A 229,285-nucleotide genomic window follows, 5' to 3' on the forward strand; every position below is an offset into this window, starting at 1 on the left:
TACCTACATGTATAATGAGTTCTGTTAACTGTCTTGACAGTTTTGTGGTATATGTTGGGGATATATTATAGGATCAAATCATGCCAAACATTAGTTACCAAACACTGATTACACATTTTTGCCAATAAATGTATCATAGACCAAATTAAACTGTAACTTCAAGCAAATCATACCTTCCGCTTAAGTCACATTCTCACTTGAAAATCCTACTCCATTTGAAATCAAATGCATAACGAAGTGACAATACGTCTTAAGTGAAAGTTAGGATTTGCCCCTTGGTTGGTTGCAAGAACACTTAAAAAAGTCTTACTGTAACACAAACAGGTTTGGGAACCACTACCTGATATGAGGGTGAAAGTCACACTGTAGATGCCATTTTCCCTCTTTCCTTCCCTCTCGGCTCGTTCCTTTTCCCTCTCTCCCTCAGAGAAGGCAATGTCCACCTGGAACTTAACAGGCTTCTGGAAGACGGAGGGGCCACCAGAGGACTTATATTCTGCTCTGAAGCTGGTCTGGGAGACGACGCTGTGACTCAGGGACGGGATCTGGACAGATGTAATGTAACAACACAGCATTGGAAACAGAGGTGGAACCAGCTTTACAAGCTTTCCATCTATGTTTATGTGTTCATGTTTTATGAATGTGGTTGTGTAGCTTTGTATCATGGCTGTAAAGGCCTTTCACTGAAACCGAGTAGGGGAAGGTACAGAGGAGAGGAGAGAGTTGTCAGAGAGAGACAGAGAGGAAGAATGAGTGAGAATAGACAGAGATACTCACAGACAAGAAGGCATGGACTATATCAGCTTTGATGGAACTAAGCGGTTTGTCTCTAATGACAACAAATATCTGTTCCTCCTTTTCCAGGCTGATGAAGTTCCCAAACCACGACTTCTTGGCCAGCCTGCCAGTCAGAAGCAACAGTCATATAGTATTTTTTTTTAAAGAATCTACATTTCAAACGTTAAATAGAGGTGCTTTTATAAGCATTTATAATGGCTTATTCAAGGAAGTTGATTTAAAGTGTTACCTAAACATGCAGCATAGAAATGTGCTACAGGCTAGCAGATAGCATTTTACATGACAGGCAGGACAGTCATTCTGATGGATATAGATAGACCAACTGTGTATGTCTAGGATTATCTACTTACTCTGGGCTTGATTCTGGAGTTAGACTGGACATGTCCTCCGGTGTTGGAACTACAGGAGAGCAAAAGGAGAGAGATGGAGAGAGAAAGGAGAGATGGGGGAGTTATATATAGAGGAAAGATAGAAAAATAAGGAGAAAGAGAGAGGGTGGGGAGGGAGAAAGTAGAGTGGAGTGGAGAGGGGGAAGTAAAAATTTGATGACACCACTTGATGAGGTTCAGTTTCATTGATTTAATTACCAATCTGTCTAATTAATTTGAGCACCGTATAGTACACTACGGTCTTTCTGCAATGGTAGCAGAGACTGTGGCTACTTTGAGAACAGAATATGCACATACTGGTAACAATGTTTACAAACTGTTTTACACAATTCATATGTATTTACTGTCATGGCCTATCCTATATACAGTGCTTTCAGAAAGTATTCACACCCCTTGACTTTTTCCACATTTTGTTGTATTACAGCTTGAATTTAAAATTAATTAAATATCTTTTTTTTTACTGGCCTACACACGACACCCCGTAGTGTGAAAGTGAAATTATGTTTAGACATTTTTACAAATTAATACAAAATTAAAAGCTGAAATGTCTTGACTCAAGTAATCAACCCCTTCATTTTGGCAAAGCCTAAATAGTCACACACTGATGTTTCACTTGTCTTTGTGATTGTTTCCACCCCCCTCCAGGTGTCGCCCATCTTGCCCATTATCCACTGTGTATTTATAACTGTGTTCTGGTTGTCTGTTGCCAGTTCGTCTTGTTTGTCAAGTTAACCAGTGCGATTGTTCTTAGCTCCTGTTTTTCCCAGTCTCTCTTTTTCTCGCCACCCTGGTTTTGACCCTTGCCTGTCCTGACTCTGAGCCCGCCTGCCTGACCACTCTGCCTGCCGACCTGTACCTTTGCCCCACCTCTGCCTACCCTGAGCCTGTCTGCCGTCCAGTACCGTTGCCCCACCTCTGGTTTACTGACCCCTGCCAGCCTTGACCTGTCTACTGCCTGCCCCTGTTGGATTATTAAACCATTGTTAATTCGACAATGTCTGCATCTGGGTCTCACTTTTTAACCTGATATAAATAAATTCAGGAGTAAAAATGTGCTTAACTCACATAATAAGTTGCATGGACTCACTGTGTGCAACAATAGTGTTTATAACATGACTTTTGAATGACAACCTCATCTCTGTACCCGACACAGATAATTGTAAGGTCCTTCAGTCGAGCAGTGAATTTCAAACACAGATTCAACCAAAGACCAGGGATGTTTTCCAAAGCCTCGCAAATGGGACCTACTGGTAGATGGGTTAAAAAAGCAGACATTGAATATCCCTTTGAGCATGGTGAAGTTATTAAGGACACTGTGGATGGTGTATCAATACACCGATTGACTACAAAGATACAGGCATCCTTCCTTACTCAATTGCCGCATATGAAGGAAATCGCTTAGGGGATTTCACCATGAGGCCAATGGTGACTTTAAAACAGTTCGAGTTTAATGCCTGTGATAGAAGAAAACTGGGGATGGATGAACAACGTTGTAGTTACTACACAATACTAACCTAATTGAAGCCTGTACAGAATTTTTTTATTTATTATTCCAAAACATTTGCAACAAGGAAGTAAAGTAATACTACAAAAAAGTATTGTTTGGGGAAAATCCAATATAACACATTACTGAGCACCACTCCATATTTTCAAGCATAGTGGTGGCTGCATCATGTAATGGGCATACTTAAGGACTGGAGAGTTTTTCAGCATAAAAAAAAAGAAACGGAATGGCGCTAAGCACAGGTGAAAACCTAGATCAGTCTGCTTTCCACCAGACACTGGGAGATGAATTCACCTTTCAGAAGGACAATAACATAAAACTCAAGGTCAAATCTATACTGGAGTTGCTTACCAAAAAGACCGTGAATGTTCTTGAGTTACAGTTTTGACTTAAATCTGCTTGAAAATCTATGGCAAGACTTGAAAATGGTTGTCCAGCAATGATGAACAATTAATTGGACAGAGCTCGAAGAATTTAGAAAATAATGATAGGCAAATGTTGTACAATCCAGGTCTGCAAATCTATTTAGAGACTTACCCAGAAGGACTCAGAATCACATTTGGCAGTGATTACAACACTCATGGGTGTGAATAATTCTTTTAAATTGAATAAAATGTCTAAAACACTTTTTCACTTTGTCAATATGTGTTATTATTGGTAGATGGGTGCGCAAATAAATATATTTAATCAATTTTGAATTCAGGCTGTAACAACAAAATGTGGAATGAGTCCAGGGATATGAATACTTTCTGAAGACACTAACTACTGATGTACACATTGAAAATATGAATCACAATGCATATAATTGTTTATATCATATACTTTCGATATCCAAACATCAAGGTTTGGCCCAAATCTGTTTTGACTCCAAATGAAATGAAATACATTGAATTGCCAAATTCCTGAATTGAAATAGAATTGACCTCTCTCACCCTGCAGTTTGCCAATAACCCGTCCCACTCTCATACTACAGCTTGCACACACTCCCCTCCTCTCTCTCTTACCCTGCAGTTTGCGTCGGTGGAAGCGTGGCGATCCCAGCAGGTTGTTCTTAAAGGAGTTGAGGCGTGTCCTCCAGTGGGCGGAGCTACTGGCGGCCATCCCCCCGCTGCCTCCAGGGCTGGAGGGCGGGGTTAGGGAGAGGGATCCTCCCCCGCCCACACCCCCACCGCCTCCCTCCGCCCGCGAGGAGGAGGAGGATGAGGAGGAGGAGGGAGGGGTGGGCGGGGGGTGCTGGGGGTGGTGGACGGGGTGCCCAGGGGGTGGGGAGTGGAGACCCCTGAGGGGTGACCTGTGGCACAGGGGCAGAGTTAGGATAGATGTTCTTAGTGACTGACTTAAAGACGGAGGGGGCGGGGAAAAAAAAGAAGCGAGGGATGGGGGAGAGGATGGGTGAGGGGGACGGAGAGGGGAGAGCTTGGAGAGGTAGTGACTTCATGGACTGGAGGTGAGGGCGATCGGAGAGCCCTTTGGAGGGCAGAGTCTGGGTTTTGGGGTCAGGCACGGTCGTCCGTTGTGACGGCCGGGGAGTGGTGGCACTTCCTGGTTTGGGGTCTTTGGAGTGGGTGGTGGAGGCGGAGGTGACTTCTGATTGGCTGAAAGTGAAAACTGGGCTCTGATGCGTGGGAATAGAAAGGACAGAGGGATGGAGAGGAAGGAAGGAGGGAAGGAAAGATGAAGAGAGCAATGGTCATGAGTTATGATTTATGAATATACTATAGACTTCTGATTGTACTTACATTTCTAATTGTAGGGATTTATCAAATGAATATTCTGATATTCAATCTTATTATGTAAATGTAATTTAGCGTCCATTTTGAATAAAGGTCCAGAGACCCTTTCAATTTGAGGGCTAATATGTGATCTTATCAGTGTGTGCCTCTTCTCTTTGTGTGCCTCTATTTGGAATGTGTATGTGTGTCTCTAGTGTTCCTCTAGGCCCTTACTATTGGTGTGTGTGAGTATCTATGTTATGGGTAATGGCTCAGAATGGGACAGTATGAGGGTGATGGACAGTCTCAGAAGAACAGTTACAATTACACTTCAGTACAGAGAAACACAATCAAATCACAGTAGTGTAGATGTGCAGTAGCACATTTCACCATGAACAAAAGGTAGTCTGTACAAAAATATACTGATATTACAGGTAAGGTATTTTATAAATTCTTCAGTAGAACCACCTCAATAACAATCAGGTAGTGTAAATGTGTGTCCATTTGTAAAAGAGTTGGCCAAGCGTGACTTACCCTGGGACTGCTGAGAGGACTTGATGAGAGCCCTGTTGAAGCTCCACTGACTGAACGAGACCTGGAGGACAAAAATCCTAGTATCAGACAAGACTGGTACAGTAACACATAGCATAGTCTCCCTTATGGAAAAAACACATGAATTTCACGTGATCTTATGTGAAGTTAATGTGATAACATGTGGCAACATGTGATAAAATGAAACTACACGTCACAACATTTCAATGTTTTCCACATGTGAAAGTGCAAATTCGATTTTCACGTGAAAGTTTTTCACATGTGAAAATGCAATTCCACATATGAGAGTTTGATTTTCACAAGTGAAAACTGTTTACACATGAAAGTGCAAATTTGTGAATCTGCAATTCACATGTGAGGTGAAAACATTTTACTCTTCTCACATGTGAAAGGGTGGTGTTAGCATGTGAACTCTATATTGAATACATGTGAAGAACTGATCTAATGTGCCTAATTTTATCCATGTAAAAATGTCAGCTCAATTTCAGCTTCACATTTTTTTTTAAAGGGAAGTAAATAAATGGTATGGGGGTTTTAAGGTAAGTGGTACGTTGTGAAGCTAAATTGTGTAATAAAAAAAGGTGTACAAATCTTTCATCAATGACAATATGCTTACATTTGACATATTCACTTAGTACTGACTTTTCAATATGACCCAAGATTGGTTTTGAACTCACAACCTCTGGATTACGCTGACCTTGCTGCTGCACCACAGAGTCTGTAGCAGTCTAAGAAGTCACATACACATTCATTACCTATAATACATTTTTTGCACATAGAGTGTCATCTGCACTGCTATTTTAGTTATCTCACTATTCTTTCATCATTGATATAATTTACTTTTTTCAGCAATTTGAGGGTTTTCTGTATAGTTGTCTAATGTTGGTGGGGTATATTATTCTGTATTAATGTTACTCCTGAATATAAATATAATCATTTTTCTTGACTGTATTATACAAAACTGAGATTTACTATTAAATCCAAAATGTAGGAATACATGTGAAATCAGTCATTGACACAGACAATGTGGTGTAACAGGAAGATTGTAATACTGTGACCCACGGGATCGTGAGTACAAATCCCAGTTGAGGACCTGTTGTAAAATAATTACTGTATAAATAACCATACACAATGTAATCAAGTGTGGAAACCACTGCAGCAATTTTGTGACATCCTATTAACTTTTCATTTGCAGGTCATCATGTGAAACTTTGTGAAATATCACCACATGTGTAGTGTTCCAAAACCACATGGTTTCACATGTGAAATAGAATTTTGCATGTGCAAAACATGTGGAACTTTCACATGTGAAATGATGTGGAACTTTCACATGTGAAATTATGTGATTTTCCACATGTGAAATTATGTTTTTTCCATGACAACATTGGTACAGTAACAACCTTTACTGAAACCTTTAAGTATGGTCCACTAACAGGCTACACTAGTACAACACAAAGTATGTGTGTATTATATATATATATATATATATATATGTATATATATATATATAATACACACACATACATACATACACACACACACACAGTGCTGTGAAAAAGTATTTGCCCCCTTCCTGATTTCTTATTTTTTTGCACATTTGTCACACTTAAAGGTTTCAGATCAAACCAATTTAAATATTACACAAAGATAACTGCATTTTGTGTTTACTTGGGTTAAGTGATGATTTTATTTATTAAGGGAAAAAAGCTATCCGAACCCTATGTGAAAAAGTAATTGCCCCCTAAACCTAATAACTGGTTGTGCCACCCTCAGCAGCAACAACTGCAATCAAGCGTTTGCGATAACTGGCATTGAGCCTTTCACATCGCTGTGGAGGAATTTTGGCCCACTCTTCTTTGCAGAATTGTTTTCATTTCAGCCACATTGGAGGGTTTTCGAGCATGAACCGCCTTTAAGGTCACGCTACAGCATCTCAATTGGATTTTAACGGACTTTGACTAGGCCACTCCGAAACCTTCATTTTTTTTTTTTAAGCCATTCAGAGGTGGACTTGCTGGTGTGTTTTGGATCATTGTCCTGCTGCAGAACCCAAGTGCACATCAGCTTGAGGTCACGAACTGATGGCCGGACATTCTCCTTCACAATTTTTTGGTAGAGAGCAGAATTCATGGTTCCATCAATCACAGAAAATCATCCAGGTCCTGAAGCAGCAAAGCAGCCCCAGACATTCACACTACCACCATCATATCTGACTGTTGGTATGATGTTCTTTTTCTGAAATGCTGTGTTACTTTTACGCCAGATGTAACGGGACGCACACCTCCCAAAAAGTTCAACTTTCGTCTCGTCAGTCCATAGAATATTTTCCCAAAAGTCTTGGGGATCATCAAGATGTTTTTTGCCAAAAGTGAGATGAGCCTTTGTTCTTTTTGGTCAGCAGTGGTTTTCGCCTTGGAACTGCCATGGATGCCATTTTTGGCCAGTCTCTTTCTTATGGTTGAGTCATGAACACGGACCTTAACTGAGGCAAGTGAGGCCTGCACTGCAAGCTTTAGAAATGGCTTTGTAACCCTTTCCAGACTGATAGATGTCAATTACTTTGTTTCTCATCTGTTCCTGAATTTCTTTGGATCGCAGCATGATGTCTTGCTTTTTGAAATCTTTTGGCCTACTTCACTTTGTCAGACAGGTTCTATTTAAGTGATTTCATGATTCAACAGGTCTGGCAGTAATCAGGCCTGGGTGTGGCTAGTGAAATTTAATAAGCGGGGGCAATTACTTTGTCATAGAGGGCTATGAAGGTTCGGATAATTTAATTAAGGGAAAAAAGCTATCACTGAACTGCATTTTGTGTTTACTTGGGTTATCTTTGTGTAATATTAAAATGTGTTTGATGATCTGAAACATTTAAGTGTGGCAAATGTGCAAAGAAATAAGAAATCAGGAAGGTGGCAAATATTTTTTCACAACACTGTATATATGGTGCATATGTGTGTCTTTATGTGTGACCTGAGTGTGTGTGTATGTGAGGTTCTTCAAATAGCCACCCTTTGCCTTTGACAGCTTTGCACACTCTTGGCTTGCTCTCAACCAGCTTCAATTCTTTTCCAACAGTTTTGAAGGAGTTCCCACCTATGCTGAGCACTTGTTGGCTGCTTTTCCGTCACTGTGTTGGGTCATTGTCCTGTTGAAAAACAAATGATACTCCCACTAAGCACAAACCAGATGGGATGGCGTATCGCTGCAGAATCCTGAGGTAGCCATGCTGGTTAAGTGTGCTTTGAATTCAAAATAAATCACAGACAGTGTTACCGGCAAAGCACCCCCACACCATAACACCTCCTCCATGCTTACGGTGGGAAATACAGATGCAGAGATCATCCGTTCACCCACACCTCGTCTCACAAAGATCCGTTGCTAATGTCCATTGCTCTTGTTTCTTGGCCCATCAAGTCTCTTCTTAATGGTGTCCTTTAGTAGTGATTTCTTTGCAGCAATTCGACCATGAAGGCTTGATTCACAGTCTCCTCTGAACAGTTGATGTTGAGATGTGTCTGTTACTTGAACTCTGTAAAGCATTTATTTGGGCTGCAATTTCTGAGGCAGGTAACTCATGAATTTATCCTCTGCAGCAGAGGTAACTCTGGGTCTTACATTCCTGTGGCTGTCCTCATGGGAGCCAGTTTCATCATAGAGCTTGATGTTTTTTGCGACTTCACTTGAAGAAAAGTTAAAAGTTCTTGAAAATTTCTGTATTGACTGACCTTCATGTCTTAAAGTAATGGACTGTCGTTTCTCTTTGCTTTTTTGAGCTGTTCTTTCCATAATATGGACTTGGTATTTTACCAAATAGGGCTATCTTCTGTATACCACCCCTACCTTATCACAACACAACTGATTGGCTCAAATGTATTAAGGAAAGAAATTCCACAAATGAACTTTTATTAAAGGCACACCTTTTAATTGAAATGCATTCCTCATGAAGCTGGTTGAGAGAATGCCAAGAATGTGCAAAGCTGTCATCAAGGCAAAGGGTGGCTATTTGAAGAATAGTTTTGATGTCTTCACTATTATTCTACAATATTTGTATAGAACATAGTCAAAATAAAGAAAAACCATTGAATGAGTAGGTGTTCTAAAACTTTTGACCGGTAGTGTATCTATGTCTAACCTCTGGCTGTGTGCGGAGGTGTCTAGCGCCCTGCGCGTGGGTGTGGGGGAGCCCTGCTCCGTCACACTCAGCACCTCCAGACTCTTCCTCTCCGGCCGGCACCGGCCATGACGGGTCAGCATGGGAGAGTCCACCCGTTTCCTAGGGGGATCTGCTGGGAGACCTTAGAAAGGTTAGAATCCAGGTCTCAGAGGTACACAAAGGTTAAAGCACCTCCAACTTATGTTAATTAAAGCACTGGTGCTTTGTCTGGAGGTTTTGAGATGCTGACATGTTGGACATGTTTCCAAAAAAACTGCAGACCAACAAGAATTTGTTGTAAAATTTTGTCACAGGACAATTATTTTGAAAAGTCAGATGTTGCTTATTGTCGCTAGCTTCACAGATACCTATCAGTAAGTCCAAGTTGGCTAGAAAAAGAATGTTCCAAATTATTTTTTTAAATGTTATGTTAGAATTGAAAATGAATAGAATATTTCTGGGAGTGCTCAGAGCACACGGTGGACACGGTGGAGAAATCAGTGTCCAATAAGTGTAGGTTAGGAATGTTGTTCCTTTCTAAATATATGTGGTCTAAAGGTTTACCAATGTTGTCTAAAGGTTTTCTTTCTAACCTATATCATTCCTGGGCGGCAGGTCTTCGTCCTCACAGCTGGGGTAACGCTCTTTCCTGTCCAAGAGGAGGTAGTAGATCATCTTCTCCTGGTTGTCTCTTGGAAAACGAGAGAGAGAGAGCGAGAGATCTGGGGTTAATATCTGACCAGAATATAATTGTTTTATTAACAATAACGAAACAGTTGTAGTAGTATAGTTACAGCCTGAATAGTACACTCAGAACTAGAGCATAATGTGAATGTGAGAGTTGGAGGGACAACAGTAGAAGGAGAAAGAGCCATTGTTAATATCTTTGGTCATGTTTATGCTTTGCCAGAGTGATGTAGCATTTGACGTGCCAAAAAAAGCAGATTAGATTGGTCAGTCAGTCAGTCGGAGAGAGAGAGAGAGAGAGAGAGAGAGAGAGAGAGAGAGAGAGAGAGAGAGAGAGAGAGAGAGAGAGAGAGAGAGAGAGATTAAAAATAGGAAGAGGAAGGACCCTGTCCAAATACTCCACAAAGTCCTATTTCCAAAGGTCAGATTACCTTTACTTCTCCAGAGAGACAGAGAGAAAAATACTAGGATAGAGAGAGGCAGGAAAAAAATTGTAGGGAGCAAGAGAAAGAGAGAAAGAGAGAAAGAAAATAATTATCCTATTCCTACTTCTAATAGAGGTGCCAGAGACACTAAGAGAGAAATCAAGAGTTCGTTTCCACAGCAACCAGTGAATGGTGACACTACAGGGGCCACATCAAGGGACACTCAGCGCAGGTCCCGGGTCAGCTTTCCCCCATCTCTAAAAGCACCCCAGACAGTACTCACTCCTCACACTGCAGGTCCTGGGTCAGTTTTCCCCGGTCTCTGAAGCAGCCTAGAGAGTGCATGCTGTCCAGTACATCGGGGTCCAGCTCTGTCAGCGACACAATCCTCTTCACACACACACGTCTGGGAGGAGGCTGCTCCGGACACGGCTCGTTACGACCACCACTGAAAAGGGGAAATATGGAAAGGAGGAAAGAGATAGTGTGATAACAGACACAGAGATCGAGATAGAAAGACAAATGGAGGGGAGAGAGTACAGATAAGTAAAGAGTTCCGTCAACAAGGTCACATACACAAGCAACTCAACTGACTTTCTTTTATTCTTCTATTCAGAGAGAAGACTGATACATTTTTTAAATTTAACCTTTATTTAACTAGGCAAGTCAGTTAAGAACAAATTCTTATTACAATGACAGCCTAGGAACAGTGGCTTAACCGCCTTGTTCAAGGGCAGAACGCTCTAACCAACGCTCTAACCACCAGGCTCACTGACTAGTGTCAGAGAATACCAGATGTGGGTGAGAAAGTAGAGAAAATAGAGTCGAATGGGATGAGTGTACTTACAGATACCATGAGTGTTTTTGTATTGCTTCTAGCTGTAAGAGAACACAGACACAGTCAGTTAGTTACCTAAACAGAACACAGGGTACTCCTAGGGCTATCTAGTCAGTACCATGAGTCTTTCCCCCCCACCCTTTTTCCCCCTTTCCCATACCGTGAGTCTCAGGGTTGACCTCGATCATGCCTTTGAGCAGGGTCTGGCTCTCCTTCGCCCCATCATCATCCTCCCTCTCTCCATAATCCCCTTCCCTCTCCTCTCTCCCTTCCACCATCCCCCCCTCTATCCCCCTCTCCTCCCCCGTACCGTGAGTCTCTTGTCAGGGTTGACCTCAATCATTCCTTTGAGCAGGGCCTGGCAGTCTGGGGGGATGAAGTGGGGCATGTGGAACACCCCACTCTTCACCTTCTCAAGGAGCTGGCGCAGGTTGTCATGGTCAAAGGGTAGAGCTCCCTATACACACAGGAGAGGAGAGAGGGGAGTTACAGAGCGAGAGACAGAGGGGAAGAAAGATGGAGAGAGGAAGAGGTTCTTACCACCAGCAGTGCAAAGAGAATAACGCCACAGCTCCATACATCTGCCCTGCGACCATCATACTTCTCCCCCTGCAATACAAGACGGCACTACACTCACTTAGAATAAAATATATTCACTGTTCAATCATACAGTATATACACACACATATTGTAGGTGCATGCACCTTGACAATAACCACAGACATACACAGAGAAAGGAAACTTACCCTGATAACTTCTGGACATGCATAGTGAGGAGATCTGAAATCATTCAGAAGAAAGAAAATAACATTCTTAACATTCATAAACATACGGTACATCACTAAGGACTCAGGAACACACAGTACTCACCCACAGCTGGTCTCTAGCAGGCTGTCCCCCACCTGTAGGGAGGCCATGCCAAAGTCAGCGATGCGGATGTTGTTCTTCTCATCCAGGAGCAGGTTCTCAGGCTTCAGGTCTCTATGACTACACACACACACACACACACACACACACACACACACACACACACACACACACACACACACACACACACACACACACACACACACACACAGGTTAGAGAAACAGGTCTGTTCTCTTCTTTCACCTATTTTCCTACCTCTCAATCTCTCTAGTTTTAAATGGATTTATTTAAAATTGAGGCTGTGTATACAGTTGAAGTCGGAAATTTACATACACCTTAGCCAAATGTCGATATAGGACTCGTTTTACTGTGGATACAGATACTTTTTTTCAGATACTGATACAGATATCATCACAAGGTCCTTTGCGGTTGTTTTGGGATTGATTTGCACTTTTCCCACCAAAGTACGTTCATCTCTAGGAGACCGAACGCGTTTCCTTCCTGAGCAGTATGACGGCTGCTTGGTCCCAGGGTGTATATACTTGCGTACTATTGTTTGTACAGATGAACGTGGTACCTTCAGGCGTTTGGAAATTGCTCCCAAGGATGAACCAGACTTGTGGAGGTCTACTATTTTTTTTGTTGACGTCTTGGTTGATTTCTTTTGATTTTCCCATGATGTCAAGCAAATAAGCACTGAGTTTGAAGGTAGGCATTGAAATACATCCACAGGTACCCCCCCCCCGATTGACTCAAATGATGTCAATTAGCCTATCAGAAGCTTATTTTTCGGGACTTTTCCAAGCTATTTAAAGACACAGTCAACTTAGTGTCTGTACATTTCTGACCCACTGGAATTGTGATACAGTGGATTGTAAGTGAAATAATCTGTCTGTATAAACAATTGTTGGAAAAATGACTTGTGTCATGTGTGGCCGATGTGAAATGGCTAGCTAGTTAGCGGTGGTGTGCACTAATAGTGTTTCAGTCGGTGACGTCACTCGCTCTGAAACCTAGAAGTAGTTGTTCCCTTCTAGAGAAGGATTTTTAAGTATTGAGACAACTGAGACATGGATTGTGTAGGTGTGCCATTCTGAGGGTGAATGGGCAAGACTTAAGCGCTTTTGAATGGGGTATGGTAGTAGGTGCCAAGCGCCCTGGTTTGAGTGTTTCAAGACCTGGAAAGCCTTTCTGGGGTTTTCACGCTTAACAGTTCCCCCTGTGAATCATGAATGGTTACCCAAAGGGCATCCAGCCAACTCGACGCAACTGTGGGAAGCATTGGAGTCAACATGGGCCAGCATCCCTGTCGAACGCTTTCGACACCTTGCAGAGTCCATGCCCCTACGAATTGAGGCTGTTCTGAGGGAGGTGCAACTCAATATTAGGAAGGTGTTCCTAATGTTTGAAATACTCAGTGTTAATCGCTATATACAGTATATTGCTGTATATACTGCATTGCTGTAGTGTCTGACTATCGAGTGGCTGTGTATATATTGCTGTATACAGTATATTGCTGTAGTGGCTGACCATATAGAGTGGCTGTGGCAGAAGTCCAGCGCTGAGATGATCTGTCTGAAGAACTTCCTGGCCTCTTTAGGTGTCAGTCTGCCCTTCTTCACCAGGTAGTCAAATAACTCTCCTCCTGAAACATGCTCCAACACCAGATACCTGGGAGAGGGGGATAGGGAGGGAGGGAGAGAGGGATAGAAAAAAGGTGGGGTGATTGAAGGAAGTGGGAGAGAGAATGACAGGGAGGGAGGGAGGGAGGGAGGGAGGGAGGGAGGGAGGGAGGGAGGGATCAAATGCTGTATGTTCAAGCATATAATAATAACAAACTATATACCCACTATACATGCTCATACTCATACTCATGCTCATTGGGGCGGCAGGGTAGCCTAGTGGTTAGAGCGTTGGACTAGTAACTGAATGGTTGCAAGTTCAGTTAACCCACTGTTCCTAGGCCGTCATTGAAAATAAGAATTTGTTCTTAACTGACTTGCCTAGTTAAATAAAGGTAAAATAAATAAAAATACATACACTCATGCAATCTGATGTGTACATGCTTGAACATAGTCCTGTATAGGCCTGTTCATATGCTCACACTTTCAGTACAGCAACAATTATCACTCACACATTGATGCGCGCGCACACACACATACAGTTGAAGTCGAAAGTTTACATACACCTTAGCCAAATAAATTTAAATTCAGTTTTTCACAATACCTGACATTTAATTAATCCTAGTAAAAATTCCCTGTCCGTTAGGATCACCACTTTATTTAAAGAATGTGAAATGTTAGAATAATAGCAGAGAGAATTATTTATTTCAGCATGTATTTCTTTCATCACATTCCCAGTGGGTCAGAAGTTTACATACTCAATTAGTATTTGGTAGCATTGCCTTTAATTCGTTTAACCTTTCTGGCGCAGGCGTTCCACTAGCGACCCACTTCGACAACATCCTGTGAAATTGCAGAGCGCCAAATTCAAAATACAGAAGGTCTTAATAAACATTCATAAAAATATAAGTGTTATACATCGGCTTAAAGATTAACTTGTTAATCCAGGCACTTTGTCAGATTTCAAAAAGGCTTTACGGCGAAAGCATACCATGCAATTATCTGAGGACAGCGCCCCGCTTACAAAAGCAAACATTTTCCAACCAAGTAGAGGAGTCACGAAAGTCAGAAATAGCAATAAAATGAATCACTTACCTTTGAAGATAATAGTACCGGGAAAGTTCGTTGAAACATGTCAAACAATGTTAATAATTCATCCTCAGGTTGTCAATTGTCTAAATAATCGATAATATTTCAACCGGACAATAGCGTATTCAATCGAAAGGAAAAAAACGAAGGGCGCGTACTCGGTCACGAGCGCAAACCAGCACTGCTTGATTCTACAGTCCAATGACAGAAAGGTCTCATTCTTCTTCATTTTCAGAAAACAAGCCTGAAACAATGTCTAAAGACTGTTGATATCTAGGGGAAGCCATAGGAACTGCAATCTGGGTCCTAAACCCATTAAATACTCTAAACGCATTCAATTGAAAATACCCACATCAAAAAAATCCAAATTCCTGGATAGATTTTCCTCCGGTTTTCACCTGCCATATCAGTTATGTTATACTCAGATATAATTGTTTTTAATTTTAGGAAACTTTGGCGTGTTTTCTATCTAAATATACCAATTATATGCATATCCTAGCTTCTAGGACTGAGTAACAGGCAGTTTACTTCGGGCACGCTTCTCATCCAGACGTCGAAATACTGCCCCCAAGCCCTAAGAAGGGTCAAACGTTTCGGGTAGCCTTCCACAAGCTTCCCACAATAAGTTGAGTGAATTTTGGCTCATTCCTCCTGCCCGAGCTGGTGTAACTGAGTCAGGTTTGTAAGCCTCCTTGCTCGCACATGCCTTTTCAGTTCTCCCCACAGATTTTCTATAGGATTGAGGTCAGGGCTTTGCGATGGCCACTCCAATACCTTGACTTTGTTGTCCTTAAGCCATTTTTCCACAACTTTGGAAGTATGCTTGGGGTCATTGTCCATTTGGAAGACCTATTTGCGACCAAGCATTAACTTCCTGACTGATAGCTTGAGATGTTGCTTCAATATATCCACATAATTTTCCTTTCACATGATGCCATCTAGTTTGTGAAGTGTACCAGTCCCTCCTGTAGCAAAGCATCCCCACAACACGATGCTGCCACCCCCTGTGCTTCACGGTTGGGATGGTGTTCTTTGGCTTGCAAGCGTCCCCATTTTTCCTCCAAACATAACGATGGTCATTATGGCCAAACAGTTCTATTTTTCAACAGTCAACTTAGTGTATGTAAACTTCTGACCACTGGAATTGTGATACAGTGAATTATAAGTGAAATAATCTGTCTGTAAACAATTGTTGGTAAAATTACTTATGTCATGTGTGGCCGATGTGAAATGGCTAGCTAGTTAGCGGTGGTGCGCGCTAATAGTGTTTCAGTCGGTGATGTCACTCGCTCTGAGACCTAGAAGTAGTTCTTCCCCTTGCTCTGCTGTGGCGCGATGGGTAACGATGTGTGCAGAGGGTCCCTGGTTCGAGCCCAGGTTGGGGCGAGGAGAGGGACGGAAGCTAAACTGTTACACTTGCACATGACCGACTTGCCAAAACTATAGTTTGTTAACAAGAAATTTGTGTGGTTGAAAAATGAGTTTTAATGACTCCAACCTAAGTGTATGTAAACTTCCGACATCAACTGTACATGCACACACAGTATATTATTGAGTTTTAGTACAGTATAAGAGACAGGCAGAAAGAGAGGGAGAAAGAGTGAGAAAAGAGGATAATATACTTACAGGTATTTGTTATTCTCATAAACATCATGCAGCTTCAGCACATGAGGGTGCTCTATTAGTTTTAGAATAGCTATCTCCCTCTCCACCTAGAGATAGAGAAAGAGATCGAGAGAGAGAGAGAGAGGAGGAGGTATGAACAGAGAGGAGGTAGAGAGAGAGAGAGAGGAGATAAAGATAGCAGGAGCAAGAGGGGAAGAGAGAGAGCAAGAGATAGAGAGAGAGAGAGAGAGCGAGCGAGAGTGTGTCTGTGAATGAATGTGACAGAGAGTTTGTATATACATAGTTTGTATACACATAGCCTATACACACCTCAAATAACCCAGAAGTAGAATACAAAGAAGAACCAAAGAGGAAGAAAAAGCTGATGATATATTGTATATCAATACCTTAATTAGTAACGACAGCACGCTGGCTGTCTATATAATGTGCTTCTACAAATTCATATTAGCAGGCTCATGGCTCTCTCTGTAGGCTACTGGACCTTCAGAAGGACAGACTCAGAGAGCGTCTGAGTCCCAATTGGCACCTTACTCCCTATAAAGTGCACTACTTTTGACCAGTGCCCATGCTCTGGTCAGAAGTAACATATGATGTAGGGAATAGGGTGCCATTTGGGACGCAGGCAGCTTCTCTGGGTTCATACCTTCATAAGGACAGACTCGGACAGCTTCTCTCGGTTCACAATCTTTATGGCCACCTTCTGTCCCGTAATACAGTGGACTCCCAGCTTCACCAAACCTGGGAGAGAGAGGGTGGAGGAGGAGATGGGGGGAGAGTGAGATAAATAGAGAGACAAAGACCGAGATAGAGAGAGCAAAATAGAGCAGAAAGAAAGAAAAGCTTTGAGTTTGTCTTGTTTGCTTTAGTTACCTTTATTTTCAACACAGCTCAATTCTCATTCATAACAAGTGAACCAGAACCAGACCATACAGGAGACACATGTGGAGCATGACCTCACACATACCATATTGACTTGACTATGCAGAACCTAATGGCCTAATTCAGCGACTGCAGTCTACATCAATCTGTTTACAGTTCAACCAGTTCAATCCACTAAGGCTACACCAGCCTGTTTCCAGCACTGACATCTGATACGACAAGTCTACCACTTACTCATCAAAGCCTCTATAATAAACCAAGGAATTCCAGTCTTCTCTATCGATTTAAATTCAAGTAAACTGGTCACATTACACAGGTCTAAAAAAGTTTCCCGAGGGCCAGACTCCCAGACCAGGATTAAGTCTACTCCTAGATTAAAAAGCATGCTCAGTGGAGAAACTATTGTTTAGTCCAGGAATAGAGAATAGACTTAATCTGGGACTGGTACATCGGCACTTAATAGATCAGTTCAATCTGCTAGTCCAGTCTCCGCCGTCTAGAAGCCTACTTTACTATGGTGGAGGGTCATTTAACTCCAATATAAAGGTCCGGTTTCCCAGACACAAATTCAACCTTATCTTGCACTAAAAAGGCCTTTCAATAGAGAATGAAGCCCTGGACTAGGCTTAATCTGGACCGGGAAACCACCCTTTATGTTGGAGTTAGTTAGACTTCAGAACACCAGGAGATGAAAGATAACAAGATATGCCTGACTGTGTCCACAACTGTACTGCATTGTCAATGAGATCCACACCTCAGAACACATGGATTCATTCATAAAGGCCATACACACATACACAAACAGGTAGACACATACATACAACTACTCTTCACAATAATATTACATGCAACATTATACACATGTAAAACCTGTGACAGCATGCTTCACATTACTGATCACAGATATTTGTCAATATCAATAATATTGGACATATTGGCCCATTGATGTCAGTTGCTACCACAACTGGGACATACAAACGAATACACACAAATATCAATACTGAGGACATAATGTTCAGGTGCACAAAGAGTGGACTCTTTAGATGACCAATTGTATTTCTCGGCCTAATATACATAAATAGCTATAGATATGACTATTTTCATCTACCATGCACTAATATTAGCAGCTTTTTCGCGTGATGGTGCGTTTAAAGGGAGCGGTGCAAGTATGCTTACCTGTCTGCCCCTTCCCAAGGGTTTTCTCTAACCGGTAAGGCCCGACGTATTGGGCCGACTGGCCTACGGACAGCTCCTTGCTTGTCATGATGTCCGTGCGTTGAAGGCGATATTATATGATGATAAGGAGATCAAATCACTGTTGTTTTCAATAGGAATGTATAGCTATCGGTCCTCGGGGTAGAACGGCTCCACGGTAATAGCATTACAGACGCCTAGCGATATTATCACAGGGAGGAATGGAGAGAGCGGTTGTAGTCGTGATGACAATTTCGTGGCCTATCGTCTAGGCTGGGCTACTCCCATGCACTTGCCTTTTTCTATGCGGTTACCGTGATATAAATTCGGTAAACTCCAGCTTATTATCAACGACCGTGAATTAACTAAACAGGAATGAAATAATGGGATGTTAGAAAGTGGAAGAGAGAAATTCGTAGGGAGATTGACAGGTGCATATTTGAGAAGTCCAAAATGATGCCAGTTATTATGAATTACAAGTATTATTAACAGTATACGAAATAAATGTGTCCTATTGTTAATATTAGTACAGGCAGATAGATGTAAGGAGCTGCAATAGCCTATCAAAAATGATTGAATCAGATAGGCTCCATGTAACGGCTAGATTGCACACAATTCTGCACCCCATAGCCTACACCCGTTACTGTCATCAGTGATCCTTATAATAACATACTAATGGCATTTGTAAAGAATCTTATTATCGTAACATATTTTAGTCTCCCTCCACCTCTTGTTATCCCATTTTGGTATGTAAACTATCTCTGCTCCGCCCTTTAGGCTATATGAATAGTAATATTCCGTTTTAGCCTCAGAGGGGTGGTTTTCCCAATATCCGGTGCACTCTTCGGATTATCCCAAGGCCTGGTATCAGGAAATAGAGGGGAACAGAGAGTCAAAACAGCCACCCTGCTATCCACACCCGTTCGGACTAGTCTACACTTCTTTCTATCTGTATTCTCCAGTCAACGTCTGTCAACAATTTCACCTTGCGTTTCTGTTCAGACCAAAATATTTTTTTCTTTCGATAAATAATCGTTTTCTCTATTATGTACAATGCTCGATTGGATGGTTGTAATAAATCGTGGTTCTACAAAAAATGACAATATTTAGCTGGCGTAGTACTCTCCTCCCTTCTATCCCTTGCTCTCTCCCTCCCTCGCCGTCTATGGACACATCACAGCATCCCCGTTCGCGCTCCTGCCGCCGCTGGTTTCAATATTCATCCTTCACCTGTGTCCTTGTACAGAAAGATGTAGCTTCAGAAGCGATTAAAAAAATATCTGCTTGTCTGTCGAAGTTCTTTGCATCCACAATCCGTTACGGGATAGCCTCCCTTCTGGCCGCAAAACCGTTTTATTTTTTCTCTCTCCCCTCTTCCTTCTCCTCATCCGATACAGCAGCATCAGCATCCGGGTTCCGCCCCCCGCTCTCCTCCATCCTTTCCTTGTCTACCTCTCCTTAAAATATTCTCTCCGTCGCCTATCCTATCCGCTCACCTACTTCTCTTTTCAAACACACCAACTTTTGGGCTGAAAATACGCATGAAAATACTCTTTCCATCATCTAATGGTGTAAAGAAAAGAAGATACACTTGTTGTTGAATGTTCTTGTAGAATAGAATATTATAGTATATAATAACAAACCGATTAAGTTACTTCCTTTTAATAGTATTTGTACGTCCCTCTGTGATCCATTTCCACGTCTTTCTTATTTCATCCCAGGCAACACAAAATGTAATTACACGACTTTACTAGTGTTTAACTAAAAGTATGTTTCTCTTGATCTAGCCTATTGATTGGTAAAATCAGACAGATATTATTAATCTCACGTCATTTCTATGACGTGTGTAGTTTCTCTCATAAATTGCAACAACAGTCGTAGCGAATGGATACCAGTACCCATTAATAATAGGCTAATAGGCCTAGCATGTTGGCACACCATCATGCAGTTCCGCACTTGCACATTGGGCGGCAGTACTTGTTCATGGTCCTGACTTGGCAGAAAGTAACATACAACATGAATTTAATTGCATGATTTAATTCGATTATTTTTGATTGATTTATTTGGCCAATTATTATTATTTGGTATGATGGATTTATTATTATAGTGTCTTGCGTCATCCAGATGCCCGGCCCATATATGGGCTTATTATACGACACTAAGCTTATTCAGTGTATCGTTTACAGTGTGTGAATATAATGGTGATATATATTACATGGACTGACTGCGTCTTTCTTTATCCCAACACAGTTAAGCCAAAACCTGGCCAAGGCTTTCAGCTCTGTCAATCACCACATTCTTATTGGCAGACTCGACAGCCTTGGTTTCTCAAAATTTTGCCTCACCTGGTTTACCAACTACTTCTCTGATAGAGTTCAGTGTGTCAAATTGGATGGCCTGTTGTCCGGACCTCTGGCAGTCTCTATGGGGGTGCCACAGGTACCAGCCTTGGGCCGACTCTCTTCTCTGTATACATCAATGATGTTGCTCTTGCTGCTGGTGATTCTCTGGTACACCTCTATGCAGACGACACCATTCTGTATACTTCTGGCCACTCTTTGGACACTGTGTTAACTAACCTCCAGACGAGCTTCAATGCCATACAACTCTCCTTCCGTGGCCTTCAACTGCTCTTCAGCGCAAGTAAAACTAAATGCATGCTATTCAACTGATCACTGCCCGCACCTGCTCACCCATCCAGCATCACTACTCTGGACAGCTCTGACTTAAAATACGTGGACAACTACAAATACCTAGGTGTCTGGTTAGACTGTAAACTCTCCTTCCAGACTCACATTAAGCATCTCCAATCCTAAATTAAATCTAGAATTGGCATCCTATATCGCAACAAAGCATCCTTCACTCATGCTGCCAAACATACCCTCGTAAAACTGACCATCCTACCGATCCTCGACTTCGGGTGATGTCATCTATAAAATAGCCTCCAACACTCTACTCAACAAACTGGATGCAGTCTATCACAGTGCCATCCATTTTGTCACCAAAGCCCCATACACTACCCACCATTGCGACCTGTACGCTCTCGTTGGTTGGCCCTCGTTTCATACTCGTTGCCAAACCCACTGGCTACAGGTTATCTACAAGTCTCTGCTAGGTAAAGCCCCGCCTTATCTCAGCTCACTGGTTACCATAGCAGCACCCACTCGTAGCACGCGCTCCAGCAGGTATATTTCACTGGTCACCCCCAAAGCCAATTCCTCCTTTGGTCGTCTTTCCTTCCAGTTCTCTGCTGCCAATGACTGGAACAAACTGCAAAAATCTCTGAAGCTGTCAGAGCAGCTCACAGATCACTGCACCTGTACATAAGCCCATCTGTAAACAGCCCATCTATCTACCTACCTCATCCCCATACAGTATTTATTTATTTATCTTGCTCCTTTGCACCCCAGTATCTCTACTTGCACATTCATCTTCTGCACATCTACCATTCCAGTGTTTAATTGCTTTATTGTAATTACTTCGCCACCATGGCCTATTTATTGCCTTACCTTATCCCTTATCTTACCTCATTTGCACTCACTGTATATAGACTTTTTGTTTTCTTTTGTTCTACTGTATTATTGACTATGTTTTGTTTATTCCACGTGTAGCTCTGTGTTGTTGTATGTGTTGAATTGCTATGCTTTATCTTGGCCAGGTCGCAGTTGCAAATGAAAACTTGTTCTCAACTTGCCTACCTGGTTAAATAAAGGTGAAATGAATAAAAAATAAAATAAAAAAAAAGTTATTCAGAGGGGTGTTCTACTACGCTCCCATTGACTAGCTAGCATTGTCTCACTCACTGGAGATCCGCACAGAGACAGTGACCTTCCAGGGTAAGGATGGAAAGTGTAATTTAACAATTAGCTGCCTACCGTAATGCAGGCCTGTTATTATCATGTTTGGTAACATTTGCCCATGTATTTATTTTCTGAGTTTCCCTCAATTGAAGGTCAGCTAAGTTAACCTAGGCTACTTAACATTACTAGCTCGGTATTTGAAGTTGTTATATTATCATTTGTAGTCAATTATCAGGTAAAAGCATATGCTTATTATTAATAATTTCTCAAATATTTTGGAGACTTGGAGAGCGCTCAAAGCGATGTAGAACGCCCCTCTGAATAACAGGGCGTGGTTTTGGCTTAACTGCGTTGGGAAAAAGAAAGACGCGGACTGACTTCTTAAAATGCCTTCCTAGACTAGGGCCTGTATACATTTGAGTGTCTGGGCAGTAGGTGCAATTTTTTTTTACTGCAGTTCTCGTCATAACCACCAGACTATATAAACAGGCAGATGACATGAAGGTGTAATTCATGGTTACCAACCGGTTGATTGCGAGCCCTGTGCACCACGTAGACAAAGTGGATCCATTTGGAACCATTTCATTTGTCTGAACACACAAACTCCAGCAGACCAGGAGATCTGTGGAGATCTGCGACCGAGTGCGCCTACTATGCTGGCCAATCGGATAGCTCAAATCACCGTGGCAACAGCTTCGAAGACCCAGCAAAGTTTGATATTAGCCAATTTGAGATTTCATAACTTTTGAAACCATGACCAGAGAGAGACTGTCAAAGAATACAGCAATTAGCTGCTGTTTTTATGAGCAACTTTTGATTCAGCACTGTCAGCACTGTTTTTATTCAACACTATTACAAAATATAAAACGGTTTCTCCCTTCGTCCACTCATGCTGCAGTTGCAATGAATGAGTAGCCAAGTGTATCGATAGCCTTGCGTTTTTATTATTATTAGCAGCTCATCGCGTCTATTTTAATATCGAGGAATGTTGAACTTTCTCTGGTCATAGGAACAACATGAATTTGTGCTTGAGGCAGATGAGTTAAATCTCAAGTTTCGTCATCAGGTGAAGATGGTGTACCCTCTTCTATCGTCACTCTCACCGGAGGAAAGGTAGGAGAGAGCAGAGACCCTACCTCCACTGAAACTAACTGTTCAAAACGGGGAACTCATAAATCTCATACATCCGACTTAAGTGTGTTCAAGACACCTGGGAACTCGGGAAAAAAAACAGATCAGACTGGGAAGAAATAATTTTGAATGGTCATCCAACTCGGAATTTCAAGTCGGAAACTCAGGCATCTTTTCTAGAGCTCCGACTTTCCGACCTGAATATCACTGATGTCATGATTTGACCTCGTTTTTCTAGAGTTCCCACTTGTCTTGAAAGCACCATGACCATGATGCAAGGTACATCAGTCCATTAAAATAAAATAAACAATTATTTCAATTTATGCTCAGCTGTGCCTCGCAAGTGCTAGCTTCACCAAATGATATATTTTATTATCAAAGCTTGTGTTTGAAATATAATATAGTCTGAGAAGAACAATATCGCTGGCATATATAGCCAGTATGCTATGTTAATGTATTAGGTCTACTGCACAAACCTCATTCCTACAGAACTGTTTTTATTAGGTTAATGTTTTAAAAAATGTAAGACATGTTTAAAAAAAAATCTGAGTGCTAGAGCTCGGTTTGCTTTTTGACTGCGAAAGTAATCTTGACTCAGAAAAGGTTGGCGACCACTGGGGCAAATGATTAAAGTCTTCTTATCCCCTGTGTTTCCACAGACAGTCGAGTCAATCCTGTTAGTGTCTTTACTACTAATCCTTCTCAACAACAGTTAGAGTTCAGACTCTTCACCAGTCAGGTCAAACTGGTACTAAGTACTATGGTGTAGGGTACTACTATGTTGTACTACTATGTACCCTAATACCCTATGTGCCCTAATGGGGGTTAAAATTGTATGTACCCCCGCCCCTCCACATTCAGTATACTACACCCTCCCCTTCTCACCACTCCCTTTACATATGCCTCCCAGTAACGTGTACTAGTCTGGTGTACTACTATTTACCCTAATACCATCCTCTATCCTTTTTAAAGTCCCGGGCGAAAGTTTACCAGCGGGCAGTTTAAAACGGTATGTACCCCCATCCAACCCTCCACAAAGACTACCCCACCCCTTCTCAACACCCCCGTCCCACCCCTCGTCCTTATCCCCCTGACACATAACTCTGGGATGAACCAAAATATCTCCCCCCTCAGCAAAATTCCAGTCTGGCATAGGAGTCCCAATGAAGATTCAGGGGTCCAACCAGGGGTACAGTGAAGTTAGAGTAAATATGTCTGGATTGAGCACTGTCCTGTGGGGTATTCGAAGCAAGCTAGATCTACTTAGGTTTTCTAAAGCTAACCAGCTTCAGTTAGCTTCACATTCCAGTTCAGGCTTCATCTGTACTACGACGGTGTATATTGCGCGCCGAACGCCAAACTCTTCGTTGATACAATGCTAAAACATCAATCCATAGGCGAGTCAGTGCCACATTTTAATGTGTGCCTTAATTCAAATGAAAGAAAAGTTATCTAGCAAATTCAGCTAGCTATGGTGAGAAATATGCTTTTATTAGTGCCATCTTCATTTTATTACTTGTCCTTAATGCTGACTTTGGTGTGCTTATCAATGCACTATCACCTTTTTTTCCCCATTCCTACCGTTAAAATAATTGTATTAAGTCATACAAAAGTCAGCGTTATAGTGCGTGAAGTTTAAAATGCATTCTGTCATTACTAAATTTGCAAAGTGATATATTGTAACATTACTCTTTTTTAACACAAAACATTTGATTAATAAAATATTGAATCAGTCTTCCTGAAATCAAGGGGATGATGATGCAATCTTTGCAAGAGGGAGGGAATCTAATTTCAATGGACCTCAATTCGTGGTTCAGACATTTCATTCAGGGTAAGTGGAGTTAGCCTGCCCTGGAGCTGGTTAGTTCTGGAGGATTTGTTGCCATAGAAATTTACCTGGCTAAAAGGTGAGCCACTTTTGTATGACCGGTTATCCCAATTGACCAATGTTGCCTCGCTAACTCCTCAAACCTGCTTTGTAGGATACCCCTCTGGTGAGTGGTTTGTGTGTCAGGAGGAGGTTGGGGAGGGGGGATAAAGGTATGTTCTTTCACATTGAACATTCCTGGGAACACAGTGAGAGCAGGCCACAGTTGTTACGCATACACACCCTCTATCTCCCACATGCATGTACAGTACCACCACCTATATTGCCATATCTCCTCTCGCCATTTGCTCTCTCATACACAGTTCACACACGCATACTGACCATAATGCATAGCTAGTGTATCTCCTATCTCACACACTCAGTTCACAGAGCATTTAACTCACATTTACAAATATCAAATCAACTACAAGAGGTAGGCTAACGCTTCCAACACAACGACAGGGTCCTTGCGCACAATTAATACTCAGCATCATCTGGATATGTATGCAACAAAAGTTCAACATTCACCTTCTGCTACCATTCGTGTCAAGCCGTCTACCCATACAGTTTGAAGAATATGTTCGATAAATCCAACGTATTGCAATGCAATGGTGTAAGGCAAACACAACATTTCATTAGAAATTAATGTAATTCTGGTGTACCAAAATGCAATGACGCTGTCGATGTGTTTGAAGCGTAAGACTTCATGGGCTGGTGTCCACTTATGTGCCACTCCTAGTTCTGTTATGTTTACGCTACTGCTACTCTGTTTATCATATATGCATAGTCACTTTAACCATACCTACATGTACATACTACCTCAATCAGCCCGACTAACCGGTGCCTGTTTATAACCTCGAAACTGTATATAGCCTCTCTAGTGTTATTTTTCACTGACTTTTTTTTACTGTTGTTATCTATTGTTCACCTAATACCTTTTTTTTACTTAAAAATTGCACTGTTGGTTTGAGCCTGTAAGTAAGCTGTAAGGTCTACAACCTGTTGTATTCAGCATATGTGACAAATAAACTTTGATTTGCTATGTCCCACTGCCCAGCCCCCTTCACACATATAACCTCCTTACATGCACACATTGTCCTTGCATGCAGTCCCATCTCTCTCTCTCAAGTCAGCTATCTGATTCCGGAGCCCCAGGAGGTAGATTTAAACTTTCATGTACTCACGCATCCTGATTGGCCTTGGAGTCTACTCACACCATAGAAAGTGGGTGTGTCATACCTCCCTGAACCCCACTTAGTTCTACACCCTTTTCCAGAAGTGTACTTGCACTTTTCCCATCATGTTTTTAAAAGCATATGATTGGTGTAAGCATTAAGCTGGAGTCAGTTTACACCATTGTTCAATCCATATGAGAAAGAGCAAGTGTACAGTTTGGTAGAAGGGTGGAAAATGGGGATGTAGGCTGTGTCCAGTGCCTCGTTCAGAGGGCGTTCATGGAATCAGTCAGAATTAAGAGTGTATCAGTTGCATTTGACAGAGTAAGGGTTAACTGCATTAGTCAAATTAATCTCCTGGTCCTTTAAACCCATTACAAAGAGACAGAATAGTCCCAGGTTCAAACGCTTTTGGAATAATGAGTTGAATCTTAAAGTAAACGACATCTTGAAATGACGTTCATAAAGCACTTCAGAGTAAGAGTTGTGATGTAGCATCATGTCCCCCCAATCTCATTCATTAGGCTAAACTGATCCTAGATCAGCACTCCTGAGAAGCTTTATAAATAGGGACCCTGGTCTGCAACAGGTCATTAAAGTATCAAACAGATGTAAAAACCCAATTCAGTACATGAAACTGCGGGCTAGCTGACAATGTCAAGAAAATTATGAGCACGCTTCAATGGGGCAGAAGTCTGTGGATTGTTCCACATGGATAGCCAATAACTATGACAAGAAGCTTCCATGTGGAGAATCGCCGGTGGTTCGTTTCAGCTATAGTTCTTTTTTTTTTTAATTTTACCCCTTTTTCTCCCTAATTTCATGGTATCCAATTGTTATAGTAGCTACTATCTTGTCTCATCGCTACAACCCCCGTACGGGCTTGGGAGAGACGAAGGTTGAAAGTCATCCTCCGATACACAACCCAGCCAGCCGTACTGCTTCTTAACACAGTGCGCATCCAACCCGGAAGCCAGCCGCACCAATGTGCACCTGGCAACCTTGATTAGCACGCACTGCACCCAGCCCGCCACAGGAGTCACTGGTGCGCGATGAGACAAGGACATCCCTACCGACCAAGCCCTCCCTAACCCGGACGACACTAGGCCAATTGTGTGTCGCCCCACGGACCTCCCGGTCGCGGCCGGTTACGACAGAGCCTGGGCGCGAACCCAGGGACTCTGATGGCACAGCTGGCGCTGCAGTACAGCGCCCTTAACCACTGCGCCACCCGGGAGGCCTTCAGCTAGTTCTTGATACCATGGTCTTGTTTTGAGGAGTTTGAACTGATGTCACATCTGTGCTAATATGCCAAAAATTAGCTTGCTATCTAACCAACAACTGTAACAATGTATTTGAGACAAGTGCACATTTATTTATGTTTTCAATAAACATTGGAGACGAAACAAATTTTACATGTTGTCAACAATCTATGCCAACCCAGTCTGTTTTGCCCCATAGTTTCACACGTGTCGGTTTTGTTGCTAAACAACCAACCTGTCTATTGAGGTTACAAAACTGTTTTTAAAGAGCCAAAAATGACATTTCACATCACATTCAAAAAGAGAAGCAAAGCAAGAGGCAAAATGTTATACCAATTTCTTTTAGACTTTATTATTCCATTTAAATGTATACATCTCAAGTGGACAATTTACATAAAACCCATAGGCTCTCCGGAATTGTCTACCATTGGATGTACTCAGCCATGGTGGGAGCAGCGCAGGGGTATACATCGGAAGACACCATTTAAGCTTCAAGGGGGATTGGGGAGGGAAGTAAGAGGTGGATGGTTTCTGCCAGGCGCCGAACACAGCCAGTATCATTCAGCCCAGTGCTTGTTGTGCAGAAGGGAATGCTGGGAAACGTGGAGGATCCTGTGCAGTGGACCTGGAGAGAGTGAACAAGAGAAAGTGTGCAGAATTAGTTTCAGTCATATTGGCTTAACATCTGCCTCCCTGGCTAGAGTGGATAGACTGGCTGGCACACCATTGGGTTGTTTACACCATAAGCCAGATCCTGCAGGCTATTCAATTCACATTCCATGAGTGAGCCCCAATAGTCAGCTAAGCATTTCCTTTGGCATTACAGAGAGTCCATTACTGGACAAAGAAAGGTTGGCTTTAGTAGTTAGGAGCCATATCAGGACACATCGCCCCTGCGTGTGAACTTACATTTCCTGTGAGTCTAGCTCCTGCTCTCCTCACGACGCCTCCGCTACACTCTTCAGACAGGCTGCAAATGCCTCCATCAGATCCTTACAGTCACCCCCCTCCTTCACACTGTAGAGAGAACACAACCAAATGGTTAGGACCTCTGAGGGAGGGACCTTGGATCCTCTCCTCCAACAATTTGACAGCTATGGAGCCAATAGCGATCTTTGAAGCATTTAGATAGGTTGGCCATCGAGCTCAGCACCAAATGATCCTGGTCAACTCAACTAAAGATGTTTTGGTGTCAAGCTGTCAGCCTGGAAGTGTCCAAGCCTACCCTATCCTAGTATGAGCTTTTCTAAACAATGTTGGCATGCTTCAGATTGAACCAAGTCAGACTGGTCCTACAGACAGACACTGCCCTCACTAAAAGGAGTGAACTGGTTACATAGGTAGAGATTGTTGGCATACTGGTCACTAGAGAGGACAGGGAAGGGTGTTGAGGGAGATTATTTCAGGAACTCTGCACCAAACAGCAGGCAGACACTGACACAACGCATTAGAGTGATACGGCGAAAGGGAGCGAGGGAAGAGAGGAAGGTGGGGAGAGAGGGATGGGGATAAACCCATCTGTGATGGAAGGTGGGCATCAGGGAGAGCGAGTGATTGCGTGACAATGCAAAACAGATGATGAAAAGGCTGGGTAGGAGGGTGTTGGTCAGAGACGGCAGGAGGGGATGGATTGACTGACATGACTGCCTGCAACCCCACACTACCTCACCATTCTCCCATTGGTTCCATGCCCTGTCCTCCCCCCGTCCCCCTGTCGCTGGGCTGATCTCTATGATGTAACTCACAGCTGGTCTCTGCAGATTAAAAAGGTTTATGCAGCCGATTGCTACGGGTTTGAAGAAGGGTTGTTTGTGTAGTGTGTGTCGAGTGAGTCACTGAACGCATAAGAGTGTACGGGTGTGTGGTAAAAAGAGGCATGGGAAGGGTGATAGTGCAGTGACGTGGAGGCAGCAGAGATTACCCAACAGCAGCACAGAGGACCTGGCCCTGAGGCTGTGTGGCCAGATAATCCATCCACCATAAACATCCCCTGCTTTTACCACTGAGAGAAAGTTCTTAGAGACATATGACTGGACCAAACCTACAATGAGAAGCAGGGGAGATAAACCCAAAACAGGTAGCCATTTTAATAATCAAATGACATTGAACTGTAATGGAGGGAGGGAAGGGAAAGAGGGATGGATAGAAACACATTCATTCTGCCACTATAAGAGTGACACTGGGTCTGGGTTCCCTACAACTGTAGCCTGGGGCCTCGTCAACCAACCAAACCAATTAAGCTTCGTTATGTAATGCTGCCTGAACAGAACCTAACTCACTGTCTCTCCATCTTCAGCTCCCCACAAACAAATTGGGGAATCCTTTGTGAATGAACCAAGGGGGAACTTTGGGGGTTTGAATATACTGTACATAAAAAATATTAGTTTCAAGTTAACATCTTGGGATTGAGTGATCAACATGCAAGAGTGATCTGCTGCAGAGTGTTACCTCTGGATGTCGGAGGTTGCAGGGGCAGTGAACTGGTGACATCACCATTATAGCTGTCACACAACATGAGGGGGGTGGGGGGCATCAGTCACGTTATGGCACCGCCACCATGTTGGCATGGCAATGGGCACCGACCACTTTAGGGTGCATCACAGAGCAAGTTAAAGAGGGTTGGGTGGCAAGGGCTGGGTTTGTATGGGAGGAGGATGACCGATTGGGTGGTTGGACTGATGGAAACACTGCCTTTACAATCAGGAAATTAAGATGTGAATTATTTAGGGCTGTCGGCTGGCCACTAGTTGTGCACAGGTCAGTGGTTTGTTTAACCGCAATTGATAATAACCCACCCGTAACCGCCCGACTATATGTGATAAAGTGAACATTTGTTTTTGCTCCATTTAGATACGTTTCTGCTTATAATTTCCAACATTTTGGTAGGCTATTTGTTAGTCAACTTGTCTGTATTTAGATACATGCAGCTTCTCTTCTGTCATTATACGTTGCCCTAGAAGACTAAATAAATCCTTGCTCACCAGAATGTCATAAATCAATAGAATGAATGCTTCAATCTTGTTGACATTGGTAAAGTTCTGTCATCTCTGCATCTTTTGGAAAGCCATTTAGGGACTGGGAAGAACATGCCATAACCACAGTTTGATCGGTTTTAAGGAAATATACTGAACCAAAATATAAACGCAACATGCAACAATTTCAAAGATTATACATAACTACAGTTCATTTGAGGAAATCAGTCAATTGAAATTCATTAGGCCCTCATCTATGGATTTCACATGACTGGGAATACAGATATGCATCTGTTGGTTACAGATACCTAATTTTAAAAAATGGGCCTCACAACGGGCCTCAGGATCTCATTGCGGTAAATTTGTGCATTCAAATTGCCAATTGATAAAATGCAAATTGTGTTAGTTGTCTGCAGCTTATGCCTGCCCATACCATAACCCCACCGCCACCATGGGGCACTCTGTTCACAATGTTGACATCAGCAAACCCCTCGCCCACACAACGTCATACACATGGTCTGCAATTGTGGGGCCGGTTAGATGTACTTCCAAATTCACAAAAACATAATTTTTGACGGGGATTATGGTAGACATTGGTGGACATTTCTGCAGTCAGCATACCAATTGCACGCTCCCTCAAAACTTGAGACATCTGTCGCATTGTGTTGTGTTACAAAACTGCACATTTTAGAGTGGCCTTTTATTGTTCCCAGCGCATGGTGCACCTGCACCTGATCATGCTGTTTAAATCAGCTTCTTGGGACCAACACCAACAATTTACATGTTGCGTTTGTATTTTTGTTCAGTGTAGAAAGCTGTGACAACAACCCAACATGATAGTCTGTGATAAGATTTCAGTTCGGCTTGGATGCATATTTTATGTGTTTGAAATACTGAATCAGCTTTTATGAAACTAATAAATACAGCATCTCTACAGATGGTATCTAACACATTCTCTCAAGATGCTAAAATAAATAAATCATATTTCTCCACTCCTGTACCCGAGTCAAAATTTTTACTACATTTTACTGCAAGAAATGCTTAATTCTGTAGGAGTTAATATTAAGGCTATGTGAGAGGTTATAGTCCAGATTTCAGTTTCCATTTAACCCATCTGAACAGTAGGCTTCAGTTCCCTTGACATGCCATAGGCCTATTTGAAGTCCCCATCTTATGACTGTCAAATTTGTATAGCGCCTCACAATCAAACAGCATCCTCTTTTACCACTTCACCAAATCTTTCCCTTCTTAGTGCCTTAAAAAGGAACTCCTGCTCAATTCTGAGTATCAATCAAGTTTGCAAAACTCAAACTAAAAAAAGTATTGGTTTGGAGTATTAAATATAATATGGTCAACAGTATAATCTGAATTGAGCTTCAATAGTGAGTGCAAACTGTGTATAGAAAGTGTATAACTAGGCTGTCCTAATGGAAAATAAGGGATGCTTAGAAAAGCGCACCAAAGAGGGGGGAACCATCCAGACCAGTATACTAAAGAAAAGAGAGTAGGGACACAGAGCCAATATCATCTAGCTTGTGAACAGCTTTGAAGTTGGTTACCGGGCCTGTCTGAGTAGGAAACTAAGAGCGACCTAAAGTCACCACACTGGAGAGTTCAATGGCATTGGGACGCCTGCGAGTGAACAACTATAGAGGGAACTAAGGGCAGGCCTACAATGATAGGGATATCATTCTAGGACCAATACAAACATTGTCTGAGTCTCAAATGGCACCCTTATTCCCTATATTGTGTGCTCACTGGGCTCTGGTCAAAATAAGTGCACTAAATAGGGAATAGGGTGTAGTTGGTTTCCAGTTGGAGCCCTGTTATAGCTAAGGGCTCTTGAATTGCAGTAACACTGCATTCCATCTAAGTAAACCACATTTTCAGTCAAGCAGATCAAGCACACACATGTCTACATACAAGCCAGGGGCCAGGGTCTGTGTGGAAGGCTAGGGTGTTGGCTTACAAGTTACACACAGTTAGACTGCCAAAGTTACTACAGAACCAAGTTTCAAAGTACACAGCAGGACCCACACAGGTAGTAGACATCTGTAACATGGTTAATATTAATATTTAAAGCAGCCGTTAGGTATCCAAGTCATACATTGACATATATAATCTATACGTCTCAATATCCTGACTAGGAGATACGCAACGCACTGCAGGCACATACAAAGCACACACAAAGTACTTTCCAGAGGAGTTGTTTGGCCCATTACCAAACTGACCCCTAGACCCTAAGGCATGTGTACTTGTGGATATCCGAGGATAAGACAGGTGTAATTAACAACATGAAATTTGTTTGCGTTTGAAGGCGTGAAGGTGGTGACTCCTTCAACTAACCCATGTATTTCTAGGTGACATGTTAGGGCAGGCCAAGCCAGCCAAGATGTCTGCAGTCAGCTGTGCATTGTGTGAGGCCGTTTAAAAATGTATACTTTTTCAGGTTCCACGGTAAGTCGAAAACATTATCATGAACTAAAGCCATGGGACAGGACATGGTATCCTGGACGTTTACACACCAACCCATGCATGACTATTTAGGATTCAAGAGTGGAGCTATAAATACATCGTCCTGGTATACATTACTCAGTCAGCCCTCTGGTACAACAACGCTGCCTTCAGCAGGTCCACTGCCGTCACGTGGACCATGTTACAGGATACAGTATCATTTGGGCCCATCAATGACAAACCCCAAGGACCATGAGGTTAACAGTAGAACCCTGGCCTGAGGGTTAGCGGTACAACCCTTGACTGTAGGGTTAACAAAGTGTCCTGAAAGGTTTCACCACAACAGCACAGGGCCCTTGACTAAACTTCAAAGTAGATGTTATTTACTGTACATAGTACAAAATAATTGTGCTTGACCCAAGTGTTGAGAAAGCCTTCGTCTAGTTTCTAATGCAACAAATGACAAATTATACAAGTATAAATACTGAGGTAAAGGGCACCTGATGCAAAGTTAACTATAAGAGGCCTACCATGAGTATCAACACTACAGTCCATTCATAAAAAGGTGGCATACAACAATTCGATGACATTCAATTCACCATGGCTCAAGACCGCTATAGGCACCCTGAAAATGTTACTAAAACAAAACTTTACAACCAGCAGCCAACCTAGCCCAACCCTAGCCTGCCCTGCAACCTGCAACCTACCACCCCCTAAACCCTGCATCCTTATCTCATCCCTCACACCCATTGGTCTGGACTTATCGGGCCTATACAGGCTGGGACACTCCAGGCCCTAGCCTAGCCTAGCCTAGCTCCAAACCCTGCAACAACAAATCAAAATACAACACCAAGGGTCAAAATGCATCTAGGTTTTGGTGAAATGTCAATGAAGATTGACAGAGTTGAAAACCGCTGAGGGCTAGAGTAGACGAACCGGGCTTTGACATTGCATCGAACCGGGCTTTGACATTGCACTGTCATTGAGCCCTCACATATGCCATCATGTTTCCTGTTTCTACGCATTTCTAGAGATAAAACCCACAACAATCTCACTCTGCACTAATCTTGCAGAGGGAGGACAGAGGAGGGGGGAAAGGTACACACAGATTTGGACAATGAAGCAGTGAGTTAGCGACTTAGCGCTGGCTAACGCTCACTCAGCAAGGCCAGAAAAGCTGAGCGGGGACAGGGGTGGGGGGGGCAGCGAGTAGGAGAGGACATGATGTAGGCAAATTCCCTGCCTTCAATCAGGCGTGTGCGAGAGACTGCCGTGCTTTGACCCCAAGACCCCCCCATTACACTACAATAGTAACCCCCCAAACTGCCAAGGCAGTTTAAATTTGGATTCTTCTATCATCATTCACTGCACTTCTCAACTGCTCCACCATTTTATCATGGCGCAACACAAGGATTTCAAACAACATCAACTCATCATGCACCGCTATAGCCTTCCTCCAAGCGACGGGGAGGGTAGTTGCTTCAATTAAAACACAACTCAACACTGAAATCCACTTGGAGACACTGGGAACTTCTAAGTGAAAAGCACTAGAAGCACTGCGGATTTGCCATGTCCATCCAATGATTTGGAAGCCATGGATGGGCATCCTGGAGACGTTGGTCCCGGTGGCAATGGCGGACAAAAACAGAGAAAACCACATCCGTCCGTACAGACACTCACCATTTGTCCAGGTCTGCCTTGATGCTTGCACATGTGGCAGGGACAGGGGCCTCAGTAGGAACGGCGGTCTCGGAGTCCGACATGTCTGTAGAGTTGCTGTGTGTGTCAGTGTCTCCTCTGTACGCCTATGGGTTGCGTGTGCCAGAGAGAGAGGAAGAGAGTGAGAAGAGAGCAGAGGAGCGTGTTAGTGGGAGGGGCAAGTCAACACACATGAGGGGAGGGAGGAGAGAAAATGTGACAGGACAGAACACATGTGAAAATAAGGGTCAGCTCAGCGACCCAGACAAAGTTCAATGGGAAAATAAATCAAGTGGAAAGATGTTGAAGTAGAGTGGAGAAGACTAAAAATGACACTTCAAATACCATGAAAAGCCAGATGGATACCCTTAGTGTTCATGTAGGTCTTACAACTCATTCACCACTGAATGTCGCAACCCATACCAATAACCATCTATACAAGCAACTATGCAAAACTAACATTCTTTTTACATGCACTTCGCTACAGATGCGCTACAGATGCGCACGTTTCGGGGCCCGTGCGCACACATGAAGATGGAGCACTGAGCGCTGCAGAAGGAGAAAAAGAAGTCAATCCATCAAAGCAAAAGGATCCCCGCATGACCTATGGACGAGTGCCACCTACTGGCCTGTTCAAGAAATGTTTTTTTTTAAATGCGTTAAAAAAATTGCCTTAAATAATGACTGATAACACCTGCATCAGTTGGAAAGCAAAGCACGAGTCCTACAACTAGCCTATAGTTAAACTTAAAGCAATTGTTACAAAACAGGTATATTTTAACTACTATACAGTAGGCCATACAGGTGTTAAACACCAGAAGCGTGTTTAGACTATGGAACATAATGGGAGTGTTTGATTGGTAAGGCGAAAGCAACCTACCGTAGACGAAAGTCGAGTGAAGTCAGGGGAGGTGCATTCGAAAGTCAGACACCAATGTGGTTTTCGAACAGCAAGGCTCAGATCAACATGTCAGTTTTGACGTTGTTTATAAAAGTTTTTCTTAAAAATGTCAAAATAAACATGGCTCCAACACGCATATCACACACTCACAAACTAAACTCACATGCCTGTTCATTGTACAATCAATGACAGAGAGAGAGAGCGTAAAATATCACATTAATTTGTATATAGGCTATCAACTGTATAGCCTACATGAAGTTGGTTCCTGTTTCAGTCATATCTTTGGTCACATTTGCTTTGGTCAAACAAACATCCTAGTGATTGGTTGAAAATAGAGCATCCCACAATGCAGTCGATGGCTGCAGGATGAAGATGGTGAAGAGCAACTGCAAAAACATGCAGTCAAATCTTCATGACCTTTGATCACATGATTTCTGTATTTTATTCAGTCCACATGTAGGCGCAAGTCGGAAATATAGAATAAACCAGGTATGATTTATTCTATAAATGTCTAGAATACCTTTACAAGCTTTGTTTTGAGGAAAAATTCCAGTTTGGACTTGATAGAAATATATAACATCTATAAAATGCAATTTAAAGCAATATAAATCAATAACGTTTTCACTGATTATGACAGAATCATCAAACTAGCTATGATTTATTCTATAAATGTCTAGTATACTTTTACAACTGCTTTGCGTGGAAATTACAGTTTTGATTTGATAGAAATACATAAAATCTCAAATATTGCATTTAAAATCTAATTCACTGATTGTCTCATAAAAAAAGTGAAAATATGCGTTTATTTGCAATAACTTTGCATTTCAAGTGCAATTTGTTCTATATGAAGTTAGGCAATGTTTACATAAAGTTGTACAATTTTTATGATATTCAATTGTATGCCAAATCAATGTTTTCATTTTTAGTGCAACAGTTCCACATTTTAAAGTAGTTACAAGGCACAACAGTAATTTATTTATACGTTTCTAATTTAACAGCTAAGAGGCACCTTCCAATCATTTTCTATTTTGGCTTTGTTGAAGTCCTTCTTTGTCATCCCCAGACATGCTGAATGGTACCATCTCTGGCACACAGAGCATTCTATCTTCATGATTAAAAACAGGGTTATGTTTATTTACATGTAAATTACAGTTCTGGAATACCCAAATTATGTTGCATCCTTTTGCAATTAAGAACATTTTCAAATTGAATTGGGATTGTTGTTCAATTGCTAAATTGAAGCACACATAACTGTGGTGTTAATCATCATTGAGTATTCAGGCAACATAAATCATGTTGTAATAAAGGCATACGTTTGCAAAACACGTATGCATTGATAAAAAAGGTATCACACATCAATGTTGTAATATCAAACATTTCAATAATGGCAGTCTTTGAAATCCAAATCAGTTTAATCGCCACTTGTGCCAGATACAACGTGTGTACCTATTACAGTGAATTGCTGTCATAGTATGTATCTAGTATCTCTCATAGTAGAATAATAAAATAGAGAAATTATTTTAGAACATTAGATCAATAACTAGGATTTCCGAAGGGCCGGAATTATTCCGGAAATTTAAGTTAAGTTAAAGTTAAGCCTGGGAAATTTTGTTAAGTTAAAGTTAAATTTGGGAAATGTTGCTTAAATAAATGTTTGAAAAGTTAGCTTATAACAGTGAACCTTTTTTTGTGGGATACACATAAGGCAATTCTAGGTCTTGGGGCATATTCTGGTTAAACTATCCCCAATTCAATGGAATTGCAATCCTCTGCATGCACAGTACATTCTTCCATCACAATTACAGTTGATTCTCAATTCTCAAGATCTTGCACACTAATGAGATGCTATTGGGCCCACACTACTACACTGTTTGAGCCAAGGACTAGATGCTTTCTGGTAAGTTTTGATTACAATACTGGGTGGGGTGAATATATTTTATATGACATACATAATTTTTTTGTTAACTAGTAAATAGTAGCCTAGAGCAAAGTGTGTTTAAATCATTTCTAACTTTTTAATCTAACAGCTTAACTATTTATCTGTACATGGAATTGTATTTGGTATTTTTACAACAAAAAAATCTAATCTTTACAGGAAAATTCCACAGGCACTATCTGATGTGTGGAGACATTTCACTGCAGCCTATGTAGAAAGAAAAGCTGTGTACATTTGCAAATACTGTGCCAAATCATATGTGAAGAATCATCTGGTCAAGTGCATAGAGTTCCCTCAGCGCTCACAACAAGCAACCTCTGACAAAAGTCCACCTACTTCTATTCGAGGTGAAAATGATGAATCAGACACCTTATCGATGGCAACAGCTCATGGTCCTCCTGGAATCAGTTTTTTTACTCAACGGAGGAACGTAGTCAGAGAAATGCTGATGAATGTCTTGCTCGAGCTGTGTATGCAACTAGTTCACCTCTGATGCTCACAGGCAATGTGTATTGGAAGAGATTTCTGAATGTTTTTCACCCAGCATAGACCCCTCCAACCAGACATGCTTTATCTACTCATTTGTTGGATGCAGAGTTCAACAGAGTTCAAGTGAAGGCCAAGCAGACTGTATTGCAATCATCTCAGATGGGTGGTCGAATGTTTGTGGGCAAGGAATAATTAAGTACATCATCTCCACCCCTCGACCAGTATTCTACAAGAGCACAGACATCAGGGACAGACACACCGGTCTCTACATTGCAGATGAGCTGAAGGCAGTCATCAATGACTTTGGACCATAGAAGGTATTTGCACTGGTGACGGACAATGCTGTGAACATGAAGGCTGCTTGGTCAAAAGTGGAGGAGTCCTACCCTCACATCACACCCATTGGCTTCCCTCCTACCCTCACATCACACCCATCAACTTCCGGCGCCGACTGAGATGGCCGCCTCGCTTCGCGTTCCTAGGAAACTATGCAGTTTTTTGTTTTTTTTACGTGTTATTTCTTACATTAGTACCCCAGGTCATCTTAGGTTTCATTACATACAGTCGAGAAGAACTACTGAATATAAGATCAGCGCCAACTCACCATCAGTACGACCAAGAATATGTTTTCCGTGACGCGGATCCGGTGTTCTGCCTTACAAACAGGACAACGGAATGGATCGCATGCAGCGACCCAAGGAAACGACTCCGAAAAAGAGGGAAACGAGGCGGTGTTCTGGTCAGACTCCGAAAAAGGGCACATCGCGCACCACTCCCCAGCATTCTTCTTGCCAATGTCCAGTCTCTTGACAACAAGGTTGACGAAATCCGAGCAAGGGTAGCATTCCAGAGGGACATCAGAGACTGCAACGTTCTCTGCTTCACAGAAACATGGCTTACTGGGAAGACGCTATCCGAGGCGGTGCAGCCAACGGGTTTCTCCACGCATCGCGCCGACAGAAACAAACATCTTTCTGGTAAGAAGAGTGGCGGGCGTATGCCTCATGACTAACGAGACATGGTGTGATGAAGGAAACATACAGGAACTCAAATCCTTCTGTTCACCTGATTTAGAATTCCTCACAATCAAATGTAGACCGCATTATCTTCCAAGAGAATTCTCCTCGATTATAATCACAGCCGTATATATCCCCCCCAAGCAGACACATCGATGGCTCTGAACGAACTTTATTTAACTCTTTGCAAACTGGAAACCATTTATCCGGAGGCTGCATTCATTGTAGCTGGGGATTTTAACAAAGCTAATCTGAAAACAAGACTCCTAAATTTTACCAGCATATCGATTGCGCAACCAGGGTGGTAAAACCTTGGATCATTGTTACTCTAACTTCCGCGACGCATATAAGGCCCTGCCCCGCCCCCTTTCAGAAAAGCTGACCACGACTCCATTTTGCTGATCCCTGCCTACAGGCAGAAACTAAAACAAGAGGCTCCCACGCTGAGGTCTGTCCAACGCTGGTCAGACCAAGCTGACTCCACACTCCAAGACTGCTTCCATCACGTGGACTGGGACATGTTTCGTATTGCGTCAGATGGAAATATTGACGAATACGCTGATTCGGTGTGCGAGTTCATTAGAACGTGCGTCGAAGATGTCGTTCCCATAGCAACGATAAAAACATTCCCAAACCAGAAACCGTGGATTGATGGCAGCATTCGCGTGAAACTGAAAGCGCGAACCACTGCTTTTAATCAGGGCAAGGTGTCTGGTAATATGTCCGAATATAAACAATGCAGCTATTCCCTCCGCAAGGCTATTAAACAAGCTAAGCGTCAGTACAGAGACAAAGTGGAATCTCAATTCAATGGCTCAGACACAAGAGGCATGTGGCAGGGTCTACAGTCAATCACGGACTACAAGAAGAAACCCAGCCCAGTCACGGACCAGGATGTCTTGCTCCCAGGCAGACTAAATAACTTTTTGCCCGCTTTGAGGACAATACATTGCCACTGACACGGCCTGCAACGAAAACATGCGGTCTCTCCTTCACTGCAGCCGAGGTGAGTAAGACATTTAAACGTGTTAACCCTCGCAAGGCTGCAGGCCCAGACGGGATCCCCAGCCGCGCCCTCAGAGCATGCACAGACCAGCTGGCCGGTGTGTTTACGGACATATTCAATCAATCCCTATACCAGTCTGCTGTTCCCACATGCTTCAAGAGGGCCACCATTGTTCCTGTTCCCAAGAAAGCTAAGGTAACTGAGCTAAACGACTACCGCCCCGTAGCACTCACTTCCGTCATCATGAAGTGCTTTGAGAGACTAGTCAAGGACCATATCACCTCCACCCTACCTGACACCCTAGACCCACTCCAATTTGCTTACCGCCCAAATAGGTCCACAGACGATGCAATCTCAACCACACTGCACACTGCCCTAACCCACCTGGACAAGAGGAATACCTATGTGAGAATGCTGTTCATCGACTACAGCTCGGCATTCAACACCATAGTACCCTCCAAGCTCGTCATCAAGCTCGAGACCCTGGGTCTCGACCCCGCCCTGTGCAACTGGGTTCTGGACTTCCTGACGGGCCGCCCCCAGGTGGTGAGGGTAGGCAACAACATCTCCTCCCCGCTGATCCTCAACACGGGGCCCCACAAGGGTGCGTTCTGAGCCCTCTCCTGTACTCCCTGTTCACCCACGACTGCGTGGCCATGCACGCCTCCAACTCAATCATCAAGTTTGCGGACGACACAACAGTGGTAGGCTTGATTACCAACAACGACGAGACGGCCTACAGGGAGGAGGTGAGGGCCCTCGGAGTGTGGTGTCAGGAAAATAACCTCACACTCAACGTCAACAAAACTAAGGAGATGATTGTGGACTTCAGGAAACAGCAGAGGGAACACCCCCTATCCACATCGATGGATCAGTAGTGGAGAGGGTAGCAAGTTTTAAGTTCCTCGGCATACACATCACAGACAAACTGAATTGGTCCACTCACACTGACAGCGTCGTGAAGAAGGCGCAGCAGCGCCTCTTCAACCTCAGGAGGCTGAAGAAATTCGGCTTGTCACCAAAAGCACTCACAAACTTCTACAGATGCACAATCGAGAGCATCCTGGCGGGCTGTATCACCGCCTGGTACGGCAACTGCTCCGCCCTCAACCGTAAGGCTCTCCAGAGGGTAGTGAGGTCTGCACAACGCATCACCGGGGGCAAACTACCTGCCCTCCAGGACACCTACACCACCCGATGTTACAGGAAGGCCATAAAGATCATCAAGGACATCAACCACCCGAACCACTGCCTGTTCACCCCGCTATCATCCAGAAGGCGAGGTCAGTACAGGTGCATCAAAGCTGGGACCGAGAGACTGAAAAACAGCTTCTATCTCAAGGCCATCAGACTGTTAAACAGCCACCACTAACATTGAGTGGCTGCTGCCAACACACTGTCATTGACACTGACCCAACTCCAGCCACTTTAATAATGGGAAATGATGTAAATATATCACTAGCCACTTTAAACAATGCTACCTTATATAATGTTACTTACCCTACATTATTCATCTCATATGCATATGTATATACTGTACTCTAGATCATCGACTGCATTCTTATGTCACTAGCCACTTTAACTATGCCACTTTGTTTACTTTGTCTACATACTCATCTCATATGTATATACTGTACTCGATACCATCTACTGTATGCTGCTCTGTACCATCACTCATTCATATATCCTTATGTACATATTCCTTATCCCCTTACACTGTGTATAAGACAGTAGTTTTGGAATTGTTAGTTAGATTACTTGTTGGTTATCACTGCATTGTCGGAACTAGAAGCACAAGCATTTCGCTACACTCGCATTAACATCTGCTAACCATGTGTATGTGACAAATAAAATTTGATTTGATTTGGCTGTGCTGCTCATGCATTGAATCTGCTTCTCAAGGACATCATGACACTGAAAACAATGGATACACTGAACAAAAGAGCCAAGGAAATGGTTAGGTATGTGAAGGGTCATCAAGGGTCATCATCTCTGCACCAGACAGAATGCTCTTGCCAACATACTTGGTGTCCAACATGTATGCTGCGGCATGTATGGGCTTCAGACAGAAGTCTTCAAGCTTTTTGATGTATTTCAGAACTGCAGTTTCCTCTGATTGGAGCAACAGTGAAGTGGGCAGGGCAGCAATCAACCTCACCAAGCAAAGTGAGAAGAATAAGAGCACCACATTGAAGCTGCCCAGCAACACCCGTTGTGGTGGTGTCATTTTACATTTACATTTAAGTCATTTAGCAGACGCTCTTATCCAGAGCGACTTACAAATTGGTGCATTCACCTTATGACATCCAGTGTCATCAGGTTTGACAGTTTCTTGGAGGGGAAGGAGTCTCTCCAAGAAATGGCCATATCAGTCTGCCAATAAGGCAGACTTATTTTCCACCATAATTTGCAAATAAATTCATTAAAAATCCTACAATGTGATTTTCTGGATTTTTTTCTCATTTTGTCTGTCATAGTTGAAGTGTACCTATGATGAAAAGTACAGGCCTCTCTCATCTTTTTAAGTGGGAGAATTTGCAAAATTGGGGGCTGACTAAATAATTGTTTGCCCCAATGTATGTTGAAAACGTTTTTGGGAGATGCGATGGATCATTGGGGATCATTCAGTATTCCCTTTCTTTTGTTGTTCAGTGAAATCATCCCATGTGAACACTCAACTAGTTTAATTAAAGTTCATTTTGTAACAAAAAAATGGTTTTCTTTCTATTGGAAGGATTTAATCATTTGCAATTTGTCTACCTATGATAAGGTAAAAGGTTTATGTTTCTCTCTCCATATGATATGGTAAATATATCCAATGCTAAAAAACATCCACATTTAATTGGTATTAATTCCCATATATTCCTGTTAATTCCTACGGAAAGTTTCCACCTCTGAATATTCCGCAAAATGTTCAACCCTAGCAATAACACGAGGATAACCTTGATAAAAAAAGTTTCATATTTCTAAATGTCTTGAAGTATGAAACTACATGTGTTTTCATAGCGTACTGTTATGTGACACAAAGACAAACCCAGTTGGTCAGATGATCTTCAGTTTTCTCTGGATGATGCAAAGCACACATTGGATTTTTACGAATTTTCTTTGAAAGACAGGGTCCTGAAAAAGGGACATTTCTTTTTTTGATGAGTTTACATCAAAGTACATTAAACCTCCCAAAATGTATTTTCCAGTATCAGTATTTCCATTCTCCAGGCTTTTTTCCTGAGGTTCAACTGTTCAACACTTACAGCCAAATGTTTAATACAATATAATATAGAACACAAACTGGAAAGTCTATAGATGCAGTGGTCACTTTCTTAGGTACAACCCCCTTTGCATCTGGAACACCATGAAGTCCAGTTGTAGTTTATTACAGTCAGTACCAGCTGAGTGTTGGAATATTTAAAATAACAGTTTTGGAACTTTTCTGAGTTACAAAAGACCATCACAGACTGTGCTGTCATTTGCACATTCTAAAGTTCAAACAAACAGTAACAGAATACCGGAATACTTCTCTGCATGCTTTAGTGTCTTGCAAGCCAAGACCACTGGACTTGGTGTATGTAGGAGCAATTTATTTTTGTGAATGGGGTGGTGAACCTAATAAAGTGGCAACTGAGTGTAGATATCACAAACAACTCCTTTTGAGCAGTGTCTCTCTGTTATACGTTTGATCAATGGGTATAATGACTTAAATGTAAATGTATAATGGTAAATCTGATCCCCCAAGGTCCTCATAGGCTCACTTGGATACATAGAGTTGGAGGTAAAGAAAAAAATGAAACTAGGACATTAAAACACTGGCAGAATGCTTTCATCCACATCCATTCACATAAAATATGTATTTTAAAGTATAAATACCCTTTAAAGACCACTGTCTTTCTGGACGTTTTAAAAGGTTTGCAAATTGTTCTTTCTGCAAGGAATGTGAACTGAAAGGGATTGTTTTTTACTGGTATAATGGGTATAATGTGTGGTAGTTGCACACCTCCCTGCTGAATTATGTATAGCTGATTTGGGCCAGGTGATATTTTTTTTCATTATCTTTTGTGAAAAACCACTTTTTCACATAGGCTTTGTGCTAGGAGTTTAAGAGAGAAAGAGAGAAAATAGCATAGGGACAGCCTGGTTGAAGTCATAGTTTTTAATGGTTAGTGCCAGTAGATTGCAGAGGGGTTCACATACAGTTCAGAGGCAAATCATAATGTATACATTTAGCCCAAAAACCAGACAATATACTTTTTATATTAGTGCTTTTTTGTTATCTACCCTCTGGTATCTTTCAATACCCATGCTAATATATATATATATACAGTATATACGTACACTATCGTTCATAAGCTTGGGATCACATAGAAATGTGTTTTTAAAGAAAAGATTGTTTTTTAAAGAAAAGCACATTTTTGTCCATTAAAATAACATCAAATTGATCCGAAATACAGTGTAGACATTGTTAAAGTTGTAAATGACAATAGTAGCTGGACACGGCCCTGGTGCACAACTGAGCAAGAGGTCAAGTCCATTAGAGTGTCTAGTTTGAGAAACAGATGCCTCACAAGTCCACAACTGGCACAACTTAAATAGTACCCGCAAACACCAGTCTCAACGTCAACAGTGAAGAGGCGACTCCGGGATGCTGGCCTTCTAGGCAGAGTTCCTCTGTCCAGTGTCTGTGTTCTTTGGCCCATCTTAATATTTTCTTTTTATTGGCCAGTCTCAGATTCAGCTTTTTCTTTGCAACACTGCCTAGAAGGCCAACATCCCGGAGTCGCCTCTTCACTGTTGACGTTGAGACTGGTGTTTTGCTTTAAATGTCATTTTATAGATTTTATGTATTTCTATCAAATCAAAACTGGAATTTGTCCTCAAAACAAGCTTGTAAAAGTATGCTATACATTTATAGAATAAATCATATCTAGTTTGATGATTCTGTGAGAAACGGTGAATTAGTTATTGATTGTTACATTTTTAAATAGCTTTTGGTGAATGTCTGTTGAATGTCAATGTGTGCATATAAAACCAACTTACCTCAGTGGACATACAACGGTCATACAAGTCATTACCTTCAAAGGCTACCGGCAGAAGTCAGTGCCATTGTTATTAAACTAATGTTCAGTAACCTTGTTTTTTTTTATAGTACAGTAAAGTAACCAAGACATTATCTCCCCAACCATAAACGATTACGAACACTTATTTAATACTACTCGAGCCTGGTCAAGGTTGCGCAATAAATCCAGATGAGTAGCCTATATCAAAGTAGACTACACATGTGGGGGGGCGACGGAAATTCCATTCGTGTTCAAACTCGGTAGTAAACTTTGTTTAATAAAACTGTGGCTCGAAGGCAAATAATTCAAACGCACTACTTAAATGTTACACTAAGGAGGAAATACAGCTAGCAAGACCATTTTTACACGGCATGTGTGTGCACATTCTGCTAAGCCAAAACCACAATCGTTTTAACAATACACAGGCTAATTGCATTGGCTCCATGTAGGCTACTACTCAATTCTAAACGCACATTTAATACATTTACTGTCAAGCATTGGCATTTTGCCAGCTGTCATTGCGACTGGTCACATCAAACAAAAGACTAATCACAGGAATGTGGCCTATGAATAAATGAATAGGCCCACGTGCAGCACAGGTAACTTCTTTTGCAACAGTCCATTTAACAGCATTTTTTAAAACCGAATATAGTCAGAAATGCGAAACATTCGCGACTCAAAAAATAGGAATGCCAAATAAATCTTTAGGGCCTACTTGTGCATATTTCAGTAAAGCAGCTCAAAACCCAAACATTTCCCAACCTTATTACAAGGGGTCTATGACTCGAGTCTGGTAAACATAGTCTTTTGGACATGGCCTACTGCCATAGGCCTACTACTATAACATGTTCCGTACTTTAAAAAAAAGCATGGACATTTAAGTCCAAACTCCCAATAAGTGATGTTGCATACATGGAAAAAAAGTGGGACACTGAAGAGAAAACCTAACAACCTTTGTGAGATAGCCTGTGTTCTTATACCATCTTTGCCAATGTCCCCTTCACCCAACCCCCTTCCCTCTGTCTCCCCTAGAGAAGCATCAAATGTCCATTAATAGCTCCTATAGATTCATATTCATGAGGAAACACCACGAGAGGCTTAACTCTAGTTCTAATTAAATTACCATTAAATGCCACCCAATTACATTGTCCTGCAGTGGGACTGTATTTCACCGGAATGAACTGGAACTTCAGTTCAATGCATAACTGGAACACAAATGTACAAAAAGCATTAGGCTTACACTACACATAGTAGCAGTACACGTGCCTGACCCTCTTGACATGAGCCTTACATGTACATAGCCTATGTTTGAATCAATATACAAAAACTTGGTAGAGTTAGCACATGGCTGTTAAAGTGTATGCCCAGGGCATCTGTTCTTTTGCATCTGGCTATAGCTATTCTATCTCATGTTTCCCTATAATGAACTTCATCTGTACATCAAAAGCCTTCTGCATGCCTCAATGAGCAACATAGCAAGAGCATGATATAGGCCAGAGACAAAGAGATCATTGTGGCACACAATAAAAGTATCAATTGTGCTAAAACTGATCCCAGAACAGCTTTTTCCAAATATAAAGTATTAAATCCAAGTGAGTGTGTAGAGGAATCACTAATGCTGAGGCCTCCAAAAACATTCAAAGGTTTCCTAAAGTTCTAGTGAATGTGATGGACAGAGGGGGTGTGTTGCGTTTGAGTCTCTCTCTCTCTGTGTGTGTGTGTGTGTGTGTGTGTGTGTGTGTGTGTGTGTGTGTGTGTGTGTGTGTGTGTGTGTGTGTGTGTGTTACTACCTATGGAGTGCCATAGAGGCACTGGGGGAGGTAGTGGAATTTCCTTTACACAAACTTAGTAGAACCAACCTCTTTCACTGGAGAGAGAGAGAGGTTACACCAACCCCTTTTAGAAAGAGTGGGAAAGAGCAGAGGAGGGAGATGTTTACATTGCTTTGGCATTGCTTTGGCACTGCTTTGGCAATGTAAACATACGTTTCCCTTGCCAATAAAGCCCATAAATTTAAATTGAATTGATAGAGGCTCTGCCAACCATTTTAGGTAAGAGAGAGTTGGGGGAAATGAGTGAATAGCAAATCTTTGAGAAAGAAAAGGAGAGAGAATATGTGCAGAAGATCTAGGTGCTGCTGTAGGCGCTCCTTGGTTGGGGACAGAAGCACCAGATCATCAGCAAACAACAGACATTTGACTTCAGATTCTAGTAGTGCCCTCGCCAATTTGTTGATATATATGTTGAAGAGGGTGGGGCTTAAACTGTATCCATGTCTCACCCAACGGCCCTGTGGAAATAAATATATGTTTTTTGCCAATTTTAACCACACACTTGTTGTTTGTGTACATGGATTTTACAATGTTGTATGTTTTTCCATCAATTTGTATAGCAGACCCTAATGCCAAATTGAGTCAAATGCTTTTTTGAAATCAACAAAGCATGGAGAAGACTTTGCCTTTGTTTTGGTCTGTTTCTTTGTCAATTAGGTTGTGCAGGATGAATATGAATCTGTTGTACGGTAATTTTGTAAAAAGCCAATTTGACATTTGCTCAGTACATTGTTTCACTCAAAACCTAAACAGGGAAATGTTAATGATAATGCAGAGGATTTTCCCAAGGTTGCTGTTGACGCATATCCCAGGGTAGTTATTGGGGTTAAATTTGTCTCCACCTTTGTGGATTGGGTTGATCAGTCCTTGGTTCCAAATATTGGGAAAGATGCCAGAGCTAAGGATGATGTTAAAGAGTTTAATTGGAATTTTTGGTCGGTATAATTGTATCATTTCATTTAGGATACCATCAACACCACAAGCCTTTTTCGGTTGGAGGGTTTGTATTTTGTCCTGTAGTTCATTCAATGTACTTGGAGAATCCAGTGGCTTCTGGTAGTCTTTAATAGTTGATTCTAAGATTTGTACTTTATCATGTATATGTTTTTGCTGTCTGTTCTTTGTTATAGGGCCAAAAATAAGTGGTTTATCCATACATCATTTTGGATAGATAACTCTTCGTGTTGTTGTTTGTTTAGTGTTTTCCAATTTTCCCAAAAGTGTTAGAGTCTATAGATTCTTTTATTACATTGAGCTGATTTCTGACTTCCTGTTCCTTCTTTGTCCATAGTGTATTTCAGTATTGTTTTAGTGATTCACCATGGTGAAGGCGTAGGCTCAGGTTTTCTGAGTCTCTATGTCTTTGGTTGGATAGGTTTCTCAGTTTCTTTCTTAGGTTTTTACATTCTTCATCAAACCATTTGTCATTGTTGTTAATTTTCTTAGGTTTTCGGCTTGAATTTTTTTGACTTGATAGGGAAGCTGAGAGGTCAAATATACTATTTTGGTTTTCTACTCCCAAGTTATTACAGTGAAACGTTTTGTCCAGGAAGTTGTCTAAAAGAGACTGAATATTTTGTTGCCTCATTGTTCTTTCTCTCTCTACCCCCCACTCTCTCTCTCTCTCTCTCTTTGTTGTCTCTTCAATCCCTCTTCTCCTTTTGTTTTGTCATATTTGTGGTTTCATCACTGATTTGCAAAAGATCAGGCAGGCCAACTATTCCTCAGGCTCCTACAGTGATCACATCTACTGTACCTGAGTCTAACATCCATTAGCCACACGCCTGGCCAGAACCCACATTCCCATTCCTCTACTGCAAATCACATCAAGCCAGCACAGCACAAATACAGCCACTACAATTCTTGTTTTAGTAACAGTAAGCAGTGGAACATTTGGAGAGAAAAAGACAAGAGAGATTGAAAGAGAGAGAAAGGGAGAGATTTGGAGGTTTTGTATTTTGTGTTGCAGCAGTTGGTAAGGAAAGGTTTGTTAAGAATGATAGAAAGAGAAAGATAGAGAAAGAAACATTTGGTAGTAGTTCTGTGTTTAAGTAGGGGTTGGTAAAGAAAGGGTTGGTAAGGAGAGAGAGCCAGTGGGAGTTGCTAGACTCCAGTGGCACCTCTAAAGGGAAGGAACTTACATTTAAAGTCAGAGGTATAGGTAATATGAGGGGGAGAGGAGGAGTGTTTCATGTGTGTGTCCAACATGTAAATGATACACTGAATACTCTACACTCCGCGCACACAAAGAGACAAAGAGAAATAGAATTTGTGCCAGTAGGTCGGATTCGAACCCACACAACACAGTATATGTGTGCGCTGAAGGCAGCAGCCCGAATCGCTAGACCAACCCAGGCCACATGTAGATCATATGTATGAAGATAATGTATTGATGTCAATGAGTGATTGGGATGAAGATTCTAGACACACGCATGGACCTCCAGTTATGATTCTGCACTGGGCGTAGAGCACTGATACACATAGATGGTGGTAGGTGGTGTATGGTTTCAGTTACAGTCCCAGCACATGATCCTTGGAAGTTGTGGGAAGTTTTTGGTTTCCCATTGGTTCTTGGAGCCACCTCAGTCCATGCCATGTGGAAAGATGACTTGTGTGGAATACCAACTGGGTGGCAGTGTAGCCTACCCGAGGCTCATTGAAAGTGGTTTATTTTTTTATTTTTTTATTATTATTTTTTTGTTTGTATTTTACCCTCTTTTTCTCCCCAATTTCGTGATATCCAATTGCGATTCAATTACGATCTTGTCTCATTGCTGCAGCTCCCCAACGGTCTCGGGAGAGGCAAAGGTCAAGTCATGTGTCCTTCGAAACATGACCCACCAAACCACACTCCTTAACACCCACCCGCTTAACCCGGAAGCCAGCTGCACCAATGTGTCGGAGGAACACCGTTCAAAGTCAGCCTGCAGGCGCCCGGCCCACCACAAGAAGTCGCTAGAGCGCAATGAGCCAAGTAAAGCCGCCCCGGCCAAACCCTCCCCTAACCCGGACGCCGCTTGGACAATTGTGCGCCGCCCTATAGGACTCCCGGTCACGACCGGTTGTGATACAGCTTGGGATCAAACCCGGGTCTGTAGTGACACCTCAAGCACTGCGATGCAGTGTTTAGAACGCTACGCCACTCAGGAACCCCATTGAAAGTGGATTAAGTGAGAGAGAATGGTACAGTGTAATAATGGTATGATAAGAAAGATGGTCATTTAGCAAATGCTGTGAACATTGGTCACAGTGGCCAAACTAAAGGGAAGAAGGAGCTAACAACACTATCAAATAAACATCTAACAACAGGAAAAAGACAAGACATGGTGTTCGCTCAAATCTGGGAATAACACATGACAGAGAGGCTGTACAGAATTTTTGACAGAAACGATTAGTAACTAAACTTCCATAGTGTACTGTAGATCCCACCTTGTAGGACGAATAAATGATTTAATAAAAAAATCCTATTAATGGAATCTAATTGCCCTTCAACCACCCCCCAGCCCCTCTCTCTTTTTTTCCGACAGCTTTTGTCCACCTCACTATCTCACCTTAAAAAATACCATGGGTATTGATGAGTACATACCTAAGGGACAGACACCCCAAATGTTTCTCATTAGTGATCAGGAGAAAACTAGTTCTAAACAATACGCACAGTCACCAGACTTATGCATTCACAAATTAAAAAGACAAGGGCACTATATAAGGGGGACGAAAAGGAACGACAGCCAAAAAGCAGGAGAGGAAGGACAAGAAGATAAGGAGAGAAGAGAAAATAAAGAAAGATGGCTCGCCGATCCCAGGGTACCAAACTCCACTTAGCAGGTGAGATGAAACGTGTGTGTTTAGTCTGTGTGTGAGAGTTATTGATGGAGGCAAGTTGACTAAAGCCAAACCTCTCTCTCTCTCCTCTAGTTCTGTGTCTAGTTGTGTCCTGTCATGCCATTGGCCTTAGTGACCTAATGGAGAGAGCTTCCCAGCGATCAGACAAGCTTCACTCACTCAGCACTTCCCTCAACAAGGACCTGGTCAGTAACAACCATCCCAGCTAGCACATTTGGTTGCTTGGAAGTTGTGGGAATGTCTGTTTTTGGTTTCACATTGGTTGTGGGAACGAAGCCATGCGTTTCCTGATTGGTAAAACTGAGCGTTTTTTAAACGTTCTGAGAACAGAAGTGAAAATGTTGCCTGTTCTGGGAATGTTTATCTTTAGTTTGCAGGGAGGTTCTGAGAATATTTTACTCTGGTTTATTGAAAGTTTTCCTGGGAGGTTTTATTAAAGCTCTAAGAATGGAAATGATATGTTATTTGGAGGTTTTTAAATAACTTCCTTAACTTTCACTGAATATTTCAATAACACTTTCAGATTATTTTGGGTAAACCTTTTTGAACTCTTAAGCACAGATGGGACACATGGAAATCCATTTCCTTTGGCATTCATCATGCAACATTTTTTATTTAAGGCATCAGTGCGGTTCAAACCTATAATCTTCAGTCCTCTATCCATGGAATTAGTCCACTGCGCCACCAGGATGGAGCTAATATGCCATGTTTTTTTTTACACGTACAAAAGATGTTAATTTTTGTCTTTTCAAACCGAATCCATTTCTAAAGGAAACAAGCACTCATTAGTGCATGCGGCCAACCCACCTGAACATGATTTTAAATAGAACCCTGAGGAAACCTGTAGGAAACATTATGCTGAAGAACTGAAATAAACGTTCTCTGAACTATTTGAGAATATTCTCAATGCCAAACCAGTTGAAGAATGATAGAACATTACAAAAAGTTTTATTAAATGTAACCACGTTGGAACTTTTAGGAGACTTTCTGTTCCATAAATGTGCTGAGAATGTTCCAAAGCCAAACAACTATCCTGTACCATTCCCAGAAAGTTGTAGGATGGTTTATAACCATAGGACAACCATGCATGTGTACGTTGGTCTGTGTGTGTATGTGTATCTGTGTGTATACCTGGTCTGTTTGTGTTCAAGATGTATGTATTGTTCGTTAAATGAATATGTTCAGAGTATTATGTGTCAGAGTATGTTCAATTTGAGTTAACCTTATTATAACCGCTTTTGTGCTGTTCCACCTCTCTCTCTCTCAGGACTCTCACTTCCCACCAATTGGACGAGTGATGATGCCACGTCCATCTATGTGTCACACCTCCTCACTCCAGATACCCAAGGACAAGGAGCAAGCGCTTAGAGTATCGGTCAGTAAAGCTCTGTGCTCTCCTCACTCATCTCTCTATTAGTTATAATCTCTCCCCCTTCTCTCTTTTCCCAGTCTACCTGCGTGAGCACTTCATTGATCAAATCTACAGCCCTGTCCTGCAACAACCTCTAGCCCTTAGGCACAGATCTGAGAGGATTGGAGAGCTGTGAGCAATTCGCATCCAGCAGTCTTAGATTAGTGGAGTCTTGGAGATGAAGGAAAGAAGACAAGGAGAGGAAGCCTCCTAACTCAGATGTACCATTCCTCTCCTCTCTCTCTGGGTTTGTCTCCTCCCTGTGGTATATATACACGTTAGTATTTACCCAGTTCTAAAAAAGCAGTGCATTTAACAACCTGCACAAGAGTTCCTTGACTAAACCCCCAATCCCTACTCCTACTCCCCTTTCGTCAAGCCTGATTAAGACCTTTGGGTTGGAGCGTTGCACTCAGTAAAACAGCAGGAGCATTCGATTGACCTTTCCTTCATGACTTTACCCATTGTGTTCCTCAGGAGAATGAGCTGATCTCCCTGGCTCGCTCCCTCCTGCTGGCCTGGAATGATCCCCTGCTGCTGCTCTCCTCTGAGGCGCCCACTCTGCCACACCCCTCCAATGGTGACATCAGCAGTAAGATCAGGGAACTGCAGGACTACTCCAAGAGCCTAGGAGACGGACTGGACATACTGGTCAACAAGGTGGGTCACTGATGCTGTTAATCTGTGTGTGTGTGTTTTCATGTGAAGCATTCCAGACTGTACATGTACTAGTGGTTTTAGTTCAACAATTGAACACTGTGTTCAAGGTGACAACCTTTTTGCACTATCTTCTGCTTTAAAAAAAAAATGTCTCTCTCTCTCTCTATAGATGGGCCCCTCCTCCCAGTACATTTCTTCAATCCCCTTCAAGGGTGGAGACCTCGGCAATGACAAGACCTCCCGCCTCATCAACTTCCACTTCCTTATGTCCTGCTTCCGCAGGGACTCCCACAAAATCGACAGTTTCCTCAAGGTCCTTCGATGCCGGGCTACCAAAATGCGACCAGAAACATGTTAGGAGAAAATGTCAGACATTTTGGTTCGGGATTGTTCTATTTTCAAACTGATACAGAGCCAAAATGGGGTAACCGTTTGAAGGAGAATTCAGGGGATTGGTTGTTATTAAGTTAGATTTTGCGACATCATGACTAATGCTCTCTGTCATCAACATTACCTGTAGACTATTCATAGACTATAAATTAAATTCAACACCTGTCATCTGAACCACATTTTACCAGTGTAATATACAACTCAAGAGGTTGTATTATTGTTTATGTTCTGTAATGTATTTCATCAACAATATTCAACCTAATATTGGCACTTATAATCATTGAATAATCATCTTCAATGATTTATTTGGATAACACAAAGCATTCCTCCAAGTCATTCTTAGTAGATACAGAGGGCTATGTTGATAGTTGACCAATGACCATCATAATAACGTTTGAACATTAGAATACGATTTCTCAAGTCACTTATACTATACACAATGTACTGTTTCACTAAATACCAAATAAAATCTTTATTGCATTATAAAACATGAATACTTGCAGTCCAACCAGTAGATCACATCAAAATGTGAAACCGGGTTCAAACTTTCTGCAGGCACTGTGTGTACACAATTACATTGTTATTACTGTACGGTAACATACTGTAGGTACTGTATATATATATATATATATATATATATATATATATATATATATATATATATATATACATATATACGTATACATATATATATATATATACGTATACATATATACATATATATATATATATACGTATACATATATACATATATACATATATACATATATATACATACATATAAATAAAGATATACATATATATATATACATATATACATATATATATATATATATATACATATATACATATATATATATATATATATATGTATGTGTATATATATATATGTGTATATATATATATATATATATATATATACTGCTCAACACAATGTAACTCCAAGTCAATCACACTTCTGTGAAATCAAACTGTCCACTTAGGAAGCAACACTGATTGGCAATACATTTCACATGCTGTTGTGCAAATGGAATAGACAACAGGTGGAAATTATAGGCAATTAGTAAGACACCCCCAATAAAGGAGTGGTGACCACAGACCACTTCTCAGTTCCTATGCTTCCTGGCTGATGTTTTGGTCACTTTTGAATGCTGGCGGTGCTTTCACTCTAGTGGTAGCATGAGACGGAGTCTTACAACCCACACAAGTGGCTCAGGTAGGGCAGCTCATCCAGGATGGCACATCAATGCGAGCTGTGGCAAGAAGGTTTGCTGTGTCTGTCAGCGTAGTGTCCAGAGCATGGAGGCGCTACCAGGAAACAGGCCAGTACATCAGGAGATTTGGAGGAGGCCAACAACCCAGCAGCAGGACCGCTACCTCCGCCTTTGTGCAAGGAGGAGCAGGAGGAGCACTGCCAGAGCCCTGCAAAAGTACCTCCAGCAGGCCACAAATGTGCAATTGTCTGCTCAAACGGTCAGAAACAGACTCCATGAGGGTGGTATGAGGGCCCGACGTCCACAGGTGGGGGTTGTGCTTACAGCCCAACACCGTGCAGGACGTTTGGCATTTGCCAAGAGAACACCAAGATTGGCATATTCGCCACTGGCGCCCTGTGCTCTTCACAGATGAAAGCAGGTTCACACTGAGCACGTGACAGACGTGATAGAGTCTGGAGACGCCGTGGAGAAAGTTCTGCTGCCTGCAACATCCTCCAGCATGACCAGTTTGGTGGTGGGTCAGTCATGGTGTGGGGTGGCATTTCTTTGGGGGGGCCGCTCAGCCCTCCATGTACCCGCCAGAGGTAGCCTGACTGCCATTAGGTACCGAGATGAGATCCTCAGACCCCTTGCACCATATGCTGGTGCGGTTGACCCTGGGTTCCTCCTAATGCAAGACAATGCTAGACCTCATGTGGCTGGAGTGTGTCAGAAGTTCCTGCAAGAGGAATGCATTGATGCTATGGACTGGCCCACCCGTTCCCCAGAACTGAATTCAATTGAGCACATCTGGGACATCATGTCTCGCTCCACGTCACGTTGCACCACAGACTGTCCAGGAGTTGGTGGATGCTTTAATACAGGTCTGGGAGGAGATCCCTCAGGAGACCATCCACCACCTCATCAGGAGCATGCCCAGGCATTGTAGGGAGGTCATACAGGCACGTGGAGGCCACACACACTACTGAGCCTCATTTTGACTTGTTTTAAGGACATTACATCAAAGTTGGATCAGCCTGTAGTGTGGTTTTCCACTTTAATTTTGAGTGTGACTCCAAATCCAGACCTCCATGGGTTGATCATTTGATTTCCATTGATAATTTTTGTGTGATTTTGTTTTCAGCAAATTCAACTATGTAAGAAAAAAGTATTTAATAAGAATATTTCATTCATTCAGATCTAGGATGTGTTATTTTAGTGTTCACTTTATTTTTTTGAGCAGTATATATATATGACATAGACTGACCATATATATATATATATATATATATATATATATATATATATATATATATATAGAGAGAGAGAGAGAGAGAGAGAGAGAGAGGGCCATGCGCAAGCAGACTTTCAAAACACACAGACCCTCAGGGGCTCTCTCCGTGAGAGCAATGCAACAGCTGGGTGAAAACCTGACTCCTCTCCTGGTCGCTCTGTAAACCGACACCTGCTAGACATATTTAACAGCTCTGCTCTAGTCAAGAAGGGGATGAAGCAAAATCAGAGCGCAACCAAGCAGCCTACCGTGTCACTGCGAGTTGACATGTCAGACTATGAAGTGTCAGTGCAGCAGCTCAATGATCTGTGTGCCAACGTTGACGGTTACTACAGCATGCCAACACACCATGTCGACGAGGTGTTCCCCAGGATATATGTTGGAAATGCGTGAGTTTCATTTGCTTGAGTTAATGTGTCAATGAAATGTTCATTCTAAACTTTATAGACAGGTATAAGGCTATTCGATCAACTTTGGTCTTAGCACACTTATCTGAAGCTAAATATGAGGTAGCAGTATTATGATATTAAAATGGAGTATAGTCTAAGTGCATCCATTGGCCTCAGTCATATACACTGATTGTACAAAACATTAGGAACACCTGCTCTTTCCATGACATAGACTGACCAGGTTAATCCAGATGAAGGCTATGATCCCTTATTGATGTCACTTGTTAAATCCAAAAATAATGATTTTTAAGCCTCGAGACAATTGAGACATTGATTGTGTATATGTTCCATTCAGAGGGTGAATGGGCAAGACAAAAGATTGAGTTACCTTTGAACGGGTAATGGTAGTAGGTGCCAGGCGCAGCGGTTTGTGTGTCAAGAACTGCAACGCTGCTGGGTTTTTCCCGCTTGACAGTTTCCCGTGTGTATCAAGAATGGTCCACCACCCAAATGACATACTGTATAGCCAACTTGACACCACAGTGGGAAGCATTGGAGTAAACATGGGTCAGCATCCCTGTGGAACACTTTTGACACCTTACCCCAACCAATTGAGAATGTTCTGAGGGCAAAAGGTGGAGCAACTCAATATTAGAAAGGTGTTCCTAATGTTTTGTACACTCAGTGTAGTTACATCTGATAGCCAATAGGACTGAAGCAGCCTATCACTTGTTTTCATTTTATTTGTTTGCTTTTATCATCCTGATTTTTAAATTAAACATTTATTGACAAAAGCCATACTGAAACAAAACTGATTACAGTGGGGCAAAAAAGTATTTAGTCAGCCACCAATTGTGTAAGTTCTCCCACTTAAAAATATGAGAGAGGCCTGTAATCACATTGTAGGATTTTTAATGAATTTATTTGCAAATTATGGTGGAAAATAAGTATTTGCTCAATAACAAAAGTTTATCTCAATACTTTGTTATATAGCCTTTGTTGGCAATGACAGAGGTCAAACGTTTTCTGTAAGTCTTCACAAGGTTTTCACACACTGTTGCTGGTATTTTGACCCATTCCTCCATGCAGATCTCCTCTAGAGCAGTGATGTTTTGGGGCTGTTTGCTGGGCAACACGGACTTTCAACTCCCTCCAAAGATTTTCTATGGGGTTGAGATCTGGAGACTGGCTAGGCCACTCCAGGACCTTGAAATGCTTCTTACGAAGCCACTCCTTCGTTGCCCGGGCGGTGTGTTTGGGATCATTGTCATGCTGAAAGACCCAGCCACGTTTCATCTTCAATGCCCTTGCTTACATATTTTTCTTCGCATATCTTTTAAAACATTTTGCTAAACCTCAACTTCTAAATGCTCTCCTGCAACCCGCCTCACCCAATGTATTTATATTTACTTCGGATTCGGAACCCCTCAACTGAAGCTAGCCAGCTAACTACCAGCTATCAGTCAACAAACCATTGCTAGCGGTCTTCAGCTAACCGGTCATCAGCTAACCTTTAGCTCGGAAAGCTCTCGCCAGTTCGAACAACGCGACTCTAACCAGAACATAACGGACCTATTATTTTTTTAGCCCCGGATTCCCAACCGATTCCCACCGCAAACGGAACATTTTCAGCTGGATCTTCACAACTAGCGAACTAGCTAACCGCAACCCCGGATGATTACTCCTGGCTAGTGTTTCCACCCACTTAGCTTGAAGCTAGCCCGGCCAGAGCTCCTGTGCTACCACCGAAGCATACACCTGGGTTACAATATCCGGACCCACGACCGGTCTATCGATGTCACCGCATGAAGAGGCATGAACAGACTCACCCCATCGCGACATCCCCCAAAGGCTAACTTTCTAGCCCTTGCTATCTCCTTGCTTGCTAATTCGGCCTGCTAACTGCTAGCTTGTTTAACCCCGGCCCGCTAACTGCTACCTTGTCTAGCCCCGGCCCCATAACTGTTAGCTTGTTAGCACAGGCCTGCTAACCGTCTGAATCGCCGCGTCCCAACCACTCACTGGACCCATATTTACTTTCAATCTCTTTTCGATTTTTAATTAGTTTATACCTTCCGGTAACCTGCCTCACCCAATGTGATACGGAATCGCTATTATTTTAAATTTTTAGAACACACTCAAGAACCTCCAGAAGCTAACCAGCTAACTAGCTACAAGCTATTTAGTCATTGTTAGCCACTGCTAGCGGCTTTTACCTTTTACATTCTGCACAGCCAGCCAGTTTTTTTAACCTGGATAATACTCGCCAGTCTAGCTTCCCTGCCCCATCCACCGCTGCCCCCTGGACACTGATCACTTGGCTACATAGCTGATGCATGCTGGACTGTCCATTAATCACGGTAATCCATTCTGCTTGTTTATGTTTATCTGTCGGCCCCAGCCGCACTCAGGCTCTGTGTGTAGTTAATCCGACCCTCCCTGCCTAGTCAACGCCATTTTACCTGCTGTTGTTGTGCTAGCTAATTAGCTGTTGTCTCACCTACTGTTTTAGCTACTGTTTTAGCTAGCTCTCCCAATTCAACACCTGTGATTACTGTATGCCTCGCTGTATGTCTCTCTCAAATGTCAATATGCCTTGTATACTGTTGTTCAGGTTAGTTATCATTGTTTTAGTTTGCAATGGAGCCCCTAGTTCCACTCTTCATACCCCTGATACCTCTTTTGTCCCACCTCCCACACATGCGGTGACCTCACCCATTACAACCAGCATCACCCAGTGCCTGGGCTTACCTCCGCTGTACCCGCACCCCACCATACCCCTGTCTGCGCATTATGCCCTGAATATATTCTACCATGCCCAGAAATCTGCTCCTTTTATTATCTGTCCCCAACGCTCTAGGCGACCAGTTTTGATAGCCTCATTCTACTCCTCCTCTGTTCCGCGGGTGATGTGGAGGTAAACCCAGGCCCTGCATGTCCCCAGGCACCCTCATTTGTTGACTTCTGTGATCGAAAAAGCCTTGGTTTCATGCATGTCAACATCAGAAGCCTCCTCCCTAAGTTTGTTTTACTCACTGCTTTAGCACACTCTGCTAACCCTGATGTCCTTGCCGTGTCTGAATCCTGGCTCAGGAAGGCCACCAAAAATTCTGAGATTTCCATACCAAACTACAACATTTTCCGTCAAGATAGAACTGCCAAAGGGGGAGGAGTTGCAGTCTACTGCAGAGATAGCCTGCAAAGTAATGTCATACTTTCCAGGTCCATACCCAAACAGTTCGAACTACTAATTTTGAAAATTACTCTCTCCAGAAATAAGTCTCTCACTGTTGCCGCCTGCTTACCGACCCCCCTCAGCTCCCAGCTTTGCCCTGGACACCATTTGTGAATTGATCGCCCCCCATCTAGCTTCAGAGTTTGTTCTGTTAGGTGACCTAAACTGGGATATGCTTAACACCCCGGCAGTCCTACAATCTAAGCTAGATGCCCTCAATCTCACACAAATCATCAAGGAACCCACCAGGTCCAACCCTAAATCTGTAAACAAGGGCACCCTCATAGACGTCATCCTGACCAACTGGCCCTCCAAATACACCTCCGCTGTCTTCAACCAGGATCTCAGCGATCACTGCCTCATTGCCTGTATCCGCTACGGAGCTGCAATCAAACGACCACCCCTCATCACTGTCAAACGCTCCCTAAAACACTTCTGTGAGCAGGCCTTTCTAATCGACATGGCCCGGGTATCCTGGAAGGACATTGACCTCATCCCGTCAGTTGAGGATGCCTGGTCATTCTTTAAAAGTAACTTCCTCACCATTTTAGATAAGCATGCTCTGTTCAAAAAATTTAGAACTAAGAACAGATATAGCCCTTGGTTCACTCCAGACCTGACTGCCCTCGACCAGTACAAAAACATCCTGTGGCGGACTGCAATAGCATCGAATACTCCCTGCGATATGAAACTGTTCAGGGAAGTCAGGAACCAATACACGCAGTCAGTCAGGAAAGCAAAGGCCAGCTTCTTCAGGCAGAAATTTGCACCCTGTAAGCTCCAACTCCAAAAAGTTCTGGGACACTGTGAAGTCCATGGAGAACAAGAGCACCTCCTCCCAGTTGCCCACTGCACTGAGGCTAGGTAACACGGTCACCACCGATAAACCATAAACCATGATTATCAAAAACTTCAACAAGCTTTTCTCAACGGCTGGCCATGCCTTCCGCCTGGCTACTCCAACCTCGGCCAACAGCTCCGCCCCCCCCCGCAGCTACTCGCCCAAGCCTCTCCAGGTTCTCCTTTACCCAAATCCAGATAGCAGATGTTCTGAAGAGCTGCAAAACCTGGACCCGTACAAATCAGCTGGGCTTGACAATCTGGACCCTCTATTTCTGAAACTATCCGCCGCCATTGTCGCAACCCCTATTACCAGCCTGTTCAACCTCTCTTTCATATCGTCTGAGATCCCCAAGGATTGGAAAGCTGCCGCAGTCATCCCCCTCTTCAAAGGGGGAGACACCCTGGACCCAAACTGTTACAGACCTATATCCATCCTGCCCTGCCTATCTAAGGTCTTCGAAAGCCAAGTCAACAAACAGGTCACTGACCATCTCGAATCCCACCGTACCTTCTCCGCTGTGCAATCTGTTTTCCGAGCCGGTCACGGGTGCACCTCAGCCACGCTCAAGGTACTAAACGATATCATAACCGCCATCGATAAAAGACAGTACTGTGCAGCCGTCTTCATCGACCTTGCCAAGGCTTTCGACTCTGTCAATCACCATATTCTTATCGGCAGACTCAGTAGCCTCGGTTTTTCGGATGACTGCCTTGCCTGGTTCACCAACTACGTTGCAGACAGAGTTCAGTGTGTCAAATCGGAGGGCATGCTGTCCGGTCCTCTGGCAGTCTCTATGGGAGTGCCACAGGGTTCAAACCTCGGGCCGACTCTTTTCTCTGTATATATCAATGATGTTCTTGCTCTTGCTGCGGGCGATTCCCTGATCCACCTCTACGCAGACGACACCATTCTATATACTTCCGGCCCATCCTTGGACACTGTGCTATCTAACCTCCAAACGAGCTTCGATGCCATACCGTGGCCTCCAACTGCTCTTAAACGCTAGTAAAACCAAATGCATGCATTTCAACCATTCGCTGCCTGCACCCGCATGCGTGACCAGCATCACCACCCTGGATGGTTCTGACCTTGAATATGTGGACATCTATAAGTACCTATGTGTCTGGCTAGACTGTAAACTCTCCTTCCAGACTCATATCAAACATCTCCAATCGAAAATCAAATCTAGAGTCGGCTTTCTATTCCGCAACAAAGCCTCCTTCACTCACGCCGCCAAACTTACCCTAGTAAAACTAACTATCCTACCGATCCTCGACTTCGGCGATGTCATCTACAAAATTGCTTCCAACACTCTACTCAGCAAACTCGATGCAGTTTATCACAGTGCCATCTGTTTTGTCACCAAAGCACCTTATACCACCCACCACTGCGACCTGTATGCTCTAGTCGGCTGGCCCTCGCTACATATTCGTCGCCAGACCCACTGGCTCCAGGTCATCTACAAGTCCATGCTAGGTAAAGCTCCGCCTTATCTCAGTTCACTGGTCACGATGGCAACACCCATCCATAGCACGCGCTCCAGCAGGTGTATCTCACTGATCATCCCTAAAGCCAACACCTCATTTGGCCGCCTTTCGTTCCAGTTCTCTGCTGCCTGTGACTGGAACGAATTGCAGAAATCGCTGAAGTTGGAGACTTTTATCTCCCTCACCAACTTCAAACACCTGCTATCTGAGCAGCTAACCGATCGCTGCAGCTGTACATAGTCTATCGGTAAATAGCCCACCCATTTTTACCTACCTCATCCCCATACTGTTTTTATTTATTTACTTTTCTGCTCTTTTGCACACCAATATCTCTACCTGTACATGACCATCTGATAATTTATCACTCCAGTGTTAATCTGCAAAATTGTAATTATTCGCCTACCTCCTCATGCCTTTTGCACACAATGTATATAGACTCCCCTTTTTTTCTACTGTGTTACTGACTTGTTAATAATTGTTTACTCCATGTGTAACTCTGTGTTGTCTGTTCACACTGCTATGCTTTATCTTGGCCAGGTCGCAGTTGCAAATGAGAACTTGTTCTCAACTAGCCTACCTGGTTAAATAAAGGTGAAATAAAATAAAAAAACATGGGTTTCATTCTTCTTCATTCATTCTTTCCTTTACACGGATCAGTCGTCCTGGTCCCTTTGCAGAAAAACAGCCCCAAAGCATGATGTTTCTACCCCCATGCTTCACAGTAGGTATGGTGTTCTTTGGATGCAACTCAGCATTCTTTGTCCTCCTTTGTTACTTTGGTCCCAGCTCTCTGCAGGTCATTCACTAGGTCCCCCCGTGTGGTTCTGGGATTTTTGCTCACCGTTCTTGTGATCATTTTGACCCCACTGGGTGAGATTTTGCGTGGAGCCCCAGATCGAGGGAGATTATCAGTGGTCTTCTATGTCTTCCATTTCCTAATAATTGCTCCCACAGTTGATCTTCAAACCAAGCTGCTTAACTATTGCAGATTCAGTCTTCCCAGCCTGGTGCAGATCTATAATTTTGTTTCTGGTGTCCTTTGACAGCTCTTTAGTCTTGGCCATAGTGGGGTTTGGAGTGTGACTGTTTGAGGTTGTGGACAGGACTGATAACAAGTTCAAACAGGTGCCATTAATACAGATAACGAGTGGAGGACAGAGGAACCTCTTAAAGAAGAAGTTACAGGTCTGTGAGAGCCAGAAATATTGCTTGTTTGTAGGTGACCAAATACTTGTTTTCCACCACAATTGTCAAATAAATTCATTAAAAATCCTACAATGTCATTTTCTGGATTTTTTTTTTCTAATTTTGTCTGTCATAGTTGAAATGTACCTATGATGAAAATTACAGGCCTCTTATCTTTTTTAAGTGGGAGAACTTGCATAATTGGTGGCTGACTAAATACTTTTTTGCCCCACTGTATATAACAGTATAGCTTCCGTCCCTCACCTCACCCCTACCTGGGCTCGAACCAGGGACTCTCTGTACACACCAACAACAGCCACACTCGAAGCATCGATACCCATCGCTCCACAAAAGCTGCGGCCCTTGCAGAGCAAGGGGAACAACTACTTCAAGGTCTCAAAGCGAGTGATGTCCCTAACTGAAACGTTAGTAGCGTTTTCACTGGCAACAACGTCGCCTATTGCACAAACCCACCGTCGCTGGACCAGACAGGACTGGATAAAAGTGCTCTTCACTGACGAGTCGCGGTTTTGTCTCACCAGGGGTGATGATCGGATTCGCGTTTATCGTTGAAGGAATGAGCGTTACACCGAGGCCTGTACTCTGGAGCAGGATCGATTTGGAGGTGGAGGGTCCGTCATGGTCTGGGGCATTGTGTCACAGCATCATCGGACTGAGCTTGTTGTCATTGCAGGCCGTCTCAACGCTGTGCGTTACAGGGAAGACATCCTCCTCCCTCATGTGGTACCCTTCCTGCAGGCTCATCCTGACATGACCCTCCAGCATGACAATACCACCAGCCATACAGCTCATTCTGTGCGTGATTTCAGGAATGTCAGTGTTTGCCAGTGTTTGCCATGGCCAGCGAAGAGCCCGGAATTCAATTCTATTGAGCACGTCTTGGACCTGTTGGATCGAAGGGTGAGGGCTAGGGCCATTCCCCCCTGAAATGTCCGGGAACTTGCAGGTGTCTTGGTGTAAGAGCGGGTAAAATCTCACAGCAGGAACTGGCAAATCTGGTGCAGTCCATGAGGAGGAGATGCACTGCAGTACTTAATGCAGCTGGTGGCCACACCAGTACTGATTGTTACTTTTGATTTTGACCTCCCTTTGTTCAGGGACACATTATTCAATTTCTGTTAGTCACAGGTCTGTGGAACTTGTTCAGTTTATGTCTCAGTTGTTGAATCTTATTTCATACAAATATTTAAACTTGTTAAGTTTGCTGAAAATAAATGCAGTTGACAGTGAGAGGACGTTTCTTTTTTTGCTGAGTTTAGAAATGGCAAATTCAACAATGAGTGGTTTGGAAGGAATCAGTGGCTAACTGCAAACTAGCCTGCTGAGCAATCACTAGCCTGCTATTCAGTGGAGTGGGTGTGTGGTCCAAGTCTGGGTTTAAGGGTCTCTTTTCCAAGCTTAAAAATATAAACATTCAACATTGGCCATGCTGTCAATCCAGACTTTTGCCGCGTTCAAAACAGCTGGAAACTCGGAACTTGGAAATCAGACTTCAGTGAGTTCAAGACAACTGGGAACTCTGGGGAAAAAAAGAAAACTCAGACTGGGAAAATACGTTTTGAACAGTCATCCAACTGGGAATTCCATGTCGGGAACTCTGGCCTCATTTTAGAGCTCTGACCTGAAGATCAATGACATTATGATCTGACCTTGTCCCCCCCCCCTCAGAGTTCCCAGTTGTCTTGAAAGCACCATAAATCCAGAGAATGACAGATTTTGAAAACAAAGTTTGATGACAAAATGTTCCCATGACAGACCATTGCGCCACCTTCCTCTTCAAGTGAGCCCAGCACAACAACGTGATCCAAAATGGTCGTGTGCTGCTGCATAAATGATGTAATATGCCAGGGAGATATGTATACTGTATATGTATACTGTAGCTAAGAAAGTAATGCTGTGTATGTTGTGTAGTAAGCTGTTAGCTGTTGGTGGTGCACATGAAGCCTATAGCCTGTTCTAGAGAAATGTAATCATCAAATATAAATATATAAATAATATAAATATAAATAATAGCTTTCATTGTCTGCTTATATGCCCCCTTTATTTGTCATACGGTTCTGACTTGGTGTACAGGGAGAATACTGTAAGAACGGCCTATGTTCTGAATTCTGTCGCTGTATATTTCAAAAGTGCTGAACAAATAGTTATTAACAACATCCGTTCTAGCTCGCTCATTAATGTCTTAATCAAAATTACAGACCGCCTCTTATCTGCTCGCCGTCCCCTTATGCCATAATTTGTACATCTCAATTGTCAGTAGACACCACATTTCTCTAAGTATGTTAGCCATATTAGCAATGTTTTTTTAAAGGCAGTAAATGTGGCTGAATTAACTGTTTTGCTGCCAGACAAGGCTCCGCTGATAGCCAGGTGTGGCGGTGGTACGGATTCACTCCATGTTGCTGAAAATAAATATTTTCTCTTGGGCTTTATGAAGGCCTTTGAGGGTACCGTTTGCCACCTTTTCTGGCATGCACCAAAATTCTTATTTTTGAAAGTTTGCCCCACCAAGATTTACATGCTAAAATGGACACTGGTAATGGCACAGCTAATAACACACCCCTGTACAACTTTATACCACTACACATGTACAATGCCTTAAGAAAGTATTCCTTCCCCTGACATTTACATATTTTATGTTATTTTGTGTGATTTTTTAAAATAGATTCAATTTAGATTTTTGGTCACTATAATTCACACAATAACCCATAATATCAAAGAAGAATTATGTTTTTTGAAAAAAAGGATACAATTTAATAAAAAACTGAAAAGCTGAAATAAGTAATAACATAAATTGTATAGACTCACTCTGTGTGCAATAATATTGTGTTTAGCATCATCTTTGAAGTAGTACTTCATCTCTGTAACCCACACACAATTATCTGTAATGTATTTCAGTCGGGGCAGTGAATCTCAAACACATATTCAACCAAAAATACCAGGGAGATTTTCCAATGCCTTGCAAAGAAGGTTGATGGAGGATGGGTAAATTAAAAAAGAACATTGAATAATATTCCCTTGAGCATGGTGAAGTTATTAATTACACTTTGGATGGTGTATTAATACACCCAGTCACTAGAAAAATACAGGTGTCCTTCCTAACTTAGTTGCCGGGGAGGAAGGAAACTGCTCAGGGATTTCACCTTGAGGCCAATGATAAAACAGTTACAGAGTTCAATATCTGTGATAGAAAACTGAAGATGCATCAACAACATTTTAGTCACCACACAATACTAACCTAATTGACAGAGTGAAAATAAGGAAGCCTGTACAGAATAAAAGTATTCTAAAACATGCATCCTGTTTGCAACAAGGCACTAAAGTAATACTGCAAAAAATGTGACAAAGCAATTGAATACAAAATTGTTATGTTTGGGGCAAATCTAATACAACACATTACTGAGTACCACTCTCCATATTTTGAAGCATAGTGGTGGCTGCATCATGTCATGGGTATGCTTGTAATCATTAAGGAATTTTTCAGGATAACAAGAAACGGAACGGAGCTAAGTACAGGCAAAATCCTAGAGGAAAAGCTGGTTCAGTCTGCTTTCCACCAGACACTGGGATATTAATTCACCTTTCAGCTGGACAACAACATAAAACACAAGGCCAAATCTTCACTGGACTTGCTTACCAAGAAGACAGTGGATGTTCCTGAGTGGGCGAGTTGAATTTTGACTTAAATCTAGACCTGAAAGTGGTTGTCGAGCAATGATCAACAACCAATTTGTCAGAGTTTGAAGAATTACAAAAATAATATAATGGGCAAATGTTGCACAATCCAGGTGTGGAAAGTTCTTAGAGACTCATCCAGAAAGACTTACAGCTGTAATGGTTGCCAAGGGTGATCTACAAAGTGTTGACTCAGGGGAGTGCATACTTATGTAAATGAGATATTTCTGTATTTCATTTCAAATAAATTAGCAAACATTTAGAATCATGTTTCACTTTGTCATTATGGGGTATTCTGTATAGATGGGTGAAAAAAAATATTTAAGCCATTTTGAATTCAGGATGTAACAACAAAATGTGAAATAAGTCAAGGGGTATGAATACATTCTGAAGGCATTGTATATGCCTGTATATAGTACCACACTAGCTTTGTAATGGTTATGACACCTACAGCACTTTGTTTTTTAGTATTGTGGCCATGAACACGATGCGTCTGAAGAAGCTAGGCATCACCCACATTCTGAATGCAGCGGAAGGCAACTCCTTCATGCACGTTAACACCAATGCGGAGTTCTACGCTGGCACAGGCATCACTTACCACGGCATGGGCGCCAGTGACACAGACCACTTTGACCTCAGCATCTACTTCGAGGAGGGGGCGAACTTCATCGAGAAGGCCTTGGCACACAATGATGGGAAGGGTAAGATAAAACCTTTCTGAGACAAGGGAAAATGCACACCTGAGTTAGAGAGGTGCAGGCCGATGGAGCAAAACACTTAGAGCAATAGTTAGCCACCTCTTTTTCTTTTAAGGCAAAACAAATATGGGAAGAGTAAGGTAACAGTTAATTGTTTTGGTGTGAGCCTCTGCATGAGATCAGTGGAATATAATACATCACAGTACATGACCTCATCGCGCTAAGATTATGAAAATGGTCCTCTGTGGTCTAATGGAATGACTCAGTTTCAACACAGTCACACCAGGGATGGATGCAGAGTTGACTTCAGAAGAATCAATTCTATTTTAATAGATTTTTGGTATCGTGCATGTAGAAACTGGAAATTTGAGTTGAATTCAAATGCAGAATTGTCTCAATTTAGAAATATTAAATGAAATACATTGACGCAACATTTTATCCCAGTATTTTATGTCATATTTTATCCTTATTTGTTGCAATATTGTGTCCCGTTCTCTCTGACCTAAAACTCTTCTCCATGTCCCTCAGGTAAAGTGTACGTTCACTGCAGAGAGGGCTACAGCCGCTCCCCAACACTGGTCATCGCCTACCTGATGCTGCGCCACAGGATGGACATTCGGTCCGCCCTGTCCATGGTACGACAGAAGAGAGAGATCGGCCCTAACGATGGCTTCCTGCGCCAGCTGTGTCGCCTCAACGAAACTCTGACGGCCGAAGGAAAGTTCTGGAACCAATGACGGTTTTCTTCCCCCTGTACTCGTACCTTACAAGTATGTACAGATAAACAGCCACGTGAAAGAGTGTAGGTATTCAGGACACCTGGAAAGTATGTACCTGTAAATGTACACAGATACGCACATTCACTGACTGCCATCCTTGACTTGTAGGCTGGCTCAAGCATGGCTTGTCCTTTGATTTAAATTCAGAAAGACACTGTATTCAAGTGAAAGGGAATACTTAGTCAGTTGTAAAACTGAATGCATTCAACTGAAATGTGTATTCTGCATTTAACCCAACCCCTCTCAATCAGGGAGGAACCCTCACACTCAGGAACAATCCCTACAACTCCCCCTCTGGCTCTCCATCCAATTCCTTCCTTCCTTCACACTGCCAGTCTTTTCTAGCCTCTGTGCTGTGGAGCTTGCATCTACTCGTCAAGGTGATTTCCAGAGAACCATTGAATGGTTATGTTATCAGGTTTACTTTTCCTCCTGCTCCATTTGAGTGTCTAAATAAGAAATAGTTCTCATTTTGCTGTAGCATGTTTTTTTTTGCACATTTATGAGAAACTATCATGGTTTACATATGGCCCACAGTCTAACTGAGATCATGGTATATTCTTACACACACACACGACATGAGGACTAAACTAAGGCCCCTGACCAATCGTTTGTATGACATGCAGTCCTCCCAATCCCATCTGTCTATAATATTATTTCACATCTTCCCACTGCTGGTAACACAGATCATGTGACACACCAAAATAACGTATATTCTAAAGTATATTCGATTACTTTTTAGTTAGTAGAGATTTATGTAGTATTGATATGGTTAACCTACAGTACCAGTCAAAAGTTTGGACTCACCTGCTCATTCAAGGCTTTTTCTTTATATGTTCTATTTTCTACATTGTAGAATACTAGTGAAGAGATCAAAACTATGAAATAACAAATATAAAATCATAGTAACCAAAAAAAGTGTTAAACAAATAAAAAATATAGTTTATCTTTGAGATTTTTCAAAGTAACCACCCTTTGCCTAATAAAGGTAAAAAAAAATTGCCTTGATGACAGATTTGCACACTCTTGGCATTCTCTCAACCAGCTTCACCTGGAATGCTTTTCCAACAGTCTTGAAGGAGTTCCCACATATGCTGAGCACTTGCTGGCTGCATTTTCTTCACTCTGCGGTCCAACTCATCTCAAACCATATCAATTGGGTTGAGGTCAGGTGATTGTGGAGGCCAGGTCATTTGATGCAGCACTAGATCACTCTCCTTCTTGGTCAAATAGCTCTTACACAGCCTGGAGGTATGTTGGGTCATTGCCTGGAGGTATGTTGGGTCAAACAAATTATAGTCCCACCTAAACACAAACCAGATGGTATGGCATACCGCTGCAGAATGCTGGTTAAGTGTGCCTTAAATTGTAAATAAATCACTGACAGTGTCACACCTCCTCCTCCATGCTTCACGGTGGGAACCACACATGCAGAGATCATCTGTTCACCTACTCTGCGTCCCACAAAGACATGGAAGTTGGAACCAAAAATCTCAAATTTGGACTTGTCTAATGTCCATTGCTAGTGTTTCTTGGCCCAAGCAAGTCTCTTCTTATTATTGGTGTCCTTTAGTAGTGGTTTCTTTGCAGCCTGATTCACACAGTCTCCTCTGAACAGTTGATGTTGAGATGTGTCTGTTACTTGAACTCTGTGAAGCATTTATCTGGTCTGCAATTTCTGAGGCTGGTAAACTCTACTGAACTTATCCTCTGAAGCAGAGGTAACTCTGGGTCTTCCAAACTGTTATTTAGCTGTTTTTTTAAAGAAGAAACCACTAGTACAGATAGTATTTCTTATTTAGTTTTGTCGTTATTTCTTCTAATTGTATTTCTTCAGTGAATACCAGGTATACTGACACTATTGAAAAAGTTGTGTAGAGATTCTGCTATTGACCAGCAGGGGGATTGAGTCCATTATAACCTTTATGTGAGCAGCAATATATCAGGCTGGACAACATTTGGTGTTCTCTGTCTGTATCAACTGGTCTGGGGCTGGCTCTGCTGATATTCCTGTAATGCCTGCATACCGTTAGGAATGGGGTAGGATGGCCTGTATTCACAAAACGTCTCAGAGTAGGACTGCTGATCTAGGATCAGTTTAGCCTTTTAGATAAGAATAATACAAATTATTACTTGAAAGTGGGAACTGATCCTAGATCAGCTCGCTTACTCTGAGACACTGAATACGAGCAAAACAGCTCCACTGTCTCTCTACAGGTAGGCCATCTATCTGATGCTGTCTGGTCCAAACGAGTATGACATTGTTGCCGCCCATAGCATTGAAGGCAAGGGAAGTCAGCGAGCATTTAGCAACCTTTGATAAAAAGAGTATGAAAACATTTGCCAATAAGTGTTGAGCTAAACTGAGCAAGTTCAAAGGTGAATGGTCATGGCGCACCAACAAAAAAGTGTCAAGGGAAATCAGCTTGGAATTTTGCATCACTGCAATCAAATCCCATTGAGAGCATACGTAATTGACAGAAAAACGTGAATTGTTGCATCTCGTTGTGTTGTCCTTCAGTGGCTAGCTAGCAGAAATGGTCCCTTTCCTAAAATAGCCATGGATGGAGATAGGGATTTGGACTTGTGGTTTTACTTAATTCTCCATACTGGCCAATGATTATAATGGCAATTCTGATCCAACCATTAATTCATACATCGTTGAGCCCCTAGCCTGAGAGGATGAAAGTTCAATATGTAGCTAGATGTAGAAGGTCAATGTTAACGACTAACGTTGCACATGAATGGAAGTTAGGATAGCGAGCAAGCATTTTAGCCAGGTAGCCTAGGACAACAAAAAATACTATTATGTACTGTATGCCAGAAAGAGTGATAGATAGTTTTGAGGCCGTTTCGCCAACATGAAAGAGAGGAGGATGCCATTGGTGGTTCTCTACAAGTAGGGTGAGTCAACATGTTTTTCTACTTGCGCACACACACGCACAGCTAACCTTGTGGGGACACACAATTCAGTCCCATTCAAAATCCTATTTTCCCTAACCCAAAAACCTAACCTCAACCCTAACCCTAGCTTATTACCCTAAAATTAACCCTAGCTCCTAACATCAATTCTAATCTTAACCCTAAAACCCATTAGAAATAGCATTTGACCTTGTGGGGGACTAACAAAATGTCCCCAGTTGGTCAAATGTTTGTTTGTTTACTATTCTTGTGGGGATGGCTGGTCCCCACAAGAATAGTTAAACATAGCCATGTTGATTGGAATAAATTGTTTTTGGTATCTTTTAGTTGTCACTGTATTAGACTAAGCAGAGGTGATTTGATGATGCTGAAATGTTGAAGTTGAAATGGTGCTGGAATAGTGGAGGCAGATCCTGTTTTCTTTGTGACTTGCGGTAACTCTCTGTAGTTCTAAATCAATTTGTTTAGTGGTCTGAAAATGTCAGAAACATTGACTTGCTTGACCATGCTATAGGTCATGTAACTAACTGTCTGTTACTGTACCTGCAACATGCTTTGTGGACTTCACTGGACAGAGGTTGCTATCTGGCTTTGTGATAAAACAAAGATGTGTTTGAATTAATTCTGCCACTGTGTCTTCTTATTGTCTCTGCCTTTAGGCCTACAGTATATATCACGGTTGCAAGGCATATTAATTAACAGGTTATAGAGCAAACAACACAATAATTACAACACATAGGTTGTGATATTGCCCAGCTTCCCCAGTGACTTTACCTACTGGTTATGTAACACTGTTTTGCATGAGTGTGTGTGTAGAGGGGGTTGGGCGGTAATTATTGAATATACTATATGACGCGTGGACGGCAGGCTACTTACATTCACAGAGTGAAGAAACTCATGCTTGAATTAACCTGTGCCCAGGCACGTGCTCAAACATTGTATTGATGACATGGACACTTCACATTACTCACAAGCTCTGGTTTCATTTAAACTACAGTCTCATATACAGTATCTGCAAGGTTTCTAAATGTGAGTTTGAGCACTAAGTAGTGTCCTTTTTTAATGTAATGCAATTTGATGAGCGTGTGTATGTGAGAGTGGAAGTATGTGTGTGCTATTTTTGTGCCTTTCTGTGGTGCTGCAAGCACTCTCCTGAGCAGAAAAATCTGTAACTGATGTCTGAGTGAGTCGTCTGTTAGCCTGTGTGTGTGTTACTCTGTGAACTCAGAAACTTTTGCACCTGTCTGACCCGGAGGGAGCAGCTCTGTTTTGAAGCTCTGACAGTCTATCTGTTGCACAGAGAACAAGGGTGGGAAAGACAGGCTGTGATTGGTGGAGAGGAAGACTGCCTTTATGACATCATCTCCTCCCCAACAATCTAAAGCAACCTCACATGGACTTCACGGTACTGTACTTATTCAGGTTCAAGTTCAAAACAGACCCTGTAACAAGACAGAGAAAGACAGAGAAAGAGAGTATGTATTTATTAGATACATATATTGCGACTAGACTAGCAACAACTACCATACAAATATTTTCTTTTAAAACAATGAACACAAATCTCAAAACCACATTTTACAATTGCCCTGGTTGATTGTTTGAACCAGTCAGCCCAACACAGAACAACACATATCGGACATAACATCATCAGTCAATATAATATATGCAATGTGAACAGAACACTGGCTTGAGCAGCGGGTGACAGGAATCACAGTGCATTTCCGGAATTGTCTCGTGTGTGTTTGTGTGGTAGTAGTACACTGTTTGTACAATTCAATTATATATACTTTTTTACATTTTATTCTGACAAAACCCCTGAAAGTTATTATTTGAATAAGAACCGTGGCACAACATAGTCACATGGGTTAACAACAGTAACGTTTATATAACTTCAATACTTGTAGGACCTAGGCTGAGAAACCCTGATGATGACTGCATGAGGTTATGTTTTTCTGGGGGAGACACACACATTGAGGCTTGCATCCGGTGCTTTCACTTGAGCTAAAATTGCAGTTTTATAAGAGAAAAAGTGTCAACAAGCGGCCATCAAAATGGAAAAAAAGGACGAGAAGAACCACTACTGTGCATCAACTTGCATAGTTATAATATATGCTTTTTCTCAAGCAATAATACCATATGAAGAGATTATCTGTCCAAACTTTATGATTTGTTGGCCATCTTGCATGTAACAAACGTCCAGTTTAAGTGGCAGATATGGTGTAGTGGTAACACTCCCCACTCTCAACACACGCCGGAGACCTGCGTTCAACCCTGAGTTGTCCCTTTCAACTTCCTCTCTTCGCCACCTCTGTATCACCTTGTCATTTCTAAACTCTTGAAATAAAGCTTAATAATAAGCTAAGTTAAACAAACTGAGGCGTACTGAATCTATAACCTGACAACCTACGGTCGCATTCACTATCAATACCTTTTTCTAAGGGAAAACCAAAATGAGAACTCTTATTCGAAAGATTTCGAAACAGTTTCTCCCATTTTGTGCCTTCATTAGGAACATGACCATAGCCGCGGGGAGTAGGAGTGCTGAAGTAGGTGCAGCACAAACTGGTAAATTGCCAAAATTAATTCATTATTAAACTTGACAAAATTAAATAATTAGTCCTGTTTGTACATATGTCTAAATAAATAAAAGAATTCAAAATACTTACACCAGAGAGGATAATGTAGCCACCGAGGATTAATAGCTTCCTTTACAATATCGCTGTGAATTGTTTAAATCACAAACATAGCACATAGGCCCACACAGCCTGCAATTTGGGCAGCTGGCTTAATTTCAAACAGCTGATTGTGGAGTTGCGGCTGTTAGGAAACAGTAGCTAGAATTGGTCTTATATTTCAAAATACAATTACTGGAAAAACATAGTTTTGAAGTCAAATGACTACGGCTGAAAAGAAAAGACCCTAATCTGTCTGTAGTTAGGCTACCAAATCTCCCAATATTGAGTTTAAAAAATAAATAATTATTTTAGCTTTATTTAACTAGGCAAGTCAGTTAAGAACAAATTCTTATCTTCGGCCTAGGAACAGTGGGTTAACTGCCTGTTCAGGGGCAGAACAACAGATATGTACCTTGTCAGCTCAGGGATTCGAACTTGCAACCTTTCAGTTACTAGTCCAATGCTCTAACCACTAGGCTACCCTGCGTGACCAGCGGATAGCATCTGCCATCCACGGTGAGCAAACATATTCACAGAATCCCAGCCCCTTTCACTCACAGAGTCTGTGCCTCTGAATTATATTAAAAAAATTATACTATAATTTCCTCCACCAGGCCAGATGGACATCATATTGTACAATCTGCATCTCCCCTCTTTCTGTAGGCCCAAACAGTTGTGAATTCAATTAACTTATTAGGCTGCACTGCAGTGACTACTGTTACCAACTCTAGGCCTACTCATCACATTAGGAATTGTATCTTCAACCACCTCCCACAAACACAGAATTCTATAGCCTCCGTTCACCACTCCACATAACATTTAGTCAGAGCTGAGCAAATTTGTTAACACCTCTACACAGTTTGTCTTTCAGATGTTTTTCTTTTTTACCAGAACCAATATGGTGTATATAGGTGTTTCCCCCAATCCCAGTCCTTGATTTGAGAATAGAAACTTTACTATCCCATCCATCAGACATGCTCTACACCATTCGACTGGTGGGAAGAGCAGATAAATGTTCAACTGAAACCTCAAGATTTGGGCAATACTATTGCCTTGCCAACACAAAGACCAGGATTGAAAAACACAGGAGTAGGTATTGGACTTTTCCCTCTGCCTATACTGTGTTCGCTCCAAGCTATCCCACGATCTCCCATTCTATATACTGTACTTGATTAATGATTACCACCGGAAATTGACAGGAAATGGATGAGTTTCCACCATACTGCTTTCACTTATCTGGTCCTTTCAGACCAGTATTCATGAAGGTAAGTTGAGAAAAGAGAAAGCACACTGCTAAAGATTGTTTGGACATAATTCAATGGCTGATTTCATAAAAATAATTCTCTCAAGAGCAGGTTGAGGGAGGGAAACGTACCCAAGTAAGAAACTGAACGTTAACAACGTTTGACGTAAGTAATTCTAACTTTTTAACAATAAAAATAAAAAGAGCTCTGGGATGCCACCATCTCTCGATGTATGTTTTTTTTGTCATAACCTATGAAACATCTAACAAAAAGAATTGATCAGTGAGTGTCTGGGCACAAGAACCACTATCACATTCTGCAGAGCAGCAATGTCTGTATGATTTGTCTAGCGTTATGCCTCCAGACCGGTTTGTGCAGTCTTTTCAACTTGCCGTGATAATGACCATAGGCGTTTACAAGACAACCTAATCTGGAACAAGGCTTGGTTAGACAGTGATGAGGGACATAAACAAGAGTTGTGACATAGATCTTGTTGAGCTACATTCAATACTGAGCTAGGACAGAACATCCTAATACACACTATGTGGAGGGAACCTCACCTAAACATCTCCTGATCCTGTGAGTCTATCCTGAGCCTATTAGAGGAAGTGGTTGTGAGAAACTACACTTCAGAGCGAATGTCAAAAGCCTCAAATACCGCTTGAATTTAAGATGGTGTCATTTTATATACAGTTCCTGTCAAGAAGCTTCACACAAACAATGTGAGCGTACGACACAGCGGCTGGCTATCCATGCATGCAAACCACAACTCCTTTTCATTCTGTTTCCACTTCATTGTCTGAGGTATGAATAGTTTGTTTAAATCTCTCTTTTGTGGTTTCTGTTTTGAAATTTTTATAGCTTGTTTATTTTTTTACAGTAATACTTTTTCTTAAAAAACGTTTACATTAAGACAGACAGACGGCAAATTCATGGGGTGACGTTTCCACCAAGTTGTCATCTAAAGTCAGTTTTACTTTAACCCATCTATAGATCAAGGTTAAGATTGGTTAGAGGAGAACCCAGGTCAGTGAGTTAAGGGGGTCTTCCACCTTGAGCGAACAATACAAACCAGCTGAGATCAAAGTGAAGTTTCATGAAGACCTAGTCTGCGTCAGAAATAGGGGGCCATTTGAGACACACCCCTACACTGCACAGATGTTCAGAAAGTGTCTACAGCTGTTTGTTTTACACAGTAAAGCATCATATCAGACAAGCTCTGACAACACAGACATTAACTGAGCAATTAAATCAAATGCTAAACAACAAACAACAATAATCATAACAACAACAAAAAACTCAACATAATTATCCAAGTCGTGAACTAAGATCCAAGTCGTCTTTTCTTTCCCTCCGTTTCTGGGCTTTCAGTCGTAACGGAGTCTCTTTTTCAAAAAAATGTAAAATACTTTATTGAGATCAATCTGTCAGAAACAGCATTTCAACCCGGAAGTGTGACATCATCCACTTTCATCATCCATCCAGTTCACAAATATACAGAAAGACACTTAGTGCACAACATTTTTAGTTTGGGACTTCTCCATTTCATTTCTCTAGTTCAACCCATCGCAGCCGGCACCCGCCCGCCCGTCGAGGATCACTACTCTGGACGTGTCTGATTTAGAATATGTGGACAACTACAAATACCTGGGTATCTGGTAATACTGTAAACTCTCCTTCCACACTCGCATTAAGCATCTCCAATCCAAAATTAAATCTAGAATCGGCTTCCTATTTTACAACAAAGCATCCTTCACTCATGCTGCCAAACATACCCTCGTAAAACTGACTATCCTACCAATCCTTGACTTCGGCAATGTCATTTACAAAATAGCCTCCAACAATTTACTCAGCAAATTGGATTCAGTCTATCACATTGCCATCTGTTTTGTCACCAAAGCCCCATATACTACCCACCACTGCGACCTGTATGCTCTCGTTGGTCGGCCCTCGCTTCATATTCGTCACCAAACTCACTGGCTCCAGGTCATCTATAAGTCTTTGCTAGGTAAAGTCCCGCCTTATCTCAGCTCATTGGTCACCATAGCAGCACCCACACGTAGCACGCGCTCCAGCAGGCATATTTCATCCCCAAAGACAACTCCTCATTTGACCGCCTTTCCTTCTAGGTCTCTGCTGCCAATGACTGGAAGGAATTGCGAAAATCACTGAAGCATGAGTCTTATATCTCCATCACTAACTTTAAGCATCAGCTGTCAGAGCAGCTTACCAATCATTGCACCTGTACACAGCCCATCTGTGAATAGCCCACCCAACTACCTCATCCCCATATTGTTATTCCTTTTTTTGCTCCTTTGCACCCCAGTATCTCTACTTGCACATTAATCTTCTGCACATCTATCACTCCAGTGTTTAATTGCAAAATTGTAATTATTTTGCCACTATGGCCTATTTATTGCCTTTACCTCCCTAATCTTATTACATTTGCACACACTGTATATAGATTTTTCTATTGTGTCATTGACAGTACGTTTGTTTATCCCATGTGTAACTCTGTGTTGTTTGTATCGCACTGCTTTGCTTTATCTTGGCCAGGTCGCAGTTGTAAATGAGAACTTGTTCTCAACTGGTCTATCTGGTTAAATAAAGGTGAAATAAAATTACATTAAAACATTTTTTTTTTTTACATTCTTCATGACGACATATCATTCATGTTCCTGGGATTTCCTTTCCTCTCTAAGTGCTACTTTTGCTTGGGGTTTGATTGGATGTTCAGAGGCGAGCAAGACAGCTATGTTGTGGGGAGGACGGAGTTATGGGGAGGTTAAAGCGAGTGAGGGCAAAGCATGAGATTGTCTTAAAGGGGAGGGGGAGATTGGGGCTAGTTTCCTGGACCCAGATAAAGCCTAGTCCTGGACTAAGAAGCGTGTTCAATGGAGATTCTCCATTTAAAGAAGTTAATTTGTGTCAGGGAAGATATCTGTTAAGTTCGAGAATGTAGATGATATTCCTGGTTTAGTAGTGTGGTTAGTTAAGGTGGTGCAATAGAAACAGTGTGGAGAATGGGAGGTGTGGGGGTAGCGTGGAAGGACATACCTAAGATAACATTTGTCGGTTGATTGTATCCACACTGTCCTGGCACGAGGATGGCCAGCGAGAGCCTGAGGATCCATCAGCTGTGCTGGTGTGATTGATGGTGTCTGAAGGCAGTGTGCTCTGCGGTGCTGGTGAGTCTGATTCTGTATGAGATTGTCAGTAGTCTAGGGACCACTGGCTGTGTGGAAAAGCCTCCCTTTCTTCTACATGTTGTTAATCACGACCCCTCTGGGGAACATTTCCATGTCGTTCACAGCTAAAGCCAACCTTATTCTACACCTTATCCCAAACCAACCGTCTGGTTAAAGCCTGGCTCCTTCACAGTGATAAAGAGTTGATTATATCATTATGCTGCATATCTTTTATGTATCCTTTATTTAAACATTAAAGCCACATTGAGATCGGCATCTCTTTTTCAAGTGAACATATCACATCTCTGCGCATGTGTTTGAATGACATCCTATTTTCTAGGTTCCTTTAAATCCCCTTGTGGTAATACTGAGTGTGTGTGTGTGTGTGTGTGTGTGTGTGTAGTGACAGAATGTTAGGCGCCGTGATCAAGCTAGGGATTAGGGTAAGACTGCAGGAGAAGAGAAGTATAGCAACAGAGGGCATATATAGGGCAAATACAGGGGGAGACATCACTTTAGTGCAAAACAAATACCTGTCAATGGCTTTGAAGGAGAGGGGAGGGGGACATGTAGCGAAAGCTCATAGATGGCTGGGTGTAGGATTGGATGTGTGGGGAGGACAGTCAGAGAGTCATCTCAAAGGCTTTGTGGCTCTCTGTGGCAACCACTTTTCACATTTTAGGAGAAAGGGGGTTGCTACTGTGAATGATGCTGTAAAAGTACAATATGTGGCAGGTTGCATCGGCTAGGACTCTCGGTCTTGTCTCGTCTCTGGACCTGCCACATTGAGAACCAGGGTATCCATCCACAGGTGAACACTGCTGAACTGAGTTAAAGATTGGAGTTTTTTACGTGTTTTCTTACCACGGGCTTTTGCCTGGCCCGTCCATTGAGCTCATTTGGCTTCCAAGGTGTACTGTCTGTCTTTTCCTCCGAAAGAAAGTTTCCTTTGAGTTTGTCATCAGACAGAGAATATTTATACCACCAGTGGGTTTGTTGTTTCTCCTGACTTGAACATACATAGGGGAATCCAGTATGAGACTTGGTCCTGTGTGATAAAAATACTTTAAAAAGAAAAGTGTAAAAGGTTTGTGGCCTCTCACATTTCAGGGGTCATAGAACCATACTGAACGGTGTAGTAGGGGAACAAACAGGTCCATATTGGCAGCTGTGGAAGTGTATTTATTTGCACTCAGAGGGGCAGCTGCTCCGACATGAGAGGTGAGGTAGAATCTGTCAGTGACACCCCCCCCCCCGGTCCCTCAACCAATCCCACATCAGGGGGGCGGGAGTCCTGTGTGATGGGCAGGGCAACATGGAGGAGACACACACAGTCTGCAACTAGGAAGTGCAGTGCAGCCCAAACGGGAGATGTAGTGGAGGTTTGGGATGGGTGGAATGACACAACCTAGGTGAGGATCAACCGTCATATGAGGTAAAAGAACAGTATTGTTTTGTGTGTGTACACACAGAGAGGTAGGAGAGGTACACATATACACAGGTAGACAGTTATGTTAACTGTATATGTATATTCAGCAAAATATATATGCATACGGGTTAAGAGAGGTATGTAATCTGATGAGAAGTATATGGAGGTAAACCAGTGAGTATTATGCAGGTACAAAGATACATGTGCATGCAGTTAGACCGGTGTACTCTATACATGTAGTAAGATAGGTATACAGGACTTGTATGTGTGAGGGTAAAGGGTTGCGTATATAAATGCAGGTACTCTTGCACCATTGCACAACAAATTGGATATTGTTTGTATTCATAAATAGGTATGTGTGTTTGCATTGTCATAAAGGGAGGTATATGTGTAACTCTGCACATCAGGGGTGGAAGGGAAGAGTCCAAAAGAGAAAAGTGTGGGGGTACACTTGGTAACTGTCCCAGTGGAGGCTGGTGAGGAGGCTGGTGAAGAGGGGAGCTGGTTGGAGGGTGGAGCCCCCTGATGGAAGCTCGATTGTGGGACAAAATAAAGTATCTATCTGCCCTCCTCGAGTGATGGGCAGCTCTGAAAAGCTATATCAGTCCATGTACTGTATGAATATGTTTGTCTATAGTAGTGTGTGTGTGTTAGGTGATGTAGATGTACATCAGTGGCTGTATGTGTGAGGTTTTGTAAAATTGTGTGATTGTGAATGTAAGTGTGTATGTTTGTGTCAACCATCTGCCTCTCAGAGTGATTGTCTTCCACTAACACAGAGCTCCATCAGTACCAGTACTCCAACCAGACCTCGTGGGTTTGGGTTTGCATACATGTGCACCAGGTGTATAACAACACAGGAGGAGAACACCGCTCAGGGCTGTTAGCTTCTCTGTTAGATAGAGACGCACAGCGCAGCCATAGACCATCAACTCCGAGGGGGGGGAGGGGGGCAGCTAGAGAACCCCAACTCAGAGAGAGGCCCCACAGCAAGAGAACCCCACTTTAGAGGGGGGCCCCACCCCCCAACTCAAAGTAGGGCCCAGCAGCCACAAGAGCCCCAAGTGCAAATCATCAAAACGGCTATGCAAAAGAAAGCCTTTTTGTTTTTCTCTGTGACTATCCGTGTTGCTGGTGGTGATATTGTGTTTCACAAAATGAGGAAAAAGGCCAATTGTTACTCCTTTTCTTTCCCCCTCATAATTCCCCCTCTCTCTTCTATCTCTTCCAGGTCAAAAGTCAGGGGTCAGTTCATACTTCCTGGTCCTCGAAGACCTCCAGGAAGAGCGGAGGGAAGAGTTCGTTGGGACACTCCACCTTCATGTGGAGGAAGCGGCTGGCGTGGCACGCCCCGATCATCCTCAGATCCGTCACCTTCATCAGCAGCTTGGGCCAGAAGTGGGGAATGTTGTGCTTGCGGTGGTTGATGTAGTGCTCGAAGGCAAGCAGGTACGTCTCCTGGCACTTCTCGATCTTATCTACCGATGTCAGGCCAGAGCGATCTGAGAGGAACGCAAAATACATACCTTTAAAGACCAATAATAATAATAGAGAAATGGTAGAGATATTGAAGCTTGTTCATAAAATGTTACAAACATAGGGAGACCTTCAGTGTGTTCAATACAGTTGTTCTTTGGTCATAAAGTGGTTATGTCTGTTCTTAAAGTGGTTATGTCTGTTCATGAAGTGGTTATGATCCTCTGACGTCCTTCCATTGATTGCCTGTTTTATCTGTTCATAGAGCTTATATGTCTGTTCAAAGCACTTATGTCTTTTCATAGCTATTATGTATGTTCATAGAGTTGTTATAACCTTTCACAGCCTCCTGGCTCCTCACCTGAGCTCATGAGGAGCACAGCCTGCAGCAGGGCCACCTCCGAGTCGTCCAAGTTAAACTGCGCCAGACTCTTGCCCAAATCAAAGATGGCGTCCGACACCACGCCCAGCCCGCCATTCTTCAGCTGCTCCCTCTTCACCGCCATCTCGCCGCTCAGGGTAAGCGTCTCGCTCTCTGGGTCGTAGCGCACGGCGGCACGAAGCGACATGATCTCCATACAGCAACCTTTCAATAGGATGATCTGGTCCTCACAAGGCAGCTGGAGGGAGGAGAGGAGAGGGAGACTGTTAGAGTGTACACAACATAAACACAATCAGGTCATCCCATGGCAGTGAGGGGCCTGTTAGGAAACCTATAGTCAGCTGAAGTAGAAAGCACTTAAGGTCAAGACACACACACACACACACAGACTGCAGGTCTCACAAGGTAACTATAGGGCATATGTACATTATACACACAGCCTGGGAACATAGTGACAGAGATGATGTTACTAAATATCCAGTAATTCTAGCAGCTACCATAACCACAACAGTTAGCGACATTATTCCTCTGCTGGCCAGTGAGACAGTTATTTATAATGATAGTCCAGCTACAGACTACATAACTGGTGAATCACAACCTTTCGGGACTGTTTGTCGGGGACTGTGGATGAAGGTGAGTAATGTGTGTGTGTGAGAAACAGCAGCATTATGTCCTCATTATAGAGCAGTATGAGTCATATAGAGGAGGCAGTGGTGAATATACAATTTAACAAGTGTAATAACGCACGCACGTAGGAATGAACAGACAGACATACCATAACAAACAGTTCTGCTGAAGGAGGAGGTAATCACAGTCAAGTCTGTGTTGATGAGCCCCATTAGAGACACACAGGGCCAAATGAGGACACAGGACAGAGACAGACACACACAGGAACTTACACAAAAACACACAGGCACACACTACACAAAGCGCTTTAAACCCACCTCTGAGAACATGGTTAGTTTTTTGGCAAAGTCGACGACGCGTGTGATGGCAGGGGTGATGATCTTGGTGAACTCGCTGAAGGCCTCCAGGTCTACCTTGTCTCCGTCTGGGGTGGGAGCCCCGGGGGACTGACCTATGTCCTCAGGCTGGGGGCACAAGATGGCGTCTAATGAAAAGTCCCACTGGGCAAACACAGATCAATCAACCTTCTGGTTTGATATTTCGGTTGTCACCAGACCTGGGTTCAAATTTATGCTCATTTAAGAATTTTGTATTTATATACTTATTTTCATTGCATTTGAGTATTTTCAAATAATGTGGCAGAAATAAACTACTTCTATTTGAAATATGTTTTAATTATTTGTAAATAGTTGTTTCCAAATACATTATTTCAAAAACCCCTAGGACAGACCTGAGTTCAAAATGCATGGAGTATTTAAAAATGTGTACTTGAAATTAAACGTGTGTGTATTTGAGTACTTTCCAAGTGTATTTCCAAATACATTTCAATATTCCACTACCTTTATTTTCAAATATACAGTACCAGTCAAAAGTTTGGACACACCTACTCATTCAAGGGTTTTTCTTTATTTTTTACTATTTTCTACATTGTAGAATTAAAAGTGAATACATCAAAACTATGAAAACAACACATATAGAATTATGTAGTAACCCAATATCTTTTAAACAAATTAAAAAATATTTTATATTTGAGATTCTTCAAAGTAGTCACCCCTTGCCTTGCCAGCTTTGAACACTCTTGGCATTCTCTCAACCAGATTCATTAAGTAGTCACCTGGAATGCATTCTAATTAACAGGGGTGCCTTGTTAAAAGTTAATTTGTGTAATTTCTTTCCTTCTTAATGCGTTTGAGACCATCAGTTGTGTTGTGACAAGGTCGGGGTGGTATACAGAAAATAGCCCTATTTGGTAAAATACCAAGTCCATATTATAGCAAGGACAACTCAAATATGCAAAGAGAAACGACAGTCAATCATTACTTTAAAGACATGAAGGTCAGTAAATGAGGACAATTCCAAGAACTTTGTCAATAAAACCATCCAGCGCTATGATGAAACTGGCTCTCATGGGGACCGCCACAGGAAAGGAAGACCCAGAGTTACCTCTGCTGCAGAGGATAAGTTAATTAGAGTTACCAGCCTCAGAAATTGCAGACCAAATAAATGCTTCACAGAGTTCAAGTAATAGACACATCTCAACATCAACTGTTCAGAGGAGACTGAGTGAATCAGGCCTTCATGGTCGAATTTCTGCAAATAAACCACTGCTAAAGGACACACATAATAAGAAGAAACTTGCTTGGGCCAAGAAACACGAGCAATGGACATTAGATTGATGGAAATCTGTCCTTTGGTCTGATGAGCCCAAATTTGAGATTTTTGGTTCCAACCGCCGTGTCTTTGTGAGACGCAGAATAGGTGAACGGATGATCTCCGCATGTGTGGTTTCACAGTGCAGCCTGTTTTGTGTGTGTGCGTGAGTTGATGTACTGAGTGAGTGAGTGAAACGATGTACTGAGTGAGTGAGTGAGTGAGTGAGTGAGTGAGTGAGTGAGTGAGTGAGTGAGTGAGTGAGTGAGTGAGTGAGTGAGTGAGTGAGTGAGTGAGTGAGCGAGTGAATGTACTGAGTGAGTGAGTGAGGTGATGTACTGAGTGAGTGAGTGAGGTGATGTACTGAGTGAGTGAGGTGATATACTGAGTGAGTAAGGTGATGTACTGAGTGAGTGCGTGAGATTGTACCAGTGCTCCTTCTGTTATGCTTGTTTTCGAGGCTGTTGTTATCAACACCTCAGATATGCACTGGATCAATCCATTCTGAGCAGATCCACGTCGACTTTACTTTGAACAATAAAACCATTTTAACATAGCCTCTGCATGCTATGTCTCCTTGGCCTGGTTGCCATGCAACAACTGTTAGGACCTCAGCGCCAAGGCAACCATCGCTACGGAGACACGTGTGTATGGGGGAAGTACTTTCCTCTCAGAGGGGGCTACGTAGAATCGGTTGCTAAGGCAACAGGGCAGATTCAGTAATAGCTTTTCTGAATGACATTCCTACTGTTAGTACAGAGCAATGTCTCCCCACAGGAGGTGGTGTTCCTATGTGACAAGCAGTCCTCAACCAATCATTGCAGATGACATAAAACAATGAGTAAGGAGATGTGACTTGTGCAATTCAGTCAGTGAGTCAAACATCCATTCACGAATTGGTGAATGGACCATTATTTTATGAAGATTTTAAATTTACTGAGTAAACCAATACACCCACAAATCTACCTGTTGTTGATTAGCTTAACTTAGTCTCGCTTAGCCCTGGCCTATCTTATTTAGCCTAGCCTATCCTATTTTAGCCTAGCCTATAGCTTAGCCAACTTTAGATTAGCATAGCATTAGCCTAGCATCTCACCAGGAACTTGCGTTTCTGTTTCCAGTGGGAGCCCTGCGCGTTGGTGTGGTGGTGGGCCTCTGTCACATGGCGGATCAGCTCCCACTCCGAGCTGTCAGGCTCCGGACGTGTCTGTAGAGTCTTCACGATCTCGTCCTTCTTCCTCTTCTCCCGGTTCTCCTCAATCAGACGACGCTTGGCTACCCGCTTAGAGTCATCCAGCACCACTAAGGACACAGATATGTTTTGTGAACTTACTGTATTTCAGTATTAAATGTAGAAGTAATGGAAATGTAAAGCAGTGAGAAGGTAGGTGTGATATATATGGTTGACACTTATGGTCCCACACTCATGGAGTGTGACACTCACGGTCCATAGCCATGCCAACTGCGATGCACTTCCTGAAGCGACACAGTTGGCACTGGTTCCTTGTGATCTTGTCGATGATGCAGCAGCCATCGTACTTACAGGAGTAAGCCGGGTGAAGGTTCTTCTGGATAGTTCGCCTGAAGAAACCCTGTGGATATTGCTTGCATCAACTTAGTTATTTCAAAGTACGATATCAACATAATGACGTTATATCAACCACATTGGTAGTTCATTAGCTTAGGGGCTAAGTTTATAAAAATACAATTGGTTCTGCAATGTTGAAAATCACATAAGGTGTGGAGACCAAAGTTTATTTTTCAATTTCAACTTATTTATCGAAGAATTCTTTAAGAAAAGTGCAAGGGTGACAATATACGGTATTTGGATGCAACTGTATATATTTTTTAAATGTCACTAATTTTGCGATAATTGTCGACAGTTAAATTAAATTATTAATATACAGTTTGAGAAATAACACTTCCTCCTTTAATGCCTATACAAAGTAAAATCAGGTTATTCCCTAGTAGTTACCATGGAATGCCTAGGTCATATAAAATGTTACCCAACCAGTCCTTGAAGTCCTATACAGGCTAGTCATTGGCCATGTCTCTCACCTTGCAGCCCTCACATGTGATGCAGCGGTAATGGTAGCCGGTGGCCTTGTCTCCACATACCACACATGGCTCATCCTTCTCCAAGTAGCTGGGGATGTATCCTGGGACAGAGAGGCTCAGTGCTGAGGGAGAGATGGAGAGGAGGAGGAGAGAGGAAGTAGAGGAGAAAGAAGAGGGAGTAGAGGAGGAAGAAGAGGGAGTACAGGAGGAGGAAGAGGAGGAGGAGAGAGGCAGCAAAAGCGGAGGAAAGACAAAGTGGAAGAGAAAGGAAGGAGAGGAAGAACATGAGGAAGAGGAGAGGGAGGGAGCAGAGGAGGAGAGGAAGAAGGGAAGGAGAAGAGAGAAGTGTTAGCACGGGAGCAACAAAAGCACATGTACAGGAGAAGTGTGTATGCCTGTGTTTGATTAGGTCTGTGTGTGTCTTGTGTGGGCACACACATATATGAGTAAGGAGACCTAATAGCACTCCAGGGGAAATCCTAAAGTCACTCACCACCACTTCTTCAGAGTATTTTTATTTTATTTTTTTATTTTACCTTTATTTAACCAGGCAAGTCAGTTAATTAAGAACAAATTCTTATTTTCAATGACAGCCTAGGAACAGTGGGTTAACTGCCTGTTCAGGGGCAGAACGACAGATTTGTACCTTGTCAGCTCGGGGGTTTGAACTTGCAACCTTCCGGTTACTAGTCCAACGTTCTAACCACTAGGCTACCCTGCCGCCCCGGTAGAGTAGAGAAACACATTTACTGCGTGGCGGTGCTAAGACCACACAGCTAGCTGAAACATCATTTTTCTTGATATTTCTAACTTGGAATCCCTTCTTTTCGAACAATCTACGTAAAATAACTGGTTTCTCTCTCCAATTCATCTCCTGAAAGCAATTATTTGGCAGATTCTCCACATACTGTAATACACCATATGGTTTAAGTAGAGAAAATACATATTTTTAAAATGATTTCACTGACCAGCTAGGAATGCTGTGTGTTTAAAACATGCCCCTCATAAAAATACTTTATAGAAATATATCCAAAGCATGTGGCTGAGTGGCTAGAGAGTAAGGGCTTGGAATAGCTAAATGATGCAAAAATGTGTAAATGAGCATTGACTTGTCATTAACTGAGGAATAGTGGCCAATGGCTTGTACATGAACTTACCAGACATGCTCTTCAATGAACATGTGCTGTTCTTTCTCTTCCTTTTTGGTCCATTGGGCCAGCTGGGAGGGGGGATTTTAACTTTTTAATTCAAACATACAAGCACCTTAAAAAATAACATTCCAAAATACAAGCCACCACCCAATCACCAACCGCCCTGTAACCATAAATCCCACCACACCCCAAAACACAATCAAAACAAGACAACTACAAAGCAGGGCAGCCATACATATCTCTTCACAAGCTGATTACCATTTCATTGACAGGACAAACTACCTCCCATCCCCCAAACAACATATTATTCTGAAAATCCCCCAATGTCATTCAGTTACTAGGCTCACAGTAACCTGGTTCCTATAAGTAATCCACATGACATGACCATCTTAGTGACCTAACAAAACATACACCAGGCATAGATCTGGACTACTGCCTGAAAAGACACGAGTGAGTGAGTGAGTGAGTGAGTGAGTGAGTGACATTAGAAACAGAGGGGGGAGCTATGATCATTATTATGAATCACAAAATTCACAAGACAAATGTAGTTTCTGCTTAGAAAATTGAGGTTTCCTAACACACACCACACACATTAACATCAGTTGATACCCAATGTTACAACACATCTATTTGGGTATTTCAGTTTTATTTTACCATCAAAGTCATTGACGTGTGCTGCTGCTCCCCTTAGGAGGAACTGTTTTCTTTAGCCTGGTCAAGCAGGCTGACCACTGCACTCATGCTTCCTTTCACTTCACTTGTCTGAAGGGAAGCTATGGCAGATCAGGCTAGTTTCATAAGGACAGAGTTCTTTCTCTGTCCTGGACAGGTCCCGGTGTCTTTCTCTATGCATAACCTCTCTGACATGGTCAATATAATACACAGTCACTCCCTAACAACACCATTAGTTTTTGGCTCTTTCATTCACTCAGCCTCAAGGGTTCTGTGGTTATGTGGAGGGGGAGGTGCAAGGACATTCACTTAACCATGCTCGTGCACACACACTCACATGTACAGGCGTCACAAGGAAACTAGTTCCCTTGACACCATCATTCATCCATGTATGACAGTTTTACAGATCAACCTCCATCAAGTATTCCCAAAATTGTGCTTCATCTAAATGACTGGTAACATCAAGTTACAGTTGAAGTGAGAGTTATGATTGGCTTAGCACATTGCTTTCAATGTGAGTTCAGTGATTCTCCGTCCTCTCTCCTCCTCTGTACCCCTCTCCGTCCTCTCTCTACCTGTCCCTTCTCTACCCATTTCTCCATTCAATCTCTCCCGGTTCCCTCTCTCCCCTTCTCCATCAGAGATATGTTATTCCCAAAATGGTTTACCCTCCTTTTCAAATGTGAAACTTGGCATTGGCTGTCATATGCTCACACGCACACACACACACACCTGTTGATGCAGTAGGGTTGCAGAATATGCATGGCTGCAGTCTGTATATCCCCCTGAGAGATCTGAATAGTATATCCTTCCAGAGCGATCCTCTCGGTACAGTATCTAGGATTCTGTGATGTTGGCTGGGTGCTTCAGCTCTCACTACTCTCTCTCTCACACTCCCTCCCACTCGCTTTCCCTCTCCTTTTCTGGAAAGGAGTATGTTGCTTTCACTCTCCCAACCTCTCTCTCGCCATCCTTCCCTCTCACTCATGCTTTCATCTGTTGACCCCTTCCCCCTGAAGACAGCCAATTGGTGATAACTAGGGATGCACCTTTATGAAATGTTTGGCCGATACCCATAAACGATATTTAAAATTTTAGCGGCCTTTTAAGCATTCTAGTACAATGAAATAGTTTAAAACACACACACACACAAAAAAAGTTATTTTGCTGGCATTTACACATGTCCCCATTACCAGTAAAACATAATCAAAACCTATTTCTTTCACTTACTTGCTGTGCTGTTTCATTGTTTAGTCTCAACCAGGATTTCATCATTCATGTCAAGCAGTGAAGTTTCAGCTCTGTCTGTCCGTGGCCTCTTTTCCTCGGTGCGCACTGTGTCCGTTTCCATCTTGTCCAGCTGTCTAACATTTCACGTAAACCCTGTTTGTCTGCATCAAAGTAGCGGTCCTTGTACCTAGCATCGAGCATGGGGGCGACACAGTAGAGGCTCAGAGAGAACGCTACCGAATCGCTAGTTCACAACCTCTAGTAGAGTACTCTTATAAGTTAACTCGACAACCTGTGTTGGAATGTTTGTTGATCAGGCGTTTCAATGCCATGACAGGTTATCACGTCTGCTGCAGACGCAGTTAGAGCTTATTTCTCGAGTCAGTTGTTTGAATAGTGCTAGGAGTGTTCATGTTTCCAAGTTTCAAACATGTTCTCAAATGCCATTGAAATGGCAGCAGCGGTATGAGAACCAGCACATTCTCACATTCTTTCCTCAGTAGGAAATCCTATATTTTATGTGGCGTCATTACGTCATCTACCTACGTTATATTAGGTATGCACGTCAGCTTTGACATCGGTTTTGCACATCGGTGTTAAACTAGACATCGGGCCAATGCCGATGTTTGCATTTTAGCTAATATCGTCCGATTCCGATATGCTCATATATATCATGCATCCCTAGTGATAACTATCACCTCATGTGATAGAGCTTTAGAAGAAACCTCTGTCTCTCTCTGTTCCATCCCTCCCTTCTCAAAATCCCTCAGTCCTCCCCCTCAGAATGACTTGATCTTTAATCCCAAATCACAGAGGCTTTGCTTATGTAATCATGGAGATTGTAGAATACAATGGGACCCACAGCTACCATGTTGTGACATTTTTATGTAACACCTGGTAAGTAATTCCAATGATAGTCTTTGAAAGGTGTTACAAAGGAAAATAAAATAGGTAAATGTGTTTGATTGATCAATAATATAAATAGGTGTTTTATCAATTGCTCTTAGTTCTCAATGTTTTGAAATTCACTGCCAGTGTTGAATTTAGAGAAAACACAAACTGAACCACAAGCAGTTTTTTATATATACACTGAACAAAAATATAAATGTAATGTGTGACAATTTAAGATTTTACTGAATTACAGTTCATATAAGGAAATCAGTCAATTGAAATAAACCAGTCAGTATCTGGTGTGACCATTTGCCTCATGCAAGCGCGACACGTCTCCTTTGCATAGAGCTAGTTGACGTTGGAGGCGGCTTATGGTAGAGAAATTAACATAAAATTATCTGGCAACAGCTTTGGTAGACATTCATACAGTCAGCATGCTAATTGCATGATCCCTCAAAACTTGTGGCATTGTGTTTTATGACAAAACTGCACATTTTAGAGTGGCCTTTTTTTGTCCCCAGCACAAGGTGCACCTGTGTAATGATCGTGCTGTTTAATCAGCTTCTTGATATGCCACACCTGTCAGGTGGATGGATTCTTATGTCAAAAGAAAAATTCTCACCAACAGGGATCTAAACAAATTTGTGCACAAAATTTGAGAGAAATAAGATTTATGTTGCGTATGGAACATTTTGGGAATTTTTGGGACCAACACTTTACATGTTGCATTTATATTTTTGTTCAATGTGTATATACAGTACCAGTCAAAAGTTTGGACACACCTACTAATTCAAGGGTTTTTCTTTATTTTTACTATTTTCTACATTGTAGAATAATAGTGAATACTTCAAAACTATGAAATAACACATATGGAATCATGTAGTAACCAAAAAAGTGTTAAACAAATGAAAATATGTTATATTTTAGATTCCTCAAAGTAGACACCCTTTATTTGATGACAGCTTTGCAAAGTGAAAACATGTTTTTAGAAATGTTTGCAAATGTAATGAAAATGAAATACATAAATATCTAATTTACGTAAGTATTCACACCCCTGAGTCAATACTTTGTAAAAGCACATTTGGCAGCGATTACAGCTGTGAGTCTTTCTGGGTAAGTCTAAGAGTTTTCTACACCTGGATTGTGCAACATTTGCCGATTTATTATTTTCAAAAGTCTTCAAGCTCTGTCAAATTGGTGGCTGATCATTGCTAGACAACCATTTTCAGGTCTTGCCATAGATTTTCAAGTAGATTTAAGTCAAAACTGTAACACGGTCACTCAGGAACATTCACTGTCTTCTTGGCAATCAACTCCAGTGTAGAATTGGCCTTGGGTTTTAGGTTGGTGTCCTGCTGAAAAGTGAGTTCTTCTCCTAGTGTCTGGTGCAAAGCAGACTGAACCAGCTTTTTCTCTAGGATTTTGCCTGTAGGATTTTGCCTTAGCTTCATTCACTTTCTTTTTTATCCTGAAAACATCTCAGGTGCTTAAAGATTACAAGCATACCCATAACATGATGTAGCTAACACTACGCTTGAAAAAGTTAATAGCTTTGCCACATTTTTTGGAGCATTTACTTTAGTGCCTTGTTGCAAACAGGATGCATGTTTTGGAATATTTTCATTTTGTACAGGTTTCCTTGTTTTCACTGTCAATTAGGTTAGTATTATTGAGTAACTATAATGTTATTGATCCATCTTCAGTTTTCTCCTATCACAGACATTAAACTCTAACTGTTTTAAATTGACCATTGACCTCACGGTGAAATCCCTGAGTCGTTTCCTTTCTCACCAGCAACTGAGTGTCACGTTCTGACCTTAGTTCCTTTATTATGTCTTTGTGTTAGTTTGATCAGGGCGTGAGTTGGAGTGGGTAGTCTATGTTCTTTTTTCTATGTAGTATTTATGTGTTTGGCCTGGTATGGTTCTCAATCAGAGGCAGGTGTCGTTCGTTGTCTCTGATTGAGAACCATACTTAGGCAGCCTGTTTTCCCCACTTGAGTTGTGGGTGATTGTTTTCCGTGTCTTCACCATACAGAACTGTTTCGTTTTCGTTTCTGTCTTTCACTTTGTTATTTTGTATTTTCGTGTTCAGTGTCTTTTCATTAAAAATGACGAACACTTACCACGCTGCACATTGGACACGCTGCACATTGGTCCGATCTGTCATACTCCTTGTCAGAGGAAGACGAATTTCATTACACTGAGTTAGAAAGGATGCCTGTATCTTTGTTGTGACTGGTTGTAGTGATACACCAAGCAAAGTGGAATTAATATTACCATGCTCAAGGGAATATTCAACGTCTGAGTTTACTTTTTTTTCTTCTTAAAAAAAAATCTACCAATAGGTATTTGTGGTTGAATCTGTGCTTGAAATTCACTGCTCGACAGAGACCTTACAGATAATTGTATGTGTGGGTTACAGAGATGAAGTAGTCATTCAAAAATCATGTTAAACACTATTACTGCACACAGAGTGAGTTTATGCAACTTATTACGTGATTTGTTAAGCACATTAACACTTTCACTCCTGTACTTATTTAGGCTTGCCATAACAAAGGGGTTGAACACCTGACATTTCAGCTTTTGATATTTTATTAATATGTAAACATTTTGAAAAACCTAAGTCCAATTTTCCATCATGGTGTATTTTTTTTATTCAGGCTGTAGTATAACAACATGTGGAAAAAGTACATTGGGTGTGAATACTTTTAGGCACTGTATATACAGTACACACTATACAGTGTATTCGTAAAGTATTCAGACACCTTGACTTTTTCAACATTTTGTTACATTACAGCCATATTCTAAAATGGATTATATTGTTTTTATTCCAATCTACACACAATACCCACATTGACAGAGCAAAAACTGTTTTTAAGAAATGATGCCGATTTATTAAGAATAAAAAACTGAAATATCTTATTTACATAAGTATTCAGACCCTTCACTCTGTACTTTGTTGAAGCACCTTTGGCAGCGATTAAAACCTTTGAGTATTCTTGGGTATGACGCTACAAGCTTGTCATGCCTGTATTTGGGAGCACTCTGGAGCAGGTTTTCATCAAGGATATCTCTGTACTTTGCGCGGTTCATCTTTCCCTTGATCCTGACTAGTCTCCCAGTCCCTGCTGTTGAAAAACATCCCCATAGCGTGACGCTGCCACCACCATGCTTCACCGTTGGGATGGTGCCAGGTTTCCTCCAGACGTGACGCTAGGCAATCAGCCCAAAGAGCTTGGTTTCATCAGACCAGATAATCTTGTTTCTCATTGTATAAGAATCATTTAGATGCCTTTTAGCAAACTCCAAGTGGGCTGTCATGTGGATTTTACTGAGGAGTGGCTTCCGTCTGGCCACCCTACCATAAAGGCTTGATTGGTGGAGTGCTGCAGAGATGGTTGTCCTTTTGGAAGATTCTCCAATCTACACAGAGGAACTCTGAAGCTCTGTCAGAGTGACCATTGTAGTAGAAATCAAGTAGTAGAAACATCAAGGGTGATCAATGGAAACAGGATGCACCAAAGCTCAATTTTAGAGTCTCACAACAAAGGGTCAGAATACCTTATTAATAAGGTATTTCTGTTTTTGACTTTTAATAATTTGCAAACATGTCTAAAAACCTGTTTTCATATTGCCATTATGAGGTATTGTGTGTAGATTGATGAGCAACATTTTGTATTTAATACATTTTATAATAAGGCTGTAACGTAACAAAATGTTACAGCCTTATTTCCGAATGGACTGTACATACAAAAGTATGTGGACACCCGTTCAAATTAGTGGATTTGGCAATTTCAGCTACACCCATTGCCACATAGACAAACATTGGTAGTAGAATGGCCTTACTGAAGAGCTCAGTGAATTTCAACTTGGCATAGTCATAGGATGCCTGCTTTCCAACAAGTCAGTTCATCAAATGTCTGCCTTGTTAGTGCCGTTATTGTGAAGTGGAAACGTCTAGGAGCAACAACGGCTCAGCCACGAAGTGGTGAGCCACACAAGGTCACAGAGTGGTGAAGCACGTAAAAATCGTCAGCACAATAACTTTTTGTCAGGAGCTTCATGAAATGTGTTTCATGAAGCCTAAGATCACCATGCTCATTGACAAGCTTCAGTTGGAGTGGTGTAAAGCTCGCTACCATTGGAAACACGTTCTCTGGAGTGATGAATTACGCTTCACCATCTGGACGAATCTGGGTTTGGCCAGGAGAACCCTACCTGCCAAAATGCATAGTGCCAACTGTAAAGTTTAGTGGAGGAGGAATAATGGTCTGGGGCTGTTTTTCATGGTTCGGGCTAGGTTCCTTAGTTCCAGTGAAGGGAAATATTAATGCTACAGCATTCATTGACATTCTAGACGATTCTGTGCTTCCAATTTTGTGGCAACAGTTTGGGGAAGGCCCTTTCCTGTTTCAGCATGACAATGCACAAAGAGAGGTCCATACAGAAATGGTTTGTCGAGATCGGTGTGGAAAAACTTGACTGGCCTGCACAAAGCCCTGACCTCAACCCCATTGAATACCTTTGGGATGAATTGGAACGTCGACTGCGAACCAGGCCTAATCGCCCAACATCAGTGCCCGACCTCACTAATGCTCTTGTGGCTGAATGGAAGCAACTCTCTGCAGCAATGTTCCAACATCTAGTGGCCTTCCCAGTAGAGTGGAGGCTGTTATAGCAGCAAATGGGGGACCAACTCCATATTAATGCCCATGATTTTGGAGTGAGATGTTCAGAGAGCAGGTGTTCACATACTTTTGGTCATGTTGTGTATATATAAACCACATCAGGGAACAGGATATCATGTTAAAGGTATTACAGTTGCTTAGATACCTTTGTATCGGGACACCTTTTCACAACTTCCGGTGAAATTGGAGGGCACGCAATTCAAATAAATAATCATAAAAATTATGGATATTAAACATTTAGGTACATACAAGTATCTTATATCGGTTCAAGCTTAAATTCTTGTTAATCTAACTGCATTGTCCGATTTACAATAGACTTTACAGCGAAAGCATGCCATGCACAGGCTTCATAAAATCACAAAGAGTGAGTAAATATTCTCTTACTTTTTGAAAATCTACCTCTGATTTACAATCCAAAGGTTACCAGGTTACCAGGTTGCAAACCTGCAATCCGAAGGTTACAACATGCATGGTCGTTTTGTTAGATAAAACCCTTCTTTATATCCCAAAAAGTCAGTTTAGTTGGCGCCATCGATTTGAGTAATCCACTTGTTCAACATGCAGAGAATGGAATCCAAAAAGCTACCGCTAAACTTTGTTAAAACAAGTCAAAATACATTTCCATTTAATCCTCAGGTACCCTAAAATGTAAACTATCATATTTAATATGGAAAGAAGTATGTTCGATAGGAAAGCAAAATTAGCAGGTGCTCGTCACGCTCGCACAGACTGATTTCCAACTGACTCCCTGTACTAAAACTCAATTCTTCCTCGTTTGGGAAGAAACAAGCCTGAAACCTTGAACAAAGGCTGGTTGATATCTCGTGGAAGCCATAGGAAATGCAATCTGGGAGCTGGAATTGCATATGCCCCATAGCTTTCCATTGTAAGAGCATGGGATCTCAAAAAACACAATTTCAGGTTGGTTATTCTTTGGATTTTCTCCTACCATATCAATTGTGTTATTGTCTCATACATTATTTTAACATTTCGACAAACATCAAAGTGTTTTCTATCCAATGGTACCAATTATATGCATGCCCTGGCTTCTGGGCCTGAGTAACAGGCAGTTTACTTTGGGCACGTCAGTCAGGCGGAAATTCAGAAAAAAGGACCCTAGTCTGAAGAAGTTGATGTTTGACAAGTCCTGACCACCGACTGACTGGCCAAACAGATTTTTTTTTTTTTACTGAACCTTTCATTACATTGAGATTGGATTAATGGCCTGCTGGCTGGTTTCTTTTCACAGATCCTCTTTACCTCAGGAGGTCTTATGTATCTGGTCCTGTTCCTGTTCACTCAGAAGTCAGGTGTGTGTATCTGCCTATTAACTTGGCTCGGTTCTTGGACTGCATAGCTTTCAAGGCTGTGATGTCATACGCTGGCAGCTGATGTCACTATCTGGCCGTGATTAGAAGTACTGTGCTTTGTAATAAAGTAAAACTATGTTAACCACCTAGTAAACTAACATATTCTCTCAGTCACTGACCAGCCCATTAGGCCAAACATTAGTCAATAACTGCGCACACGTGTACACATGCACGCGCACACACACAGTGCTAGGATGTCACCCATGCAGGAAAAAGCTTGTGAATAATAAACAGGCTTGTTGTTCCAGGACAGGACATAGTGTTTGAGTCTGATGGGAACACAACCTGGTCTCAGAGCATTTCATATTATTCTGTAAGTAAATCCGTGTACCCCATTTGGTATGATATGTTACACTTGGCATTGTTACATAAGACAGATGGTTACTGAAGGCCAAAACTAAAGTAGGGTGGTTGGTCTGGCGTATAACGCGAACGTCTAGCAACCCAAAGGTTGCAAGTTTGAATCTCATCAGACAACTTAAGATGCTGTCTTAGCTACTTTGAAACTAAGTAGCATGTTAGCTAACCCTCCCCCTAACCTTAACCCTTCAACCTAAGGGTTAGCCTAAACACAACCCTAACCCCTAGCCTAGCTAAAGTTAGCCATCAAGCTAGAATTCGTAACATAACATGTTTTTCAAATTTGTAACATATTGTACATTTTGCAAATTCGTAACATAATGTACAGTACAATATGAATTGTAATTCGTAACATATCATACGAAATGGGTGATGGACATCCACAAATTAATACATACCACATGAAACTTAACATATTATACTAATTGGAGTATGTCAGATTTAAGTACAGAATAATTAGAAATGCTCTGAGATCAGGTTGGGGAACAACATAAATACAGAGAAATGTTGTTAAATCTTATCGACAGACATCTCTGGGGACATGCTGTATATGTACACGCGTCGTGTGCATCAAGTTAAACACTGACCCCATTTTACAGGACACGTAATATCAGTAAAGGAAGGCAAGTAGAGTACTGAGAAATGTAATTATTTTTTCTTCACTTATCTAGATAATGTTTTATCGAATATTCTTAACAATTATCTGTTCCTGGAGAGCTACCGTCCTGCAGATTTTCGTTCCAACCCTAATCTAGTGCATACGATTATAATAATTAGCGGGTTTTTAAACTTAATCAGGTCATTTACAACTGAGGTTGGAGCGAAAACATACAGGAGGGTAGCTCTTCAGGAAGGGGGGATGCATGAGGCAGCTCACACAAGGACACATGCATGTGCACAGACATACTCCGCGCGCACACCCACAGAGCGACACACACACACACACATCGAAACATAAATAGCGACACACCAGAGACAATCCCCTGCTGGCGTCACATATGGATGTGTCCAGAGTTGTCCTCCGCTTTCCTGCCGTTCCATCTGACCACCCCTTACTCCTAATCCTACACTCTGTTATGTTAATCCCTGCACTGTGAACACACACACACACACGAACGCATGCACACATAAACACAAACACTCACACACCATACACCTCCACCACATCCTCTGTAGTATAGGCAAAATAATCCATATATCCTTTCATTAACATAAAATACAGTACATTCGACACACACAGATCTTAAATCTAATGTTTGTATTTCTCTACCGCGGTCTGTGCTCATTTAAAAATGTGACTCGAATATGCTGGAAAAATTCAGCATCTGCACATTTAATGAGAAGGAAGGCGCTACGAATGTGAGGGCACGTGTTGGCAGGAGGCAGTGCTTCTCTACAACTCCCTCTACATTCCTCCACTCATTTTTACATTGTGTTTACTGTAGATCTATGGAGTGTGTGTGAGCGTCCAAGCCTATGTGTGTGTGTGTGTGTAACTGGATGTATAAATCTGGATCTCCAGATTTATACATTAAATTGCATTATATAACTTCTCTCTCTTCCTCTCTACATATGACACACCGTTATGCAATCCTCAGAGGCAGCGTTAAAAAATCCTTTGGGATGAACTAAGTGCTTTATTGTGTATCTGAAATGTTACGGACGTTGTTGTTACAAACCCACACACAGAAATCCCCCTCGTACACACCAGGGGACTGGGAGGAACATGGACTGACCGTTTCACATCTCCCTCTGATGAGTTGGGGTCCTCAACGTTGGAAATGGGCTCCATTCACCTCAATTCCATCCAGTAGCCAAAGAGCGGAGACTGAGGGCGGGCCCCAACCTCACTAGCCTGCTCAGCATTCGCAATTTTCCCCGTCAAACGACGGCCATCGATGGATGGCAGCAGTGACCCGTTCCCCGGAGATGGTTGTGTGGAACATCGGTGGGGCAAGCCCACCCCCAGTTCTAGGGTCTAACACGTGATGTGCTGAGAAAAGGAGACAAACAGAGAAATTAGAAAAGGCTTGAACCATGTTGAAGATTAGCAGAGACGAACAGATACATAAGATATACATAGTAAGATATAAATGCATTATGAGACCACTGGTAATCTTTATGAATTTATAATAGCTGTTATTATCTAAAAGGTATATTAATTGCTGTTGATCGATTTTTACTGAAATCATTAATTTGAAAGTATTATGGCATTTAAATGTTTGGAGAGCAATACATAATTCATGACAATTTTGTTGTTGTTGTCCCCTCTAATTGGGCCCAAGTTTCATGAGCTGAAATAAAAGATCCCAGAATTTTTCCATACTCACAAAAAGCTTATTTCTCTCACATTTTGTGCACAAATTTGTTTACATCCCTGTTAGTGAACATTTCTCACTTGCCATGATAATCTATCCACCTGACTGGTGTGCTATATATATATAAAAGGTGACTAAAATGTGCAGTTTTGTCACACAACACAATGCCACAGAGGTCTCAAGTTGAGGGAACGTGCAATTGGAATGCTGACTGTAGGAATGTCCCCCAGAGCTGTTGATAGAGAATTTAATGTTAATTTCTCTACCATAAGCCGCCTCCAACGTTGTTTTAGAGGATTTGGCGGTACGTCCATCCTGCCTCAGAACCACATACCATGTGTAACCACTCCAGCCCAGGACCTCCACATCCGGCTTCTTTACCTGTGTGATCCTCTGAGACCAGCCACCCAGACAGCTGATGAAACTGAGGAGTATTTCTGTCTCTAATAAAGCCCTTTTGTGGGGAAAAACTCATCTCGACTGGCTGGGCCTGGCTCCCCAGTGGGTGGGCCTATGCCTGCCCAGGCCACCCATGGCTGCACCCCTGCCCAGTCATGACATCCATAGATTAGGGCCTAATGAATTTATTTCAATTGACTGGTTTCCTTATATGAACTGTAACTCAGTAAAATCATTGAAATTGATGCATTTTGTGTTTAAGCAATAAGGTCTGAGGGGTGTGGTATATGGCCAATATACCACGCCTAAGGGCTGTTCTTATGCACTAAAGGCTGTTCCCAGGCTAAAGGCTGTTCCCGAGGTGCCTTATTGCTATTATACACTGATTACCAAATGTAATTAGACAAATAAAAATAAAATGTTTTGTCTTTCCCATGGTATACGGTCTGATATACAACACTCCTTCAGTGGTCTCCAACTGCACTTAAAAGCTAGTAAAATCAAATGCATGCTCTTCAACCGTTCCCTGCCCACACCCGCCCGCCCGACTAGCATCACTACTCTGGACGGCTCTAACTTAGAATATGTGGACAACTACAAATACCTAGGTGTCTGGCTTGACTGTAAACTCTCCTTCCAGACTCATATTAAACATTACCAATCCAAAATTAAATCTAGAATCAGCTTCCTATTTTCAACAAAGCCTCCTTCACTCATGCCGCCAAACATACCCTCGTAAAACTGACTATCCTCAACTTCGGCGATGTCATTTACACAATAGCTTCCAATACTCTACTCAGCAAACTGGATGCAGTCTATCACAGTGCCATCCGTTTTGATACCAATGCCCCTTATAACACTCACCACTGCAACCTGTATGCTCTAGTCGGCTGGCCCTCGCCAGACCCACTGGCTCCATATCTCAGCTCACTGGTCACGATAACAACACCCACCCGTAGCACGTGCTCCGGCAGGTATATTTCACTGGCCATCCCCAAAGCCAACACGTACTTTGGCCGCCTTTCCTTCCAGTTCTCTGCTGCCAATGACTGGAACGAATTGCAAAAATTGCTGAAGCTGGAGACTTATACATTTCCATCATTGACTTTAAACATCAGCTATCTGAGCAGCTAACCGATCGCTACAGCTGTACATAGCTTATCTGTAAATAGCCCAACAAATCTACCTATCTCATCCCCATATTGTTTTTATTTACTTTTCTGCACACCATTATTTCTACTTGCACATCATCATCTGCTTATCTATCACTCCCGTGTTAATTTGCTATATTGTAACTACTTCGTTACTATGGCCTATTTATTGCCTTACTTCCTCACGCCATTTGCACACACTGTATATAGACTTTTTTTAAAATATTGTGTTATTGACTGTACGCTTGTTTATTCCATGTGTAACTCTGTGTTGTTTGAGTAGCACTGCTTTGCTTTACCTTGGCCATATATATATATATACCACGGCTTTCAGCCAATCAGCATTCAGGGCTTGAACCACCCAGTTTATAATTATATTTTTGTTCAGTATAACTCAGCTACCAGGAGGTGTGACTAAAATCTGGTGACACAGTGCAGATTGTGTGTGTATGAGAATGTTCTAGAAACAGATCATTTGTCTAGGAAACCTTTCCTTTGAGCTTTTGTGAGTGGCTAGCCCATGGCTAATTCTGGATATATAATGCTTATCTGCAAAAAGCCACAATTCTGAGTTTGTGTTGCAGCCCAACTGCAGTCCCTCCACTTGGTTTACATCTAGGATCAATGGGAAGAATGAAGGAATAGTGCAACATCCCACGTCGACTCAACATCCAATGGATCCACTGCTGATCAATGCATTAGTCAAACACTGAACAGAGTCTCTGAACAAGCTAATGTTTAGTGACCTATACCTAATTTAATCAATGCTTTGAAATAGATGAAGCATCTGTATGGAAAAAGGGGTATGGCAAGACAGGTTCATAGAGTACACAGTATACTGGAAAAAAACAAATATATATACATACATAGAATAGAGTAAATCTCTACTGTATCATTGTTGCAATGAGAGTACTAGTCAGGACAACCTGCACAGTTCTACTAAACATAGAGAGAAAAAACCGACTGTTTCACCAGTAATCACTTCACTTCTGTTGCTAGATGGCGCATGTGATTTCAGGTTACCTTGTTAACGCACATGATGTAAAGCCCTACTGGGACACGGACACACACACACAGGCACACACACACACACACACACACACACACACACACATACATACATACAGTTGAAGTCGGAAGTTAACATAGGTTGGAGTCATTAAAACTAATTTTTCAACCACTCCAAAAATGTCTTGTTCACAAACCATAGTTTGGCAAGTCGGTTAGGACATCTACTTTGTGCATGACACAAGTAATTTTTCCAACAATTGTTTATAGACAGATTATTCCACTTATAATTCACTGTATCACGATTCCAGTGGGTCAGAAGTTTACATACACCAAGTTGACTGTGCCTTTAAACAGCTTGGAAAATTACAGAAAAAGATGTCATGGCTTTAGAACTTCTGATAGGCTAATTGACAACATTTGAGTCAATTGGAGGTGTACCTGTAGATGTATTTCAAGGCCTACCTTCAATCTCAGTGCCTCTTTGCTTGACATCATGGGAAAATCAATAGCAAATCAAAAAAATTGTAGACCTCCACAAGTCTGGTTCATCCTTTGGAGCAATTTCCAAACGCCTGAAGGTACCACGTTCATCTGTACAGACATTATTATAATCATGGGACTACGCAGCTGTCATACCGCTCAGGAAGAACACGCGTTCGATCTCCTAGAGATGAATGTACTTTGGTTTGAAAAGTGCAAATCATTCTCAGAACAGCAAAGGACCTTGTGAAGATGCTGGAGGAAACAGGTACAAAAGTATCTATATACAGAGTAAAACGAGTCCTATATCTACAACCTGAAGAAGCCACTGCTCCAAAATCACCATAAAAAAAAGCCAGACTACAGTTTGCAACTGCACACAGGGACAAAGATCGTACTTTTTTGAGAAATGTCCTCTGGTCTGATGAAACAAAAATAGAAGGTAGCATCATGTTGTGGGGGGTGCATTGCTGCAGGAGAGACTGGTGCACTTAACAAAATCGATGGCATCGTGAGGCAGGAAAATTATATGGATATATTGAAGCAATATCTCAAGACATCAGTCAGGAAGTTAAAGCTTGGACGCAAATGGGTCTTCCAAATGGCCAATGACCCCAAGCATACTTCCAAAGTTGTGCCAAAATGGCTTAAGGACAACAAAGTTGTCGGTACACACGCACACCCATACCGGTACACACACACATACATACCGGTACACACACACACACACACACACACCAGGGTTGTCCGGCACTGGACTATGTGACCAGAAAGATTTGAATTGACCATTCATTTGATAAATTTACCGAACCCACATTCGTTGGGTGGGTAAACCCATTAGGGCTTCCTCCGACGGTGCTCAGTATGACATTTAGATTATGGTAATTAAATCTAATTAATCTGGGCTTATAAAAACACGTTTCACTCTAGCAGCAACGAGCTGAGGAGCTGCAGCAGCATCTCTAGCGCTGTCTCAGGTGATACTCTGCTCAAAATAGTCTCTCTCTGTATGTTATGCACGTGTGATACATAATATACATGAAGACTAATGAAAATACATAGGCGCCAATCTAATTCCACAAAATTATGCAAATGAACCTATAGACCGATAAGCAAGACAGTCAAATATATTTCCATCGACTGGTACTTACATCAGTGAATAAAAATGACTATTTTGCAATGGGATTCTCTTTTCTCCTGGTCAATTTGGATGCCTGTTGACTAATAATACCTGCGGGGCGGGCGGGTTTAAGGTCATGAAATATTGTGTAGATGAAGGACAGGTGGGTGGCAGGCGGGTTGAATAAAAATAAAAAATAAAAATCCATAAATGTATAAGTCTTGTGCAATTCATATAGGCTACATTGAGGTTTTTCTTTCATTGTTTTTATCTGGCATTAGTGTGTAGCCTAAGCATTAGGGCCTAACTGTAGCAGTGTAATTGCCAAACGCTGTTGGGAACTTGGGGTAGTTCGAAAATCCAAAAAGTCAATACAAGTAAGTTGTGTCTAGTAAAATGTTTATGCCGGGTGCCAGGACTCTCCATTTAGAGATATCAGTATCAATACCGCCTGTCAGTCTGGACATTATCACATTATCTTATCTTGCAAGTCTCCAAGTGCTGGCTCCATAGATGCATCTGTGAACACATACACAGTAACTTTTCTATTACCGATGGCAGTTAGGATAAGTGATATCTGACAAACAAACAGTTTGAACAGTTCAGACTAAACCTACCTAAATCTGGTCCCCCCGTCGACGACCGTTGGTGAGCGGGCAAGAGGTGAGACTGGAGGTAAGGTCTTTGCCAGCATGGCAGTGTAGATCAACTCCTGGCCCTTCATCAAAGATACTGGTTGGTAACACACAAACACAGAGCACTGATTGCATTATAAATGGTGGTTATGATTAGCATGGTGGAACTAACCTAATCAATGCATTCAACTTTCTTTTTCACTTCAGATATCATGATAGAATGGTAAACAGAGCGATCAGGCTGCTGCCACCTTGCTAGGTTATGAAGGTGAATTGGGACAAAACATGCAAGGGTCCCCATGCTTGTGTTCTCTACTGTATGTTGCATGTTCGGCTGCAAACTGTTTTTTTTTTCTGCAATTCTCCATCATTTCACGTGACTTAGCCCCATGACCAGGGTGGAATAAAAAAAAAAATCAAGTCATAGACCGGATGTATTCAAGACTCTTTAAAAAGTTAAATACACAAAAATTGGACCACTTGGTTTGAAGATACTTTGAAATTATTTGGGCATGAACTTTTGAGTATGGCAACTGCAGGACATTACATTGGTTTTTGGTTAGAAAATGCTCATATTAACGGTTGGTGGCAGTGGCTAACCCTAGGATGGATTGCAGTTGCTCCTTGTCCATAAGAAACAAGCACTTAAATAAGTCATTAATTTGGGTGAACTATCCCTTTCAAATAGGCCCGTAGAAAATCCTGATGTTTCCCAAATCCTGTGGTTTGAATATGTGATATTTAAGTTCTACAAACCACTTCATATTTAAGAGAAATGTAATGAATACCAATTTTCAGGTGGTTGAGACTGATTTGTAAAACCTTGCCATCTCTTTACTCTACATAGCCAAGATCTTTTGCATGTATGCCTACCATTTCTGCCTAGCAGCTTGTGCACAATACTGAAATGTCTAAACTGGATGAGGCAAGGGGCATTTAAATATAGCCTATATTCAACATTATCCATCAATGTTTACAAAAAGGCCTCATTGCAATTTCTAAATCTATTTTTAAATAGATTATCAAAGACAAATAAAACAATAAAAGTTTGAGTTAAGGGGTTGTAAAGTAAGCATTTCACTGTAAGGTATTCGGCGCATGTGACAAATTAAATTTGATTTGATTAGTAGTGTTCTTGCAAACTAATTAGTATATATTTTAACCCAATTGAAGGGGATGGGAATTGTTCTAATGGCTTACAGAACCAGTTAAAAGTTTGGACACACCTACTCATTCAAGGGTTATTCTTTATTTGTACTATTTTCGACATCATATAATAATAGTGAAAACATCAAAACTATGAAATAACACATATGAAATCATGTAGTAACCAAAAAAAGTGTTAAACAAATCAAAATGTATTGTCAATGTAGACAGCCTTTGCCTTGATGACAGCTTTGCACACTCTTGGCACTCTCAAACAGCTTTATGAGGTAATCACCTGGAATGCATTTCAATTAACAGGTGTGCCTTGTTAAAAGTTAATCTGTGGAATTTCTTTCCTTCTTAATGCGTTTTAGCCAATCAGTTGTGTTGTGACAAGGTAGGGGTGGTATACAGAAGATAGCCCTATTTGGTAAATGACCAAGTCCATATTATGGCAAGAAACGCTCAAATAAGCAAAGAGAAACAACAGTTCATCATTACTTTAAGACATGAAGGTCAGCCAATACGGAAAACGTGAAGAACTTTGAAAGTTTTTTCAAGTGCAGTCGATAAAACCATCAAGTGCTATGGTGAAATTGGCACTCAAGAGGACCGCCACAGGAAAGGAAGACCCAGAGTTACCTCTGCTGCAGAGGATAAGTGAATGAGAGTTAACTGCACCTCAGATTGCAGCCCAAATAAATTATCCAAAGTTCAAGTAACAGACACATCTCAACATAAAATGTTCAGAGGAGACTGCATGAATCAGGCCTTCATGGTCAAATCGCTGCAAAGAAACCACTACTAAAGGACACCAATATGAAGAAGAGGTTTGATTGGGCCAAGAAACAAGAGCAATGGGCATTAGACCCGTGGAAATCTGTCCTTTGGTCTGATGAGTCCAAATTTGAGATTTTTGGGATGAGTTGGACCTCATAGTGAAGGAAAAGCAGCCAACAAGTGCTCAGCATATGTGGCAACTCTTTCAAGACTGTTGGAAAAGCATTCCTCATGAAGCTGGTTGAGAGAGTGCCAAGAATGTGCAAAGCTGTCAAGGCAAAGGGTGGCTATTTTGAAGAATCTAAAATATATTTTGATTTGTTTAACACTTTTGGTTACTACATGATTCCATAGTTTTGATGTCTTCACTATTATTCTACAAATAATACAACAATTGTAAAGATAAAGAAAAACCCTTGAATGAGTAGGTGTGCCCAAACTTTTGACTGGTATTGTACATCAGCTATTGTGAAAGACCAAATACATTAAACAGATAATACAATCTCTTGAAGATATGACATAAATCTGTACTTACATCCAACCCAAATTATATTTTAATGCATTGTCCCCCACTAAAATCAGTTACACATTTGGGCAAAATCCTGTTCATAGTTAGACAAATAAGATCCTCCTACAGAAGTTCCTGCTAAATGCTGCCTTTTTGATGTTACAGCCTAATAAACCTAGTGCTAAATTGCCAATGACCAACTTAGGTGAATAATGTAGCTTATGGATCAGAGCTCATGCAAGTGGTGGATTAAATCACTAGTATCACATGCTGACAAAAGGAAGCATTCTGCGACAGGGACAGGAGTAACATCAAATAGTTTTATACAAAGCAGCGCTACAAGTTGCCATGCTGCTTTTTTGAAAACTGTGTTTTTTTGAAAACATAAACTGTGTTCAACATAGAACAAACATGCCTGCCAAGTGTCATAACCCTCCTCCTGTGATGATCTCAAGGATCAGGTTACAGTGGGTAACCTGATCCTAGGGAGCAGCCCATGTTTAGATTTTCCTGTTTAGTATAGTAAACATAATGTTTTGCTGGTTAAAGCCAGGTTTTTCTGGTTGGTTTGCAACATCTCACAACCTAGATCCTAAATGTTTAATCTTGTGAACTAAGTTTATTAACGCGGGAAGTCTGCTGTTTTATGGCGGTCATGCAATACGCTGCCTCTGTGCTCTGTAGTGTTCGAGGTTGGAATGTGGAACACAGTTTACAGTGGTCCGTGGACACCTAAGTGACAGTCATGACGAAGTTGTGTCATTTGGTGACCTCATGGAAGACAGGAGACCCACATTACTGTATCTCTGTTTGTGTACACTTTTCAATGATCAGATTTACATTTAGACGTTGGATAAAATGAATGAGTAAATATGAAACTATTTGTGAAAAGATATAATGTGATGTTAACCTTTTAAACGAGAGTATGGATTTTCATATACAGTTTAACTAGCCAATGGGCACACCCCGTGAGCCAGACAGTATATCAGGGGTCATGGAACCCCACTTTTCTACTCCAGAGTATAAAACTACCCGTGATGAAATGTACATTTCATGCCAAAGAGACACAGGGTAAGCCGGACGTCGCGAATGGTTAAGAAGACTAGAAAACATGCTACATGTTAAATGGTTAAGAACTACAACTCCATACGCCAGGAGACCAGACAGCATGTAGTGTTGGCTACACGGCTCAACACTGATACTATCGATCACTACAGAATAAGAGCAAATCCTAGACATAGAATTACTAGTTTGCAGCTGGAAATTACATAAGTCTTGTATGAGAATACAGACAACCGCGGAAGCATCTGTCCTATGCAATTACCATCTGTATGCCGGACGTATCCATTACAACAGACACTATACAGAGCCGCTGAGAAAGCGAAAACTACGAAAGACATTGTGACTTCTGGGGAAGTTAACCAGAGACTCTCTGATGAACTGACTCTCCAGCAGACGGACCGGCGATTCCAACAGAGAAGACAAAGACATATGAGCATATGCAATTATTTTTGAATGAGCGGCCGTTCATGTGCAAAGGATTAGCATTTGAATGAATATAATTATCAACTGTGTGTAGTGAATACATTTTGACTTTCCCACTTTTTATCTGTCCCCACCCCTTTCCATTGTCTACCAAGCCCTCATACTAGTTTAGCCCACTAGGGACTAATCAATGCATTGTGTTAGTAGCCAATAACTATATTGTTTGTTTATGTATTTCTGTGATTTGATTAGTTAGTTAGGAAATAAATAATTAAGCCAATTTGTATATCGCTGATTCATGATTTGGGCTAGGGTTCGTGCAGATATCCAAGGGTATTCTCAGTAATGAGAACTGATGAGGTAATAATAATACCTTAATACAAAACTGTACTCGATAAGATATGAAAATACCTGAAGAGTCGATTTGGGAAATAGAGACTCTATAAACATTTTCCTGTGGTGCCCGACTTCCTAGTTAAAGTTTACATGATTCGTTTAATCACGTAATAATAAAGAGAGAATTGATTTGATGAAATAACAGTCGTCACATTTAATGATAGTCAAAGACACGACACTTGTCTGCCATGGCTGCTGACTACACTCTAATTGTGAGGGGCATTTCTTTGCAAACGTGCATCCAATCACCTTGGTCCCGAACCCTTACTAAACCAATCACAAGCTTCAATCTGCCGTGATTCACAGTGCGGTGGCAGGAAACGTATGTATCACCCAGATGAAGCTACCGCAGTTACAATGCTTGTGAGGTAGAATTGCAGGTGCATGTGCTCAGATTTCAAAATATCTTGGGAGGCACAGTTGAAAAGTCAACACACTGCATTAATTAGAAAATAAAAGCAGTACTTTTTTCAATGCGTGATAAATAAGAGGTGTGGCTTATGAGCGTGAGAAGAATTGCATGTCTCACACCCAATGTGTGAGAGTTGGCAGCACCGCCTCCGTCATCAGGGCAGTAACCCGGTCCAAGCTAATTCTACTGTAGGTCGTCACTACATACTACAGCCACAAAGTAATACAGGGCGCCTATTTCTACAATTAGCTTTTAAACCTTAATCCTAACCACACTACTAACCTTATGCCTAACCTTAAATTAAGACCAAAAAGCTCCTTTTTGTTTTCATGACTGTTTACGATATAGCCACTTTGTGGGTGTGGTAACTAGTGGAAACCCTAATTCTATGCGTTACAGATGTAGACTGACTGTAGCTCCAGATTGTTATGGTTTGTTGCTTCTAGTTCAGTGTATTAGTCAGACTCAAACATGATTTAACTGCCTCCATAGCTGCATCCATTATCTTGTTTTGCCCTAGGCAATAACAGAATACACTTGTACTGTATAAGCTACAAACTAAATTGCAAATCCAACTTGTAGGCTAACATTAGCTATCTAATGGTGGCAGGCAGCTTAGTGGCTAGAGCATTGGACTAGTAACCGGAAGGTTGCAAGATCAAATCCCAGAGCTGACGAGATCAAATCAAGATCAAATCCCCGAGGTGATAGGGAAAAATCGGTCATTCTGCCCCTGAACAAGGCAGTTAACCCACTGTCTGTAGGCTGTCATTGAAAATAAGAATTTGTTTTTAACTGACTTGCCTAGTTAAATAAAAGGTTTAAAAAAATACACATTTAGCCAACATTAGCTATCCTGTAGCTAGCTAGCCTACATCACTAGTATTATCCAATGATAATGTTACATAACCAGCAGTATCTGGACAATACAGATACACTGGACCTAACTAAGTTGTAATGAGGTAGCTAGCACTAGCTACGCTAACATTAGCTAAAACTTTAGCTAGTCTGCCACACTAGGTAATGTTAGCTAGCCTGTAAATGGGATGATATTTTCATTTTGCACATCTTTTAGTTGCCTCATTAACTTATTTCTATATATTTTATATGCATTTCTAAACTTAAGTGTTGGTTTGAGTTTTTAAGTAATAGAAATTGAGCTGTTGACCTTGTCCTATATACATGGTGTAATACTGATGATCCCTAACTAGCCCTATAGGGATATCAAATGTCTAACCAAATTGACCATGAGTAGTAATATCTGATTGCATGCAGCTGCACTCCGAATTGATGATTACTTCGGTGCTGCCAGCTGTGGGCAGGAATCAAACTCAACTCACAGAAAACTATTGCAGTACTCTTCATTCTGTGACATACAATTTTTTCCTACCATCTTGAAATGTTCAGTTACAGATGAGCCTGACTTTATAATAATCAATAGTGTGGTTAGGGTTATTGGTTCTCCCTTTATTGCAACATTTTCACTATGTTTGAGTAGTGTCAAATGTACTGCCTAGTAAGGAATTCATTAAATATTCAATACAAATTGTGTGAGTATTTGATGTCTATCAGACATACTGTACGTTGTAACACATAGTTGCTGAATGTTTGGGAAAAATAGGATACAAATTTGTAATTTGAACCACTTCTGTAGAATGACCCAGATAACAATGTTTCAGCTAGCTTGCTAGCCTGCATTGGCTGTGTGTAGGTCTACTAGCATTAGCATAACATATAGCTTTGTCTAGGCTAACTGCACAAAACCAATGGACCATGGAGGACTTCAGCTATACTGGATAACTGCCCCATGTCATCTTATACCTTCACTCCTTCTTTCCCCTTTCTCGTCAATCTCTCCTTTATTCTCTCTTTTGCACTCTCCTTCCACTACCATTTATTTTCCTACAATAGCCTTTCTGGCTATTGTTTGTTTATCTCAATTATTTTCTTTTCATTTATCCCTAGCCTTTACATGTCTCTCTTCTGTGCACATTTCTTGCTCCTCTCAATTACTATGCTGTGATTTATTGCAGAGTCAATTAAAATGTCTGTGTACATGCCTCGAGGCAGGAAATTAGCCTACTAAGTATTACTGAGGCACAATTTTCATACATTTTCTGGCTGCTGATCTGACTTTTTTTTCTCTTTTCTTTCCTGCTTAATTGCATTCTCTTTGTGTGTCTTACTCTACAGCTCTCTCCCTCTATATATACATAGCATTGGTCTGTCTCTTGATTGAGTAGCTCTATATTTCTCTCACTCCAATATTGTACCGTGTAGCGCTCCCTCTCTTTGGTTATTGCTTAATGGAATGGTCTTTGAACAGGGCACTTAAACCTCGCTCTAATACACATGGGTCATTCTAGCGAAACTGACATTTGACCCAAGCATTCTCAAGTGTCATTTTTCAAGAAATGTGCTCTTGGATCACTGAGATTAGGATCTGTACTTATCTATTTCATAATTATTATTATTTGATTAGACATTATGCATTGTACCACAAATACCAACACAAAAAAGGGTAATTTTACAAGTTTTCCATGTCCTAAAAAAATAAACAAATCAGTTTTTTTTTTTTAATAAACAAATCAGTTTCTAATATATATTTTTACATGTTATTCAGGCCAAATAGTTAAATATTAGTTTCAACAGACCAGAGAATCTTGTTTCTCATGACCTGAGAGTCTTTCAGGTGCCTTTTGGCAAACTCCAAGCAGGCTGTCATGTGCCTTTTACTGAGAAGTGGCTTCTGTCTGGCCACATTATCATAGGGGTCTGATTGGTGGAGTGCTGCAGAGATGGTTGTCCTTCTGGAAGGTTCTCTCATCTCCACAGAGGAACTTGGAGCTCTGTCAGAATGACCATTGGGTTCTTGGTCAAGGCCCTTCTCTCCCAATTGCTCCGTTTGGCCGGGTGGCCAGCTGTATAGGAAGAGTCTTGGCGGTTCCAAACTTCTTCCATTTAAGAATGGAGGAGGCCACTGTTCTTGGGGACCTTCAATACTGCAGACATTTTTTGGTACCCTTCCCCAGATCTGTGCCTCGCCACAATCCTGTCTCGGAGCTCTACGGACAATTCCGTCGACCTCATGGCTTGGTTTTTGCTCTGACATGCATTGTCAACTGTGGGACCTTATTGAGACAGGTTTGTGCCTTTCCAAATCAATTGAGTTTACTACAACAATCAAGTTGTAGGTACATCTCAAGGATGATCAATGGAAATAGGATGCACCTAAGCTCAATTTCTCATAGCAAAGGGTCTAAATAAGGTATTTCTGTATACATTGCAAAGATTTTGAAAAATGTTTGAATACTTTCCAAATGCACTGTATACCCTCTAATATATCAATGGCAAGCTTACATTCATAGCTAGCCATTCGACATTGCTGGAATGTTGAACTCAACAGAACTTTGACCTCTAGCGTACATAAAGAATTACCTGTATAAATCGCTTAAAAAAGGAAACCCCGATACGTTAATCTGTTTGACAAGTGGTTCTGAAAGGTCATTAAATAAACGTTCAATTTATATATAATATAACCAACTTTGAAAACACCAGCTAAAACTAGTGTTTAAAAATAGGCCATATGGTACTATTAACATTAGAATGGCCGTTACGTTTTTGGATTGTACCACATTTCACACACACAGCTAGAACAGGGTTTTAAAAAGATTTATAGATACAGGACCATCACATGATTCACGTACAGTTGAAGTCAGAAGTTTACATACACTTTGGTTGAAAACAAGTTTTAATGACTCCAACCATTCCACAAATGTCTTGTTAATTAACAAACTATCGTTTGGCAAGTGGGTTAGGACATCTACTTTGTGCATGACACAAATAATTTTCCCAACAAATATTTATAGACAGATTATTTCACTTAACATTTACTGTATCACAATTCCAGTGGGTCAGAAGTTTACATACACTAAGTTGACTGTACCTTTAAACAGTTTGGAAAATTACAGAATGATGTCATGGCTTTAGAAGCTTCTGATGGGCTAATGGCCATCATTTGAGTCAAATGGAGGATGTAGGATGTGGATGTATTTCAAGGCCTACCTTCAAACTCAGTGCCTCTTTGCTTGGCATCATGGGAAAATCAAGAGAAATCAGCCAAGACCTCAGAAAAAAAATTGTAGACCTCCACAAGTCTGGTTCATCCTTGGAAGTAATTTCCAAACGCCTGAAGGTACCACGTTCATCTGTACAAACAATAGCACGCAAGCATAAACACCATGGGACCATGCAGCCATCATACCGCTCAGGAAGGAGACGCGTTCGGTCTCCTAGAGATTAATGTACTTTGGTGCGAAAAGTGCATATCAATCCCAGAACAACAGCAAAGGACCTTGTGAAGATGCTGGAGGAAACAGGTACAAAAGTATCTATATCCACAGTAAAACGAGTCCTATATTGACAACCTGAAAGATCGCTCAGCAAGGAAGAAGCCACTGCTCCAAAACCACCATAAAAAAGCCAGACTGCGGATTTGCAACTGCACATGGGGACAAAGATCGTACTTTTTGGAGAAATGTCCTCTTGTCTGATGAAAAAAAGGGGGAGGCTTGCAAGCTGAAAAACACCATCCCAACCGTGAAGCACGGGGGTGGCAGCATCATGTTGTGGGAGTGCTTTGCTGCAGGAAGGACTGGTACACTTCACAAACTAGATGGCATCATGAGGGAGAAAAATTCTGTGGATATATTGAAGCAATATCTCAAGACATCAGTCAGGAAGTTAAAGCTTGGTCGCAAATGGGTCTTTCAAATGGACAATGACCCCAAGCATACTACCAAAGTTGTGGCACAATGGCTTAAGGACAACAAAGTCAAGGTATTGGAGTGGCCATCACAAAGCCCTGACCTCAATCCCATAGAAAATGTGTGGGCAGCACTGAAAAAGCCTGTGCAAGCAAGGAGGCCTACAAACCGGACTCAGTTACAGTAGCTCTGTCAGGAGGAATGGGCGGAAATTCACCCAACTTATGGTGGGAAGCTTGTGGAAGGCTACCCGAAATGTTTGACCCAAGTAAAACAATTTAAAGGCAATGCTACCAAATACTAATTGAGTGTATGTAAACTTCTGACCCACTGAGAAAGTGAAAATAATATAAAATGGTGATCCTTTACTGACCTAAGACAGGGGATTTTTACTAGGATTAAAGGTTAGGAATTGTGAAAAACTGAGTTTAAATGTATTTGGCTAAGGTGTATGTATGTAAACTTCTGACTTCAACTGTAACATAAGCCTTTTTCCAATATGGCCACCAAACAACTGTTTGAATCCCGAGTGGCGCAGCGGTCTAAGGCACTGCATCCCAGTGCTAAAGGCATCATTACAGAACCTGGTTCGATCCCGGGCTGTATCACAACCGGCTGTGATCGGGAGTCCCATAGGTGCGGCGTACAATTGGCCCAGCTGTCCTGGTTAGGGTTGCGCCAGCGTAGGCTGTCATTGTAAATAAGAATTTATTCTTAAATGACTTGCCTAGTGTAATAAAAGTAAAATAAAAAATAAATAAAAACTTAGGGTCTTAGATAAATTTCGCATTACCATACCTGTATGAAATATAATTTTTGTATACCCAATATCTTAATATCTTCATAGTGATGTAGAATACACAACCAAATGAGCCAGCTGTGCAGATATAAAGATTAGTCACAGAATTGTAAGAATTTGCCCAAAAAGCTTTCTGAATCACTGATTTCTGCAGGTGGCAATCAAATAATTGCAATATTTAATCTCCAAACAAGTCAAATGGATATGTACAAGTGAATAGTCATGGATGTGAGCTGACTAAATTATATTCGTTATCCTATTAACGGTTTCTGGTTGATCAGCTCAGATAAGATCTCTTTGTACAAAACCATCTAATACAAACAAACGCGGAGGCTTTGTTCCCCGGTGGGGAAAGTTAAAGAAAAGGAGATAAGTCACTGAAATGTAAATGTTAAATGAGATAAGGAGGAGGGGTGGACAAGAAGCAGAAGGAGAGGAAGGGATCTTTATTGTAAAAGTGCCAGATCACTGTCACATCTCATCAACACTACAAAATATGGAAGTTTAAAAAAATACTTTCATCATATTGCTTTTCTCCTTCTCTTTCTTCTCTATAGCTAGAAGGCAGTCATGTTCAATATGTTGAGCAAGGGGGGAGGGGTGGTAATGTAAAGCTTTATGTGGTGCAGCCACAATCTGCTCATGGTGGGAAGTCTGTGGCTTAAGCACCAGCTATCTTTATAATAACGGTCTCATGTAAACAGGGGCTTGATTCAATCTAAAATCATAGAACAAAGACCTAGCTACTCCTAGGGTTGCACATTTTGGGGAATGTTCAGAGGTGGAGACTTTCCGTGGGAATTAACGGAAATATATAAGAATTAACGGAAATATATGCAAACTAATATTAATACCATTTAAATAGAGGTGTTTTTTGCATTGGCTATATTTATTTATGGAGACAGAAACATACACCTTTGCCTTATCATAAGTAGACAATTGCAAATGATTAAATCCTTCCAATAAAAATGTTTAGAAAACTACACTGCTCAAAAAAATAAAGGGAACACTAAAATAGATTCCTAGATCTGAATGTATGAAATATTCTTATGAAATACATTTTTCTTTACATAGTTGAATGTGCTGAAAACAAAATCAAACAAAAATTATCAATGGAAATCAAATTTGTATTTTTATATATATTTTTTGCCTTTATTTAACTAGGCAAATCAGTTAAGAACAACTTCTTATTTACAATGACGGCCTAGGAACAGTGGGTTAACTGCCTGTTCAGGGGCAGAATGACAGATTTGTACCTTGTCAGCTCGGGGGTTTGAACTTGCAACCTTCCGGTTACTAGTCCAACACTAGGCTACCCTGCCGCCCTTGCATGACCGCGAACAATGTTCTTCAAAAGGCGAGGCAGCACTGGCCTTCTATAGGGCCCCTGAAAACCGTGCCCCCCTACACAATCAATGGACATGAAAGACCCTGAGTGTACACAGTGATTGCAAAGGCAATATCGGCAGGAATATGGGGATAGGTTTGTGGGAGGAAGCAGAAAGCACACCAAACCTCGGAGCTAACCTTGCATGTTTGGAAACACTAACGTTGAATTTATGTTTTGAAAATCTTGCTCTCTCTCAGGTCTCGGAAAAAACACAACCACAACATACAGTCAAACTTTACCCATACACACCTCTAACACCCAGTCCAGTTGTAAAAGTGTTAACAAGTGAGCCTAACCATGTCTAAGATTCTCTACTTCACTTTGTCTGTCTTCAACATCTCATCCGCACAGATAGGCAGAGGTGTAATGTGTGTGTGTGTGTGTGTTTGTAGGGGAGTAATCAACAACTTGTTGTGTTTGTTAATTAAGGTTGAGGCATTCCAAATGGGTTAAAGTTGAATCCCCAGACTACAGGCAGACATCACGCCTCCCGCTGTCAGTGTGTCGGCACGGTAACAAGCTGCAATCAGTGGGTCATCCTTACAGAGAACAGACAATATATTAATTCTCAGTAATAAATACTGGTAGAAATTAAGGACAGGTTAGTAGACAGGACTCTTTTAGCAATTACATTTACTTATCATACTTAAGTATCAAAAGTAAAAGCATACATCATTTCAAATTCCTTATATTAAGCAAACCATATGGCCGATTTTCTTCATTTACTGATAGCCAGGGGGACACTCCAATACTCAGACATAATGTACTAACCGAGCATGTGTGTTTAGTGAGACCACCAGATCAGAAGCAGTAGGATGACCAGGCATGTTCTCCTGATAAGTGCGTGAATTGGACCATTCCTGTCCTGCTAAGCATTCAAAATGTAACAAGTAGTTTTTGGGTGTCAGGGAAAATGTACGGAGTAAAACATAATTTTCTTTCGGAATGGAAGAAGTAAAAGTAGTCAAAAATATAAATTGTGAAATAAAGTACAGATACCCCCAAAAACTACTTAAGTAGTACTTTAAAGTATTTTTACTTGAGTAGTTTACATCACTGATCTTTATCAATCAATCCAACTTTATTATAAAGCGGAGACATTACTAGGGGGATTTTACGAAAGGTAAAAAAGCGTCACTGGTCGCATTGGTTATTGTTTGTGTAATTTTTATGAAAAGGAGACTAAATCCGCTGGGCCAATTGTGCGCCGCCCTATGGGACTCCCAATCACGGCCAGTTGTGATACAGCCTGGAATTGAAACAGTGACGCTTCTAGCACTGAGTGCCTTAGAACGCTGTGCCACTCGGGAGCTGTTCTATTGTGCGTGCAATGATGTACAACAGTGTTGGTTGTTTAGCTTAAAGTAATGTCTTTGTTGTTGTAATGTCGCAAACCGACGTGGCAGTTTCACCCCAACGGATTCCAACTTCAGGAAAGGCATTGCCAATTGTGTATGTGTTGGGGGGTTCTGCATGTCATTAAAATTGTGAAATACTTCTAGTTCTGTGGACACGTCAACAACTGGACATCAATGGCAGATTTCCAAACTTGAAGCTGAAGTTTATCATGTGTGATGGGTATGAAACTGAGGCTTGGAGGGAATAGAAGCCAGACCTGTTGGCTGGTGCTAGGCAGACCAGGCCTGCTATTAAAATATGGGCTGCTCTCAGACTTGATATACTGTACATGCTGGTTTCTGACTTGATATAGTGTGTGGGTGTGAATTCTTGTTCGCCATGCATCCATCAGTCTGTCTGACAAGTCGACAGAGCCGTGAAGCTAACACTTGTTCGCCATGCATCCATCAGTCTGTCTGACAAGTCGAAAGAGCCGCGAGGCTAACATTTGCTGGACTTTATGGCTCCGTAAAGGGATAGTTCACTACAGAATCAAAGTTCTTTCAGACTTTTTAGGATCTCAAACGTCGAGATGAGTTACACATCTGTTGTGTATATCCAGCTATAATCCTCAATCCCAAATAAATGGGAAATATAGGCACCATTTAAAAATGTTAGATTTTTTCCCCCCTATATTTAACTTCTTATGGCTTGGGGGCAGTATTTCGACGTCTGGATGAGAAGCGTGCCCAAAGTAATGCATATGCATATAATTGGTAGATTTGGATAGAAAACTCTCTAAAGTTTCCAAAACGGTTATAATAATGTATGTGAGTATAACAGAACTGATATGGCAGGCGAAAACCTGAGGAAAATTCATCCAGGATGTGGGATTTTTTTGATGTGGGTATTTTCAATTGAATGCCTATAAAGTATCTAATGGGTTTGGACCCAGATTGCTGTTCCTATGGCTTCCACAAGATGTCGACAGTCTTTAGACATTGTTTCAGGCTTGTTTTCTGAAAAATGAAGAATGAGACCTTTCTCTTAGTGGACTGTAGAATCATGCAGTGCTGGTTTGCGAGCATGACCGCGCCCTTCGTTCTTTTTCCTTTCTATTGAATACGCTATTGTCCGGTTGAAATATTATCGATTATTTAAACAATTGACAACCTGAGGATTAATTATAAACATTGTTTGACTTGTTTCTACGAACTTTACCGGTACTATTAGGATGTATTCGTCTGCATGTTTTGACTGCCTTTGAGCCAGTGGATTACTGAACAAAACGTGCCAACAAAATGGAGCTTTTGGGATATAAGGAGGGACTTTAATCGAACAAAACCAGCATTTATTGTGTAGCTGGGACTCTTGTGACTGCAACCATATGAAGATCTTCAAAGGTAAGTGATTCATTTTAATCGCTATTTCTGACTTTTGTAATTCCTTTACTGTCCGCCGTAAAGCCTTTTTGAAATCTGACAAAGCGGCTGGATTAACAAGAAGTTAATCTTTAAGCCGATGTATAACACTTGTATTTCTGATTAATGTTTATTATGACTTTCTGTATTTTGAATTTGGCGCTCTGCAATTTCACTGGATGTTGTAGAGGTGGGTTGCTAGCGGAACGCCTGCGCCAGAAAGGTTAACCAGGTAGGCCAGTTGAGAACAAGTTCTCATTTACAACTGCGACCTGGCCAAGATAAAGCAAAGCAGTGTGACAAAAACAACAACACAGAGTTACACATGGGATAAGCAAATGTACAGTCAATAACACAATAGAAAAATCTATGTATAGTGTGTGCAAATGTAGTAAGATTAGGGAGGCAAGGCAAAAATAGGCCATAGTGGCGAAATAATTACAATTTGGTATTAACACTGGAGTGATAGATGTGCAGATGATGATGTGCAAGTAGAGATACTGGGGTGCAAAAGAGCAACAACAAAAAATAACAATATGGGGATGAGGTAGTTGGGTGTGCTATTTACAGATGGGCTGTGTACAGGTAAGCTGCTCTGACAGCTGATGCTTAACGTTAGTGAGGGAGATAAGTCTCCAGCTTCAGTGATTTTTGCAAATTGTTCCAGTCATTGGCAGCAGAGAACTGGAAGTAAAGGTGGCCAAAGGAGGTGTTGGCTTTGGGGATGACCAGTGGAGGGTGTGCTATGGGTGTGCTATGGGTGGGACCAGTGAGCTGAGATAAGGCAGGGCTTTACCTAGGAAAGACTTACAGATGTCCTGGAGCCAGTGAGTTTGGCGATGAATACGTAGCGAGGGCCAACCAAAGAGAGCATACAGGTCGCAGTGGTGGGAAATTATGACATAAGATATACAGCCTCATCCACACAACAGATGGCATGGGTCATGCCATGAACTTATCTCAAACATTTCACCCCTTTCAGGGCCTCAATAAACATTCATTTTGGCGTGAACTGTTCCTTTAAATCAGGAATCTGACTGACTACAGGCCAAATGTCATAATGGAGCATGAAGGTTTACTTTAACTATACTGTAGGTCTATCTGTGGAACAATCCAGTGCTCATGACCGCGGCCACGACCAGGGCTAGACCAGTCAGTATTATTTCAGAGCAGCGGTGTGGTGGGCGGAATGTTCCACAGGGTTCCGGAGTGTGTTTGGCCTGAAACTCCCCAGCAGCAGCAGCAGTAGAGCAGTAGGCCCCAGGTGGGATTTATGAAGTGTTGAGAATGTTTTGCTCTCAAACCCCGATGCAGGCCTGGCCATCTGGGAGCAGTCTACACCTCGCTGGTGCCTCCATGGTGCCTTGCCCTCCATCACTCCCTCCATCCACCCAAAAAACACTCAGTGTATCTAATGTACAGGGAGGGAGACGGGATGTTAATGAGTTGAAGACCATGCCCTCTTTTCACGAGCCACAAGGCCCCCCACAAACACAATAACAATCTCCAGCTGGCCCAGGCAGGCTGTCACATTCCTTCCCCAGAACACCCAGCCCATCTCTACCCAATAGAGACTGGACTGTTACATTCGGTACTTCTGTCAAATATGTCTAAAGAGATTGAGTGGATCAAGTCTATCAGCACAGCCCATTTATAGCGCGAAGAGCAAAGCCTGATCCACTTACTCATTCATTGCCAGAGCTGTCTGGGCTGCATTTGCTCCCCAGTCCCCATGCATGCTGCACAGAATTGACACACTTGAATAATGCAACACGGCATGTAGAAATGTAGAAACTGTTCATTACTGTTTTCACAAAACAATGTCCTTACAGGCCAGAACACATTACAATGCAAGAAGATCCCGGTAGTTAATTGTAGGCCAACTTTCCTTCTCTTTAAAGTTTCCAATAAAATAAGTCCTAAATGGAAGTGATTATTTGTCATCTGTAGCCCCTTGAAATCAGCTAAAACAAGCTCAATAAAAATCAATGCATGCACATACTGCTATTGAATAATATGCACTGACCTGTAATGTAAAGTATTGTGAATAGACAGACCTAGGCTACCTTTTGATTTACTCAGTTTATCAATAGAGACTTACCATTCAAATAAATGATTAGCATTATGCTGTTTTGCAATTAGATTGGTAAAACTAAAAGTAATATTTATTGTATAATTGATTAAATTAATGCATACATGGCTGCCTCAATAATTGACATAAACATTTTCAATTGGAATGAAAGAGCAGTAGCTGAGTTTTTTTGTCTGGATCAAGTGCCATTCTGTGACTTTGGTTAATGCGCCTTCTTTTTTTGTGTGGTATCGTTTTGGTATTGAATAGTGCGATACTAAACCTGGTGTAGGTATCCAAGTCAAAATTCTGGTATCGTGACAACACTAGTTGTAGGGATATAGGCAAGTGTCATAGATTCTCCAGGCGACCTGCTTGTCGTCTCTGACTGGTAACATTGATCTGTATGATGAAAGCATCTACCTTTAACCCGGTTTGCGCTCTGTAGTCTGGACACACGCTGAGCTTCAGCAGGCACGGACACACACACACAGAGACAGACACAGACACTTTGACGATACCAGTATCACAATATTATTTCCATGCCAAAAAATGTAAACGCGAAGCATACCAAACTCTTTGGTCCTTCAAAAACCTGCTGCTTGTAAAATAAACACGTGAGTCTGGATGACAACATAATGTTTGTTTCCAACATTAGGGATGTTTTCCCCCCAAAACGTTATACACTTTGTGTTTTGTTTCCTTGCCATGATACTAACAAGTATCATAATACTGGTATAGTCCTGGCCCTAACACATGCACACAGACAGACGGACACAAACACACACACAGATGCGAGCACACACAGAAGCACACATGCTAGCACGCTCACAAACACACAAACACATAGCTTTCCACAAGTTTCGTAAGGTGAACTCTCCATGGCAGGAGCCTCTCTGATTGGTCGGCCTAGGGTTCTGGTTTCTGATCTTGTCTTAGACTATGACGCACAACAGTCAAACATCAACTCCGAGGTGTGTCCACACCAAATGTGCCAGATTGGTGTCAGCAGTGGGATATAGCCATAGCCCCACAACCAAACAATCCGGAGTGCACTAGCACAGTCATGTTAAAAGGCATACAGAAAAGGGCTCGAACAAAGGACCAGGTCGAGTATTCATAAAGAGTGCTGATCTTGGATCAGTTTAACCTTTAAGAGATCATAATGAATAGGATTATATGGAAAAGGAGGACCTGATCCTCCATCAGCATTCCTACTAAGAGATGCTTTTTGAACATGGGCCCTGTTCAGTTGGATCAGTCACTTCGATCTCGGACAGTCTAGCTCCCTCCTCCACTTTGAATCTCTCTCCCAGAAACCCTCACGCCACCTGGCGGGTCAAGGAGGATTAGCCAATCAAAGGGTCAGAGGTACAGGGAGCTTCCAGTGGATTAACGCCACAGCCAGACAACACACAAGAGGCAGTGTATGGACTGGTTTACTCAGGCTACTCATGTTGGGAAATAAGTTAGTCGACCGCGTTTTGAGAAACTCCTTGACTCAAGAGCACCTTAAGAGCACCCTAACTCTATACCATAAACCTTGAGATAACCTTATCCCTACTCCTCAAATTCCATGTGCAGATACGAATATAAAAGAGCTGAAGCTCTGAGCTATCCAACCAGGCCCTATTCCTACTACTTCTGTTGTTTCACCCACTGCATCATAAGGCGGCGAGAAAGGGCCAAGTGGGAAGGAACCAGAGAACTCACCTGTGGATTGTTCTGATCACCGCGCTCTGCTGGGTCTTACTGTTCTTCTTTACAGCCCTTTCCTCGTGGTGAGCTATTATTGGCCGATGATGCAACCCAGGCTCCCTTATTAGTCCATCTCAGCCCCTAATGCAGAGCGCTCCTCTTAAGTTCCCCAAACCATTCAGGCCTGCCGCTGTGCTGTTTAATGTAAGTGACTGTCCCCCAAGCATGCAGCTTTCTGGTTTTGACTGCCTCCCAGGCGTGCCGTTTTCCTGGGTCTGAAGATGTGATGCTGCCACCCAGGCAAACTGTTTCAGGCTCTTTCCGTGTTGGTTTTTGGCAGCAACCCACTAGATCGGCAAGCCCTGGGTCTCAAAGCCTCTGAGACGTGCACCACCGCTCTGTCCTTGTCTACCTCCCAGAAAAGGTGCTTTCCAGTGGATCAGTCTGCCTGCACCTGTAAGACACACACAGATTAGTAGTGTTTGACATAAACACAAAGAAGCCGATTGAGTACGAAACACCTTCAAACTCACAGGGCAGACTATCAGCGGACTTGTTTCCGGAACACAGATTAAGCCTAGCATTTATCATCCAATCCCTGTCTGCTCTAGCAGCCGCTAATACCTGTATGACTGGTTTGAAATCCGATAAATGAATAGTTCTTGCTCAAAAGAACACACACATATTCACTCACACACTGGCCTATACGACAAATACAGTTGAAGTCGGAAGTTTACATACCTTAAGGGAACATTTTGACATTTGCTGTATGGTTAGTGAGAAAGTCCATATTGCAAATGTACAGTCCCTTACTAGACGTCCGAAAACGTTTGTAAAATTTGCGGTCGGCGTCGGGCCGTGCGGTAGGGCCGGACCTACCGGGAAGTCATCAAACGAACTTTCTCGGACATTCGGTTTCCGTTTTATAAAATAATCAAATTTTGGTCATTTTTCCGCTGTCCCGGAAAATCCCACAAGAGGGCATAAGCAATCATATTGCAATTGTACAAAACATCACGAATCACGATGGGGCCTTATCTCCAAAACGGAAAATATTTCAAAGCCGAAACTTGGTGAGCGTAGGTTTGGCATAATGGGCAGTTGGCCCCGAACAAGATGGCGTCTAGGCCTCAACGGTTTTTGAGTTATGGCCATTTCTCTGGGATTAAAGGTCCAAAATGAAAATAGAGAAATTATTTTTCCACTTCATGTCAAAGTCAAGGAGACTCCGGTGTCAATAAAAAAAGAACCAGCCATTTATCTATCGTCATTTAAGAGAAATCGTACAATGACAAATTGGTGATGTTCAAAGATAGGTGTTGTTGTTTTTCAACAGTTACAGATCCAGTTGCAGGGTGTTCATACGAATCTTTTTAAAGTGTGCTGCGGAGCTCTGCGAGATTTCTGTGATTTTCTATGATTTTCTGAAATAACACACACTCACTAAACCCTCCGTAAATAACTCAGTTCTTAACGTAAAGACTTAAAACTCAGGATTCTGTAAAGGCATACCCCAATCGGGATATTAGTTTATTTATAGCTTCCTGTGCCAACCGGAAGTGCCTTAAATGGTGTCATAGTGGCAGTTTCCAAGGGATAAAAAGGTCAGATCTTTACAAAACTTCATGTGTGATTAGGCAACCCCCATAAACTGTAAGTCAGTCATTTCTCCCAACAGATGTCAAAGAAAAGCTCTCTCTCACACACACACACACACAGACACACACACACAGCAAGGATGGAGTGACAAAGTGCGGTGCTTAAAGACACAAAGAGCCTGCAATGGCATTTCCATATTCTCTAGGCCGTGCCGAGTTCAACGAGATGCCCCGCTTGACCGGCAACCCCCATGAACTGTAAATCAGTCATTTTTCCCATAAAATTTCAAAGGAAAACTAAATCTCACACACACACAGCTTGGAAGGAGGGACGTATTGGGGTGCGTAGAGAAAGACAGTGCCTGCAATAGTTAGCTTTGTTCGAGCTAAAAAAGAACCGTCCGACCTAGAGTTCCGAAACTTTAGAAACCTGTTCTAGACCTCAGGTCGATAGTGCGTGGTGAGTTAGGTGGCTCTAGAAGCTTCTCAGACCGAGAAACTGACTTCAATTCATTTTGACCATTACGAAAATGACGACATTTAGAAAAGTCTCAGAGACACAAGACTAGGTGCATTGAAACTGGCTCGGCCCATAGAGACGGACCCCAACGTTTCTATCCGATAGCTCATTCAAGGACCCCATAGCAAGGCATGGAAAAAAGTGGATTTTCAGCACCAATTAGGGTTTTACTCGGGCACCAAAGGACCTATCGAGACGAAATTCGGGATTCGGGGTCGCCTCACATAGGCCTACACATAATGTCCGAACTGGACCCGCAGCTAGAACGTAACTATGTGTTTTACGTTTTTATTATGTTTTAAACTGAAGGCCCTGTGAATTATGGGCCTGCTCTGACATATGTGATAGTTGGCTTCTAAATGAGTTGGAAAAAGTGGGTTTGGTGTCAATTGGTATCAGTTTGGTGTCAGAATGACATCTAATTGACTGATGGAAACTGACTTGCTAGTTGACTTTTGTACATTTGCAATATGTTTAAACGGAGAGGGACCATCACCAAAATGGCATTCTGAAATCAACACAAAAAATGGCATCACCATAGTCTCCAGACTGTGCCGAGTTCAACGAGACACCCCGCTTGACCGTAGCTCGCTCTGAGTGCAGCGACCATTAGAATAGTAGGCCCAAAATGAAGCCTGCCCCACAACGTCATTTGCTTTTGGGTGACAGTGAGAGAACCGTTAGGGTGAGAAGCACAATTCGACCTCAGGTACGTTCCTAAGGTCCTCCCGATCCGTGCAAGCCTAACCTTGACCGTGTGGCATTAACCCTTAATAGTTCAAAGAAGGTGTTTACTTCAAAGAGTTCGCATTGACTTCTCTCCCCATAGGAATACATTGCCTGCACCCCTAAATTCAACCTGAAGCCTATATGGGTTATGAATGCCGTATGAACCGGTCTTCGGTAACAGTCCATCAGGCCACTATGAGGTCTACCTGTGTTGATTCTAAGCTTCCTGGACCAACCGGAAGTGGTTAAAATCGCCCTAAAAGTGTATATCCATACCCTGCCTGCAGTTTGATAGACATAGTGCATTCAACCCTGTGTAAATCAGTCGTAAAGACTTAAAACTCAGGATTCTGTAAAAGCATACCCCAATGAGGATATGTGTTGACTTATAGCTTCCTGTGCCAACCGGAAGTGCCATAATTGGTGTCTCGGGCTGTTTCGAAGGGTTAAAAAAGTCTGATCTTTCCAAAACGTCAAAATCAGTCATTTTTCCCATAAAATTTCAAAGGAAAACTAAATCACACACACACAGCTTGGAAGTAGGGACACATTGGGGTGCGTAGAGATATACACTGCCTGCATCAGTTAACCTTGTTGGAACTTTTAAAGAACCGTCAGACCTAGAGTTCCGAAACTTTAGAATCCTGTTCTAGACCTCAGGTCGATAGTGCGTGGTGAGTTACGTCGCTCTAGAAGGTTCTCGGACCGAGAAACAGCCTCGTACATTTGCAATGACTTCAATTCATTTTTGCATCACGAAAATGACGACATTTAGAAATGTCCCAGAGTCGCAAGACTAGGTGCATTGCGACCGTCTCGGCCCATAGAGACGGAACCCATCGTTTCTGTCCGATAGCTCATTGAAGGACCCCGTAGCAAGTCATGGAAAAAAAGTGGATTTTCAGCACCAATTGGGGTTTTGCTTGGACACCAAATGACCTATCGAGCCGAAACTTGGGATTCGGGGTCGCCTCAGCTAGGCCTACACATGACATCTGAACTGGACCCACAGCTAGAACGTAACTACGTGTTTTATGTTTTTTTTATGGTTTGAACCGAAGGCGTTGTGAATTTTGGGCCAGCTCTGAAATATGTGATAGTTGGCTACTAAACGAGTTGGAAAAAGTGGGTTTGGTGTCAGTTTGGTGTCAGTTTGGTGTCAGAATGATATCTAATTGACTGATGGACGGTGACTTGCTGGTGACTCTTGTCCATTTGCAATGTGTTTAAACAGTGAGGTACCATCACCAAAGTGACATTCTGAAATCAACCCTAACGAGCGATTGAGAGGAACCAGAATCACTGGTCAGCCATCCCGAGTTCATCAGGCCAGTCAATTTAGCATTTTTGCAGGATTTTTGAGCATGACAAATTCGTGATGGTAAATTCCCATTGAACCATATTGCAAATGCACAGTGACTTTGCAAAAGTGAGAAAACATAAACAAATGGACATAATGAAATCAACGCAACGAGCGATGGAAAGGAGCAACTATCACTGCCCGGCCATCCTGTGTTCATCAGGTCAGTCAATTTTGCATTCCTGCAGGATTTTTGAGCACGACAAATTCGTGATGGTAAATGCCCATTGAAACATATTGCAAATGCACGTGCATTTGCAATATGATTCTATAGTGAAAAAAAACATCACCAAATGGACATGATGAAATCAACACAACGAGTGATGGAAAGGAACAACTATCACTGCATGGTCATCCTGTGTTCATCAGGCCAGTCAATTTTGCATTTCTGCAGTATTTTTGAGCATGTCAAATTTCTTATGGCATTTGGCCCCAAAAAGAGTGACTTTTGACTTCCTATGAAATCATATTGCAAATGGACAAAACATATGCCTTATGCGCAAGTAAAAAAAATGAAAAAATGATAATAAAATTGGACAAAAGTATATTCATACAGTTCTTACACATGTGTAATTGACAAAAAAAATCGAAAGAATATCGAAAAACGGTCCAGAAAGCACTTTAACCTCATAGTCCGACCAAACCCGTATGCGGTAGCGTAACTACAGCCTCAAGCTCATTAGCATAACGCAACGTTAGCGATTTCTAAAAATCGCAAATGAAATGAAATAAATATGCCTGTTCTCAAGCTTATCCTTTTCTTAACAATCCTGTCGTCTCAGATTTTCAAAATATGCTTTAGAACCAGAGAAAATCACTAATTTGTGTAAGAGTGGTGATAGCTAGCTTAGCATTAGCGTTAGCATTTAGCACGCAACATATTCACAAAAACCAGCCAAGGAATCAAATAAAATAATTTACCTTTGAAGAACTTCAGATGTTTCAATGAGGAGACTCTCAGTTACATAGCAGATGTCCAGTTTTTCCTGAAAGATTCTTGTGTAGGACACATCGTTACCTTTTGTTACTATGCATATGGCTACCGAAACTAACCGAAAATTCAGTCACCTACATGTCGAACTTTTTCCGAATTAACTCCATAATATCGACTGAAACATGGAAAACGTTGTTTGAATCAATCCTGAAGGTGGTTTGTCATATTTCTCTCCATTGAAAGCACCGTCCTTGTAGCCTGGTTTGTTCTGAGATTTGAATGGAAAAATACCGGGACCTGACTTTTGCGCACCGATTGCCACGCAGACACCAAGCGGGACACCTGGTAAATGTAGTCCCTTATGGTCAATCTTCCAATGATATCCCTACAAATACGTCACAATGCTGCAAAGACCTTGGGGAAACAAGAGAAAGAGTCCGTTCATTCCTGTCGCATTCACAGCCATATAAGGCGATCATGGAAAACGTAGCCTCAGAAATCCTGTGCATTTCCTGGTCGGTCATACATCTTGGTTTTGCCCGAAGCATTTGTTCTAAGGGACTCACAGTGAAAATCTTTGCATTTCTGGAAACGTAAGACTGTCTTCTTTCCAAAACTATCAATTCCAAGCATATTCGAGCATCTTTTCGTGACAAAATATTGCGCTTAAAACGGGCACGTCTTTTTATCCAAAAATGAAATACTGCCCCTAGAGTCTTAACAGGTTAAGGGGTGATACGTTTTTGACAAAAAAATCATTTGACTTGTTGACTTGGGTTGCATTTGCAATATGAAAAACCACGGTGGAGCGCGTTCGCCACCTGTTGGATTTTCAAAGTGTTACACCTGGCATTTGCCATATGGCATTTGCAATCAACTTTGCACGAATCAACGCCACATTGGGTGGTATTGGACACCGTGTATATGGTTTGTCCAATGCCAATGTTTTCCCATTCATTTTTGTCCATTTCAGGGGGGTATATTCCCTTACATACACTTAGGTTGGAGTCATTAAAAGTCATTTTTCCAACCACTCCACAAATTTCTTGTTCTTCTTAACAAAAGGCTAAGCTTGAGAGCAAATAGATTAATTTCATTTCTTTTGCGATTTTCATGAATAGTTAACGTTGCGTTATGGTAATGAGCTTGAGGCTGTAGTCACGATACCGGATCCGGGATGGCTCGACGCAAGAAGTTAAGCCATTTTGCCACAGCTTTGGATGTATGCTTGGGGTCATTGTCCATTTGGAAGACCCATTTGCGACCAAGCTTTTACTTCCTGACTGATGTCTTGAGATGTTGCTTCAATATATCCACATAATTTCCCCCTCATGAAGCCATCTTTTGTGAAGTGCACCAGTCTTTGGCAAGGCTTGCAAGCGTCCCCCTTTTTCCTCCAAGCATAACGATGGTCATTATGGCCAAACAGTTCTATTATTCTTTCATCAGACCAGAGGACATTTCTCCAAAACGTACAATCTTTGTCCCCATGTGCAGTTGCAAACCGTAGTTTGGCTTTTTTATGGTGATTTTGGAGCAGTGGCTTCTTCCTTGTTGAGCGGCCTTTCAGGTTATGTCAATATAGGGCTCCTTTTACTGTGGATATAGATACTTTTGTACTTTGGTTTCCTCCATCATCGTCACATGGTTCTTTGCTGTTGTTCTGGGAATGATTTGCACTTTTCGCACCAAAGTACTTTCATCTCTAGGAGACCAAACGCATCTCCTTCCTGAGTGGTATGATGGCTGCGTGGTCCCATGGTGTTTATACTTGCGTACTGTTTGTACAGATGAACGTGGTACCGTCAGGCATTTGGAAATTGCTCCCAAGGATGAACCAGACTTGTGGAGGTCTACAATTTTCTTCTGAGGTCTTGGCTGATTACTTTTGATTTTTCCATGATGTCAAGTAAAGAGGTACTGAGTTTGAAGGTAGGCCTTGAAATACATCCACAGGTACACCTCCAACTGACTCAAATTATGTCAATTAGCCTATCAGAAGCTTCTAAAGCCATTGCATAGTTTTCTGGAATTTTCCAATCGGTTTAAAGGCACTTGACTGTGTATGTAAACTTCTGACCCACTGGAATTGTGATACAGTAAATTATAAGTGAAATAATCGGCCTGTAAACAATTGTTGGTAAAATTACTTGTATCATGCACAAAGTAGATGTCCTACCCGACTTGCCAAAACTATAGTTTGTTAACACTGTCATCTCAGATTTTCAACATATGCTTCTCAACCATTGCAAAACAAGCATTTGTGTAACAGTATTGATAGCTAACATAGCATTTAGCGTAGCATTTAGCGTTAGCATTCAGCAGGCAACATTTACACAAAAAAACAAAAAAGCATTCAAATAAAATCATTTACCTTTGAAGAACTTCAGATGTTTTCAATGAGGAGACTCTTAGATAGCAAATGTTCAGTTTTTCCTGAAAGATAATTTGTTTAGGACAAATCGCTCCGTTTTCTGCGTCACGTTTAGCTACGAAAAAAACCCTGTATCCAGGATTGTGTAAATCTATCCGCAAGCTCATTAGCATAACACAACGTTAACTATTCATGAAAATCGCAAATTAAATTAAATTAATCTATTTGCTCTCAAGCTTAGCCTTTTGTTAACAACACTGTCATCTCAGATTTTCAAAATATGCTTCTCAACCATTGCAAAACAAGCATTTGTGTAACAGTATTCATGGCTAACGTACCATTTAGCGTTAGCATTCAGCATGCAACATTTTCCACAAAAACCATAAAAGCATTCAAATAAAATCATTTACCTTTGAAGAACTTCAGATGTTTTCAATGAGGAGACTCTGTTAGATAGCAAATGTTCCGTTTTTACAAAAAATATTATTTGTGTCGACTAATCGCTCCGTTTTGTTCATAACGTTTGGTTAAGGAAAAAAATTAAAAATAAGTCATTAAAACGCTAACTTTTTTCCAAATTAACTCCATAATATCGACAGAAACATGGCAAACCGATGTTTAGAATCAATCCTCAAGGTCTTTTTCACATATCTATCGACGATAACTGCCACGATGGATTTTTACTTTCTCTTCTGAAGAAATGGAACGCGCATGGACTTACAGATTACGCACACAGGACACCGGGCGGGACACCAGGTAAATGTAGTCTCTTATGGTCGATCTTCCAATGATATGCCTACAAACACGTCACAATGCTGCAGACACCTCGGGGAATAGACAGAAAGCGCGGGCTCATTCCTGGCGCATTCACAGCCATATAAGGAGACATTGGAACACAGCACCTTCAGAATCTGGGGCATTTCCTGTATGAAAGTTCATCTCGGTTTCGCCTGTTGCATTAGTTCTGGGGCACTCACAGATAATATCTTTGCAGTTTTGGAGACGTCAGAGTTGTGTCTTTCCAAGGCTGTCAATTCCATGCATAGTCGAGCATCTTTTCGTGACAAAATATTGCGCTTAAAACGGGCACGTCTTTTTATCCAATAATGACACAGCGCCCCCATAGGTTCAACAGGTTAAGGACAACAAAGTCAAGGTATTGGAGTAGCCATCAACATCCTGACCTCAATCCCATAGAAGATTTGTGGGCAGAACTGAAAAAGCCAGACATTATGGACCTGCGTGTGTGTGTGTGTGTGTGTGTGTGTGAGTGTAATACATACAGCAGCCCTTCTGACACATAGCGCCTACATAAAGTCTACACCACTTGGAACTTTTTTCACATTTTGTTGTGTTACAAAGTGGGATTTAAATAGATGTAATTATATTTTTTTGTCATTGATCTACACAAAATATTTGATAATGTCAAAGAGAAAAGTAAATTCTACAAATGTTTACAAATTAATAACTAAAATAAAGTCATAACATAAGTATTCACCCCCTTTGTTTAGGCAAGCCTAAATCAGTTCAGAAGTCAAAATTGTCTAAATAATTGAAATAATAGGGGTTGACATGATTTATTTTTTCAAGTATTACATTTTAAGTACAGATTCAACTACAAAGACCAGGGAGATGTTCAAAAGCCTCATAAAGAAGGGCAGTGATTGGTAGATGGGTAACAATAACAAATTGGACATTGATTATATAATAGTGGCCTATTAATTACAATTGAGCAATTAAACACTGGAGTGATAGATGTGCAAGTAGAGATACTGGGGTGCAAATGAGCAAAAATAAATAAATAACAGTATGGGGATGAGGAAGTTGGATGGGCTGTTTACAGATGGGCTATGTAGAGGTGCAGTGATCTGGGAGCTGCTCTGACAGCTGGTGCTTAAATTTCGTGAGGGAGATATAATTCTCAAGCGTCAGTGATTTTTGTCAGTGATTCGTTCTAGTCATTGGCAGCAGGGAACTGAAAGGAAAGTAGTAAGAGGAGGAATTGGCTTTGGGGGTGACCAGTGAAATATTCCTGCTGGAGCGTGTGCTACGGGTGGGTGCTGCTATGGTGATCAGTGAGCTGAGATAAGGCGGGGATTTACCTAGCAAAGACTTATATATGACCTGGAGCCAGTGGGTCTGGCGACGAATATGAAGCAAGGGCCAGCCAACGAGAGCATATCGGTCGCAGTGGTGGGTAGTATATGGGGCTTTGTTGACAAAACGGATGGCACTGTGATAGACTGCATCCAATTTGCCGAGTAGAGTGTTGGAGGCTATTTTGTAAAAGACATCACCGAAGTCAAGGATCGGCAGGATAGTCTGTTTTACGACGGTATGTTCGGCAGCATGAGTGAAGGATGCTTTGATGCGAAATAGAAAGCAGATTCTAGATTTAATTTTGGATTGGAGATGCTTAATGTGAGTCTGGAAGGGGAGTTTACAGTCTAACCAGACACTTAGGTATTTGTAGTTGTCCACATATTCTAAGTCAGAACCGTCCAGAGTAGTGATGCTGGATGGGAGGGCAGGTGCGGGCAGCGATCGGTTGAAGAGCATGCACTTAGTTTTACTTGCATTTAAGAGCAGTTGGAGGCCACGTAATGGGAGTTGCATGGCATTGAAGCTCGTCTGGAGGTTAGTTAACAGTGTCCAAAGAAGGGCCAGAAGTATACAGAATGGTGTCGTCTGCGTAGAGATGGATCAGAGAATCACCAGCAGCAAGATTCATCATTGATTTATATAGAGAAAAGAGTCGGCCCGAGAATTGAACCCTGTGGCACCCCCATAGACACTGCCAGAGGTCCGGACAACAGGCCCTCCGATTTGACACACTGGACTGCGAGGCAGTCATTTGAGAAATCAAGGCTGTTGACTCTGCCGATAAGAATGGGATGATTGACGACACAGACGTCATATTTTATATGACAGTGATTGACGACGATTAATGTCATTTTATATATATAGGTTTTGGGCATGCCCCATTTATAAAAGCTGCCAGGCATGCAGGCCGAGTGGACTGACTAGCCACCAAACCAACCCATTGGCCAGGGCAGCTGCATGAGAGTCATTGCTCCTGTTCCAGAGTAGAGGCAGCAGAAGCACCTGATAGTAATAGCTAGGGCAGCTAGGGTTGCAAAAGGTCAGAAACTTTCTGGTAAATATCTGGAAATTTTCCATGGGAAGTTAAGCCCTGGAATTTGGGGAATTTTGCCCCTAAAAGTTAGCTTATAACCTTTTTTGTGGGATACACATAAGGCAATTCTAGGTCTTGTGGCAAACCTCTGCATGCATAGTGCATTCTTCCATCACATGTATAGCTGATTCTCAAGATCTTGCATACTAATGAGATCCTATTGAGCCCACACTACTAAACTGTCTGAGCCAAGGACTACATGCTTTCTGGTAAGTTTTGATTACAATACCGGGTGGAGTGAATATATTTTATATGACATGATTTTTTGTTAATTAGTAAATGGTAGCCTACAACAAAGTGTGTTTAAATCATTTCTAACTTGTTAACAACTTCTGCTAGTTAGTTTTTGCTACCATGTGGGTTTAAGATATATAGACTTGTTTATACTGTATTATTGACTGTGTTTGTTTTACTCCATGTGTAACTCTGTGTCGTTGTATGTGTCGAACTGCTTTGCTTTATCTTGGCCAGGTCGCAATTGTAAATGAGAACTTGTTCTCAACTCTGCCCTCGAAAATTTGCAAATAAATTCATTAAAAATCCTACAATGTGATTTTCTAGATTTTTTTTCTCATTTTGTCTGTCATAGTTGAAGTGTACCTATGATGAAAATTACAGGCCTTTCTCATCTTTTTAAGTGGGAGAACATGCACAATTGGTGTCTGACTAAATACTTTTTTGCCCCACTGTATTTGCAACAGTTTGGGCCTCCTAATTTGCCAGAATTTTACGTAATTATGATATAACATTGTGCAATGTAACAGGAATATTTAGACTTATGGATGCCACCCATTAGATAAAATATGGAACAGTTCCGTATTTCACTGAAATAATAAATATTTTGTTTTCGAAATGATCGTTTCCGGATTTGACCATATTAATGACCTAAGGCTCCTATTTCTGTGTGTTATGTTAAAATTAAGTCTATGATTTGATAGAGCAGTCTGACTGAGCTGTGGTAGTCACCAGCAGGCTCGTAAGCATTCATTCAAACAGCACTTTCGTGCGTTTGCCAGCAGCTCTTTGCAATGCTTCAAGCATTGACCTGTTTATGACTTCAAACCTATCAACTCCGGAGATTAGGCAGGTGTAACCGATGTGAAATGGCTAGCTAGTTAGGGGTGCGCGCTAATAGCGTTTCAAATGTCACTCGCTCTGAGACTTGGAGTGGTTGTTCCCCTTGCTCTGCATGGGTAACGCTGCTTCGAGGGTGGCTGTTGTCGATGTGTTCCTGGTTCGAGTACAGTTAGGGGCGAGGAGAGGGACGGAAGCTATACTGTTACACTGGCAATACTAAAGTGCCTTTAAGAACATCCAATAGTCAAAGGTATATGAAATACAAATCGCATAGAGAGAAATAGTCCTATAATTCCTTTAACAACTACAACCTAAAACTTCTTACCTGAGAATATTGAAGACTCATGTTAAAAGGAACCATCAGCTTTCATATGTTCTCATGTTCTGAGCAAGGAACTTAAACGTTAGCTTTTTTACATGGCACATATTGCACTTTTACGTTCTTCTCCAACACTTTTTTGCATTATTTAAACCGAATTGAACATGTTTCATTATTTATTTGAGGCTAAATTGATTTTATTGATGTATTATATTAAATTAAAATAAGTGTTCATTCAGTATTGTTATAGTTGTCATTATTAAAAATACTTTTATTTTTTTATTGTCCGATTAATCGGTATCGCCGTTGAAACATCATAATCGGTCGACCTCTAGTTGTGACGCTGGAGCAAGGAGAATCCCAAAACCACAGGGATCTGGGGAGACTTGATGAGCAGGAACTAAATGGTCTCGCTGTGATTCCCTGACACACGTAGGTTGATGGGAGTGGTGTTATGGTGACCCGACCTATAGAGCGCCCATCCAACGCGTTAACATCCACGGGAATGTGGGGATGTTCAGCTCAGAAGCTAGTGTGGCATCCAAAAAGCTCTCATTGACTCTGGGGCCGATGAGTACCCGGAGAGATTTGGACTGGTTTCCCCACAGCAGCATGACATGAAAAGGGATACGAGTAAGGGAAGCAGAAAAGTTCCCCATATGGCCCACTAGAGTACTCGCTCCTACCGGTGAGCCTGGTCTTTTACCGGGCACGAGGACACAAAATGACAAAAGTCCCGCAATACAGACAGCTTCTTGTGCTGATCCGGTCTTGCCGTTCCGCTGGCAGCCCAGCCCTGCATAATTGCATTGGCTCGGGAAACAGTGCCTCGGCCCTCCTTGGTGTCTCTCGAGGGAGGTTGGGAAATCTTGGGTGCTCTCGGCCACAGGACCGTCAGGGACTTCCGGGATGACTTGGAGGCGAAGTGGAATCCCTGGACATGCGAGTGAAATCGAATTTCCTCTCCATCTGTTGTTCCCACAATTGCCCATCGATGCAGATGGCTAAAGCGATGAGGGAGTCTAAATGTGTGGGTAACTCCCGAGCCGCAAGCTCGTCCATAACCTCCTCCGAGACGCCGTGCAGGAACACGTCGAACAGTGCTTCCGGGTTCCACGCACTCTCCGCTGCCAACTTACGGGAATCCACCGCATAGTCGGCCACAATGGCCTATCTTGTTGGAGCTGGATTAGCTTCCGGGCAGCTACTCTCCCGGAGAACGGGGCATCACCTTCCTCACCTCTCCCACGAACCCCTCCAGGCCAGCGCATACGGCTGCTGTTCCCATACGGCGGTAGCCCAGGTGAGAACCCTTCCAGACATCAGCATAATGAGGTAGGCTATTTTTAAGCGATCTGAGGGGGAGGAGGAGGGCTGAAGCTCGAAAATGAGAGCAAACTGAGCTAGAAACGCCCGACAGGTGCTCGGCTCTCCATTAAAGCGTTCCGGGAGGAGGTAACCGGGGCTTCTGGGAAGGTGGAGTAGCCGGTGGGCGGCGCTACTAACTGCCGAGTTGCGGTGGGGTTACCACCGTGGAAGGCTGCCCCCCCAGACGACATGCAGAATTGTTCCAGCAGCATGTTCAACACCCGGTCATGGCGCTCAGCCAACGTTTGGACCCCCTCCATCAGCCCACTAAGCATTGTGCAGTTGGTCCGGGTGTTCTGGGTCAGTCATGGCCAGTTCGTACTATCAGGTATGAAGGTAAGACCCAGCTGCAGACCACTTCGAATAAACAATAGTTTAAGATTTCAACAGGGGCAGGCAATAGAAAGGTCAAGGCAGGCAGGGGTCAGTAAACAAGAGGTGAGGCAACGAAACCGGGCGGCAGGCAGGGTCAGGGTAAGGCAGAGGTCGGTATAATCCAGAGGGGGAAAAGGTACAGGTCAGTAGGCAGGCTCAGGGTCAGGGGCAGGCAGGCGGGCTTGGAGTTAGGACAGGCAAGGGTCAAAACCAGGAGGGCGAGAAAAGAGACTGGAAAAAGCAGGAGCTAAGACACGAAATGCTGGTTGACATGAACAAACAAGACGAACTGGCATCAAACAGAGAACACAGGTATAAATACACAGGGGATAATGGGGAAAATGGGTGCCACCTAGAGGGGGGATGGAGATAATCAAAAAGACAGGTGAAACAGATCAGGGTGTAACAGTAACAGCTTAACACACATTAGGACATATCCACCAACACTAGTAATGCGCATGCCCCGCCCAACTGAGAATCTGTCTTTTTCAGCCATATTTTTGTTTGAGGGGCGCAGAACCTTGTCACTTATTAAATCTTACTTGATTGACTGCTTTCATTTTACGTCTGCGACTCTTTCACACTTGTTTGTACCTGTCCTTTTTCATTAACGTAACGTTAATACACAGACTGCGGAAATTTTTTAATGACCTATCAAACACACCCAGGTAATGGCTGAAATGTGCTCAATGGAATACGTCATCTTTCCGTTCAATCGATAAGAATGCTTCGTCTGGTATTTAATGCCTCATTTCGACAATTACATCACAAGAAAACAGATTTTGATGGGTGTTCATTTTCTGTGGAATTTTAAAAAGTAAGCAATTTGAAAGGTAACACTTTGAAGTTTGTGGAAACAGCAGGGGTTCAAACTTTAGAACCCAGTTCCTACATTTTAATATAAACATTTATTTTATCAAGCAAAACTATGATACATTTTATGCCTGGGACCTTCAGGATGACAAATCAGAGCAAGATGACTGAATGTAAGTACATTATATACCTTCAGAGGTGAACGTATCAAAAATGTAAAATGTTTGTTGTTGTGCACTCACCTCAAACAATAGCATGGTCTTTTTTTCACAGTAAAAGCAACTGTAAATGCAGTGCAGAGCAGTGCAGTTAGATTAACAAGAATGTAAAGCTTTCTGCCCATATAAGACATGTCAATGTCCTGGGAAATGTTCTTGTTACTTACAACGTCATGCTAATCACATTGGCGCACATTAGCTCAACCGTCCCGGTGGAGAGACTCCAATCCCGTAGAGATTAACACAATGGAAATGTTCACAAATTATATATGCTGAAATGAAAGCAACTTCCAAAACTGAACACTCGGATTATAGTGATATATCTGACTCGCAAACATATGTAAAGTATGTATAGATAGGTGTAATCTAGAGCCAAGCATGTTGATTTTTAATCCAAGGGCATCCTGCTATTTACACAATTGAATTATGGAACAAGTAATTAATTAATGAAGCAGTATAGACAGCACAGATAGGCCTAGACATAGCATGTTTTTGTTGGTTGCAGCCCTGGTCCACCCCTTTATGTTAATCTATTCATACATGAAAATACACCCAGTGTACTTAACAATGCACACATACTTTTCTTTATTTGAACACATTTTTTTTAAATACCATTAGAACAAGTATATATAATTGCATAAAAAAGTGCAACTTGGCAAAAAAAATGTAATACCCGAATTCCCACCAAAATCCCTGAACTCCATTATTTGTCCGTGCCAGTAAAATGTTTTATGTGCTATAATTCAGTCAATATCTGATGGATAAAAACATTTCTAAAAAGGTTTGGAGTGTATTCATCCATTGTCCAAAGGTTGCATTTATTATAATTGTTATAACATTTTAATGACCGATGCTACCAACACACATGTAGGCCACACACATACATTGCACATTCCTGAATGAGAACAAACTCTGAGTTGAGCACATGGGAGGAGTCATCTGCTATTTTGTTACCATTTGGTAGTAGTGGAATGTGTGTGTGTGTAGTGTGTGGGGGTGTTAATGAAAGGTGATACCATGCCGTGTTCCCGTTCCTGAACGAGGGGTGAGACAGAATACTGCTTACAGAATCCTGCTCCAGACAGAAGCAGATGGGTTCGAGTGTGTGTGCATCCCTGCGTCTGTGCACCTGCCCTGCTCCTCACCACAGTCTTGGTCTGGATGGCAACAGTAGTGGATCCTGACTTCGAACCTCCATGGGGTTCACACTAGAGGGCATCACGCGGGACCTGTTGGTCCCAAACAGAGATTCCGGCATGGTCATCATTTTTCATGCTGAGCGAGTGGGTGGTCAGACAGACAACTTTGGGATTCATTTTTGGGGGAAGGGAAACTACTGTATGTGTTTTCCTATAAATTGTATTAAAAGCACATCTTTGTCGCATTATTCACACACTGTGGAATTCACTGCTTCAATTTTAGTAGCCTACCTCTCCTTTCCTAGCTGAAAGTGTGAGATAAATGTGTGGTCTCAATGAAATAGAGTAGGCTGCCTATGCATTGGCAGAGAATCATGTGGCAGATATCTTTCCAAGGAAATTAACTTCAATATGAATAGGCTAAGGTTTTACTAGAGTGTCTGTAAATAAATATTGATAATGGAAAGAAGTGGAGCGCGCTCAACGTGAGTCGAGATGCAATCCAAAAATGTGATCATGATCGAGGTGCAATCCAAAAATGATTGAAAAATGATTGAAAAAGAAAAATGTTCAACACACATACCATGGTGAGCAAGTGTGGAGCATTTTCCTTTTCAATGAACCCATTTATTTGTCACTGCCTGCAAATCATCCTGCTTCTAAAAAAGGTGTCTATATCCTATATGCAAAGTGTAGCTAAAGAGAAAGTGCAAGTGTCCTCTCTCATAATTCATGCTGCTTTAAATTCAGTAGCCATACCTCTCCTCTCCTAGTTGGGCATGCAAGATCAGGTGCACATGTGATCACAGTTAAATAGAGTAGGCTATAGCTATGCATGGGCGGAGAAGCACAGGGCAGTTATCTTTCAATTAAATTAACTTCCTAAAATATGATTAGGCTATATTGCATAGAAATAAATGTTGATCACCCATATGTCTCCTTTTGAAGATCGTCAAGCTCCTTAAAAAAGGTAGGCTAATGCAAAAGGTAGCTCAAGAGAAGTGTCAGTGCACGCTCTCTCCAACTGTGCTCTCTTCAAACTACTGTATGTCTAGCCTATTGGCTGATATAGTCCAGTAATTTTATTTTTATTTATTTAAACTTTATTTAACCAGGTAGGCTAGTTGAGAACAAGTTCTCATTTACAACTGCGACCTGGCCAAGATAAAGCATAGCAATTCGACACATACAACAACAGAGTTACACATGGAATAAACAAAACATAGTCAATAATACAGTAGAACAAAAGAAAACAAAAAGTCTATAGTGAGTACAAATGAGGTAAGATAAGGGAGGTAAGGCAATGGTGACGAAGTAATTACAATGTAGCAATTAAATACTGGAATTGTAGATGTGCAGAAGATGAATATGCAAGTAGAGATACTGGGGTGCAAAGGAGCAAGATAAAAAAAATATATATACTGTATGGGGATGAGGTAGGTAGATAGATGGGCTGTTTACAGATGGGCTATGTACAGGTGCAGTGATCTGTGAGCTGCTCTGACAGCTGGTGCTTAAAGCTAGTGAGGGAGATATGAGTCTCCAGCTTCAGAGATTTTTGCAGTTCGTTCCAGTCATTGGCAGCAGAGAACTGGAAGGAAAGATGACCAAAGGAGAAATTGGCTTTGGGGGTGACCAGTGAGATATACCTGCTGGAGAGCATGCTGCTATGATGACCAGAGAGCTGAGATAAGGCGGGGCTTTACCTAGCAGAGACTTGAAGATAACCTGTAGCCAGTGGGTTTGGCGATGAGTATGAAGCGAGGACCAACCAACGAGAGCGTATAGGTCGCAATGGTGGGTAGTATATGGGGCTTTGGTGACAAAGCGGATTGCACTGTGATAGACTGCATCCAGTTTGTTGAGTAGAGTGTTGAAGGCTATTTTATAGATTATGTCTATGGATGGTCTATGGATGGTCAGTTTTATGAGAGTATGTTTGGCAGCATGAGTGAATGATGCTTTGTTGCGATATAGGAAGCCAATTCTAGATTTAATTTTGGATTGGAGATGCTTAATGTGAGTCTGGAAGGAGAGTTTACAGTCTAACCAGACACCTTTAATACTGATATAGCCAAGCCTAATATAATTGGCCACTTGAGAATCTCTGGTAATGAAACCTATTTTTTAGGTTATTTCTACACATTTCGATTTTTAGGGTGCAACATTTCTGGGACCATGGCTGGCAAGTGAGCTGTGTCACTAAAAGCAGCAGGTGGGAGTCATAAAGCCAGTAGGAGCGGGCAGGTGTGGTATGAAAAGCTGAGGGTGTGGGCGGGAGCGGGACCAAAACAAATCAGTCTCCAACCAGATTACTAAGATGCATTAAAACCCATGTCAAATTCATATGGACACTGCATGACACTGCCTGGAATTGGAGTCTAAAGACGTGTTTGTGAATGCTCAAGGTACGAATGTGTTTCAGGTTAGATTTAAATCCTATCCATTTGTAACTGAACAGCGCAAAACATTAGTAGAGTAGTTTCAAAAGACAGTGCCACAACCCAAACCTGGGCTGTACATTTGAGTCTTTTTTTGTGTCCAAAAAAAAAGCACAAAGTCAAACAACGTAGCTACAGCTTGCAACGACAAATAGCCTAACCTTCCCACTTTATGTCACCCAACTACATGGATCATCACTTTACTGACCCCATCACACTGACCAAATAAATGTATATGATAAACACCACGTGCCTCCATAATGACAAATTGCTTCATTCCAGAATAAGAAAACAGTTAAATGAAGTGCATATGACTTGATTATGTCAAGTAATAAAGTGTGCCTGAAAGCATAGATCAAAATAGCCCCTCGCTCTCCAGATGGCCCGACCACAATTTCTTTCTGATTAGCTTCCACAAAATGTTCTTGTATTTAAAACAGTTATGATCTATGATATGTTTTCGCTTCACAAAGAGTAATGTCTCATCTCCTCTAGCCCGAGGGAAGAAAGAGGGGGAGTCAGTTCACCAGGATATTGTCGTATTTGTCCCTTCTTTGTGTGTAAGCAGGGGGACATGCGGATCCAATTTTGGCTGCCATTGCCGGGAGGGAAGGGAAGAGAGAGAGGAAGCATTTTCAATGGAGAGATGCATAGTTTTCTAGAATCATGTCACATGTCAACTATCATTTCATTTCTGGTAATTTGCTAAACTTTCCAGAAAATACTATGGAACATCTTATTCCGAACAAAATGTACAAAAGCGGCTCATGCTGCAGATTCGTCAACTGACTGTTCTTGAAACCAGACTGAGACATTACCAGTGGCGCCATGCAGAAAGTATGATAACTACAGCCATTAGAATCTCACATCACATCGTAAGCTATCGGTTCTCAGCAGTATCCAGTACTTTAGGTGAATGACACTTCTGTCAAACTAACACAGCCAAAGCATCCTGCTGGGACAACAGTAAACTTGTCCTGGGTTTGCACGAGGTCATCTGTCCGTTTATGACAAGATAACAACCTAAAAATGCCACTCATTTGGGGGCAGAGGCGAGTTCAGTTCGTATGTCTGGTGAGTCCGTAAACGTAACTATTCGGATAGGTAATTCATATCTATAAAGATAGGGAAGTGGACCCACTTCACCACCCAAGCCCAGAGGAAAACCTTGCACTGTGTAACTGTATCTTATTTTATGGCACATAGACCAGGGGTCGTCCTATGCCACCTTAGAGCACACAACACTGGTGGTGGTATACCTAAAATAGCCTCCTCACCTCATATCATCTCCATTGGCACCGAGCTGGGGGGTGAAAACTGGATAGGGACATTTCCATCTAAAAGGACCCATGAGCACCAACATGTGAAGTTCATAGTGTTGTCACAATGCCAGAATTTTTACTTCGATACCAGGTTGAGTATCCCGATACTCCATACCATCACGATACTCCATACCAAAACAATACCACAACAAAAAAAGAAGGCGTATTAGCCAATGACAGTTGATCCAAACAGAGAAACTCAGCTACTGCTCTGTTCAATCATTGGGCATCTTTTGAGTTCAATATCATTCCATTAGACAATTTTTAGGTCAACATTTTTTAGAGGCAGCTATTGTATGCATTAATAAATCAATTACACCATCATACAATCAATTTGGCAATGTTTTTACCAATCTAACTACATAACACAATGAGTGATGATAACTTGGCTATATACAGTACAAGGGGTACCAGTACAGAGTCGATGTGCAGGGAGGGGTACAAGGTAATTAAGGTAGATATGTACATATACAACTAGGAATAAAGAACTGACATATAGTAAACAGTAGCAGCAGCGTATATGATGAGTCAAAAAGGTTTGTGCAAAAAGAGGTCAATGCAGATAGTCCGGGTAGCTATTTGGTTAAGTCTAACTATTTAGCAGTCTTATGGCTTAGGTGTAGAAGCTGTTCAGGGTCCTGTTGGTTCCAGACTTGGTGCATCGTTACCGCTTGCCATGCGGTAGCAGAGAGAACAGTCTGACTTGGGTTGCTTGATCTGACAATTTTTAGGGCCTTCCTCTGTCACTGTCGGTTATAGAGGTTCTGGATGGCAGGGAGCTTGGCCCTAGTGATGTACTGGGCCGTACGCACTATCTTCTGTAGCACCTTGCGGTCAAATTTCAAGCAGTTGCCATACCAAGCGGTGATGTAGACAGTCAAGATGCACTGTAGCGCAGCTGTAATACTTTTTGAGGATGTGATGGCCCATGCCAAATCTTTTCTGCCTCCCACTTGCTGGCTAACAGATTTTCTCATGGAGTTTTCATTCAATAGGTGTTTCAGACCATTTATCTTAGGCCATCCCCTTTTAAATACGGTGTAAATTCAAGTTTGAATTTTGTCAACAGACTCACTAGAATATAGAGAGAACGGGTTCAGAATATTAGGGCTCAAGAAAGAAAGACATCTAAATATATATATATATATTAGTCTTCGTTTCAGCACCAATTTGTATATTTAAAAATACTTAGATCTTAAAGATTATTTAGGTTTAGGAAAGTATTTATGAATCAAGTTTGGAAAGCCTTCACACACAAAAGAAAATGGTTTGATTCATTTTGAAAATTGCCCCATTCAGTTCTTCAACACATGGTAATACATTATCATTATACATCATTATAATAGGGAGAATAGTGCACAAGGCTATACCTTCGTCTATTGCCTGCAATAACCATGGAACTGTGTGATGACCAAATATTGCGTCGGGTTCAAACTGTTACGCTTGATCTGCACGCCAAAACGATTTAATTACCCTAAATGTTACTTTCTATATATTATCAACTGTTACTACTGATCCTCAGCAACAACCACACAGCCGGTGTACAGAGGAAGCAAATTAATAATATTAATACATCGGTCCTTTTTCACAAGTGAATTGGAAATTAGTTTTTTTTTTTTGTTGCATACCCCACTCCCCCTGAGACATCCTTGGGAAGTGGGTTCAGAGCCAGGGATCAGCCATTATTGACAGTGACCCTGGAGCAATTAGGGTTATGTGCCTTGCTCAAGGGCACAGACAGATTTCCTCACCTAGTCGGCCCGGGGATTTGAAACAGCGACTGGCCCAACGCTCCTAACCGCTAGGCTACCTGCCGCCCTAAGGTAAACGAAACAATGTCATTAAATGGACTGAAAATGTGGGCTGTACCAATTGAAGGGAACTAAATTGGCAGTTGAATACATGTGGTTATTGGGCCTACTGATGGTCGATGCAGATTGTGGCTAATATTTAACATGATAGACATAGGAAACAGAAAGTCGGGAAAGCCTATAATTAAGACAGTTGAGAGTGCCCAATCCCTGCAAGGTAAAAGGCTGTTCAATTTAAATCCTGCATAATGGCACAGCATTTCATAAACATTACTGTGGTACAGTTGATATGTTTCTGTTTGCTGCCATATGACTAGTATCATGTCTCCAGCGATTATAAGGTCAAATAGATATTTAAGATAGGGTAATTTACATCACATTTGGAAAGTATTCAGACCCCTTGACTTTTTCCACTTTGTTACAGCCTTATTCTAAAATTGATTTAAAAAAGGTAAATCTACATACAATACCCCATAATGACAAGGCAAAAATAGGTTTAGAATTTTTTGAAAACGTATTCAAAATAAAAACGGAAATATCACATTAACATAAGAATTCAGACCATTAACTCAATACTTTGTTGAAGCACCTTTGGCAGAGATTACAGCCTCAAGTTTATCTATGACGCTACAAGCTTGGCACACTAGTTGCACACAATGTTCCATTGCCATACTGGCTGGTAACTTTCTTATCCCTTACTTGCTAGCGAGCCAACTACGGCTAATTTACAGTCACGTCAAACAGTGCAGCCAGAATAACAACAGAAGCTGCATTTGCATAAGCTGCTTTCTAGTGACATTTATTTGGATGCATCCATAACAATGAGCTAATGGGGCGTGATTTCGCCTGGCATAGAAAATGGCATAGGACACGGTTATTCAGAGGAGCTAGCCAACAACAATCACTTCAAACTGAAGCAGGAAAGACTGCAAACTAGCTGCATTTCATTTTTCCAATTGACATTTATTTGTATATATTCATAAAAATGATGACAGCTGATTCATAATTTCGACTGGCTGAGTAATGCTGCCTGCCTGTCTGTCTCATCACGTTCATTACTATGGGACAGTTGGAGATCGAATTTGAATATCAGAACAATGTTGCAAATGTCAGAGAGACAGACAGCAAGATTTAATCAAATCTTTGCTGTTGAAAACTAAATGTTAGTCTAAAGTAATGTGTGATAATGTCTAGATGCTTTTTATAGTGGAGATCAAGTTTATAAACTGCCTGGCTGGGCTGATGAGACAGAGGATTGCACAGTCAGATGGAACAGAGCAAATAGGCATTTTAACGTCATAGATTTAGCCGGTTTTAACTAATCAGCATTCAGCATTAGACCCACCCGTTGTATAAAAAGAAATAAAGCACACTCTAGAATGCCCTTCAAGCCAATCAGAAAAATGTTTCAACAATGCCATGGTATAAAGTACATTATAAACTGGGTGGTTTGAGCCCTGAATGCTGATTGGCTGACAGCCATGGTATATCAGACCGTATACCACAGGTACGACAAAACATTTAATTGCTCTAATTACGTTGGTAACCAGTTTATAATAGCAATAAAGCACCTCAGGGGTTTGTGATATATGACCAATATACCATGGCTAAGGGCTGTGTCCAGGCACTCCAAGTTGTGTCATGCTTAAGAACAGCCCTTAGCTGTGGTATATTGGCCATATACCACACCCCCTCGGGCCTTATTGCTTAAGTAGAGTTTAGTAAAGTACAGCAGAGTGACTAAGGTGAATGAAGCTACAGCAGCCAAGGTGATATGGTTGGAGTAATTTTGGCTTGTTTTTTTGTCTGTTCTCAAAATAGCATTTTTAAATCTTTTAAATGGTTTAGAATGCAGTACATCAGCTTTCAAAAAATTCCAAGGAGGGGAGAAAAAAATGAGGGGGAGTTACCACTGAACATGTATCTAACTTGAATATTTTCAAATATATTTATTTGATTAGATTAGGGCAGATACAAATTAACAGTTGAAACGATTAGTAGTTTAAGTAAATTTTCAATGCTGATTTCCCATGGCCACCCCATGAATGGTTCTTGGACCCCCAATTATGAAATTCCTAGAAAGGCTTTTTTAGGTTGCTAGCCAGTAGCCAACAGGGTAATATGAGCCTTAATAACACCCTCAGTACCAGAGTTTACTGGGGGATAGGAGGCCGTACTTAGAGTCAGTTCTGAGCTCAGCTTGGCTTCCTTACCTTACATATCATAGTCGCTACACAGTGTTTCCAAAACTCAGTCCTCGGGACCCCAAGGGGTGCAGGTGGTGTTGTTTGCCCTAACACTACTGATTAAAATGATCAAAGCTTGATGATTAGTTGATTATTTGAGTCAGCTGTGTAGTGCTACGGTAAAAAACAAAACGTGCACCCCTTGGTGTCCCGAGGACAGAGTTTGGGAAACTATGCACTATTATAAACAAGTAGGCTACCAACACAGGAATAAGTGTTACAAAGCCACCAGACCAATCGGTCCAGCGTGCTGCAAAGATGCAAAGGCCGGCTCAAGGAAGAGGAATGGGGCTACTGGAGCCAAGCTAAGGCTACCCACCTACCCCAACCTGGAGTTTAGGAGCCAGACACCGGAGTTCAAAAAAAACAAAACTGTTAAGGGAATTTTGATCTATAATGACTAATTATGTATACATTTCAATCAGGATGTACTAATCAGAATACAATTATGGTACTGTATATGTACCAATCAAAATACTAAATGTTACTGTATAGGTATGAATTTTCTTATCTGATCCCAGTACTGAAGTGAATGCGGTCAAGAGTTTAGTAACAATGACAGTCTGTTCCTTTGTACAAATGAATGAACTATCTCCAGATGGCAGGGACAGACTATCTCCAAGTCTGGAGAGAATAGTCTAGAATGCTTATCTACACTGACTGACTTTGGCTCTAGGCGAGGAGGGAAGGCTTGAGAACTAATAGGGCCTTTCTACCAGTGTCAAGAAGAGATGGAACATTTAGAAAACGCTGACGTCATTTTCAGTTTATAACCTGTGGTAAAATGTGTATGTACCCAGTACTCTCTTGAATAAAACGCTGTTACCTGACTTTTAAGACCGGGGCTCTGTCCATTCTAAAGGTTCTTACAAACCCTTTATGCATTGACAGAGTGTTTAATTTTGATTGGGAAATAAAACTGAGGAATTTAGAATTCCTTCAACAAAAACATCCCAAATGGCACCCTATTCCTTCCCTATTTATGGCACAAATTTTGACCAGGGCCCATATGGTTTTGGTCAAAAGTAGTGGACTAGGGATTAGGGTGACATCGCATATAGATCGCATACGTTGTGTTTTGTTTACCCTGTCATTTTAACAAGCAAGTACGAACAGTGATGGCGGCAGCCTGTTCTTGTTTCGTCAACCTGAGAGTGTCCGCTTAATTTCATTCCACAAATCAACTACCGCTGCCGCCACATGACAAACAAGTGATTTAAAGTGATTTAATATGTGGCAATAAATAAAAACAAACCAGTGGCTATCTCCTGCACAAATTATGTGCAAGGACATTGGTCGCCGGTGCAGTGACTTGATCAACTGCGTAGCTAAATGTTGTAGCTAGCTAGCTTACTGACATAGCTAGCTAGCTAGTCCACTAGCTCTTCCAATACTGACAAAAAAGCTTGTTTTGCATGTTTAAATTACCCTGAAGTTGTAGACACAATTAAGAGGATCTGACTTATCAGAAATCAGTCCGTAGATCAGCATGTTTCTACGCGATCGTATCATTGGGTCATCGGTGTGCTCAGACTTGTGGCTAATTTATTTATTTACCTTTATTTAACCAGGTAGGCAAGTTGAGAACAAGTTCTCATTTACAATTGCGACCTGGCCAAGATAAAGCAAAGCAGTTCGACAGATACAACGACACAGAGTTACACATGGAGTAAAACAAACATACAGTCAATAATACAGTATAAACAAGTCTATATACAATGTGAGCAAATGAGGTGAGAAGGGAGGTAAAGGCAAAAAAGGCCATGGTGGCAAAGTAAATACAATATAGCAAGTAAAACACTGGAATGGTAGTTTTGCAATGGAAGAATGTGCAAAGTAGAATAAAAATAATGGGGTGTAAAAGAGCAAAATTAATTAATTAATTAAATACAGTTGGGAAAGAGGTAGTTGTTTGGGCTAAATTATAGGTGGGCTATGTACAGGTGCAGTAATCTGTGAGCTGCTCTGACAGTTGGTGCTTAAAGCTAGTGAGGGAGATAAGTGTTTCCAGTTTCAGAGATTTTTGTAGTTCCTTCCAGTCATTGGCAGCAGAGAACTGGAAGGAGAGGCGGCCAAAGAAAGAATTGGTTTTGGGGGTGACTAGAGAGATATACCTGCTGGAGCGTGTGCTACAGGTGGGAGATGCTATGGTGACCAGCGAGCTGAGATAAGGGGGGACTTTACCTAGCAGGGTCTTGTAGATGACATGGAGCCAGTGGGTTTGGCGACGAGTATGAAGCGAGGGACCGCCAACGAGAGCGTACAGGTCGCAATGGTGGGTAGTATATGGGGCTTTGGTGACAAAACGGATTTCACTGTGATAGACTGCATCCAATTTGTTGAGTAGGGTATTGGAGGCTATTTTGTAAATGACATCGCCAAAGTCGAGGATTGGTAGGATGGTCAGTTTTACAAGGGTATGTTTGGCAGCATGAGTGAAGGATGCTTTGTTGCGAAATAGGAAGCCAATTCTAGATTTAACTTTGGATTGGAGATGTTTGATATGGGTCTGGAAGGAGAGTTTACAGTCTAACCAGACACCTAAGTATTTGTAGTTGTCCACGTATTCTAAGTCAGAGCCGTCCAGAGTAGTGATGTTGGACAGGCGGGTAGGTGCAGGTAGCGATCGGTTGAAGAGCATGCATTTAGTTTTACTTGTATTTAAGAGCAATTGGAGGCCACGGAAGGAGAGGTGTATGGCATTGAAGCTTGCCTGGAGGGTTGTTAACACAGTGTCCAAAGAAGGGCCGGAAGTATACAGAATGGTGTCGTCTGCATAGAGGTGGATCAGAGACTCACCAGCAGCAAGAGCGACCTCATTGATGTATACAGAGAAGAGAGTCGGTCCAAGAATTGAACTCTGTGGCACCCCCATAGAGACTGCCAGAGGTCCGGACAGCAGGTCCCCCGATTTGACACACTGAACTCTATCAGAGAAGTAGTTGGTGAACCAGGCGAGGCAATCATTTGAGAAACCAAGGCTGTCGAGTCTGCCGATGAGGATGTGGTGATTGACAGAGTCGAAAGCCTTGGCCAGATCAATGAATACGGCTGCACAGTAATGTTTCTTATCAATGTCGGTTATGATATCGTTTAGGACCTTGAGCGTGGCTGAGGTGCACCCATGACCAGCTCTGAAACCAGATTGCATAGCATGGAAGGTATGGTGAGATTCGAAATGGTCTGTTTGTTGACTTGGCTTTCGAAGACCTTAGAAAGGCATGGTAGGATAGATATAGGTCTGTAGCAGTTTGGGTCAAGAGTGTCCCCCCCTTTGAAGAGGGGGATGACCGCAGCTGCTTTCCAATCTTTGGGAATCTCAGACGACACGAAAGAGAGGTTGAACAGGCTAGTAATAGGGGTGGTAACAATTTCGGCAGATAATTTTAGAAAGAAAGGGTCCAGATTGTCTAGCCCGGCTGATTTGTAGGGGTACAGATTTTGCAGCTCTTTCAGAACATCAGCTGAATGGATTTGGGAGAAGGAGAAATGGGGAAGGCTTGGGCGAGTTGCTGTTGACCGGGGTAGGAGTAGCCAGGTGGAAAGCATGGCCAGCTGTAGAAAAATGCTTATTGAAATTCTCAATTATGGTGGGTTTATTAGTAGTGACAGTGTTTCCTATCTTCAGTGCAGTGGGCAACTGGGAGGAGGTGTTCTTATTCTCCATGGACTTTACAGTGTCCCAGAACCTTTTTGAGTTAGTGTTGCAGGAAGCAAATTTCTACTTGAAAAAGCTAGCCTTGGATTTTCTAACTGCCTGTGTATAATGGTTTCTAGCTTCCCTGAACAGCTGCATATCACGGGGGCTGTTCGATGCTAATGCAGAACGCCATAGGATGTTTTTGTGTTGGTTAAGGGCAGTCAGGTCTGGGGAGAACCAAGGGCTATATCTGTTCCTGGTTCTAAATTTCTTGAATGGGGCATGTTTATTTAAGATGGTTAGGAAGGCATTTAAAAAAAATATCCAGGCATCCTCTACTGACGGGAAGAGATCAATATCCTTCCAGGATACCCCGGCCAGGTCGATTAGAAAGGCCTGCTCGCTGAAGTGTTTCAGGGAGCGTTTTACAGTGATGAGTGGAGGTCGTTTGACCGCTGACCCATTACGGATGCAGGCAATGAGGCAGTGATCGCTGAGATCTTGGTTGAAGACAGCAGAGGTGTATTTAGAGGGGAAGTTGGTTAGGATGATATCTATGAGGGTGCCCGTGTTTAAGGCTTTGGGGAGGTACCTGGTAGGTTCATTGATAATTTGTGTGAGATTGAGGGCATCAAGTTTAGATTGTAGGATGGCTGGGGTGTTAAGCATGTTCCAGTTTAGGTCGCCTAGCAGCACGAGCTCTAGCTCTGAAGATAGATGGGGGGCAATCAGTTCACATATGGTGTCCAGAGCACAGCTGGGGGCAGAGGGTGGTCTATAGCAGGCGGCAACGGTGAGAGACTTGTTTTTAGAGAGGTGGATTTTTAAAAGTAGAAGTTCAAATTTGTTTGGGTACAGACCTGATAGTAGGACAGAACTCTGCAGGCTATCTTTGCAGTAGATTGCAACACCGCCCCCTTTGGCAGTTCTATCTTGTCTGAAAATGTTGTAGTTTGGAATTAAAATGTCTGAATTTTTGGTGGTCTTCCTAAGCCAGGATTCAGACACAGCTAGAACATCCGGGTTGGCAGAGTGTGCTAAAGCAGTGAATAGAACAAACTTAGGGAGGAGGCTTCTAATGTTAACATGCATGAAACCAAGGCTATTACGGTTACAGAAGTCGTCAAAAGAGAGCGCCTGGGGAATAGGAGTGGAGCTAGGCACTGCAGGGCCTGGATTCACCTCTACATCGCCAGAGGAACATAGGAGGAGTAGAATAAGGGTGCGGCTAAAAGCAATAAGAATTGGTCGTCTAGAACGTCTGGAACGGAGAGTAAAAGGAGGTTTCTGGGGGCGATAAAATAGCATCAAGGTATAATGTACAGACAAAGGTATGGTAGGATGTGAATACAGTGGAGGTAAACCTAGGTATTGAGTGATGAAGAGAGAGATATTGTCTCTAGAAACATCATTGAAACCAGGAGATGTCATTGCATGTGTGGGTGGTGGAACTAATAGGTTGGATAAGGTATAGTGAGCAGGACTAGAGGCTCTACAGTGAAATAAGCCAATAAACACTAACCAGAACAGCAATGGACAAGACATATTGACATTAAGGAGAGGCATGCTTAGTCGAATGATCAAAAGGGTCCAGTGAGTGGAGAGGTTGATTGGGGGTCACGGCGATTTAGACAGCTAGCCAGGCCATCGGTAGCAAGCTAGCATAGGATGGAGGTCTGTTGTTAGCCACCTCTTGCGTTCCGTCAGTAGATTAGTGGGGTTCCGTGTGGTAGAGGAGATTAATCCAAATCACACAACAACAACAAAATTAAAACAATAGATATAGTTATAGAGGCCCAAGAAGAAAACATAATAATAATAAAAATAAATAAATTGTCCGATTGTCTATTCAGATAGCCGCCGGTAAGACAGCTAACGGTTAGCAGGCCGCAGATGGGCGTTCAGGTAACGTCACGACGGAGGAGCCAGCCGGATCTCCTTCGGGTAGATAACGTCGGCAGTCCAGTTGTGAAGGCCCGGTGGGGCTCCGCGTAGGCAGTAAAACGAGTCCGGATAGGTGACTGCAGCCCAGGAGTGATTGATGGAGCTGGCTAGCTCCGGAATAATTTATGTTTGCTCCGGAATCGACGAAAGCCGATAGTCACACGGATAGTAGCTAGCTAGCTGTGAGATCCGGGTATGAATGTCCAGAGAGCAGTTGAAATCCAGGGACATGGAGAGAAAAATTGGTACGGTATGTTCCGTTCCGAGCCGCGCTGCGCCGTACAAAACTGGCGATAGATTTTCGAGCTAAAGGATAGCTGATGACCACAAACCGTGGTTAGCTGAATACTAACGATTTGCCAGTAAAGAAGCTAACTAGCTTCTGAACTAGCTTCTGATTAGCTTCTGGATTAGCTTCTGGGCTAGCTTCTGGCTAGTTTCTGGCTAGCTTCTTGGAGTTTCTGGCTAGCTTCTTGGAGTTTCTGGCTAGCTTCTTGGAGGATTACAGATTTGAGGTAAATAATACTTTTTTATAAATATAAATTGGTGAGGCGGGTTGCAGGAGAGTGTTTTGAAGATGAGTTGATGGAAAATAAAAATAAAATGTATGTGAAAAAAGTTGTAAATATATATATATATATATATACAGGACACGACAAGACGAGGACAAAAGACGTCTGAACTGCTATGCCATCTTGGTAGTTAAAGAACAGCTGCTTCATGAAAACTCATAACGTAAGCATTACCGCTACAGTAGCTTGCTAGCTAGCTTTTGTTGGAAGATTCAACATGGCAAAAGCAACACTAAATAGTTATGTGTGCAGCATTACGTAGGTAGCTGGTTGGTAAGCAGCATCGTTTCAGTTAAAGATGATTTCAGTGGCCCAGCTGTTGGACACATTTATGTCAGTAGTCAAATTTCAGAAATACTGCTCATTGAAGCACAATAATCCTTGATTAGATAGACGTCCTCGCCAAAAAAACTCAACATTTACATTTTTATTGTTTTTGCTTAATTCAGACAGTTTGGAGGCAGATATGGCGTTCGGCTGACGATGTCACCTAGGTAATATTTTCAAATGTTATGACAGCCCATTGTAACTTTTGATCTATCCCATTACCATTTGTGAGATACGAAACAGATCAGTGCAATATCTGATGTAAGACAATGGGCATATGGACATATCAGGGATGTCACAGAGAAAGGAAATGTCACAAGGAACAAGGAATGTCGATATGTACGAAATGTACAACCGCCATCTGTCTAGACATTGAGGCATCTGAAATATTAATTTAAGTCAGTGACGTGAACACCATCTTCCAAAAGCTCTGGCCTGGATCACAAAAAAAACGGGCTTCTACACCTCAAAAGTTGTCCAGCTACAATGGGCTGTCATAACATTTGAAAATATTACCTAGGTGACATCGTCAGCCGAACGCCATTTCTGCCTCCAAACTGCTTGCCGTTTGGGGTTTTAGGCTGGGTTTCTGTACAGCACTTTGAGATATCAGCTGATGTAAGAAGGGCTTTATAAATACATTTGATTTGATTTGTAAAAGACACTCCGACCTGTCAATCATGCAGTTTGATAAAGCAAACAGAAGAGGTCTCTTGTTTGGTGGTCTCCCCATATGATCTGCTTATCTTGTTAAGGATTGCCCTCCAGTCTTTCTCAATTTCCACCTGGAAACATACCCTAATCTAACTGCCTGTAGCTCAGGCCCAGAAGCAAGGATATGCATATTATTGGTATCATTTGAAAGGAAACACTCTGAAGGTTGTGGAAATGTGAATTGACTGTAGGAGAATAACACAATAGATCTGGTATAAGAAAATAATCAGACATTTTCTGTTCTTTTAATTTTGTTGCGTCTTTGAAATTAACAAGAACAGCCAAACATTGAGATATGATGCTGGGGATAATGGGAATAAGAACATAAGTGGGCAACAGTATTTGACCAAAGTTTCAGACAGATACCTTCAGGAATGAGGGTGGTACATGCCATTGAGCATGAAGACACCCAGGTGTCCCTCACAAGCTTCCCAAATGCACCCAAGTGGCTAAATTGGTACAGTGATACATTGATGCAAATAACTATATACAAAATACAAAACAATTATTTTAACATAGCCCCCCAAAAATTATTTTTCTATTTTTATAATAACAAGGGTAACTATTTACACTTTCAATGTACAATAATGTGAAGACCCTCAGTCTTCTACACAATATTGTGCTGCTGATGCCATAGCCCATAGCAGTCTCTTTCTGGTGTGAAGCAGAGGGTCACCGAACAGGTGGTGCAGGTGACAGGGGAATTCTTGTGGCACAGACAACAACGAAGCCTCCCTACTGAGCCCTTTTTGCCCTGAGGCACATTCCTGCCTGCAATGATGAATTTTGGCATGTGAACACTACTGGTTGGAGCAGTAGGGACAGAGGTAGAGGGGACAGAAGGTTCTACAGTGGCCTTGCTGTAGCTAGCAAGCTCCCGGATGAGCAGCTCCCTGAAGGCTAGCTGTGAGATGGGGGGCTGTCCACAGCTCATTGCTATTTCCTTCTGGAGCATGAAGGCATTCACCACAGCAATGTCAATGAATTGCTAAAACAATGTACCATTTCATGGTTTTGTGGAGAACATTATAGTAGCCTATCAGCGCATCTGATGGGACTACACCTCCCATGCTCTTGTTGTAGTCCTTCACAGCAGCTGGAATTGGGACATTTTTGGTGGTCCATGCCCCAGTAGCGTCCTTCACACGCCTGACGATGTGATCACCACTGAAGGTCTTGTGGATTGTTGTGCACATCACCACCTCTCTGGTGTCCATCCACTTCACAAACAGCAGGCCATCTTCACAGATCCATCTCATGGTACCCCGCTCAGCCCGCTTAGGCACGTTCACCCTGGTTTTCGGAAAGCCCACTCTGTTGGTCCGAATGGTGCCACAGGCCCACATCTCCAGCTTCCTCAGGTCTGTGAACAGGGTAGGGCTTGTGTAGAAGTTGTCCACAAACAGTTTGTAGCCCTTCCCTAGCAGCTGAAAATCTAATAACTGCATAACGGAGTCATAGCTAAGTCCCTTACCGGTCGCACAACTGCTCTTCCCCTCATAGACAAAGAAATTGCATGTGTATGCACACGCAGAATCGGCTAAAACAAACAGTTTGTAACCCCATTTAGTAGGTTTGTTACGCATGTACTGTTTTAGGTCAATTCTGGCCTTTGAGGCTACCATCCTCTCATCTATGGAAAGGTTCTGGGCGGGCTGAAAATAAGTCTTGCAAGCCTCAATGATGTCGAGGTAGAGAGGTTTAATTTTGCCAAGCTTATCAAACCATGCCGTGCCTGGCTTTGTCTCGTTGTCCTCGTCAACTTTTGGGTCACTGATATGAAGCGCCCATGAGATTTCCAGAAACCTTTTCATGACATGACCGTGGTGGGAAAGGCAGTTGATAGAGGGGTGCAGATTTCCAGTAGTCCTTCAGGGTTTTCAGCTTTACAAGACCCATGTAAATGACGATAGAAAGGTAACAAAAAAGATCTGACATGGAAATGGCCTTCCATGTCACTTTCTTGCCTTCCTGCTTCTTAGCTCCGTACTTATTTGTGTTTGACACCAGGGAATCAACAACTGCCGAGGTGAAAAACTACTGAAAAAGTTGCATGGGGCTGTATTTGGAGGTCATGTCCAGCTGAGGTCCTGGTGGCCTTTTTGGTCTGAATATTGGAGGTGGTGGGCCCACATCCTCCTCAAGCACAGACCCAGCACAGATCCGCTCTGCCAGCAGGTTCCACACTTTCCTTCCTCCACTTCTTTGTCACCGACTTCACACCTCTTGATGGCCGGGCGGGGGTAGGTGTGGTGCCGGAGACAGCAGGGGTCCGGCTGGATGGACCAGCTTCAGTGGTGGATTTGCACCGTGGCAGTATGGGCTCCCAATCAGAATCGATGGGACTGTGAAATAAAGACACAGACACAAATTATATATAGAGTAGGGAATCAATCAGTAGGGTGAGGAGCTGTTCCATTCCATGTTTAGATAAAATAAAAATGTTTAAAATAAATCTAATATATACAGACACAGACACACCCACCCACAATGTAGAGCAGTGTACTTTACACAGTTCATTACTGATTATATTTTTTATATATGGCAAATAAAATAAAAATATCTCAAACAACTCAAATGAATAATATTTGATATTATTAATTTCAAATAACGTTACTCACCAATCCAACACAGAATCTTCTCCATACAGGAACAAAATAATTCCCACTGTCTGAATCATCTTGTAGTAATTCACTGTCATCATCTCGATCAATTTCTTCAATAATGTCGTGTAGATCTGTATATTTTGTCTTTGTCTTTGATTTTAAAGTTTTACTCAGCATAATTGTTCAATGAAAATGCTCTCAAAACAGAAATGCTACACGTAACCAGCATGGCTGCTTCTAGTAGAATTTTCAATGGCGAATGGTTGTCTTTACGCTCAAGTTTACCACAAAGTCTTCCTGGATAGAACCATTGCATGTTGCAGTTTACCTCAGCTCATTGGCTATCTACCAAGCTAGATTTCAAGACGATCAGTGGTCATTGGTCCGAAATACAGTCAATCAACAAAGAACTGGTCATATCATTGGTGCGCAATGAGGTCATAGTTTGGTGTGTTCAAATCAGTTTCTTTCGGTCAATATGTCCCGGGAAAAGAACCATGAAGTATGGCTGTATTACTAACAAACAGAAGATTTCATGTTTGGTTTCATTGCATCGATAAACGTCCATTTAGAGTGAGTAATTACATCGAATGTTACGTCCAAAGTTGAAGGACACTGAATTTATGACACAAGCCGTTTACAAAATGTTTCGTGTTAGGCTATAAAAATGGATTATATCGAACAAAACCACAATTTATTGTTTCGTCGTGACCTTTAGTATTGCCAAAAGAAGATCTTCGAAGGTAATTGATTAATTTTATTGCCATTTCTGACTTTTGTGAGTAACTTACTTGGCTGGTAACTGTTCATAATGTTTTATCTACTGATCGATAATCGCATGGTTTGCTTTCCCAGTAAATACGTGTTTAAATCTGACATGGTGGCTAGATTAAGAGGTTTAGCTTTCATTTGCTGTATTGCACTTCTGATTTAATTAAAGTTAAATGTTTATAATAATTACATTTCTGCAATTTTGTGGAAACGCATTTCCTAGTCAGCTTATCAAAGAGTTGGGCAAAGGTCCAACGTGATGTAGACCTACTCTCTAATTCAGCAAAAATGCAAACAGGGACAGAGCACATACAGTACGCACGCATGCACGCACACACATTTGGAGACACCCGCCTGCACTCATGCGCAAACTCTTCATGAGAGGCCGCAGTTGCTCACGGATCTGCAAACCCACATCCATACTCACACAACATGCAGTTTTACAGCTAATTTTCTGCCAGTCTACACATTTTGCCGACAGAAGGGAGGCACCTACACAAGAGGCTTCCTACCAAAACTTTAGGAAAAACTACACTGTCCAAAACCAACCCTCCACTCACGCTACCTCTACTTCACCAAAACACTTCCATGAAATTACAGTATCACTCCCATGTAGAAAAAAGGTCAGAGAGTTCAAGGTGTCACGTTCTCAGGAGCCTATAGCTGACAATTCCATTATCTAGAGGTTGGAATCAGTGCAATGACTAAGTATACCCATATACTTAGTCATTGCGCTAACGCTAGATAGCAATAGCTCGCAAAACTACCTTCAACTTCCCACAACCTGCATGCAGAGACATAACATTTCCCTCCATGAGTATATCTGACTGATTAAGTAGAAAAAGGGCCTAATAGCAAACAATCTCACACTATCCCTTTAACTAATACTATGCTGGTCAATAACGTTGTGTGGTCAGCTTACCTTGTTCTGCGCCCCTAACGTTGTGAGTGGCTACCTGGTTGATCCTGCCAGTAGCATATGCTTGTCTCAAAGATTAAGCCATGCAAGTCTAAGTACACACGTCCGGTACAGTGAAACTGCGAATGGCTCATTAAATCAGTTGTATTTTGTATTTTTATTTTACATTTATATATATTTTTTTTACATTTATATATTATACATATATTATACATACATAGTGTACAAAACATTAAGAACACCTTCCTAATATTGAGAACAGCCTCAATTAGTCGGGCATGCTGGCCCATGTTGACACAAATGCTTCCCATACATAGTTGTGTTAAGTTGGCTGGATGTCCTTTGGGTGGTGGACCCTTCTTGATACACACGGGTCACTGTTGAGCTTTTTTTTTTTTTTTAAACGTCCGTGTTACGGTTCTTGACACAAACCGGTGCCCCTGGCACAGACTACCATACCCTGTTCAAAGGCACTTACATTTTTTGTCTTGCCCATTCAGCCTCAATTGCACACTTAAACAATCCATGTCTCAAGGCTTAAAAATCCTTCTTTCACCTGTCTCCTCCCCTGGTCAGTCTCATGGAAAGAGCAGGTGTTCTTAATGTTTTGTACACTCAGTGTATTTATGTTATATTTGGCCTACTCCGGCCAAACCCTCCCCTAACCCAGACGACACTGGGCCAATTGCGCGCCGCCCTATGGGACTCCCAATCATGGCCGGCTGTGATACAGCCCGGAATTGAACCTGGGTCTGTAGTGACGCCTCCAGCACTGAGATGCAGTGTATTAGACCTCTGCGCCACTCAGGCGCCAGACTTATATTACATTGTCTTACGTCAGATGGTGTGACGATTCTGCCTGCACTGATCGGGTCTCGTATCTTGCAAAGACTAATGGGATAGATCAAAAGAAGTTCAGACACATATTCCTTAAAGTATCCCTGGTTCAGCTACAAATGTGCAGTCTAACATTTGAAATGTTTACCTAGGTGACATCGTATGCTCCCTTAAAACAGTCTTTATTAATCTAAGCTAAAACAATACACAGGCTGTGAATAATGTTTTGTTGGTGAGGAAGTCTTATTCGCCCCATTTTACACCTAGCTAAGGATTACTGTGCTTCAATAAACAGTATTTCTGAAGTTTGACTATAGGCATGAAAGCTAGCATACATTTGTATATTAGCCTGCCAGCTGAGCCAGTCACTGAAATGTTGCTAACAAACCAGCTGCCTACATAGCCTAGTGCTGCACACACAATGCTGAATCTTCCCAAAAAAGCTAGATAACAAGCTACTGTAGCTAATGCTAACATTATTATGAGTTTTCATGAAGCAGCTGTTTTGCCACGAGTCATTGCAGTAGCCTTCCGAGGTGCTTCAACAAAGTACTGAGTAAAAGGGTCTGAATATTTATGTAAATGTGATTTGTAAATATATTTTATTTATTTATAAATTTTCTAAAAACATGTTTTCGCTTGTCATTATGGTGTATTGTGTGTAGGTTGATCAAATAAATGTTTTTCCTCATCAATTTTAGAATAAGGCTGTAACGTAACAAAATGTGGAAAAGGGGAAGGGGTATGAATACTTTCCGAATGCACTGTATATAGTAAACCAAAACATGTCATGTGTTGTTCCCATATTGCATGACCTGAAATAAGAGCTCAGATATTTTCCATAAGCACAAAAAGCTTATTTCTCCTAAATTGTGGGCAAAAATTTGTTCACATCCCTGTTAGTGAGAATTTCTTACAGGTGTGGAATATCAAGAAGCTGATTAAACAGCCTGATCATTGCACCGGTGCAACTAGTGCCCGGAACAATAAAATGCCACTAAAATGTGCAGTTTTGTCATACAACACAATGCCACATACAGTGGGGCAAAAAAGTATTTAGTCAGCCACCAATTGTGCAAGTTCTCCCACTTAAAAAGATGAGGCCTGTAATTTTCATCATAGGTACACGTCAACCATGACAGACAAAATTAGAAAAAAAATCCTGAAAATCACATTATAGGATTTTTAATGAATTTATTTGCAAATTATGGTGGAAAATAAGTATTTGGTCACCTACAAACAAGCAAGATTTCTGGCTCTCACAGACCTGTAACTTCTTCTTTAAGAGGCTCCTCTGTCCTCCACTCAGTACCAGTATTAATGGCACCTGTTTGAACTTGTTATCAGTATAAAAGACACCTGTCCACAACCTCAAACAGTCACACTCCAAACTCCACTATGGCCAAGACCAAAGAGCTGTCTAAGGACACCAGAAACAAAATTGTAGACCTGCACCAGGCTGGGAAGACTGAATCTGCAATAGGTAAGCAGCTTGGTTTGAAGAAATCAACTGTGGGAGCAATTATTAGGAAATGGAAGACATGCAAGACGACTGATAATCTCCCTCGATCTGGGGCTCCACGCAAGATCTCACCCCGTGGGGTCAAAATGAAATGAAAAAAATCGCAGAACCACACGGGGGGACCTAGTGAATGACCTGCAGAGAGCTGGGACCAAAGTAACAAAGCCTACCATCAGTAACACACTATGCCGCCAGGGACTCAAATCCTGCAGTGCCAGACGTTTCCCCCCTGCGTAAGCCAGTACATGTCCAGGCCCGTTTGAAGTTTGCTAGAGAGCATTTGGATGATCCAGAAGAAGATTGGGAGAATGTCATGTGGTCAGATGAAACCAAAATATAATTTTTGGTAAAAACTCAACTCGTCGTGTTTGGAGGACAAAGAATGCTGAGTTGCATCCAAAGAACACCATACCTACTGTGAAGCATTGGGGTGGAAACATCATGGGGTTGTTTTTCTGTAAAGGGACCAAGATGACTGATCCGTGTAAAGGAAAGAATGAATGGGGCCATGTATCGTGAGATTTTGAGTGAAAACCTCCTTCCATCAGCAAGGGCATCAAAGATTAAATGTGGCTGGGTCTTTCAGCATGACAATGATCCCAAACACACCGCACGGGCAACGAAGGAGTGGCTTCGTAAGAAGCATTTCAAGCTCCTGGAGTGGCCTAGCCAGTCTCCAGATCTCAACCCCATAGAAAATCTTTGGAGGGAGTTGAAAGTCCGTGTTGCCCAGCAACAGCCCCAAAACATCACTGCTCTAGAGGAGATCTGCATTGAGGAATGGGCCAAAATACCAGCAACAGTGTGTGAAAACCTTGTGAAGACTTACAGAAAACGTTTGACCTCTGTCATTGCCAACAAAGGGTATATAACAAAGTATGGAGATAAACTTTTGTTATTGACCAAATACTTATTTTCCACCATAAATTTGCAAATAAATTCATAAAAAATCCTACAATGTGATTTAAAAATTTAAAAAAATCTAATTTTGTCTGTCACAGTTGAAGTGTACTCTATGATAAAAATTACAGGCCTCTAATTTTTTTAAGTGGGAGAACTTGCACAATTGGTGGCTGACTAAATACTTTTTTGCCCCACTGTATGTCTCAGGTTTTGACATGCTGACTACAGGAATGTCCACCAGAGCTGTTAACAGATAATTGAATGTTGATTTCTCTACCATAAACCGCCTCCATTGTCATTTTAGAGATTTTGGTAGTACATCCAACCGGTCTCACAACCGCAGACCATGTGTAACCACACCAGCCCAGGACCTCCACATCTGGATTATTCACCTTAGGGATCGTCTGAGACCAGCCACCCAGGCAGCTGATGAAACTGAGTATTCTGTCTGTAATTCAACCCTTTTGTGGGGAAACACTCATTTTGATTGGCTGGACCTGGCTCCTCAGTGGGTGGGCCTGGCTCCCAATTGGTTGGGCATATGCCCTCCCAGGCACCACCCATGGACGCGCTCCTGCCCAGTCACGTGAAATCCATAGATTAGAGCCTAATGAATGTGCTTCAATTGGCTGCTTTCCTTTTTTGAACTACAACTCCGTAAAATAGTTGAAATTGTGCATGTTGTGTTTATATGTTTGGTCGGTATACTTCGTAAAAAAAATTCAGCTGGTACCAGGGACCTTCTTGTGAGGCCTGTGAGAGCCCTAGAGCAAAACAGCCGACATGTACACTACCGTTCAAAAGTTTGGGGTCACTTAGAAAGGTCTTTGTTTTTTAAAGAAAAGCAAAAAAAAAGTGTCCATTAAAATAACATAAATTTGATCAGAAATACAGTGTAGACATTGTTAATGTTGTAAATGACTATTGTAGCTGGAAACGGCTGTTTAATGGAATATCTACATTAGCTAATCCAAGTTTATCATTTTATAAGGCTAATTAATTATTAGAAAACCTTTTGCAATTATAAGCACAGCTGAAAACTGTTGGGCTGATTAAAGAAGCAATAAAACTGGCCTTTTTTAGACTAGTTGAGTATCTGGAGCATCAGCATTTGTGGGTGGCTCAAAATGGCCAGAAACAAAAAAACTTTCTGAAACAGTCTATTCAGTCTATTCTTGTTCTGAGAAATTAAGGCTATTCCATGCGAGACACCAGTTTCAACGTCAACAGTGAAGAGGCGACTCCAGGATGCTGGCCTTCTAGGCAGAGTTGCAAAGCCATATCTCACACTGGCCAATAAAAATAAAATATTAGGATGGGAAAATAAACACAGACACTGGGACAGAGGAACTCTGCCAAGAAGGCCAGCATCACGGAGTCGCCTCTTCACTGTTGACGTTAAGACTGATGTTTTGCGGGTACTATTCAATGAAGCTGCCAGTTGAGGACTTGTGAGGCGTCTGTTTCTCAAACTAGACACTCGAATGTACTTGTCCTCTTGCTCAGTTGTGCACCGGGGCCTCCCACTCTTCTTTCTATTCCGGTTAGAGTCAGTTTGCGCTGTTCTGTGAAGGGAGTAGTACACAGCGTTGTACCAGATCTTCAGTTTCTTTGCAATTTCTCGCATGGAATCCGAATTGCGTGGAAAAAAATATCCTGGTGCATGAGACCTACAGACGGGAATGACAGATCGCAAATAAATCCTTCTGGAAATGCACCGAATATGATGTTTTCGAATGCCGAGGTCACATAACCTGGAGATAACCCTCACTGACAGGGTTATCTGGAGAACACAACTATATCCCGGACAATGCTCGGATTCTGATCCAAAAGGTGATGAATGGCCTGAAGGAGAGAAGCCTGGACCCAGGAAGAAACCGACCAAGTTGTGGACTGTGGTACACATGGCTTCCTGCATCTATTTGGGGAGAAATGCCCTCTCTGAAGAACATTAAGTCGTTGCAGAGGCATCGACAAAAGAACAACGCGGCACCCGCTGTACCTACATCCCTTTCCGAACTCGTCATCCCTGACAGCTATAAGGGCTACAAAGGAGAGCTGTTCCTCCAGCATGACAGTGGACCCGAGCCAGAAACAATTCTGATCTTCACAACTACACAGAACTTTGAGTACCTGTTCAACTCAAAAGGACTGGTTTGCAGATGGAACATTCAAGACTTTGTTCAGCCAGGTGTACACCATTCACAGGTTGCAGGAAGAGAACATGGTTCCAACAGTCTTCATGTCGCTGCCAAATAAGACTGAGGTATGTATCAACAATTACTATTGACATTTCATTGAAGTGTTCATTTTCCACAAGCCATTAATGTGCATAATATATCTAACAAGATTAAAACAATGATGCACGTTCTGTTAGATATTTTGCACATTTATGGCTTGATAGCAAATATCATCACCATTGAGCTAATGTAGTTCTCACAGTAGCAGTAAACAGCACCAAGCGATTTGAGCAATGGAGAGAGATATGAAAGGAAGCAGAGTTACAGCCTCCCTCTATCCAATTGTAGCAGTAGGATCAAGTAACAACCCGCCCATTTCTTGACAGATAGCTGAACTAGCCAACTGAGTTTCGAATTTAGTCTTGGCAGCTGAGTTGTTTAGAGATTCGTCCTGACAGCAAAAAAAAATGGATTTGCTCGTGGAAGCAGAACAACTTGTGTCGTCGACAGGTGCAGGTATAGTACTGCTGGTAGTAGCAGTACTACCAGTAGAGCAGAGAAATTGTCTCTGGCCCCCTCCCAGTTAGGGGGAGTGATGAGCTCTTCAGCAGAGTCTCACAACTCAATTGCTGGTTGAAAACTGTTTTCTGCCCCTCCCAAAAGATAGAATTTGTAGTTAATTAACTCTTGTAACTACCCATCCCGGATCCGGGAGCGTTGTCATCAACTGGCACTAATTAACATAACGCAATGGACATAAATATTACTAGAAAATATTCATATTCATGAAATCACAAGTGAAATATATTGAAACACAGCTTAGCCTTTTGTTAATCACCCGGTCATCTCAGATTTTGAAAATATGCTTTACAGCCAAAGCAAGACAAGCATTTGTGTAAGTTTATCGATAGCCTAGCATAGCATTATGCCTAGCTAGTAGCAGGCAACCTGGTCACGAAAATCAGAAAATCAATCAAATGAAATCGTTTACCTTTGATGAGCTTCGGATGTTTTCACTCACAAGACTCCCAGTTAGATAGCAAATGTTCCTTTTTTCCAAAAATATTATTTTTGTAGCTGAAATAACTCTTAGTTCTTCACGTTTGGCTGAGAATTCGACCGGAAATTGCAGTCACGACAACGCCGAATATTCAAAATTAGCTCCATAATATCGACAGAAACATGGCAAACTTGTTTATAATCAATCCTCAAGGTGTTTTTCAAATATCTATTCGATAATATATCAACCGGGACAGGTGGCTTCTTAGTAGGAAAGAGAGAAACAATGGCCGCATTTGTCTTTTACGCACAAAACACTCGGAGAGACTCCAGCTGACCACTGACGCAATGTTGACGTTCAGGCTCATTTTTCAAAATAAAAGCCTGAAACTATTCATTGTGACACTAGACACATTAGGGAAGCCATAGAAAAAGGAATCTGGTTGATATCTCATTCACTGCTCAATAGGGACGCATAGGAACGCAGAGCTTTCTAAATAAGAGTCCCTTCTTGATTGGATTTTTCTCAGGCTTTCGCCTGCAATATTAGTTCTGTTATACTCACAGACAATATTTTTACAGTTTTGGAAACTTTAGAGTGTTTTCTATCCTAAGTTGTCAATTATATTCATATTCTAGCATCTTGTCCTGACAAAATAGCCCGTTTACTTTGGGAACGTTATTTTTCCAAAAATGAAAATAGTGCCCCCTAGATTCAACAGGATAATTTCTGGGACTCACCCACAAACAGGACCAAGCCTGGCCTGCTGAGGAGTGATGGACTCCATCCTAGCTGGAGGGGTGCTCTCATCTTATCTACCAACATAGACAGGGCTCTAGCTCCTCAATGAATTAGGGTGCAGACCAGGCAGCAGGCTGTTAGCCAGCCTGCCAGCTTAGTGGAGTCTGCCACTAGCACAGTCAGTGTACTCAGCTCAGCTATCCCAATTGAGACCGTGTCTGTGCCTCGACCTTGGTTGGGCTAAACTAAACATGGCGGTGTTCGCCTTAGCAATATCACAAGGATAAAGACCTCCTCCATTCCTGCCATTATTGAAAGAGATCGTGATACCTCACATCTCAAAATAGGGTTACTTAATGTTAGATCCCTTACTTCAAAGGCAGTTATAGTCAATGAACTAATCACTGATCATAATCTTGATGTGATTGGCCTGACTGAAACATGGCTTAAGCCTGATGACTTTACTGTGTTAAATGAGGCCTCACCTCCTGGTTACACTAGTGACCATATCCCCCGTGCATCCCGCAAAGGCGGAGGTGTTGCTAACATTTACGATAGCAAATTTCAATTTACAAAAGCGACGTTTTCATCTTTTGATCTTCTAATCATGACATCTATGCAGCCTACTCAATCACTTTTTATAGCTACTGTTTTACAGGCCTCCTGGGCCATATACAGAGTTCCCTGAATTCCTATCGGACCTTGTAGTCATAGCAGATAATATTATAATTTTTTGGTGACTTTAATATTCACATGGAAAAGTCCACAGACCCAATCCAAAAGGCTTTGGGAGCCATCATCGACTCAGTGGGTTTTGTCCAACATGTCTCTGGACCTACTCACTGTCACAGTCATACTCTGGACCTAGTTTTGTCCCATGGAATAAATGTTGTGGATCTTAATGTTTTTCCTCATAATCCTGGACTATCGGACCACCATTTTATTATGTTTGCAATTGCATTTGTCATAAGAAACTAGCTCCCTGGTATACAGAACAAACCTGAGCTCTGAAGCAAGCTTCCAGAAAATTGGAATGGAAATGGCGCCACACCAAACTGGCAGTCTTCCGACTAGCTTGGAAAGACAATACCGTGCAGTATCGAAGAGCCCTCACTGCTCCTCGATCATCTTATTTTTCCAACAATTCGAAATTTATTTTTGATACTGTTGCAAAGCTAACGAAAAAGCAGCATTCCCCAAGTGAGGATGGCTTTCACTTCAGCAGTAATAAATTCATGAACGTCTTTGAGGAAAAGATCATGATTATTAGAAGGCAAATTAGGGACTCCTCTTTAAATCTGCGTATTCCTTCAAAGCTCAGTTGTCCTGAGTCTGCACAACTCTGCCAGGACCTAGGATCAAGAGAGACGCTCAAGTGTTTTACTATCTCTTGACACAATGATGAAAATAATCATGACCTCTAAACCTTCAAGCTGCATACTGGACCCTATTCCAACTAAACTACTGAAAGAGCTGCTTCCTGTGCTTGGCCCTCCTATGTTGAACATAATAAACGGCTCTCTATCCACCGGATGTGTACCAAACTCCCTAAAGGGGCAGTAAATAAAGCCTCTCTTGAAAAAGCCAAACCTTGACCCAGAAAATATTAAAAAACTAAAATCGGCCTATATCGAATCTTCCATTCCTCTCAAAAAAATGAAAAGGCTGTTGCGCAGCAACTCACTGCCTTCCTGAAGACAAACAATGTATACGAAATGCTTCAGTCTTGTTTTAGACCCCATCATAGCACTGAGACTGCACTTGTGAAGGTGGTCAATTACCTTTTAATGGCATCAGACCGAGGCTCTGCATCTGTCCTCGTGCTCCTAGACCTTAGTGCTGCTTTTGATACCATCGATCACCACAGTCTTTTGGAGAGATTGGAAACCCAAATTGGTCTACACGGACAAGTTCTGGCCTGGTTTAGGTCTTAAGCCTGTGTTTCAGACATAAGGAAGTGGATGGCTGCAAACGTTCTACTCTTAAACTCAGACAAAACAGAGATGCTTGTTCTAGGTCCCAAGAAACAAAGAGATCTTCTGTTGAATCTGACAATTAATATTGATGGTTGTACAGTCGTCTCAAATAAAACTGAAGGACCTCGGCGTTATTCTGGACCCTGATCTCTCTTTTGACGAACATATCAAGACAGGACAGCTTTTTTCCATCTACGTAACATTGCAAAAATCAGAAACTTTCCGTCCAAAAATGATGCAGAAAAATGTATCCATGCTTTTGTTACTTCTAGGTTAGATTACTGCAATGCTCTACTTTCCGGCTACACGGATAAAGCACTAAATAAACTTCAGTTAGTGCTAAATACGGCTGCTAGAATCCTGACTAGAACCAAAAAATGTGATCATTTTACTACAGTGCTAGCCATCTGGCTTCCTGTTAACCTCTTACCTCTACCTGGGACGCTTGCGTCCCAACTAGAGCTCTGGAAATGCAAATGTGCTACGCTAAATGCTAATAGTATTAGTTAAAACTCAAAAGTTCATTAAAATACACATGCAGGGTATCAAATTAAAGCTACACTCGTTGTGAATCCAGGCAACAAGTCAGATTTTTAAAATGCTTTTCGGCGACAGCATGAGAAGCTATTATCTGATAGCATGCACCAATACACTACAACAGAAAAGCACAGCAGGGGACGTAAACAAAATAATTAGCATTTCGGCGTTACACAAACCGCACAATAAAATAGAAAACAGTCATTACCTTTCACCATCTTCTTTGTTGGCACTCCTAGATGTCCCATAAACACTATTGGGTCTTTATTTCGATTAAATCGGGCCATATAAAGCCAAGATATCGTTATATGTAGACTGTGTGATAAACGAAAAAAATAGGGCTCCTAGGGCTCCAAGACGAGCCCTAGGACCATGCCTCAGGACTACCTGGCATGATGACTCCTTGCTGTCCCCAGTCCACCTGGCCGTGCTGCTGCTCCAGTTACAACTGTTCTGCCTGCGGCTATGGAATCCTGACCTGTTCACTGGACGTGCTACCTGTCCCAGACCTGCTGTTTTCAACTCTCTAGAGACAGCAGGACTGGTAGAGATACTCTTAATGATCGGCTATGAAAAGCCAACTGAATGTACTCCTGAGGTGCGGACTTGCTGCACCCACGACAACTACTGTGATTATTATTATTTGACCATGCTGTTCATTTATGAACATTTGAACATCTTGGCCATGTTCTGTTATAATCTCCACCCGGCACAGCCAGAAGAGGACTGGCCACCCCTCATAGCCTGGTTCCTCTCTAGGTTTCTTCCTAGGTTTTGGCCTTTCTAGGGACGTTTTCCTAGTCACGTTCTTCTTCACCTGCATTGTATGCCGTTTGAGGTTTTAGGCTGGGTTTCTTTACAGCACTTTGAGATATCAGCTGATGTACAAAGGGCTATATAAATACATTTGATGTGTCTATGGGCCTTATTATTTTTTTAGCGATATTCGAGCAAACGGAATGAGCAGCAGCTACTAGTGGAATTCCCGTGAGAGAGTAACGGTTAATGTGATTGGATGTTAATTATTTGACTAGGCTACCTGTATTTGACATGGTGTTGTTATTTCGCTGAACACGAGATGGTTTAATTTTATTTTTGGCAGTGAAGAGGCTACTCAGACGAGAAAAATACCTCACCCAAATGTATAGCCCCGATGGAAAATATAAATGGACTGTTTGAGAATGTGAATATTGAAAATGTGAAATACCAGTACTAGGCTATACGCTGCATAGACATCGTTTGAATTATTATGTCTTGTTTGTTAAGCTCGGCTTCAGAAAATGTGACCAGAAAATAAAAATCAACATTAAAATGACCCAAACATGATATCAAAAATAATTTGTGTGTGCTGCCTGATGCATATGTGCATCTCAGAGTTACATCACTGTGACAGCAGCAAGGCAGAGAGAGCAGAGAGCCTGTGTGGGAACAGCTTCAGGAGGAGGCCTATACTAAGTCACCATTTACGACAGATGGGCTCACTAATCCTCCACAAGAGGAGAGAAGAGCCATGAAGCTAAACCACTGAGCCCTCTAGTGCAGTGACAGCCAGGCTCAGCTGTACCAAGCCCTGTGGAGAACAGAGGCACAGCTACAAATGCCGTATCTTAAATTTGATCGTCCTGTAGTTTTGGGAATTTTCCTGCCAAAACAGAAAATGCAAACTTGTAGTGTATTGAAGGTTAAAAAGGCTTCTAAAGTTTAGAATTTCCACTTTAAGCCTTTGATGCATACGGACACACAGGTGTGATCATTCTACGGTGGTCCCAGCAGTGATTATTGATCATCTAGTTCCGATTGACACAACAGCCAGCATTTGAGCTGGCCACCTTTTTCCACAGAAACATTTTGCACAAACAGTCTTTACAACGTTATGTCCTCAATGAGATTTTTGGATGCAATGTTCAGACATTCACAGAAGTAGCAACAGCATAACACAATTCTCATTCAAATCGGAAAATGTAGGCTACATTAGTCCTAGCGCTAACTGAGTAAAGAGTGAGCTAACACAAGCCATCATATTTAGCCTCTCGTCTCCCTCATCCCTCTCAAAACAGTATGTTGCTAGCATGCAAAAGCTGTCATTAAATATCTGGGAAGAAAGATGTAGAGTTCCAATTGTTGGCAATTGGAACTCTATTTGGAATACTGTGTGGTTTTTGAAAGTAAAGAATAAAGAGGATTTATTAGTCATTATAATAAAATCAGGATATAGCAATAATACAATTAAGTAACATAAAACTGAAGAGCTCCGCAAGGGCTCCACAAAGGCTCCACAAGGGGGCAGGGCAGAGCTATGCTAAACAAACTAAATTGATACACAGGCCAATCCAATAGTCATGATAAGGCCAGGGCAGCTTCAAAGGATATAACACAAGCTAGTACTTATTTGACGCCATATGGCATTGTTCTACAGAACTAATAGAAACATTTAACTACATAAGCACAATTGAGTATAGGGAGGAAACACAGTCTAAGTGATTTCAATGGGTCTTTCTCCATTCCGATTGTTTTATACAGTTCAATTCAACAAAAAAAGTTTTTTGCATTTTCATCCATTTCTGCATTTCCTGCACTCATTTGAGATCCTTTCCACACTGCCACGTAGGGCTGCACAAATTGGGCAAACAACCTAGGCCTTATTTTTTACCAAATGTTGCAAATACGATTTCACTTCTGATTTCGAGCAAAACACTTGGGTGAACTGTTGGAATCATGGAAATAAAACTATTATTCTAATTCCATACTTAGTATATAATAGTGGGCACTTTGAATACAGTGTTTGACATGACAAATGCCAGGGAGGAGTTATTATTATTTTTTATTTAACCTTTATTTAACTAGGCAAGTCAGTTAAGAACAAATTCTTATTTACAATGACGGGCTACCCCGGCCAAACCCGGACAATGCTGGGCCAATTGTGCGTGACCCTATGGGACTCCCAATCACAGCCGGATGTGATACAGCCTGGATTCGAACCAGGGACTGTAGTGACTCCTTTTGCACTGAGATGTAGTGCCTCAGACCGCTGCACCACTCAGGAGCCCTTACTGTGAGAGGGTAGGAACGAAAGTGTTGACAAATGTTTCCTAGTGGACCCTATAATCTTTGGCTACATTGAATGTTATTTCATGAAGCTACCATGTTCTTGCTTCTCGTATTCCGCTTTGATTTAGGTCTGTGTGAAAAGCGGCATGGAGAGAGAGAGCACGGAGAGAGATGACTCAAGTAGCGAAGTAAACTTATAGAAATGGATGTTACACACAGCGTGTAACATTTAACAAACCAAACCTTCAAATACCGTTATAGAAGGTAAACTAAAAACCCAAACTGGTCCGTGAATCAATATCGTAAAATACAGTATACTGCCCAGCCCTAGGATGCCACATCTGCCCATGCTGCAGAGCTGTCTGCCGAAATCACTATTTTAGTAGTTCTAAGGCATACTTTCAAGTCTTCTACAACTATCAATTGGGTATTAGAGCTAAACTTCCCAAACTGTCTCTATCCCTCTCATCGCTGTGTTGTGTAAATTCCTCTCTCATGCGGCCTATGTGCAGTGCCGGGAAGAATAGGAGCATAGGATTCTGGTCATTGTAGTTAATTACCAAATGGTCTACGCTGAACTAGGTTGACTATTTGCCTATTGAAAACTACAACTCCCTACAGCATCCCACAGTTCGTTCTTGATTTGTGATTTGTGTTCTTGATTTGTGTCTCTCCTGCTTAATAGCATTTCTCTCTGCATTGAGTTCACATTAAAAAAAATACTAAATGTAAATCAAGTGATTGAACAGACATTGGACACTATTTAAAGACACTATTTAAAATAAATTAACATTTTACAAACTTGTTGTTAGATGGTTCCTCACCATGAAAGTAGTCCATGGGCCAGGACAAACTGTAATCCATGGTTCAGTACTCTTTAAACAGCAGTTACAAACTTCAGCTTATATTTAGCCATGCTAGCTAAAAATCTATGGAAGTAATGGGGGCATATGAGCATGTTTTTTATGGACACTTTTAAAAGGTGCAATATGGAGTAATCACATTTACCGGTTGCTAAAATTTGAATAGTTTTCCAAATTTCAGTTTGTGACAAAACAAGCAATGTATAGTGTAGATAATCATTGTACCATCTAAGATGTGAAATGTCTTTTCAAAAACCACAAATACTGTATTTTCAGCTGTTTGAAGCTGTTGTACAAAACCAAAAGTAAAAGGCACAAAAACAGATAGTGCTCACAGAACAGATCAACAGCTTCTTAGGACTAGCTTTCAATAAGAATGACAGATCTATAACTCGCATTTCAATGTGAATTTGGTCGAGTCGTCCAAAAAGTTACATATTGCAGCTTTAAGTAACATCAAACCAAATATAGAGTTGATTTCAGGTCATTTTGACATGCCTCCATCACTTCCATTGATTTTAGCTAGAGGTGGCTAAACTTAATTGAAGCTTGTAATGGCTGTTTAAAGAACCAAACTATGGATTACATTTTCCCCTGGCCCATAGACTACTTTCAGGGTGAGGAACCATCTAACATCAAGTCGTAAAATAGTGTTACACCGTATCCAAATCGGCCACGCGCGTGCACCATCATGCGGAAATTGATTTTGTCCCCCCCACACCAAACGCCATCACGACACGCAGATTGAAATATCGAAACAAACTCTGAACCAATTATATTAATTTGGTTGAAAAGGCCGAAAACCATTAACATTTATGGAAATTTAGCTAGCTAGCTTGCAGTTGCTAGCTAATTTGTCCCATTTAGCTAGCTTGCTGTTGCTAGCTAATTTGTCCTGGGATATAAACATTGAGTTGTTATTATACCTGAAGATCCTCTACTCCGACAATTAATCCACACATAAAACCAAATTGTTTCTAGTCATGTCTCCTCCTTCCAGGCTTTTTTCCCCTTTGGACTTTATATAGCGATTGGCATCTAACTTTCATAGTTACCATGACGACCGACCGAACTCAGTTCATCTTTCAATCACCCACGTGGCTATAACCAATGAGGAGATAGCACGTGGGTATCTGCTTCTATAAACCAATGAGGAGATGGGAGAGGCAGGACTTGTTCAAGCATCACAAATAGAACTGACTTCTATTTTAGCGCTTGGCAATGCAGACGCTCATTGGCGCGCGAGCAGTGTGGGTGCAATAATTGACTGTGTATTTTTAAAGTGATTTTGCAACGCTCACACACGCGAGCGGTATAGTCAGCATGTTAGGTTCTAATTATCAGAGTAAGAACTCGACGGACACTATGAAAGCTTAAACCAAGTTTATTTTTCCCAAAAGATCAAACAGCTGAACAGACAAAAACATGTTTACTAGAGAGCTGGTATTTGTACCCCCCTTTGGGTGGAGTCTCCTCCTTCTCGCTAAACATGGTATCTTTATTGCTAGGCAGGAAACTAAGTGATACGGGCAATAAACTTTTCTTTTTCCCTTAACGTGACCTAACCTTGACCCCCTTCATCACTAATTCACAGCTCTCTCTCCTTATCAATGCCTGCCATATTGGATCGCTATCCCTACACTCAGTACATTCCAAGCTTAATTGCACCCACCATATACCTTCCCCCTACAGATAACCATTAAGCTCTGGTGTAGCCCCTCGGCTATGGCACCCATCAGGTCTCTATTATAACTAATGATTAATAACATTTCAAGTTCAGAAATCCAAACCCATCAATAGTGAACTACTCCTTTAACTCTAATGACCTGGCTTGAATCTATATAAGCAGGGCAAGCCGATCATGAGATTTCTTCCACTCCAATTTCTCTCCATGCAAAACAGATTTGGGATCAATTGTCTCTGTCTTCACCCTGTACATGAGAAGCTGGAAAGCATTTGATTTGTGTAAGCATGAGATAATTGGAGTTTATTTTCACCATGCTTCTTTCACCAGCCCTTCTAATTTAACTCCATGAGGAGGAGTAGAGTGATCAAGTGTATCCTTCAGGAGAGGTAGAGAATTGGCCCTCAGCTCCCATAGGGCTGCTAGCGGTGGAGCGGCTGAACGCGTCTTTTAATGTCTTCCCCGGGCAGACAGGCCACTTTCTCACATGGCCACCTTCTCATGACTGATGGCTCTCCCTGACAGGCTCAGCAGAGTGGTCCTCTGTCCCATCACAACATGGATGTGGGGGTTTCCTGTCTGCCTTGGCTTTCCCTCAAAACAATGCCAGTCCTCTGGGAGTTATTACTAATATAGCCTTAAAGGGATAGTTCTGGATTTTGGCAATGAAGCCTTGTATATATTTCCCCAGAGTCAGATAAACTTGTGGAGAAGAGGTAGTTTCACAAGGAAACGCTAATTAGCATTAACGCAATGATTGGAAGTTTATAGGAACAGCTAGCATACTAGCACTTCGGCAGAGGCTTGTGTTTGCAATCATGGCTGGAAATCAAGGTCTAAAAATGGGGAAACTTATAAGATCCTATATTCACAATGGTAACAAATTTGAAATAGATCGATGTCCCTGTTTGGTGTAGACTCGTGGCCAAAAGTTGAGAACGACACAAATATTAATTTACACAAAGTTTGCTGCTTCATTGTCTTTAGATATTTTTGTTAGATGTTACTATGGAATACTGAAGTATAATTACAAGCATTTCATAAGTGTCAAAGGCTTTTATTGACAATTACATGAAGTTGATGCAAAGAGTCAATATTTGCAGTGTTGACCCTTCTTTTTCAAGACCTCTGCAATCCGCCCTGGCATTCTGTCAATTAACTTCTGATTGACTGATGGCAGACCATTCTCTTGCATTATCAATGCTTGGAGTTTGTCAGAATTTGTGGGTTTTGTTTGTCCACCCGCCTCATGAGGAGACCACAAGTTCTCAATGGGATTAAGGTCTGGGGAGTTTCCTGGCCATGGACCCAAAATATCTATGTTTTTTTTCTTCTAGCCACTTAGTTTTGCCTTATGGCAAGGTGCTCCATCATGCTGGAAAATGCATTGTTCGTCACCAAACTGTTCCTGGATGGTTGGGAGAAGTTGCTCTCGGGGGATGTGTTGGTACCATTCTTTATTCACGGCTGTGTTCTTAGGCAAATTTGTGCGTGAGCCCACTCCCTTGGCTGAGAAGCAACCCCACACATGAATGGACTCAGAATGCTTTACTGTTGGCATGACACAGGACTCATGGTAGCGCTCACCTTGTTTTCTCCGGACAAGCTTTTTTCCAGATACCCCCAACAATCGGAAAGGGGATTCAGAGAAAATGACTTTACCCCAGTCCTCAGCAGTTCAATCCCTGTACCTTTTGCAGAATATCAGTCTGTCCCTGATGTTTTTCCTGGAGAGAAGTGGCTTCTTTGCTGCCCTTCTTGACACCAGGCCATCCTCCAAAAGTCTTCGCCTCACTGTGCGTGCAGATGCACTCACACCTGCCTGCTGCCATTCATGAGCAAGCTCTGTACTGCTGGTGCCCCGATCCCGTAGCTGAAGACGGTCTGGCGCTTGCTGGACTTTCTTGGGTGCCCTGAAGCCTTCTTCACAACAATTGAACAGCTCTCCCCTTGAAGTTCTTGATAATCCGATAAATGGTTGATTTAGGTGAAATCTTACTGTGCAATCTTATCCTTGCCTGTGGAGCCCATTTTGTGCAAAGCAATGACGATGGCATGTGTTTCCTTGCAGGTAACCATAGTTGACAGAGGAAGAACAAAGGTTTCAAGCACCACCCTCCTTTTGAAGCTTCCAGTCTGTTATTCGAACTCAATCAGCATGACAGAGTGATCTCCAGCCTTGTCCTCGTCAACACTCACACCTGTGTTAACGAGAGAATCACAGACATGATGTCAGCTGGTCCTTTTGTGGCGGGGCTGAAATGCAGTGGAAATGTTTTTTGGGGAGTCAGTTCATTTGCATTGCAAAGAGGGACTTTGCAATTATTTGCAAATCATCTGATCACTCTTCATAACATTATGCAGTATAAGCAAATTGCCATCATACAAACTGAGGCAGCAGACTTTGTGAAAATGTATACTTGTGTCATTCTCAAAACTTTTGGCCATGACTGTATATGATGATTTTAACTGTCAATCTCTGCCAAATGGATGACTATGAGAAACAAAAATAATTGCAATTTAAAAACAGATTTGAAACCAATACTATTTATAACATAGGCAAAACACTATACATGAAGCCTTTACCGTTCATTATACCTTGTTCCCCGTCTACAGCGGCTATACCATGCATATAAACTGAGAAGGGTGTAATTGCGGCCTGCATTCCTGCATGTGGGCAATTTATACTTATATTGGTCAATTTTTAAGCTAGGGCCTCCGGTACACAGATGGGAGACGGGGGCACTCCAGTACAATAGGTGGTGGAAATGCACCATAACGTTGGATGCCAACTGCCGATAAACCCCGCAGAAGAAGATGAAGAGGCGGGGGTGTCAACGGTAGCTAGCTGGCTAGGATACCGGAAGACAGTGTCTTTCCACCTGTTGGGCACTGCTTTCCCCCATAATTCTATTAAAGACGGCGAGAACAGGTGTTCGGCAGGCTGGAGCAAAAGACATTATGTTAGCTAGCTATCTAGAACTCCGTTACACAGCAGGCGGGATAGGTAGCTATCTAGGACCGTGTCCTCCTCCCCGAAAAACTCTGATAATACTTTTATTTCCATTTTGACACACATTTGAACCACATAGACAATTAGGGGAAATCCAGAATATCAGAAGTGTCACACAAGCATGAAGATGGCATACTCGAGGGGTGGGGGGGTTCATGCAGGAACCAATGGGATGCATGGGGGTGTTCCGAATTGTGTGCCACAATCCCACACTATTGTATAAACATTTTTTTCTCTTTCTCCGTTCATTGCTCTGCATGATGAACTGGCTAAATCTATGTATTGGTGTTGCAGTGTTGACGATGAGCTGACAGGGTTAACCTGCTGCCTTGTAGCTTATGACATAACTGGTGCAATGAATTCAGATTATTGGGAGATCAACCGAACTCTTTCATTTCCCAACCCATTTAATTTCCCAACCCAATAAATTGGCAATAAATTAATAAAACCAAAAGCTTACCTTGACTTTGAAGAGTTCTAGTGTTGGATAAGCCAAAGTCAGCTAGCTAACATAAAATCCCTCTCTGTGTGTGCCAGGTGTTTGAGTAGGCTGAACTAAACTACTAAATAAATAAATAAATACAACCAAATATAGCTCTCTAGCTCTTTCGCTTCTCCTTAATTTTGGAAGAAATGTTTTTGCTCAAAACTGTTAAACTACTGTCTTTCTTTGAGTCAACTACTCACCACATTTTATGCACTGCATTGCTTGCTAGCTGTAGCTTATGCTTTCAGTACTAGATTCATTCTCTGATCCTTTGATTGAGTGGACAACTTGTCAGTTCATGCTGCAAGAGCTCTGATAGGTTGGAGGATGTCCTCTGGAAGTTGTCATAAATACTGTGTAAGTCTATGGAAGGGGGGTGAGAACCAAGAGCATCCTATGTTTGTATTGAAGGCAATGTACCCAGGGGAGGACAGAAGCTAGCTGTCCTCCGTGCTGCTGAGGCTACTATAGACCTTCATTGCAAAACAGTGTGTTTTAATAAATTATTTGGTGACGTGAATATATTTGGTGTCGTTTAATTTCAAAATAACTTTTTAAATGTTCCAATATTTTTATGAAATTCTCTGAGGAGGATGGCCCTCCACTTCATCCTCTGAGGAGCCTCCACTGAAAGGAACCATAGGCCAACCATGTGGCTAAATTAACTTGGCTAGAGAGAGGCTAGAGAGAGTTTTAGGCTAACCTAGGCTGTATGCTATAATTGCACTTTGCCCTATTTGTAGGCTATTGTAGGCTTCTAGTTGGGCTAATAATGGACACAAATTAATAACTGAAATGTTTTACAGCAGACATATTTGCCTTCATGACACGTGGGAGGATACAGCTAAATAGTGACAGATTAACTTGATCAAATCCACACTTTGAGTGTTCCATTTTCCTACACTAACATTGACTATGTTGAATTTTGGGGGGGGGACGGACGCACGCCAGTTCATGTAGGCTAACATGTCCTTCTATAAGTACCTAGGGCTTTTCACTTTCACAACAACCCCAATGGCTGTTGTGAACGTGCAAAAAAAACGTATGTAGTTCTGTCCTTGAGCTGTTCTTGTCTATTAATGTTCTGTATTATGTCATGTTTCATGTTTTGAATGGACCACAGGAAGAGTAGCTGCTGCTTTTGTGCCAGCTACTGGGAATCCTAATAAAACACCAAATTACCAATACCAAAGCTATGGATGTCATTCCAAAGCAATTTACTTTGACCGCGCAAAGCAGAAACACATTTCACTGGGAACACATTCATTTGAAAAGAACTGGATCAAAAATAAGTAGGCTACTAAATGTTCTCATTACGGCAAGATCACACTCTGACAAAACAGTTTCACAATGTTACAGTAGCCACGCAAATTGCCTTGCCAAGTGATTAACCCTCTTTTCACATGGCTACAATACGAGGCTAAACTGTGGTAGCAAAGTGTTGCCTCGCATTCCAGATTATGTCTGACTGCACAGACTGACCTTGCTGCTGAATGGGAAAATAGTAATGAATGGACACCATTCGTATAGGCTTTACTGCTCGAGTTGACAAGAGGACAGCATAACTCACCTTGCCGCAGACGAATAAAGTAGGTGTCTTTTCCATGGCAGTCCCGGGCCGATACAAGTGTCAAATCCAACCAGTTTCCCTGTCTACCGGTGGTAGTCGTACGTATCTCCTGGTCAGGAATTTAACGAACAACGCAGTTTAGAATTTATCAGACGGGAAACGTTAACCAACCATCCTTAAGCACGCTGCGTTGAGCAGACTATTTCAGAAACGGAGTAAATGAGCTCTTAATACTCTGGTTTTCCACTATGGACATTTTAGCACCGTTCTCGTTCCGCTGCTACGACCGGGAAACGTAACAGACAGCAATACTACATTAGGCCCCTCTCCTTTACAGTATGGGTGCGTGCAGTATGCAGCCAAGAGAGTTTTATCAAAATGTCTACTGCTCTCTACAGGAACAATGTCAAAGCTGCAGTTCAACACTATAGCTCTAGCACAACCCTATAGATCAGCGTTTCCCAAACTAGTTTTTTTTTTTTGCCCTAGCACTACACAGCTGATTAAAATAATCAAAGTTTGGTGATGAGTTGGTTATTTTAATTAGCTGTGTAGTGCTTGGGGGAAAACGAAATGTGCTCCCAGGGGGAGCCCAGGACAGAGTTTGTGAAACCCTGCTATAGAGCACAAATGCTTGTTGAAATATGTACAGTGACACTAAATGTTTTATTTTTAAAGGTCCAATGCAGCCGTTTTTATCTCAATATCAAATCATTTCTCGGTAACAATTAAGTACATTACTGTAAAAAATATATATATTAAACTGGTCAACAAGAAACAAAAATAACTTCTTTAGCAGAGAGCAATTTTTCAAGCAAGTCTTTTGCTAGGACTGGCTTGGGAGTGGGGAGGAGAAAACTGAAAGATAGCTGTTATTGGCTGAGAGATTTGGATCTCTCTTTCTTATTGGTGTATTAACTAATTAATTGCCTGGCGATATCACCAGGGTGTGCCAAAACACCATCCCACCAAAACAGGCTGCAATTTCAGGTGGTCTTTTCAAACAGCTCTTACGCTAAAAGGGTATTATCATAATTTTCACAATTGTGGAAATATATATAAAACACAGGAAATCAAGTTTTTCCATTGCCTTTAAATAAACAATAGTATGACAGGGTAGGAAACAAAAAGTTGGTCAGTGTTTCCAAAGGGACCTTTATTAGTGGGGAAGATTTCAAATGGTATAAAATCATGCCCTGACAGTGTACACCTGTCCAGATGAGTGCTTTGTCCCTAAAGGTCATGTGTAGGCTAAACTGTGCTGTGAACGTTTGTGGTGTGGCCCACTGTTTGTTTATTTGTGTCAGTAGTTTGTTAAAATATGACAATATCCAAATGTTTGTTTAATCTCAGTTACGGATCCTGTAGTCGCCTCTTCACTGTTAACGTTGAGAGACTGGTGTTTTGCGGGTACTATTCAATGAAGCTGCCAGTTGAGGACTTGTGAGGCGTCTGTTTCTCAAACTTGACACTAATGTACTTGTCCTCTTGCTCATTTGTGCACCGGGGCCTCCCACTCCTCTTTCTATTCTGGTTAGAGACAATTTTCGCTGTTCTATGAAGGGAGTTGTACACAGCGTTGTACCAGATCTTCAGTTTCTTGGCAATTTCTCAGAACAAGAATAGACTGACGAGTTTCAGAAGAAAGTTATTTGTTTCTGGCCATTTTGAGCCTGTATTCAAACCCACAAACATTGATGATTCTATCCAATTTATTATGTGACTTGGTAAGAAGAAGAAAATACTACTGAACTTTTTAGGTTTGCCATAATAAAAGTGTTGAATACTTATTGACTCAAGCTTACATTTTTTTATTAATTTGTAATAATTTCCAAAAACATAATTTATTGCAATAATACATCTGTATGTTGACACACATGGTCATTTGACAGAACATAAAAAGAGCCTTTGACAACAAGTACTGTTCACATGTAATAAATAAGGTAATAAATTAACAAATGCATCACAACAAAAGACTGGTCAAATTTGGATTAAATTACACACACATACTGTACTTACGCACAGACACAAACACACTCACTCTTACAGGCACACACAGAAGCAATGCTTATTCATCTTATTCATCCACAATCTTCAAGTTTGTTTTGAGATGAACAACGATACTGATATCACTCAATTAAAGTCAATAGAATGATTTGAAATAATTCATGATATACTGTATTTAATATATACTATGTACAGAAAATAAATAATATAAGGGTGGGGGGAAATACAAGAAATACAGTTACACCCGAAACGACACTTCTCACTTCCACTACACTGTATACTGTATGTTATCATCTGAATATTCAAAATATTTTGATGACTTGCGCTTCATATGAATCTATGTGTATATATAATACATATATCATGTTTTCAAGACTGTTATATCTACTGGTCTCAATAAATATAGATAGCAAGACAGATACACAGTACTGTAAATACAGAATGCTAAAACATACATGAATAAATATACGCACAATACACAAGACAGCACTTTGCAATCCATATTGCGTTTCATACAGATATTGGAACAGTGCTATTTTCAATAGGTTTCTGTAATGTGATATGTCGATAGTGTCAGGATGATGACGACAGTTGCCGTTGAAACATGCATGGGTGAGAGGGGACGACTTCTTCTCCCTCTCGGATTGGTTGGATGAGAATGGATCACGAACAGAGGACGTCCTTCTCTCCTCCTTTTGCCTCTTGGTCAGACGCTCCTCCAGCTCTAGTCGAACTTGTAGCTGCGGTCATTGCGGTCGGTGTGTTCTCTGGAGAGACAGACGTGTGGAGAGATGAGAATAAGACTGATTCAGACTCCTTTAGGTGACAATGATTTACCAGTGTCCCCAACCTTAAACACCTGACGTATCATAAACCACATTCTTCTGTACTACAGCATGTACTCACACAACAACGAAAAAGACAAAGTAATGTTGAACAGGATATGCTATAAAACAAGAAGAGAACCATAATGGTGAACTATATCTTTTAACAGTAATTTTAGCACTTTAATTACCTTTCTAATATACAGTAATTGCGTAGAATGTCTTTTCAAAAGGAAAGCAAAGACTTCTTCATCTTGTCGGCTAGCTTTCATTAAATCTTGCAAAAATTCTTCAGAACAATTTGTAAAAACACAACAACAGCAATCTAGGACAGGGGAGCACAACTCAGGCCCTAGGGTTCTGCAGTCTTGCTGCTTTTGTTTTTCCCTGGTACTTGATGTCACAGATTCCCAGGTAGAAGTCGGTCTGTAGTTCAAAGGGCTTGAGGACTGAGGCTATGCACCCCTGAAATGGAATACGTGGTGTCCATTGTCAGAGACTATCAGCCACTAAATCTGGACAATATGTCATGGCAGGTCATGACATAGGGAGAGAATGATCATAAGGTTGTCTTATGTAATGTTTTTATTACATCGACATGATTGAGGCACAGGAGTGGCAGGTATGTCATGCATATAAATCTTCAGAAACAACCTCATAACGCATTCATTATAATGACATAAAACATGTTATAAAAGGTCTTCACAGCTGATGTCAGTTTACCTAAACAATAGCTTCTTTAATGACAAGTGTTAAATCAGTTTCCATAAGCTGATATATTTGACCGCAACTGTATATGCTTGATATGTCAATTGTTTGATAATGTGATCATTGAAATGTAGAATTTGGTTGCTCATAGCACAAGTTTGTCCGAGGGTATTCCTCGTAAATGGGTATGTATGTAAATAGATACAGGAATGATCTCAGAAGTGCCAGCAGAGCCTTCTAGAGTTCTAAAACATTGGTATCCTTGTAATAAAGCTGAATGAGGGAAGCTATTCCCTAAAGCTAGAGGAGGTAGCTAGGGAAGCTAGTTAAATGTCTGGGTAGCTAGCCTCATAGCTAGCCTCGTAGCTTCTACTGATGGCCTTACCCTCAGCGACAGCTTAAATTCGGATGTGCTTGGCGTCATCCAACCTGGTGATGACAAAATGAGATCACACCGGTCAACGACTGATACCTTGCATTGGCAACCAGTGGGCAAGTAAAGTGATAGTATGACAACTTTATTCATAGCCCTCTTCAAGAACATGAACAAGCATGATACAGTGTTTCATGTTCATAGGATCCCATTTGTGTCAGTCAAATAAGTAATACTGATGTCCTAGTACTACTACTGTACTAATTATACTACTAGTAATATAGTAAATTGTGTTTTTTTAACTTTAGCCTTAGATATGTGCCTGTTATTGTGTATCCTTGTTGTAAAATTCACAGAGATAGAAATGGAGTAATGGATATGCAGAAGTGGAAGGCAGGGTTATAAAGTCAAAGCAAGGAAGTGATTGGGTGGCTGTGATTGAGTCGCATGCAGGCAGGGTGAAGGATGATTGCGTGGGTGGGTAAAGGGGGAGGGGTTGGGGAGTACTTACGCCCCCTCGTCTCTAAGAAGCTGCAGGAACTTAGTGACTCTGTACTCCACATCCATCTGGAGGAAGGAAGCAGGAAACCAAAGATGAACACCAGTGGTTTACAGAAGAAGAAGACACACATTGACAGTGCAAATATGTGGCATTATGCAGGCTCTACCGTATAAAACCGTTTGCACCACTTCTTGAGGCATGAGACCTTTCTAGCGACCATAGCTACTGGATGACGCTTGTGGTCGACTGTTCTGCAGCTGAACGATGATGAGGAGGAGGAGTGCTGATTGCCACTGACCTGCAGAGACATTTCGATTAGCATCAGGAGCTTCTTGATGCCAATCCAGACCCTCTTTCCCTTGACGTGCTGGCCGATGGTGACCCGCTCTGCGTCCGTGAAGCTTCCCAGTAGCTACAAAGGATACAATGACAATGAGTAAACAAATGGCACACAAGCAAGACAGTAGCATTAGCTACTAAAATACTTAATCAATATTTACATTGTGTGTGTATGTGTGTGTGTTCACTTGTTTGTTTGTGTGTGTGAGTGTGTGTGCATACCTCTAGGGCTTCCACCAGGTGTTCTCCAGTAGAGATGTTGGGGACGTGGATAGTGGTACTGAAGGCGTCCAGCATCTCCATCTCCTGCAGCACCTCCTTACGGCTGGTGGTTCCAATGATCAACAACTTACGGCCCTGTAGGCAGAGTAAAGCACAGACAGAGTTACACACACGTACATGCACATGCACACACTTGTACGCATAGACACACAGACTGGTGTAAATAAACACATTAATATAACTCAACACCTGCATTAAGTAGTGCAACCATACCAGTGTTGAACTGAACAGTGAACACTCACTTTAGGAGGAGTCTTCTTCAGCAGCACCAGCAGGGCCTGGAGAACCATGTTGGAGAAGCGAGGTCCAATGGGAACGTAGTCTAAAGGAGTGGAGCACAAAGAAATCAGAACAGTACTTCAGACAGGACCCACTAGTGTTGCTGCTGATTCTTTCAGGATTGAAGACTGGGTCTTGGCTTTAGATGCAGTGTTTTGTTTATCTGCAGCATCATTAGAAAGTTTAGAAGAGATACGAGTTTGTTGCTCCACTAGAGATGGAATTAGGAGGTCCACTAGACTAAAAGGAGAATGAGGTTTCAGAGGAATGAGGAGGTAGAGAATCACCTAGGAGACGCTCAATGTCATCCACCACCACACAGCTCAGCTGAGACTTGTAGGCATCCTCGAAGATCTGAGGGAAGGAAGGCAGGGGATACAGAGTTAAATAACACAAAAAGACTGTATAATAATAACATACAGTAGGTATTGGCAATAATCTCTTTCTTCTGCTCTTAGTTGTTATCGATACACCAGATAGGAAAAGGGGGAGACTGATAAACTGGAGAGAAGTAGCTAGTAAAGAGAGAGGGGGACCCAGGGATCGAACCACCAACTCTATGGGGCAATGCGTGGTCCAAAGTCAGCAGTGCCACAACTAGTCCACCATTCGACCAGATTCTGACACAGTGGCCATCTCTTTCTATAAGCATGGTGCCAGCCTTACAAAGACATTAGGGTCAAAACACTTAATAAAACTGCAGGAGCATTCAACAGTATGCAGGTATCAATCTTTCTTTCATGGTGCACATCCACCTTCTTGATAGCCAGGCACTTGGAGTTTTCGGAGAAACCGATCATCTTGTCTGGGGAACAGATCTTGATGAAGGGGAACTCTGAGCTCTCCGAGATTTGGGCAGCCAGGGCCGTCTTTCCACTGTGAGGGGGTCCTAAGAGGACAGATGGACAAATAAAGACTGTTAGAGAGAGAAGGGGGGGCTGTTTTTCAACTGTGTGTGTGCTTAAGTGTGTGAGCTCCACCTGCATGTGCCTACGCTCACTTGCATGTGTATATGTGTGTTCGCTCACACGTGTGTGTGTGTATGTGTGTGTGGTCAGGCCTACCCTCCAGTAGCACGGCCACCAGTGGTGTGCGGTCGCTGTTCTTGGTCTGCTGCACGAGCAGCTCCCCGTCATCCAGCACACGGGTCACAGGGTCGCCCCACTTGATGATGCCGTTCATGATGTAGCTGGCGTAATCCTCCTGGTTCGAACCAAATGCCTGGGGGAGGAAGAGGGGGGATGAGGATAAAGAGGAGGGGGAGTGGGCAGAACTTTTTAGGATTGGAATGATAGTCAATCTCAAATGACACCCTATTCACTTTGTCTACTGTCCTACGTAAATACACACATAGTAGGGAGATACTTACTGGTTTAATGTCATTGTTCAGGGAGCCCATGAAGTCGCTTCTGGTGACCTGCAGCTTCTCGGCTCTCTCTGTGTCCACCTCCACTGTGGCTGTGGCCTGGAACCACAGAAATAAATATCAGTCTGATCTGACTGTGATATACAGTAGACTTAACAAAGGACAGAGTTATGGCAGAGATGAATAAAAGCCCCTAAAAGCACATTGCTAAGGGGTGGAGTCTAACCATGTCATGTGTGTTCAAAGCTGTCAATTAGATAGTCTAAGCCAGGTATTCCCAGACTGGTGTACGCGCAATGCCATCGGGGTTCACCAAATAAAAATGTAATTCACTTTTTTTTTTTAATTAAAAAATAATTAAAATAATTAAATATTTTTATATATATATATATATATATATATATATATATATATATATATATATATATATATATATATACACATTTTTAAACAGTCTATTTATATTTTCCAACAGGGCTATACATTTGGTTGAGGTTTTTTCCTCGACTGAGTAGCCTCGTTTCACTGCCAAAAATAAAATTCAACAAATCAAATCAAATGTATTTATATAGCCCTTCGTACATCAGCTGATATCTCAAAGTGCTGTACAGAAAGCCAGCCTAAAACCCCAAACAGCAAGCAATGCAGGTGTAGAAGCATCTAGTGTCCGGCGAAATAACAACACAATATCAAATACAGGTAGCCTAATCAAATCATTAACATCCAATCACTTTAACCATTACTCTCTCGCGGGAATTCCATATGTAGTCAAATGCTTTGTTGTTCATTCCGTTTGGTCGAAAATGGATAAATGGTTAAAAAAATGTAAGGCCCGGGTCCATAGAGACACATACCAGCGCTACTGGTATTACTGCTACTACCAGCAGTACTATACCTGCACCTGTCGACAACACAAGTTGTTCTGCTTCCACGAGCACATACAATAGTGGCATCAGAAATTCTACATTTGTTGTTAGCCCAGCTAGCATGGAAACTGACAGTTTTGAATCTCATACAGCCGAAGAGTTACTGCCCCCTTACCCGGGAAAGCACCAAACAACAGACAGGGATGTTGGACCATCGAAGAGGTGCAAATATGAACTACATTGATTTGGGGTTCACTTATATTGGGAGTAGTGCCTTTCCTCACCCACAGTGTGTTATATGTGCAAAAGTACTATCTCGCAACTCGATGAAACCTTCACTCTTGCGCAGACATTTAGAAACAAAACATACCATTTTGAATAATAAGCCACAGGAGGTTCTTGAGCGAGAATTAAGATTACTTTCTAGTAGTAAGACATGTATAATAGCAACATATACCATTAATAAGAAGGGGCAAGAAGCGTCTTGTATGGTGAGCTACCGAGTGGCTAGGACAGGCAAGCCACATGCTATTGTGGAGGACTTCATCGTTCCTGCTGCTGCGGATATGACTAGGACATCTCTAGGGAAAAGGCCAAAAAGCTATACAGACAATGCCTTCATCAAACAACACTGTTTCACAACGCATCAGTGACATGGCAGGAGATGTTTTGAAACAATTACTGCTTCGCATACAAGCCAGTGAATTCTATGTGTTACATCTGGATGAGTCAACAGACTTGGCGCGCCTGCCACAGCTCCTGGTATATGGGAGACATAGTGGAGTGGTAACGAGTGTGCAAGCAGTTGCTTCCGATGCCAATTGGGTACACTGCAGCATACACCGAGAGGCTCTTGCTGCCAAGGGAATGCCTGATAGCTTGAAAAACGTTTTGGACACTACAGTGAAAATGGTTAACTTTATTAAAGCAAGGCCCCTGAACTCTTGTGTATTTTTCATTGAGAGACAAGCTTAAAGTTTTCTTTGCTGACCATCATTTTCACTTTTCTGACCGCTTGCATGATGACAAGATTCTCACACGACTGGCCTATCTGAGTGATGTTTTTTCTCTCCTGAATGATCTGAATCTAGGATTACAGGGACATTCTGCAACTATATTCAATGTGTTTGGACAAAATTGAGGCTGTGATTAAGACGTTGGAGCTCTTCTCTGTCTGCATTAACCTCTTCGAGATAGGGGGCGCTCTTTTAATTGTTGGATAAAAAACGTTCCCGTTTTAAACAAGATATTTTGTCACGAAAAGATGCTCGACTATGCATGGAATTGACAGCTTTGGAAAGACAAAACTCTGACGTTTCCAAAACTGCAAAGATATTATCTGTGAGTGCCCCAGAACTAATGCTACAGGCGAAACCAAGATGAAGTTTCATACTGGAAATGCCCCAGATTCTGAAGGCGCTGTGTTCCAATGTCTCCTTATATGGCTGTCAATGCGCCAGGAATGAGCCTGCCCTTTGTGTCGTTTCTCCAAGGTGTCTGCAGCATTGTGACGTGTTTGTATGCATATCATTGGAAGATTGACCATAAAGAGACTACATTTACCTGGTGTCCGCCCGGTGTCCTGTGTCGAAATTATTGCGTAATCTGTAGGTCCATGCGCGTTCCATTTCTTCAGAAGAGAAAGTCATCTGCCACGAAGGATTTATCGTCGATAGATATGTGAAAAACACCTTGAGTATTGATTCTAAACATCGGTTTGCCATGTTTCTGTCGATATTATGGAGTTAATTTGGAAAAAAGTTCGCGTTTTAATGACTTAATTTTCGTTTTTTTTCTTTACCCAAACGTGATGAAGAATGATGAAGAAAACGGAGCGATTTGTCAACATAAATAATATTTTTTGTAAAAACGGAACATTTGCTATCTAACTGAGAGTTTCCTCATTGAAAACATCTGAAGTTCTTCAAAGGTAAATGATTTTATTTGAATCCTTTTCTGGTTTTTGTGAAAATGTTGCATGCTGAAAGCCAGGCATAATCCTATGCTAGGCTATCAATACTGTTACACAAATGCTTGTTTAGCTATGGTTCAAAAGCATATTTTGAAAATCTGAGATGACAGCATTGTTAACAAAAGGCTAAGCTTGAGAGCAAATAGATTCATTTCATTTCATTTGCGATTTTCATGAATAGTTAACGTTGTGTTATGCTAATGAGCTTGCGGATAGATTTACACAATCCTGGATACAGGTTTTTTTCGTAGCTAAACGTGACGCAGAAAACGGAGCGATTTGTCCTAAACAAATAATCTTTCAGGAAAAACTGAACATTTGCTATCTGAGAGTCTCCTCATTGAAAACATCTGAAGTTCTTCAAAGGTAAATGATTTTATTTGAATGCTTTTCTGTTTTTTGTGAAAATGTTGCCTGCTGAATGCTAACGCTAAATGCTACGCTAAATGCTACGCTAGCTATCAATACTGTTACACAAATGCTTGTTTTGCAATGGTTGAGAAGCATATTTTGAAAATCTGAGATGACAGTGTTGTTAATTAACAAAAGGCTAAGCTTGAGAGCAAATAGATTAATTTCATTTCATTTGCGATTTTCATGAATAGTTAACGTTGCGTTATGGTAATGAGCTTGAGGCTGTAGTCACGATACCGGATCCAGGATGGCTCAACGCAAGAAGTTAACAAGGACAACACACAGGTCTTTCCATCATTGTATGATTTTTTGTGTGCAAAGCTTATGGACAATGTCAAATGTGATATAGCGAAGCACCTGAGTGAGTTGGGTATGCAATTACGCAGGTACTTTCCCGAAACGGATGACACAAACAACTGGATTCACTATCCCTTTCATGCCCTGCCTCCAGTCCACTAACCAATATCTGAACAAGAGAGCCTCATCGAAATTGCAACAAGCGGTTCTGTGAAAATTTAATTTAATCAGAAGCCACTGCCAGATTTCTGGATTGGGCTGTGCTTAGAGTGTCATGCCTGGGAAAATTGTACCCTGTTAAGACACTGATGCCATTTGCAACCACGTACCTATGTGAGAGTAGATTCTCGGGCCTCACTAGCATGAAAACTAAATACAGGCACAGACTGTGTGTGGAAAATTATTTACGACTGAGTGTTTCCAATACAACCCAACATTGCAGTTATGTGCATCCTTTCAAGCACACCCTTCTCATTAACCTGTGGTTATTCCCAATTTTTGATGAACAAATAAGATTTAAGATGGTTAAATAAAAGAGAAATGATTGATTATTATTAATTGTGCCCTGGTCCTATAAGAGCTCTTTGTCACTTCCCACGAGCCAGGTTGTGACAAAAACTCACAATCATTCTTATGTTTAATAAATGTGTAGTATGTGTGTAGCTGGCTTAGAATGATGGCAAAAAAACAACATTTGATAGTGCGCTGACCCTGGTGCTAGAGGGGGTACACAGCTGGAGGTTGAATGTTTGAAGGGGTACGGGACTATAAAAAGTTTGGGAATCACTGGTCTAAGCGTATCATGGATGTTCATGTTTGTTGATTGGTTGGACTCTAACCTTAATGTGGCGGTTCATGGCTGTTGATTGGGCAGCTCTGACCAGTCCCTCCAGTTCAGCACCACTGTAGTTCTTGGTCCCGGCAGCCAGCTCCTTCACGTCCACATCAGGAGCCAGCAGGCCGAAGTCACGCATCTTATTAGTGTGAATGTTGAGAATCTGAACACGCCCCTTCTCATCCGGAAGACCTGAGAGGGAGGGAAGGAAGAATGAAAGTGGTAAAGATGCATTCAGGGAGGTAGAGAGGTCACTACAATAATACAAAAAAGGGTGGTGGAACATACGAAAAGGAACAACCCAGGAAATAAAGGAGAAGGCACAGAGAGATGCTCCCGTGTGGCGCAGTGGTCTAAGACACTGCATCTCAGTACAAGAGGCATCACTGCAGTACCTGGTTTGATTCCTGGCTGCATCACATCCGTCTGTGATTGGGAGTCCCGTAGGGTGGCGCACAATTGGCCCAGCGTCGTCTGGGTTTGGCCGGGGTAGGCCATCATTGTAAATAAGAATCTGTTCTTAACTGACTTGCCTAGTTGAATAAAGGTTCAATTAAAAATAATTACCGATCTCCATCTTGACCTCAAACCTGCCAGGCCTCATCAAAGCATCATCTATCAGGTCAGGCCTGTTGGTCATCCCTGTGGGAAAAATAAATAGTATAAGGTGGATATAAATATAAAGATGGAGTTACTAGTTAAACCAGAGTCATGTATTCATCTCTGGTGCTATGTGAGGCTTAATGTAAGATTGGTATCTATACCTCAAATTACATCTATAAAAACTGACACCTGTTCAGCAAAGTTCAACAACTATAACAGGTATTCTATTATAGGACAGCGTACCACTACCTACAGTACCTGTAACCAGTATGTTATACACCATAGTGCCCTCAAAGCTCATCGATAAGCTAAGGACCCTGGGAAAAAACTCCTCCCTCTGCAATTGGATCCTGGACTTCCTGGCGGGCAGCCCCCAGGTGGTAAGTATAGGTAACAACACATCTGCCCCACACTGATCCTCAACACAGGGGCCCCTCGGGGGTGCGTGCTCAGTCCCCTCCTGTACTCCCTGTTCACTCATGACTGCACGGCCAGGCACGACTCCAACACCATCATTAAGTTTGCTGATGACACATCAGTGGTAGGCCTCATCACCGACAACGACGAGACAGCCTATATGGAGGAGGTCAGAGACCTGGCCATGTGGTGCCAGGACAACAACCTCTCCCTCAACGTGATCAAGACTAAGGAGATGATTGAGGACTACAGGAAAAAGAGGACAGAGCACGCCCCCATTCTCATCGACGGGGCTGTAGTGGAGCAGGTTGAGAACTTCATGTTCCTTGGTGTCCACATCACCAAGCACACCAAGACAGTTGTGAAGAGGGCACGACAAAATCTATTCCCCCTCAGGATACTGAAAAGATTTGGCATGGGTCCTCAGATCCTCAATAGGTTCTACAGCTGAACCATCAAGAGCATGCTGACTGGTTGCATCACTATCTGGTATGGCAACTGCTCGGCCTGCGACAACAAAGCACTACAGAGGGTAGTGCTTACGGCCCAGTACATCACTGGGGCCAAGCTTTCCGCCATCCAGGACCTCTATACCAGGCGGTGTCAGAGGAAGGCCCTAACAATTCTCAAAGACTCCAGCCACCCTAGTCAAAGACTGTTCTCTCTGCTACCACATGGCAAGTGGTACCGAAGCACCAAGTCTAAATCCAAGAGGCTTCTTAACAGCTTCTACCCCCAAGCCATAAGACTCCTGGACATCTAATCAAAAGGCCACCCCTTTGCATTCCCCCCCCCCTTTATTCTGCTGCTACTCTCTGTTGTTATTATCTATGCATAGTCACTTATAGTCACTAATAACTCTACCTACATGTACATTTTACCTCAACTAACCGGTGCCCCCGCACATTGTACTGGTATCCCCCTGTATATAGTCTTGCTATTGTTATTTTACTGCTGCTCTTTAATTACTTGTTACTTTTTTTTCTTATTCATATTTTTTTTAAACTGCATTGTTGGTTAGGGGCTCGTAAGTAAGCATTTCACTGTAAGGTCGACATCTGTTTTATTTGGCCCATGTGACTAATAAAATTGGATTTGATTTATAGGACAGCGTACCACTAACTATCTATGACCAGTATGTTACAGAAGAGTGTACTACTACCTACTGTCACGCCCGGTGTGATTTGGGTGGGCATTCTATGTTTTCTATTTCTTTGTTTTTGGCCGAGTGTGGTTCCCAATCAGAGGCAGCTGTCATCATACTTAGGCAGCCTTTTTCCCCACTTAATATTGTGGGTAATTATTTATTTTCTCTGTGCGCCTCGGTTGCGTCACAGTCGGTTTCTGTTTACCAGTTTTTTTTTGTGAAAGTTTCACTTTATTAAAAGATGTGGAATTACATGCATGCTGCGCCTTGGCTCATCTATGACAGGAAGTTGGAAGACAGTGAACGTGACACCTACCTATGACCAGGATGTTGTTGAGCTGCTCTACTCCATCTATCTTGGACAGCAGCTGGTTGACCACCGTGTCGTGGACTCCTGTACTGCCCTGCCCAGTACCTCTCTGCTTACAGATGGCATCCAGCTCATCAAAGATGATTATGTGCAGACCACTGTTAGCACCCAGCTAGGATGACAGAAGAGAGGGGAGAGTAGGCAGAGTGGATGACGAGAAAGAGACAGTCAGTCATGCATGGACGTATAACATTTGTTTGTGATTTTCTCATTGTGGATGGACAAGGATTCGCTAGAGCGCGATGGGACAAAGCCATCCTGGCCGGCCAAACCCTCCCATAACCCAGACGACACTGGGTCAATTGTGTGTCGCCCTCATGGGTCTCCCGGGCCATAGCCGGCTATCGAACCCCGGGCTGTAGTGACGCCTCAAACACTGCAATGCAGTGCCTTAGAACGCTGCACCACTCAGGAGGCCGTGGATGGATATTTTAGTTTGATTAATAACTGGCCACTCACCCTCTTCTGCTCCTCTTCTGCATCTGCGAAGAGCTTGCGGATGTTGGCCTCAGACTCTCCCACAAACTTGTTGAGGATCTCAGGGCCGTTGACGATCTTGGGTTCACGGGAGTTGAGCATCTTGCCAATCTGCCTGGCCATCAGAGTCTTACCACAACCAGGAGGCCCGAAGAGAAGGATTCCCTTCACGTGCTTACAACCTGGGGCGCAATGGAACAATGACTGAGAAACGTTGGTCGATAGACAATCTCTGAATTTTTGAAAGCACAGCATGCTCCAGTTGTGTACACAGACAATTTAGTTTGTGACAAATTATCACTAGGAGGCACTGAGAGACGCCATGTTGCACATACATTTGTTCTGCCAATACCGCGGCTCGACCTTACTTTTTTGTGCCCGCACTGTAGGTAGTACTGCATGATCTAACTAAGACTGAGTGGGGAGCCTTACCCATCTGTTCCACGATGTCAGGAGGGAAGACACGAGAGGCGAAGGCTCGGCGGAAGATGTCAGAGAACTCTTTGTCCAGACCACCAATGCCCATGCGCTCAAAGTTCCAGTCCGGGTTGATGATGGACTGGCGCTGTTCTTTGGTCTTGGCCTTGCCTAGTGGGCAAAGAGGAATTGAATACAACGTTATTTAAAATGCATTAAAAACATACTCAAATAGACATCACAATGAAAACTGTAACAATGGATAAAGAATGGTTATTTTCCCATGGTTGCAGGATTTGATCAATCTTGGTCAATTTGGTCTCAAAATGTATTTTGACAAATCAAATAAAAAATCGAATCAAAGTTTATTGCTCGCGTAGACAGATTTGCAGACATTATAACAGGTGCAGGTAAATGCTTGTGTTTATAGTTCCAACAGTGCAGTAATACCTAGCAATGACAATGAAAAAAATCAATCAACAACACATTATCCCAAAAAATTAAGAAATTAAGAAATATCAGAACGAGCAATGTCAGCGGCAGGGACTCCAGATACTCAACTAGTCTATAGAAGGCCAATATTTATTCCTTCTTAATCAGAACAACAGTTTTCAGCTTTGCTAACATAATTGCAAAAGGGTTTTCTAATGATCAACTAGTCTTTTAAAATTATAATCTTGGAGTAGCTAACACAATGTGCCATTGGAACACAGGAGTGATTGTTGCTGATAATGGGCCTCTACGCCCATGTAGAAATCACCTACCAGCTACAATAGTCATTTACAACATTAACAATGTCTACACTGTATTTCTGATCAATTTGATGTTATTTCAATGGACCAAAAAATGTGCTTTTATTTCAAAAACAAGGACATTTCTAAGTGACCTCAAACTTTTGAACGGTAGTGTATATATCTGAATAGAAAGAGTGTGTACAGCAGTAGTTATATAGGATGAGACATGACTACAATACAGTATATACATATAAAGTGGGTAAAACAGTATGTAAACATTATTAAAGTGACCAGTGTCCAATGACTATCTACTGTATGTGTATATAAGGCAGCAGTCTCTAAGGTGTAGAGTAGAATACCGGGTGGTAGTTGACTAGAACAGTGACTAAGGCTATTGGTGACTGTTAAACAGTCTGATGGCCTAGAGATAGGAGTTGTTTCTCAGTCTCTCAGTCCCAGATTTGATGTACCTGTTGTCACTCCCTGGCCATAGAGAGGCTTTTTATTCTCTATTTTGGTTAGGCCAGGGTGTGACTAGGGTGGGCATTCTATGTTATTTTTTTAAATGTTTTTGTATTTCTTTGTTTTTGGCCGTGTATGGTTCTCAATCAGGGACAGCTGTCTGTTGTTGTCTCTGATTGAGAACCATACTTAGATAGCTCTTGCCCACATGGGTTTTGTGGGTAGTTGCTTTCTGTTTTGTGTTTTGCACCTGACGGAGCTGTTTCGCTTGTTCTTTTTGTTACTTTGTATTTAGTGTTCAGTTCTATTTAATAAATGACGAACACGTACCACGCTACACTTTGGTCCTCACCTTCTTCCACCAACGGCCGTTACAGAATTACCCACCACAAGAAGACTAAGCAGCGTGCGCCAACTTGGAGGAGGATTTGGACCGGGGAGGAAAGAATGGTAGAGGGCAAGACCCGGTCACTGAAGCCTGAGAGGCAACCCCCAAAATGTTTTTTGGGGGAGCACACGGGGAGTGTGGCGGAGTCAGGTTGGAGACCTGAGCCCACTCCCCATGCTTACTGGGGCGAGCAGGTGACAGGTCAGGCCCCGTGCTATGGGGTGATGCGCATTGTGTCTCGGCCGATTATTCACAGGCCGGTGTGCTCGGTGCCAGCATCCCGCATTTGCCGGGTGGAAGTTGGCATCCAGTCAGAACGGGGGGGGCAGCTATGCGGTCGAGACCGCTAGTGCGCCTCCACGGCCCTGTGTCTCTGGTGCTTCGGCCAAGGAAGAGGATGCCTGTATGTCTCCCCAGCCTGGTGAGTCCTGTGCCTGCTCCCAGAACCCAAGTCTCCCTCCTGGCCGAAGCTGCCAGGGCCGCCCTCCTGTCCGGAGCTGCCAGAGCCGCCAGTCTGTCTGGAGCTGCCAGAGCCGCCCGTCTGTCCGGAGCTGCCAGAGTCTTCAGTCCGGGGCCCGCTCCAGAGGCACCACCTAAGTGGGCCAAGACGGGGTCCACGTCCCGCACCCGAGCCGCCGCCGTAAAGAAGGCCCACCCGGACCCTCCCCTTTAGAGTCAGGTTTTGCAGCCGGAGTCCGCACCTTTGGGGGGGTACTGTCACACCCTGGCCATAGAGAGGCTTTTTATTCTCTATTTTGGTTTGGTCAGGGTGTTATTTGGGTGGGCATTCGATGTTCTTTTTTCTATGTTTTTGTATTTCTTTGTTTTGGCCGAGTATGGTTCTCAATCAGGGACAGCTGTCTGTCATTGTCTCTGATTGAGAACCATACTTAGGTAGCCTTTTCCCACCTGTGTTTTGTGGATAATTATTTTTCCGTGTGTGTTTGTGTGCACCTCGGTTGTGTCACGTTCTTTGCTGTTTACCTGTTTGTTTTTTGGTTGTTTGGTTGTTTCGGTTTCACTTTCATAAAAAAATTTGGAACTACATGCACGCTGCGCCTTGGTCGATTTATTACAGGGAGTTTGAGGATAGCGAGCGTATCACCTGTACTGTCTCCGCCTTCTAGATGGTAGCGGGGTGAACAGGCCGTGGCTAGGGTGGCTGGCCTTCTTGTGACACCGGGTGCTGTAAACGTCCTGGAACGCAGGCAGTGTGCCCCGGGGCGATGCGTTGGGCGGACCACACCACCCTCTGGACAGTGCAATTGCCCTTCTAGACGGTGATACTGCCTGACAGGATGCTCTCAATGGTGCATCTGCAGAAAATCGTAAGGGAAAAGCTTAATTTCTTCAGCATCCTGAGGTTGAAGAGACACTGTTGCACCTTCATCACCACGATGTCTGTGTGAATGTACCTATTCAGGTTTCAGTGATGAGCACGCAGAGAAAATTAAAGCTTTTTACCCTATCCCCGACGGTGTGGATGGGGCCGTGCTCTCTTCTGTAATCCACAATCAGCTCCTTCATTTTCTTGATGTTGAGGGCGCTCACCTCCTCCCTGTAGGCTGTCTCATCGTTGTTGGTAATCAGGCCTACCAATGTTGTGTCATCATGAAACTTGATGAGTTGGAGACGTGCGTGGCCAGGCAGTAATGGATGAACAAGGAGTACAGGAGGGGCTGAGCATGCACGCCTGTGGGGACCCCGTGTTGAGGATAAGCATGGTAGAGGTGTTGGTTCCTACCTTCACTACTTGGGGTCGACCCCTTCAGGAAGTCCAGGACCCAGTTGCACAGGGAGAACCATGGCCCTGAGCTTAGTGATGAGGTTTGAGGGCACTATGGTGTTGAAGGCTGAGTTGCAGTTGATGAACAACATTCTTACATAGGTATTTCTCTTGTCCAGGTGGGATAGGGCAGTGTGCAGTGCAATGGTGATTGTGTTGTCCGTGGATCTGTTGCGGCGATGAGAATTATAGTGACTCTAAGGTGTTGGGTAAGGTGGCGGTGATATGGTCCTTAACTAGCCTCTCAAAGTCATTTAGTTCAGTTACGTTCGCTTTCTTGGGTACAGAGGTGCCCGCATCGGCAGCTCAATGTTGTTTTCCTCTAAATGGGCGAAGAAGGTGTTTATCTCATCCGGGAGTCAGGTTTCGGTGTTCGCGAGCTGGATGGCTTTCCCTTCATAATCTGTGATTGTCTGGAGTCCCTGACACATTTGTCTCGTGTCTGAGCCGTTGAATTGCGACGCCACTTTGTACCTGTACTATCATTTTACCTCTTTGATTGCTTTACGGAGGTAGTAGTTGGTCTGTTTGTACACGTCCATGTTCCAAGTCACCTTGCCATAGATAAATGCGGTGGTTCGCGCTTTCAATTTTGCACAAATACTTCATTCTATCCAAAGTTTTGTGGATAGAAAAAAACTTAAATATAACATTTTCAGACCATTTACTCAGTACTTTGTTGAAGCACCTTTGGCAGCGATTACAGCCTCGAGTGGTCTTGAGTATGACGCTACAAGCTTGGCACATCTGTATTTGGGGAGTTTCTCCCATTCTTCTCTGCAGATTCTCTCAAGCTCTGTCAGGTTTGATGGGGAGCGTCGCTGCACAGCTATTTTCAGGTCTCTCCAGAGATGTTTGATGGGTTCAAGTCCGGGCTCTGGCTGGGCCTCACAGAGACTTGACCCGAAGCCACTCCTGCATTTTCTTGGCTGTGTGCTTTGGGTCGTTGTCCTGTTGGAAGGTGAACCTTCTCCCCAGTCTGAGGCCCTGAGCACTCTCTCATCAATCAGGTTTTCATCAAGGATTTCTGTATTTTGCTACGTTAATCTTTCCCTCGATCCTTATTAGTCTCCCAGTCCCTGCCGCTGAAAAACATCCCCACAGCATGATACTGCCACCACCACGCTTCACTGTAGGGATGGTGCCAGGTTTCCTCCAGATGTGGTGCTTGGCATTCAGGCCAAAGAGTTCAATATTGGTTTCATCAGACCAGAGAATCTTGTTTCTCATGGCCTGAGAGTCCTTTGGGTGCCTTTTGGCAAACTCCAAGCCGGCTGTCATGTTCCTTTTACTGAGGAGTGGCTTCTGTCTGGCCACTCTACCATAAAGGCGTGCTGCAGAGATAGTTGTTCTTCTGGAATGTACTCCCATCGCCACAGAGCAACTCTGGAGCTCTGTCCGAATGACCATCAGGTTCTTGGTCACCTCCCTGACCAAGGCCCTTCTCCCCCGATTGCTCAGTTTGGCTGGGAGGCCAGCTCTAGGAAGAGTCTTGGTGGTTTCAAACTTCTTCCATTTAAGAATGACAGAGGCCACTTTGCTCTTGGGGACCTTCAATGCTGCAGAAATGTGTTGGTACCCTTCTCCAGATTTGTGCCTCGACACAATCCCGTCTCTGAGCTTTACGGACAATTCCTTCGACCTCATGGCTTGGTTTTTGCTCTGACATGCACTGTCAACTGTCAGGCCTTATATAGACAGGTGTGTGCCTTTCCAAATCATGGCTAATCAATTGAATTTACCACAGGTGGACTCCAATCGAGTTTCAGAAACATCTCAAGGATAATCAATGGAAACATTATGCACCTGAGTTCAATTTCAAGTCTCATAGCAAAGGGTCTGAATACTCATGTAAATAAGGTATTTCTGTTTTTTATTTCTAATAAATGTAAACATTTTCTAAAAAACAGTTTTTGTTTTGTCATTATGGGGTACTTTGTTTGTGGATCGCCAAGGGAAAACATTATTTTATCCATTTTAGAATAAGGCTGTAAAGTGACAAAATGTGGAAAAGGGGAAGGGGTCTGAATACTTTCTGAGTGCACTGTTTGTTTGAATTTGAACGGTGCAGAAAGATGTGCCTGTTGTGGTGCCATCTTATGTAATAGTTAGATATACAGTACCAGTCAAAAGTTTAGACACACCTACTCATTCAAGAGTTTTTTTTACTATTTTCAACATTGTATAATAATAGTGAAGACATCAAATCTAATAATACATGAAATCATGTAGTTCGCAAAAAAAGTGTTAAAAAATATATTTAATATTTTAGATTCTTCAAATTATCCACCTTTTGCCTTGCTGACAGCTTTGCACACTCTTGACATTCTCTCAACCAGCTTCACCTGGAATGATTTTCTAACAGTCTTGAAGGTGTTCCCCCATATGCTGAACACTTGTTGGATTTTTCCTTCACTCTGCTGTCCAACTCATTACAAACCATCTCAATTGGGTTGAGGTCAGGTGATTGTGGAGGCCAGGTCATCTGATGCAGCACTCCATCACTCTCTTTCTTGGTCAAATATCCCTTACACAGCCTGGAGGTGTGTTGGATCATTGTCCTGTTGAAAAACAAATTATTGTCCCTCTAAACGCAAACCAGATGGGATGGCGTATCGCTGCAGAATGCTGTGTTAGCCATGCTGGTTAAGTGTGCCTTGAATTCTAAATAAATCACAGACAGTGTCACCAGCAAAGTACCCCCACACCACACCACACCTCCTCCTCCGTGCTTCACGGTGGGAACCACACATGTGGAGATCATCCGTTCACCTACTCTGCGTCTCACAAAGACACAACAGTGGGAACCAAAAATCTCAAATTTGGACTTTGCCATCAAGGCAAAGGGTGGCTACATTGAAGAATCTCAAACATAAAATATATTTAGATTTGTTTTGCACTTTTTTGGTTACGACATGATTCCAGATGTATTATTTCATAGTTTTGATGTCTTCACTATTATTCTACAATGTAGAAAAGAGTTTAAAAATTATGAAAAAGCCTTGAATGAATAGGTGTATCCAAACATTTGACTTGTACTGTAGCTCCTACATAATCTACCTGTATTCTGTATGGACTCCTCTGCAACTTACCAACTAATGTGAGGGAGGAGCTCTCCGCTTTCTCGAAAACCACCTGGCTGTTCCCCACCAGCAGGCCAATGTCAATCTAAGGGAAACAGGAATTATTACCAACTACTGGTTATTACAAATAACTGTTCCAAATAAACACGTACAAATCTGCAGAGTTCCCTTTGGACTTCGACTAGCACTCTTGCAGCATGTTCTCTCGTCAAATAGAGACCACATTCGAAATGAAGGGGAAGGTGAAAGCATGGGCGCCACCACTTGGCGTTCACCTGTCCAGTCATTTCTAATCATTAATTACTTAAAGGAAGGGGGGGTAATTCCGACGAGCCCATATCATGAAGGGTTGAGTTGTTACAGCAGTAGGTCAATGGTAACTCTGGGTACCTTCTGCTTCTTGCCTGATGCTGGCTCCCCCTTGAGGATGCTGGCGTCCATGGCCTCAATGTCTTTGATCACCAGCCCAAAGAGCTTGTCGCAGAAACTAAACACCATCTGTAAGGAGGAAGGGATGAGTAGGAGGATGAGAAGAGAGAGGATGAGAGGAGAGAGGAAGGCTGTGTTAGGTTGCATTCCAATTCTCCCAAGTGTGCACTCCTACCCACATCTAAAATCATTTGATTGATGTAAGCCATCAGTCTTTTCCCTTGTAACTCCAGGGAAGGGAAGAGTGCAGGAAATGTGGGAAGAGTTGTGACTGGCTGTAGTGTTTGTTGTTCTGACTGACCTGCTGGGTGACAGAGAAGCCCTGGTTGTTGAACTGCTGGATGAACTCGCTGGCCATCTTGTCTGAGTCATAGGGGCTGGTGTCCGTGCTCTTCTTCTGGAGGAAGTCAATCTCTATAGTCATGGCACCGATGCACTGCTGGGACTTGTCAAAGTTGTAGTTGGCCACTATGAGGGAAGAGGACTCATGTCAGATATGTTTCTAGTATCGTATAATTTCTACTCTCAGAAATACTGTACTGTCAAAAATTAAATAGGTACTGTATGTTAAGGTGAGCTATGGGCTGTGGTCAAGATGTGAAGGTACAGTATATTAGGGACTGTGCAGGGTGCAGTGCAAATGAGGCAATATCTTTGCGCTATGGTCATAGTTTTCTTTTCCTCAGACTCAAAGAAATTGAGTGAATTACCTTCCACCTCCTGTCCAATGGACAGACCGGCCCATTTCCTCTGAGACAGAAAGAAAGAAGAGAGATAAGTAAGCCAATAATTGCAGGGAGCAGAGAGAAGAGGGGCATGTATGCTTAAAATATTAGAATTTTAGCTTTGCAGAAATTCATTAAGATTATAAATGGGTCTACTGTACAATACATTGACAATTCAATATAATATTCAGTGTGTTTTTTTAACCTGTGGCAGACTGAAAGCGATAGTGCCAGGGACTATGGCATGGTGGGTTTTTGTGGTGAACACAAACTTGTGAGTTGGCGTAGTCTTCACAGTCACATGTCTGTAGAGAGAGGGTTAGAGAGACTCATGGACATCTGTTCCATATATACAGGCAACAAAATTACCTCAATAGAATATCATATTTACAACTGCTTTTTTTTACATTACAGCTATTCTGCTAATGATTTTTTGGAATGATTATTAGAGTATAGTTTGTAGTATGAAATCAGAAAAAGACATTACATCACAGCAAAAACTGTGCACTAATTATATGACTAGATTCAGCCGTGGTCTGAATTTTTTCTTGAGCGGATCGTTGGGGGGCCCGGAACATAACAATTTGTATGTTTGACTATTATTATGTGTTGGAATACTTGGGAGCAGATTTCCCAATTTTCCAGGTGTTTTTACAGTATTTTATGTCCAACAGTGAAAAAATATATTTAAAAAAGCTCAGAAAACTGCCAGTTGGGGAACACTGATGTAGTGTGATTTTCCAGACTACAGAGGGCTATGCTGTATAGGATGATTACTCACTGTCCAGACTGCAGATCTTTCTCGCTCACCACAGCACAGTTTGTCAACGATAGGTCATCTGTCGGGCATCGTGCCGCTTGCATCGTCTGCAGGAGAGAGAGAGAGAGAAGTTGAAGGGGAGATATTACTCTAGTAGTTGAGTGGTGACGCAGCATTTCCTTTCCATTTTCCAAAGGAAAACTCATTTTACATTTAGTAGCATCATCATGGAACTTAGATTACACACCCATGATGGCCTCTTGGAAGTCATCAAAAATCATTAAGAAACATCCAGTTAAATTCTGGTAGTTCACACTATGGTGTGACGGTATATAACAAACTATTCAACTTTGTAGCAATGCAACAGTATACTGTAGATATGTCACATAATTTCTATGGGTGGAACATTGATCATGTTTAGTTTCTCTGCAAATTCAACATATTTCAACTCATAGGCAACATCAATGTTTGTCCAACATCACAAGATAGTCAAATATAGATATAAACCAGCCTTGAAACAGACAATGCAAGAGAGCAGCAAAAGACAGCAGATACAGCTAGCTAGCTAGTTAGTTAGTTTGTTTGGATCTATTCCATTCGTTACAAGACTATGAATGAATGAATGACATACAAAATACAATGAAACCAAAGACAAATTCAAAACACAAAATATAAATGCAAAATAACAAAAGAACACTTTTTCTCAGTTGTGGTAACTTATCTGAACACAATTCTTGTTGAGAAGTTTCTACATTCTTATGTCAGGTTATTGCACGGATTTACCACATTGGCATTCTCTTACATAGCTCTGTTCACACAATTCACTGAGTGAAAAGGTTACAGAGTGAAAAGATGAAGAGATTTTCAGGGCACTGAATCTCGTCAGCTTGTTTGCTGCCAAGAGCATGGCTTTCAGACTGCCTGTGAACTGTCATAATGTACCAAGGAAACTATGCAGTACTTAGCCTTCCCTTTGGTACACAGGACAAACCTATAAACACTGTTAGTAAAAGAGAAAAGATGAGAAAAAGCAAGAGCATGTTGTTCCAATTGTCATGACGACAAATACACTTTTCAGACCAAGACAGAAAGATCTGGATGATGATGCAATATTCATTCCAGCTTTTAATAAGACAAATCAGGGGAGATAGAGAGTTGATCTTGGGTTCGTCATCTCAAGACTAGTCTAGACCATTTAAAAACAGTCTTGGTCTGGGCCAGTGTCAGAGGTCTGGGTCTGGGCTGATGGTCTATGATGACACCATGGTCTTTGTAGATTAACCCTAACCCTATCTCATGTTGTCAAGATGCATCTTTGAATACCATCTTGTCAGTTATATGGCCATGTATGAGTGAAATAACACACAAGTCCAACACTCGCTGCCTTACTTCTCTAATGTCAGAGCCAAGTGGGACTAAAATAACAACTGGTTTGGTCTGGGTCTGTATAGGTTGTATCTTCCTCTGGGTGTCATAAGGTGTGGTCTTAGTCTGGGTCTTGAGGGCCATAAGGAGGAGACGAATCGCCATTAATTTCAGTTAGATTTCAGTTAGATCATATACGTTGTTGTGAACGTACCCTGTGAAGAATGCATGCCATAGTCATCTCTGATTTTGCTCACTCATAGACACAGGCTTGCCATGTACGCTTGCTTGTCTGACATTTGAGCGGTGGCGGCTGCGGGGCGGAGAGTGAAGAGCAAGGGCAGCGGGTGTTGGGAGTCGTAATGTTTGGGAGCAAGGGGAATGCTTGGGTTGTGGCAAGTAATAGAGAGGTGCGTATTGCACTGCAGTGCTGGCACACTGCCCTGCCCCATTTCTAAAATCATCACATGCAGTCTAGTCTACCCCTTCATCTACCATACCGCCAGCGCCCGCTCAGCCAGAAGAAAAGTAAATAGGCTAAAGCTTTTCTGTATGACCCAGGTCCAAGAGTAGGTCTAAACATTCTTAGTGAAACTGCAGTGGAGGATTAATGGATGATAATTCATTGTTTGTGAACTCAAGCAAATATATTCCCTCTCTGCATTGCAACTCAGTCAATGGATTTGCAATGGCAGATGAAATATGTATCATATGTATATAGTTTCTCCTGAGACAGTCACTACCAGGGGTGAGAGCAGCGGCAGTGGCAGCAGGGGGGAAGCCTCCGTAAGACTTTGGGAGTTGACGAGGCGGATAAAGCTACTTTCAATAAAGCCGACTGACTGTCCAATTAAGCTATTAGACGTATAGCGGGTGGCGTGGGAGTTCATACATGAGGAAATGACTTACATACATACCTTGAAAAATATTACGACCTGGGGGCCAACGTACGCAAGCAAAGAGGGAGGGGAAGAGGAGGACATAAGACAGAGAATTGAGACAGCCAGGACCACTGTCTGTCAGAGAGCTGAAGCAGCATCGGGTGCATTGATTCACAATCGAAGGAATACCACCTTGACAGTGGCAAGTGGCAAGCGCATGCAGAACGGGGCAGAGTTGGGGTCATTCTTATCATTTCACTCACTTTAGTTTTGTTCTAGTCCTGAACTACACCAAAACATGGGCACATTTTGACATCAGTGAATTTACACTGCCCAAATAAATTGTTCTGTGGCTAGTCTTGTTTTTGAAATGTGAATTTTCAGCAAGTTAAGCGCCTATTATAAATATACCCCAAATCTGGTAGTATTGTCATTTGTCAGCCATATATGCGTTATAGTCTTTACGTTGTAAATAGAAAATATTGTCTTAATGTGAGAACTAATGTGAATTTTCATGAGACAGAAATCTTTTGTATTTTTGGTGATCTTATGTGGTGAATGGATGGAACCCCAGGGTTACTGTCATGTATGGCTGATTCAAATGGTAATAGGAGCTGTAGCATGCACAAACAAGCAAGACATTGCATGGTTTTGAAAATGTACAAAGAATAAAACCCTTCACATAAATACCTTCATTCATAACAGAACTTAATGCATTTAATGAGACACCATTTGAATTAAAAGTAGTCACGCCCCACAAACCCTCTAGATTGTATTCAAAACATATATTACAAACGGCTCATTGGTGGTGCTATGCGCATTTCAGGACTAAGAATAAAGGTTGTTCAGTGATCCGTCTTCTGATTGCGGTATAAATACACACGCACACCCACACACGCACGCACACACACGCACACACAATCCTAAATCTTGATGCCCCACCCAGCCCTGCGGTCTCGTAGGACAGAACACTACAGGCTTTTTCTCCTGCCTTATTTCAGGAATCCCATGTCAATATTCCATCAGCTAGAGTCATGGGGGAGGTATCCATTCAGATGTCTGTGCTGGAGATAAATATGTATGGATGCAGCCAGTAGGAGGAGCCATTCACCTCTGCCTCTAGCCCTCTAGTGCATCAGGTTTGCCTGTGGGTAGGCCTAACGATGTATACAGTAGAAACATAATTAAACTGAGTATAGAAAACATTTACGACACCTGCTATTTCCATGCCATAGACTGACCAGGTGAATCCAGGTGAAACTTAGGATCACTTATTGATGTCACCTGTTAAATCCACTCCAATCAGTGTAGATGAAGGGGAGGAGAAAGGTTAAATCATTATTTTTAAGTCTTGAGACAATTGAGACATGGATTGCGTATGTGTGCCATTCAAAGGGTGAATGGGCAAGACAAAAGATTTAAGTGCTCTTGAACGGGGTATGGTAGTAGGTGCCAGGCACTCCAGTTTGTGTCAAGAACTGTGACGCTGCTGGGTTTATCACGCTCAACAGTTTTCCGTATGTATCAAGAATGGTCTAACACCCAAAGGACATCAAGACAACTTGACACAACTGTGGGAAGCATTGCCGTCAATATGGGCCAGCATCCCTGTGGAACACTTTCGGCACCTTGTAGAGTCCATCCTTTGATGAATTGAGGCTGTGCTGAGGACAAATGGCGGGTGATACTCAATGTTAGGAAGGTGTTCCTAATGTTTGGTATACTCAGTGTATTTTAATATACTGTAAATGCCTATGGGCCTATATTTCATGTTTACAAAACCACAATATTTATGCAATATTTCAAATTAGGCGTTACTTTTTCTATGGTAGTTTGACAATCTTAACAAAAGACAATGTCTACTAAATCAGTTATTTTCATAATGGCACCAGAAAAAGTGCATACACAATCTATTTCACAAATGTATTTGTGATCAGTTCTCCCAACACCAATCTTTACATGAAAACATTGTAACCGAGTCAACAAGAAGGCCATAGGTCAGATTTTGAAGGGCATTTAGAGTCAGCACAGGGATATGTGTTATGAATTCAGAAGCAGCTAAATACATTATTGAGCTAATATGGAAGGTTTTGAAAGCCAATTCCTTTTTCTATTTCAGATAAATCACTTTGTTAGTTCTTGGCTGTCTTCCCCTCCTGGAAAGTAATTACATCAAAGTTGGAGAGATTGATGGCAGGGAAAGACCATGCAGACACATCACTTTGACTACAATGAGACTATACTGTGACTGCACCGTTATAGCCCTGCAGGGTATGGTATGTTTTGTAGAGGAAGATTCAAAAAGGTCATGTGCTTGTATTTCTTCTGTGCAATTTGGCTACGTTGTGCAGTAGGGAATTTCCCATCCTATATTTGAGTGTCACAATATAGCTGCTAAATGTGAAAGATGAGAGATAATTGTAACTTGATTATTATGATTTTTTATATCCTTTTTTGCAAATGTCCAGCCGGCAATTTCTCCATATATCTGGCTAATGTCGCTATCGGGATGTCTATGCCTTCTGGTTCCATTCCAATACAATTGAATTCACATTAGTTATATTTTGCTTTGTCCTCATTGGCTGATTCTGCCACATGCTCATTGTTTGACACCTCCAGCAGAGATAGAGGAACACATCACTGCTTAGTGAGTGAACACATCACATCACAGCAGGGCAAGAGGACACATTTGAAGGTCGCTCTTGTCCTAGAGAAAACACCCTGATCATCACCCTATTCAGAATCAGAGAAAATACCTAAACTCAACTTCTTGTTTTGTGCAGTCTAAGCATAATCACATTCAACTATCAGATTAATTGTGTGTCTGATGGAAAGAGTGTTTGAACTGTTCAAGCCTGTCCACTGCAATGCCCCCACAGCACATAGAGTAGCACTCTCTCTAAATATAGCTGCAGCTCAACACTCACACAGATGAAGGCCCTACACTAAAACAGGGATTACAGATTACACAGATACCCAAACACTGTACACTCATTCAAATGCATATATGTATATAGGCACATAGCATATACATATGTATATGTGACTATAATTAAGCAATAAGGCATGAGGGGGTGTGGTATATGGCCAATATTTCTTTTTTTTCCTGAGTTTATGTCGTGAGCTGCTAATTTTATGATACCTTTGAAATAGGCACATTCTTCTCCTCTACCCTGCAACTCCTTGGTGTACAATATATCTGTTTTGTGTCGATTTACCTGGTAAAGTAATGGTTAATAAACAACTCTAAGTAGGGTCAAAAAGTTATATTTGGTATTTTCCTGAATTCTGTTTTCTCTGTGTTATTTGTCCTGGTGCCAAGGTCCAGAGTTTACAGCAAGGATCCGGTGGAGTATTGGGCTCTAGCCGTGTATGAGTGGGGTTCGGGTGAACAGCTGAGTAGGCCGGGAGGTGGGCCTCAGGGATAGCTTCGGTACTGGGTACCACGGTGAGTGCAAGGTGAGTGTGAGCTAGCTAGCTGCAAGCTGTGAGCTAGCTAGCTGCAAGCTAGCTGTGAAGATCAGAAGTAGTGGTCCAGGGATTACAGCAGGAATCCGGTGTTGTTGATTTGGAGAGACAGTCCGATACTGGTAGACTAGCGAGTATTAGTGTTCTTTTTAATCTGAATATTACGATTACTCATAGAGAATAAAAAAATGTCAAATCAAATCAAATTTTATTCGTCACATACACATGGTTAGCAGATGTTAATGCGAGTGTTGCGAAATGCTTGTGCTTCTAGTTCCGACAATGCAGTAATAACCAACAAGTAATCTAACTAACCATTCCAAAACTACTGCCTTATACACACAAGTGTAGGGGGATAAAGAATATGTACATAAAGATATATGAATGAGTGATGGTACAGAGCGGCATAGGCAAGATACAGTAGATGGTATCGAGTACAGTATATACATATGAGATGAGTATGTAAACAAAGTGGCATAGTTAAAGTGGCTAGTGATACATGTATTACATAAAGATGCAGTAGATGATATAGAGTACAGTATATACGTATACATATGAGATGAATAATGTAGGGTATGTAAACATTATATTAGGTAGCATTGTTTAATGTGGCTAGTGATATATTTTACATCATTTCCCATCAATTCCCATTATTAAAGTGGCTGGAGTTGAGTCAGTGTATTGGCAGCAGCCACTCAATGTTAGTGGTGGCTGTTTAACAGTCTGATGGTCTTGAGATAGAAGCTGTTTTTCAGTCTCTCGGTCCCAGCTTTGATGCACCTGTACTGACCTCGCCTTCTGGATGATAGCGGGGTGAACAGGCAGTGGCTCGGGTGGTTGTTGTCCTTGATGATCTTTATGGCCTTCCTGTAACATCGGGTGGTGTAGGTGTCCTGGAGGGCAGGTAGTTTGCCCCCGGTGATGCGTTGTGCAGACCTCACTACCCTCTGGAGAGCCTTACGGTTGTGGGCGGAGTAGTTGCCATACCAGGCGGTGATACAGCCCGCCAGGATGCTCTCGATTGTGCATCTGTAGAAGTTTGTGAGTGCTTTTGGTGACAAGCCGAATTTCTTCAGCCTCCTGAGGTTGAAGAGGCGCTGCTGCGCCTTCTTCACGATGCTGTCTGTGTGGGTGGACCAATTCAGTTTGTCTGTGATGTGTATGCCGAGGAACTTAAAACTTGCTACCCTCTCCACTACTGTTCCATCGATGTGGATAGGGGGGTGTTCCCTCTGCTGTTTCCTGAAATCCACAATCATCTCCTTAGTTTTGTTGACGTTGAGTGTGAGGTTATTTTCCTGACATAGGATGTAGATTCTCCTACACCACCGGGCATATAAGAGATGCCCATTTAGACATTACTACAAGGCCATAGATGACCACACATACAGTACCAGTCAAAGGTTTGGACACACCTACGCATTCAGGGGGTATTCTTTTTTACTATGTTCTACATTGTAGAATAATAGTGAAGACATCAAAACTACATAATACATATGGTATGATGTAGTAAGCAGAAATGTATTAAACAAATCAAAATAGATTTTAGATTCTTCAAAGTAGCCACCCTTTGCTTTGATGACAGCTTTGCACACTCAGCATTCTCTCAACCTGCTTCATGAGGAACACTTTTCAAACAGTCTTGAAGGAGTTCCCACATATACTTAGCACTTGATGGCTACTTTTCCTTCACTCTGAGGTCCAACTCATCCCAAACCATCTCATTTGGGTTGAGGTCGGAGGATTATGGAGGCCAGGTCATCCATCACTCTCCTTCTTGGTCAAATAGCCCTTACACAGCCTGGAGGTGTGTTGGGTCATTGTCTTGTTGAAAAACGTGTGATAGTCCCACTAAGCGCAAACCAGATGGGATGGCATATCGCTGCAGAATGCTGGGTTAGCCATGCTGATTAAGTCTGCCTTGAATTCTAAATAAATCACTGACAGTGTCACCAGCAAAGCACCCCCACGCCATCATACCTCCTCCTCTGTGCTTCATAGTGGGAACCACACATGCAGAGATCATCCATTCGCTTACTCTGCGTCTCACAAAGACACGGCGGTTGTTACCAAAAATCTCAATTTGGACTCATCCGATGGTCGGATGACAGATTTCCACCGGTCTAATGTCCATTGCTAGTGTTTCTTGGCCCAAGTAAGTCTCTTCTTATTATTGGTGTCTTTTTTTAGTGGTTTCTTTGTAGCAATTCGACCATGAAGTCCTGATTCATGTAATCTCCTCTGAACAGTGATGTTGAGGTGTGTATGTTACTCTAACTCTGTGAAGCATTTATTTGGGCTGCAATTTCTGAGGCTGATAACTCTAATGAACTTATCCTCTGCAACAGAGGTAACTCTGGGTCTTCCATTCTTGTGGCGGTCCTCATGAGAGTTCTCTAGGTCTACTGTTTATAGTGAATCTGCGTACTTTCCTGTGTTTTCCTCTTAGTAAGGGAATTTAGTAAGGGGTATTCATGTAGGCTATTTCCCTCTGTTGTAAAATGTCCACTGTGTGCTGTCAGTCTGTGATACCATCTATGTCCCTCTCAGCAGCTCTGACACTCTAGGCCCAGCAACAATATGCAGTGCACTCTGCAAGGGCGAGGGAAGAAGGGAGACCAATGCCAGTGGACACACCTTGTGAATGGCGTGTTTGTTTGTCCTCTCGTGTGCTTTTGTATTTTTTGTATTTTTGTATATATATATATATTTCAATTTATTTTCAATATCTTTTCGATTTTTAATTCGATTATACCTTCCGGTAACCTGCCTCACCCAATGTGATACAGAATCGCTATTATTTTAAATTTTAGAACACATACAAGAACCTCCAGAAGCTAACCAGCTAATTAGCTACAAGCTATTTAGTCATTGTTAGCCACTGCTAACGGCTTTTACCTTCTGCACAGATACCAGCCCTGCTTTTAGCCTGGATAATACTCGCTAGTCTACCAGTATCGGACTGTCTCTCCACAACAACACCGGATTCCTGCTGTAATCCCTGGACCACTACTTCTGATCTTCACAGCTAGCTTGCAGCTAGCTCGCTCACAGCTTGCAGCTAGCTCGCTCACAGCTTGCAGCTAGCTCGCTCACACTCACCTTGCACTCACCGTGGTACCCAGTACCGAAGCTATCCCTGAGGCCCACCTCCCGGCCTACTCAGCTGTTCACCCGAACCCCACTCATACACGGCTAGAGCCCACTACTCCACCGGATCATTGCTGTAAACTCTTGACCTTGGCACCGGATCACCGCTGCTACCGATTGGATATAGTGGCTAACGCCACTGCCACAAAGCTAGCACAAGTTAGCCATGAGCCAGGCACATCTCCCGGCTAGCAAACTAAATTCCACAATACCTCTTTCGCCATCTGGCTTGGATTCTCTGTCGACGCGGCGCTCGACCACGACTGGTCTGCTGACGAATACTCCATCTGCTGTGCCTTCATCCGGCCTCCGTCGGAGCAGACGCTCCTACTAGCCCAGGGCTACTAACTTTAAACGCCGTGTCGCTAGCGTAGTGATGGCTTCCCTGTTCCATCTACTGTTGCCCCCTGGACACTATGATCAATTGGCTACATAGCTGATGCCTGCTGGACTGTCCATTAATCACGGTACTCCATTCTGTTTATATATTTTTTTATATGTCGGCCCCAGCCGCGAACTCAGGCTCTGTGTGTAGTTAATCCGACCCTCTCTGCCTAGTCATCGCCATATTACCTGCTGTTGTTGTGTTAGCTGATTAGCTGTTGTCTCACCTGTTGTTTTAGCTAGCTCTCCCAATCAACACCTGCGATTACTTTATGCCTCGCTGTATGTCTCTCTCAAATGTCAATATGCCTTGTATACTGTTGTTCAGGTTAGTTATCATTGTTTTAGTTTACAATGGAGCCCCTAGTTCCACTCTTCATACCTCTGATACCTCCTTTGTCCCACCTCCCGATGTTGTAACTTTAATGTGTTTGAGTTCATGTTTAAGTTCATTCTTTGAGCTGAGATATTTGAGATAATTCTTTAGATTTATTTGCATATGTAATTGTATTGGGTTGTGTTGAATTCTGCTTTTTGACTGCAAGTCCCAGAATGCCTTGCGAGGGGAATGAGTGATAACGCGCCAATTATGTGCAGGTGCGGGTGATTGTGGCTGACTTTCCGACAGCATCTTACCTGCATTGCTCTGTACCAAAACCATTTTTGTTAAATGTAACGTAAACAAGTATTCTTACGAAAAGAAGCTTTCTTATCAAAACCGACGTCCCGAGTCATTACTAAGAAGTTAGCAAATCTAAATATTTTGGTGCCGAAACCCGGGAGTTATGAGCTGTGATGAAGGTTCCTGGTGAACGGATTCAGCATGAGCTCAGTAAAAGGGGACTGCAGCTCGCAGACTTTCCAGGAGATGACAATGATCCTGAACTCTCTGTCCTGATAGGAGCAGACTACTACTGGCAGATAGTATCAGGCAGAGTGGAGCGACTGACAGACACGCTAGTTGCTTTAGAGAGCACCTTTGGATGGTCGGTGCAGGGACCCGTGTCCATGTCAAGTGTCGCCGAGGCAACCTGCATGTTCATCCCACTTGATGAAGACACATTAGTCTCCAAGCAACTGCATGCATTCTGGGAGCATGAGTCGCTGGGTATTCTAAGCGAGAAGACACAGAACTCAGAGGAAAACGAGGCTCTTCAAAGGTTTGAGGAAACAACCACCTTCAAAGACGGGCGATACCATGTGGAGTTGCCATGGAAATGAGAAATGCCAGAACTCCAAGACAACTATAGAATCGCCAAGAAACGGCTTGAATGTCTGAAGAAAAGACTGAAGAAGGATGTGACGTTGTACAGCAGATACAATGAAGTAGTAGAAGACTACTTACAACAAGATATGGCAGAGGACGTGCCCAAGGACAACGCATCAAGTGCAGACAACGTAAAATACTACTTACCTCACCATGCAGTACACCGAGAAGATAAGGTGACAACAAAACTGAGAGTGGTGTTTGATGCCTCGTCCCAAGAAGATGGCTGTCCATCTCTCAATGACTGTCTACTCACAGGACCGAACCTGAATCCGGATCTGCTCAGCGTTCTGATAAAGTTCAGACTACATGAGATCGCATTCATGGCAGACATCAAGAAAGCTTTCCTGCAGATATCCCTAGCAGAGAGAGACAGAGACGCCGTGAGATTTCTATGGCTCACCTGCCCACCAAGGGGAGAAAATGAAGAGGAGCTGCGTGTGCTGAGGATGAAAAGAGTGGTATTTGGAGCTTCCCCAAGTCCATTTTTGCTGGCAGCTACAATCAGGAAGCACCTGAAACAATATGAAACAGAACAACCAGAAGTTGTAGAGATACTGAGAGAGTCACTCTACGTAGATGACTTCATTGCAAGTTCACGCAATGTTGAAGAGGCTTACCTTGTGACAACAACTGCAAAGCGAATGCTGTCGATTGCAGGCATGGACCTCTGCAAATGGATGACCAATTCTCCTGAATTGAAAACGAAATGGGAGGAGAGTACGACAACTGACCACCCGTTGACGTTACAAACACAAGGATTAGTGCTGAAGGTTTTAGGTTTAGTATGGAGGCCGGAAACGGATGACTTTGTGTTTGACCTCAGGCCGCTACTGAGCATTCTAAAGCAAAAGGAAAACACAAAGAGAAGTGTTCTGCAGTCGTCTGCACGTATCTTCGACCCTCTTGGTTTCTTAACTCCCTTCACCATCAGGATCAAGTCCATGTTCCAGGAAATGTGGGAGAGGGGACTCAGCTGGGACGAAGAATTACCACCTGATCTGACACGAGAATGGCAACAGTGGTGTTCAGAACTACCCCAGTTACACCAGCTCACCATACCAAGATGGTACAGAACAGACATGCGGCCACAGAATAACCACACCCTGAAACTACACGTGTTCTGTGATGCAAGTGAAAGGGCTTACAGTGCAGTAGCTTACTTACAAGGTGAGTCACAAGACAGGGAAACAACAAGTCTAGTCGCATCCAAGTCCAGGGTAGCCCCACTTAAGAAAATGACGCTGCCACACCTGGAGCTCATGGGAGCTGTGATTGGAGCGAGACTAGCAAACAACTTGATGACCACACTGAAAATGGAAGAAAAACAGATCAAAATGTGGACAGACTCGATGATCGTGCTGCATTGGATTTGCAGCTCAGCTCAGAAATGGAAACAGTTTGTTGCGAACAGAGTGACGGAGATCCAGTTCTTGACCAATCCAGAGTCATGGTCACATATTGAAGGGAAAACTAATCTAGCTGACCTCCCTACCAGAGGACAAACTGTTCAAAACTTGACACAGAGTGAGCTATGGTGGAATGGACCCAGAATTCTGACATCACCCAATCAGTCAGAAGAGACTGATGATAACAAGGTTCCGGATGAGGTGAATATAGAACTCAAGTCCAGTTGCCAGGTTACTGTACAACTCGCAGCAAACAGCACAGACAGCACTGAACCTGTGTTGGAGCTTGAAAGGTACTGGATTAAGGTAACACAACAACAGAGTTTCGGACAGGAGATCAAACTACTGAAGGCAGGAAAAAGCCTAAACAATGACTGTAAAATCAGAGAACTGAAACCTTTCCTGGACGAACACGAACTACTCTGTGTAGGAGGAAGACTGCAACAGTCCAACTTCACATTCAGAGAGCAGCACCCATGGGTTCTACCCAATAAGTACAGATACTCAGAAATGCTGATACAGTACCACCATATGAGAAGGTGATGCATTCTGGAGCAAGTGACACTCAGCACCCAACGTTACACAAGCGGGAAATGACACGCAGATGGAAGTACAGGCAGAGACTTGTGACCAGTTTCTGGAACAGTTGGCGAAGAGACTACTTGCTGGATCTAAAGTCAGCACACCGCTATGACACACCACAGCCCACCCCACTGAAGGCGGGTGACGTTGTACTCATTGGAGAAGATAACACACCCAGACAAACCTGGAAACTAGGAAAGATTGAGGAACTGTTTCCAGGCCGAGATGGCTTAGTTAGATCATGTTCAGTTCGTATTGCTTCAGGGATTTTGTTGAGGAGACCTATTCAGTTGATATACTGCCTAGAGATCTAGATGAACATAATTGTTCATCGGGGGGGAGGATGTTGTAACTTTAATGTGTTTGAGTTAATGTTTAAGTTCATTCTTTGAGCTGAGATATTTGAGATAATTCTTTAGATTTATTTGCATATGTAATTGTATTGGGTTGTGTTGAATTCTGCTTTTTGACTGCAAGTCCCAGAATGCCTTGCGAGAGGAATGAGTGATAACGCGCCAATTATGTGCAGGTGCGGGTGATTGTGGCTGACTTTCCGACAGCATCTTACCTGCATTGCTCTGTACCAAAACCATTGTTGGTAAATGTAACGTAAACAAGTATTCTTACGAAAATAAGCTTTCTTATCAAAACCGACGTCCCGAGTCATTACTAAGAAGTTAGCAAATCTAAACATGCGGTGACCTCACCCATTACAACCAGCATGTCCAGAGATACAACCTATCTTATCATCACCCAGTGCCTGGGCTTACCTCCGCTGTACCCACACCCCACCATACCCCTGTCTGCGCATTATGCCCTGAATATACTCTACCACGCCCAGACATCTGCTCCTTTTATTCTTTGTCCCCAACGCTCTAGGCGACCAGTTTTGATAGACTTTAGCCGCACCCTCATCCTACTCCTCCCCTGTTCCGCGGGTGATGTGGAGGTAAACCCAGGCCCTGCATATCACCAGGCACCCTCATTTGTTGACTTCTGTGATCGAAAAAGCCTTGGTTTCATGCATGTCAACAGCAGAAGCCTCCACCCTAAGTTTGTTTTACTCACTGCTTTAGCACACTCTGCCAACCCTGATGTCCTTGCTGTGTCTGAATCCTGGCTTAGGAAGGCCACCAAAAATTCTGAGATTTCCATACCCAACTATAACATTTTCCGTCAAGATAGAACTGCCAAAGGGGGAGGAGTTGCAGTCTACTGCAGAGATAGCCTGCAAATTAATGTCATACTTTTCAGGTCCATACCCAAACAGTTCGAACTTCTAATTTTAAAAATGTATCTCTCCAGAAATAAGTCTCTCACTGTTGCCGCCTGCTACCAACCCCCCTGAGCTCCCAGCTGTGCCCTGGACACCATTTGTGAATTGATCGCCCCCCATCTAGCTTCAGAGTTTGTTCTGTTAGGTGACCTAAACTGGGATATGCGTAACATCCCGGCAGTCCTACAATCTAAGCTAGATGCCCTCAGTCTCACACAAATCATCAAGGAACCCAGCAGGCACAACCCTAAATCTGTAAACAAGGGCACTGTCATAGATGTTATCCTGACCACTGGCCCTCCAAATACACCTGCGCTGTCTTCAATCAGGATCTCAGCGATCACTGCCTCATTGCCTGTATCCGCTATGGGTCCGCAGTCAAACGACCACCCCTAATCACTGTCAAATGCTAAAACTCGTCTGCGAGCAGGCCTTTCTAATCGACCTGGCCCGGGTATCCTGGAAGGATATTGACCTCATCCCGTCAGATGAGGATGCCTGGTCATTCTTTAAAAGTAACTTCCTCACCATCTTAGATAAGCATGCTCCGTTCAAAAAATGCAGAACTAAGAACAGATATAGCCCCTGGTTCACTCCAGACCTGACTGCCCTCGACCAGCACAAAAACATCCTGTGGCGGACTGCAATAGCATTGAATAGTCACTGCGATATGCAACTGTTCAGGGATGTCAAGAACCAATACACGCAGTCAGTCAGGAAAGCAAAGGCCAGCTTTTTCAAGCAGAAATTTGCATCCTGTAGCTCGAACTCCAAAAAGTTCTGGGACACTGTAAAGTCCATGGAGAACAAGAAGCACCTCCTCCCAGCTGCCCATTGCACTGAGGCTAGGTAACACGGTCATAAGTCCATGATAATCGAAAACTTCAACAAGCATTTCTCAACGGCTGGCCTTGCCTTCCTCCTGGCTACTCCAACCTCGGCCAACAGCTCCGCCCCCCTGCAGCTACTCGCCCAAGCCTCCCCAGCTTCTCCTTTACCCAAATCCAGATAGCAGATGTTCTGAAATAGCTGCAAAACCTGGACCCGTACAAATCAGCTGGGCTTGACAATCTGGACTCTCTATTTCTGAAACTATCCGCCGCCATTGTCGCAACCCCTATTACCAGCCTGTTCAACCTCTCCATCCTGCCCTGCCTATCTAAGGTCTTCGAAAGCCAAGTCAACAAACAGATCAATGACCATTTTGAATCCCACCGTACCTTCTCCGCTGTGCAATCTGGTTTCCGAGCCGGTCACGGGTGCACCTCAACCACGCTCAAAGTACTAAACAATATAATAACCGCCATCGATAAAAGACAGTACTGTGCAGCCGTCTTCATCGACCTGGCCAAGGCTTTCGACTCTGTCAATCACCATATTCTTATCGGCAGACTCAGTAGCCTCGGTTTTTCTAATGACTGCCTTGCCTGGTTCACCAACTACTTTGCAGACAGAGTTCAGTGTGTCAAATCGGAGAGCATGTTGTCCGGTCCTCTGGCAGTCTCTATTGTAGATAGGCCACAGGGTTCAATTCTCGGGCCGACTCTTTTCTCTGTATATATCAATGATGTTGCTCTTGCTGCGGGCGATTCCCTGATCCACCTCTACGCAGACGACACCATTCTGTATACTTCTGGCCCTTCCTTGGACACTGTGCTATCTAACCTCCAAACGAGCTTCAATGCCATACAACACTCCTTCCGTGGCCTCCAACTGCTCTTAAACGCTAGTAAAACCAAATGCATGGTTTTCAACCGTTCGCTGCCTGCACGCGCACGCCCGACTAGCATCACCACCCTGGATGGTTCCGACCTAGAATATGTAGACATCTATAAGTACCTTGGTGTCTGGCTAGACTGTAAACTCTCCTTCCAGACTCATATCAAACATCTCCAATCCAAAATCAAATCTAGAATCAGCTTTCTATTTCGCAAACAAAGCCTCCTTCACTCACGCCGCCAAACTGACTATCCTACAGAGCCTCGACTTCGGTGATATCATCTAAAAAATAGCTTCCAATACTCTACTCAGCAAACTGGATGCAATTTATCACAGTGCCATCCGTTTTGTTACTAAAGCACCTTATACCATCCACCACTGCAACCTGTATGCTCTAGTCGGCTGGCCCTCGCTACATATTCGTCGCCAGACCCACTGGCTCCAGGTCATCTACAAGTCCATGCTAGGTAAAGCTCCGCCTTATCTCAGTTCACTGGTCACGATGGCAACACCCAGCATGCACTCCAGCAGGTGTATCTCACTGATCATCCCTAAAGCCAACATCTCATTTGGCCGCCTTTCCTTCCATTTCTCGGCTGCCTGTGACTGGAACGAATTGCAAAAATCGTTGAAGTTGGAGACGTTTATCTCCCTCACCAACTTTAAACATCTGCTCCTCTGAGCAGCTAACCGATCGCTGCAGCTGTACATAGTCCAATCGGTAAATAGCCCTCATCCCCATACTGTTTTTATTTATTTACTTTTCTGCTCTCTCTACCTGCACATGACCATCTGATCATTTATCACTCCAGTGTTAATCTGCTAAATTGTAATTATTCACCTACCTCCTCATCCTCATGCCTTTTGCACACAATGTATGTAGACTCTTTACTTTTCTTTTTTCTACTGTGTTATTGACTTGTTTATTGTTTACTCCATGTGTAACTCTGTGTTGTTGTCTGTTCACACTGCTATGCTTTATCTTGGCCAGGTCGCAGTTGTAAATGAGAACTTGTTCATAACTAGCCTACCTGGTTAAATAAAGGTGAAATAAAAATGTATTTAAAAAATAAATTACTAAAAATGTATCATCAGATGCCTTGGCTCGGTACAGAGATGCACATTCTCCCTCTCACTCAGGCATAGATTTCAAAGCATCTCAATGCCTGTAATGCAAGTACGTCGACTGAAATTATAACAAATAAACAAGTCTGTCGACTGAAATTATAACAAATAAACAAGTCTATTGCCTGAAACGAACTGCTGAATCCAGTACACTTATGTACAAAAGCTAATCATTGCCTTGACATTTAATGGCAAGAAGGAGTAGAATACTATCTTAAAGAATGGTTATTTTCATAGTTAAAGATAGCATATTCTATACTGTCTTGTAATTCCATTGGGGCCATTATACTAGTGCACTATAGGGGAAATATTTGGTTCACCCAAAAATGCCTTGTCATATAACTTAGCAGTGCATAGGGCCCGGGAATTTGTGATAGACACCTCTGGTGGAGATGTTTAAAAAGAACACAACAGCTCTAGTCAGACTTTCACAAATTGCACCTCTGGTTGTGTCTGTGGTTGAGCAACCCCCTTTGGCACCCACGGTGCCCTGGCTGGATGCAAACCCTGCTGACAAATCAAAGCTGTCTTGTTGTAGATAGGCCTATCTTTCAACAAAGAATCCACTGAGAATGGAAAGGTGATCCTTGTTTCAGTTTTCAGTTTCAGTTTTCAGTCCTTATTCTCAAACCACAGAGGGGTATTGCCAGTAGTGTCTTCTGATACAAGTTTGAATAATGCAGGCGTGCAACAGCATCAACCAATGGAATAGGCTTTGATTTGCAAATCTCATGCTATTTTGCCCCACCTATATTACAATTTTGCCTGGAGCTATGTAAATTCAATGGGCAGGTTTAGATCTCCATAACATTTAATGGTTTAAAACTAGGAGAGACAGGAGAAGAGCTTCAATCAGCATTAGTGATGGGCCTACATGCCAAGGTGCGTTGCATAACTTGACAGTTGACCAGCTCTAAATGGTGCTCCATTTTGTGATTATAATCCAGAGATATTGCTATTGGAAATACCATATTTGGTAGCACAGTGGCACCAGTCTATCAGCAGGCCAGGCAGGGCATAGCTAACCTACATAATGCAGCAGAAAGGTGTTGTCTGTTTAAGTTGAGCGTAGCATATATACCTGCAGCACTCCAGGAACAGGGTTGCTTACCCCTGCTTTAAGTTGTCGCTGGACAACATTGAGGAAATTTAGGGCTCAAAGAAATGGCCATAAGTGATTTTTTGGGGTCCTTTTAAGTTTAGAGTTAATTTCCTGCAATTGTTTGTTCTACCATTCTAACTCTCAACAGTAAATTGAGTTCCCCAAAAAATATTTGTATTTGGAAATTGATCCATGGGCATAAAAAAGGGGGTTGCTCAACCATGATCTAGATAGCGCAAAAATAGCTTTCCAATACAAGAAAGCACAGATTATATTCTGGACTCCCAAAACTGCCATTTGCTATATAGCCTAATAAAAAGACACCCGCGATGTCGAGGTCGCGCTATGGACAAGGACGCATGTGTGCGCTGCTGTTATATGCTTTTCACAATATTATTACAAGCACTTTTTGCACAGATATCCCATAAAATGTTTAAATTGCCCTTTTAATCATTCTGTCGGCTAAAGGGCATGTAAAATCCAGGATTAGTTTTAACCGATTCACTCAGCTAATGCAGTGGCTAGCTATAGAGACCGATAGCTTCCTAGCTCTGACTGTAGGCTGATTATACAAGACAGACAATTGTTTCTGCGACCCGTAAAAACAGATTTTACGGGAGCCTATCAAACTGAATGCCAGGACGTAAAAAACATTCTGCATCGAAATAGCTGAGCCGACGTCGAATTTGACATTCAGATACCATGTTGCTGCAGCTAAATTCTTGCCTGTAAACCATACGTCGCACTCGGCATTGTACCCTATTTACAATGAAATAAATGTTTTATTTTGACAAGGAGATATTGAAAAAACGAGAAAATATCTTACCCGGGCCGCCATATTCGCGTTTGGTGTTGTTCAGAGGTGCAGCTCTGAATGGTAATTCATACGGCAGTCGGAAGCACTGCCAGTAGGACTGTATCCTACCTATCTAGCTACGCAGGAGGAACCAACGCTACACACACTGCACGACTGACGAGTACAACGCATTCAGTTTTGATTGGCCGAAATCAGAGGAAGCCCTCGATGAACGTTCCTCACGTTGCACGATTGATGGATAGGCTGGCAATCTTATGGAATGGCCTCCCTCCTGATCCCATGTGTGTCCCCCCTCCCACTCTCACACACTCTTATCCATGTAGCCTATTCTCTGTTTAATGTTGAGTATTCGCAATACAATTATTTTGTTATTAAACCAAGCTAAACGCCACATTGTATGTAGCCTAGCTTACCAGTAAATAATATGGGCTAACCAATTACGCACACAATATAGCTATTGGAGTTTATATATTAACATTGTGATCTGCAATTGTGAATAAGCAGCTAGAATCTAGATCCTAAACTGTGCTGGGTGTGTGGTATCTTGCGAAGGTCCTTTCAGCACTGCAGACAAGCGCCTCTACATTAGTCAGGACCAGGGACAGCGGCCCTCACACTAACAAACAGCTAGCTGCTCCTTCAGCACCACCAACCGTGGACAGCTCATCCTAACCCCTCCACCACTTCAGAAAAGGCCATTCCGCACTGCAGTTGCCCACCCCGCTGCAGATTAGATGTTTGTTTGTGTGAGGGCTGCTGTCCCTGGTCCTGACTAATGTAGAGGCGCTGTCTGCAGTGCTGAAAGGAGCGCCTTCGCAAGATACCACACACCCAGCACAGTTTAGGATCTAGATTCTAACAATGCGCACCCAGTGTTTTTAAGGGGGGTTCCCTTTGAGCGAGACAAGGCGCAAAATTGCTAATCTTAATCACATAGTAAATCGTTATTTGGAAGGCAAGGTGATTTGTCGATCTGTGATTCTCCGCAGTTCGACTGCAATCTCAAGTCAGCCTGCCATGGATAGTGGAGGCTACCTCAGCAGCCTCACAGCAGACATGGCTATAGTTTGGCAGACATATTAAGCAACCTAATCCTCTCTTATCCAACATTCCACCCAGCCAATCAGAGGGAACGGTGAAGCTATTTCCATGACGGTACTTAGATACAGTATCTATCTTCTCAGATCTCCAAACTGCAGGTTGCTCAGCATTCCTGATGATGGGTCACAACTCTCTACTGCCTCGTTGTGGCTAGACTGGGTAGTGCAGGCTCATGGGAAGTTATGTTTATATTTTTTTACAGGGATGGCTTCCATGACCTACAGATGAAGGGAAGATGTTTCCCCTCATATTGTTTATACAATGCTTTATATAGCTAGGAGGTGGAAAGTATTGTGCCTGTCTGCAATATAGTTGTATAGTGTGTGGTCCCTTGAACAGGATTGGTGTATCCAATAGAGTGAAAATTCCACCAAGCCTAACTGTCTAAAATGGAGGTCTTACTTCCTCAATGTTCAACATTCATTCACACGATCAGACACAATGAAACAGAACATTTAATAAAGACTTGCAAATGTATTTTTTATATAAAGTAAATGTAACAGTTGATCAAATTCTTCTCACTCACATACATAGTCACACATCCACATACATTAGTCACAGATTGCCTCATCTTCCCTCTAATAACACTATTTTAACATGATTTGTTCAACAAAGTTGCACACAATATGATTCACAAATGAAAAGGGGAAAACATTTAATAACCCCATTAACTTTGTATTGTACAAACGTGTTGTCTTGTTTGTGTTGCAAGTGAAAACATGGCACATAGTTATGACTTAGTCAAAGAGAAGAGGATGCAAAGTGAACTTCACCCCTCTCCATAAGGTTCCATAGAGTCCCAGGCTGTGTTCCATTCCAAAAATGCTGAGTTTCCCATTCCAAACTGGCTGGGTGTTCCATTCCAAACATTTGTTTCCTTCCCTCTGTTCTTCGCGACTTGCCCTTGCTGAGTTGAATGGACTGAATAGATGAAAACAAAATGGTGGAAACTCCACCTGGCAGTCACTATCTCTGTTGCTTTACACAATATATAAGTCCAAGTATAGAAGTTTAACTGCTTGTCATTTCCACTACATTTCTACTCATCAGTATTATTGGCCAGTTTACACATGTGCATTTTCATGGAAGGCCTATCGATAGAGTTCGCAAAATATCCAGATGTCAATATTTTACCATTTACTGTAACTATCTGAAATTGTAAAGATAATAATTACACACATTCAGATGTGGTTGGAGCTATAAACATTAATAGCAATGAAAAGTGAGCAATATTCAAATTTTCATTTACTAGCATCAATTTAGATGCAGCAAAACCTCAGTGAATTCTTTTCTTTTCTTTTCAGTAACTATTTCAAGCACATGGAAGTGTAAATTACAGTATTGTATGAGAATAAGCACTGAACCTATACCACACAACTCGTTTCAACAGCAAAGAAAAGGTCTTGATAATTATAATTCCAATTTTATCTGAAAGGTATTACATCAGCTATCTACTGTTCAATCCCTCCCAAACACATCATACAGGAAGAACGTGTATGCAGGCTCTGCAATCTAATTTTCATATGCATATTTTTCATGAGGTTTGAGACTGTTGGTAATATCAATGGCAGTTTCAATTGAGCGCTACGTAGCCAAGTCAGTGGAGATTCTGAAATGGACAGATAATTCATATTTCTCTTGTTACATGTTGCCATTGGTAGAACACAAGTCACTGGCTCTGTCATCTCCAACATACATACACAATAATATAATAATAACTAATGAAATGTATAGGATGATTGCATGAAGAAGTCAAATGTAATGTAAATGTAAGTCTTTCTTGTTCTGCATGATGATCCAAGACTTGCCTTGTTGTTTTTATAAATCATAATTTTCAGAACGATATGGCACAACCTTGCAGGAGGTGGGATTTCATCAAAATGAAGACTTAATCAGTAATCATGATTTCATAATTATTTAAGGGCAGCATTGCAGCATACTGCTCTGTCTAAAATCATGTGGGGTATGTCTAAAATGGCATCCTATTCCCTATGTAGTGCACTACTTTTGGCCATAGCAGCCCATTACATAGGAAATAAGGTGCCATTTAGGACTTTGTCGTGGTGTGCGAACACAAAGCAGCATGCTAGGAACCCATAGAAGCACACATGCATGTCAACACAAGTCGTTACATAAATAACCATCAGTGGGGAGGAAAGAGTCTCTTTATTTTAAGGGAGATGACTGAATGGAGAATCCATTTTGTTCTGACCTCAATGGAAACCAAGGAGGTGGACACATCATATGAAGTGCCACAACTAGTGTTGTTTCAGTGCAATGGAAGTCAATCAACTCAGCAGTATGTTCTACTGGTATTCCATATCACTTTCTTTGACGAGGACTAGCCTCCTCTCCATACCAAAACACAAATCAGGACTTTGGTGGGTGATGAGGTTTGGTAATGTTACCCTCTTATCTGTAAATGGTGAAATAAAACCAGGCATGCTTGTTGTGGGAAGAAGTGCAATGTTGTGGGAGAAGACTTGGGCAGGGCTATTGTTGGTGGTGAGGTAGGGGGCATTGGCAATTGTGTGGGGGACATTAGGAAATCAAGACGTGTGAAGACGTGATGTCCTGAGTGGACACGTGATGACATGGGACGTGGTCTTATGCGTAGTGGAATCCTCATGTTTCTTGTTCCCCCACATTGCCTTGTTGAATCCACACAGATCCTCTCTTTAGCTTTGCTTTTGGTTGCTTTGATGACTCTCTTATAGTTTATTAGTTTTTCCCCCCTAAGTATGTACACTACATGAGCAGACTACTACAGTGAAGTTATCTGGTGTTTTCACTGTCTGTGTTAATATTTAGGGTCATTGAGGATGCCAATGCAGCTTAGAGAGTGGGAAAAGGGTTGCAGAGGCCTCACAACTTATGAAGTTCCTAAAGTGATTCTCTTGACTCTGAATCTGGACACAAAATGTATCTGTCTTTTACTCAGCCATTCTTCTTTTTACTCAAGTCATTGACATTTGATTACCCGTTTTGGGTTTATGAGGGGTCATAATTTTCTATCATTGTAATCTTGTCAGGTTTGGCTGCTATTGAAGTAATATATAATATGTGTCCAGCCCCAGACCACGCTGCATCTGTGTTATCAAATGTCCTGAAGGCAGAGTTTTAATGTTCACTCAACATAAAGGTTATAAGTAATTGTATCTGTGTGATTGTCTGTAAGTACTATAATGCCCAAATATTGTTAACATGATATATGACACCAGAGCCTCCTAATTGGTCATTATGGGCCTCCAGTTAAACCAATTTCCTCCTAATTCAAGATGGGAATACCAGACAACTGTCCTGTTTTTTCTGTAGTTGTGCGTGCCACCCTGACCCTATCCACATCCCACCCGTCCCACTTCTCCCCTGTTCCTCCCTTTACCATTCTCCCATGGTTCCTCTTATCGGTCGAGGCCTATCAACAACCTTGTCTTCTCTTCCTCCTTCTTGCTCTCGTTTTTGAGGTCGGCAAACACCTGGGTGAAGTAGTGTGGGTCGGAGTTGATCTGCAGCATCTTGCCACTCATGCGGTTGATGATTTCCAGGCAGCGATCCCAGAAGGCCTCCTTCTCAGCCTCAACCAGGAAGGGCTTGAGCGGGTAGGAGATCTCGTTGCCCATGTAGGAGTAGGACAGGTAGAGGCAGGTGAGCAGAGAGGCTTGCAACTCCCGCTCGCTGGCCACCTCGGAGGAGACCACATCGCGGCACAGCATGTAGAGGAAGACCACGTTGGCTGGGGTGATGAAGCCCTGGTCCTGCCAGCCCTGGAGAAGGAGGGAGCGGTCCACGCTTCGCAACCACAGCACCGGGTCGGTAGGCGACAGACGCTTCAGCCGGTAGCAGCGCCGGCACAGGAACTCACCCAGGCTACGCATTAGCTCGCTGGTGGAGGCCTGGACAATCACCCGCTTGGGCGTGCCCGCGTTCGTTGCCTGGCCCCCCTTGGAACCAGTCAACAGGTTCTTCTTAGCGGTGGCAGCAACGTTGGAGACGGTCTTGGAGGTGGGGATGGTGGCAGCTATGGTGGGTTCCTGCATGGTGAAAGAGGACAAGTTGGCGCAGGACTGGGATTTCTTCAGCTTCTGGCTGTTGGTGATGGTGTGCTCAGTGCTGACCTTCTGCCCGTCGTCTGGTGGGAGCTTTTTGGAACCTTTCCGTTTGGCCGATACCGCCACAATGCGTTTCCATGGCAACACACTGATGAGGGACTGGCGCTTGAGGCTCTTGGCGTCCTTGGAGTTTTTGCTGTTCTGGACTGCCGTGTAGTGGCCCACAGTGGCCGGGCCATCTTCGAACAGGGCCGCTTTCCGGTAGCTGGGGGAGAGGGACAGTACGGTACCCATGGTTCCTCTGGGAGAGAGAGTTATGGAGGGGAGGAAGGGTTGGCTCTCTTCTCTGGGGGATCTGATAAAAGTGTTTTTAACGGGAAGAACCAAAGATTCTTGTTCTGAGAAGAGAAATGATACCTGTCAATAAACAGACGAGAAAGTGCATTACAAAGTAGTATGCTACAGCTTTTTGTGCATGGTAAACATTTGGTACTTGGGTGAAAATTGTATTGAAAATAAGCTGTACATTGATTTCTGAATGCATTTCCAATGGTTAGTAAAACAACAACTGTGGATCTTGGAAAATGCTGGGTTAAAGTATTTTATGATCAAATTCCTTTACAGCTTGGTTTGAATGAATGAATCAGTTCCTTATATGTGTGTTAATTAAGCTATGAATAATTATCACGTTTATTAAATGGCCTATGTTTATAGGGGATTCATAGTTGCATGTTTTTTTTGTTAGTCACAGATAAATGAATAGACCTTGGGCTATATAACACCTCTTAGACAGTTAATTCAAAACGGCCAAATCTCGCAGCATTCGCTATACAATTTTGATATAAGGATTTGTTCAATCTTAATTTCAATCGTGATGTTAATATCATTTATAAAATGGATTATGCCCAATATCTCTAATTTCGAATGCAAATTCAAATTAATCTTACCAGGCCAAACATTAGATCGTTAATATGAATTTTATATAAGGAGCGAGATAGGGCCACGGAAGCGTGATAAAGAAATGTGCGCAAGCATCCATCTTAGCTTCAAAATGGAAGCCTTGAATGAAAACACCATCCCCTTTAACACTATACAGCTTTGATAAGGATATAGATGTTATATTTGTTGATGTTACATATTTTTTATTTGTGATATTGATAAATGTTGTTTATTTATAACACATGACATGGAGATGTAGAAATGCAAGCAAAAAACGGGCACTGTAATTTTAAAATGGTTCCTTAATCGTGTCCAATAAAGACAAATACAGTGCAATGATAAAGAAACCGAATATACTGTATTGTTTATAGCATGTTGATTAAATCACTTGATAATGATGGTGACACAAGCTGCAGAATAACAACTGCTCATAACGCCACCATGTCTTACCTTCAAATCAGTAGAGTCTTCTGGTATAATCCATACAGAATCACGGCCTGTATAATCTTTACTTTTAGTACATTCTTGAGTATCTTGTTATGATTGTGATTAACCGTTAGGCCTAATAGTTGTTTTTCACACCGAGCTGCGGTCACTAGCACAAGCGCTGTCCACGGTCCTGGGGTATCGAGGGGGGAGCAATACAAGGCGCTATGGAACTGAAAGCTCTACGAATGAACGTTTCCCGGTACTTGTTGTGTCTATGTGCGGTGTCTCAATCTTCAGCTAAGAATAATGGAATATTCTCTTTCTCATAGAGGGTAATACCGGTACACAGCAGATGCGAAATGTATTGCCAACACTCGCTATTAGAATAAAAATGTATTCCATTGAAGAGCAAAAATCAATAGCACGGCTGTTATCTCAGTCCACGCGACGAAGCAGACAGAGGGGGGTATCTCTCTCAAACACGCAGTGAGGAAAGTCGAGAAAGAATAAACGAAGACGTAAACATAGAAAAGAAAACGATCAAATGTATACTACAGCAAACCAGCATAAATCTCGACGCTTTGATGCAGGCATCTGCAGATATTCGGGTTGGCTGTGAAACTTATATGCAGCCATCCTATTGGTCCGCGCTGTATGCTGCTGTTTCTGCTATGTCGCTCTTGCAATAGTAGCGCTAGAGATGGTCTTGTCTGTGGATGTGTGGGTAGCCAACCGCTGGGTGCTCGGTCCATGGTGCTGAATCCGCTATCCAGAGATGCCCTTCACTCCACTGACAACCAATACAGCTACGCCATACAAACTAGTTGGATACACTCCTGTAAACTCAAACCTCATTGGCAGATCAAGATTTATCCGTTGGTCTATATCTTTTAGATAAACATGCATTTGTAACTGAATCTGATGGTGAAATTCTGCCTAGTGCATCTCTGATGGACAGTTTTTTTTTACAATGCTGAATAGCCTACACTTGGAATCGGGTGTTTAATCAAAATTATAATTTCGATATTGTCCCCATTACAAGAGAATAAAGAGCACTATACATCATAATTTAGGGCATTAGCCTTTCCCTTTCATCTCTCCAATGCATGCTAAATTCTGGAATAATGTTTGGGTTCAATAGGGCAGCTACCTCTAACACGTGTCTGTATGGTTGGGTGATAGACAAAATAAATGCTGGGTTAAAAACAATTAAACTTGGGTAAATATTGGACAAAACACATGTTGGGTTATTTTGAGCCAGCAGTTGGGTCAATTCACAATCCATTGCCAGAGCCAGGTTGGGTTGTTGATGCTTGGTTATTCATCTATGACCAGAGGTGGGAAGTATTTTTGTTACATGGATTTGAAATACGTCTTTGAATTACTTCTGAGTATTTTGTATGTTGTATTACAATGGGCTAAAGAACAGTCCAGTGTATTTTGGAACAAGATACTTTTGAAAGCTGTAATGTGTATTTTCAAAATACAAAATGCTTTTCTATACTATTTCTTTATAGTTGTTCACAATTGTGTGCCCCCCTTTCACTCTACATTGGTATCAAAATGCTAATGGAACTATGGTGTGATAAGAGCGTCTGCTAAATTGACTAAATGAAAATGTACAGTATATGTAATAATGAGTAATTGCAAAGCATGCTGAGTATGACTCTAATGAGCTCTGCCCTGAGCTCTGCCCTGAAACAATGCCAATGAAAATACCCAGTGTGCTTTGCAGTTGTTCGTTTTCACATATACATGTACATTTTGGTAATTTAACAGATGTTCTTATCCAGAGTGTCAATGCATTCACCAAAGGTAGATTTGTATTTTTATTATTATTTTGTATTTTATTTCGATACATTGGTCTTTAGGGTATTTTGTAGTTGTATTTCGTAAGTGAAATAGTAATTTATGTCTAACCCTGGCTATGATCCACAGGGTCAGATCAGAAGACTGGAGGCATAATTGTAACTTGTGCCCATCCCTGGCTACAATCCACCTGGTCAGATCAGAAGACTGGAGGCGTGGCTTAGTAGGGGCATGGCTTTCAGAATGTTATTCTTGGCCATCAGTGAAAGAAAATGTCATTTCGGTTTTAGTTTCAGATGAGGTGACATCTAGGCTAATGCCCCAGTCGAGGGCGTTAGCAACATGAATAATCTACTACTGTACACAAATACTGCATTCCTGAACAAGTGGGAAGTGAACTTTACCACATATGACTGGGAAAATTCCACTTGAACTGGTAATTACTAGTGGGAAACTCGTCATCATCTTGAGCTCCCACTTCTTCCACATGCAGATCTCTGACATCACCTAAGGAAATTACCTTGATAACAGAATTTTTGACAGTTATATGCAACAACAAAGCATTATTTATAAAAAGCTATCTATTAATATTGTTTTTGAATACTATAATTTGTTTACAAGCTTGATGGATGTACTTTTAATTCACGGTTTAAGCAGATGTTGGCCATTAGCGAATCTGTGTTTCTCAACAAGTTCAAAAGCACGTGAATGCATCCAACTGGTATTTATGACTTCACAACTGGTAAATTTCCACCTCCCACTCGGTTATGAACGCAGAGTAGCATAAACAGCAATTGTCATTTTCCCATTCTGACTCCATGGACATCAGCAATGTGCAATGTTTTATGCTCTGTTGTTGTGTATATTGTTCCCCATTTGTTGTTTGTTGTTGTTCTTGTTGTTGTTTTTGCAAAACCAATTTTGTTTTCTTCAAGCAGTGTGAAAGTAATTATTTTTGTATCAATGCAGCTTCACTTACATTTATCCACCCCCGCACATGACAAAGATTTCAGATCAAGGGCCTGATTACCTGCATGTCCACCAATGTTATTTACATGTTGAAATGTCCTTGTGGTCTGTCTTACATAGGTAAAACCCGTAGAAGCCTTAAGACACGGATAAGTGAGCACCGCAGCACTATACGGACAGGTGAGACAAAAAATCTGGTTGCTGCTCATTTTGTACAAGGTGGACATCCTATTAGGTCTCTGAGATACATTGGAATAGAAATGGTCAAGATGTCACGTAGGGGAGAGGACATTGAGAGGAAACTTCTTCAAAGGGAATCTTTCTGGATCCACATGCTCAATATATTGTCTCCTCTTGGCCTTAACAAGGAGTTTGACTTGAAACCGTTTTTATAGTTTCAGTATGTCCAAATTATGTTTGTTTTTTATCCTAATTTAATATTGTATGTGTATGTTTATTACTGTAATGAACATATATGTTGATACATTGAATGTTAATTTTGTGAAACTATGTTATATATTTTGGAATAGCCTTAATTTCTCAGAACAAGAATAGACTGATGAGTGAAGAAAGTGCTTTGTTTCTGGCCATTTTGAGCCTGTAATTGAACCGACAAATGCTGATGCTCCAGATATTCAACTAGTCTGAATAAGGCCAGTTTTATTGTTTCTTTAATCAGAACAACACTTTTCAGCTGTGCTAACATAATTGCAAAAGGGTTTTCTAATGATCAATTATCCTTTTAAAATGATAAACTTGGATTAGCTAACACTACGTGCCATTGGAACACAGGAGTGATGGTTGCTGATATGCCTATGTAGGTATTCCATAAAAAAAATCTGCCGTTTCCAGCTACAATAGTCACGTACAACATTAACGATGTATTTCTGATCAATTTTATGTTATTTTAATGGACAAAGAATGAGCTTTTCTTTCAAAAACAAGGACATTTCGAAGTGACCCCAAACTTTTGAGCGGTAGTGTATATTCTTATTCCATACCTTTAACTTAGATTTGTGTGTATTAGGTAGTTGTTAGATTACTTGTTAGATATTACTGCACTGTCGGAACTAGGAGCACAAGTATTTCGCTACACTCGCAATAACATCTGCCATGTGTACGTGACCAATAAAATTTGATTTGATATGAATGCCAAAATAACATGCAAAATAGGTGGGGCTCAAGCTAAATGCCCCACCTGCTCTGAATGACAGGTCACCATTTGATATTGGAGTTAAGAAACATGTTTATTTAGACATTATAAATAAAAATATATATAAACAATGGCACATTGACACTGTCATGTTGATCTGAGCATTGCTGTAGGAAAACCACAACAGGGTTGGCCTTTCGGCTGTCGCAGATGCACCTCCCACGACTTCACTCATTGCTTTTCATCTACAGGTGGTAACCTTACAACACAAATGCACAGTAAAATACAATAAAATATATAACATTTAAACCTCTCAACCGAAATTCTCAATAAAAGAAACCTCACTAAGGGTCCACTTGGAAA

General features: G+C 42.1%; 6 protein-coding genes and 2 long non-coding RNA genes across 10 annotated transcripts in view; 2 read left to right on the forward strand and 6 right to left on the reverse strand.

Annotated features, from left to right (window-relative positions):
* LOC115145206 (serine/threonine-protein kinase BRSK2-like) overlaps positions 1–19,714 on the reverse strand; it is a 24,941-nt gene extending 5,227 nt beyond the window's left edge. The window contains 18 exon segments of the mRNA XM_029686578.2: positions 341–545; positions 778–901; positions 1,149–1,197; positions 3,696–3,949; positions 3,951–4,306; positions 4,938–4,998; positions 9,088–9,250; positions 9,702–9,799; positions 10,504–10,668; positions 11,068–11,099; positions 11,369–11,515; positions 11,599–11,667; positions 11,805–11,838; positions 11,929–12,045; positions 13,457–13,597; positions 16,264–16,349; positions 16,907–17,001; positions 18,319–19,714. Of these exon segments, the coding sequence (XP_029542438.2) occupies positions 341–545; positions 778–901; positions 1,149–1,197; positions 3,696–3,949; positions 3,951–4,306; positions 4,938–4,998; positions 9,088–9,250; positions 9,702–9,799; positions 10,504–10,668; positions 11,068–11,099; positions 11,369–11,515; positions 11,599–11,667; positions 11,805–11,838; positions 11,929–12,045; positions 13,457–13,597; positions 16,264–16,349; positions 16,907–17,001; positions 18,319–18,406 (2,284 nt within the window). The 5' untranslated portion in view covers positions 18,407–19,714.
* An 8,184-nt stretch (positions 19,715–27,898) lies between these two features.
* Positions 27,899–34,846, reverse strand: LOC115145510 (uncharacterized). Its single transcript, XR_003865974.2, has 3 exons — positions 34,678–34,846; positions 28,481–28,588; positions 27,899–28,196 (listed from the first exon to the last, which is right to left on the reverse strand). It is a non-coding gene; the product is annotated as an uncharacterized LOC115145510 (long non-coding RNA).
* Positions 34,847–50,711: 15,865 nt separating this feature from the next.
* LOC115145511 (prolactin-2) lies at positions 50,712–53,655 on the forward strand. Its single transcript, XM_029687042.2, has 5 exons — positions 50,712–50,751; positions 50,842–50,954; positions 52,037–52,144; positions 52,658–52,840; positions 53,010–53,655. The coding sequence occupies exons 1-5, from the start codon at positions 50,712–50,714 to the stop codon at positions 53,196–53,198; spliced, it is 633 nt and encodes a 210-aa protein (XP_029542902.1). The 3' UTR covers positions 53,199–53,655.
* A 2,214-nt stretch (positions 53,656–55,869) lies between these two features.
* LOC115145209 (dual specificity protein phosphatase 3-like) lies at positions 55,870–68,478 on the forward strand. Its single transcript, XM_029686587.1, has 3 exons — positions 55,870–56,109; positions 67,025–67,257; positions 67,783–68,478. The coding sequence occupies exons 1-3, from the start codon at positions 55,934–55,936 to the stop codon at positions 67,989–67,991; spliced, it is 618 nt and encodes a 205-aa protein (XP_029542447.1). The 5' UTR covers positions 55,870–55,933; the 3' UTR covers positions 67,992–68,478.
* A 3,944-nt stretch (positions 68,479–72,422) lies between these two features.
* LOC115145208 (thyroid hormone receptor alpha-like) lies at positions 72,423–95,926 on the reverse strand. Its single transcript, XM_029686584.2, has 8 exons — positions 88,738–95,926; positions 86,842–86,903; positions 85,685–85,806; positions 85,071–85,218; positions 84,723–84,928; positions 82,294–82,440; positions 81,329–81,587; positions 72,423–80,993 (listed from the first exon to the last, which is right to left on the reverse strand). The coding sequence occupies exons 1-8, from the start codon at positions 88,752–88,754 to the stop codon at positions 80,743–80,745; spliced, it is 1,212 nt and encodes a 403-aa protein (XP_029542444.1). The 5' UTR covers positions 88,755–95,926; the 3' UTR covers positions 72,423–80,742.
* Positions 95,927–96,975: 1,049 nt separating this feature from the next.
* LOC135561434 (uncharacterized) lies at positions 96,976–177,466 on the reverse strand. The gene is made up of 4 exons (XR_010459448.1): positions 177,067–177,466; positions 121,388–121,826; positions 103,145–103,259; positions 96,976–98,041 (listed from the first exon to the last, which is right to left on the reverse strand). It is a non-coding gene; the product is annotated as an uncharacterized LOC135561434 (long non-coding RNA).
* Positions 177,467–178,861: 1,395 nt separating this feature from the next.
* LOC115145210 (vesicle-fusing ATPase-like) lies at positions 178,862–218,618 on the reverse strand. 3 transcript variants are annotated; one of them, XM_029686589.2, is made up of 23 exons: positions 218,483–218,618; positions 202,211–202,228; positions 199,950–200,035; positions 199,374–199,473; positions 199,154–199,193; positions 198,745–198,911; positions 198,405–198,512; positions 198,024–198,099; positions 191,577–191,732; positions 191,127–191,326; positions 190,614–190,779; positions 188,698–188,772; positions 188,135–188,322; positions 183,750–183,845; positions 183,445–183,601; positions 183,136–183,269; positions 182,668–182,734; positions 182,344–182,423; positions 182,042–182,176; positions 181,779–181,892; positions 181,490–181,545; positions 180,991–181,034; positions 178,862–179,840 (listed from the first exon to the last, which is right to left on the reverse strand). In XM_029686589.2, exons 1-22 carry the CDS (start codon positions 218,492–218,494, stop codon positions 181,004–181,006), a joined length of 2,262 nt encoding a protein of 753 aa, XP_029542449.1. In that variant the 5' UTR covers positions 218,495–218,618; the 3' UTR covers positions 178,862–179,840; positions 180,991–181,003. The 3 variants fall into 3 exon arrangements, with proteins under 3 accessions (XP_029542449.1, XP_029542448.1, XP_029542450.1); XM_029686588.2 differs by lacking the exon at positions 180,991–181,034; XM_029686590.2 differs by lacking the exons at positions 180,991–181,034; positions 202,211–202,228.
* A 1,425-nt stretch (positions 218,619–220,043) lies between these two features.
* Positions 220,044–225,702, reverse strand: LOC115145211 (cyclin-dependent kinase 5 activator 1-like). Its single transcript, XM_029686592.2, has 2 exons — positions 225,013–225,702; positions 220,044–224,040 (listed from the first exon to the last, which is right to left on the reverse strand). The coding sequence occupies exon 2, from the start codon at positions 223,915–223,917 to the stop codon at positions 222,976–222,978; it is 942 nt and encodes a 313-aa protein (XP_029542452.1). The 5' UTR covers positions 223,918–224,040; positions 225,013–225,702; the 3' UTR covers positions 220,044–222,975.
* Positions 225,703–229,285: the final 3,583 nt, after the last annotated feature.

The sequence above is a fragment of the Oncorhynchus nerka genome, linkage group LG17 (assembly GCF_034236695.1).
Source record: "Oncorhynchus nerka isolate Pitt River linkage group LG17, Oner_Uvic_2.0, whole genome shotgun sequence".
Taxonomy (NCBI): Eukaryota; Metazoa; Chordata; class Actinopteri; order Salmoniformes; family Salmonidae; genus Oncorhynchus; species Oncorhynchus nerka.

Coding starts and splice junctions, on each gene's coding strand:
- LOC115145209 (XM_029686587.1), top strand. CDS start 55,934: ATGAAGCAAAATCAGAGCGCAACCAAGCAGCCTACCGTGTCACTGCGA. Junction 56,110..67,024: donor AGGATATATGTTGGAAATGC/GTGAGTTTCATT, acceptor TTTGTTTTTTAG/TATTGTGGCCATGAACACGA. Junction 67,258..67,782: donor GGCACACAATGATGGGAAGG/GTAAGATAAAAC, acceptor CATGTCCCTCAG/GTAAAGTGTACGTTCACTGC.
- LOC115145210 (XM_029686588.2), bottom strand. Junction 199,474..199,949: donor AAAGATCTGCAGTCTGGACA/GTGAGTAATCAT, acceptor CTCTCTCTACAG/ACATGTGACTGTGAAGACTA. Junction 199,194..199,373: donor TCGCTTTCAGTCTGCCACAG/GTTAAAAAAACA, acceptor TTTCTGTCTCAG/AGGAAATGGGCCGGTCTGTC.
- LOC115145211 (XM_029686592.2), bottom strand. CDS start 223,917: ATGGGTACCGTACTGTCCCTCTCCCCCAGCTACCGGAAAGCGGCCCTG.
- LOC115145511 (XM_029687042.2), top strand. CDS start 50,712: ATGGCTCGCCGATCCCAGGGTACCAAACTCCACTTAGCAG. Junction 52,145..52,657: donor AGCAAGCGCTTAGAGTATCG/GTCAGTAAAGCT, acceptor TGTGTTCCTCAG/GAGAATGAGCTGATCTCCCT. Junction 52,841..53,009: donor TGGACATACTGGTCAACAAG/GTGGGTCACTGA, acceptor CTCTCTCTATAG/ATGGGCCCCTCCTCCCAGTA.
- LOC115145208 (XM_029686584.2), bottom strand. Junction 82,441..84,722: donor AACAGAAACGCAAGTTCCTG/GTGAGATGCTAG, acceptor TTGTGCCCCCAG/CCTGAGGACATAGGTCAGTC. Junction 81,588..82,293: donor AACTAACCATGTTCTCAGAG/GTGGGTTTAAAG, acceptor TCCTCCCTCCAG/CTGCCTTGTGAGGACCAGAT.